Raw genomic sequence first — 260,772 nt, 5'->3', positions numbered from 1 at the left:
AAATTTGTTTTATTAATAACTTTTAAACTAAAAGTGTGCAAACGAAAAATCGAGGTGTGCATAAATGTGCAAACGATGTGCAATCGAATGAGCTAAAAAAAGTTATTTTTTTTCAATTTCGGGGGGCTAACTTCACGCAGGTAGTGTTTGGAAGAATAGGTGGATAAGGATCGCCAAATTCCATTAAAGTTTTCGCTTCATTTCGTATATAAGTAATCGCGTCCGTTTTTGTGTCAATGAGATTGCCTGCTATATCTAATCTTCGCTTCCCTGCCAATTGTCGTCTTGTTTTATGGATGAAATCAGGCTTGTAGTCTTTTATTGTGATTTCTGACAGAATATCTTTGTTTTTAACAGAATAATTTTCAATTAGGCCGATTATTCTTGCACCACACTCTTTACATTGTCCTTTTAATTTAATGGATGCATTCTTTTCTTTTTTTCTAATAGATCCTTTAGCATATTTGAACGACCAAACACAAGAGAATCGCGATTTCTCCCAAATTTTCGCAGCAAACAAGTCAGTCCATCCAGGTTTTAAAATAACATATTTTTTACCATCATTATAAACGGTTTCTTCCGGTTTTATAGAAAGCCATTCTGTTGTCGATATTATTATTTTAAATTTATAGATAGGTGTATTAGTAGTTGAGGTATTTGGATTAAAGGATTCGTCAATTGTAGTTTCGTTCGTTTTCAGAGTGATTGAAAATGCGTGTAAAAGATTATCATAAATTCCGTTTCTATTATTTTTTACAATAGTGTAAACATGTTTTCCTTTCGGATTACCATTCATAACGGTTTCAATTGACGCGTAAATTTGATTAGAAGGAGGAAAAACATTTCCATCTTTATCGACTACTCTATAAGCGGGATTCTTCAATACTGTTAGTAATTTTTCGATGTCATACATTTTTCTTTTGTACTTGTTACAAATATCTATTAAAAGTATATTAAAATAATTAGTTGATAGCATTAATTATTACATGTATAGTTGTATAATAATTCTAAAATAATTAAAATTAAACAATAATTCGATTTTTCTCCAATTTCTTTAAAATTATTTATTCAAAATCTAAATATTTTTACTCTTAACAGATCTTTTAAAATTCGTGTTAGCTTAGAATTTTTTAAAAATTTATTAGGTACAATAACGTAAATTGTTATTATCAAATAAATTAGCAATTTTTTTGCTTTAATTTGACAAAAACATTTTAATAAAATTCTGGAACAATATCATTTATTTATTAAAGTTTTCTTTAATTTAAAATATTTTTAACTTAAAAATATATTTGTAGATACTTAAATAAATGCAAAATAGCAAATTTTGTAAATTGGTATACACTAAACAAATAAATGAATTTATAAACTGAGACTGCAAATTTTTGGACGCTTGCATTTGCATTTGTTTGTTTATTTCTTTTCATGTTTAACGTCTAACTAACGATCGAAATGCAAATCAAATGGTGGTGAACATTTTGTTCATAATTATTACAAAACAATTTTTTAATTTTAATAACAAACATTGCCATTCATTGTTTGTTCATTATTCGATTGTCGATGTATTCATTTTTAAACAAATTGAAGAAAAAGCACGATTAAAAAAAAAGATATACAGAAATTGCAAATTGTTAAATTCTTGATATGTATCGTTCAGATATTGCAAGTTCGTCAAATTCCTCGAACGCTTTATACAAATCTGTAAGACGCGCAATTCTTAATTTTAACGTCGCGTTGTCTATTTTTACCTTTGTCAAGAAGATTCGTGAGGGTAGCAATTTGGGATTTTAGAAGTTCATTTTTGAATGAGGAGTTTGATAGAACCGGCAATTGTTGTATATGATTAGAAACGAATGACTTACGTTAATCAGCAAGACCTCTGACGTGCGGGCACTGTAATAGTCAAGAGCTCCACAGACAAACTAAACTACCTCGATGCCTGTGCACTTTATAACCAAAATTTTTAACTTTTTCCTGATCTGTTATTAATAAAAATTTTTATCGTCTTTTCAACGTCAGCGAATGAGAATAAATCGGCGGATCGGCACTGTAGTAGTCAAGAGCTCGAAAGACAAACTAAACTACATCGATGGCTGTGCTCGCCTTATAAGCAAAATTTTCAACTCTTTCCTGATCTGTTATTGGTAAAAATTTTTATCGTCCTTTCAACGTCAGCGAATGAGAATAAATCGGCGGTTCGGCGACTTGCGACAAACGTGGATGCCAGGATTCGACTTCATAAACGCCGAAAACAAAGAAAATCGGCGGATCGGCTACTTGCGACAAACGTGGACGCTGGGATTCGACTTCATAAACGCCGAAAACAAAGAAAATAAGTTACCAGTCTTCCGACGTTCTTTGATTTCGGCGCCGAAATTTCGTGTTAAAGAAGCCTCAGCAAAATCTACATTTTCAAAAACTGAATCACTTAAAAAGAAAGTAAAAGCTATTTTAAAAGAGCCTGCGAACGAGAATGTCGATGTAATTACTGAAATTAATGATACATTGATGAATACCAATGTATCACAAAGCAACTATTCAGTTGATCTTTCGTCGAGTAAAGTTGAGGTTTTTGATATTTTACAAGATAGCAGTAGAGAAAATGTAGAAAATATACTTCAGGCAAACATAAAAATAAATAACGCAATGGATAATAAAAACTTAAAAAAAGAAACGAACGAATTCGATTATAATGATGTTAATGATGTACAAGATGTCAATATAGAAAACGTAAATGATACACTAGAGGCAAACATAAAAATAAAGAAAGCAATAGATAAAAGCTTAGAAGAAGTAAACGAATCTAATTTTAGTGATATACAAGATGTCGGTATGGAAAAGGTAAACAATGTGCTTGAAGAAAGTCTAGAAAGGAATAAAGCAATAAACGATAAAAGTTCAGAAGATGTAAATGAATCCGATCTAGAGCAAAAAAATCCTCTTAAAGAACATGAAAATTGGAGAGGAAAAATTACACCAGGTAAAAAAAGAAAACATTCAACTTATATGGATCCTTTTCCAGACTGGGATTTTGTACAATCACATAAATTCGTAGATATACCAATATTAAGAAATGGCAATATGTGCGAAAGCATTAAATTTAAAAATAAATATGTATGTGTAAAAAATACATGTGCTTTTGATTCTCTTGTACAAATATTAGCACATGCGATAGGCAAAGAAAAATTTTATAAAAATTACATCCAAGATTTCGAATATCCAGTGTTAAAATTAGCGCAACATATTTTAGCCCGCGGAAAAATTATTGCAAATGATTACAAAATTCGCATGGAAATTTTACAAAAAACAAATATCTGTAAAATTTCAGGTACAAGATATGTACAATTTCTCGACGCTACTTGTAACGTTGATTGCCTAACGCAAAAATTATTTATGGATATACCCAGTGTAATTAGATATACAAATTGTTCTAATTGTAAATACGTGCAACACAGAAATTTACCCACTTTATGTGCTAACATAGAAATATTATTTAGAAAAGGATTTGATTATATACAAGAAGCTATTGACGATACGGAAAATTTAAATGTTACCCAAGCGTGCAAAAAATGTTGTGCTAATTTAGAAAGACAACACGATTATGGTCCTCACATATTCCTCGACACAAGTGTGATATCAGATTCAAGTTACAATGTCAAGTGTAAAAAAACCGTATCACTTGAAAATTTTACTAAAATTATCAAACTTGGAGAAAAAAGTTATTCGTTATGCGGCATTATAGAATATAAAGGAAACCAAAGCAAATCTTTTGAAATGGGACATTACACAGCTATAGTGTATACAGGATTTTCATGGTATGAATATGATAGCCTCAGAACTAAAAAAATGTATGTATCTTCTGAAAAAATTGTTACACCACATACTATAATGTACGTACGAAATAAATAAAATGAATTTTACAAATTAAAAGATATAAATTTGTACATATAAAGTTGAAGAATCCTTTAGCAGAAACTGATTAATTATTGAGAGTTTTAACTTTATTTTAAATATTTGTACAGCTCCTACAATAGATGAAACAGTTCATGTCATTAAAGTAAAAAATGCCTCAAAACAAAATGAGATGTCAAATTCATACAGCGTCTCACTTTTTCCTACAAAAGTTGCCGTCACAGTTTTTGTCAAATTTTAAAATATCTACAGTTCTACATGAATTCCAGAAAAAATTCTAGTGATAAACCGTTTCGATTTTAATTTCGAAATAATTTGTATTACTAAAAAGTCGTTTTTATGAGAACGAAGATGAGATGCAAATCAGCTTTTGAGAGTTTTGCGCATTATAAATTATTTTTGACGTAGCTCTGACGTAGCATGTATTTAATCACCTTGTAAAGAGTCATGAATGATCGCAAATGTCGATTATGTAACTTTAAAGTGTGAAAATTTTTTTAAGTGTTCTCAGAGTTCTATTGAGAGTTTTGGATAGCCACTACAAAGTTCTATGAAAAATCTTAATGAGAAAATTTCGGAAAACTGATATTTTTGAAATTTCAACTCTTTCATTGATACCACTTTTGAGAATTTAACAGCGACTTTTTTTATTTTATCAGGCAGAACTATTTCTAAATAAATTTTTTGTCATAAGGATTTTAGATAGAACGCATCGGTAACTACCTAAAACTCTCAACAGAGCTACCAGAAGTCTTAAAAATTTTCTTGTACACGAATAATATAGAATTCTTAAAAAAAATTTTGCACTCGAAAAGTATAAAGTCGTCACCTATAATCGTCCGTACCATTTTCGTTTTTAATCCTGCAGATTTTTATCATTAAGATTTTTGATAGAACTCATCGGGAACTACCCAGAACTCTAAACAGAACTACCAGAACTCTTAAAAAAAATTTTGCACTCGAAAAGTATAAAGTCGTCACCTATAATCGTCCGTAACATTTTCGTTTTCTATCCTACAGATTTTTGTCATTAAGATTTTTGATAGAACTCATCGGGAACTACCCAGAACTCTAAACAGAACTACCAGAACTCTTAAAAAATTTTTCGCACTCGGAAAATATAAAATCGACACACCTGCGATCGTCCGTAACATTTTCGTTTTCAATCCTACAGATTTTTATCATTAAGATTTTTGATAGAACTCATCGGGAACTACCCAGAACTCTAAACAGAACTACCAGAACTCTTAAAAAAAAATTTGCACTCGAAAAGTATAAAATCGTCACCTATAATCGTCCGTAACATTTTCGTTTTCAATCCTACAGATTTTTGTCATTAAGATTTTTGATAGAACTCATCGGGAACTACCCAGAACTCTAAACAGAACTACCAGAACTCTTAAAAAATTTTTCGCACTCGGAAAATATAAAATCGACACACCTGTGATCGTCCGTAACATTTTTGTTTTCAATCCTACAGATTTTTGTCATTAGGATTTTTGATAGAACTCATCGGGAACTACCCGGAACTCTAAACAGAACTATCAGAACTCTTAAAAAATTTTTCACATTCGGAAAATATAAAATTGACACACCTGCGATCGTCCGTAACATTTTCGTTTTCAATCCTACAGATTTTTGTCATTAAGATTTTTGATAGAACTCATCGGGAACTACCCAGAACTCTAAACAGAACTACTAGAACTCTTAAAAAATTTTTCGCACTCGGAAAATATAAAATCGACACACCTGTGATCGTCCGTAACATTTTTGTTTTCAATCCTACAGATTTTTGTCATTAGGATTTTTGATAGAACTCATCGGGAACTACCCAGAACTCTAAACAGAACTACTAGAACTCTTAAAAAATTTTTCGCACTCGGAAAATATAAAATCGACACACCTGCGATCGTCCGTAACATTTTCGTTTTCAATCCTACAGATTTTTATCATTAAGATTTTTGATAGAACTCATCGGGAACTACCCAGAACTCTAAACAGAACTACCAGAACTCTTAAAAAAAATTTTGCACTCGAAAAGTATAAAATCGTCACCTATAATCGTCCGTAACATTTTCGTTTTCAATCCTACAGATTTTTGTCATTAAGATTTTTGATAGAACTCATCGGGAACTACCCAGAACTCTAAACAGAACTACCGGAACTCTTAAAAAATTTTTCGCACTCGGAAAATATAAAATCGACACACCTGTGATCGTCCGTAACATTTTTGTTTTCAATCCTACAGATTTTTGTCATTAGGATTTTTGATAGAACTCATCGGGAACTACCCGGAACTCTAAACAGAACTATCAGAACTCTTAAAAAATTTTTCACACTCGGAAAATATAAAATTGACACACCTGCGATCGTCCGTAACATTTTCGTTTTCAATCCTACAGATTTTTGTCATTAAGATTTTTGATAGAACTCATCGGGAACTACCCAGAACTCTAAACAGAACTACCAGAACTCTTAAAAAATTTTTCGCACTCGGAAAATATAAAATCGACACACCTGTGATCGTCCGTAACATTTTTGTTTTCAATCCTACAGATTTTTGTCATTAGGATTTTTGATAGAACTCATCGGGAACTACCCGGAACTCTAAACAGAACTATCAGAACTCTTAAAAAATTTTTCACACTCGGAAAATATAAAATTGATACACCTGCGATCGTCCGTAACATTTTCGTTTTCAATCCTACAGATTTTTGTCATTAAGATTTTTGATAGAACTCATCGGGAACTACCCAGAACTCTAAACAGAACTACCAGAACTCTTAAAAAAAATTTTGCACTCGAAAAGTATAAAGTCGTCACCTATAATCGTCCGTAACATTTTCGTTTTCAATCCTACAGATTTTTGTCATTAAGATTTTTGATAGAACTCATCGGGAACTACCCAGAACTCTAAACAGAACTACCAGAACTCTTAAAAAATTTTTCGCACTCGGAAAATATAAAATCGACACACCTGTGATCGTCCGTAACATTTTTGTTTTCAATCCTACAGATTTTTGTCATTAGGATTTTTGATAGAACTCATCGGGAACTACCCGGAACTCTAAACAGAACTATCAGAACTCTTAAAAAATTTTTCACACTCGGAAAATATAAAATTGACACACCTGCGATCGTCCGTAACATTTTCGTTTTCAATCCTACAGATTTTTGTCATTAAGATTTTTAATAGAACTCATCGAAGACTACCCAGAACTCTCAACAGAACTACCAGAACTCTTAAAAAATTTTTCCGAACTTTAAAAATACAAGGTCGACATCGTAAAAAAATTTTTTAAGCGTTCTGGGAGTTCTGTTGAGAGTTCTGAATAGGCGTCGCGGAATTTTATCAAAAATCTTAATGAGAAAATTATGTAAAACTGATACTTTTGAAGTTTCTTTCATTTTTTTCATACCACTTTCGAGAATTCAATTGCGATTTTTTTTACTTTTTTGAGCAGATCTGTTTCTAAAATCTATGGAGAACTCTAGAACTCATCGAAAGGAATCGTATGCGCTATTCAGAACTATTCGGACTTGATATGCATTTTTTTATTTTTTTTATTTTTTTTTCTTTTAATCAAAAAAGTTTTTTTTATACGGAGAACTCTAGTACTCCTTAAAAAGCATCAAATTAATTATTCAGAACTATGCGGTGCTACTTTTGGGTGTGAAGTTAGCACCCCCATTTTTCAAAATTCATTTTTTTTTGTTATAATAGCAGAACTATTTGTAAAAACTATCAAGAACTCTTCCTTTTGTTGTAAATAATCCAGAACTCTGAACGGAACTATGATTGTGTACCATAGGGGTGCCAACTTCACACACCCCAACAATTAGTTCATAAAAGTTTCACTAAAGTGCTATTTAAAAAGTCGGTTACGGTGGCGCCTAGATATAATGCTTGTGGCCGCACTCGACTCACGAGAAAATTTCCCGCGGCATGGCCACCTAGTGGAAGCCGCACAAGCCGCGAAGGCGCGAAGACTGGCATCGCGAAAAAGTTTTGAGACCATAGACATAGTACAAAGTTTATGTTTGAGACTCAAAACAAAAGCAAATCGCTCGATTTTTGAGAGCACCGTAATATGTTTTTACGTGTATATAAATAACTATTAATAATTGAATGTCTTAGATTTTAAGCGTATTCGGTATTTCTGAAATAATTTATAAATGTTTTTCATTTCATAAATAATATACGTTTTCAATAAACCTTTAATTAGCTATACCAAATGTGTATAAAATACACATGTGTATAAAATTTATTATTCGTTTAAATATTGCTGCAATAAAAACGTATAAATATAATTTACGCTTAAACTTTTAACATATTTAAAAAGTATATCATACCTGGATATTAAATCCTATTTTTGATACATTATTTAAAGGGACAACTTTTAAAAATCATAAACGTATTTAAGAAACGTTTAATTAGTATATGATAGTATTTTATAATATTTTTATACTTGTTATAAACGTACATTTCTGGCATTTTATAAACCATTTTTCAACGTATAAAATACGTTCCGTATTATATATACGTAATAAGAACATAATATAATATATATACGTAATAAGAACGATTATTTTAAACGTATATTGCACTAACGTATAAAAACCGTTTCACCTATATACATATCTGCCACATACCTATACCTATACCTGTTTTATACCATACTTGCGTTTAATAAACGTATAAAACAATCCAGTTCTTATTGGGTTTATTGTGAATAGTCGATTAATAATTATTTATATATTAACTGTTAAAAGTAATGTGCTGGTGATTATTCCAAATAACCTGATTATGAAATCAATAATCATTCCATAAAAGAACTATTGGGGAATGATTATTGCAAATAATCTCATTATGAAATCAATAATCAGTCCTTCAAAAACTATTAGGAAATGATTATTGCGAATAATCCAATCATTAGTTGCTACATAATCACTATTAGAGAATGAATAATCACTATTGTAAGTCAATAGTGATTATTGGCTTTCCAATAGTTCATTTCCGTAAGGAATGTTCACATCCGTACACCATCGCACCACTTAACCAAGTCCCAATAGTTATTACATATGCAGTAGTCCTTCTAGTGATACTCAACAGGCGAGTAATATCCGTATGTATTCCGTTACTAGTAATTATTGTAGAAGCAATAATATTCGTCTTGATAATTACAGTCACCAGTAATAATCACAAAGCCGCGTGTAATAATCACACTACCGGCAATAGTTCTTTTTCGTAAGGGAACACTAGACGTAAAAGATATTTTTAGCTATCTCGCCAAATTACGACATTGCATTTCTTTTCACAAAAGTGATTTCCAATTGAAGTACAGCGATTGTTCAGTTTTTCCTGTTTTCTACAAGCGATACAAATATGCCGCGTTTCTTATAAACGTACTACATATATTGCTGCTATAATACACGTCACGCCAAACATGCAACTAAAGATTGATTTACTTAATCGATAACTGCATTATTCATGTTTTTACATAAAATGCTAATTAACTTGCTTTTATATTAAATAATTACTATTCTTTAAAGTTCATAATTCTTTCAAGTTAATCTTATTAATTCAATATTTTTTCAGTTTTCTTTTTCAATTTGACATAATTTTCTCTTTTAAGATAACTTTATTACATTATTAATACAACTTTGTTGTTCATTATTCGTACAACTGCTTTTTGAGAAGTATAATAAGTCAACTGTAATTTTACTTGTTTAACACACATATTTGATAATCATTACAAAACATAATGCTCGTTATAATGTAATCAAATGTTTGGAGCAACTTTTAATGGCAGCAGAAAAAGCAACTATTACAAGATTCTTTAATATGATTGATTTATTTACATAAAAAGAATAATTTTGCTTTTATCTAAACATGTGATATTATAATAATAGTGACACAGGTCTGTGATCTCTGAAAAAATAAATATTTTTTGTTATGTTAGAGATTAAGAATATAGAAATATGTAAATTTCTTGAATAAAACTGTGTAATTCTAAACAATATTAATACCTAAATAAATTTATACTTAAAATGTAAAGGCTAGAGCACAGACTTTTGCATAATGTATAACAGAATGAATGAACCAGAATTCTTTATTTCCCTCTCCAAGATAGAAATGAAAGATTTTGATTGGTTCATTCCCTTATGTGTTATGCATTATGCAAGAGTGTGTGCTCTCGGCTTTACTCAGATTTAATACACAAAACATTTCAGCTCAGAACATTCCAGCAATTTTGTAGCAACATTGCTACAAATGTTATTGCTAAAATGTTGCATTATTAATAAATTTTATGATGTATCGTTGTAGCGTTTTATTATATTAAATACATAACATTGCAATGTTGCTGGGATATTTCAATGCAATATTTCAAAAAGCGGATATCTTAATGCTGCAATCTTCCAGCAATATTGCAGCAATGTTTCACAATCAATATGCAATATTACAATGTTTCAATGAAATCATTCTGCAATGTTCCTGCAATCTCTCTGTACTGTATAGAAAGGAATCGTTTTTTTTGTGAATTTCTACCGGACAACACAACCCAGATAACATTTTTTGCGCGTCTTATGCATGTGAACTGTGCACGCGGTTTGCGTGAGTTTTGCCCGCAAGTTGAAATTCTGTAATTTCAGATTAAAATGGATTTAACAAGTGAGTGCTAACGCCACCGCTAGGCGACCACGCCGCGAGAGATTTTCTCGTGAGTTGAGTGCGGCCACAGGCGTTATATCTAGGCGCCACCGCCGCCGACTCGTCAGCTCATACTTTAGTGACACTTTTAGGAGCTGCTTTTTGTAACCTCGAGACGAATTCTTGCTCTCATTCTTTTCAAACATGGCGTGAGTGTAAAACACTGTTCCACATAAAATTTTATATTTTTACATGTTAATAACAATTTGTATTGTTATTTAATCTTGTACATAAATTAAATGTTTAATTTAAATTTGATCTTTTTTTTTTAATTTTTTTTAACAAAAAGGAATTTACAAGAAATTTTTTGTGTAAACTAAACATTTATTACGTTCACATTAATGTATTGTGTTTTAATAAATCTATCTGGGTTCGGATCTTATTTTTCAATCGGTCTTAATACCGTATTTTTGCTGCAGAAATCCCTATCAATTCAGATTATCTTTTTTTAAATCGGTTTTAATAGCACATTTTCGGTTGGGTATCGCTTATTGAGATCGCGCGCAAAGTGTGCTGGCGTTTTGCGTGCATATCGTTTATTGAAATTGCGCACAAAGTGTGCTAGTGTTTTGCTAGCGCTATGATGACGCAGTTGGATAAGGTTTTGCTTGCGTTGTAGGAATCCCTTTTGCGCGTGATTTGCTGGACGTTTACCCGCAAAATGTTTTCTAGGAACAATCATTTCTGAAGTGTACTGTCATCAGATAAACAAATTGAATAATTCACTTAAACAGAAAAGGCCAGAGTTGATCAATAGAAAGGTGTAGTGTTCCACCAAAATAATGCGAGACCTCATACAAGTTTGATAACTCGTCAAAAACTTTTACAGCTTGGAGGGGATTTACTGCCACACCCACCATATTCTCCACATTTGGCACCTTCTGATTATAATGTGTTCCGGTCTCTACAAAATTTTTTAGACGGTAAAATCTTTACTTCAAATGAGGAAGTCAAAAATCATCAGGATAAGTTTTTGCCAGCAAAGAACAAAAATTTTATGAGCATGGAATTATGCTACTGCCAGAAAGATGGCAAAAGGTATTGGACTATAATGAACAATATGTTACGTCTGCCGAGAAAATTTTTATTTTTCCGCGCCATCTGTACTAATAATAACCTAATCAGAATCCGGAAACATCCTCCGATCAATTAGATAAATCCTGCATCAGTCGATATCGCTCGATTTCAAATCTCATACGGCTTGGCTACATCGTGCCGTCCCCTCGACGCGCAACACCCGCGAGCGTCCATCGGCGCGAGACAAACATCGTGCGCGCCGACCCCTCGGCTCGCGGCCCCCTCTGATACCACCAAGCTCCGCGCGTTGGAATTCTATTCATCTTTCCAATTTAATACAAAATATTAAGAACGGCAAATTTATAATTATCTAAACGTGATCCACTCATGGACGCTTCCCACTGCTGCGCCATGCAACTCCGATCGAAACAACTCTAAAATCACGGCCAATAAAAATGCCAAATAATTTTAACTCAATTAATCTCTTACGATAATAAAACCTTAACTCTTTATACGTAAAACTACTGCATGTGCTTGGCGCTATCGCCTCGCACACTCTCAATTCTAATATAAATTCTATTAAATTCTATTAATTTTCTAAGCACTGGATTTCGCGTCGGGGCTTGGTATACGGTGCCCCCGCGAGTCGCGATCCCCGGAGAAGTCTACAAGCGCTCGCGCGATATAGGCGCAAGCCGCGCGGTCGCGGAACGGGGCGGGCTTCTAAGGGCCACAAGTTACGAAAAACTATCGCTCCGAATTTTCCGCGAACCTGAGGAATCGTCCCGCGACACCTCTTGCCCATATCCTTGCCTATATAAGGAGCGAAATCGGAGCTCGAGATTCAGATCAGTCTTGTTGGTCGAGTGAGATTCGCTGCCATCGGCGACCACCAACGTTCAGACCTCCAGGTACGATCTCAGCGACGGGAGGGTTTTACTCCTGACGAAGACGTTGGTCTTCGGGGTAGCCCCGGTCGGATCGCCTCTTTCCCTCTCCCTCCTTCCCACCAGAGATCCTGAGGGTTGAACCACACCTAGCGTTAGCTAGAGTGTGGCCTCACTCGTTTCTCTGCTTCCCTCCTTTTCATCCGAGCGTTGGAGAAGACTCGCGAAAGCGACTCTCTGACGTTTCCCCTCACTCCCTCTCCTACGGCGTCGAAGAAGACTCGCTAACGCGACTCTTCGACACCGTCCTTCTTCTTTTCCCAACCTATTCGAGGAAGACTCGCTAGCGCGATTCCTCGACGCTTTCACCGTTCCCTCTTTTTCCGTACAATATCCACCTTCAAGGGAGGCGTTCTAACGGGTGTCCACTCCGACCCAGCGGATTCATCTCTCATAACGTATACTCGATTAATAATTTATCTTACTAAAACTCGTAGATCATTCATACTGAGCTCTCTCTCTCTCTCTCTCTCTCTCTCTCTCTCTCTCTCTCTCTCTCTCTCTCTCTCTCTCTCTCTCGCGTTAAAGTCGTCCATTCGGAAGATCGGTAAGTTATCGGCTCATTTACGCATTCACGTGGCAATCCTTCTCCCATATTAACTCTACCATGTCTCGCTTGAAGCACATATGGGCAAATGTAGGGCACACCGCGCGTACGCCGGCGGCAGAAAGCGCTTCTTTCGAAAGATGATCAGGGAGCTTAACGCTGCGGGCGAGTTTGACCCGTCGGTTTTCCCGCCTCCGCGACTGAGTCCCTTGCCCTCTCCTAGAGAGGTGGACGAGGCTCTGGGCTACGACTCATCTACTCAGGAAGTTGCCGGAACCTTGGGGAACCGCTCGCCTGGACCCCCGCTCACCGTTTTGGATGACGTAGTCGTCTCCAGAGTAACGCCAGCCAAGAGCGTTAGAACGGACGGGAGACCGCGGGCTAACCCGGCCAAGACATCCCCCGATCCCGCGCCGATTTGGGTCCCGACCAGGCCGTTGCCTCTCAGAGTAACCACACTGAAGCCGGCCAGGTCAAGCCTCGCTCGAAGAGGGTCCCGCATTATTGAGGACATCAGGGCCCCCTTTAAAGTCCAGAGGACCCCTTCGGGTTACCTCATTATCGCATAACACGCGACTAAGATATTGTACCACTTCCTCATTATGAATATGAAAAATACATACACATTTATATTTAATCATTACACGCTCTGTCATTCATTTAATCCCACGCCAAGCTCAAGCACGCATGTTACAACTCCTGTAGCTTTAACAAAACGCTACTACATTTTCTAAAACTACTGCTCATTAATCACCTAATAATATATCTTCCTACAATACCTCCTATTTCCCATACAAAAAATTTGTCGCGTATCCGGCCGTGTTATCACACGATTCGGAGCCGCGACTAGTGACAGCTGCCTTAACACCGAAAGAACCAAAAGTCACCTACGTCCCGGATCGCAACCTTCGCGAATCTGCGGACGTAACAAATATATAATTAATTATTTGTATATTAATATTTATTCAGTATAAGAAAATTGTCTTTTATTTTCATAAAAAAAAAACAAAATTACTTTCCGAACAACCAAATATATAGTTATTAATATTGTATGTGATCTAATGTATAACTATGTATGATCATATGTGAGTTCATAGTTAGGTAGGTCAATCAAATCTGATTTTATATACGGCGTGTTCATTAATGGTTGTCCTGAAGTTTTATCATATGAGCACGCATTTGTTATTTCTAATATAATAACAAGTTAGAAATACATATCCGTCAGTAAATCATGCTCCTATGGTAAAAAGTGGGTACAACCATTAATAAACACTTTGTATAATCATATCCCGGATAGCACAGGACAGCCTATGAACATCCGTTTTAAGTTCATTTTACGTCCGCACGTCCATGGATATAAAATAGACGTCCATCGTATGTCCGATTTTAGATTTCTATTAATGGCCAATTTTTGGACGTACATAGGATATTCAGATTTGAATGTCAATCGGGAAGCTCGCTATTACGCCGCAAGCATAATGTTTCATGCGTCTTTTGTCGCAATTACAAAATGCCGTTACATTTAGACATTTTAAAAATGTTCATCTTATTTACAAAATTTTCTAAGTCTGCTCGCAACGCTTTCGGTGACTTGACAACATTTGTAAAAACAAATATTTATAAATATTTATTTTAATATTGTAAAAAACCGTTTTCTTAACATTAAAATAAAAATGTTTTTAAAGTAAAAAAAAATCAAGAATCGTTCTCAAGAATTTTTCTGAAAATTTTTAAGCGGTTACCCATTCAAGTCGTAATGGTAAAAAGATATAATTTTATATATGTTTATATATAAAATTATATATATATATATATATATATATATATATATATATATATATATATATATATATATATGTGTATATAAGGTACTTCATTCTTTGCGGAGTAAACTACGGACCTCCGGTCCGCTTACAAAATTTAAACATTTTATTCCTCGCATCCTATACAACACATGAAAAAGAGAGAGAAAGATCACTCATCCATCCATACATCCACACTCATTCTCCGGACCTCCGTTTCCGCCGCATTTTCCTCTCTTCCTTCCACACTCTCATTCACACCCAACTACCCTCTTCCCTTCCTCATCTCCTCTAATCTCCTCATCCAAATCTCTTTCTCCCTGTCCTCTCCCAAGACCTCCTTCACCATATTCTGCCATCCCTTTTCAACCCCCCAATTTGTGCATTCCTCCCATACGTGCTCCCAAGTTTCCATTCTCCCTTCACATATCCTACACTTCCTTTCCTCGTCCCCATCCCAATATCTATTCCCCATCATCCCGTCTCCCAGCCTAAACTTTGCTACTCTCTGCTACCATCTTTGCTCCTTCCATCCCTTCTTTAGGTACTCTGGCAGCCCCTTACCTTTCACTTTACCATACCATATGTTAAATCTAGAGCCCATAATTTTCTCCCATCTTTCCTCCTCCTGCCATCTGCTCTCTCTTGCCACTACTTCTTCTCCCCTCAGCTCTCCTCCCTCTCTCATCTTTTCTATCTCAATTAGGCTCCAGCTCTTCTCCTCATAAAAATCTTTCCTTTCTTCTTCCCATTTATCCACCACTTTTCCTACCTTCGCCCTGTCTTTCATTTCCTCCAAACACAACCTCGCCAGCTCTCCTCCCTCTCCCTCTCCTAGTTTCTTTTCGTAACTCCAAACCCTCAACCCTGCCCTCCCCCTCAACTTTTCTCTCTGCATTTCCTCCCTCACCATGTACCCCGGCGTGTACCTCCCAACCCCCACAATCCACTTCAAGAACCGGTCCTGTATCCTCTCTACCTTCTCTCTTTCTTTCCAGCCCCATATCTCTACTCCATATCCCATTACCGTCCAAACCAATCTATCAAACAACCATATCCTTCTCGACCAATCTTTTTCAAACTTCCTCTTTCCTATCCCCAACACTTCTCTCATCACCACTGCTCCCTTATTAATTCTCTCGTCTATATGTTCTTTCTGACCCCCATTTGCCATCATTACATATCCTAGGTATTTGTATTTTCTCATCTCTTCTATCTCTCTTCCTGTCCATTTCCATACCATCTTTTTCTGTCTCCCGCCCCCCTTTCTACATCTCATTATTTTCGTCTTTTCTACATTGACCTCTAATCCTTTCCGTTCTATATAACTTTCCAGTGCCTTAATCATTCCTTTCATCCCTGTCTCCTCTTCTGCAACCACTGCCACATCATCTGCGTACGCTAACGAGTATACTTTCCTTTCTTTTACCCTCACTCCCCCCCACTCTTCTCTTTTTAACTCCTCATCTAAATCCGCCAGCAACAGCGTAAACAAGCATGGGCTTAGGGGGCACCCTTGTCTTACCGCTTTTTTTTTTTTTTTGACGGAGAGAAAATGTGTTACCGCATACCTCAGACCTCGGGGGGGGGGCCTGGCGGTTATGTGGGGCTCTCCCCCGCCAGCGACGTGCTGGCGAGGGCCTACCCACTAAAACCTCTCCGGGTGTCCTGCCCTGGTCCATGACTGGGGGGCTCCGGGAACGCGTGCAGCATACTTCCGGAGCCCCCCGGACCTAGTCGGCCTGTTGGCGGCCGACTCGTCTCGCCAGGGGCGCCTTAGCGGTAGGCACCCCTGGCAGGGCTTAAAGGCCTAGTCTGTCCTAGGTCGGGGGAGAGGGACACCGTTCCTCCCCCGCCTCTTCCCCTGTTGGTGTTTGGGGGGTACAGGCCCGGGGGGTCCGGCCCCCGCCGGATGGTTCCCAGGCCTAGCTGCACCTTTGGGTGCAAGCTCCCTAGCACTCGTGGGGGGAGGGGGCACTTGACCCACTCCCCTCGCCCCGGCAAAGCTGGGAGGGTTACTCCTCCTGATGGGAAGGGGACCCTCCCCCCGATGTCACTTGGGCTCAGCCCCGCCGGGAGTCTGGCTTGGTGTAAACTGCCTCGTCCTAGTTCGAGTCCCGTATGTAGGGCCTTTGGCAGGGGAGGCAGGGGATTCATCCTCCCTGTAGTTTGGGAGGTCGCCGTCGCTTTCCCCCTCCTCCTCGATGGTTTGGATGGAGGGGGGTGCGGCGACGACTATTCTTCTCCGCTTTCTGCGGAGTCTTACACTTCTCCCCGTCCAAAAGTTTTCCCCTAACTTATCCCCCACCCTCATTCTACTTATGGTCTCCTCCAGTACCTCCTCGCACCTCACTACCAAACTTTCTCTAACTCCCCTCTCCCTCATCATCTGTATGAGGATTTTCCTATCCACCGAGTCAAACGCAGCTTTCAAGTCTATAAATAGCACCACCATCTTGTCTTTTCTCACCGCCACCCTCTTGTTTATGATAGTTGATAGTTCAATACGTAGATCTGATCAATCGTGCCTACCCCTCTCCTAAACCCCGTTTGACTCGATGGAAATATCTCCTTCCTCTCCACCTCCTCCCTCAATCTCTCCGCCAGTACCGTTGCGTACACCTTGTATGCCGTTTGTGTTAAAGTGATCCCTCTATATTTTTCAACCCTCTCCCCTACCCCTTTTTTCATTACCGGCACTACCACCCCCTCCCTCCACTCTTTTGGCCATCCCTCTCCTCTCCACACTTTGTTGCATATTTCCCACAACCATTCCTTCATTTCTTTTCCCCCAAATTTCCATATTTCATTTACAATACCATCCCCTTCCGCCGCTTTTCTCTCCTTCAGTTTCATTACCGCCCTTGCTATTTCTTCCCTACCGATATTATCTTCCTCCACTTCTTCTCTTCCCCTCACCTCCCATCTCACTCTACATTCCACTCCCCCAACACTTTTTTAAAGTGTCCCTCTCATTCCCTCATTTCTATCCCTTCGGTAACTCTCTTTCTCTTTTTCCTCCCCCTGTTCGCTATCTTCCATACATCCCCTTCCGTTCTTACACTTTCCAATTCCCTTTCTCATTTTTCTCTTTCTCTTCTTTTCCTTTCCTTACAATACTCTCTATATTTCTTCCTTAGCTCCTTATATTTCTCCCCATTCCCTCCTCTTTTTTTCCATTTTTTAAACTCCTCTCTTACTTCTCTCTTCATACTTCTACATTCAATGTCCCACCAACCTCTCCGCATCTTTTTCTCTTCTCTCTCTACTTTTTCCAATGCTCCTTCCACTCTCTTTTTCAATTTCCTCCAACCCTCTTCAACCCTCTCCGAAGCACTGTCCCTCTTGCCCACGTATTCTTCAAATTTCTTCCTTCCTTCTTCCGTCCACACCCCTCTTCTTTTTCTTCCTTTCCTTTTCCTAATCCTTTTCTCCCCCCTTCCTCCCCCCTTCCTCCCCCCTTCCTCTCCCCTTCACGTATACAGTTAATAGCTGATGGTCAGAATCCACCCAGTCCTCCACCTTCATTTTTACCACTTTTCCTCTCGTGTTCTCATTCCCGATTACGTAGTCAATTACAGTCCCCCCCTTCCCTCCAGTATATGTCCATTCTCCCTCCTTATCTCCCTTTATGCATCCGTTCAGAATTGACCATCCTAACTCCTTTAAAAAATCACACAGTTTCTTTCCCTCTCCATTCATCTTTCCATCTTTTGAGTTTCTCACTCTTTTCCCTATTCCTCTGTCTTCCTCCTCTCCTATACTTCCCCCCTTTCTACCCGTTCTCGCATTAAAATCCCCCCCTATTAATATACTTACCCCCTCCTCTTCTTCCTCTATCCACTCTCTTAATTGCCTCGTTTTTTCCTCTAGATCCTCATTCACATATACACCCACTAGTTTCCACCATTCTCCCCCTAAGTTTACTTTAGTCACCTGTAATCCCACCTCTCTCCTTTCCCTATTCTCTTTTTCTCTTTCTATCCCATCCCTTATCCCCATGATCATCCCCCCCATTGCCCTCCCTTTTTTGCTCTTCCTTCCCACTTCTTGCACCTCCCAAACGTATCTCTTCGGTAACCATCTTTGCATCTTCTCCCATCCTTTCTTCTGTAACCATGTCTCACTCCAAAACATCACATCCCATTCCTTCAACTTCTCCCTAAAATTCTCTTCTTTATTTTCCATGCCTGCATTCCAAAAACCTATTTTGTATTCTTTACCATCCCTCCTTTTTCTATTTCTCTTTCTATCATATTTTCCATATCCCTTAATTCCATTCTTCTCTCCCTCTCCTGCCCCACCCCCTACTAAAAAACCTCTTTCTCTTTCTTCTTTTTCCCCCCTCTCCTTCTCTCTAACATTTCTTCCTCTCCATTCCCTTAATTCATCTTTGATCACATCCCATATCCACAATTTATTCTCGATCCACATCTTCATATATCCTACTCTTACCTTCTTTCCTTTCTTTCTATTCCTTTCTGCCTTCCTCTTTATCAGCCACTCTATCCTTCTCTCTTTTTCCGTTAAGTCGTCCACGATCCACTTAATCCTCTTTCCTATCCCTCAGCTTCGTCTTTCTCTTCATCACATCAATTTTTTCCTTCACACTCGCAAATTTCACCCATACCATGACCTCTCCCCCCTTATCTTTATTCCCTATCCTCCTTTCCTCTTCCACTCTTGCTACGGCTCCCGTTGCCTCTACTATCTTTTCTATCTCTTTTTTTAATTCCTCCTTTTCCTCTTCCTTTACTCTTATCCCTATAATTATATTCCTCTTTCTCTCCTCCCTTTCCCTTTTTTCCCTATCTAGATCTAGTCTTCTCATCCTTTCTTCCAGTTCCTTCATTTCACCCTTTCCTCTTATCTGTATCTGCTCTATCTCTTCTCCTTTATCCTTCTCCCTTCCTCCCTTCTCCTTCTCCTCCCTCCCTCTACCTTTCTTAATCTCTTCCACTCTTTTTTCTAAATTGTCTAATCTTTTCCTCGTATCTTCCATCCATTCCCTCATCTTTGCTTTCCCCTCCTTCATCTCTCTTAATACCGCTTTAATTTCCTTAAAACCCTCTCTCACCTCCCTTAATATCTCACACAACCCCCTTCTTCTTGCTTTTTCGACTGCTTTTCCAGCTGTTTTTTCGGCGATCTCAATACCTTTATACTTTTCTTAAAGATATATGTCTGTAATGCTTCTATCTCCTTCTTTTTCTTTCCTCTCTTAAACGCATCTATCAGCGACAGACTACATACTCTATCCTTTATCCTTTCTGCTTTGCTCAGTCTTCCCACTTTCCTCTTCTCCTCTCCTTTCCCCTCCTCTACTTCCCTTTCCCACTCCTTCCCTCTCTCCTTTCCTTCCTACATCTCGTCTTTCTTCTAACCTGCCAGCTTTCCCTATTCAAGGGTTTATTTACTTGCAGTCGGGTTAAAAATTTTGAAATATTTATATATTTATTTTAATAATTTTAAATAAAATGTAAATAATTTTTTTTTTAAATTAAGTAATCTATTTTTGCAGAAAATGTTTACTATTAAAATGTGACTCTTTTTATATGTAAGATGATCACACTTTTTAATCTAAGAAAACAATTTGATCAAGTTTAATAATATTTTTTAGCTTATTTGTAAATCATTTTATAGATTTAGCAAATGTAAAAATACAAAATTATATATTAGGATAATATATTGGTTGTTCAAAAATTACTCCAATTCAAAATTTCCCGCAATTGCACTTACTCTCTCCTGTTATGCTTTTCGCTTCTATTGCCCGACCCGTCGCTACCCTCCCTTTTTTCTGCTTCCTCTCTAATCTCTATACCTGCTCTCCCGTCTAACCCCAAAATCCCGTCCCAGCCCTACTATCACTCCTGTCTCACTATTCACTTACCACGGCCCTTTACCCTTATTTGCCCGACTCTACCAGCCTCTTCCCTTTCCCTTCACCTCCTTGTACTCCACCACGTCTCACCTTACCCCCTTACTCATGCTTATCAGTCGCACTCTCCACACACACACGTCAATCACTCTCGCTACCGGAAACGGAAGTCCTGTATGTTTAGATAATTTCATATATATATATATATATATATATATACACTACTCGAAAAAAATAGGAAACACTTTCCAGACACCAAAAATTAGGCTATTTTCAAATGACTGTAACTCGGTGAAAAATCATCATAGATGAAAAGTAAAAAAAGCATTTTGAAGCTTGAAGATCGAGCTTTAACGCTCTATCAGCAGATTTTCAAAATTCTTTTAACTTCCTTGTCTTATGCAATAAAAAAGCACACCTTGCTTTGTTCGTTAAAATTTTGTATTTTTGACACTTTGCAGCTCGACCAACAAATTTTTTTCAAATAATTCAAGTAAAGCTTTATAAACTACAACATTTTATCTACAAAATGCTTTTTTTAAAATTTCTCTACGATTTTTTTTACCGAGTTACGCAACTTTAAAGCTAAACCTGCATTTTTTTTAAATGATATCCGTACTCCGTAAAAAATCATCGTAGACAAAAAATCAAAAAACCATTTTAAAGCTCGAAGTTTCAGCTTTAACATGCTATTAATGGTTTTCAAAAATTTTCTTAATTTTTTAGTACTATGCCCCAAAAAGGATACGTTTTTTCCTTAAAATTACATATTTTTAACAGCCTGTAGCTCAATAAAAAATTTTTTCTCGACAAATCCAATGCAAGTGCCATAAAATATGACATTTCTCTACAAAATGCTTTTTTAAAAATTGTTTTTACGATCTTTTTTGACCGTGTTACAAGACTTTAAAAAAATACATTTTTTACAGTACATTTTTCCGAAAAATGACGTCTACCACCGACATTAGCATTACCCAATGTGCACCACGTGGAGGTTGCCAGTCGGTTTTTTGCACATCGTGCATGCGTGCGTGCGTGAGTGTTCAATAGTGTGTATTTCCTCATCTCTGATCAATTACTGCTTGCAAGCGTTCTCGCATTTATACATCTTGCAATACGATCTTGCGGAATGTTGTGCCAAATTTTCGTTAAAATTTCTCCCAATTTTTCTTAATTTTGCGGTTGTTTCTCGCAACGCCTTAATCGTCGTTCCATTTTATCCCAAATGTGCTCGATTGGATTTAAGTCCGGGCTATTGGTGGGATGATTTAATAGTCTAATTGCGTGTCGTTGAAAAAAACGTCGCGTTATATTCGCTGTATGAGGTTGAGCGTTGTCTTGCATAAAAATAAAGTTCCGACAGGTTCGATTTAATAGCAAAACGTATGGTCGTAGAATATCGTTGATTGACCAACAACACACGAAATACACACTACTGAACACTCATGCGCGCACGCGCATACACACACACAACAGAGAGGGTTTGGAGTCGTTAAATACTGCAGAAGTGACGAACTGTGTGTTCCTAATCTCTGCTGTGACACACACACACACACACACACACGATGTGCAAAATTCCGACCGGCAACCTCCACGTGGTGCACATTGGGTAATGCTAATGTCGGCGGTAGACGTCATTTTTCAGAAAAATGTACTGTAAAAAATGTATTTCTTCAAAGTCTTGTAACACGGTGAAAAAAAATTGTAGAAACAATTTTAAAAAAAGCATTTTGTAGAGAAAATATCATACTTTATGGCACTTGCATTGGATTTGTCGAGAAAAAATTTTTTATTGAGCTACAGACTGTTAAAAAAATGTAATTTTAAGGAAAAAACAGTGTATCTCTTTTGGGGCATAGTACTAAAAAATTGAGAAAATTTTTCAAACCATTAATAGCATGTTAAAGCTGAAACTTCGAGCTTTAAAATGGTTTTTGATTTTTTTTCTACAATGATTTTTCACGGAATACGGATATTATTTGTAAAAAATGCAGGTTTAGCTTCAAAGTTGCGTAACTCGATCAAAAAAAATCGTAGAGAAATTTAAAAAAAAAGCATTTTGTAGGTAAAATAGTTGTAGTCGAAAGAGATTGAAAAAAATGTTTTCAATGAAAATTGAATGGCTCGAAGAGTAATTTACAACAGCGAAAAAAAATTTATTTTTTTAATTTTTTTAAATATTTTTTTCCACCACTTATCTATTTTTATCAAAATTTTTATTTTTTCTTATAAGCAAAATAAAGCTTATTTTATTACAAATTCAACGGTATATGATAAAGTTACGATACAACATTCCCATTTTCCAAAAATAATTAAAAACCTTTCTATATGCACGATACGCGCATTCGTCCGCGCGTTCGTGCGCTACAGAAGTGACTCCCTCCGATTTCAACGTGCCTTTAATATGTTGTACAGATTAAAATAAGGGATACGTATTTTTTTATACGTGCCCTAATGCACTTTTAATGGTGAAATACTCCTTTAAAGAAAATCGTTTTTTTTTCTTTCGAAGCGTGTATCGTCGAAACTATAAGAGATAGAGAAAAATGTTTTCAATAAAAGTTGAATGCATGTTTTTCCTGCATAAAATGACAAAAACATTTCGAGGACAGTCTGTGACTAACGAGCGGATTTTGATAGCACACGGGACCGATAGCACCCCATACAGCACAGAGAGATTGCAGGAACATTGCAGAATGATTTCATTGAAACATTGTAATATTGCATTTTGATTGCGAAACATTGCTGCAACATTGCTGGAAGATTGCAGCAACATTAAGATGTCCGCTTTTTGAAATATTGCATTAAAACATCCCATTTTTTCAAAATATTCACATAAATATTATTACACCACATAATTCCAATGAACAGAACAATATTTGTGTAACATTTTAAAAAACATTTTTCGCACAAAAAAATTCTCCGGAATCTTTTTCGGAAATTTCCAAGCGGTCACCCTTCCAAGTCGCGACTCTGATGAACGTTGCTTGGCCTTTGATCACTGCGAATTGATCCCTCATGACCTGTAAACACTTTATGCTGAATGTGTTTATAACTGGTAGATTAGGTCAATATACGTTATAAAAAAAATAAAATATGTATAATTAAAGCACAATATTTATATAAAGAAATATGAGACACCACCACTCACAGCGGCCAATGACTAGAGTTTTTCCGTTGGTTGGGTTAGATAAGTCAAGATGATTGGTTGGTGGGCTATTGCAACGTGCGCTATCGGATCCCTTCCGTGTCTAACATGAAAACACATACATTAACGTAACTCTTGAGTTTATACATGTCAATACTGCCGAGACGTAAACATTTTATTTCAAGATAAGAAATGACCCAAAGTACACGCGATAAGAAAATTGACTTTAATAATTTTTCTTGGTGAGTTTATTATTTTAAATAATTTAAACCATGATTCATTATAATTTTCCTGTCATAGTCCGAATCATGTTCCGATTTTCGAGCCCAACAGCTTGTTCAAATATAGCATTTTCCTGATGAGGAAGCCTCTCACCTCAACTTCAGCTGCGTCTTCTCATTGTATTTATTGAAGATGGCTCAAAGGATGAGCCAAAACGTCTAATAAATTATGTAAATTTAAAACTCTCAGAGATTACATTTTATTGCGCATTACTTACCGCGCTTGACTCGTATTTGCTGTCTTTACGTTATCATCTTTTACTTTTGTAATTTCTTTGGTTATTAATCGCATAATCGTGTACCTTCACCATATATTTCTCTCTTTCACATATAAATAAGTTGTCGTACATCTGATCGTGTTATTCACACTACTCAGAGGTACGACTGGTGATAGTTGCCTTAATTTCTTAAAAATTAAAATCAAATTTAAAAAATTACGTCCCGGATTCTAATTTCGCGGACGTAACAATAACAATAAAAAATATATATGTATAAAATAAAATACAGTCACAACAAGAATAAAAAGGTATGGTCGAAAATCGTAGAAATTTGCATTTGTTTTTATATAATTTGTTTATAAAGAAAACAATTATTATTAATTTTGCTTACTTTTACTACATGTAACATATATTTATACGCACGAATAAAAAATAAACATGTAGAGATCCCAAAATAATATCCATAATTGCTACCATTAGACATGCGTATAATAATTGCAAAAATAATCTATTTTTTTAAATTACATACTTTATTTATATGTCTAAGCAACATGCGTGAAAGTAATTTTATGGTTTGACATTAATTATACTTATTTACGAGTGATTATTCAAATTTTTAACAATAATGTTCATAATATTACCGTCTTCTCATACTTAAAAAAATGAATAAAAAAAAAGAACAAGTTTTTTCAAAATCCGCCATGAGAGATTTCTTAAAAATTTTATAAATATTAATTAAAAAAAAAGTTAAAATCGATTGAGTAGTTTTGGCTGAATGTTATTTTAAACGAAAAATCTTATTCTGCCCCACTGTGCGCCGGATCCTTCGGGAGGCTCTAGGTTTCGAAAATGAGGAAGAGCTCTCCCTGGAAATAATCAAAATCATGCTTTCCGGAGAGGAGCAATAGAGCACGGCGGTATCCTTCTGCGAGATTGTGATCTCGCTGAAGGAGGCCGCGGAGAGGGAAAGAGAGGTGGACGTAAAGGAGAAGGAGGAGGAGGAGGGCGTACAAGTATGTCCGATTCCTCTGATTTCTCTCCCCTGTCTCTCGGGGATACAAGCCTAGGTGTGTGCAGGTGACACACATACCCATTGCACGAGTAGGGGTATGTGTGTCACGAGTATTGCCGTTACGTGGTGGTTCCGCAACGGCCTCGAGAATCAGAATATGGGTCCTCTCCCTCCCTTTCTTTCGAGAGAGGAGGAACCGATAGGGGGAGCATGGGGGGGCGCTCGTTGGTTAAAATGCTTTCAATCCCGGGCGCCCCTCCCCTGGTCTCCGTTGGTAGAAGCACTATAGGGTTTTAAGCCGCAGCACAGGCTTTTGCATAGCTGCATAACCGTATGCATAAAGAAGTTGATTGGTCCGTTAGCACATGTATAAGAAAATGGACAAATCAATTTCTTTATGCATACGGTTATGCAGCTATGCAAAAATCTGTCGCGGCCTTTAAAAGTTGATTTATGCAGGCCGTAACCGCTAACTTATGCTGGAAAATGTAAAAAAAAGACCAATCATAGTCTATTATTCTTCTGTAAATCGATTATGATTAGTCAATTTCTTACAGATTCCGGCATAAGTTATCAGTTACGGCCTGCATGAACCAACCTTAAAGGTCTTGCACATGAAATGCATAACATAATATAAGCACAACATAAGACCGATAGACCAATGAGCATCCAGCATAAAGTTCCCATATTGATTTACACAAGATTCTTATTGGTTTATTGGTCTTATGTCATGCTTATGTAGTGTTATGCATTTCATGTGCTATATCCTTTAGTCGGTAAAAGTCCGACATAACAGTTCAAGCATACACTTTTGCATAGCTGCATAATCATAAGCATAAGGAAATTGATTGGTCCATTAGCGCATTTCCAAGGAAATGGACCAATCAATTCCTTTATGCATATGGTTATGCAGCTATGCAAAAGTGTGTGCTTGAGCTTTAACTCTTTCCCCTTCCTCGAGGGAAGAGGGTATCCATGAGAATTTCGCCACGTCAAAAAAAAAAAAGGGTTGAGTCGGTGACAATCATCGGAGCGCTCGAAAGTTGTAAAACGGCAGAGTTTCTTAAAATTGCTTTTGTTTGGTTCGTAAGGGCGGATCCCGATAGCACACCACTACTCACAGCGGCCGATGCCTAGAGTTTTTCCGTTTGTTGGGTTAGATAAGTCAAGATGATTGGTTGGTGGACTATCACACCGTGCGCTATCGGATCCATCCTGTCCGGTTTGTACGACGGACGAACCCCCAAATATTACATCCGTGGAGGAATGATCGCGCTCGCGCACTTGCGAAATAGAACCAGAATAGCACTCGAGGAGTACAGAAGCAGGCTTTATAAAATAATGACTTATAATCGTCGAGCACCGAGACGAAACGACAAGACAACAATCAACAGTCAACAGGTGACGACAACCGTCAATCCAATATTGATATTCAGGAAACCAGCCATACACGAGCCAGATCGTTCACACCGGTCATAACAATATTTATTAACAACAAACTATTTATTTTTAATATTATTTTAAAACTTATTTTATTAGTAAAAGGAAACCTTTAACAAAATCCACCAAATGTATTTATTGATATAATTTATTGATGAAACAACCTTGGATGATAGATGAAGCTTCCAAAGCTACATTGTGACAAAGAATAAGCCATGAGCAATACAATGATTACAGATTTTGTTAAGTCGCAGTAACCTACTGGCATTGGCTACCAAAGCCCTCTCCTCACTTTTTTAATAATAATAATAAATAAATGGTCGATTCTATAACCTTAACGATGTCATTATGTTATCGTTGCGCAGATTTTTTAAATCATATTCTTGCGTCCGAGGATCGTTGCGCAGGTTTCTTTACATCATATTATTACGCTCGAAGATATCACACTTACACTCGCGCACTCTAGCAGAGGAAATAAAATACATGTAAAGAAACTCTTTGAAAAAGAAATTCTTTTACAATAACGTTAAATATGAGAGTAAGTCAGAGCACATCCGACCACGTTAACAACTCAACTCCAAATCTATTATCGACCGATTGACAGACAAAAATTTTCGTAGTTAAGGAGACGCTTCGCGGATTATTCGGAACGACAATTTATTTCAACTCACTGCTGGTTTCGCAATATCAAGTCGGGCATAACAAATGCGCAATGATACAATAATATAAGATTTATTTTGCTAGAAGATAAGCACCCGGTATATTAAAGCGCTGCAAACAAGGATCGATAGAATCGATCCTATCAATCAGTAATATGACAGGTATGCGCCTGTGGCGCTGGCTACTTTGAGAGTTGCGCGGTCGGAGCACTAAGAGCGCCGTGGCAATCGCTCCACAACCACTAAACAGTAAACCGTTTTCCGATTGCTCCGTTTTTGTCAGTAGTCTTGCCGTCGCTCCGTGATCCGACGCAGAAACATGCTGTCGTACCGTGCGCTAGCATAAGTGCCTGTAAGTATCTTCGCTCAAGTATGATTCAAATATACTGCTTGTGTGTGATCAAGTTTTGAATCGCCTTACTGGACCTACCGTTCCCATCCCCGTTTCCCATACGCAAAACACGTGTTTGCCAATTCGCCTATAGTCGCAGTGGCTCTCAGTCCCGGGCGCTACTGGGTAATACGTTTTCACAGGTATGTCGGGCATACGTTAACGGGCATCGTTTTCGGTTGCACTCGACGGTTGCAGGGACGATTTGGAATTAATATCACGTCTTCCAGAAGACGTTAATTTTTGGAAGGACAAGATCTTACAGATTTTATTTTCAGAAGTAGAATTCAGCTCATCTCCCTTTTCTATCTCGCTCGCACGCGTTAGCTCGGGAAATACTTTCAGGTCCCCGCGTTCGTATCTCGCCGTACGATACGTAAGTGGCATTAATACTACCGTGCAGCACGAAAACAGTTTCGTAGGCTTGCTTAAAAGTGAGCAGAACCAAGTTTCAAAAACATTCCGCGTACGAAATATTCGTCGCGCCGAACTGGGCGCAAAAATCGGAGCCATGAGCCCGACGGAGATTCTCGCGGAACGGATTGCGCCTATCCGACACGTTCGTGGAAAAGGATGGAGCGTTTGGCTTTAGAAGCACTCTCCGTCGAACAGCTTCGCGAAGAAGCGAAGAAAGCGCGCCTCGCCGGAACGGTGCTCGACGATCCAAGCAGGGTCATCGATACGCTTCTCGACATTTATGCGCGGCAGAAAGCGTCGTCGTCAAAGACATCACATCCGACGGCTTCAAGTGACGGCCACTGCCCGTCGCAACCGCCGACTCCCTTACTGAACAAGGCGATAACGGCCATGATCCAGCAGATGAAAGCCATGCAGCACATACTGGAGTCGAGTCAACTCCAGCAAAATATGATGCAACAACTATTGGCCGCATTAACGTAGCAGGAGCCGAGGCAGGTCCCGGCACCCGCCGCACAACAGCCGCCAACCTATACACCTCTTGCACCGGAGGAACAGACTCCGCTCCGAACAGTCAAGGCTCGTCGACGTGGCGCACCATGTTGAGTTCAATGGCATTGTCACATGCGGTCCAAATGCTCGCGTCGCAAATACCGAAATTTGGCGGGAAGGACGACGAGAACGTCCAACAATGGATTCACCGGGTGGAGCAGGTTGCGACTATCCACCAAGTACCGGACGACGTAACGCATCTGGCAGCTACTTCTAAGTTGACGAAGACGGCTCATCGCTGGTACAATAAAGGAAAAGGTCAGATGTTAGAATCTTAGCAAGGTTGCCGTGAAGCGACTCTAAAGCACTTCAAGAAAAAGATACTATACCACGTGGCCACACAAAGCATAAAGGCACGCAAATGGCTATCTTTCCGCGAGTATGCCATGGACAAAGAGGGATCTGATGTACTCCCTCGATCTCCCAGAGGAGAGCGCGATCCATCTCATTATTAGTGGAATCGGCAATAGATCCCTCAGAGAGATTGCCGTCTCGCTGAAAAGCGAAACGGTCGACAACTTCTTGGAGGAGATGCAACAAATAACATCTGTGTCAACGAAGCTGCTCGGAAAAGCAGCGACGGACGCTAAACCGACAAGGGCAAAAGGGTTGTCGGAGAAGATACAAGAGAAGCACCTCCCCCAAGCAGACCAACGGCAGCTAAATATTTTGCAGCTACTACAAGACTCCGGGCCACAGCAGGCTCAAATGTTACCGGCTGAAGAGGAAGAAGCTAGCGGCGTCCGCGGCGGCAACATCGACAACGGCGCCTACGGTGACAGCGGTCCAGGAGACCGCAGACGAGGCGTCTTTAGAAGAAGAACTTCAGGTAGCGCTTGTCTAACCTAACGGTAGAAATCTAGAAATGAATAGATTACCGATAATTGTAATAGAACTCAGCGGCGTAAAATGCGAACTGACGGTTCTAGTAGATACCGGAATCCCCCTTTCTTTCATAAAACCGCGTGCGCTGAAATCTTGTCTCGCCGACTACAACGGCTCACTTGAACTCTCTATGCTAAACTATAAATCAATTAACAATATACCTGTAAAAATCAAGAAAATGATTAAAACTACAATTACGCTGTCGCAACTCGCGCAACCAAATTTGCCAATCTCTCTGCACGTGTTTGAGACCAATGATCTAGTCACAGATATTATTATCGGTCGCAATTTTCTCGACACTCATGAGATCACGGCGGTGTACAACCCGCGTGACGGTAGTAACAGAACAATGGCCTTGCAACTCCCGGAGTGGTTACAAGAGATCGCGGGATGCGTCAGCGGTCTTTAACCTCATCCCTATAATAAACTCGTTACCGATTTCGGGAAGGAAATTTACCAGGTGTATGCATAAGTTTTTTCCGGTTTTTTGGTAAAAAAAAAACACGTAATTTTCAAGGAAAATTAATTTTTTTTATTCAAAATATTGGCCATCGGCTTCTACACATTTCGCTCATCTTTCAGGTAATTTATGAATACCATGCCAGAAAAACTGCTTGTTTCTTGCGGCAAACTATTCGTCGAGCCATTTTCCAACTTCCTCGAAATTGCTGAAGTGTTACTCTGCAAGCGCGTGCCCCATTGATGCGAAGAGGTGATAGTCAGATGGTGCCAGATCAGGGGAGTACGGCGGGTGCGGAAGGATGTCTCATTTAAACGATTTCAAGGTGTCTTTCACTGGTTTTGCTGTGTGAGACGGCGCATTGTCGTGTAACAAAATCACTTTGCCATGTCTTCTGGCCCATTCCGGTCGTCTTTCGATTCATGCGTGGTTTAAATTAATCATTTGTTGGTGATAGCGTTGTGTATTAACGGTTTCGCCGGGCTTCAAGAGTTCATAATACACAATACCGCTCTGGTCCCACCAGACACAGAGCATGGTCTTCTTGCCGAAGCGATTTGGCCTTGGTGTCGATGGACTGGCTTCGCCAGGTGAAAGCCACGATGTTTTCCGCTTCGGGTTTTTAAAATAAATCCATTTTTTGTCACCCGTCACAATTCGATACAAAAATGATTTCCTATCGTGGCGTTGAAACAGCATTTCACAAGTAACTTTGCGATTTTCCATTTGACGTTCATTCAAATTGTGTGGGATTGATTTATTGATCTTTCCCATTGCTCGTAAACGTCTGCTGATTGTTTCTTGTGATACATGTAATGCTTCTGCTAATTGCCGTTGAGTTTGAGTTAGGTCATCATCCAATAACTCCTGCAATTGCTCATCTTCGTATTTTTGTGGTCTACCAGAGCGCTCACTGTCTTTCACATTGAAATCACCACTTTTATATTGCCAAACCATGTCTCACATGTTCTAATCGATGGAGCGTGTTCACCATATGTTTCTACCAGCAAACGATGACTTTCAACAGCCGTTTTCTTTTGATTGAATAAGAAAAGCAATGTGTGCTGTAAATGTTTTTTTTTTAGGCACAACATGATCACTGAACGATAAAACAAAGACGCTAGTTTTTGGCGGACTCAACTTGTGTGTGTTTGCAGTTTTATGTCAGACGAACAAAATGACGTATGTGTCAAATTAAGCTGCGTACTTTTTGCTGGCGCCATCTCTTAGTTAAACCGGAAAAAACTTATGCATACACCTGGTAAGCAAAACTTGTCACGCTATTATTCGAAATCGATCGCATGGTGATTGCCAAAATCGACGACGAATACGCGGTCAAAGTTTGCCTAAAAGACGACTCAGTGTACGCGTACGCACCGCACCAATTTGCGCTCGTGGAAAAAATAAAGATTCGTAAGATCACCGACGATCTACTTGCGCGCGGCATGATCAAAAAAGTAACTCACCGTACTGCGCGCGCGTCGTACCAGTAAAAGAAAAATGGGCAACTGCAGCAGTGCGTGGATTTACGCCCACTTAAGTGTACTTAAGCAGAAATACCCGTTCTCTATCATAGAAGACTGCATCGCAATCATAGACAATAAACGGGTTTTCACGCTGTTGGACCTAAAAAATGGGTTCCACCAGATTAAGGTGCACTAGGATTCCACGAAGTGCCATTTTTCTCTTTTGCAACGCCCGACGGGCAATTTGAATACTGTCGTCTACCGTTCGGGTTCTGCAAATCACCCGCAGAATTTCGAAAGCGGCCTGTAAGTATTCTACAACCGCTTATACGCGAGAGCAAAGTAATCATGTTCATAGAGGACATCATGATAGTCACCGAAACGGCTAAAAAGAAACTCGAAATACTTTGTGAAGCCCTGATCATCCTTAAAAAATACGATCTTGAACTAAACATTGCCAAATGTCAATTTTTAAAACGCACGATTGAATATCTCGGCTACGTGGTGTTGCCGGACGGCATCACTATAAGCTCGCGTCACACCGATGCAATTCAAAAATTTCCGCGCCCACGAAACGCGCGAAAAGTCCAACAATTCTTGGGTTTAGTTACTTATTTTCATAAGTTTATTCGAGACTATTCCATAAAAGTGAAACCGCTGAGATAGCTCCTATGCAAAATAGCTAACAAAATTGTTCAATTTCGATGCGAATTGCATCGAAGCTTTTGAGAATATTAAAAAAGAATTAGTATCAAAGCCAGTTCTCCGTCTCTACAGCCTATCGGCTGAGACGCAGCTACACACGGACGCGAGTATCCACAGCTTAGGCGGGATCTTACTGCAAAAGCAGAAATCGAGCAAATAGGCGCCGATCGTATATTATAGCCAGCCAACAAACTAGGCCGAGCGTAATTACTATAGTTTTGAATTAGAGATGCTTGCCATTGTGCGCGCTATTGAAAGATTCCATATCTATCTCTATGGGCTCGACTTTACGGTAGTGACTGACTGCAACGCCTTGACGTACGCCGTGAACAAAGCAAACCTGAATCTAAGAATTGCCAGATGGACACAATCCTTGCAAAACTACCGATTTGACGTGAAACACAGGTCGAGCAACAAAATGCTACACGTAGACGCATTAAGTCGCGTGATAAATTATATAGACACGCTTTCTCTCGAGCGCGAGTTAGAGGTGCGCCAACTACAGGACCCACGATTACAAGCGATCGCGACGGAGCTCGAGTTCGGAGTAAACGAGAAATTTGAGTTCTTCGACGGCCTGGTATACCGCAAGGCAGAAGACCGGCTGCGCTTTGCCGTGCCAGAGTCGATGGTCGTAAGCGTAATAAGAGCGCATCACGACGATATGGCGCATTGCGGTTTCAAAAAAACTCTACGGGGCATAATGAATACATATTGGTTCCCGTCAATGCGGAGATGTATTATATACTGGCAAACGCTTCTCCACGGTCAAAAGAGGGAGAAATGCAGATTTTTCCATCTCTAAAAAAACCGTTTGAGTGCTTATCAATTGATCATTTCGATCCGCTCCAACAAACGGAAGACGGCTTCCGACATATATTAGTAATAATAGACGCATTTACACGCTTTTCGTGGCTGATGCCCACGAGGTCAACCGGTACAAAAGAAGTGATCACGCATCTAACACTCCTGTTTTCGATTTTTGAGCGATTGACCGAGAGACGTCGTACCTCTGTCGTCTCAGACAGAGGTACGGCGTTTACCTCCGAGGAATTCGCCGACTTCCTGAATTCAATAAACGTGAAGCATCAACGAGTGGCCGTGGCGTCGCCTTGGGCAAACGGCCTCACGAAACGCGTCAACAGATTTTTAAAATCCACAATCAGCAAATTAATAGCGTCAGCGCCCAAATGGAAATCACATATTGACAAAGCGTAATACGTGATCAATAATTTTTTTCACTCCGGAGTTAAGTCTTCGCCTAGCCGATTATTATTAGGCTACAAACGCCGTAGTCACGGCGACAGAGGCTTTGCGGACCTAATCGATGAATTGACCGGAATAGATGTCGACATTGAGAAAGCGAGGAATGCAAGTCGAGACATCGCTGCTGAAACGACCGAGCAACTTAAGGCATACAATAAATGAAAATACGACGCACGATATTCCAAACCAAATAAATATAAAGCAGGCAATTTTGTCATAATTCGCGACTTTCAAAGCAAGCCAGGCGTAAGCTCGAAATTCAAGTCACCTTATAAAGGACCTTTTGTAGTGACACGGGTGCTGAACAATAACCATTATGTTGTCCAAGACATTCCGGACCTTAACAAAAACCTGAAACCGTACAACTCAATTCTATCATCAGACAAAATAAAACCTTGGATTAAACCTGTATCCCTAGCGAAACCCAAGTAACTGTAGAACTGAAAAAAATAAATAAATAAAGTTTAAACATCAAATACCTTAATACCGCTTTAGCAAAGTTGAAACATCTAGATGTTAAGAGTGCGATACTAATTACATTCAAGTAATCAACAGAGGCCTCACTAGAAATAAAATCAAGAGACCCCTGTCAATTGACTATAGATAGATTAAAACATTAGAGTATCAAGTATTGTCGTATGTTGTAAAACCTCATGTAAATTTGTTTGTATGCATAAATAAATGAACGCACACCATTCGGGACAAATAGACCATTAGAATGGTCGAACTATAAGATTTATTTTGCTAGAAAATAAGCACCCCGTATATTAAAGCGTAGTGCTTCGAACAAGGATCGATAGAATCGATCTTATCAATCAGGAAGATGACAAGTATGCGCCTGTGGCGCTGGCTACTTCGAGAGTCGCGCGGTCGGAGTACTAAAAGCGCCATGGCAATCGCTCCCCAACCACTAAACAGTAAACCGTTTTCCGATTGCTCTGTTTTTCTCAGTAGTCTTGTCATCGCTCCGTGATCCGACGCAGAAACGTGCTGTCGTACCGTGCGCTAGCCTGTATAAGTGCCTGTATCTTCGCTCAAGTGTGATTCAAATATACAACTTGTGTGTAATCGATTTTTGAGACGCCTTACTGGACCTACCGTTCCCGTCCCGGTTTCCAACACGCAAAACACGTGTTTGCCGGATCGCCTATAGTCGCAGTGGCTCTCAGTCCCGAGCGCTACTCGCGAGTGACACGTTTTCACAGGTACGTCGAGCATACGTTAACGGCCATTGTTTTCGATTGCACGCACAGGGACGATTCGGAATTAATATCACGTCTTCCAGAAGTCGGTAATTTCCGGAAGGACAAGATCTTACAATAATGACATCGTTAAGGTTAAAGTAATTATGTAGAATATCTCCACCACCTCCGATTTTGACGAAATTAAGCTCATTTGACGCATTTTTGCATGAAATGAACAAATCTAGTAGAAAAAAAGGTCGGACTGCCTAACGAACCGTGATATCACTCGTTAAAATTGGTGATTGTACACCCATGGAATTTGATTCTGTCCATGGGGAAATTTTCCAAACCGAGTCACCACTTTCTACATACTCGCAGTTCATGATTAAAGTAACGATTAGAGTTTATTGGTCGTTACGTTAATCATAAACTGTAAGTATGTAGAAAGATAGCGACTTCTCAGTTTAGAAAATTTCCCCATGAACAGAATCAAATTCCATGGGTGTACAGGTTAAAAAACCTGTCATCTCGGCATAATGTAACGAACTGAGCATGCGCTGTGATTTTGTTAGCACGCACGCACGGGGAAGTGCATGCTAAATGTGGAGCAGTACATCAGTAGACCTTGTTTCAAGATTTCTATACTAAGTGGGATGTATCTATTAATTAAATTAATTAATTTTATAAAATAAATTCTTTTAATGCCTCAATAAGAAAATCTACATTGCACAAAGAATAATAAATATTATAATCCAACACAGCGTTTTCTTTTTATTAAACATTTTTGAAATATATTTTATAATTAACAGGAGAGGAGAGTAAAATATATACTATATTGCACAGAAATTAATAAATTTTTACAGAAACTAATAAATATAATGTATTTTATATATTTTAAAGCAATTATGCAGCGTAGGAGACCCAGTTCCAATCATGTTGACCTTGACATATGTCATAAATGCAAGTATACTGAACAACTTTTCCTTATAAATTAATTGGCGCTCTTGTACAATTTTCGAGATGTACTTAGAGAAAGAAAAAACAGTTTTTCTTAATTATTTTAAAAAATATTTATTTTAGAAAAAATGTGTCAAATAAAAAATAAAGCTTACAAAAAATTTTATAAATAAGATTTTATACATATTTTATCTAACTTCAACACTGTAATCGTTATTGAGGAAAAACTATTTTAAAATGAGTTTTTATTTATATTAATAATTTATTTTCAGTAATAACTACACACACACACACACACACACACACGCGCGCGTGCGCTCTCTCTCTCTCTCTCTCTCTCGCTCACTCGCTTACTCACTTACTCTCTTACTCTCTCACTCTCTCACTCACTCACTCACTCACATACTCACTCACTCTCTCACTTTTTCCCTCTCCCTCTCCCCCCTCTCCCTCCCTCCCTATTCCTTTCTTCCCCTCTTCCTTTCTTCACGCGACCGCCAAGGACAAAATAGAAAGCACGCGTTTTGATCTCCTCAGCCACAGCGCTTCACGCTTTAACCTACCGCGCAGTTACAGTACTTAAACGCACCGCACGGCAAATGTCAAATTTCAGATGCAAGATTCTCTGAAGCAAAGGCCCCTGCCTTCACTCAAACGCTCTGTCATTTTATATACACTCAAACTTCCCCCCCCCCTCCACCCCTATAAGGGAAGAATAAACTATGGCTTATCTGATTCTGTGTTTTGCAATTTGTGACATCTCTTTAAGTAAAGTCAAAACATGATTTATGAAAATGTAACAATACGCCCCTCCACCGTCCGCGCGCCTTCTTATCGTTTCGTCCACTCGAACACCGAGCGCGGCGGAAAGCCACGTGCACGCACAGCATAACCTTTCGACACGATCACCCGGCAACATGCGCACCGACCGTGGCATTCCACGATGCTCCCACTCCGGCTCGGCCGGTCTAACGCGCCGATTGGCGCATCCAACCGTGCGTTCGGATATATAAGCCGACAGTGGTCTAGTTTCCACCAAGGCATTAATCCGCATCAAATCTGGTGTAGAGCCAAATTGAAGTCGATGGAAACATGTCAAATAGAGCTCAGTTCACTCTCACTTTAATTCACAAGTTCTAGTGAAGTGGCAGAGAATTAAACCTGGTGGAAACGGTTGCAACTAGTTAAAACTGAGTAGTGCCAACCTGTATTTATCTCATTCCATGTTTGCGGGTGCTGGATGCTGTAAAAAAATCCAAAGAGGTTAGAAATTGCATATAATTCATCATACAAATTTAATAAAAATCTATAGGTCCAGATAAAATTATATAAAATAATTCTATTATATATATATACAGGGTGTAACTCGAGGGCGTAGCTACTGCTGCTTTTCCCTCCTCACCGCAACACGCCGCGCCTACAGCCGCGACTGCCTACGTCTCGGCGACCGGCGGACGGTTCTTGCGCGCGGTGATACGCGCTTATTCGCAGCCTTTATTAATTTTTTTTTCGTTAACTGTGGCAAATATTAAAAAATGGTAAAGGACTTTTTTGCTCAGTTTTACTTGATCTATCAATCCACGAAACCACGGGCGGTAGTTACCTGACATGTATATATATATATATATATATATATATATATACGAGGTGTGTTCAAAAAGTATCGCGAATTTTGTGTTTTTTCAAAAATTATTTATTTATTCATGAATATCTATTTTGTCCCCTTCAAAGTAATCCCCATGAGATATTATACACTTGTGCCAACGGTTTTTCCAATCTTCGAAGCACTTCAAAAAATCATTTTTTTTTATCTTGTTCAGCTCCTCCTTCGATGCCGTCTTTATCTCGTCAAGCGTAGCGTAACGTCGTCCTTTCATGGGCCTCTTCAGTTTAGGGAACAAGAAAAAGTCACAGGGGGCCAGATCTGGGGAATACGGTGGCTGCGGCATCATTAGTGTGTTGTTTTTGGCCAAAAAGTCGCGCACAAGCAACGATGTGTGAGCAGGGGCGTTTGGTACGAATTTCGCGGCGACCCGTCTCATGCCCAAATCATTGATAAAAATCGAATGGCACGAGCCAATCGATATGTTTAGGTCCTCAGCAACTTCTCTAATGGTGATTCGACGATTGGCCAATACCATTTTCTCCACTTCATTAATTTTTTCGTCTGTTGTTGAAGTGCTCGGGCGTCCGGCACGCTCTTCGTCGTTCACATCTTCTCGGCCTTCTGAGAACATTTTGTACCACCGATAAACGTTGCTTCGGTCCAAGGTAGCTTCTCCGTATGCCACAGTCAACATTCGGAATGCATCCGCGCACTTAATTTCGTTTTTCACACAAAATTTGATACAGGTTCTTTGATCCATTTTTTTGAATAGGTAAAAATCGAAGACGATCCAAAACACGTGCAAGCAAAGCAGCTGTCAACAATTAAGTGAACATTCAAAATGGCCGAGCTTGTCGGCATAAGTGAGAGACATGAGTACCAACATAACGCCACAAAAAGATCGAAATTCGAATATACGTAACCCGCGAAAATTCAAAATTCGCGATACTTTTTGAACACACCTCGTATATAACGGGTGTCCCAGACCACCCGTCCCACCCGATTTTTTCGTAAACGCGACATTTTAAAGAAAAATGTTTCAGACAAAAGTTGTAGGGTTTTAAAAGATCTATTTACTGATTTTATCAGTTTGACCTTGGATGGCGTCGCCAAGGTCAGATCAAAATAACATTAACTTTTTTAAATAGGACACCTCATTTTTGGTTCCAGAATCTAATAGCTGGTGTCAAGACCTTTCCAAAACACTATAAGAAAGTTTATTTTTGTTGAGTACTTTCCGAGTTGTGAGGCTTGAAAGTTACGGTGTACTGTTACCTTCAAGCGTCATAACTCGGAAAGTCCTTAACCAAAATAAACTTATTTATAGTGTTTTGGAAAGCTCTCAAAATCGACTACAAGAAAATGCAATGAAAAATATAAGCAGAGGACACCGACTTCGCCCATGGTATCACGTCGAATAATGCTTTCTCTCTCGACCCAGCGTCGAGCGAGGAGGATGCACTATCGTAAAGCCCCCCACCACTTTCCGCCCGCACCCCGATCGTCGCCGCGCAGCCTAGACACACGTACGAACGCGGCTCCGCGTGTGTGTGGCAGCCGAGCGCTAGCGTCGAGAGACACCATTTCTGCCGGTGCGTGTACCTATAGTCCTACGCGTAGAGTTTTGAAGATACCTAATTATCGAGATCTCTAACATTCGGTACAGCTCTATGATGCCGTTTATTCTTGATTTATTAATATTAATCTTCATTTAATGTTGATTATTGTAGCAATAAAGTAATTTTCACGAAAAAGCACCCTTACATACCACTCCTAAAAGTCATTGCTTAGAATTCATAATATTACGCAACTCGTCACCAATTCACGTTTTCTAATAAGCAACCCGGTCGTAAGCGTAATTTGTAGTTATGCCTTACCCGAACGAAGAAGCTGCGTTAATGATGTCAGTTTTGGGTAGAGCTGGAAGTTTTCGAGCAGCTGAAATAATGTGGCGAAATGAATATCCCGATCATACACCACATTCGCGCAAAGTTTTCAGTCGCTTACAACGTCGAATAATTGTAAAAGGTATTGTTCAGCCGGATCATAATAAGGGAAGGCAAATTCATCGATCAGTTCGTTCAGTAAGAGCACCTGATGTAATTGCATCTGCCTTTGTAACCCCGAATGATTCTTTAAAGCGACGAGCAAGAAATAGTGGAATAAATCGAAGCACGATCAGTCGAATTTTTCGTGAAAATTCATTCCATCCATATCGAATGTCACTTCACCAGGCCATGACATTGAACGATCATGGACAAAGACTGATATTCTGTAATTGGATTACTCAACAATTACCTAATTTCCATAGAAGTATTTTATTTTCTGATGAGTGCACCTTTAAAAGTGACGGCGAAATAAACACACATAATTTTCGTTATTGGGCACAAGAGAATCCACATTGGTATCGAGAAATGGATCATCAACGTATCTGGAAAGTCAATGTTTGGTGCGGAATTGTTGATACGTATATCGTGGGACCATTTTTCTTTCAAGAGAATTTAAACCGTTTTTTATACGCCGATTTACTCGAAAACGAACTTCCACGTTTACTTGAAGATATTCCACTCCAATTACGTCTAAATATGTGGTTTCAACAGGATGGATGTCCCGCCCACACGTCTGTCATTGCTCGTCATCAACTGAACCGCATATTTCGCGGCCGATGGATAGGTAAACATGGTCCACATAATTGGCCACCACGATCACCGGACCTTACAATTTTAGATTATTATTTGTGGGGACGAATAAAAGACCTTGTATACCGCGAACGACCTACGACTGCAGAAGATATGAAAAACAGAATTCGACAAGTCATTCAGTCTCTAGATACTGACGAAATTCGTCGGGCGACGGATGATTTCCAAAGTAGGGTAACAGCCTGTATAAATGCACGTGGTGGACATTTTGAACATCGAGACTGAACAACATGCGTATGCACAAAGGTGACGGCAAGGGGAACCACCTTATGAAAGCACCCCGACAAAGGTGACGGCGAGGGGAACCACCTTAAAAAAGCACCCCGACAAAGGTGACGGCAAGGGGAACCACCTTATGAAAGCACCCCGACAAAGGTGACGGCAAGGGGAACCACCTTATGAAAGCACCCCGACAAAGGTGACGGCGAGGGGAACCACCTTAAAAAAGCACCCCGACAAAGGTGACGGCAAGGGGAACCACCTTATGAAAGCACCCCGACAAAGGTGACAGCAAGGGGAACCACCTTATGAAAGCACCCCGACAAAGGTGACGGCGAGGGGAACCACCTTAAAAAAGCACCCCGATAAGGTGTAAGTACGATCTTGTTACCTACACGTGGTACACCTTAGGTAACGCTAATACCTACAGGCGGCACCGATTATTTCGTTTTTACATTTTAAAAATGTTACTTTGACTTATAACACATCGTTCAATAAGTCCCGAGACTAACAACGAAAACAACATTTTTTTTCAAAAATCATTTTTATTCATCAATATAATCTCCTTTTAGAGTGATACAATCTTTCCAACGCCTCTCCAACTTTTCTATACCATGTTTATAGAAGGATTTATCCTTTGCTTCAAAATAGGCTTCAGTTTCGGCAATGACCTCCTCATTCGAGCCAAATTTTTTTCCCTGGAGCATTTTTTTGAGATCAGCAAAGAGCCAGTAGTCGCTGGGGGCTAAATCTGGCGAATACGGAGGGTGGGGAAGCAAATCAAAGCCCAACTCGTTGAATTTTACCATTGTTTTCATGGACTTGTGGCATGGTGCATTGTCTTGATGAAAAAGGATTTTTTTCTTCTTCATGTGCGGTCGTTTTGCTGCGATCTCCTCCTTCAAACGTACCAACAAGTCAATATAATAATCACTGTTGATCGATTTACCTTTTTCCAGGTAATCAATGAAAATCACGCCATGTGTATCCCAAAAAACAGACGCCATGACTTTGCCAGCAGACTGCTGCGTTTTTGGACGCTTTGGGCGACTTTCGCCAGCCGCGCGCCACTCAGATGATTGCCGATGCGACTCCGGAGTGAAATGATGAATCCATGTTTCATCCATGGTTACGTATCGACGCAGGAAATCCTTTTTATTGCGAGTAAATAGCGATAAACAGCTCTCTGAATCGTCGATTCGTTGCTGTTTTTGTTCCATTGAAAGCAATCGCGGCACCCACTTGGAAAAAACCTTTTTCAGGCTCAATTTTTTATGAAGGATTGTAAATACGCTTCCAGATGATATCTGTGTCATTTCTGCAATGTCACGGACCTTCACTTTGCGATTGTTCATTACGATTTTTAACACTTCACTCACATTTTCCGGTACAACGGCTTCCAATGGCCTACCCGAACGTTCCGCATCGTTTGTGTCCGTACGACCACGTTTAAACTCAGCATACCAACGACAAATCGTTGATTTAGATGGAAAAGAGTCCGGATAACATTTCTCAAGCTATTGCTGGGCTTCTACGGTGTTTTTACCCATTAAAAAACAATGCTTTATCAACACGCGAAACTCACTTTTTTCCATTTTTCAAACAAATTACAAAGTGACTTTGCTCTAACCTCAATAACTCAGCTGTTTGTGGTCCGATCGACGTGAAATTTGTACACGTTTCATGTGAAGGTTCGCATTCTAGGGAAACGTGGCCAGCTTGGTACTACTAGCGTTATCTCTGGGTTAGTCTCGGGACTTATTGAACGATGTGTTACCTTTATGCCCAAGATCGATCTCAAGGTCGAATTCAAGATCATCATCAGGTTGATCCCTCGAAATCATGCAAATTTTGTCTGAGCCATTTTTTTGTACAAGCACATCCCTACGTTTTAAAAGGGTGGGACGGGTGGTCTGAAACAGGTATATTTTTCATTGCATTTTCTTGTAGTCGATTTCGAGAGCTTTCCAAAACACTATAAATAAGTTTATTTTGGTTAAGGACTTTCCGAGTTATGACGCTTGAAGGTAACAGTACACCGTAACTTTCAAGCCTCACAACTCGGAAAGTACTCAACAAAAATAAACTTTCTTATAGTGTTTTGGAAAGGTCTTGACACCAGCTATTAGATTCTGGAACCAAAAATGAGGTGTCCTATTTAAAAAAGTTAATGTTATTTTGATCTGACCTTGGCGACGCCATCCAAGGTCAAACTGATAAAATCAGTAAATAGATCTTTTAAAACCCTACAACTTTTGTCTGAAACATTTTTCTTTAAAATGTCGCGTTTACGAAAAAATCGGGTGGGACGGGTGGTCTGGGACACCCGGTATATATATATATATATATATATATATATATATACAAGGTGTCAAAAAAAGGGTCACATATTTTGATAGCAAGTAGTATTGATTAAAACAAAAAGAAAAGGTCTAATTAACATGGGTCCTAAAACTAATATCTTCAAAGATACAAGCTATTTTGTTATTCGAGCTCTTTGTCATTTTCTTATTAGTCGTGTCATCTTTAAAATGTCTCCTATTTACATTTGCAATAGATACTACAAGTCAAACGTCATTGCGTAGGCCTTGACGAATGTGAGCAGCCCTAGTAAACAAAAGAGTGTTTACTACTGTTGCTATACGAGAGTTCGTCAATACGAGATTAATCGTCTCAGTCACCATTAAATTTTTTGTTTTTTGTAAAAAAAGGAGTTTTTATTTTGTTATCATATGTACATACATTTAGTTTCTTTATTTCAGTTTTTTTTATAGAAGATTAATTATTACATTTTATATTAAAATAAAAATTATTTTTTTATCTCTTTTCGTTTATTTTTTATTTTTTAAGGCACCTAGAAAAAAGATATCCCCATTGTACCCCACTCTTCTCTACCTACTCCTTTGTTCATTACATTCTAAAGATGACCCGATTAATAAGAAAATGACAAAGAGCTCGAATAACAAAATAGCTTGTATCTTTGAAGATATTAGTTTTAGGACCCATGTTAATTAGACCTTTTCTTTTTGTTTTGATCAATACTACTTGCTATCAAAATATGTGACCCTTTTTTTCTGACACCCTGTATACAGGGTGTCCGTCCATAAATGTCCGAGCAAATATCTCGTAACTGGTTGAAGTTAGAAGAAAGAGTAATAAGGAAAATTTACATGGTTTTTAGTCGGCTACAAAATGCACGTAAAGAAATTTTTTTTACTCGTCACCTTTTTGAGTTATGAAGGTCAATGTAGGTTTTTTAAATGGGTACCTATAATTTTTTTTACATATTTACATAGTAGAGGTAATTTTCAATCAAAATTATATTAGGAAAAAAATTGCTACGACGCATCGTTTACGAGATAATCGGCATGCAAAGTATTAAAGTAATAATTTGGATCGAGTATTGTTGAACAAATTTGGAATATCAAATAGGTTGAGAAAGTAAACATTGTTTTTTCATGAAATATTTATTAACAAATTAATTAAGAAATGGTTCGAAATTGTTACCATCATGATCGATACAGCATTCAACGCGTTTTATAATGTTTCTTATTGTTAACTGCAGCATTTCTGTTGTAATACTTTCAACAGCTCTAGTGATTTTATGTCGTAAATCTTCTTCATTTTCAGGAATAGTTACATAAACAATATCCTTAATATACCCCCAAAGGAAAAAATCGCAAGGTGTCAAGTCCGGAGATCTCGGTGGCCATCGTACAGGACCATTAGTACCCATCCAACAATTAGGAAATCTATTATTTAAAAAGTTAATTACAGCACGTGTATTGTGTGCTGGAGCACCATCTTGTTGAAAAATAATATTTCGAAAAACTGATAATGGAAGATCGCGTAAATAATCTGAGAAAGTTGTTTGCAAGAATTCCAAGTATTTGTCACCATTAAGATGACCATGGAAAAAGAAAGGTCCAATAATTTTTGTTCCGATGATTCCGCACCATACGTTCACCGAAAATCTGCGTTGGAAACCTTTATCTCTTTTCGCATGTGGATTCACATCGGACCAAGTATGCGCGTTATGTCGATTTTCCATACCACAATTGGAAAAACAAGATTCATCAGACCATAATATTTTATTAAGAAAACCAAAGTCAGTGCGATAATTAACTCGAAGCCAGTGGCAGAACATTAATCGGCGATCTGCATCTCCTTCATGTAAAGCTTGTACTAAATTATTACGAAACGGTTTAAATTTGAATTTTTTTAGTACAGCGTTTTTTTAGTACGTAACTTTTCGATAATTCTAAATTACGTGCTACTGTTCTTATGGATGTATGTCTGTTTTCAATAAAACTTAATAGCACACTTGTCTCTTTTTCTTCATCTGTTTTGATTGTACGTCGTTCTTATTAGCGATCCTGTTTGACGCAATTGATCTTCAATTCGTCGAAATGTACGATTATTTGGTATTCTTCGTTCTGGATATTTTTGTTGATAAAGTAATCGTGCTTCATTTTCATTACGCATACTTAAATACCAGATCTCGAGCATATCACACTTTTCCGTAAATGTAAACATTGTTCTCACGCGCTCGTATGTAGACGATTGACTAACAGACTCATACTACCCTGTAATTCATATTACGTGCTATACAAATACTTTATTTACAAATCAAACAGTCGTGTATTTTGAAAAGTTGAAGGTCAGCGATCCTGTTCGATATAACAGACTTCATACGAGCGCGTGAGAACAATGTTTACAATTACGGAAAAGTGTGATATGCTCGAGATGTGGTATTACAACAGAAGTTGGGGGTATATTAAGGATATTGTTTATGCAACTATTCCTGAAAATGAAGAAGATTTACGACATAAAATCACTAGAGCTGTTGAAAGTATTACAACAGAAATGCTGCAGTTAACAATAAGAAACATTATAAAACGCGTTGAATGCTGTATCGATCATGATGGTAACAATTTCGAACCATTTCTTAATTAATTTGTTAATAAATATTTCATGAAAAAACAATGTTTACTTTCTCAACCTATTTGATATTCCAAATTTGTTCAACAATACTCGATCCAAATTATTACTTTAATACTTTGCATGCCGATTATCTCGTAAACGATGCGTCGTAGCAATTTGTTTCCTAATATAATTTTGATTGAAAATTACCTCTACTATGTAAATATGCAAAAAAATTATAGGTACCCATTTAAAAAACCTACATTGACCTTCATAACTCAAAAAGGTGACGAGTAAAAAAAATTTCTTTACGTGCATTTTGTAGCAGACTAAAAACCATGTAAATTTTCCTTATTAAACTTTCTTCTAACTTCAACCAGTTACGAGATATTTGCTCGGACATTTATGGACGGATACCCTGTATATCAAGAGCATAGTTTGGGACATCCTATTCTTATTCAGCTGATCGGTGCCTTATTATTTCACAAACAATATGCAATTGAAGATTTCATTTATAGAACAATAGACAAAAAAAATATTAGAAATCTTACAATCAATGCATACTTTGAATCTTTTTGATTGAAAGCATTAGTTGGAGACTGTCCTCAAATTATGCATTCAACATATGAATTGTCCTCACATTATGCATTGAACATACCTGACGGAAATATCCCCGAATTATACTTTCTACATGTTTTATGGAAATACAATGTCCTCAAATTAAACATTCTATCTCTATACTTTTAAAATACATTTTGTCCTCAAAGTACGAGTTATATATTTATGTTTTACAAAAACATTATATAATGTTAACTCTAGGGACAAAGTACATTATAAAAGTATAGAGATAGAATGTTTAATTTGAGAACATTATATTCTCATGAAATATGTCGTGTATAATTCGAGGACATCCTTGGTAAAAATTCCATTAGAAATGGATAGATTCCGTAATAAACGTTATTTCAACATTTTATCCATTTTTTGATTATTTTACTGCACGTTTCTTTCCCTGTTATTATAGAATCTATCCGCTTCTAATCGAATTTTTAGCAGGGACTTCCATTTGATATGTCAAACGTACAATTTAAGGACAACATGTTGAACATATAATTTGACTTATACATTCACTAAACAGTTTTAGGAAGCAACAAGCACATATATAAAATTATTTACTATTATCAATAATATACTCACTATGACTACATTAACTACGTCATTTGAAAAAAAAATCGTGCAAATTTTATTTTTGTTTTAATAGAACTTTTAAAAAATTTTCTATAGAAAAAAACTATAAATGTATGAGCGCGAACTATGAATTTCTTTTGCTTTCATTATCTAAGCAAATCATGTTTTTATAAGATTAATATAATAAAATGTTTAGTCTTCAAGAAATACGTGCTGTTCTAGGCTATTATTGGCAAATTTCTTCGACTTTAATTCTGAAATCTTTTTTTAATTGTAAAAAATGTCTTGTAAAAAATATTAAAAAACTTTAAAAACAATAAAACAAAATAATAATTTTTTTATGTAGAATATGGACTTAAAGTATAACTATAAATTAAAATGTAAAATATGAAAGTATTATGATAAGGATTTGAAGACATAAAATATGACTTACAATTGTTAAAGTGAAATTATTCACTTCTAACTAGTGCTATGATTCATCCATAATATACAATTAAAAATTTATACAGTAACGAATGAAAAAAATAGAAAGATTGCATATCTAAAAAATTGTTTAACAATATTAGGCATTAATTACATATTTTCTTGAAATTATACAATCGATGTATCAAAATGTCCTTATATTAAACATTTTATCACTCAACATTATTAAAATATATATTATATCACAAAATATATTTGCGTGGAAACTGTTCTTCAAATGGCCAGACACCGCTCGAATTTCTATTGTCGCACATAACAAACAATTCCCTCCGTACCGCGAACAGCGGACGGTCATCTCTAGCAGCGCGTATACAATTGGCGGGAAACCGGGTTAAGTCGTTGATTTTAATTACAAACGTCGCTAAATTTTGAGAACATTGTAATATGATAAAGAATATTTCTGTTTATTTTGTATGTCATCCCAAGAGAGATGGAACTCCTTTTAGCAAACACCCTATATGTAACAAGCGACGATCGCGTGACAAACGCGACTTGTATACGTCAACATTCCCGCGCTTAATAAGGAGTGTGCTCAAGGTTGACTACTAAATCATCTCGACGAGTGTTCGTTTGGTTTCTGTCATAACAGGCACGGGCCGACGTGGCAACATGTTATTGTTAAATTTTTGTTTACTGACGTATAGGTACCACTATGTATTCATACATTTGCTTATCTGATTAATCTGTTAAAACGGTCATTGATCTTCATGTTAGAAGTTATTGGAAATCGTGTGATTTTATTTTCTCAACCAATAAAATATAGCTTAATATATCATTACACTTTTAAATCCTTCCACCAAAAGCATTGTTTAGAGACAATCTTTAAATTGTACAAACTATGTATGCACTCGAGAACGTTCTCAAGTTAACCGTATGTTCTGGAATTTTAAAGGCATATGTTCCGTGTGTCAGTAAAAAGGTTTTATCCAAATCTTTCTAGATATACTTCATAGAGTTGGAAATTTTTAACCGTTGGTCTTCGTACAAAAAAAAATAAATATTTATATTAATATCTTTAATTAGTGACAAAGATTTAGTTTCATTCGGCATATACATTGAAATCATTTCGACCATTACGGAGATTGCTTTCTTGCTATGGAGAAAAAAAGGACCAATGCAATTAATCAAAAATTTCTTTGAGACGTGTCCCCAAAGTATTGAAATGTCCCCGAAGCATGCGTTGATCCAAGCAAATGTCTTCATTAAATGCTTTAGACGTATATAATCGATTCCAGGCAGTTTTCCGATGAAAGCTAACACGCTATACGTTCACCTCCTCCCATTCCAAGCATCTATATTTCCGTGGAAACTGTTCTTCAAATGGCCAGACACCGCTCGAATTTCTATTACCGCACATAAAAAACAGTTCCCCCCGTACCGCAAACAGCGGACGGTCATCTTTAGCAGCGCGTATACAATTGACGGGAAACCGGGTTAAGTCGTTGATTTTAATTACAAACGTCGCTAAATTTTGCAAACATTGTAATATGATAAAGGATATTTCTGCTTATTTTGTATGTCATCCTAAGAGAGGTGAAACTCTTTTTAGCGAACACCCTGTATGTAACAAGCGACGATCGCGTGACAAACGCCACTTGTATACATCAACATTCCCGCGCTTAACAAGGAGTGTGCTCAAGGTTGACCACTTAATCCTCTCCACGAGTGTCCAATTGGTTTCTGTCCTAACAGGCACGGGCCGACGTGGCAATATTTTATTATTAAATTTTTGTTTACTGACGTATAGGTACCACTACGTATTCATACAATTTGCTCATCTGATTAATCTGTTAAAACCGTCATTGATCTTCATTTTAGAAACTATTGGATATCGTATGTTTTTATTTTCTCAGTCAATAAAATATAGCTTAATATATCATTACACTTTTAAATCTTTTCACCAAAAGCATTGTTCGGGGACACTCTTTAAATTGTACAAACTATGTATGCACTCGAGAACGTTATCAAATTAACCGTCCTGGAATTTTAAAGGCATACATGCCTTGGCCCCTTGAAAGTGTCCTCATAGGATGCTCCTGATATATATATATATATATATATATATATATATATATATACCCTATGATCAGAAAGTACCGGGAATTTTTTATTTAAAAGTACCGCGCATGCGGGAACCGGTTTATTTTTTTTTTTCTTATGTTGGTACGACCTTAAGACGCACATCTGTCAGGTTTTAGTGCCATCCAATCATTAGTGTCTGCCTGGCGTTTTTTACTGGCCTTTGTTTACATCAGTCAACTTTTTTCATTTTGCCGCATTTTACCATGAATAATTTTGTTGAACAAAGAGTTTGTTTGAAATTTTGTGTTGTGAACGAAATTTCGTGTGCCGATGCACTGAAAATGTTGCAAAAAGCATTTTGCAAATCTGCTCTATCAAAAACAAGAGCATACGAGTGGTATAAAGACTTTAAAAGTGGTCGTACAGTGGTGGAAGATTTCCCTCGTTCCGGACGTCCATCGACGTCGAACACCGATGAAAACGTGAAGAAAGTGAAAGAAATGGTGCTTGAAAATCGTCATACCAGCTTAAGAGAGATGTCTAGTGAACTTGGCATTGCATATGGAACGGCACAGCATATTGTGGTTGATGTTTTGGGTATGGATTCTTGGATTTTGCATGATGATAACGCACCATCGCACCGAGCCCGAATTGTACTGAATTATTTGACCAAACATCAAGTAAATACCATTAAGCAAGCACCGTATTCACCTGATATGGCCCCGTGCGACTTTTTTTTGTTCCCCAAGTTGAAGTTGCCACTTCGTGGAAAGAGATTTCAGTCGATCGAGGAGATCAAAGAGAATGCGACGAGGGAACTAAAGGCCATCCCTTCGTCGGCCTACCAGGGATGCATGGAGGACTGGGTCAAGCGTTGGCACATGTGTGTTGCTTCAGATGGATCATATTTTGAAGGAGATAAAATAAATTTGCCTGAAATTTAACTCTATTTTGTTTTATTTAAAAATTCCCGGTACTTTCTGATCATAGGGTATATAGGGGAGACTGGGGCAAATCGTTAGATGGGTACTTCGATAATTGGAAATATCTTTTTATGGGTACATATTAAAAATTTACTTTAAACACTGTAAACACGTCCTAATGTAACGTATGTTGCTAACAAAGATTTGTTGGTAACGGCGTCATATTGAAGTCGTAGTAGTGAAAAATGTGTTTTGCAACAGTCGAAGTAATTTCTGATAGTCGGCATTTCTTCGAAATTTAAATAAGATAATAAGGTATTTTTGAAAACTTTGAATGTATCGTGTCCAGTTGAACGTATTTGAAACATTTCGTGTTTACTTTTTGCTGTGTGATGTCTATTTTGGTCGATCATACGCAATAAAGCGCACAGTTGATGTTGGGGCTATTCGTAATACCGAGCACCGGGGCGATTCGTTAATACTGATTGCAGCGCCTAATCTAAGTTGGGTAACCCTAACCCTTCGGCTGTGTTACGAACGTCTGCGCTACGTAGAGTTAAACATTGAGGTAAAGTTCTTCATTGATTTAGTTCAAACTTGATAATATAGTGTCTTTTAGTACATAGAACATGAATATGAATATAAAATCGTCGCTCTTAACCTTTAAACACGTAAATGGGTCTGAGAGACCCCATATGAAGATTTGAACGCTTGCTGTGTGAAGACAGAATGAGATAGGAAGTTCGGAACAAGACGTAAAAAAAGTTTGAAATCTCCTCTATCAATTGATATAGTTGATCAACTCTTTTGGTCAACTAGAATTCGAATAGCACGGCAGCAAAGTTTTGTTAGGGTCAATGCGACCCATATAGTGTGTAAGTGAAACTTTTTTTGTGAGTATTTTACATAAAAGAACTGGACAAAATACGTTCGAACAAGTCGATTTGAAGATGTTACTTGCATATATTTTGTTTAAAGTTGGAATACTATAAAATATTGTAGAAAAAAGAGTTTTTCCGAAATATATCATGAAACACATCAATTTTCAATTTTAGACACGATTTAATCAAAAATTCCGCATATTCGCCTTATTACATAAGTACATTTTTAAATAGAAATGACAATAATATAATTTTTTTTTTTGAAAGTATGAATCTTTAGCTTTAAAATGTCGTATTGTAAAGTTCTTTAAAGTTTTTTGTTGCAAAGATATGATTTTTTTTTTTAAGTGGATTTTTAAATGTACAAAAATGCCTCATATTCTCCATGTTACATAATTATACTTTTTAAAAGAAACGACTTTGTCAAATTTTATTTTGAAAGTGTGACTCTTTAGCTTTAAAACGCTGTATTTGAAAGTCCTTAAACGTTTGTTGTTGCGAAGATATGATTTTTTGAAGGAAAAGTGGATTTTTGACCAATTTCTCATTTTTGCTTAATGGTTTTGCTTTTATAACTTCACAATAAATTATTTGTCGGCAATGCCGATTATGCAGTCACACTCCTGAGACTTTAAACTTTTGTTTTAAAAAAAAATCGTAGAAAAATATTGATTGTAATCAAAATTATAGCTTCTTAAAATTAAAAAAGTCTCCCAGACCTAAAAATGTGTTTCCGTATTTTACGGGATCGGTGTGTTTAAGGGTTAAGCAGGTAAAAAGTTATAAAGCGTTAAAGATTGACACTTAGGGGTTAGGAAATCTGTCACACCGATAGCATAAAAGAACATGCAAACGTGTATGTTTGCATTTGTTTTTTGTATATGTACATCCCTTTTTAAATAAAAGAAAGTCTTAACAACAGCTTTTTTACAGACTTTTAACTTAAAATACAAATTTCGGAATATTCCCGGACTAGTTACGAATTACCCCGGGCTTGGGGCTATTCTTAATTCTTGACATTGGTCGACATTTTTATATATACTTTAAAGCAAGTACATTTGCATGTTCTATTTATATCGGCATTGTGAAAGATAAGGTTCAACCTTTCAAACCGCCTCATGTTTTTTTTTTAATTAATATAAAACTCAGGAGACACAAAAGAAAAAAGAGGTCTAACGATTTGCCCCGGTCTCCCCTATATTCTATAAAAGTAAGTTGGCCCTACTGAAATATCAATCTTCTTTGCTTCTACTCCACTTCCAGTGGAAACAGAAACTAAACTGACCTGCACCGAAGTAAAACCGAATTGAGCGTATCGATGGAAACTAGGTCAGTAAAAAAGCAGAGTTCAGATCCTTCCGGTTCTCCGACCTGTCCAGTAGGTAACCGAGCATTCTCGTCGCTATTCTTACCTTTCCGAGTTCCTCGACGAGCATTCTCGTCGCTATCACCGGCCAAACATTCTCGATCAATCGCCTCCAAGATCCTTGTCCTTCAACGCCGCTGAACTCCAGGTCGTATCGTAACCTAATAATCGGCAGGGCATCCGCGCCCTGTCGATGGAGCGCCTTTTTTGCACAGGGCACGCTCGAGCGAATTGCCGAAGTAAACAGAATGGGTCGCGCTCGCAACTTCGCGCTCGCAACTTCTCGAATGCACGCGTTCACACGACTGCGCCCACACCAATTGCGCCACGTTTCGCAATTCCCTCGACCGTACGGACCAATAGTCCGCATAACCCGCCGTCACATAAGAAATGTAATTATCTCTCCGCTATTATTACTTCGATCGCGTTAGTTATGAACCAATATTATTCCGTTTCTGTATACGAGTTTAAGTATGTTTGTTTTACTCACAAGGAGTAGGCAAGAACTGTAAAATGCCAAATGAGATGAATCATAGCTCATTCGAAAGGGGGGAACAAGTATATTAAAAGTGTAAACGGATTAGCGTGAATGGGCCTTACTTTTTAAGAAAATTACAATTAAAGTTTAACATTTGAACGTTTGCACGTTAAGTACTAGAATCTTGAACCACTATCCAAGAGAGCGTCGCGTCGTGGCTGAGAAGACTAAGTTCTAGTGTTACATTTTTTCCTTCGTGGCGGACCGAGTTCAAATCTTCGCAGTATCAATTTTTTTTTTTTACTTTTTTTTAAACCTTTTGCTATTATTTTTTACAATTGCATTATCTTTAGTATTTTTTTAAATAATTAATAATTATGTACTTACATATACTAATAAAATTAAACAACTTTTTATAAATAAAAAGTTAATAAAAATGTTTAACAAATTATTTATTATAATAAAATTATTTATAAAGATTAATAATTAAGCCTTAACAGTTTATTCCGAAAACTAATACATTTTGAGAGTTTCTATAATATTATAAATTATAAGAAGTTGTAAATTATAAGAAGTTATAAATTATAAAATGTTATAAATTTATAAAATGTTATAAATTAAAGTATATTATTTTTTGGAATAAATCTGCTCGTTAAAGGCTAATTATTTACCTTTATAAATAATTTTATTATAATAAATAATTTATTAAATATTTTTATTAATTTTTTATTAATAAAAAATAGCTTAATTTTATTATTATATGTAAATACATTATTATTAATTAAATTAAAAAATAATAAAAATAAAGTAATTGTAAAACATAATAGCAAAAAGTTTAAAAAAAAGTAAAAAAAAATTTGATACTGTGGAGATTCGAACCCTGTCCGTCGCGAAGGAAAAAAATGTAACGCTAGAACTTAGCCTTCTTAGCCACGACGCTCTCTTGGATAGTGGTTCAAAATTCTAGTACTTAACGTACAAACGTTTAAATGTTAAATTTTAATTGCAATTTTCTTAAAAAGTAAGGCCCATTCACGCTAATCCTTTTACACTTTTAATATACTTGTTCCCCCCTTTCGAATGAGCTATGATTCATCTCATTTGACATTTTACAGTTCTTGCCTACTCCTTGTCAGTTACAAATACGTATATATGCGAGTTAATATTACCGATCATGCTTTTCCACACAGCACAGAAGGTCATAAGAATATTGCAGAAATATTTCAAATGTTTTTTATAAAATATTTTATTTGAAATATTTCTGTAAACTTGTAAAGATATTACAAATAGGATATTTTATTTGAAATATTCTATAGACATTCAATTTAAAAGATTACATTTACAATATTCTCTTAATATTCTGGAGACATTTCGCTTTAAATCTTTCCGAACGTTTCATATAGAATAGTTTGGCGATATTCTATTTGAAATGTTTCAGTATGTTGTGAATTAAATATTTTAAAGACATTCTACTTTAAATATTACATTCACAATATTCTTTCAATATTCTGGAGACGTTTCGTTTCAAATCTTTCCGAATGTTTCATGCGCCACCGCTAGACGGCCACGGCGCGGGGGATCTTCTTGTGCGTCGAATGCGGCCACAGGCGTTATATTTAGGCGCCCCCGCGACCGACTTACCAACTCACACTTCAGTAAAAATCTTAATTAAAAACTGCTCGTTGTAACTTCGAGACGAATACTCGCTTACATTTTTTTTCAAATGTGACGTGTGTGTGGAATGGTGTTCCACATAAAATTTTACATTTTTACAATATGCCGTCAATATGCTGTTAAACGCGGACAACAAACCGATGGCAACAGTTGCCATCATGTTGCTATCATACGTATGTTCATTACCTTATTAAAAATTATAAAAGTCATATAAGGAGAACGCCATTTCCTATATACAATGTTTGTTTCAAAATACATATTCAGAATTATAGACATTTTTTCTATAGTGTTCTAAATTTGCGGCAGGTATAAGACATTCTGCTGACATTGTCAGAATGTCTCTAAGATATTCACCAAAATATTTCAAATTTGTAATGTAATATTCTAACAACATTCTGAAGACATTCTGTGCATATATTTTCAGAATATTACACAATATCTCGAGAATATTGCTAAGTGCGGATATGAGACATTCTGCTGACATTGTCAAAATGTCCCTGAGATATTCACCAAAATATTTAAAATTTTAAACGTAATATTCTAGCAATATTCTGAAAACATTCTGTGCTGTGTGGGTTATTCTTTTCTGCTTAATTGCAAGTTATTGTTCTGTTAGTTTTTTGCGCTCGTTTTTCGCTCTTCTATACCTGCAAGTTGCTCTCTTTTTCTGTTAGCATATCAAACTCTTTTTATTTGTAACCCGAATTACGCTTGATTATTTTATTTGTCAACGGCTGCAATTTATTTAATGAATAAATTATTTTTTTTTTACCTTAAACACTGGAAATGATCATTTAGAACACCTGACCAACCAACGAACCTTATCCGGACCGATCCCAAATTCTCGCACCGTTACAGCGTTATACCGAAACAGCGTACCGTTACAAAGATTACAAATAAATGATTAAATTGTTACAAACAGAAAATGTCCGTTATTGGACTGTTACGTCTGCGGATTGTGGAGTTTTAATCCGTGACGTAATTCTTTTTATTTTAATTTTAAGTAAAGGCAGCTTGTGTCCTGGAGGCGAGTGAATAGCACGCCCAGTACATAACAATTTGTTTATACAGGGTGTCCCAAAAAGCTCGCATCCCATTTTAAGAGCGGATTTTTTTGAAAATTCTAAGAAGAAAATCCTACTACAAAAATGTCGAGGGTATACTGGTTTTCAAATTATTTGCGATTAAAATTTACGAATCACTGAGCTGACATTTCGCGCGCTCAGGCATGGTGACATGACAAAGGTACCACAAGGGTACCTCTTGACATTGAGGTTGTCATATAAATACGCAATGACATTTATATTAAGAAATTACTACTATAGGAAACATATTTGTACATTACATGTACACAATTAATGTTTTCAACAAAATATCAATTTAATAACAAGATGTTACGATAGCCGTTGGGTCAGCTGTCAAAATAAGTTCATTACCATGTTCATGTGATAAGAACTTTTATGGTAACATATCGATAATATCGATAATTTATGTGATAATATGAAAAAGATTGAATATGTTGATAAAGTAGAATTCAGACATATCAAATTATGTCTATTTGACATTATCGCGTTTATATCAATTAAATTACCGATTTACATTTTTAATAGTTAAAAATGTAAATAAATTATCGATATGTTACCATAAAAGTTTTTATCATATGAACATGAACTTATTTTGACAGCTGATCCAACGGCTATCGTAACATCTTGTTATTAAATTGATATTTTGTTGAAAACATTAATTGTGCATATGTAATGTACAAATATGTTTCCTATAGTAGTAATTTCTTAATATAAATATCATTGCGTATTTATATGACAACCTTAATGTCAAGAGGTACCCTTGTGGTACTTTTGTCATGTCACCATGCCTGAGCGCGCGAAATGTCAGCTCTGTGATACGTAAATTTTAATTGCGAATAATTTAAAAACCATTATATCCTCGACATTTTTGTATTAGGATTTTCTTCTTAGAATTTTCCAAAGAATCCACTCTTAAAATGGGATGCGAGCTTTCTGGGACACCCTGTATATGAAACAAGGGAATTTTGGGAGAGTATATAATTATGTGATTAATAAGCAATGAATTTAAAAGAATAGAATAGTGTTTTATTGAAATGAAAAGAGTTTTGACATGCGTGATTGAGCGTGCATTCGGCGTGGGATTAAATGTGAAAGTACATGTGTTTCGTGTGAACATATCTAATAGATTTATTTGCGTTATATGTTTGTATAAGTGTTATCGTTTTTATATAATTGTTTCATGAATGCCAGAATAAGTGTGAGAACGCGTTGTGTTATAGTAGAGTCCTAGAAATCAAAGAGGCATCACGGCATGGTTTGGCTAGGTCGAAACCGCCATTTTTTTCCTGATGGATACTACAACGAGCGATATATGAAAATCGATATATTGAAGAGGAAAATATTGAATCAATTAATTGATTATTTTCTGTTAAAAAAAAGAAGGCTAACTGTTCATATACTGTGCGGTTACATCTACAGCAAGAAAAAAAATGGCTCCGTATGATTTAGACTGCCAATCACATTATACCCTTCTATATCGCCTCTCTGATATTTAAGACTCTATGTCATAGTAATATGGATAAGTGTGAATATGTGGACGGTTGTATGATAGAAACGCATTTTTGTAAGATCGCTTAAAATTAAATAAATGATCGCTTGTGTTAATAAAGCGGAGGAGTCGCGGTTTAGATTCACGACTGTCGGCTTCAGTGTAATCGCGACAAGGTTCTTTGCCCACATTATCTTTATTTATTCATTTTTTGAATTGACAAATTGAGTTTGAATTGAGTTTGAGTTTTATAGTTTTGCCACAAGAATACATTGGCTTATTAAGTTTCCATATCTTTAAATCAAGGAAAAAAGAAAAAGCTGAGATTTTAACTCGCGTGAATTTACTGTAATTTAAAATTTAAAATTTAATATGTAATTAGAAGTGAATCACTTGGATCGGAGATGACACCCGTCCGAATGCCTTTTGGGAAAATAAAAATTCATTTTGGAAAGTTTGAGAGACACTAGTTAAAGAGAAAGTAAGTTGAAGAGTCGCTACAGCAGGTCTTTTTCGACAGAAAAGAGAAAAATGAAAATATTGAAAGTCAAGGAGTCACGTTTGCGAATATTTCTCGATGGCCAGGGAGAGAGAGAAAGATAGAAGACATCAAAGAGTCGCGTTTGCAAATCTTCTTTAACGATAAAGAAGGAAGAAAGAGAGAGACAGATTAACAAGTGAGACCTTACTCTAACGTATGCTTGGTGAGGGTCAACCCTCTAAGACTCTGTCAAAGAAGTGGACTGACTGAGAAAGAATGGGTAGAAAATGAAAGGCATCCGACGGGGGCCAATCCCGAAGACAAACGTCTTCGCCTGGCGACCCCCCCCCCGTCGGAGTGGGACTGTACCTGGAGGTCTGCGTTTGACGGCCTATGAGCGAGTCTCGTCGATCAACAAGACAAATCTGATACCAGTAGCTCCGATTTCGCTACTTATATAGGCAAAATATATAGGCAAAAGGTGTCGCGGAACAATTCCTCAGGTTCGCGGAAAATTCGGCGCGATAGTTTTTTATAACGCGTAGCCCGCACCGTTTCGCAACGCGCAATTTGTGCCCATAGTTCGCGCGAGGTGTTTGTAGGCACTCCCGGGAATCTCGAATCGCGGGGATAGTTAGTGATACTACGCCACAACGCAAATTTACTATGCTTAAAAAATTAATATCAATTATGTTCCCTATGGGATATTGACTTGAAGTATATGGTACGGTAGAGGACCATATACTAAAGCACTATACAATTTCAGAAGTTAACATTTTATTATAGCTACGACAAGAAATTATTTCTTAACTACCGCAAAATTCGAAAAAAATTCTCTAAAAATTCTATGAGCTTTAATTTTTTAATTATTTTAGTTCAAAGTGTACAGCGCGATAGCGGCATGTACATGCTATTGTTTAACGCTTTAAGGATTAAAGTTTTATTATTATACATATCTCACATAACACGTAATATTGTTGTGATATCACAGCAATATCACTATTTCATTGCAATATTACAATGAAATATACCGGAAATATCACTGAAATATTACTGTGATATCATAGTAATATCAAAATGTCCGCGGAAACGTATCACAGTAATATTATTGTGATAATTCACAATAATATCACTGTGGTATTATACATTATTTCTGTGATGCTTATGTAATATTTAAATAAAATTACAAGGAATTAAATAAGTAAATTATTTTAATGATTTCTTTTATTTTTATTGTTATTCTTAATATTATTTAAAAAATTGTTACATGTAATATGTGCGCGCTCGATCGTAAATCGCCTCACTTCGTTTTTCGAATAAAGGGATAAAGGATAAAAGAGACAAACGGAGTAGGTGTCAGTACTCGCCTCGCACAAGACGATAAGGATCGTGACAATTACGGGGCGCAGAAGGTTGAGGCCGGTAAAATAATTGTTAGGAGAATTCACGAGTGTCAAACAGTCAAATATATTCATATATTATCACATGTACACAGAATGATCACCAAACTAATATAAGCTTTAAATGCGATACAGTTCCGCGCCACGTGGTAATGGCGTGACCAAAGAAATCTCGTACCGTAAATGGTGTGCACCGAGAGATCTCGCCAGCGGAGATCTTATGCAAATTCTTACCACGCGTGCGATCGCAAAGAGCGTGTTTATAAAAGTCACTATTGTTCGATTCTCGTCAAACGGAGAATTTTCAGAGCAACAGCGGCTCGAGCGTGTTCGCAGCCGCGTTGCTGCGTGATCACGATGTTGTAAGATCTTGTCCTTCAAGAGGACGGCCGTGTAAGAACAGGCGTGATATTCGTCTCAAATCGTCCTTGTGCACCGATCGATTTCGATGCACGTTAGCACATGCCTTCCGCACCGGTGAAAACGTGTAACCGATACGAGCACCCGCGAGTGAGAGCCACTGCTACCGACGGCGACCCGGCGAGCACGTGATTTGCGTGTGGGAAGACCGGGACGGGAAGACAGGTCCAGTAAAACGAACTCGAGTAGTTTCACGTACACAAGAGTTATATTTCAAACACACTTGAGCAACTAGAACTAAGTGCAGGTACTTCTGCCAGCGCACGGTACGGCAGCGTGTTTCCGCGTCGGATCGCGGAACGACTGGGACACTACGGTGTAAACGAAGCAAAGTCGGAAAACGGTTTTCTACTTGGTAGTTAAAGAGCGATTGCCTCGGCGCTCTTGGTGCTCCGACCGCGCGACCCTTGAAGTTGCCAACGCCACAAGCGCGCACCTGTTGTATTACTAATCGATAGGATCGATCCTATCGATCCTTGTTCGTAACGCTACGCTTAGATATACCGGGTGCTTATCTTCTAAAATAAATCTTATAATGTCGACGCATGACACTTTCGAACGACGGCGGACGCGAGCCGGTTCAGAGCACAGTGTTTGCTCCGGCTTTTCCTTCACTCGCAAAATCGCACTGTCAATGGAATAGGACACTAAACAATTACTCGCGTAAGCACTGCTTTGCGATTACGATTTTAGAGGACCGACGAGTAATCGGAAACTTACGCACGGGCAAAATGCGTGGTGTTGCTCCGACAGTTCGAAGAAAAAGGAAAAAGAAGCCGGCAACAAACAACTTGCGTCGCAAAATCCGCGCAGAAACGAGAATCGCAAGCGCTCCGTTCCTTAGCGCCGCGGTGATATATTGAATGATTTATCGATTTCGCGATAAGATAATTTGTGGGGACTAGCCACAATAATTTTAATGTTCGTCAGGGCATTCGCTTAATGAGTACGCTGATTGTTAAATAACAACACAAGTTTATTAATGAGAACCGAAATACATAATGACGCAACTTAACACTACTTAAAGCGAAGACGCGAAAGCTCAACAAGAGCTGATGAGAGAGTGTGTGTAACCACAACTAACTCAGATAAGTGAGCGACGGCGCAAGCAGGCAACGAACGTGCCTGGCTTTCCTAGACTCTAACTCACTAGGCGGATAGAGGGGAAACCAACCAGTCGCCACATACTCCCCCCCCCCCGAGTGTTAACAAAGGAAGAGTAATACATAAAAGTATGAGTTTAAACGCTAACTAAAGGATTACAATATAGTTGTAGCGCAGGGCTTACAAACTAATACAGTTAAAACTAATATTAGACTTAACGGCTAATTACAAAAAGTTTCGGAGAAACACTGTATATCAAGGATATAAAATAAAAAGAGTTATATAACTATTTAGTTAAATTAAATCGCACGCGTTTTTTCTGCGCGGGATAAGTCTTAATTGAACTCGGTTGACGTTCTACCGTGGGGAAACGATCGTTAGATTGAGTTGAAGTTGCAGGGAAATTCGCGGAAGGAATTTCGCTAACGTTATCTAATAAGAAGTGTGCGGGTTTTAACCGTTCTACCGAGACTTACGGGTCGATTATTAATTTCAATCGTATAAACCTTGTCGATATTCCGTTGGATAACCTTGAAAGGACCAGAATACGGCCGTTCCAAAGGTTTCTTAACCACATCGTGGCGCAGAAAAACGTGAGAGCAAGAGCTCAGTTCTTTAAAGAAAAAAGGGCGTCTTTTATAACGGTGAATTACGGGAACTGGTTTGACCTGACGCATATATTCCCTAAAATCGTTGATAAAGATCTGAAAATCTGGAGTAAAATCTTCCTGGAGAAAAAATTCTCCGGGCACTCTAAGCGTGGTGCCGTATAAAAATTCGGCTGGAGAAGCCTGAGTATCTAATCAAATGTGAGTTCGCAGACCAAGAAGAACGGTTGGAAAGGTGTTAACTCAATTTTCCGAATTATGACACATTAACGCTGCTTTCAAAGAGCGATGCCCCCGCTTGATCATACCATTCGATTGTGGGTGGTATGTGGTCGTACAAATGCGTTTGCAACCAATAAAAGATAATAACGCTGTTAAAAGAAGAGATTCAAATTGAGCTCCTTGGTCGGTAGTTAGAATTTTTGGAGAATCGAACCGAACGATCCAATGATCATAAAAAGTTTTGGCAATTGTATCGGCCGTGATATCGCTAATTGGAATAGCTTCGGGCCAACGAGAAAATCTATCTATAAGGGTAAGACAATATCTATAGCTATTAACCAGAGATAGAGGACCAATAATATCTAAATGAACATGCTCAAAGCGTCCGGGAGCGTCGGGAGCGACGAAAGGAGCAGGAATTTGTTTGACATGACGCGAAATTTTAGACTTTTGACAATCTACGCATTCATGTGCCCACTTAGTGACATCACGATGTAGGTTAGGCCAAATGTATCGCTGACGTATAATGCGGTCTGTGACCTTAGCATTCGGATGGGCAAGATTGTGGAAGAGTTCAAAAACTTGTCTTTTAAGAGATTCTGGAATGTACGGACGAATGGAATCTCCGGACAGTTCGCAGTAGAGCTCTGTGTTAGAATCACCCCAGATAAATTTCTTTAGTTTGAGAGAAGACGTATCAGAGGCTAATAAATTTTTAAGCTCGTCATCTTCCTTTTGCCGTGCGGCAAGATCAATTAATTCAAATTCGGTGGGTAATCGAAAAGCTTCGATACGCGACAGACCGTCTGCTATCACGTTATCGGGACCAGGAAGATAATCAATGTTAGTGGAAAATTGAGCAATGAACGATAACTGTCTTAGTTGCCTCGGGGATACTTTATCCGAGCGTTGCTTAAAAGCATAGATTAAAAGTTTGTGATCTGTTAAGATCTTAAAATCTCGACTTTCAAGGAAGTGTCGAAAGAACTTAATCGATTCATAAATCGCAGTAAGTTAGCGATCATATGCACTGTAACTAAGTTGAGGCTTAGTGAACTTTTTAGAGAAAAAAGATAAAGGTTTCTACGTGTTGTTACATTTTTGCTCGAAGAGCGCTCCCATCGCGAAGTCTGAGGCGTCGGTCACTAATCGAGTCTCGGAATTAGCGGACGGATGCGCTAGGAAAGCTGCATTAGCCAGTTGTGATTTAGCTGAAACGAACACATTTTCAGCATCAGGAATCCATGTTATCTCGCATTTATCATTTTTACGCGAATCCTTAAGGTAAACGTGAAGTGGAGCTTGGACGCGCGCTGCTTGAAGTAAGCTACGTCTATAAAATTTTAACGCACCTAAAAATCGCCGAAGTTCGACTATGGTACGTGGTTTCGGTAGGTTTTGAATGGTGGCTACTCTTTCAGGTATCGGCTTAATGCCATCGCGGCTAACCGTGTGTCCTAGGAAAGTTACTTGATGCGCGCCTAAAATACATTTAGAAGGAAACTTTAAAAATAACCCGTATTCTTTTAACCTTTGAAACACCGTGCAAAGATGATTCTTATACTCTTCCTCGGATGAAGAAGCAATAAGAATATCATCGATAAACACGTAAACGAAATCTAAATCTTTAAGAGCGCGATTAATGTAATGCTGGAAAGACTGGACTGCGTTACGTAAGCCAAATGTCATGAAGACAAATTTGAATAACCCGAATGGGGTAATGACGGTTGTCTTAGGCACGTCTTCTTTAGCCGGTATTTGGTGGTATGCTTTAAAAAGATCAAGGACCAAAAAAACCGTTTTACCTGCTAGATTTGCGGAGAAATCATGGAAGTGAGAAATCGGAAATTTATCGGGCACGGTTATAGAATTTAACCTGCGATAATCGCCACAAATGCGCCATTCCCCGCTTTTTTTACGGACTAAATAAATTGATGAAGCCCAAGGGCTATTGGAAGGCCTACAAATGCCTAACTCTACAAGGCGCTTGAATTCCGCTTTTGTCGCTGCCAGTTTATCTGGCGCTAAACGTCGAGGACGTTCTGCGACGGGAGGACCAGTAGTCAGAATGTGGTGATCCACATTGCAAATTCCGGAAAGAACTAATTGACTAACTCCCGTAATTTCTGGAAATTCCAGAAGGATGCTTACGTAAGCAGAGTCACGGTTAACTGTAGAGATTCTAGTAACCGGAATGGAACATATTTTGCCTGTAGAAAAGAGCTTAGTGCTCGTATCAATAAGTCGGCGCTTGTATAAATTTACCAGGAGTTGGTAATGTTTAAAACAATCCGCAACGATGATCGCATGAGATACCGCGGCAATGCAAAAATCCCATGTGATGGGTCGTCGAAGACCAAGATTTAACGTAAGGCGACGTTTGCCGTAAGTGTTCATAAAGGAATTATTAGCCACAAACAGTTTAAGATCCAACGTGTTTTTGTATCGGAAAGCGACGCAGGAAGAAACGATATTTCCGCGCCAATGTCAATAAGAAATTGACGACCTGTAACGCGATCGTAAACGTATTTCGTTTGCCCCGACTCCTGCGACCGTCTCCATGCGAGGAGAGGGCTTCAGTTTTCCGGCTTTTCCGGTTTATCTTGCCACGTACATGGCTTGCGACAGTATGTCGCTTTCGCACCGTATTTTTTATGAATAAAACAAAGACCTGACCTTTTTGCGTCTGACGCACGCGCGAGAGAACGATCTCGAGACAAAGATCTGTTACGCCGCGACTTGAAAACTTCTTTATTAAAGGCCGCGAGCTGTTTCGTTATCAGCTTTAATTGTTTTTCCACGCCGGACGAAGGTGTGGGGTTCTCCGTTTTATCATTAACGGAAGCGACCAATGGTGCTATTGACGTACTAGGACTACTAGTTTCTAAAATTCTATTAGCGATTTTCACAAGCTTTTGCAAGTCTGGCTCATTAATCGCGGCTAAAATCGCCTTATGAGAATCAGGCAATTGTTCAATGAATAAAGATTTAAGAACCGCTGGACTGCACTGTCCATTATTAAGATTTTTCATGTGATTCAGAAGATATGACGACTTCTGATCACCAAGTATTTGGCCTTTAAAAACAAGATTCAAACGACGTTGCATACACCGAGAAGATACGCTCTTTGAGGCGCTCAAATAAATTATCGGGCGACGGGTCCGCCTTTAGCAAATCGGCAATATGTGCAACAACTTCGGTGCTGACACCAGTTAATAAATAATCCGCTTTCGTCCAATCTACAGTAATTCCTACCACGCGCAAGGATGCTTCGACTTGTAAAAACCATGCTTCCGGGACGCTCTTCTAAAATGGCGGAATTTTGGCGGAACGCGATATGTTTCCACTCGCGGCGGATCAGACATGGCGATAAAAATGGCGGTTAGGACGTCGAGAACGAATGTGACGCCAAACGCAAATTAGCAAAAGAGCACTACGATGGCACAACACAATGAGCGCAATGATATATTACGCGGAAGCATCGGATATGACAGGGAGCATTATCATAAAGCACGCACGAAATTGCGTTGAAAACGCTGGTTAGGTACAAACGTAAATGACAGAGACGTTGCTAGGCGCTATTTTCACGCGGCAGTTAGTTCATCACAAGCGCATAAAACGAAAGAATGTGAGATCACAAGAACGTTATGAGAATAGCGAAAGGCGGCAAAAGCAATCCCAGTAAGCAAGAAACATTAAATAAACGTTTCGAAACATTCATTTCTTGTGACTTTTATCGACGTTCTTATATAATATTGTGTACATGTTTTTAAAACATTATTTAATAATGTGATAATTCCTAATATTTAAAAAACGTTTCAATAATGTTGTTCCAAATATTTTTTCAACGTTTTTATGTAATGTTATAAAAATGTTTTTAAAACATTACCTAAATAATGTGATATTTCCAAATGTTTAAGAAACGTTTTAAAAATATTGTTCCAAATGTTTTTTTAACATTCTTATATAATATTGCATTAAATGTTTTTGAATCGTTGCTTTGCAATGAAATTGTATAACCATGCATAACTATCAATAAAATCGCGGTCGATTGCTTTTAATAACGTAGGATAAATGCATGCTGTGCGATAGTAAAGTGTGTGTTTCTTTGAACGGATTTCAGTTGCCGAAAAACTTCAACAGTGTTCAATAGTAAGAAATTAAGAAATTTATTAATAAAATTAGTTGACCATTTATTATCATCGGGTAAAAACGTGTGATAATATAAAATACATAATGTTTCATCTTTTCTACATATATTCACCTAATTTGTAGTTATACACACGTATTAGTATAAAATGTTTACAGATCATCACAAAGGATCCAGTTCGCAGCAATCGCAGAAGTTAAGCAACGTTCACCGTGGTCACGACTTGGATGGGTGGCCACTTGGAAATTTCCAAGAGAAATTTCCGAGAATTCTTTTTGCAAAAAATATTTTTAAAATGCTACAAAAATAATGTTTTGCATTGAAATTATATGGTGTAATCACATTAATATTTATATTTCAGAGAAATATTTATATTGATATTTACATTAAATATTGTTAAGATGTTGCTACAATGTTAGTGTGTTGTATGGGTAATGTTATATAATAAACGTTACCAAATGTTAAAAGAACATTAGCGAAATGTTAATTGTAATTGTTACTTCAACGTTACAGAAACCTCTAAATCAATGTCAAAGTTTGTTCATAGTGATGTTCATTACAACGTTAAATACAACATATTTGAAAACGTTACATATTATTAAATAACGTTGTAATAACATCGCAGAAATGTTTGTTTGTTTACTGGGATATGACCGGAAGCATTGCAAAAAGCACACGCAATGTCTTGCATTTAATACGCGCATTATGAATGCAACGAATGTAGTGACGTTGCAATGCAATCACTTCGCGCGGGGGTCGATTTAAAATGCCGGCTACAGAAGACGCGCTTTCGCACGCCTGATATGAAAAATGAGACAGTACGTTACAGTACGAAAGTCTGGCTGTCTGCAAAGGTCCACGATGAGTCGCTGGACCGGGTGAGGCTTGCCGATGAACAGGAAACAACCTTGCCAGGGACGATTTCCCGGTGGACAAGCTGCCTCTGCATCGAAGTAGCGGGAATGGCCTCAACCAATGGCGCGTCATCTCTTACGATCTCGCCAGATCTCGCCGAATGGCGCGGGACGCCTGTTGCCAAGGAAGATCTCGAAGATCTCGCCGTCCGCGACAAGCTATGACGGCTGCAATGAGCTGCGATGGATTGTAGTAAGCCACGATAAGCTGCTGGACCGGATGAGGCCAGCCGATGAGTCGGGAACGACCTCGCCAGGGAAGAAAATCCGTTGTACGGGACGTTCATAGAAATACTATGGCGGTAACGGCCATAGTCAAATAAAGATTCATTTCTGATAGCCTCGCCCAATGGCGTGCCGCTGCATAAATGATTATGCCGGCCGGCGCGGGGTCTTGAAAAATGGTACAAAAGTTTTAACCGGACCACTAATTATGCGTCACCATCATGCACAGGCTGCAATTTCATCTAAAACAGACGAAAAGCCGTCGCGTGTCCCCCGCCTCTGTGCGGAAGGCACGCAACGGATCTCGGGAGAATGTTCTCTATCACGCACTACGCGAACGCCGACATCACGTCGGGGTCACCAATTGTGGGGACTAGCCACAATAATTTTAATGTTCGTCAGGGCATTCGCTTAATGAGTACGCTGATTGTTAAATAACAACACAAGTTTATTAATGAGAATCAAAATACATAATGACGCAACTTAACACTACTTAACGCGAAGACGCGAAGGCTCAACGAGAGCTGATGAGAGAGAGTGTGTGTAACCACGACTAACTCAGACAAGTGAGCGACGGCACAAGCAGGCCACTAACGTGCCTGGCTTCCCTAGACTCTAACTCACTAGACGGATAGAGGGAGAACCAACCAGTCGCCACAAATTTCGGGGAGGTGGCGAGTTAAGCAAACCGCACGAAGAATGCGACCAAACCCCGCAATTTCATTTTCCATCTAGAAACATAATACCCTTACCAAAAATATATGATTAAAACCAATTAAAAAAAGAGTAATCCGAATTGATCGGGATTTCTGCACTAAAAATACGGTATTAAGACCGAAAAGAAGATCGGAAACCAGATAGATTTATTGAAATAAAATACATTAACGTAAACGTAATAAATGTTTAGTTTAGAAAAAAAATATTTCTAGTAATCCTTTTCGTTAAAAACAATTAAAAAAAGATTAAATTCAAATTAAACATTTAATTTATGTACAAGATTAAATAACAATACAAATTATTATTTACATGAAAAAATATAAAATTTTATGTGAAACAGCGTTTCACACACACATCACGTTTGAAAAAAATGAGAAAGTATTCGTCTCGAGATTACAACAAGCAGTTCCTAAAAGTCTAACGGACGTATGAGCTGGATAGTTGGCCGCAGAAGCGCGTTGATATAACGCCTGTGGCCGCACTCGACTCACGAGATCTTCCGCGGCCTGATCGCTTAGAGGTGGTGCCAGCACTCACTTATTAAATCCATTTCAATCCAAAATTATAGGATTTTATAAATTATAATTAAATCAAATTTTAATGCAATGTGACACACTGAAACGCTGACAATTTTTGTGTGCCATTTTTAAATAAAGAGATATTTTGATGACAACACTATAAAACACATTAACAAATTTGTAAAATTATCCGTAAGCTATGCTTTTTTGGCAGTTAATAAACAAGTGTCAAAAAAAAAAGTTTTCAAACATTTTATAAAATGATTTACAATATTATTTTATCAAAACAGCTTTTTATTTAAAAATAGCACGCAAGAATTCTCAGCGTCTCAGCGTATCATTTCTCGCTACTAATGTCAGGATTCCTAAACATGGGCGCTGAGAGTATTTAAGAGTCTTAATACAACTAAATTAAAATTTTAAAAAATTTTTATACTATACATGCATTACATTTAAACAATTTATAAAATTAGTCAAACAAAATCTTTCAAATTTTCTTGAATATTTGGAAATTTTTAATAACATAACGGTATATTAAATTTAAAAAAAAAAATATACATATATAAATAACATATGTATATATATATATATATAATATGTATGTAAGAATATAATATAAAATATTATAAAATAAATGAAACTTCTGTTTTTCACCTAAAATTAAGCGGATTATTTTAGATTATATATCCATCTAATTATTCAAATTTATTTAGATTGACAACAGTATGGATTAGAATGTAATTATTTCGGATTAGAAATAATTCGCGAAAGCAATATTAAAATCAATTACGATATAGAATTAAAACCGACTACTTTTTAATCCACTCGTGGATTGAATCAATTAAAGCAATTTAAAACCGATTAAAAAAATTGTGTTTTAATCAGTCTTAATCGCACATTTTTGGCAGGAATTAAACATAGAAAAAAATAATTGATATAATTGTGTTACATCCACCGGTTTGTAAACGCGTCATAATAGAATTAATTTCAGCCGCTGTCACCAGTTGTCATGATTATGAGTGATATGCCCGTTCTCATAACAACTATTATTTTATTATTTAAAATGCTTTCCCCTTTTTTTGTAGGTTATATAAAAGAATTTGTTTGTTTTAAAAGTAACATTTTTATGTTACGTGGAAGAGGGTACGTGGTACAAGAGGTGTAAAAAAAAAATGTTAAAAATTATATTAGTTTACAACTTTCATTATTTATAGATCTGCGTTGTTCTTACAACTGTAATTTTCTAGTACATAAATTGCTTGGCACCAATGTACGCGTTGTAGAAAAAAGAAAAAAAACATAAAAAGGGAAAAAAATAAACAATTATTAGTCAATTACTTAGAAAAAAAACTTAGAGAAAATCAAAAGAAAAAGAAGAGCCGAGTTGGTAGATCGCTACTGATCCTCAGATTTCTTAATTATCTTGTTTAAGTCTCGGGCTGATGTAGCCATGCCGGACGGCAGGATTTTTAATGAGCAGACTACCTTCTCTATTTTCCTCATCAGTATTTTTTCTTATTTGCTTATAGGTACACCCAAGGACTTTGATTCTGTCCATGGGGAAATTTTCCAAACTGAGAAGTCACCACTTTCTACATACTCGCAGTTCATGGTTAATGAAACGACTAGAGCTTATTGGTCGTTACGTTAATCATGAACTGTAAGTATGTAGAAAAATAGCGACTTCTTAGTTTGAAAAATTTCCCCATGGACAGAATCAAAGTCACTGGGTGTACAGGATTTTCTATGGGCAAGTTTCGTTTTTTTTAGCATGACTTGTAAATCAGAGGTCTGGTTAGTTTTCTTATTGGCACGAAATTTGAGAGGGGTTTAGATGCTCGTTTCCGGAAATCTAGTATGTATTTTATAGTTTGTGCGGTGCATTCAAGAAAAGAACGAGGGCAAATTTTTGGCTCTTGACGTTTTTAGGAAGTTAAATTTTGAGGAGTAGCAGAAATTTCTATTGGTTGTTTTGATTCTTGCTCTTGTTCTGCAAATGAGAATATAGAGGGGTCAAAGGTTCCGAAAAAGGTTAGTTCACTTTTTAACCCTTTTAGAAAGACGCGTTGATCGGCTTGTTTCCCTCTGTAGGTTTTTCAATCCATCGTTTCCTGATAAGTAACATATTTTTAAGTATTTTAAAGACTTGCCAATAGTAATTCAAAATTGTACTTCTTACCGTTTCCCTTTTTTTTCTTTGCGTTTTAGAGAGAGAGTAAAAGAGAGAGAGAGAGAGAGAGAGAGAGAAAGAGAGAGAAAAAACATGTGAGTGTATGTATGCGCGTAACAGATTAAAGAGACCAGAGATGAAAATGATGTAATTTGATTTTTCTAAAAAAATAAGAAAAAAAGAAAAAATAGATTATAAGAAAAAATTTCTTTATGTAAGTCTAGGTAGAAGTTTCCATTGGAAACAGGAGGTGCTCTGCCGCTGTCTTTCTTTTGAGGAAATTAGTAGTTGGAAAGGAGTATGAATTCATAGGATCGAGGCAGCAGAGGCGCTATTTAAACGGAGGCTTAGAAGCGCACACTCATGTCTCGTTAGGTTCTTAGGGTAAAAATTTTTTTGTCCTGAACAGGGTTTAAGGAGGCGCTGTTTGAATGGTAGTTCATTCAGCGCACAACCTGGCCGCTGTATATGACATTAGTTCGAAGAGGATCTTTAGATATTTTGCGGGAGAGTAGAAACAAAAGGAGAAACATCTCGAAAGTTTCCAAGAAAAGCTTATGATTAATTATTGACCCACCCGTTATCCAGTCACCGATCTAAAGTTTGGGAGATCGTCCTGGTTTGCGCACTCACCGATCGGTTGACTTGATATAAGTGATCTGATTTTCGGTTTCGCGTTGTATTTATACCATCTGTAGACAAGGGGTACCGGGAAAGAAAGAATTCCCGATTTCTGTTAGTTTTTCAATATAAGTAAGGCCCTTTAACGATCACGCGCCCTCCGCGTGCGGCTCGCGAGTTAAAGGGGAATCGCGTATGAGATCAAGAATTAATTTCAATACTTTAAAACTCAATATAAAATATAATTTTCAAAGGATTTTTAATTTGAGTGTGCAGAACTGTAATGCTGATTTTTCCAAATTGTTGTAAAGCAAAAGAGTTAGGATTTTTCAATGCAAACTATTTTTTTATTGGTCCTGAATCTTTAGAAAACCTTAGAAGCTCTAATTTTTATGGGATTTTAATATAGTGAGCACAGAGCGTAAGCTGAGAGCGAGTGCAATAAATTTTTAGAATGAAACCCATAAGTTTATTAATGCTACTATTTTTAATTGTCCCGTGAAGATAAACGGAATTATCATACGAGAGTCGCGAGAAACGCGCGCGCGCGCGCACCGGTGCCGCGACAAAATTTATTCCGAGATCTTTAAATATTTATGTAGACTGCAATTGTTGAGTTATCTTAATCCTAATTTGATAGGATGGTAGTGTAGATTTTTCCGGATCATTACATCACTGAAAAGTTTGAATTTTAATATTGCTTCTGAGTGAAACTAATTTTTATACTTTGAACGTCTATAGCGCTCTCAGTTTTGTTTTTTTTTTTTTAATTCTGCGTGCACAGTAAGATGGAGTAGGCGCTCTACAAGATTGCATATTGAAGTTTATACTTTTATTATTTCTACTATGAGAAAACTATTTTTCTTTGTGCCTAAATAAATTTTAAGACTTGGTGAGCGCGGGCGCTTGGCGACACTCGCAGAGGTTGAGAGGTGGGGGGCAGTTGCGCAAGCAAGCGCTGCAAGACGCGTTGATCTTTAATTTTTACCCATTAGAGTTTTTAAGATATTTAAATGCGATAAGCGCAATATGGTAGCTGAGTGTACACACATGTTACTAGATTGAAAATTACGAATTTGTAGTCACTTCTGGGCAAAACTATTTTCCTTTGCGTTTGAGAAAATAGTTAAGATCGGGCCGCGCGAGTTTAGAAACGCAGGCGGAAACCGCGAGGCACGGAGAAACCGCGCGCGAGCGTTGTAAGTCGCATTCCGCGTATTATTTGATTTAATACAATTTATATTTTAAATAATGATCTCAGGTTCGCATGTACAGCGTAATAGCACCTGGTACACGCAATCATCATGAGATCACAGGTCTATTATTTTATTATTATTTTATTATTTTTACTGAAAAATGTTACAAAAATTGAATAGTTATGCGTAGCTATTACAAATTCTGATTTGAAGTGGTTGCTTATGTTATATTATCTTTATATGTCAAAATTTGTTTTTGTAGTATTTTAGAAAATTTAATCGCATTAAAAATTATATTAATAAATGCATGCGAATAGTGCATAAAGTTAAAGAAAATTTTTGGCACCAGACGTAACAATTTATATAATTAATTAAAACAATAAGTAATATTGTTATGAACTAAAAAGTTATAAACTGTTTAGTTCATAACCAATAGTGTGACTTTTTTCGAACACTAAACATAAACAAAAATTAAAATCAAATCAACAATTTATTGTTTTATATATAAACAAGAATATAAAATCTTGTAAGAATTTATAATTTTAGACATAATTTGTTTACATGGAGAAAATTTTTCTCTTCATGTAAGCAAATTGTATCTGTTTAAGATTATAAATTCTTCCATAAAGTCTTATATTCTTGCTTATATATGAAACAATGAAGCAATTGTTGATTTAATAGTAATTTTTTTCTATGTAGTTTAAGGGATAAACTAGGTAAATATCTAAACTAATAATAAAGTAAATTAATTCTTTTTTCTTAACTGTCACTTTCATTCCCCGAAAAAGCAAGAACATTATTATTGTATTTTTAAATTGATTTCTTCTATAGAATACCAAAATTACCAAGAATATTAAGGATATTGAAAAAATCAAAATTAAACAAAGAGATGACGTTGCGTTAATAAGACATAATAGAAACATCATTTGACATTACCTTATTCTTTTTGAATTAAATATTGCAACAACATATTGCAACGATATCACTAAAATATTTCAATGTTATTATCAACATGTAATATTTCAGCAATATTTCTGTGATATTGTGTTGTAGCCTAAGCTAACACCAGTGCATAGCAACAAAAAGCGATTTCGTTGCTATGCATATATTCGCTAAACGCGAAAGTAACGGATCGTCTTTCGAGACTTCCTCCCGAAAGACGTGCAGAAAACGCGACAACGACGGAAGACAAGATAGTCTTTCGCCGGATGCCGCATCGCCGCCGATTCAGCATATAGCCGACCTGCAATTTAGCGTCAGCAATAGTGGAGGATAAAAAGGGCCTCCGAATCGGGAAACGGTGGAGAATAATTCGAACAACCGCTAGAGCAACATCACGGCCGTGCGTAACTAATACGTCGAGCCGTGAAGCGATAAGAAGATACCGCGCATCGCAGCCCGTAGTAACAGGGCATCTAAGTGTAAGCAACCACTGTATAAGAAGAAGTATTGAGAATAAATCTACATTATACTACATCAAGAAAGGTGTTTCTTGATTGGCAACCCGTCTGAGCTGCTGCCTTCCCGTGAGTTCTAACTCTTTGGGCAAAAGCGAATCCCGATATACCTACCGACGTCCCTGGAGCCATCACCGGGGCACAACAGTAAAATTGGTGGCAGCGGTGGGATTCCGCTTAACATATCGCTCAGAAGAAGCCAGGAAGAGAGTAATCCTGCAAGTCGCATCGACGTCAGCTGAGAAACAACGCCAGGGAAATCGCACAAAGAAGGACGACACCTGCCATTAATCGAGAACATCGAGGAAGTCATAATACTTCAAGGGACAACCGGCGAAATAAAGGACCAGGGCGAAGGATCACAGTCCCGTCAGCCGAAACGAGACAACAGGCCATCCCTGAGATCACCGCCGACCTACCGCAACAACCAGCGAGCCGACGAACGCGAGCCCAGCTGGAGCGTGCAGATAACACCAGAGGAGGCGCAACCCGACACCAACATGCGAGCGAGCACTGCGCTACTACTGTAAGTCGAATTACTTCCGTAAATTTCCGACACGATAAATTAGTAAGCAGTAACGGTAGGCTAGATCCCTCAAATAACTTCATAAAAAAATCGCGGTAACTGCGCTAAAATTGATCCGCGATCAAATAAATAAATAAATAAAAACGAGCAACACGGAGAACGTGATAACAGAAAGGGAGTTCCCTATAAACCCGCTCGACTTTAGTCTCTTAAATATGGACAGAGACGGATTAAACGGTACGACACACCAAACCGGCGCCACCACGGCAAATTCTCCCGCCGGACCGTCGTTCAATTTATCAAATAATACGGTAGATAACGAAACGCAAAACTTACCAGGTACAAGTCGGCATAACAATGAATCTGAACAAAATAGAAGGGCTAGTTATATGCCAGGCGCGGATAATCTCCTTTTACACGAATTGTTACGTGAAATAAGGGAACTTCGGGTATCCTTCACGGGAACCTTACCCGAAGCCCGCGGTACCCCACCTAGGGACCCGAACCAAGAAAATAGGAGTTTCCATGATCACGCCCGCGAACTTTCTTATGGCCGATCAGTGTACGATATTAGAAATCAGAGAGGATCAACGGTTAACTTCTTAACGTTAAAAGACGCTCGAAACATGATCCCAGATATAGACGGAACTTCCCGAGATCGCGTAAAAGAATTTATAAATGCTAGCTCATATGCTATGAAAAATATTCACCCAGCAGAAGAGCACTCACTGCTTGAGGCCATGATCTGCACGAAATTTAAAGGAAAGGCAATGACGGATTTCCAAACACGGGATATAAGAAGTTACGAACAATTAAAAAGAGAGCTAGAAAATGAATATTTAAGTAAACGAAGCACTGCGCATTTACAAATCGAATTTAACTCACTAAAACAAAAACGTGGAGAAAGCGCACAAGACTTCGGACGCCGAGTAGATAAACTGGCAATGGATCTGTACGAATCAATGGAAGAGGGCAAGGAGCATACTCAAGAACAACAACGAGCCATTCTAGAAAGCATTAGAGAACAAGCCCTCCATAATTATCAAACCGGATTGCACGAGGATATCAAGCTCCTCGTACGCGCACAGCGATATCCGACACTGGCTGAAGCGATAACCGGCGCAACGGCCGAGGAAAAAGTTAAAGGCCCAGGCAATCGCAATCCGAATTTTTATCCAAGGAATAAATCAGAGTTCCAAAAACGGATCCCCTCGTATAGAACACCGCAATGCAAAAAATGCGGGAAAACCGGGCACTACGGACAAGACTGCCGTAGTAGCCGTTATGCAAACCGCTTCTCATTACCGAGACCGGAAAATCGCTCTCACATAAATACTTTCGAAAAATATTGCAATCATTGCAAGAAGAAGGGGCACACCCGCAAGGAATGCTGGTGGCTAAACAATCAAAAAGGCACCGCAACAAAGGAAACGAAAACTTATCAGAACGGTAAGGATAATAAAACAGAAAAAATACGAGCAATAAAAAGCTCGGGCGCACAAAGCAGCGAAGAAGAAGAGAGAGAAGAGACGATTAAGACAACGCCGCGCACCGCCGCCGCGTATCGAGTGTCACACATGCGGCACGCGCCGAGGGAAGATACCGGGTTGGATATGATATCCCTGCCGGTACGAGAGGCGCAAAGAAATCAAATTGCTTTCTTGTTCGACACAGGGGCAACAATCTCGATTATAAAATTGAAAACATTAAAAGATGAGACTATAATACAAGATGAAAAAATAAAACTAACTGGGATAACAGGCCATTCAATTACTACTCTTGGAAAGACGTACATACATATACATGTACAAGATGGAAAAATAAGCCACCCAGTATACGTAATTAAAGATAACGAACCTCTAGAGTACGATGGAATACTCGGGGCCGACTTTGTCAGGAGAAATAATTTGACGTGCGATTATGGATCAAGAAAAGTGACCATTGGCACAACGAGCTTCAGCTTATTTCCATATCGAAGGATAATACTAAAACCACGAAGCGAAACGATCGTACAAGTGTCAACAAACCAAAATAAAATTGGTATAGTCAAATCAGAAGAATTAAAAGCAGGAGTTTATATCGGATGCTGCTTGGTAGAACCAAGTGAGTTCACGTGTCCTGCGAGTATATTAAACACTACGGAGGAGGAAATAGAAATCCAAGCGCCACAAGTCAAAATCGAGGAATTAATACACGAAGATACGCTCGAAAAATCAATAAATAAAATCGAGAATGGAAATGTACCAAAACTTTCAAGGAAAGAACAGATAAATAACCTCTTAAGAATAAGCCATTTAAATAAAGAAGAGAAGAAAACTCTCTTAAACATTTGCGAAGAGTTTAGCGATATCTTCCACTTAGAAGGAGAACGGTTAACGTGCACCTCAAAGGTATCGCACGAAATAAAAACACGCTCGGATACAGCCAATGTAAATGTCAGACCTTATCGATTACCCGAAAAACATAAAATCGAGGTAAATAAGCAAATAAAAAACATGCTAGATCAAGAAATAATCCAACCGAGCACGAGTCAATGGAATGCGCCATTACTCGTAGTCCCAAAAAAATTAGATGCGTCAGGCAAACCAAAATTACGTATCGTAGTCGACTTTCGAAAACTAAACGACTTAACAATTGGAGATTCGTTTCCAATACCTAATATCACTGACATTTTAGACCAGCTAGGCAATGCGAAATATTTTTCAACGCTAGATTTGGCGTCGGGATATCATCAAATCCCGATGTCCGATAATGATAAACAAAAAACGGCCTTCTCCACGGCATACGGACACTACGAATTTAATCGAATGCCGTTCGGATTGAAGAATGCGCCTGCAACCTTTCAACGTCTTATGAATAGTATTCTAACGGGGTTACAAGGACTAAAATGTCTAGTATATCTCGATGACATCGTAATATACGGTCCGAGTTTAGAAGAACACAATAAACGATTAATTGAAGTATTTAAAAGACTACGAAAGAATAATCTAAAGTTACAACCTGACAAATGTGAATTTCTAAGGAAGGAAGTAATATACTTAGGACACATTATAACAGAAAAGGGGATCTCACCAGATCCATCCAAGCTCGAAGCTGTGAGTAAATTTCCTACTCCTCGACGAGTAAAGGAAATTCAAGCTTTTATAGGTTTGGCAGGATATTACAGAAAATTTATAGAAAATTTTTCAAAAATCGCCAAGCCGCTCACAAAATTAACGAAAAAGGGGGAAAGATTCGAGTGGACGGACGATCAACAGAATGCATTTGATGCATTGAAAAATAAATTGATAACGGCACCCGTGCTGAAGTATCCAGACTTCAACGCGGAGTTTATCGTCACGACGGACGCATCAGATTACGCCGTCGGAGCCGTGCTCTCGCAAGGTATCGTAGGCCAAGATCAACCGATCGCGTATGCAAGCCGAGTATTAACAAAAGCCGAACAGAACTATAATACGACCGAAAAAGAATTATTAGCAATAGTCTGGGCTGTTAGACACTTCCGGCCATATGTATACGGTACAAAATTTAAAATTATCACGGATCACAAGCCACTAATATGGCTATTCAATGTAAACGATCCGGGTTCACGATTGATCAGATGGCGACTCAAATTAGAAGAGTACGATTACGAAATAATTCACAAGGCTGGTAAAATAAATAAGAACGCCGATGCTTTGAGTCGAAATCCGATCCGAGCGGACGAGCATATAAACTTGATAAGAGATGACGACGACGAAGAGGGAGAGAACGAAGGAGATGAAGAAGAACAAACGAATTACTCCGAAGATGAAAAGGAGAAAATATTATATGAATATCACGATGCCCCCCTCGGAGGACATCAGGGAGCAAAAAGAACTCTTGAGCGAATTAAATTAAAGCATAAATAACACGGAAGAAATAATACAAAAAAACGAAAATCTTCTCGCAAACGCGGCAAAAAATCTAAGGGAACACCTAATAACCAATGAACGTCAAAGTAATATTCACGAACATTTTATCACAATCAACGCAATCGTAGCAGACTTAAACCGCGACATAAAAGATACACTAGATTATTTAACCACAATAAAACAAGGGATCTTACATCCCAGATTAGCACCGATAAAAAATATAATAGAAAATCTAAAAGAAGCGAGCTTACAATTGCCGGAAGGACTCTACTTCCCATTCCGCATTAACAAAAATAAATGGTTCGAGATAGAAAAAGTAATAACTATAAGCGCGTACTGCGACACTAACAATATATTCTCGATATTAGAATTTCCATTAATATCACATCCAAAATATAAAATATTAAATATAATTTCGTTACCTGTACCGGAAAGCGAAAATATAGCTACGATCATCAAGATAAAGAATCCGTTAATAGCGATAAGCTCCGAGCAACGCGCGTACATAACACTTTCGCATAATGATCTACAAGCGTGTAAACTTACTAACACTGATTATTTATGCAAACAAAATTTCCAAATACAAAAAATAAATAACAACCCAATTTGTGAGGTAAACATATATATAGAAAATAAAATTCAAAAAGAAAATTGCGAGATAAAGCAAATCATAACAAGTAACATCATGTGGATACCCCTAAAAAATCCACATGCATGGTTATACTCATCGCCAACGAAACAATATATTAATATAAATTGTAAAGACCACGGACAAATAAAACAAGAAATTGAAAATACTGGTAAAATAAAATTAAGAAATAATTGTGAAATTATAAGTCATGAAATAATACTAAAATCACCAAAAGTAATGAATGAAACGAGAATAGAATCATATCTACCAGAGTACAATATCTCACTACCAAGAGATAATGTAAATATATCTCAAGCGATACAAATACAGAAAATCAATACAAAACATTCAGAATTGAAAAATCTACAAACAGAGTTACAAGAATTGAATGATGACATAAATAAAAATAATAATACGTATTTTCAATCAAAACATTTTATTTATCCAATGGCAACCAGTGGCTCTACCATGATAATAGTCACAATAATTGTTATAAGCCTAATAATATACGTTATAAGGAAAAAGAAACGGAGTAACTCCGAGAAACGTGTAACAATAGAATTAAAAGATAACGATGAACCAAAATCAATTTTCAAACGTAACAGAAGTGCACGTTTCTAACTTAATAACCTTTTTTTTTTTTTTTTGGAAACTCCGTTTTCTTTTCCGACGGGGGAGGGGTATGCAGAAAAACTCCTTCCCTTCGTTTTTCTTTCCCAACGGGGGAAGAGTGTTGTAGCCTAAGCTAACACCAGTGCATAGCAACAAAAAGCGATTTCGTTGCTATGCATATATTCGCTAAACGCGAAAGTAACGGATCGTCTTTCGAGACTTCCTCTCGAAAGACGTGCAGAAAACGCGAGAGCTACGGAAAGCGCGGATCGTCTTTCGAGACTTCCTCCCGAAAGACGTGCAGAAAACGCGACAACGACGGAAGACAAGATAGTCTTTCGCCGGATGCCGCATCGCCGCCGATTCAGCATATAGCCGACCTGCAATTTAGCGTCAGCAATAGTGGAGGATAAAAAGGGCCTCCGAATCGGGAAACGGTGGAGAATAATTCGAACAACCGCTAGAGCAACATCACGGCCGTGCGTAACTAATACGTCGAGCCGTGAAGCGATAAGAAGATACCGCGCATCGCAGCCCGTAGTAACAGGGCATCTAAGTGTAAGCAACCACTGTATAAGAAGAAGTATTGAGAATAAATCTACATTATACTACATCAAGAAAGGTGTTTCTTGATTGGCAACCCGTCTGAGCTGCTGCCTTCCCGTGAGTTCTAACTCTTTGGGCAAAAGCGAATCCCGATATACCTACCGACGTCCCTGGAGCCATCACCGGGGCACAACAATTGCAATATTACTGATATAACTACAATATAACGTGCTATGTAAGATATATAATTAAATTTTATATTTACCTGAAATCTAATACTTTTAAAATAATAGAGAGAGATATTTTGACCGTTGCTGTATCAATACAAATTGAACAAAAATGCCTACTACGGTCGTAGCTAGGTCTCCGTGCTTGTATTGTCTATGTGATTTTATATACCTTTCTCAATGAACTACGCATCGAATTAATTTTCAGTCATAACACAATTCTAAATTGAACGAGATTAAGTAATATCACGTATTATTAAATATTAACCCTTATCCCCCCTGAAAAAAACTGTAAAAAAGTTATTGCGAAAAGTATCACCTCAGACAGGGTTTAAACCTGGGACCTCCCGAATCTCCGGTACGGGTGTCTTAGCCAACTCGACCACTAAGGCTGTGATGATATTTCTCGCAATAATTTGTGTTGATACAGTAACGGTCAAAATATCTCTCTCTATTACTTTAAAGTCACGCTGCCTTTAAAAGCGTTCTAACTCATAGTCGATTATTGCCAAACGGTTACGTATATTAGAGTTGTATTGAAACTTATTTAGATTACGCGCTTTATATTAATAGTGGGATTATATTGCAAATTATGTATGGTTTTGAATTTTATCTGGTTGGTCGGGGGGTGATTCCGAATTTAATTTGCTATTGCCGAATAGTTTAATACGGATGGCGCGAAAAAAGAAAAAAAAATGTTATCTGCCAGACGTAACAGAATCGTTATTGGCCTTTCTTAAATATTTGTTTTATTTTTTTATTTAAAAAAATTTTACATAAAATATACAATAATTTCATATACACCATTTATGTGTATGTTTACGCGCGCGCGTGCGTGCGTACGTGCGTGCATGTGTAACAATTTTTAGACATAAATAAAAAATTAAAATTTTATTTACATTAGTCCAATATACACATGTATCACGTTTCAAAATCAACTCTTTAATACTTGAATTTCTTATTTAAGCTGATACAGCGCATCTAAAACCTAAATTTCCAGCTGATGTATCGGGTGTGTTTTGACTACGTGCGGCGCACCTGTATCTGTAGCAATAATTTTTATGACACAGGTAGGAACCACCTTTCTTCACTTTATCACTACCATTAGAAGAACCAATCTAAAAATATATTAAATTAAAAAGTGTAGAATAAAAACTGTTTTTTCATAATATATCATAGGGAGAGTTGCCGAACTAAGTCGCTAAAATTGTATTTCATAAATGTTTTATATTTTTTCTTAATATAAACATTCAGTAACAAAGCAATAAAATAAATAAGAAATAAGTAATAATAATAAAAATATAATATTTTATTTTATTGTGTGCAAGCTAAGAACACCTATTCTTCAGTACTCGCACTTTAAAAAAATCTTTATTTGTTCGTACTCGGATATTCCTAACCCCACCTTTTCTGCTGCTTATATCGGATTATAATGCATCGGTTTTAATTCATCATTTTATAGATCAATCGTTTAAAGACTGAATTTTCCGATGCAATAGTCAAAAAAGTTGTAACACAAAAGATATTTTGCAACAACCTAGATAGTATTTGAACGACACAGTAATTGCACATTGCTGGCACTCAGTAGGGGGATTCTGTAACATCTTAGCAACAATTCGGTATCGTTAAAGCGTCGTTACGCAAATATACATGGTAGAAAAGCTGCGCAATAACACGTAACGATATCCCTAGCTGTCGTTAAGAGTTACAGAATACGTTACGTCGTGTGCGCACGTTGTACTCATGTAAGGCAAGGAGAAGATCCGATAGCGCATGGTGCGATAACTCACCAACCAATCATCTTGACTTGTCTAATCCAACCAACGAAAAAATTCTAGGCATCGGCCGTTATGAGTGGTGGTGTGCTATCGGCCCCGTGTGCTATCAGGATCCGCCCGTAAGGCATCATGTGTTTAAATGAAGTCACATGACACAAATTATATAAACAGCATGTTAATAGTACATTGCCGGAATGACGTTACGTTTTATAACTAACATGCAGTTACGTTATAACATCACAATAAGGTTACATACACACACAAAAAATCATAATTTTTTTTTTTTTTGAAACGGCATGCTACGTACACGATTCTGTTACAGCATACAAAATTTATACACATAATGTCTAGAAAGTCCGTTTCCACCCCTCTATATTTCAGAAATTAAGTATTTCCAAAGAAACCTTCCAGACAAAAGTTGTATGGCTTAGAGCACATAAAAAGTTATCATTGATTTAACCTTGGCGTCGTCAAGATGAGGTCAAGGTCACATCGTTTTTTAAATAAAATAACCTATTTTTTATTTCAGAATCTAATATCTGATCTTAAGGCTCCTCGCTGCGGAGCCTTGTAAATTGAAGTAATGACGTCATAAGTAAAAAATCACACAAATGTTCCCAACGTAGCATTTATAAATAAAAAAAATTTGGATAAAACAGAATGACGAAATCATTTTAAATACTTGTAAAAATAGACCTTGACTATCTTCTTTCTGCCTAACAATAAATAATCGTAAAAAGTACATAAAGTAAAGCCTTATTGTGCCTAGTGGTGGTAAGGCACGTCGACAGGTATTTCAGGATCATTTAGAGCGCCTTAGGAGTTAGGACTCTTAGGAAGGGCCGCTTGGTGGTCGAAGATGAAACACTTGCTGGTCCAACGTTAATATAAATATATATTTCTTCTAATATTCCTTGTTACACTTGCTCAGTGTCGAGGCATGTCACTCGTAAACTTTCTTCCCGGACGGACCGGTATATATAAGTCGGCTTTTATCTCTGGATTGTGTTACCAGCTCGATGTGTAAGTCACGCACGGCGAGTAACACACCGGACAGCTGTTCGTTAGACTCTCCCGTCGCTTTCCGATTTTGACGCAATTTACGCAGAAATCTGTCGTTTGGTTCGGCCAATCGTGTTCCTGCAGTATGCAGCTCCCACGGTTAGCCGAATATCGGAAAGCGAGTAACTGGCGTAGCGCGATGGTATTTCCGATAGACCATCAGCGTCTTTCGATTCTTTTGCGTATGCGGAATTTGAATCCGCTGCGCGTATGCATAGCAATAGGAATTTTAATTTCCTGTTGCTATGCGCGTTATTAACGTGGTTGTACTGGGTACAACACTCTTCTCCTGCCGAAAAAGAAAAACGAGGAAAAGGAGTTTTTCGCATGTAAGTGCTTATTCAGACAAGAAAACACACAGATAGCTATTGAAAGAAATAAAAACTATGCTTTTATGTATAAAATTAAAAGAAAATTTACTTACGGTCCACTTTTACAAATTTAATAAATACAAGACAAGACATTTTTATAATAAAACACATAATAACGAAATAAAGTGCACGACAAAATTTCATCGTTAATCTGTCACATTCCACGCCTATTAGTTCTAGTTTTGTCTGCAACGGTACAATCAACGCGGAGTTCTCGGCTGAGACGCCAAGAGCCTTAAGAGCTTTTCAAAACACTATAACGAAAGTTATTTTCATTAAGTACTTTCTGAATTATGAGAGACTTGAAAGTTATAGTATTTTGACATAAAACACAAAATATCTTGTAAAACATTCAGTTTTCAAAAATCTTACCTCAATATTTTTATGCACAGAATTTATTTAAAAAAATGTTGAAAGAAAAAGGAAACGTAAGGGTGGAAAGATATATGGGAGAGAGAAAGATTTTGTGATAAGTCTAGTTAAAGTTTGGAAAACATAAGGAGTCTAGGCACAAATAGAGAGAATCTTAAAGAAAAGATAATTATTAAGGAAAGAAAAATACAGATAAAATAGGAAGCTAGTTAAAAATTACAGCAACAAGATACAAGGAGATAGAAGTAGGAAGAATACCCAATTATCTAATGGAAACCGTACAAAATTGACATATAAATTTCGTGAAAAAAAATATCCACGTCTAGATCTGCTTAAACTGAAACACATACAACAGGTCTAATTTTTCGCTAACCCATTTGAAAGAAAAATTAAAGTATTTCAATTATATCATATAATACAGCGCTGCCATTCAGTCACTGAAGTCACTTTTTGTTACTTCTTTTTTGTAAGTCACTAAAATATCATTATTATGCAGAAAGGGTCACTATTATCACCTTTTTTGTCCTGAATTGACATGAAATTTGCAAAATATGAGCGGAAGTGGTTCATTGATAAACCAATCAAAACTGTCTTATGACAGATTCTTTTTTTAGAGTCCCTAGTCTTCTAAGATCTCCAACCAAATTCACTATCATCTAGTTATTTATTATGCCGACCCGCTACAAACGGCGCAACTGGTATAAATCGCTGCCAAAAACAAAAACGCAAAGATGAAACATTTACCAAATAGACAAAAGAATTTTAGAAGAGTACGCAACTGTTCGTCAGAGTATCAGCTGATGCTGTCGCGAGTTGTTGCCATTTTCATTGCGCTATTAAGTTATTTCCAAGTGCAACTTTAACTTTATTTAATTTCTGATCTCTTTATATGTGCCCAGAGGTAAATATATTCATACATCAGAAATAAATTTGTATTAATTTGCATTCTTTCCTGAATAACTCTGTCTTTAAAGTGTAATTTTTTTCAATTAAACTGCTCAATAACTTACATTATTTGGAATTAATTATAAGAAGCTAATGATGAAAATAGTTGACAGTGGATGTGCTGTAAAAATAATTGAGGCGTGCTTTAAAAAAAGTAAATACTAAAATGCGTTTTATTATTTAGCATAAAAAATACTGTTGCTAATTCAAAAAAATAAACTGTGCTTTTAATATCTTTTAGTACCTTAAAATTTTAATCACTTTAATATTTTTTAAAATTAAAACTTAATTAAAATTTTTACAGAGACTGTTTATATTTTCAGTTACGACTAATTTATAATAATTGATTAATTAAGGACTCCCGAAATTTGAACAATTGAACAATAGGCTACTAAGAATCAGCGCGAGTACGGAGTGTGCGAACACATGTATTGATATGTAATCATTTATTCATATCTCTTACAAACAAACGTTTCGACTCAATTGGTGACTTGACTGCTTCTCGGTTACGGTGACTAATAACGGCTAGTTTTTTCAATTTTTTCAACTCTTATTATTTTTGATACGCTGAGGATGACTCCAAAGTGAGTCGAAACGTTCGTTTGTAAAAGATATGAATAAATAATTATATATCAATATGTTCGCGCACTCTGCACCCGTGCTGACTCTCAATAACCTATTAATTTATAATTTGTATATATTTATAGTAATTTTAAAGAAAATTTTTGAAGTGACAATTTTCAAGAAAACAAGGTTCTTTTCTGTTAAATTAAAAAAAAGATTCAACAATTTTAACACGCCACAGTTGGATTTCCAATTTTTTAGTACATTGATTATTTTTTAAATTTTGAAAGCTGCAGTTAAGAAATTAATTTGATCGCTTTGATTACTTTGAAAAAATAGTGTTATAATTTTTGTATCCAAAAAGTATAGTTGCAACACGCTTGAAACGAGTGTAAAACATGGAAAAAATGTCACTTTTTTCAGTACAATTGTAAAAAAATTGTAAATTTTCGGCAAGTGAAAGAGATGATGGACAAGGATACAAAGTTGGAGAATGACCGACAAAAGTTCAGTCAAATGATAAGAAACACACTGTAAAACTTGTATGTGTAAAATTAATGTATCGCAAAAAGGATTTCAAGCTATTATTGAACATGCTTCGACAATCAAACATAGAAAAAACATGAGAGCGCAAAAATCATTTGGACAAATGCATCTAACTGTCACGCCAGCAATCGGAGCATCATCTTCGTCAACTGGCGGTGTATTAAGTAAATGTCCTTCAGCTCTATAGTGTACGAGATCAAACAACTCGAGCAGAACTTATTTGGACTTTAAAATGTGTTGCTTCAAATTTTAGTGCATTTTCATGCTATGATTTGAAGGTTACGTTCCAAGCAATGTTTGGCCTGAGCAGTGCACTCCAAAATTTTTCACTGGTACGAACAAAGCTGACATATCTAATTACTGAGCTCTAGCTCTATATTTCAAGGATAAAAAAAGAAAAGAAATTGGAAATTCTTATTTTACATTGCTATACGATGAAACTACTAATGCAGCTGGCCAAAAAGAACTTCACATATTCACTTGAAGTGAGTCTGCGAATTGTGTTATTACTCAGCATTTAGAAACTTTTTTTATGGGAAAAGCCAAGTCTGATAATCTTCTAGAAAAGTTAAATGAAGGTATGTCTAATGCTAATCTTTCCTTCTCCAACTTATTAATGCTTGGTAGCAATGGTCCTAATGTTAACAAAACTGTTCTTAAGAAAATTGATCAGAAGCTTTTGAAAACAAAAAAGGAAGGTTTGATTAATATTAGAACTTATAATATACATACTACTCACAATGCTTAGCGTAAAAGTATGAAAGAATTTGGTGAAAATGCTTCAGATTTGTATTTTTTGCACAACTTTTTCAACGGTTGGCCTGGACGACGGAAAGATTTTTGTATTATTTTAGAGAAACACAATCTACCTTTTTGTCACTTTCTCAGACACGTTCGTCAATGTTGGTTAACTATAGAAGATGTTGAAAAAAGGGCATTTTTGCTGTGGAAAGCTACAAAGTATTATTTTTTTAAATATACTTTAAAGAAAAAGAAAAACAAAACTCTAATAAAATCTGTAGCATATCGACAGATCACAAATATCCTCAAAAGACCAACTATAAAAGCAAACGTAATGTTTATTGTTTCATCTGCAAAAATTTTTACTGCTGTCACTGGCATTTTTCAAAGAAGGAGCCTCTAATACATTTACTTTAGTTTAAATAAAAAAACTTAATCACCATTTTAATCGGAAAATCATGTAAGAATACAAGTCTTTTCTACAGTGAAGTATTTAATGAGAGCAATCTACTACAATCCAATAAGGTCGTCGTTGATAAGACTATATTTGATAAACTTCATCACTGCGGTAATTCTATTGCAAAAACTCAATTCCTCCTGAAAGCAAGGAAACATTACGTAATTGCCTGTCAGTACATGTTAGAGTCATCGCTTCAGTGTAAAACTAATATATTATATAGTGTCTAGATCCTTCTGAACTCCAAAAATCTTACTCTATTTCTGCGATTGTGACAACGGCGAAAGCATTCCGTTCGAAGTACAAACGGATATTTTAATAGACGAATGGAAACTCTTACAGAGAGAAAAAAGATCCTGAGATAGACACATCTAATATTCGAATTGATGCATATTGGAACTATTTTTTTGCACTAAAAAACAGTTTTGGCGGTATAAAATATCCTATTATATCAAAAGCGCTGCTGAGCCTCTCACATGGAAATGCTGATGTTGAACGGGGATTTTCCATGTCCGCTCTCATTCTTACGGATAACAGGATCTCCGTGTCCTTACAAACTCTAAATTCGTATCTGATCATAAAATATGCTTTAAAAAATACAACTTACCCCATACAGTCCCTATCACTAAAGAACTCTTAAATATAGCTAGAACAGCGCATCATAAATATGATAAATATTTGGAAGAAAAAAAATCAAGGAAAAAGAACATGAAGCAAGACTAAAAGATAAAATGGAAAAGGAAAGAGAAAAGAAGAGATTAGAAGAATTACAATTAAATAAAACAAAGCTTCAAACAAAAGACAAGAAATTGGCGGAGTTGCGGCAGTTTGAAGATAAAGAACTCTACGCTATAATATACGGAGTTAAGAAATTTTTTCAATTTCTTTATGGTAACTTTATTTGATAACGAATCACAGGCTTCTGGTCCAAATTTTATCATCCATTAAGAATTTACCTATTTATACAGCGTTACAAATGCAGCACTGTGCAATATTTTTGTAAAATTTTAATTACAATATTCAATACAGGAAGTCTGAAAATGCCGACTGTTCGTTAAAATTTTCGATCAATGTGTAAAAATACGCAAGTGATTTAACCCTTAAACACATAAGTGGGTCTGGAAAACCTTCCCAAAAAAACTTTCGTGCCATTTTATTTTAGTTAAGCAATAAAGTTGGTCAATTGTAGCAGTCGACAGAGGAGACTTCAAACTTTTTTCCACCTAGCCCGAATCATTTTTCTCAATCCGTCTTCACACAGTAAGCGATCAAAAATCTAGAGAAATTTTCAATATGTGTTTAAGGGTTAAAACTGTATATTCTGAAAATTGTAACGACCGTTTCTCTTATGTAAAAATCGCGCACGGACGTAGCTCGTCGGGATTTCCAGGGCACGATCCGTGTCACAAAAAAATTAGACGGTAGCTTGATTTGAAAAATATGTACACGTTTATTGAGATAGGTTTAGCTACATGTACGCACAGGGCGTTTAGATCACCAATAAAGATAACAGTTCGGAAGTAAATAAGGTAGTCGCAAAGAAATATTAAAATCATACATATACAAGACAATGTAAGATCGGCTTCGATAAATTCATGTCGTCGACCGTAGAATTTACTGGTAATGTTCAGCGTGCGGCAAATGCACGGTTTATTCGTATGCCGGATCGGCGGATTACAGTAATGCACCTGTTCTGGTGCGTCGATTCCGGAAAGCGCGATTGCCGATATTCGCGCAGCCGGTGCGTGTACTTTCCAACGCCGCAACACAGATCTTCGGCGGGGCTTTTGTGCGGCTCGACGGACAGTCCGCTTTTTCTACATGTGTTTATGTGGAATTGGGTCGCGCTGGATTTCACGATCGATGGCGCGGACGCGAAGCGCGAGGGACGCCCAACCGTTCATCCCTTTAAATCGTACGCTTTCGCAGCGCGAACTTTTTGTCAAATGAAGTACAGTGGCTATGCCAAGTACGCTTGGCGAAGGCAAAGATGCTTTACCCCGTTTGTCTTTAACCACTGCGAGGGGATCGGATCGATGTTAGGATGCCGGTCGGGCAAGAACTCTTGCCAAAGCCCAAGTATGCTTGAGCCCAGCTTCGGCGAGGAGAGACGGGTGCGACAGCGATAGTCGCCGAGAACGCTCAGCAAAGGCCAAGACGCTTGACCCCAAGACTACCTAAGTAGACTTCTTCGGAAACTCGGCGGAGTAGCTATCCAAAAAGTCGGCGGAGAAGAAACGCAGCATCTCGCTGCTCTAGCTCTTTTATACCCAAATCTCGAGACATCAAGTGTTCAGCGGCGGTTCAGTTCGTTTTGGTGTCAGCATCCCCACCACTTGAGATCGGTCGCTTGGAGAGCGAATGGAGGCGAGCGAGCACGCCGATAGCGCGTGCCGATTTAAATCGGTGCGCGTGCGCGGCGAGATACTCGGCGCGCGGATGCCTCGTTGCCCTCATAGGCGCATTTGAATTATATTATGGGCGCGCAGCGCCTTTTTTTATGCCCGGTCGGGCGTTTTGTGGACGATGACCAGTCCGCGGGGAGTTGCGAGAAAGCGGTTTGTTACAAAATAAAATATCTATGTGCGTCTTGAATTTTATTGAACATAAATTTTCCGAAGTATTCGTTTAGATTTATAAAAATGCACTAATATTATGCACGCTCATTAAGCGTGAGTGTTTCAGTGAGTGTGCAAAAAATTTTACTAGCGTGCATTTGGGCAGTACGTCATGCACTCCACGAGTTCCTAACGTGCACATTTTTTCATTTTTGTTTTTCTAAGATAAAAAATGCAGAACTTTTCGTTATTTTTATAAAGAACTCCGGAACTATGAAAAGTATTACTGGAATTCTATGTGTTTTATTTATATTAACAGAATATCGTGCCAACTTCACAGATCCACACTTAGTTCTACCGAATAAAAAACTATAATTCTAATATTTTTAATTTGTGAAATGCTGTTTAAACTTGTAGAAATATGAAAGTGAGACATTGTCTCTCAAATTATTAGGAGTATAAATAAGTTTCCGCCGTTTTTTATCAAAAATTGGGCATTTATTGTGAAAAAACGGTACCTAATGTTTTATTCGAAGTATTGTTCATCGTTAGCCACTACTTTTTCCCATCTTTCTGGCAGCATACGGATACCGCGTCGGAAGAATGCTTCATCTTTTGAAGCTATCCACAAATCGACCCAATTTTTTGTATCTTTATATGATGTGAAGTGTTGCTCAGACAGGCCATGCGCCATCGATCGAAACAGGTAGTAATCAGAAGGAGCAATGTCTGGTGAATACGGCGGGTGGGGTAAAACTTCCCAATTGAGTGTTTCCTTGTAGGTTTTGACCGGCGCCGCAACATGTGGACGAGCATTATCATACAGAAGAATAATTTTGTCGTGTCTGGAGTAGTAGTGGGCACGTTTTTTCTTGAGTACTCGGCTCAATTTCATCAATTGTGTTCGGTAGAGAGCCCCAGTAATGCTTTCATTCGGTTTGAGCAACTCATAATACACGACACCCAGCTGATCCCACCAAATACACAACATGAGCTGTTTTCCACGAATGTTCGGCTTGGCTATCGATGTTAAAGCATGGCCAGGTGGTCCCCATGATTTCTTCTTCTTTGGGTTATCGTAGTGGATCCATTTTTCATTACCAGTAACTATACGATGCAAAAAACCCTTTCGTTTATGCCTGGCAAGCAGCATTTCAAATGTGAAAAATCGGCGTTCAACGTTTCTCGGCTTCAGTTCATATGAAACCCAGTTTCCTTGTTTTTGAATCATTCCCAATAATTTTAAGCAATGTGAAATTACTGGTTGAGTCATTCCTAATGTAAGTGCAAGTGCTTCTTGCGTTTGGCACGAATCTTCATCTAATAATGTTTTCAATTCCGCGTCTTCGTACACTTTCGGCCTTCCGCTACGTTCTTTGTCTTTGACGTCAAATTCACCGTTCTTAAACTTGTGAAACCAATCACGGCAATTTCTCTCACTTAAGGCAGCCTCACCATATGCTTCTACAAGCAATCGATGTGCCTCGGCTGTAGATTTCTTCAAATTAAAGAAGTAAATCAAAAGTTCCCGCAAATGACGCTTATTCGGTTCAAAACTCGACATTTTTGCACGAAAAAAGATATATGATGCTGATACAAAATCGCTAATATTTTAAGGTTATGTTGTTGCCAGATGTCCAACCTTACGATATAACGTTTTACAACATACAATTTCAACCATAACATACTAGTGGCGCCATTTTTTGTGAAACGGCGGAAACTTATTTATACTCCTAATATTAATTTGTTTTATCACTTATTTTTTGTTTTTGCTTTGTGTTAATAATTTAAATTTAATTGCCTACTGTAAATAAGCAAAACATAAAATTTTATTTTACGTCATACTAAATGTGATATTTTTTCTCGTAAAGAGTAACATCTTATCTACATGCATTAGCAAAGATGCCAGCTTTGCACTTTAATTAATTTATTTGTGTAAATAAGAAAAGGTCTTAAGAATATTATATTAATTTTTTAGTAAATTAATTCCATAATATGTTTTTATTCCAGAAAAAGCTTAATACAGTATCTTTTTCCAATTGATCTTCTATAAATTTTCAATACTTTTACTCTAAATTTTGAGTTTTATAAACTGCATGTCAAAAACAGTCAAACTTAATCTAAACTAAACTAAAAATAATATAAATTAAATTAAATTTTAATAATAATGCTATAAGCATCTCAGAACATTGCAAAGAATTTAATTTGTTATTGATAAAACATTACTGTTTACACTTTTCCAAAGTAATAAATACCTGAAACATCAGGCTACAATTCATAATATTCATTTGGGTACAAATTAATATAGGAAATGAGTAATAAAAAATAACTTAAGTGCATTCGGCAACTCTCCTTTATAAAATATGTTACTTTTTTAATAATCTATAATTTAAAAATTAAACTAATGCTTACTGGATTTATTTGTCGATCATGTAAATGCCTTGTTATCCACCAATCTGCTGTCCATTCCCATACGTTTCCAACAATATTATGCAAACCATATTTATTTTGTGAAAATATTGTAACTGGTGACGTGCCTTTATATCCATCTTCTTCAGTATTCTCTGTAGGAAAATTGCCTTGCCAAATATTGGCTCTACAATATATAATAAAATATAAATTTTTATTGTAATATTATAATGAATATATAATAGTGTTATGACCGCTTTTCGGCTGAGCTTGAGAAGCTGGCCGAAGAAAGATCAATCGATTTGATAAAAGAAACGCGGCCGGCTTTTGTTCTGTTCTGGGACGCGGAGCTGTCACGAGACATTTCCAATAATTCCGCCACGATTTATTTGTATAAAGTTATTAGATTAAAGATAGTATTCCTTTTTATAAAAAAGTGTTCTCTCCTTTCGTGTTGTGTAACCAAAGTATTCTTTCCTTTCGTGATATAAACGAGTGTCTTTGCATGAGTGAACTGTGTACTCGTTTCGTCGAGTACAACAATATATATATCGGGTAAGCAAAAGTATTGGTATAGGTGTGATTGCTATTATGAAATAGCTTATACTTTAAAGAAAAAAACAGTGAAATATTAATTTCTGTAAAATGCTTAATTGTTTATTTTTGTAAATAATTACATGTTACAAAAATTAACACAAATAAATGGAATTACAAAAAAAAAAAAATTAAAAACATCTCCCGAAAATTCATCGTTGGATAGAAGTGACACAATTGATAAATTAAGTTTATTCAGTTTATTAGTAACACAATGATCTTTTATTAAAGAACATTAATAATCCGGATGTTCATTCTTATTATTCAGTTTAATTCTTAACCAACGAGAGAACCTCGCAAAGTATTAAAATAAATTTTACACATATAAGTTACATAAGTAGATAAATTTAGGAAATATCACTTGCGGCCCAAAAATGTTTTAAGGAGTGAAATCACTCTATGTACAAAATGGTTTTTAGGTGTTTTCATTTTATCTCAAAAACTATTAAAAATGTCAAAAAATGTTTTATACAAAAGTTTTACAATAAAATTATCTTTATCTATCTACATCAATATTTTTTTATATCAATTATTTATAAAAAAATTTTCCAAAAATATACATCTTTTTTTACGGGTAATTCCTTGTTCTATATGATGTTCCTATCAATATAATTGCCACAAAAACTTTCCCTCTAACGATGATGTTTTACCATTACTAAAGAATGCCATCCATTGTTTGCATCCAACAATTCATCTTTTATAACCATAATCGACCATTACTTTTTCTTCTGATATACAACTGTCTTCTACTTCATTCTTATCTTTATCTTCTTCAAATACAGTTAGATACATAAATGAGTTACTTTATCGGTGTAACTGATACAAAAGTTACAGTAATCTTAGCCAACCAGACAAACTCACTAACAAAGAGTGGGCAAAAACTATAAAATGCCAAATAAGATGAATTATAGCTCATTCAAAAGGGGAAAACAAGTATATTAAAAGTGTAAAGAGATTAGCGTAAAAATCCTTACTTAATAGCCTTTTTAAAAAAATTGCAATTAAAGTTTAATATTGGGACGTTTGTACGGTGAGTACTAGAATCTTGAACCACTATTGAAGCGAGCGTCGTGGCTGAAAAGGCTAAGTGCTAGTGTTACAATTTTCTCTCCATGACGAATCGGGTTCGAATCTCCGCAACATCAATTTTTTTATATATTTTTTTTTTTAACCTTTTGCTATTATATTTTGTAATACAATTGCATTATCTTTATTATTTTTTAAAGTAATTAATAATAATTTACTTATACATAATAATAAAATTAAGCAAATTTTATTAATAAAATACAGGTATTAACAAAAATATCTCATAAATTATTTGTTATAATAAAAATATTTATAAAGGTAAATAATTAGGCCTTAACAAGCAGATTTATTCCGTAAAATAATACACTTTAATTTATAACGTCTTATAATTTATAACCTCTTACAATTTATAAATTCTTATAATTTACAACGTCTTATAATTTACAATATTGTACAAATCTTTATTAAATCATAACATATTTTGATGATAAGTATAATTTACATAAATAATTACTTTTTATTAAATAATAAAAACAGCAACGTGTGAAAAATTATTTTTATTTAAAATTTCCAAAATATGTAAAATTTTAATCATAATTAATTTTCAGTCATAACAAGTATAAATAATGTGAAATATTAAATTTAACTGCTAAAACTAGGTTATGACGGTAAAATCAATGATTATGACACAAAAAAGCATAAAAGTGCAACTATAAAAAAAATTAATAAAAAATTCGAAGATCATAGTATATGTTGTCAAATCTCATTACACTTTATATACAAAATATATCTTTCATTAAGTGTTTACTATAAAATTTTGAGTGCATTTGATACACTTCGATAAAAGTTATGCTCTAAAATCGAAAGGTGATATAATTTTGACCGGTACTGTGTGTGTGTGTGTGTGTGTGTGTGTGTGTGTGTGTGTGTGTGTGTGTGTGTGTGTGTGTGTGTGTGTGTGTGTGTGTGTGTGTGTGTGTGCGTGTGCGTGTGCGTGCGCGTGTGTGTGCGTGTGCGTGCGCGCGCGTGTGTATATATATATATATATATATTGCTGTTTATAATGTAATTATTGGATAATGTAATTGCAGCAAATATCAAATTATGGCACAGTAACTTATTTTGATATTAAGGCAAGTAAAAGTCAAGCGCGGTAATTTTTGCGCAAAATCAATATATTTCTTAATCGTATTAACGGTTTTTACATTCAAACGTTTCGACTCTCTTTGGAGTCATCATAAAAAAATTGCATGCAAAAAATGTGATGCATCATACGTAGACCAAACAGGCAGAAAACTAAAAACAAGAATAACCAAACATCGCAACAATATTAATTGGAACAATAAGAATCCCTCGGTAATTACGGAACACAGAATAGAATTTAATCACAATTGGAAGTTCGATTGGAAGAACATCGAGGTCCTTGACTTGGAACGCTTCCTTAGCAGGCGATTAGTGTTCAAAATGTTGCACATTCGGATGCAAAAGAATGGCTTAAAGTCACAATCGGATACCAAATGCTTGCATCATGCTTGCAACTTGTCTTTACTGAGGAAATTGTAAACTTGGATGTTAAGATTTTCAATGCGTCCATAATTTTTTCAGTCACTTATCTATTTAACTTTTTATGTATTTCACGATCCGACTCTTAATTATTTATTTATTCAATTATTTATGTATTGAATTTAACGTCTTACTCACTATTTATTTATTTAATCTCTTATTGACCGACTCACTCTTATTTATTTAATTATTTATGTACTTCAATTTTTATTCAACGGACGCAGTTTCAATTTAATCTATGTATCTATTTTTTTCTCGTGGTCGAAGTTACTTACTTGTGTCTAATTCTTCTATGACTTATACTTATTGTTTTGAGTTGCCGTTCCATATGTACTGAATATATAATGTATCACCGATTTGCTTTGTGTTTATGTATAACGCTCATTCGTTTGTTAACCGCTGTATCGGAAACATCTCTTATTGACTGCGGCACTCTTAATACCATTTTTGATAATTATAAGCGTTAAGCTCTTATCCATGGCTTCGTTTGGTTTTCGTCGATTTTTGATAGTGAGTCACTCAAATTTTTTCTTTCCTGCAGTTACTATTTCGTAACATTAATTATAGGGTGATCATGCTTTCTCCCATATTATGTTTGAAAAGTTGCACTTCGGCAAACCGACAGTGACAACCATATTGGGTTGACGATGACTGGACTATTAATTCATTAGAAAGATGCGCTTTTTGTTGTTAAATACTTTTTTTATTATTGTATTGCTGATGATGACTCCAAAGAAAGTCGAAACGTTCAAAGGTAAAAACCGTTTATACGATTAAAAAATATATTGACTTTGCGCAACAATTACCGCGCCTGAATCTCACTTGCCTTTATTAATTATTAATTAAATCTCGAGAGTCGTTACTGAATTGTTTATCTTGATATGATAAAAACATCGAAATTCATGCTGTCATGTGTAAAGACCTCTTTATTGGAGAAAATTTATAATTATCGTTAACTTTATAAAAAGTACTATTATAAATACACTTAAAATAAAAAATAAAATTTCATTTTTCATAACATTATAATGCAAAAAATATTTTTCGGTATAAAGAAACACATTTCAATGTAAAAATAATTTTTCTAAATATATTTCAAATATTACATCTCAAAAATTATTCAAGAGAAGGTTGGCATTTTGAACAATTCATGCATTAAAAAGTGATTAGGCCTATTGGAAAAATCACTAAAGAATTGTATCATGTTATTTACACAACTGGTGTGAAAATGATATAAAACTTTGTAATTTTCTTCCCAAAGATAAAACACAAAAGAAAAAAAAAATAATAATGTGAATATCAATATATGAGTACATAACTAATTTTAAAATAAAATTACCTCTATTTACAAGTAGTTTTATAATGAATTTACTTCTATTTATTTACCATTAATAACGTAAAAAAATTAATTATTTTTAATACAAATTTGGAAAGTTGCTGTTAACATGCTAGCAAAATTTGCATCTTAATAAAACTTTATATACATACAGGTTACGTAAAGTATAAATTCATAAAATATCAATTGCGGTGTAAAAATAATTTTAAGGAATAAAATCATTCCTTATGTGTAAAGCAGTTTTCAGCTTTTTTCATAAAAATTTATTTTTTTAATTTTAAAAAAATTTTGTTATAAATAATTGATTTAAAAGAATATTGATAAATAGAAATAATGTTATGATAAAACTTTTGTATAAAACATTTTTTGATATTTTCAATAGTTTTTAAGATACAGTAAAAAAAAACTAAAAACTGCTTTACACATAAGAGGTAATTTCAACCCATATAATTTCTTTAAGGTTGCAACTCAACATTTTCTAAATTCATCTATTTATGTAATCTATAATATGTGTATAAAGTTTTATTAAAATCAGAACTTGACACTTTGCGAGATTTCCTTGTAAGTTGTAAAAAAAATAATAGTTACAAAAATAAAATTTTTACCTTTAAATATACTATCAGCAAATATAATAAAAATATCCAATATATACATATAAAATGCACAAAATAAAAGATTATTTAATTTTTACAGAAACAGTTTGCTACTATTTTATATGCAAATACTATTTCATAGCAGCAATTGCGCTTTGTGCCAATACTTTTGTCTAACATTGTGTAAAATAACAAAAATAATTATAAAAGTTTAAGTTATTTAAATACAAGTTTAACTTACTTATGTTGATTGTTTGGCATCAATTTATTTCCCCAAGGATAAAGTCTGTCAGAGAGTCCACCACGGCAGGCAACTTCCCATTCTGCTTCAGTTGGTAATCTTTTTCCTATCCAACTGCAGTAAGCAACCGCATCATGCCAAGAGACATGAATAACAGGATGATCCATTCTGACTAAATACCTTCTAATTAATTTAACAATATAAAAAAACCGACTTTATAAAACTTGTCATACATATCTCTCATAAATATTATAAAATAGAATTTTTCTTTTTCATTGATATACATACAAGTGATATTTGAATTAGGTCCTTCTGGATGTTGCCACGAGGCTTGCTTCACAGGTAACCACCAAGGTGCTTGTGCAACTACCTTATTGATTTTGTCCTTTATGTTTTGTTTTAATAGGTTTTCAAAGACGAAAGATTCTCCAAAGCTTTCTGCTTCAGTTATGTATCCAGTAGCGTTTACAAAAATCATAAACTCTTCATTACTAACCTCAAATTTATCTATGTAAAAATTATCTAATACTACTTCACGTCTTGGTCCTTCTCCATCGGCTACAAAAACTGGATTGTTTGTTCCAATAAAATATGTACCGGCGTTGATTTTGACCATTTTCTTCATTTTCTCCTTCATGTTAGTTATGTTGAATTTAACATTATTCACATTACAATGTCCTTTCTGGAAACTGAAAATTGACTGTCGATTCAATTTATTGCCGCATTGACAGCTGTCATTATCTTTCGTGGCATTCACACACAAATAATATCCGATTATTATTTGAACTTTGAAGAAATAATTCAAGAAAATCATTTTAGTGCAGCAAGGGTGCGTTCAGAATGAACGTCCGGACAACTTTTCACCAAAAAGCATTCAGATTTCTTCAGATTCACCGGGCGTTTTGTCCAGACGTCGTCCTAACGTTGTTCAATGGGAAAAAAAACAACATCCAGACGACAACTTTTCGCCGTAGTACACCCAAGGACTTTGATTCTGTCCATGGGGAAATGTATGTATGTATGTACAGTCGTGTTCATTATAGTTGCAACACTTTTTCTTCGATGGTTTTTGGAATGTAAACTTGCTCATCGATAGGCAAGCGTAATTGGTTGGATCCACAGGTAAACCAATGACGTTCGCCGTTCGATGAGCAAGTCTACATTCCAAAAACCATCGAAAAAAATGTGTTGCAACCTTTTAGCTCACGACTGTATTCCGAAAGTTCTATCGAAAATATCCCTTTTAATAATAAAGTTGGAAAGACTGTAACTAACTACGCTGTGTTCCGTAATAAAAGTTGAGTTTGTGATTTTGTTAGCTTGCAGAGACCATCAGAGAAGTTAGTTTCTTGTAATTTAATTATTTATAAAATAATTTTAATGACGTATTATTTATTAAAATAATTCTAATCATGTATTATTAAAATAATATTTAATAACAATAATTTTTATTTTAAAATAGGAATTAAGCAAAAAATAGATTTCCAAAAATTCCGTGAAACTAAAAATCGCAAGTTTTGATTAATTTTAAATTATTAATTGTAAGTAAATTAGATTATATTCGTTTGTGTGCACTAATAATGCATGATAAAATTTATTCTTTTTAAGTAGTTGGAGAGACTACAGTAGCTTAGCTGGCATGCTTAAAATTGTTAGACTTTTATTAAATATTATTATGATATAATTTCATACTTATTTCATATAAAATCAAATAAGTATAAGATTATAAAAAAGTAATATCAATATTGGCAATATCAATAAATTTATCCTACAAACAAACTTTGCAGTTAATTTTCAGTCTTTGGAAGTTCTTGTGCTCTTCAATTCTTATTTTAAAATTAAAATTATTATCAGTAAATAATATTTTAATCAATAATACATGATTACAATTATTTTATAAATAATTAAAATACAAGAAATTAAACTAACCTTTTTGCTGATCTTTGCAAGCCAACGATAATTACAAATTTTACATTACGGAACACAGCGTAGTTACAGTACTACCAACTTTATAATTAAGAAAACTATTTTCAATGGAACTTTCGGAATACACCTCATATATATATAGACATTAGCAAAGAGTTTAGTTTAATTTCTTGTACTTTAATTATTTATAAAATAATTGTAATCATGTATTATTGATTAAAATATTATTTACTGATAATAATTTTGATTTTAAAATAGGAATTGAAGAGCACAAGAACTTCCAAAGACTGAAAATTAACTGCAAAGTTTGTAGGATAAATTTTTTTATATTGCAATATTGATATTTTTTTATAATCTTACACTTATTTGATTTTGTATGAAATAAGTATGAAATTATATTATAATAATATTTAATAAAAGTCTAACATTTATAAGCATGCCAGCTAGATAAGTCCAGTCGGCGCACAGATTCAAAAAGAATTAAAAAAGAATTCAGACTTATGTCATCAATTTAGTGTTCATTTTGAAATGCAGAAAAAATTCTTTTTTTTAAAAGAGTTCTTTTTGCATTTAAAAATGAATTTTAAATGATGACATAAGTCTGAATTCTTTTTGAATTCTCTGTGCCGACTGAGAGCTACTGTAGCTTCTCCAACTATTTAAACACTGACTTTCATTTTGTTAAAATTGGTAAGAGTAATAGTATCTCTATCTAATCTCGGTGTTAATTTAAATATGAAATTTTCTTGCTCACTTACTAATTCTTCGACTTGTGTACATTGAACAATTGATTAAGATAGCTCATACATTTCTACAGCATTTTGTGGCAATGTTATAATTTTATTTTTTATTAACGCAGTACAAAGATTTTTTAAAAGGTGGAGCATCGGCAAAGAAAAATAAGTTTCGATTGTTATCTAGTGGATGTGGCACTGAGTTTTTAATTTTGGAATACTTTGATGCTGTTCAAAAAAATGTCCACATAGCTTGATTAACTGCTCCCATGCCAGATGTAATACTATAAATTTTAAGACCTATTATTTTAGCTTTTCCAATTATTTTAAGAATAATTTCTTTTAAAATTGCTCCGTTAAATCCAGCAGGAGTGTAATAATACGCCACAATTTGTTTCCATTTTGTAAATAATAAATATGCATTCGAAAATCACGCGCGTTGTTCGTTATATTAAATAAGACATTTCGAAGATATTCTAAGGACGTCCATTAAATGTCTAAAGGATATCGTCTGTACGTTCCGAAAAGATCCGCTATATACATATATGTCAACGAAGTTGAGTATTTTTATTATTATCATCATTATCATTATTATAACACAAGAATTTTATAAATTATAAAATTATAAAAATAATTTTTCGTGTTAAAAAATATTTAATACAAAAGATATATTTAACCATATATAAACATAAACTATAAATTTTGATAATACGATAAGCTTTAATATAAAGTATATAGCTTTTTAATATAATATGTTATTCGTTAATATTTAATATTTTATTATATATAATATTTAAATTATGTAATAGTTAATACATATGTATAATACTATAACGATTAATTTAATATGCCATTTAATGGCCATTTTATTTGTGAAGAAAATTCTACTCAAAATATAAATAAATAATAACGTACATTATATGGAGGAAAATTTTTCTCAAAAAAAACGTTTTGGAACGTAAACTTAAAATATAAAAAAAGTAATTATACATCTAGCAGCAAGATATATATATTTAATTTACAGAATGATATCTGTTTACATGATTCTGTGAATCAAATACATGTATACATCAAAATTTGATTTAATTATAATTTATGAAATCCTGCAATTTCGGATTGAAATAGATTTAACAAGTGAGTGCTGGCATCACCGCTAGGCGGCCACGCCGTAGGGGATCTTCTCGTAAGTCCAATGCGGCCACAAGCGTTATATCTAGGCACCACCCGGCCGACTCCCCACTACTCCCCAGCTCATCCCTATTGAAAAAAATTACGTGATAAAATTACATGACAAAATCACGTAACGAGTCACATAATTAATGACATAAATTATGTAATGAAATGCTCCAAATTAATACGTAATTTTTGAAAATCATGTGATTTTTGAAAATTATGTAATATTAAAAAATCACACGATTTTTTTTAATTAGGTAAATTTACATATGTTAATTTATCTAATTTTTAAAAACTAATATGATTTTTTAATGATACAAGATTTTTCAAACATTATAATTTTTAAAAATTACATACTGATTTGGAATATTTTATTACGTGATTCGTTACTTAATTTTATCATGTGATTTTGTCAAGTGATTTTTTCAGTAAGGATAACTTCAGTGAGATTTTTAGGAGCTGCTTGTTGTAACCTCAGGACGAATAATAGCTCTCATTCTTTTCAAATGTGACGTGTGTGTGGAATGCTGTTCCACATAAATTTTTATAATTGTTACATGTAAATAACAATTTGTATTGTTATTTAATCTTGTAGAAAAATTAAATATTCAAATTTAATCTTTTTTTAATCCTTTTTAACAAAAAGAATACAAAAAATACTTTTTTTGTAAACTAAACATTTATTACGTTTTACATGAATGTATTTTGTTTTAATAAATCTATCTGGGTTCTGATCTTATTTTCAATCTGTTTTAACACCGTATTTTCGATGCAAAAATTCCGATGTATTCAGATTACTTTTTTTTTAATCGGTTTTAATCGCACATTTTCGACAGGGTTAATACTACTTTTATTAACAAATATCATTTTTTACTAAATAAAGTCTTAATCACGCAATATAAAATAATGTCTAAACAAAAGTCCTTTTTATGTCCTGCCGAGACGTCTTAATGACGTCCATTTGGTGTCGGAAGGCGGTACATTGTACGTCCGAAAGACGTTTCCCAGACGTTTACAAGACACAATTGGTATGTCACTGGACCTCAAGACATGTCGAACCGCGACGTCCATGAGACGTTCAAAAGACATCCTTGTGTTGCTTGGGTTATAAATGGCTGGATAACGGAATCAACGCATTATCTATATCCTAGGCTGCGTTCAGATTCCCCACCCGGATGCACTCAGACATTATTCTATTCTTGTTTAACATTTGGTAAACAACGAAGATAAAACGACATCTGGGTGCATCCGGATGGAGAATCTGAACGCAGCCCTACGTGGAATTGGTGCTGAGTGACAACCGCGGAAATCAAATTGCTCTGCCTTATAAAACGTGGAGATTGTTGATTGAGAAACGCATGGACATTGAAAGACTTATGCAGTCAAAAACGGCACCATTATTATTAATTCACGAACTAATTGTGCAACAGATTAAACTGCGTGAAGAACATATTATAAAATTAACATTACACAATACTTATATTTGCATGAAGCCTGCAACTGTATCATTTATGTTTGAGCTTGAGCATTGTATATTTCGCAATGTGTCAGAATATAAATAATGTTACTAAAAAATATAAACATTTGATAACTTACTTGCGTCAAAATTGCATCACTAATAAAAACGATGCAGTACATATTTTGCGCAAAAGTTATGATAAAAGTTATGATAAAAGTTCACATATTGAATGTGAATTAATAGCTTATGTTTCAGATAATATTGCAATATGTATGCATACGATTCGCTAAATGATAAATAAAATGTTATAACTCATACAGCACACAAAATTCCAGCAACATTGCAGCAACGTTGCAATGTTGCAGATTGCAATGCAATATTACGGAGACATTGTAGAAACATAAATTAACAATATGCCTGCAACATCGCATGGTAGTATTATTTCGGCAGTAATATTTCGGAAACATTGCAATATCATAATTTTTTAAATAAAGTAGTGGCAATAAAGAGCCAAAGCAGAATATTCGCGTATAATAATATATTAATTTAACTTATCCATAATTATTCATCCGCATTTAACTAAAGTCGGACGACGTTATTAAATTTTCCGCTGAATCTCTACATTCCCTAACAGTACAACCGTCCATATATCGACTGTAAGTTGACTCATCCAAGACAGGCTTTCAAAGTTGACTGCAAATCGACTTTGCATAAACGTCTGCAGATATTCTTCAAATGTTGACTCTAAGACGTCTAGAAAATGCATGCAATCCCGTGGTGCTGTGTGCATCAGTATTGTTAAGAAACAAATATTTATGTCAATAGACAAAATACGATCCATATATAAAGAAACCTCGATCTACAGCCTAATGAACAAACATTTTTTAATTATTTTTTTAATAAAAATTTTTTCATATTTAATTTAATTATTGTATTACATTGATATATATTTTCTAATTACATTCTTATTTAAACAAATAACAGAAAAGTTATTCTAAATGCTATTCTGCTTTTGCAAAATTAGTAAAAAAAACTATAATTTTATATTTGTTTATATAAATATTGTGCTTTAATTATACATATTTCATTTTGTCGATAACGTATATTGACCTGATCTATCAGTTATATAAGCATATCAGCATAAAGTGTTCACAGGTCATCATGAGGGATCAGTTCGCAGCGATCACGGAGGACAAGCAACATTCACCGGAGTCGCGACTTGGATGGGTGACCGCTTGGAAATTTCCAAAAAAATATTCCCGAGTTTTTTTTTGCGAAATATGTTTTTTAATGTTACACAAATATTGTTTTGTTCATTGGAATTATGTGATGTAATAATATTTATGTGAATATTTTGGAAAAATGGAATGTTTCAATGCAATATTTCAAAAAGCGGACATCTTAATGTTGCTGCAATCTTCCAGCAATGTTGCAGCAATATTTCGCAATCAAAATGCAATATTACAATGTTTCAATGAAATTATTCTGCAATGTTCTTGCAATCTCTCTGTGTTGTATGGGAATATGCACAAATGTGAATATTGCATACAATGTATTAAATGACAAATAAAATGTTATAATCATGTTATGCGCAAATTTGAAATAATAAAAATGTATAAATTGAAATTGAAATTAAAATTGAACTTCCGGTTATTTTCCCTATCCTTAGCAAACAATTGCAGGCTGATAGCTATTCAGTATGATACAGCGTGATTGTCACAACTGTGACAATGACTTGAGTTTCTTTTGTTACCACGAACTCAGTTGTAAGATGTTAGTAAGTATTAAATTACTACTGTCAGAGGTTTTTGACTGCGGAATTTAACATCTCGTAGATAAATCACATATATTTTGTACTATAAAATGATGTGCTGCGCTCCTTAGCGTCAGTCATAAGGGTTAAACTGTCATCGTCGTTTGTCTCTCGTGTGCATAGTTTAAAAAATTGTCTCACGAACAAAAATGACATACTTAAAATGTAATATGTATTACCCATGTAATAAATATATTTTGTGCCACTAGAATACATGTATTTTTAATATTTTATTAAATAAAATTTTATACCTTACAGCACATTTGAGTTAGGACCAAAAAAATTATAAACCAGGTGTTTCTTCAGAAAGAAATATTATTAACATATACACCAGCACAGGTATTGTTTTATGATATTTATATGTATATTGCGTCTATATTACACTTTATAATGCTTCTTTTATTTTTCCAGAATTGTACAATAAAAGTAAATAATATTGTTTTCGCGTAAGCGTTATCACACGCACTTAAGCGACCACGTTACAGAAACATCGCCGGAACGCATGACAAACGGTATGCCGTATCTCGAACCGTTGAGTTTAGCGATCGATGAGAAGAAGAATAAAGGTTTTTAAGAAAGAATTCTTATTTCTGGAGCCACTGCAAGTTACACAAATTTATTGATTATAGGTATTACAGACGAGTGAGCGAGAAATATTAAGTCTTGTGCGCGCTCCGCAACGATCGGTTGCGGGCGCGCGAGAGAAAAAGCAAGTTTTACACACGTCTGGCGACAGTATTTACAAGCAAGCGCGAGAACGATTGGATCCTCGGCGCACTCAGCGACTTTCGGTTGCAAGCTCGCGAGAGAAAGAACTGTAGTCCTGCATTTCTTCGGAAGTGCGATCCCACGAACGAATTGCTTACTCCTCACTTCAAAGATGATCTCTGACGCACAACCGATATGCTGCCGCACCGGAGATTTTCTTTGTAAAGACTAACTAATGTCGGAGCTCCGAGCGCGCACAGGAATGCGAGAAAATCGAGGGGACCAATTAGAGCTAGTTGCTCCAAACTGGTGATCTATTGTCTCACATGTTTACGCATTCCTGCAAAGTTTAAAGGCCAAAAACGGTTATACCTTACGGCTCTAAGTTAACTGGAGAGAATATTTGCAAAATTTCACTGTATTAAATTTTCGTAGATGTTCTCAGCATCGCATCTCAAATTAACCGTTTTTAACTCTCGTGATTCGATTAACGTTCAATCCTGAACAGATATAGAGAAAAACGTTAAAATAAGATTGATAGATGGGACTTCACAAACGGTATGTCCGTGTATAATTGTGTGCATGTAAGTACACATGTGTAATTTTGATTAATAATATATTCTTATTTTTTACAGAATGGAGATAAAACAGCAACATCATCATCATCATCATCAGGATTAGAGTCCTATATAAAGAGAGAAGCGACATTGATGTCCGAAGCTCTGATTGGTAATCTTATTGATACTTGATTGGCTAAACGAGCAGCCATATTGTGACCACAGCTGTTTGCAGAATAATACGAATAGTGTTTGATGACGTTAAAACGGTCCCAAAATGGCGGTGGAGGACTCAATTGGATATTGAAGGTTGTGGTGGGGGTTCGATGTCGCTTCTCTCTTTATATAGGACTTTAATCAGGATTACACGTTGTGAGACGAATCCCTCCTAAATGGTCGCTGATGGAGGCACAAAATAGTAAAGCGTTATATATCGAACCACGAGAGCTTCGGGTTCGTCGGGAGACGTCATTGATGTTTGATAAACCGTAGGTATATATATGTATATATTGTTTTTTGGTATTTAAATTGTTAATTACTTTATATATTTTAGATCCACAGAAACTACGAATCGAAGATCTCGAGGTAGTAGGTTTCATAAATATACAAAAAAAAAAAAAAATTGAAAAAAAACTAAAAGTAAACTGGACTTCTTATGGTGCAAATCAATGTTACATAGTTGGTAGTTTTACTATTATGGGGGACCGGATATTTTTTTGTTTAAATAATTTATTTAATGAAAATAATTAAAATTATTTATTAAAAATAAATAAGAAGCAAAATTTATCCAATAAAGACAAATAAAATTATTTGTGTATGTAAAAATAAACAAATAATTTTTATAAAAATCATTTTTTATTAAAACCATTTTTATATATTCCTTTTAAAATAAATAAAATGAAAAAAAGTATATGTATATACAGGGTGAGTCATTTTAATCTATGGACCCGAATATCTTCCAAATAACAGTATCTACAAAAAAATGGTTTAGATAACAGTTGACCAGGACAGAAGGGGTCATTCAATTGTACCATTGGTTTTGACCTTGAAGTCAATTTTGAAGGTTAATTTAAGGTCACGATGGTTTTTTTAAATGGGACACCGTATTTTTGACTGCGGATTTCGAAAGAGCGGAAAATTTTACATCAAACTTGTCTTATGAAAAAATTGTTTTTGCGACCTTGGAAAGGTCAAAAATGAAAGTGAAATGCCTGAAAAACGATCTGGTGTACTTTTTCTGAAATGACGTGGTTTTCTGGGTAACACAAATGTGCATAATGCTTAAACATTACTACTTGCAACTTTCGGCCGGATTCTTCGACGCACGCCTATTGCTCCCCTCCCACCGCTCGCGCCTTAGCAACGGCGCCGCCGGACGGCGTAACGCACGGTCCTGAGACGATGTAACGCGCTCCTTAGTTACGACGTCCGGCGGCGCCGTTGCTAAGGCGCGAGCGGTGGGAGGGGAGCAATAGGCGTGCATCGAAGAATCCGGCCGAAAGTTGCAAGTAGCTGACAGCACTGCGGTCCTAATGCTAATAATCAACGATTGAAAAAAACTAAACAATTACGTTTGATTTAAGATTTATAATTATTGTTATAATAGAGTTTTATTCCTTTTCTTTTTTACTCACTTCTGCATAATTGAAAAATTTACTATTTGAAGTTGTTTAAATTTAAAAATTCCAAACATACATACAGGGTATGTAGGTAATTACATTCACAAGTTACTTTTCCAGAATGGCTGATTATAGTCCTAATGAGATTGTTGATATTATATTAGTTTTAGGGGAGTGTCATAGCAATTACAATGCAGCATCAAGGCTTTATGCTCAACGTTTTTCTGAAAGGCGACATCCAACTGATGTCGCCTTTCAGAAAATATGACAATACGTAGTTTAGTCCAAAGAGCTCGCAATGGACATCTTGTTCGTCAACGTTAACATCATGAATATGAGGAAAATGATGCACGAGCTGTAACTATTTTAGCAATATTTCACCTTAATCCTCATGTTAGTACTCGCCAGATTGAAAGGGAAATAGGTATACAACAAAGAACTCTTGTTAGAATTTTAAGAGCTCTAAATTATCACCCTTTCCACATTACTCTTACGCAGGCTTTACAGCCTAATCATCATCTGATGCGTATTGCTTTTTGTCAGTGGGCTTTACAAATGTTACACGATGATCCTAATTTTTTTAGGTATGTGCTTTTCTCAGATGAGGCTAAATTTTATAGTGACGGACAACTTAATAGACACAACTGCCATTATTGGTCAGATGTTAATCCCCACTAGTATAGGCCAATAGATCATCAAAATCGATGGAGTATTATGATGCGGCATTGTAAATGGTTATTTGATTGGACCTTATTTTTTTGAAGAAAACGTTGATAGACACAGTTACTTATCGTTGCTAAGAGATCACTTACCAGGCTTATTAGAAGATGTTGACTTAGCAACAAGAGCAAGAATGTGGCTTCAACAAGATGGTGCTGCACCGCATTATGCACTCATTGTACGTGCCTTTTTAAATGCCAGTTACAATGACAGATGGATTGGACGAAGGGGTCCAGTTGAATGGCCTCCTTACTCACCAGATTTGACGTCGCCTGATTTCTTTTTATGGGGATACTTGAAAAATGTTGTTTTTGCTGAACGACCAGCCACAAGAGATGATTTTATGGACCGCATTCGTAGAGCTTGTGCAGCCATTCCTAGAGCTACCCTGCTTAGAACTGTGGATAGTTTTCAAAACAGATTGCAGTTATGCCTCGAAGCCAACGGAGGTAATTTTGAACAATTACTCCGTGGGTAATTCATTTAAATTACAGTGTCAGTGAGAGGCGAAGGGACTCACGATAATCAAGCACCCGACGTGAGAGGCAAGGGGACTCACGATAATCAAGCACCCCGACGTGAGAGACAAGGGGACTCACGATAATCAAGCACCCTAAAGGAAACAGAACTTACTACGTCCGCGTCGAACTTGTCCGCGTCGAACTTGTCCACGTCGTTGTTTCCGGGTAACGCTAAAAGTAAGATAAAAGTGCTTTTGACCTTGATATGACCTTCAAAAGGTCAGGTCGAAAAACTAAAAAATCCCTATGCTCATATAAAAAGTGCCATTGTTTAAGAGCCCATTGTCAAGAAACAGGTTCTGCGGTCAAAAATAGGGTTTACTAATCAAAAAATGCGTTATGAGCCTCAAACAACCTTGAAAATTGACTTCAAGCTAGTCAAAGTCATTAACACTTTTACAATTCATTGACTTTGTTTAAGCATTATGCACATTTGTGTTACCCAGAAAACCACGTCATTTCAGAAAAAGTACACCAGATCATTTTTCAGGCATTTCACCTTCATTTTTGACCTTTCCAAGGTCGCAAAAACAATTTTTTCATAAGACAAGTTTGATGTAAAATTTTCCGCTCTTTCGAAATCCGCAGTCAAAAATAGGATGTCCCATTTAAAAAAACCATTGTGACCTTGAAATAACCTTCAAAATTGACCTCAAGGTCAAAACCAATGGTACAATTGAATGACCCCCTCTGTCCTGGTCAACTTTTATCTAAACTATTTTTTTGTAGATACCATTATTTGGAAGATATTCGGGTCCATAGATTAAAATGACTCACCCTGTATATCACATTCAACCATATTATTATTATTTTCCCTATTCTTGTCCACTTCTGAGAATTCGAGAAATATTAGAAATAAGAATGCGTACAAGATTTAAGATAAGCCATGGGAGAGCACGAGCAAGCGAGTGAGGATAAACCGCGCATATGGGAAAGGAAAATGAGACAAATGATGCATCGACACACCACATCGCAGCGTCCGCTGCATCAAAGATATAAAGCGTTGATGTGTGAACGCTTAAAACGTGTACGAGCAAGAGGGCAAGCGTACGGGGAAGGAGTGAGAGCGCAATACGGGAAGGAGCGAGAAAACAAACTCACGTGCGCTTCCGTCATCTATGTTAACACCGCAAGGTGGCCCCCCCTCCAAGATGCAATCAGCACGACAAGACTTTCGATGAAGCGGTGCTAGCGAGCGGTCGCTCGCGTCTTTTCTTGCAACTGAAATCTCTTTTATCCGTGGAATACGGTGTTTTATATTACTCATCGGGTGGAAAATATTATCAACCCATCTCTTTTGGCTTCCTGGAATGGCCTATATATACGAGGTGTGTTCAAAAAGTATCGCGAATTTTGTGTTTTTTCAAAAATTATTTATTTATTCATGAATATCTATTTTGTCCCCTTCAAAGTAATCCCCATGAGATATTATACACTTGTGCCAACGGTTTTTCCAATCTTCGAAGCACTTCAAAAAATCATTTTTTTTTATCTTGTTCAGCTCCTCCTTCGATGCCGTCTTTATCTCGTCAAGCGTAGCGTAACGTCGTCCTTTCATGGGCCTCTTCAGTTTAGGGAACAAGAAAAAGTCACAGGGGGCCAGATCTGGGGAATACGGTGGCTGCGGCATCATTAGTGTGTTGTTTTTGACCAAAAAGTCGCGCACAAGCAACGATGTGTGAGCAGGGGCGTTATCGTGGTGCAAAAGCCAATTTTTGTTCTTCCACAAATCCGGGCGTTTCTGGCGGATTGCTTCGCGCAAATTGCGCATAACTTGCAGGTAATATTCCTTATTGACCGTTCTACCCTGTGGCAAGAACTCATGATGCACCACGCCCCTGCAATCGAAGAAAACTGTCAGCAAAACTTTCACATTCGACCGAACTTGGCGCGCTTTTTTCGGTCTTGGTTCGTGCGGCAGCTTCCATTGAGATGATTGAGCTTTGGTTTCCACGTCATAACCATAAACCCACGATTCGTCACCAGTTATGACCCTCTGGAGCAAATTTGGGTCGTCGCGGACAGAGTCCAACATCTCATTAGCAATGTTCATGCGATGCTGTTTTTGGTCGCAATTGAGCAATTTTGGTACGAATTTCGCGGCGATCCGTCTCATGCCCAAATCATTGATAAAAATCGAATGGCACGAGCCAATCGATATGTTTAGGTCCTCAGCAACTTCTCTAACGGTGATTCGACGATTGGCCAATACCATTTTCTCCACTTCATTAATTTTTTCGTCTGTTGTTGAAGTGCTCGGGCGTCCGGCACGCTCTTCGTCGTTCACATCTTCTCGGCCTTCTGAGAACATTTTGTACCACCGATAAACGTTGCTTCGGTCCAAGGTAGCTTCTCCGTATGCCACAGTCAACATTCGGAATGCATCCGCGCACTTAATTTCGTTTTTCACACAAAATTTGATACAGGTTCTTTGATCCATTTTTTTGAATAGGTAAAAATCGAAGACGATCCAAAACACGTGCAAGCAAAGCAGCTGTCAACAATTAAGTGAACATTCAAAATGGCCGAGCTTGTCGGCATAAGTGAGAGACATGAGTACCAACATAACGCCACAAAAAGATCGAAATTCGAATATACGTAACCCGCGAAAATTCAAAATTCGCGATACTTTTTGAACACACCTCGTATACTACTGTGCCTGTTCTGCGTGTGGGACAAAGAAGTGGCCGACCCTAACCTCGATGTCACGGGCTCGCCGTCCGCCGTGCACGTGCCGTCTCCACAATATGAAGACATTGGTCCAGATTTACGAAGTTTCATAGCCAAACTGCCTTTGGGCGATAGCAGCATGGAGGAGACTGATGATGTGGACATGCAAAGTGCGAATAAACGAGGTCATCCAACGACGGACAAGAATGGCGCAACCACCTTGAAAGATGGTAACAGAAAAACTTCTCGTACTATTAAAGATATTAAAATTAAATTAAAGGGTCTGTCATTGTTTTCGCCGAAATCGCCTGTAATAGCTAAGCCGGGTGCGCATTCAGTCGAGCCAAAACAGGCAGGTAAATCTAAAGCCGTGAATGTACAGGCCCGAAACAAGAAAGCAGGTACAATCTCGGTGGGGACGACAAAAAATTTCAAATACGACGCCTTCTCAAAAGCGCTTTTCTCTGTATACTTCCGTATCAAATGAAGCCGGTGAAGCCAGCTAATGAAGCCGGTAGACCTCGTATGTTGCTGATTAAAATTTCTAAAAAACTAGACCAATGTAAATTGTTAAATTTAGCAAAATTTCGAAATATTCTAGAGATACCTGGATGGCAACGTTTCCTTCCAAAACGCTAGCAAATAGCGCAATCACAAGTTGGTGCAAGAGGCTGGGATATCTGCCTTCGTCCCAAGATTTAAAATCGGCAGAAAGGTGATCATAAGGAAAATTCCAGTCGAAATGTTGCTATCAGAAGTCAAGGAAATTGTAGAGGAGGAGAATTCCAACCTTCTAATAACTAATATCTTTAGATTGAGACGACGTAACAGAGTTACTAGAGAGTTGGAAGACTCGGAGACTGTATGTATAGAGTTGAGAGGCGAAACTATTCCTCAGAAGATCTTGATTTTAAGAGCCATTATCCCGGTTAAGCCATACATACAATCGCTACGCGTATGCTTTAAGTGTGGCCGCATAGGCCACGTTAGCAAATTTTTCGAAAGTCCCGCGGCATGTCTGTCGTGCGATGGGGATCATCAATCGTCAAGTGAAGCACCATGCTCAGCGGTCAAAAAGTGTATCAATTGTGGAGGCCCTCACACCACGTTGAATCGGGGGTGTCCAATTTATAGGAAACATCAAGAAATAGCTAGGGTCATGACACATGACAACCTCCCCTTCCTCGAGGCACGATTCCTGGTAGAGAGAGGCGAGGGCCTCTCAAAAAAACACCACACAAAACGCTAAGAGAATTCCCTGTTCTTCCTGGCAGAAACGGATCATCAAATATCGATCATGGATCATCGCAGATTACAAGAGAGGGTCTTACTACGTATAGTAATATTATTTTAGGAGAATCTAAGAATATTATTAGAGAAAAGTTAAATAAAATTATAGAAGTTATTTTAACAGATTCAGATGGTGAGGTGCTTTGCGATCGTATTAAAAAAACTATAGTTACATGTATTAAATAATAAGCTTAAGAAGGGTAATGACATGCCTACGTCTTCAACTTAGAATTTTTTGTCAACTTAAAGAAAAAGAGTTCCTCTTTATATATTTACATTTATGTCAGTTCATATTTTACAGTGGAATTGCCAAAGTATACGGAATAAGCGTCCGGAACTCGAGGCGAGATCCAAGGATTATGACTTAATCCTGTTATCCGAAACATGATTGGAACCCCAATTTAAGTGACTCTTCAAAAACTTTGATGTAATAAAAAAGGACAGAATAGACCATTGCGGAGGCGGCGTGGCGATTTTGGTAATGGCATCAAATATCGCATTTTTAATCTTGAGAATATGTTCGATGCGGGAGGGTTAATTGAGGCCTGTGGTATCACAATTTATCATAAATCTAAAGAAATTATCATTTTATCTCTATACAAACCGCCACAGGTCAATGTTTCTTTAACGGACTGAAGAAGATTCCTAGTTTCGCAGTTCAACGGTAAATTCCTTATCGGTGGCGATTTTAATGCGCACCACATGTCGTGGGGCAGTCCATATACGTGCCCTGAGAGCCAGAGGGTGATAAATATTTGCTTAGAGTTAAATTTATACATCATGAATAACGGTTCTTTGACCCGATTTGAAACGCCACACTCTCGGGGCTCGGCTGTGGATTTATCCATTACAAACAGTCCTTCTTTTATCTCTTCCCACTGGGAAACGTTTAAAGAACCATGGGGTAGCGACCATATGCCAATTAAGATAGAACTGCTGGAATTCTCTATTAACAAATTACAATTCCACTCTTCCTACCGGGTGCATTCAAAAAAGACGGATTGGACCAAGGTCAGGGAAAGACTGGCTTTGTTGGGCAAAGTTTGTGAAGGGATTGTGAATGAATTCCTCTCTCGAAATTCAAGTGAGACACGGCTCGTTTATGGGACTCATCGAGGATACATTCCGCTGCAACACCCCAGCTGAGAAGCCGTCCCTTCCCTCTCGGCTGTACTCGAAGACTAAGGCTTCTCCATGTGGGACGAGAAATGCGAGAAACTCTGTAGGCTCAGAAAGACGTCTTTTCTTAAATTTAAACTCATCCCTTTGAGGGAGAACTTTCTCAGCTACAAACAAGCAGACACCATTGCAAAATCTCATTTTAGAAAAAGAAAACGTAGCTACTTCCTTGACTTCTGCGGTTCATTGAATAGGTTCTCGAGCTTGAAATATGTTTGGCAAAAAATTAGAGCAATGGGTAATAAATTCCACAGGAAAGAAACTGCAAATGCTTACAATGAGTCTTCGTCGCGTGTTATCCTGAACCAAATAGACGAGTTGTGTCCTCCCTGGTGCTCTCCTGAACTGCCTCGCTTAGATTTGCTATCGTACGATCACGTCCAATTTCCGCTGTTCTCGCTGGTGGATCTTGACGCAATCATTGACTCGGCCAGACCTGACTCGTGCTCTAGCTCCGATGGCATAGATTATCGCGTTTTGCAGGTGCTGCCTCCTGTCATCAGTAAATGTTTATTGAATCTCATCTCCAAGATTGTGGAATCTGAATCATTCCCAGTGGAGTAGAACAGATTTCAGGTTTTCTGTATTCCAAAAAAGGATTCCAATAAGTTTCGCCCAATCTCTCTCGCTCAGTGCACCATGAAACTAGCAGAAAGGCTAATCAATAACCACCTTTGTTGGTGGCTCGAAAGGACTAACGTGTTGCCTAACAGTCAGGCAGGATTTAGAAGTAATAGATCTTGTGCAGACAACATAGCAATCCTACACTCAGACATCTGTCGCAATTGGTATAACAACAAAGATACGTATGTTCTATTTTTTGATATTAAAGGCGCGTATGACAACGCGTGTGTTATGGGGTATCTTAATTCAGAAATTGATTCAACTGAGGCTACCTCCCTCTTTTATTCAATTTATTTTCAATCTTACTTTTTCTAGGATGGTTCAATTTAATGACATCGATGAAATTAGACATGCTAAGAAGGGCCTACCGCAAGGTTCATTACTGAGTCCTATTTTATATTCTATCTATGTCGCTGAACTGGAAAAATTATTTCATTATAACACTAACGTTAAAATCTTACAATACGCGGACGACGTCTGCCTTTATGTAGCTCATAAAAATTTTATCGCTGCGCTATCGGAACTGAAGGAGGCGGGCAATAGGATTGCTGCTTGATTTGAATCGTTGGGCCTGGAGCTTGCTCCCGACAAATCACAACTTTGTATTTTTGGCAAAAGAAATAATCTCGGAGACCGCTTTTGGTCCATATGTGTTAAAAACACAATTATTCGAGCCGTGCCGTGCGTGATTCTTGGGTATACTGTTTCAAAATAATCTGAAATGGAACAGCCAGGTGAACAAGGTAATCGCTAGCTGCAGCAAACCGTTAGCCATTTTTAATTTTCTTAGAACCACATGGTGGAGGTCTGATCTCTCTCTTCTCTTGATGCTATACAAGGGTTTGATAAGATCGCGTATGGAGTATTGAGTTCATATGGTTTAACCTTCCTCAATATCTCGTTAAGAAATTGGAGATTATACAATCTCAGGCTATTCGTATAGCGATGGGTTACAGGAGGACTACGCCTGTCAATGTCATGCTCTATGAGGCCGGTAAACTCCTACTGGAGGCTAGAATAGAGTTCTTGAGCTGCAGTCTAGTTCTCTTGCTCGCTCTAATCATGAATTAATTCTGATTATGCAGGATATTCAAAATTTCACTGAATGTCCTACTAATGTCCTACTAATGTCATGAAGTCTCCCCTGCCCTTTTTATGTAAAAGTTTTATTATTTGTTCCCAATTTTCACACATCGGACTGTCCGATATACTGTACGTTTCCGTTCTCAGTTTTATCCGCCTCACCACAGGTCCTCTTGGAGGAAGGAAGCATCATTCGTGACGACCCCGACCCCCCGGCTTGCTTGAAGCGATTATTTCTGCCATCGCCTGACGAAAGCCGTATCTTCTCAGACGGATTCAAGGTGGCAGACCAACCTTTTGCGGGTTTCGCCGTGATGGATTTATCAGGGGACTGTACTCTTCGTTACCGTGTTACGAATGAGGTATCTATTTTTACGTGCGAAACGATGGCAATTCTCTCTGCGCTGAAAATTGCTTCTAGTTCCACAACTGGGAAAATAACCGTCTTCTTTGATTCTAAGAATGTATTGAACGCTCTTCTACCTTTCAAAAATAATAGAAAAAAATCATCTTGCTTGATTCTTGAAATTCTGAATGTTCTCGAGAAAATAAAACTCAGCGGAAAGGATGTCTCTCTTATATGGATCCCTGCTCATCTGGACATCGCAGGAAACGAGCAGGCGGACTGCGCGGCCAAGGATATTAAGATAGAAAGGGACTCTAATCTTCTCCTCCCCCCCCCTCCGATCTGAGGGTATCTTGGAGGATCAAGTTGTATGATAGATTGTTTGAATGGGCTGAGAACCAAGGTCTGACGACGGGATCATACTTTTTTTGAGCGTTTCCCGGTGAGAAATCGCAAGCCGTGGTTCAATGGTTTTAAATTCAGACGGAAAAGTGTTGTATCAATAAACAGATTGAGATCCAAACATACCACCCTAGCAGAATGCTTGTTTAAGCATAACGTGGTGGATTCACCGTTATGTGATTACGAGGAAATTCAATCTCCTAATCACATTTTTTGGCAAAGTGAACTGTTGGCTGTGCAGAGAAAGAACCTTATGAGCACTTTCTATACTCACGATTTTATGGGCCCTTTCTGCGTCGAACAACTTCTGCATACTATGACTCCGGATATCATTTTTGCGCTTACCATTTTTATTGATGCCATTTCGGTGCCAAGAAGCCACCGTTCACGTCTAATAACAATTGTCTTTCTACTTCCCCCCTCCCCCCGCGGTCTATGCTTCGATCTTTGGATGTTGGACTCGTCTTGTAAATTTACAATAGCAAGGAATTGTAATTGAAAAAAGAAAAAAGCGATTTACCCACTTATTACTCTCTTATGCTTACTGTAACCTTAATCTAAGCTAAGGTTACTTGCTTGTACGCAGCTCTTTAACTTTATCCCTATCCGTAGATTTAAGTATTATGTATATGTAGTAAGACAAGCCTAAACTCGTAAATGGACATTTTGAGTTCAGTTATGACGCCGGGGCCAACTCAATTCAAACTTGAATTATTTTTTTGTTTTTAATTTCTAGTTTTAACTGCTAATTTTATTTTTCACCTTATATGTCTATTTGTTGCATATATAGTTATGACTACTCTCATATTATATTAACTGTACTGTTATAATAACTAGACTCATATTAAGTATTATCATGGCTTCGCCACCAATGGTACCTGAATCAATACAGATGTACCGTATGACAGTAGATGTAGTTTATTATAATCACTTAAATTTATGATGTTTTGATTCCTATCTTGTTTCATGTTTTCCTTCTTGTGATTTTTAGTCTTTAAGTGATGACAATTTTAGATGCTACTCCGTTTAGTCAAATTGAATCCTGTCTAGACAATTCAAGTGAATGCACGAATGTGGTAAGAACTCTTTCAGGATAACCGCGTTTAATTTTAATTTAGTTTAATTTAAGTCGTTTATCTTTTGTAACCAAACTGCCTTATCAATGTACCTTTAATTTTAATTTTGTACGTATCGGCTAGATGGCGTTGCCAGGCCTCACTTTTTCCCTTCAATAAAAAAAAATCAGCACGACAAAGAGAACATTGGCGTGCGAGTGAAAGAGCAAGCGTATGAGGAGGAAGCGAGAAAGCAGTGACATCGTCTCGGTCAGTACGGCAATGACGCGCGCTGTAAAATCCTCCCCCCCACCCTGTCCCGCACCACCCTTAGATCCCTGACACCTATGCCATAATTAGCGCCGCGAGGTGGCATCGCCCCCTTCAAGGCGTGGTCAGCACGACAAAAATACACGCCGTGAATTGTTTCTCCCGCTCCCCACATGACATCAGTCGGTAAAGCAAAGACGCGTGCCGTGAAATTCCCTCCTGCCCCGCACCCCTCAGATCCCTGAGTTAGATTCCGCCCTACTATCCTACTGAATACCTACATTATATAAAAATAAAGATTTGTAAATAAAAAACGAAAGAAATTAAAAATGCAATTAAACGCGAGTTTGAGAATTTTTTTAATAATGGGTGAATATCGTGTCATGTTATAAGGTTTTGTGTTATAGAAATAAAAATTTCTTTAATCAAACATTATCTCTTTTAGTAAAGATTTTAAAATATGTGCAATGAGGGTAGAGAAACGGAGAGACATGAAATAATGTAAGAAAGAAGGAGGAAGAATTGTGAGAGTGTAAAATAAGTAAAAAATAGAAAACAGAAAAAAATTAAAGAAGTTGGAAAAGGTAAAGTTTTAAGTAAAGTACAAAAAAAATTAGGAATGTATTATACATGAATTTGAAGGTTTTTTTAATAATGGATGCATATCATGATATATTGACATTTTGTGTTTTGAAAATTACTATTTCATTAACAAAACATTATCTTTTTTAGTAAAAATTTTAAAAAATGTGTAAAATAATGTAAGGAAGACTTTAAAAAGACATTTAAAAAATATGGTTTGCTCATGAGGGTGTAAATCGAGGTTTCTTCATTCATGAACCGATTTCGTCTATAAGTTCATATATGATTATACATATATCGGTACAGTATAAAAAAGAATAAAAAAGCTGTGCAACGATAGTGGAACGATACCACTAGTTATTTTATTTGTGTGTGCATATGTATCATCACATATACATGTACATTAAATACACAGCCAAAAGTACCATTTTGCATTCTATTATAAAAAATATATGTGCCATTCAAAACAAAAAATCATTAATTATTAACATATATATAATATTATTGAAACAGAAAAAATCTTTTTATATTTACTATAAATGAACAAAATATTTATAAAAATATTTACGAAATATTACTACAAATATGTTTTTTATTTGTTATAAATATTTACATTAATATTTTTGGAAATATTGTTCATTAACCATAAATATTTTAAAAAATATTGTAACGATACGCCCCTCCACCGTCCGTGCGCCTCCGTTCCGTCCACCAAACACCGAACGCCGAGTATAACCAAGGACCACGTGCACGCACAACCGAACTTCGCCGTGCAACCACGCGGCGACACGCGCGCCGACCGTGGCGTTCCGTAACGCTCCCACTCCGGCTCAACCGACCGAGCGCGCGGATTGGCTTGCTCAGCCGCGCGTTCGGATATATAAGCCGGCAGTGGGAACGCACAAGTCAGATCCGTCCGACTATCCGACCCGTCCACAGACCCAAGGTCCGTGGATTGGCGTTGGAGGGGAAGGAAGGTCGTTGCATAGCCGCCATTTTCGAGACAGCGAGTCAGTGTTAGTGTATGTACGTAGATAGTAAGGTACTACAGCTATTAGTTGTGTGAGTGAGCGAGTGTGCAGTAAAAGTATGGCCGCCGCCATTTTCGTTCCACATCGTTGAAGTGGATGCAACGACCTTCCTTCCCCTCCAACGCCAATCCACGGACCTTGCACAGACCGAGCATTCTCGATCGCTCCTTAAAGACGAGCATTCTCGTCGCACTCCGATATCCTCGACGGTCATTCCCGTCGCTATCCTCGGCCGAGTATCCTCGACCAGTCATCCCAGATATCCTCGACGAGCATTCTCGTCATCATCACCGGCCGAGCATTCACGACCAATCACCGTCGTCCTCGAATACCGTTACCGTCGAACCGACAAACTTTGTAACCCATATCGGCAGGGCACAAGCAACCTGTCGATCGAGCGCCCCACTTGCACGGGGCGCGCTCGGGCGAATCGCGGCGGCGACCGCGCCGGCACCGGCCCGCATTGGTGCACAAGCTTACACGACCACGTTAGCCAATCCCGCTGCGCCCCGCGACTCCCCGACCGTACGGGCCAGTCGCCCGCATAACTTCCTAGTTGAGCCAAGAAACTTGTACATAGATAGTTCTAGCATTAGATATAAACCGCGCCGCGTAACTGGTAAGCCGAGTACCAGCCATATTGTTACCTCTATCGGTATCTCTTTGCGATCTCCTTATCTTTGTTATCTCATACATCTTGTCAACGCTTTTCTTTTCTTTTATTCAACTCTTTTTGTAACCATCATAACTTCAATAAATCATTCTCTATCTTTGACTACTTAAAACGCTGGGTATAATCATTGCGGACACCTGACCAACCGACGAGCCTTATCCGGTCCGATCCCGAAGTTCCCGCACCGCACCGAACCGACCGAAACCGCGTACCGTTACAATATTTAATAAATATTTTAACAATATTTTAGATAAATATTTTTATTATCTTTTTTCATTATGTATATAAAATATGTATAAAATATTTCTATAATCAAACAAAACAAAACAAAAGTTAAGGCTCTTATAACTAAATTAAATTAGAGAAAAGTAAGCTCAAGAACCACGCAGGATGTCGGGTACAAATAAATAACAAAAAACTCCAATGTCAGGCAAACGTTTCGATCTTTAATGACGGTCTTCCTCAGTGATAATACAAGTCTATAAAACAACAATCGCACTAATTAAGATATGAATTTATCACAATAAGCAAATAAAGAACAGAAATAAGAAATGAAAACAAGTTACCGAATAGATAGAGATTGTGCAAAACCGCGGTGTACATCTTACTACAACGTCTTGGAATAATAATATTATGAAAGACCTCACAGAGCATGTGCCGAGACAAAAGTTTTGTGAAACCACATAGTTTGTTGCTAAATAAATAAATAAATAAATAAGAGAAAGATATTAAAATGATAACTTTAAAACTTGTGGCAAACAACCATAAAAATTAAATAATTAAAAAGGGTGAATAAACGGAAAATCAATAAAAAATTAAATAAATAAAAAGAATAAAAATGGAAGCTGTACAAGTCATTAGAAATAAAATTGTAAAAAAGTGCCTTATAAATTAATGTAAATTCAAAAAAAGGGGAGAAAAAAGAAAATAAGCCGAAGCAAAAATTATATACAAAATACTTCTAAGCACTAAAACTCGTGTCACAGCCTTGAGATGGGATGTTACATCTCGGTAAGAATAGATACGAATAAAAAGGACCGAAACGAGATAGCCTCGGTGGCCCGAACAAAAGGAATAGGAGGAGAGGTGATGAACCTAAGAAGGGGAAATACGCTCGAGAATAGGAAGATACGCATCCGAGAGGTTCCGTGTCGCTTTGTTTATTGAGTCCGTGCATTTGATTTTTGATGTGTAGCATCTCAAATATAGATCTTTTGACATAAGATGGTTCCTTGTCTAAAATTTCCACGTTCTCCCAATCGAATTCGTGATTTTCTCCGATGCGGTGTAGCGAAATAACTGAAGGAGAACTGGCCTTCCTAATGTCTGCTTCGCTAACTCTTGTTTTTAATTGGCGTTTCGTCTGTCCCACATAAGAAGAATCGCAGTCCTTACAGTTAATTTTATAAACTACGTCATTACAAGAAAGACGCTCTGTATGGTCTTTGTTAGTAGTTATAAATTTGTTCAGTTTGGAAGGAATTGTGAACGCAACACTGCAGTCAAACTTACATGAGAAAGACAAAAATTTTTCTGATACGGATTCGATGTAAGGGATCGTAAAAAATCTTCTCACACGTTTATCATCCACGCAGGTGTCATCTTTATAAAAAAGGTGTTTAAGTCTGGAATTTATCATAGAGAAAATAAAATTTAAAGGATAGTTATTTTCCAATAAAATGTTAACTAAAATTATGAAGTTCTTACGGTGGAATTGAGGATGTGATAATAACAGTAATTTGTCAACCATACCAAAAATAATACCTTTTTTATGACACAGGGGATGGTGTGAGAAAAAATTTAAGTATCTTCCTGAGAAAGTTGGTTTGCGGTATTGATCGAAAATAATTCTATTATTCACATTTATAAGCATAACATCAAGAAAACTGATTTTCCCCTCGATCTCTCTCTCCATGGTGAATTGTAAACGGTCATGCATGGAATTAAACGTGTCAAGGATGCCCGATAGCGAGTTAGCCGGGGCTGCTAATATAATGTCGTCTACATATCTACAGTAAAAAGGTAGATGAAAAGAAAGAAGTTTTAACGCCTTGCACTCCAAATCCTGCATGACCGCCAAGATAGGAGACAACGGTGATCCCATCGGCAGATCGAAGATCTGTTTATAACAAGTATTATTAAATTTAAAATACGTGGAATCTATTATTAAATTTAAAACTTTGAGAAATTCATTGACCAGAATAGTGGTGTTTTTTGAAATCAGATCCCATCTGGTCATGATGCTTTCCACCGCTAAGTTTTTAGGACATTGGTGAAAAGAGACACGACGTCCAATGACACTAACAAGGGGAGGACCAGGTGAGAGACCCTGGGATTTTGATCCCAATTTTTTTAGTTATTCTGGAAACGAAAAAAAAGTTTACGTCTCCCGGCGTTTCATCGAATAAGCCTTAGTTTCAAAATAATAAATTTGTGAAAATTGGCTATACCACGGCGCGACATATGAGCCTTCCCGGTAACTGTTCTCGCAACTAGTGCAGTCGGCTCCGTGCGTTAGGTGCTTGCTTCATAATCGTAAGATCCAGCTTCCGGATGTGTGCAATATTTTTTTCTTTTTTTTTTAATAAATGTATTTATTTATCTTAATTATATTAATATAGTATGCAAATTTCTAAAATAGAAAATTTAATTTAATATTATTTTCTAAACTATCTTCAATTTAACTTTAATTTGAAGGGAATTTGAATTCAAGTAATAATATTTGAAATAATGAATAGGTAATAATAATAATAATATATAAGTAAAATCTGCAATACTTAAATAATTAACTTTGTAATAAAAGTATTTACATTCACATTCACAATTAAATGTTTGTTTATTATTCTTCTTTTACGATTAATTATTTTAAAAACTAGAATTTTAAAATACTGTTAATATTATTTCCAATTAAATTTTAAATTAAACAATTTGAAAATTTAGATACGTTGCCTTTATATGTTATCCATTTCAAATAACTTATATATTATTGTTATTATTACCTATTTATTATTTCAAATATTATTACTTGAATTTAAATTCCCTTCAAATTAAATTTAAATTGAAGTTTAGAAAATGATATTAAATTAAATTTTCTATTTTAAAAATTTGCATACTATATTAATATCATCAAAATAAATACATTTATTAAAATTAAAAAAAAATAAAAAAAATATTGCACACATCCGGGAGCGAACCCGGATCTTACGATTGTGAAGCAAGCACCTAACGCACGGAGCCGACTGCACTAGTTGCAAAAACAGTTACCGGGAAGGCTCATATGGCGCGCCGCGGCATGGCCAATTTTCACAAATTTATTATTTCAAAACTAAGACCTATTCGATGAAACGCCGGGAGACGTAAACTTTTTTTTCGTCTTCAGAATAATTAAAAAAATTGGGATCAAAATCCCAGGGTCTCTCATCTGGTCCTCCCCTTGTAAGACGTGATCCGATTCCACGTGAAGATCATGAGTTTATTAACCAAATAGAAACTATTTTTAACGAAACTATCTACCTCTTATGTACGACGTATCTAGAGGCGCGGTCGCGACTCGCGCCTATGTAGGAGAAGCGAGTCGCAAACCAACCCTCTTTTACGCGAGTCAGCGAGTTCCAAGCATGCGAGATTATCAGATCTCAGTAACGGCTGAACCGATCAAGTTCTGAGTAGTCTCAAACGATAGCTTGGCCCCGACTTGTATAATAAAAGGGTTTTTATTTTTCCTCTCCGTGCCCTACGAACGGAGATATCGCAACGCAAAGTCCAAATCTCAATTTTTACATTTAAGAAACGTCATCGTCGCCAAGATTTTCTTGTCCAGTACATATTTTCGACACAGAGAGGCGTTCGCTATTATATTATATTAGTTATATTCAATCAATCATGTCATGCACCTTCATTTAACCTGAATAGCAGTTGTCATCTAACGCAACTGACCATTCCGTCACGGCAATTCCGGCGCGAACAATCCTTTAATCCGTTTTCCGCCCGGTTAAGAATAATCAGTACAAAATTATCGTTTCAAAAAAAAGGTAAGAAAAGGCACCAAGTGTATGTGCGCGCACTTAAAAACCTTTTTTTTCTGCAACTGGTACTATCTCTGTGTTAATTGAAAAACTTACTATGCCAGCCCATGTCGTAATATCTTGAACTTTAATATACCTTTGTGAATTACAATATTACATTTTATTCCATTTTTTTTTCTTACAATTTTGCCAAGTTGAAATCATGTCTTTTATTACAAAAAAATACAAATTGCTTGACACTGCAAAACGCATATCAGTATAAAATTACCTTTTCAAAAAAAAGGTAAAGAAAAGCACCAAGTATGCGTGTGCGTGCACTTCATCTTTATTCTTTTTCTAAACCCAAGTGATATTATTTTTGTATTTTAACAGAAAAAATTTTTTATGCTAATATAATTTTACAAAATCGTAGTACTACTTCGTATTTTATATTTTCATTGAAAAATTTTCCTATTCTAACCCAATTGGTATGTATTTGATTCGCTAAAACCTAAGTAACAGTGTAAATCGTGTCTTATTACAGAAAAAAAAAAGAAATTACATATTGCTTAACATTACAAAACGCGTGACATCAGTACAAAATTACCTTTTCAAAAAAAAAGGTAAAAAAAGCGTCTATGTGTGTTGCGCGTAACTTATTTTGAAATTGTGTAATTTAATAAAAATAATATACGTTTATTAAAAAAAAATGTGTGAAATCTTTTAAAATGCACCTATTATAAAGAGAATATACTTTTTCTACAAAATTAATGTAGTCGTTTGTAATTTTGTATTTGTAATTTCTTTGAAAAACATTCCTATTCTAATCTAACTGGTAGTATCTTCAATTTTTATACAAAACCCACGTGGTACTATCTCTGTATTGTTATTGAAAAATCTTAGTATTTTAAAAATTCAAGTGATAGCATCTTTAATTCTCATTAAAAAATTTTATTCTAACCCAAGTAGTATTTCCTTAAATATTGTGTAATTTAATTCAACCTAAATGCATTTTTCCAAAAAATCTTTTAAACAATCAAAGTACTATTTTTGTATTTCCATTGAAAAATCTTTCAATTTTAACCCAAGTGGTTGTATTTAATTTTAATAAGTTTCAATGGCATATATAACATTTAATTTAAAAGATTAAAGAGGAAACGGTATAAAATGAGAAAATTTTATTAAAATAAAAAATTTTTGATGTACAAAAACATGGAGCTGCTAGATACGAAAAGTAATGAGAAGAATTGAATAATTTCTGTACAAAACCTAATTGCTACTATCTCTGTATTGTCATTGAAAATCTTCCAAACCAAGTGGTATTTAATTAAAAATAAATAATATATTAAAATTTTGTAACTTAATTTAACCTAAATAATTTATATTTTAACAGAATTTATTTTTTTAAATAAAATTCAAGTGGTATCTTAAGTTTAACTTACAATAAGAATTACTTAAATGTTAAGTAATTAAACCTAAAGAAACTGTAACGACCCGTCTTTTTCCGCGCACGGGGCGGTGCGTGAGGGCAGACGGACCAGGACGCGGAGGGAGGTCGCCAAGAGAACTAGACTTGTATTGCTTTACGTGGTAAATACAATAGTGCGTTTATTTCGCGTTGACTATATACAGGTGGAGTGGCTTGGCCACGACGCGCGGACGGACGGATGGCGGTGACGCTCGGACGGACGCAACAAAACTTACAGACTACGCGCGGACGGACGGACGAGAAACGGAAAGCGCGGACGGAACGAACGGTATTTACAGTTGGTGTTTGCCGCGGTATCGGAATCGCGCTTATTGTCGCGGCTTAGTTCGCGGAATTCCGGCCTCGAGTTTTCCGAGAACTCGAAGCCGGTGTTGACGCGCGCAGACCGTGGCCTTGCCGAAGGCCGTGGCCACGGCCGTGAATGACGCGCGCTCGGTGCGAACGTAAGCGGATCGGGGATTCCCGTCGCGAGCGGTTAATACCGCGATGTTCGGCGGTGGTGATCGACTCACGCCAAGAGCCCTTGGTAGAGGCGCGGAACTCCACACCCCAGGTCGTGAGTCGATACCTTAGCGGGGACGGCAGATCAGGAATTGCCGACCAGGATCTCCTGGTGGAGCCCAAGGTGTACTTGAGCCCGTTTCTATCGGCGGTGTCGGAGAGGCGGAAGGCTCTTGCCAAGACTGCTTGGCGGAAGCTAAGGCTCTTAACTCCCAAGTGAGCGCTAGGATGGGCTTCTTCTATGGATCGGAGAGTGGACGGAGAAGAAGACCGCTCGACTCTCGGAGCGGCGGCGCTTATATACCCGAATCTCGAGAGCAGGGACGGTGCGGGGGTACGGAACGGTACGGAGTCGGTGGGGGTCTCCCCGCTGCTCGAGATCGGTCCGGCGGTCGCCACTCCGGTCGAGCGCGTGCGCGCGGAGATCTGTCACGCAGATCTCACGTGCGGATGCGTCAACGCGCGCTACGCCGGTATCTGAGTGTATTTTCGGCGCTATGCGCCAGGTTTCTGCTGTCCGGCGGTTGTTCGGCCGGACAGCCCGGAACGATGGACGGTCCGAGGGGGGAGCGGAAAGGCGGTTTGTTACAAAACTAAAACTTATTTCGCAAATTTCTTTTATAACGCATATCTTACAAGTGTTACATTTATTGCGTTCTTTCTTATGTCTTTTCTGCTTTTTCTATCTAGCAGCGCCATGTTTTTGTACATCAAAAATTTTTTATTTTAATAAAATTTTCTCATTTTGTACCGTTTCCTCTTTAATCTTTTAAATTAAATGTTATATATGCCATTGAAACTTATTAAAATTAAATACAACCACTTGGGTTAAAATTGAAAGATTTTTCAATGGAAATACAAAAATAGTACTTTGATAGTTTAAAAGATTTTTTGGAAAAATGCATTTAGGTTGAATTAAATTACACAATATTTAAGGAAATACTACTTGGAATAAAATTTTGCAATGAGAATTAAAGATGCTATCACTTAAATTTTTAAAATACGAAGATTTTTCAATAACAATACAGAGATAGTACCACGTGGGTTTTGTATAAAAATTGAAGATACTACCAGTTGGGTTAGAATAGGAATGTTTTTCAAAGAAATTACAAATACAAAATTACAAACGACTAATTTTGTAGAAAAAGTATATTCTCTTTATAATAGGTGCATTTTAAAAGATTTCCCACATTTTTTTTTAATAAACGTCTATCATTTTTATTAAATTACACAATTTCAAAATAAGTTGCGCGCAACACACATAGGCGCTTTTTTTACCTTTTTTTTGAAAAGGTAATTTTGTACTGATAAGATTTACGCGGAAGTTCTGAGGAAAAGACTGGAGGAGGAGATTGAGCGTGGGACCTTAGTGCCTGAGAGCCAAGGTGGCTTTAGGAAGGGTAGAAGGACCACGGACAATATTTTTGTTCTCAGTCACCTGATCCAGAGAGAGAAAAGCAGGGGAAAAAGGGAAAAAGGTGTATACCTTTTTCGCCGATCTGAGCTCGGCTTTTGACAATGTGAACAGAAAGAAACTATGGGAAACTTTGGAGAAGAAAAACATCAATGGAGGACTAATAGAGAGGTTGAAGGAAATTTATAGAGACACAAGAGCAGCAATTAGGACGAAGAAAGGATTATCGGAAGAGTTCAAGACAAAGAAAGGTGTAAGGTAGGGGTGTGTTCTGAGTCCGACGCTTTCTAATTTGTATATTGCGGATTTGGATGAATGGTTCGAGAAAAGAGGAATATGGGGACTAAAGCTAGGGAAAGATAGAGTATGGATGTTGGCGTATACGGACGATTTAGTATTACTAGCGAAAAATAGGGAGGCTATGGGTGACATGATGGAAATTTTAGGAAGGTTTTTAAAAGAGAGGAATTTAAAGCTGAATACAGATAAATCGAAAATGATGGTGTTCAATAAAGATGGAAGGAAAAAGAAAAGGAAATGGGAATGGGGAAAGAAAGAAATCGAGGAGGTGCAAACATTCAAATATCTTGGTTTCAATTTTAATAGGAGAAGAGATTATGATTATCATATAAAGGAATTGAGGAGAAAAGGAAGATTGGCAGCTAATATGGTATGGGGATTAGGAGAAAGGATCTGTGCGGAGGATTTCATAAGGAGATGGATGTTGTTTAAGTATTTAGTAGAGAGTGTAATGTCCTATGGGGTGGAATTATGGGGGTGAGAGAAAAGAAAGGAATTAGAGAAGATTTCACTAGATTATATAAGATGGATGTTCAAAATAGATTTCTGTACACCAAGATATTTGATTACGCGAGAATTAGGATTGGACAAGCAAAAAGTAGAATGGGGGGGGGAAGTAGAATTAGAGCGAGAAGATATGAAGAAAAGATTGAAGAGATGGGAGAGGAGAGATGGGTAAAAGTGTGCTGGTTGGAAAAAAAGAAGGATGGATGGAAAGATTTACATGGAAGAGAGAGGGAAAAATATTATAATAGACATGACTGGGGGGTTGTAGCAATAGATGGTATGCCAGGGATAGAGAGGGATTTAATTAAGGAACTAAGGGAAAGAGAGAGGGATGTACAACGACAGGAGGAGGAGCGTAGAATTAGAGAGGCTAAATATAATAAGAGATATAAAATATTCATGGATAGGAGCAGGACACCTTGTTACTTGAAGGAGAGCGAAGTGAGAAAAAGGAAAAACGGGGAAGGAATAAGAGCGTTGATGAGATTGAGATGTGGGAATATGGAGGTAGAGAATAAATATTGGTTAAAAGAGGAAGAAAGAATGCGTATTCTGCGAGATGGGGAAAGATAGTTTAGCGCATTTTACGAGAGAATGCAAAATAACAAAAGAATGGTTTAAGGAGTTAGGAGAAAGTGTAGAGGAAAGGATAAGTAAGTTAGAAAGCGATAGTTTAGATGAAAGGAAAGAGAAGGTGTTAGTTAAATTCTGGAGGGAAAAGGAAAAGTATAAAAGTAGAAAAGCAAAAGAGTAAAGGGAGAAGTAAAGGGAGGGGTGTCGATAGGTATATTGGATGGGTGCTATGTTTGTGACATGTTCTATGTATTTATGTAATTGTTATGTTATGTATTTGTTATCTATTTGTTAGTTCAATATGTATTCTATGCTACCTGCTATTTTGTTTTTGTGTACAGTATTCGAATAGAGAGGCGCGTATATATATATATATATATATATATATATATATATATATATATATATATATATATACAGGGTGAGTCAGAAAGACCACTTGTCCTTTCTCAGGCATATTCGTAATCGAATTCTGAGACGATTTTTCCTTTGGCAAAAATTTATCTGGAGCTTAGTTTTTGAATTATAGAAAGAAATAGTTAGCGTGTGACGGGTCGGATACAAGAGGTAGGCAGGGGCGGCGCAACTCAGCGTTCCGCGCGGCGCGGCGGCGCCCCTGCCTAGCTCTTGTATCCGACCCGTCACACGCTATTTTTCTTTACAACTCAGAAACTAAACTCCAGATAAATTTTTGCCAAAGGAAAAATCGTTTCCGTGAGGCTTGCCATTGCACTTAGATAACACAATAGTACACGGACAACACATTCACATTAAAATTTTCTCTCTCTCTCTCTCGCTTTAATTATGCTATCTTTAACTTGAAAATAATCTTCTAATAATTGTAATAAAAGAAATGACAGAACTTTTTATAGAAATAAAGAACAGAGTAATTACATGAAGCCTACAAGAATATTTGCATGTAGGATTTTAAAAAACAATCAAAATACTTTTTTTTATAAGAAACGCGACTGTACTCGACATTTAGATAATTAAGAACACATGAAGCAAAACAAAGTTAATCACGATTTAAGAGTACAAATTACTATTGCATTGTAGAGCTACAATTTCAATCTCTAGCTTCTTGAGAGAAAAACGGATAAATAATTTTAAGTTGTATCTATCATTATTCAAAACAGGAGTGTATTATAATAAATGTATGCTCGCGAATATAAAATTTAATACAAATGGAATTACTTAAATATTATTTTCCAATTAAAAATAGCATATTTAAAATGCATGAGAAGAGAAGGAAGGAGAGGGGGAGAGAGAGAGAGAGAGAGAGAGAGAGGCGGGGGGGCGCGTTCGAACAAGTTTAAGCATGTTTACTCACGAATCCATCCTGTACGGCGATCAGCTTATTGTTTCCACGATGCGACAGTTCCACTTGAATCGAAATTTGTCCTTGAAGAGAAATTTATCTCTCAGAGTTATTTCACATTTTATCACTTTTACTCTATTTGCTCACTTGATCGATTAACGACGAACAACGAACAACGAACCGATCGATCGATTTTATTTATCACTACGAATCACTACGAATTAACCGCTACTAATCATTCGACGCGTTAAAACACGTTACTCGAAGAAACACGTGTTTACGTTACGAGCACACAACACGTGTTTACTCGACGATAGCAAGCAGTCGACTGGATGTTATGATGCGGTAACAGTGGTGCCATAAGTAAAAACGCGGCAAAATTAAAATATTGAATATTACTATACGACTTACATTTTATAAATAATAAAAAATAAAAAATAAAATATTTAGAAAAAATTGATTTTGATAAAATCAATTCTTAAATATTTTGAATAAATAATAATTATCTTGATAAAGTCATTAATCATACAATTTTCAATAAATAATAATAAACATGCATTTGCAATATTTTTCTAATAAATTGCAAATGCATGTTTATCATTATTTATTGAAAATTATATGATTAATGACTTTATCAAGATAATTATTATTTATTCAAAATATTGAAGAATTGATTTTATCGAAACTAATTTTTTCTAAATATTTTATTTTTTATTTTTTATTATTTATAAAATGTAAGTCGTATAGTAATATTCAATATTTTAATTTTGCCGCGTTTTTACTTATGGCACCACTGTTACCGCATCATAACATCCAGTCGACTGCTTGCTATCGTCGAGTAAACACGTGTTGTGTGCTCGTAACGTAAACACGTGTTTCTTCGAGTAACGTGTTTTAACGCGTCGAATGATTAGTAGCGGTTAATTCGTAGTGATTCGTAGTGATAAATAAAATCGATCGATCGGTTCGTTGTTCGTTGTTCGTCGTTAATCGATCAAGTGAGCAAATAGAGTAAAAGTGATAAAATGTAAAATAACTCTGAGAGATAAATTTCTCTTCAAGGACAAATTTCGATTCAAGTGGAACTGTCGCATCGTGGAAACAATAAGCTGATCGCCGTACAGGATGGATTCGTGAGTAAACATGCTTAAACTTGTTCGAACGCGCCCCCCCGCTCTCTCTCTCTCTCTCTCTCTCTCTCCCCCTCTCCTTCCTTCTCTTCTCATGCATTTTAAATATGCTATTTTTAATTGGAAAATAATATTTAAGTAATTCCATTTGTATTAAATTTTATATTCGCGAGCATACATTTATTATAATACACTCCTGTTTTGAATAATGATAGATACAACTTAAAATTATTTATCCGTTTTTCTCTCAAGAAGCTAGAGATTGAAATTGTAGCTCTACAATGCAATAGTAATTTGTACTCTTAAATCGTGATTAACTTTGTTTTGCTTCATGTGTTCTTAATTATCTAAATGTCGAGTACAGTCGCGTTTCTTATAAAAAAAAGTATTTTGATTGTTTTTTAAAATCCTACATGCAAATATTCTTGTAGGCTTCATGTAATTACTCTGTTCTTTATTTCTATAAAAAGTTCTGTCATTTCTTTTATTACAATTATTAGAAGATTATTTTCAAGTTAAAGATAGCATAATTAAAGCGAGAGAGAGAGAGAGAAAATTTTAATGTGAATGTGTTGTCCGTGTACTATTGTGTTATCTAAGTGCAATGGCAAGCCTCACGGAAACGATTTTTCCTTTGGCAAAAATTTATCTGGAGTTTAGTTTCTGAGTTGTAAAGAAAAATAGCGTGTGACGGGTCGGATACAAGAGCTAGGCAGGGGCGCCGCCGCGCCGCGCGGAACGCTGAGTTGCGCCGCCCCTGCCTACCTCTTGTATCCGACCCGTCACACGCTAACTATTTCTTTCTATAATTCAAAAACTAAGCTCCAGATAAATTTTTGCCAAAGGAAAAATCGTCTCAGAATTCGATTACGAATATGCCTGAGAAAGGACAAGTGGTCTTTCTGACTCACCCTGTATATATATATATATATATATATATATATATATATATATATATATATGAGAATTTATATAAAGTAGACACATGCGCATAAAGAGACTCAATGTCTCTAGAAAAATATGGCGGAAGAAATGAATGAAGTAGGGTAGAGAGAGAGTAGGGAAAGTGTGGAAGGATGAATGGAATTAAAGATTTTCTGTAAACCAAGTCCTGCTTCTTGGCGAAAGCTGAATGGTACAATAAATATATATATAATGCAACTGTTAAATATTAAAGAATCGAACCAATTTCTCGAATTAAATAATTTTTTTTTTTTTAACTTTTATGTGCGTCGGAATGTACCATTTTAACACAATATATTAATGAAACTATCTACCTCTGGTATACTGTTATAAATTATGTTATGTAAAAAATAAGCTAGAGAGTGTACAGGGCTATTTATGGAAGAAATTATAATTCTTAAGGGATTGTTAGATTTATGGATCTTTGGCAAACCGTAGGCTCTCGGCAAAACACCGTCCGTTGTTAATATATTCCTATATGTATGTTGTTCAATGAAACCTGTTTCTTTCCACCAAGAGAGCAGAGAGCGAGCCTCTTTAGTTAATTTTTGAATCGGATCTTTTGATAATTTGACGTAAGTAGATTCGTCAGAGAGCATGCCTTCCATTTTGAAGATATTCTTATCAAGAGCAAGTGTTATATTACCCTTGTTCGCTCTGGTAAACAAAATATTGGGATGCTCTCTAACGAATCTCCCCGTGGTTCGTAACCAGTCTTTAATTAGTTGGTTATTGATATTTGACGGACGGCCGCTACAGAACAAGCTCCCCAAAATCGACACAGAACGATTCCTAATTGTCGCATGTATGTTTTCTCGGTATTTTGAGATGTTATGTTCTATGTGTTTGATAAATTCTAATAATGTTCTTCCTCTGTCACTATCCAAGAACGGTAAACCAAAGCGGTCCCCCAGTTGTAAAAGATATCGGACGTCCTTCGGGATATTAGTACTGCTCAGATTGGTAAACCAATCGCTATGCAAAGTGTCCAGAGGAATCTCAGAATTAAATTCGGAGGGAGACACATGGATTTTGTGTATTGTCTCATTTACACTAGGCGTAAGCCGTTGGAAAGAAAAAGTTGTTTTTTCGTTAGACACGTCAGAAGTCTTGGCGACATATGTAATGTGTCTTATCTTGTTAATCCAAAACTGACGCTTTTTTTGTTTCAACCAATATCTATTCGGTAACTTGTTTTCATTTCTTATTTCTGTTCTTTATTTGCTTATTGTGATAAATTCAGATCTTAATTAGTGCGATTGTTGTTTTATAGACTTGTATTATCACTAAGAAAGACCGTCATTAAAGGTCGAAACGTTTGCCTGACATTGGAGTTTTTTGTTATTTATTTGCACCCGACATCCCGCGTGGCTCTTGAGCTCACTTTTCTCTAATTTATTTCTATAATATTTATAAAAAAAATTAGATAAATATTTATTAATATTTATCATAAATATTGTGTGCTATCTGGGTATAACATACATATTTCATTGAAATATATTAAAATACATAAATACATAATTTTAATCAATTATAATGCTAAAACAATTTCCTTATATTTGGAAGAAATATTATAATAAAAATTGTTGAAATTTTATACTAATAAGTTCCGTACACTATTGTCCTTCAGTTGCCTGAGAAACAGTTTCCTTCCTATTGCCTTTAGATAGTCTTATACAAAGAGATTAACGTCTGCGATATAACAACGTGACTGCAACCGAAGGGAAACTTGTAATTAGCAAGTATTTCTCCTTTTGTGCAAAGAATACATTACAAAATCTGGGTAGTTATATGTAAACATGAAACTAAATAAATGGCGCGCGCGTAGCACGCACTTGTGTTGTTCTAGTATTAATAAAAAATGAATAAAAATATTTAATAAATTATTTATAAAGATAAATAAAAATTAGGCCTTAACGAACAGATTTATTCCGAAAAATAATACACTTTGTGAGTTTCTACAATATCATAAATTATAAGACCATAATTTACTCGTAACTAATTTACTATGGTAATTGCAAACTTCTTAAAAAATAAGACCCATTCATACTAACCCTTTTACGCTTTTAATATTTGTTCCCTCCTTTCAAATAAACTATGACTCATCTCATTTGGCATTTTATAGTTCTTACCCATTCCTTGTCAGTATATGTGATCCTCGATCAAATATGCATACATGCGTATATATAATCGAGTAGATATATTGTAAAAAAATATGTTTTATTATGTACAGATGATAAAACACATTATATTATATTAATGTAATGTTCTTATCTCTGCTAACAATATGCATGCACATACACACGCGCGCGCGCGCGTACACGCACACACATTCACATACACAAACAGAGGCACACATCAAAAGATTTGAAGTCATTAAATACTACGAAAATGATAAACTGTGAGATCTTTATCTCTGCTGACATGTGCACGCACGCACGCACGCACATAAAAAGCTGTAAAAAAATTTATTGCGAAAAATATTACCTCGATCAGAATTTAGACTTAAATTTTTTTACATTCTACTTGTTAATATCTATCGCAACAACTTATAGTGTTTCTAAGAGTCCATATTGTAAATGTATTTTAATAAGAATACACCACTATGCGATAAACACATAAATTGATAAGCTTTAACGATCATAGCAATCAGATTTTTTGGATAGGGTGGGGGGGATTGTAGAGATGCTTGCTGATATTAAATTGATCGTCAATTTAATTCCGTGATATTACTTTTCTGATTTAATTTAAGTTATGATTGAAACCAAAAGTAACGGCACACAATTCGGAAAAATTGGAAATTATATATAAAATCACACAAGAAACATTATTTCAGCACAAAGATCTAATTATGACTATTAAGACTTGTCAATTATTTGTGTTTATCACATAACAATCAATGTACTCTTATTAAAAAATAAGTTTGTTCTTAAATTTACGTAATATAAAGTAATAAACATTTTACCAAAATTTGTAGATGTTTATTAAATATGTACAAATAGATGTAAAATCTTAGAATATGTGTAGCAGTTTTCTTCCAAAAAATTAGTAAATATTTACTAAAACGAATAAATGTGTATAGGAAAATATGTGCCACAGTTTTCTTTAAGGCTTCTGACTCCTCAGTCGAGAACTCCGCGTTGACGGTGATGCCACTGCATCGCAGAAAAAATTAAAACTAATAGGCGTGAAACGTGACATGTTACCGATAAACTTATGACTTGCACGTTATTTCATTATTGTGTTTCATTGTGAAAATGTGACTTGTCTCGTATTTATCAAATTCGTAAAAATAGGCCACAAGTTTCTCTGAATTTTATACATAAAAACAAATTTTTCATTGTGTTCAATAGCGTGTATTTTCCTATCTAAATAGGTTCCACTTTATGTACTCTTTACGACTATTTGTTAACTGTTAAGCGGAAAAAGAATAGTCAAAGCCCATTTTTAGTGATCTCATTATTCCGTTTTATTCAAATTCTTTTTCTTTACAAATGTCATGGATAAAACTTCAGCTTAATCATGTGTTTTCCTGCCTGAATAAGTTTCACGAGCCTCTTACGACTATTTACTAATTGTCAAGGGAGAAAAGGAATTGTCAAGGCCCATTTTTAGAAGTGTTATAAAGCAATCTTATTATTCCGTTTTACCCAAATTCTCTTTATTTATAAATGCCACAATTGAAATTTTTACGTGTTACTTCTCACTTACTGACTTCAATATGACCGTGCTTGAAGTCAACAGTTTTAAAAGAGCAGACAAACTTTCTCGCGCTTTAGACTGGAATATCTCTTTAAAATAAATGAAACACTCTCTTGCAAAAACAATATAAATTTGTCTTCATAAGTTCTAATATTCACATTAAAATAATATTTAAAGATCATGGGATTAAAATAATCTCTAAAATAAAATTTCATTTATATGCCAAATATATGTACAATACATTCATAATATTAAAATTCATAATATTTATTATGTAACACTTGTAATATGTATAAAATTCCTAATTAAATAAAATTATAATTTAAAGTTGACAGGACTCACAAATATTAAACTAAATAAAGATAGGCAATAAGAGTCCACACAGTTATTGGTGCGTATATATAAAACTAATTTATTCTAACATTAATATCTGGTAAAGAAAATAACAAACATTTCGACCCGATTTTGAATCATCTTCAGCAAAAATATGAAATTAATGGAGAAAGCTCAACCTTATCACATTGCGAATGCAATAACTCTAGCCTATTCAGGTGTTAATTCGAGTGATTACACCATATTAAATTGTGACAAGCATCAGTAAGAAGATTGATTCTGTGTAAGTTACAACGAGTCGCCATGCAAAAGGAGGAGATGCAAAGAATACAACAGTTGACGCTGGCATATGGTTGAAATTTAATATAAAAATCAAAATCTACAGCGTTGACGCAAGCGCCAATAGTTCCGCTTACTGGCACGGTCTGATCAATACTGATCAAGGTTTTTGGTATATAGAAATCAATTTCACAACCTCCCTCTGAGCTTTGACCGCTCCGTTCAATAATCCTGTCAGGTCGGTACTATTCAAGGTTTTCTTGATTGTGAGAAATAACGACAAATTGATCGATGCTATTCAAGGTTTTTTCGGTTATGAGAAGTGACGGTAATTTTTCAAGCGGATGAAACGAATAAGTATATGTCTAGTTATGACAACTAGGTGTATGATTAAGATTACAATCTGTCTAGAATACGAGCATAGATGCAAAAATTCTGTGTCTTCTTGTCTATTGAGGCCATTCTCTTGTCATTTAATATGCAACATTTCTGAAATTAAGCTTTTTTCCAAGTATTGTTCTTTGTCAAGAATTGAGATATTCCAGTCAAATTCATGGCCTTGACAATGATTATTCCAGGAGTTTCATTTTTAATGCCATTAATTCTAGACTTGAGTACCTTTTCAAAAAACACAAATAGAAAGAATTAACTCCAATTAATAACAAAAATGTCATTCAAAAGAATATTAGCTGGTTTACTGTACCATATATACATTCGGTAAGTTTAAGAGCATTACAAAAGATCTTGATACGAAATTGTCGTATTTCAGTCTCAATAAACTAGGGACAGTTATCAAAACACAAAAGAACAACCATCCTAAATTGTATAATAGAAACGTCGTTTACAATTTCATGTAAAGATTGCAAGGCATCGTATGTAGGGCAAACGAGCAGACAAGTAAAAACAAAAATTTCGAACACAAAAATCACGACAAAAAGAGCACCAACACACAGTCAGTTATTACAGAACATAGGATAACCGAAGACCATGAATTTGACTGAGACAACATCTCAATTCTTGACAAAGAACAATACCTGGGAAAACGCTTAATTTTGGAAATGTTGCATATTAAACGCCAAGAGAATGGCCTCAATAGACAAGAAGACACAGAATTTTTGCACCATACCTATGCTCGTATCCTAGACAGATTGTAATCTTAATCATACACCTAGTCGTCATACCTAGACATATACTTATTCGTTTCATCCGCTTGAAAAGTTACCGTTACTTCTCACAACCAAAAAAACCTTGAACTGTATCGATCGATTTGCCGTTACTTCTCACAACCAAGAAAACCTTGAACAGTACCAATCTGACAGAGTCATTGGACGGAGCGGTCAAAGCTCGGAGAGAGGTTGCGAAATTGATTTCTATACACCAAAAACCTTGATCAGTATTGATCGGACCGTGACAGTGAGCGGAATTATTAACGCTTGGGGCAACGCTGTAAATTTGGATTTTTATATATTGAATTCCAACCATATGCCAGCGTCAACTGCTGTATTCTTTGCATCTCCTCCTTTCGCACGACAACTCGTTGTAACTTACACAGAATCAATCTTCTTACTGATACTTGTTGTCACAATTTAATATGGCGTAATCACTCGAATTAACACCTGAATAGGATAGAGTTATTGCATTTGCCATGTGATAAGGTTGAGCTTTCTCCGTTAATTTTGTATTTTGGCTAGACCCAAGATGACCCAAAATGGGGTCGAAACATTCGTTATTTTCTGTATTAGATATTAATGTAAAAATAAATTAGATCTATATATACGCACCAACAACCGCAAGGACTCTCATTGCCTATCTTTATTTCGAGTTTAAAATTATAATTACAATATTAATATTTATTGATTAAATTAAAATCTATTTTATTTACACGCAATTAGTAATTAAAATTTTTCATTTATATCAGTAATATATAAATAGTAACAGAAATTGCACATTTTATTTTGTTAAATTATTACAAAAATAATATTTATTTCGGACAATAAACTTCATACAATTAGGTGTTGTAAGAAAAATCGATTGATTCAAAATTTCAATATCAACAACCTCATCTACAATAATGACTTTAAACAGAAATGCAAACTAAATGGACTTGAAACTAATTTCTTTTTAAAACCGTTAAAAAAATTCTAATTACATCGTTATTAGTAAAGTTTTAATGTGACGCCTGAGTGGCAATCTTTATTTTCATTCTTTTGCTATAAACTTCAGCTAATATAAAGTGCAAAAAATACAAACACAGCATGTCTACGATAAATCAAACATATGAAAGATCAATACTTATCGTAAAAATCCTAAATTTCGTATAAATACACAATACAATAAAAACACTTGAAAGTTTTCATTTACTTAGCTACGAACCATTTGTTTTGAACTCGTTCAAAATGATTCGTCCATAGCTAAGTTAGATGATGAATTCCTGTTGTTGGGAGATTGCATTGCAATATAGCGTCTTCGTAAAATTTCCTGCAAATCATTGCACGGACTATTCTCACGTCTCACTCTTATAGGATGTCCACCTGGAGATCTATAAAAATTAATAGTTTTTTTTTTTTTTGAAAGCTGTAAGATTTCCGCATTCCTTTTTACATAATCGTTTGTAGATTCCGTACGGCACAGGACTTTACAATTACATTACAGCAATTATTGCAATCTAGCAATGCAACGTTTCAAAAACATTATTAAAATATAGATATGTTATATGATTTTAATAATATTGCAGCAATATTTTAAACACAATGTGAAAATTGAGTTTATATACAATGTGAGGAAAAGCTTTACAGAAAAGTGTTTCAGACAAAAGTTATAGGGCTCAAAAAGATCTATTTATTGATCTTATCAATTTAACCTTGGGCGGCATTGCTAAAGTCAAGTTAAGGTTACATCAATTTTTTTAATAGAACACCCTACTTTTGATCCCAGAAAATGATAGTTAATGTGAGCTTTTTAAAACACTATAATGAAGTTTATTATCATTAAGTACTTTCCGAGTTATGAAAGTTAAAGAAAGTTATAATACCGCTGGTATTAGCATTACCCACGATGTACCACATAGAGGTTGCCCGATCAAATTTATACCTCTTATGTGTGCTAATTAAAGCAAGATAAATTGTAGATTCAGACAACTAAGGCAAGATCAATCGGGGATCCAGCCAACTATGGCAAAATCAATTGTGGATCCAGTCAACTAAGACAAGATCGTAGACCCAACCAACTAAGGCAATATCAGTATGCCCCAACAAAGTCATCTGGAGAATCTCTGCAATCATATTTTTGAAGCTGCTATACTTGATCAAAATATAATTAAGAATGCTGTATCCAACTTTTACGAACGTATTGCACATTGTCAAACCGTTAACGGCGCGCAGTTTGAATATTTGATATAAACTCTTTAATGTAAACCCTCAACAATCTTGTCTTTGGTGAATAATTGCTAACAATCTTGTCTTCATCGGTCAAAACATGCTCTGATCTTGCCGATCTTGCTTCAATAAATTAATAAATAAAATCAATACTAATTAAGTTATCTAATCAATTAATATTAAAAGCTTCAATCGACAAACATTTCTAAAACTGTCAAAATTTCTATCAAAAACAATATTAGAAAAAATTTACATCTAATATAAGCAAATTGAAATTTGCATCTAATATAAGCATATATTCCATATTTAAGAAATAAAATAAACAAAAATTCAAATTACAATACGAGAGAGAAAATGAGGAATACATTGAAGAAATCAAGGTAAGCAAATAATAAGCTATATGTATTGCTACTATAAATTACATTAAAAATTTGAAATACATTATGAATTACATTTGAAATACACTAAAATTTTGAAATACATTTTAAATAATGTTTTAAAAATTTTAGACTTTATTTATATGACAAACATTTCCGAAACGTTTTTGTCAAAAGTTCTATCAAACACAATATTTTAAAAAATTGAAATTTGTATTTAATATAAATAAATATTCCATATTTAGGTAATAAATAATTTAATTAATATTGATTGTATTTATTAATTTTTTTGTTTACACATAAAATGTATTTTAAAACACACATTTTTTTACTCATATAAATAATGTTTTAACGAATTTGCAATTGGCAAAAAGTAACCACTGTGCTCGCAATAAAGTTTAGTTCAAGCCTTTTAATTTGATATTACATTTATTGGGTCTATCTTTAGCTTACGAGATAAAGAGGGGAAGTGTTTACTTCGGTAGATGTTGCTGATGTGGGCACCCTCTGTGTGTGTGTGTGTGTGTGTGTGTGTGTGTGTGTGTGTGTGTGTGTGTGCGCGCGCGCGCGCGTGCGTGTGTTGTGACGTGACGCTCCGTAGCGCCGTCCCGGAGAGCGTTGATAAGCAGTAAAAGACCGTGAAGGGTACCCTGGGTTGCGCCTCTCTCTCCTCGGGAGGGAGAAGGGGAAGCAAATGCCCCGTTTTAAAGTGCCGTTACCGCTCTTTATTTCCGCATAATTTTTTTATGTGTAATCTGTGTAATTATCGAGAGCGCTAAGGAGACGTTAGCGCAAACCCAAGCGGCATTATTGACTCTGTAATCGTGGCATCCGTCCGGAGAAAAACATCGAGTAAGGAAGCAGAGGAAGCAGCCGGAGGCGCGACGGTGCCGATCCCGCGCCGGAAAGTTAAGTCGTGGTTCCGTTTATTATTTTCCGTTTATACAGGGTGTTTCAGACCACCCGTACACCCCTTTTCTCTTCGCAGGATTAGGACCAATCAAAAATATGTTCAGACGAAAGTTGTAGGGTTTCAAAAGATCTATTCAATGATCTTATCAGTTTGACCTTAGATGGCGTCGCCAAGGTCAGATCGAAATCAAATTAAGTTTTTTAAATGGAACACCCTATTTTTGATTCCAGAATCTAATAGCTGGTGTCAAGACCTTTCCAAAACACTATAAGAATGTTTATTTTCGTTGACTACTTTCCGAGTTGTGCGGCTTGAAAGTTACACTACCGCCAGCATCAGCATTACTCAAGATGTACCATGTGGTGGTTACTTAGTCGGATTTAATCTTGTGTGTGGGTGTGTGCATACGTGCATGCGTATGTGTATGGGGGAGGAAAAGGGGAGTCAAAGTTTTATGTACTCTGCTTTTGTTTATTAACTGGATTGATTATGTTTGATGATCAATCATGTCCAGATTGACTGTATGCATTTTCCCGTACTTAGCATTATCCAGAATGAACGACGTGGACGTGACGAGAATTTCATCCCATTGGGGTGCTTGATTCACGTGAGTCCCCTTGCCTCTCACGTTTGGGGTGCTTGATTCACGTGAGTCCCCTTGCCTCTCACGTTTGTGGTGCTTGATTCACGTGAGTCCTCTTGCCTCTCACGTTTGGGGTGCTTGATTCACGTGAGTCCCCTTGCCTCTCACGTTTGGGGTGCTTGATTCACGTGAGTCCCCTTGCCTCTCACGTTTGGGGTGCTTGATTCACGTGAGTCCCCTTGCCTCTCACGTTTGGGGTGCTTGATTCACGTGAGTCCCCTTGCCTCTCACGTTTGGGGTGCTTGATTCACGTGAGTCCCCTTGCCTCTCACGTTTGGGGTGCTTGATTCACGTGAGTCCCCTTGCCTCTCACGTTCGGGAATGAATGAGTGTATGTTTTGTTAAGCGACTAAATGTTCAAAGTGAGCACCATTCTCTGCGATGCAAGCATCAACTCTATTTTGAAAATCATTGGTTGCTCGAAGAATTTCCTCGGCACGTAAGGATCGAATTGCTTCACTTATTCTACGAATCATATTATCCCTCGTAGTCGGACGTTCATGATAGACCAAGTTTTTTATCCTTCCCCAGAAATAATAATCAAGGACGGTGAGATTTGGTGATCGGGGTGGATAATTAATTGGACCGTATTTGCCTATCCACTTGTCGGGGAACATAGTATTTAATGCCGCACGAGCAACTCTCGATGTATGAGACGGACATGCATCTTGTTGGAACCACATGTTCAGGCGCAATTGCAGAGGAATATTTTCTAGTAAGACAGGAAGATCTATCATTATCAAGGCGGAATATCTATCACCGTTTAGATTTTCGTCAAAGAAAAGAGGACCTATGATTTGACTTCCAATAATTCCACACCAAACATTGACTTTCCAAATGGTTTGATGATCTACTTCTCTCAACCAGTGAGGATTATTTTGTGCCCAATAACGAGAGTTCCAAGTATTAACAGATCCATCACTTTTAAGTGTACATTCGTCAGAAAATAAAATTTTCAAGTGGAAATCAAGTGGTTGCTGTCTTATAAAGTTGCAAAATACAAGTCTCTGTCTAATATCGTTATAATTCAACGCTTGATGAACAGACATTCTGTAAGGGTGAAATTTGTTATTTTTTAGAATGCGCCAAACACTGATTTTACTAACACCAGAATCTTGTTCTCGTCGTCTTAAAGAATCATAAGGGTTCAATTCTGTCGATGCAAGAATTTCCACTGTTCTTTCATCCATAATCGGACGACGAATTTGTGTACCTTTGTTATGTTGAGGCTGAACGACACCTTTAATTTTGATTCGTTTAGCCAAACGTGAAAAAACATTTCGCGAGTGAGGAGTCCGATCAGGATAACGTTCCCGCCACAATCTTTCCGCTGCAATGAATGTACCTCGATACTCACCTAAAATTAGCAGCATATCATATGCTTCTTCATTGGAATAGGACATGGCTAAATAAACCTAGACTAATAAAGAGGGTCGGATTTTTGTTGCGCGATTGATACTGATATGACGGTTATTGAAGACGTAGGTGACAAGTTTGAGAGAGTTATTGTCACTCGTGTTGAGTTGAGTCACAATAGCGTTGTGGTGAATACATCTCTACTACATCCTATGCAAATAACAATATGTATAAAATCACGAGTTAGACATCGTTACGCAGAAAGCCGCGCTCGTTATTGCTCGTGTGCTACCGTTAAAGTAATAATGTAATTACATAATATTATGACATACATATGTATGTGACTATCTACGGTCGCGACAGCTAACTTTCACGATTTTTCATGATCTGTTTTTGTTGGCCCGGCTCGCGTGTTTACTTTCTTTGTGTCGGCTGCACGGCTTTCTGCGTAACGCGTGATTTTATATTGTTATTTACATGGTGTTGGCGGTAGTGTGACTTTCAAGCCGCACAACTCGGAAAGTAGTCAACGAAAATAAACTTTCTTGTAGTGTTTTGGAAAGGTCTTGACACCAGCTATTAGATTCTGGAATCAAAAATAGGGTGTTTCATTTAAAAAACTTAATGTGATTTCGATCTGACCTTGGCGACGCCATCCAAGGTCAAACTGATAAGATCATTGAATAGATCTTTTGAAACCCTACAACTTTCGTCTGATATATTTTTGATTGGTCCTAATCCTGCGAAGAGAAAAGGGGTGTACGGGTGGTCTGAAACACCCTGTATTTCCAAACGCTCCAAATGCTAAAGTCGTCCTTGGTTTCAGCAACATCTACCGAAGTAGCCACCCAAAATCGAGCCAGCGGACTGCAGCCCGCTGAGCCGTTTTCCTGAAGAAATGTCGGCAAAGGCCTGGCCAGCCTGTAACCACACGAGGGAACGGCACCTAAATTGGAGCGGCGACAACAGGAAAATTTCGAGATCTTAGCCCGTCGGTCCGCCGATAGACGAGCGGCGCGCCCTGTGACAGCGTGACAACGGCGCGGAGCAGCGAGGGAGAGCGAGATGCTAGACTCGCGAATACCGGAGCATTAGAAGAGGACAAACTACCAATTGCCCAATGACAGCTGATTACCGGAGAGCAAAGAACGCACAATGGGGCAGTGAGCCTATCACCGGCAAAAATCGGCGGAAGAAGGAATCATGACGTCACGCGGAAATTCGGCGGAGTCTGGCAAGCCAGAAACGCGGATCGGCTCACCACTGTCATGCGTACCGTCACGGAGAAAAGTTTCGCCCAGAGAAAGTTCCGCAGAAGACAACCACTTGCCGACTTTTTGTAAGCCGCTCCGGTAACCGTAGACTTAAGAGGCCGGGTCGATCTCCATTGTCGCGAGCAATTAGTACCGCATATCGTAATTGAGATTCCGCGATTCCAATTTACAGTCGTAATAGCGAAGCTTCTAGAGAGATCGACCGCAGCCTGGATTTCGTCGTAAATCCCTCTCAGGGATACGCACGCACCGACAGTCACTCGTACCGTTTAGAATTAAGAAAGACTTCTGTATTGTACCGTGTTTGAGTTGTGAGAGATTTCCGTACCGTGTTGAGTTAATTTTTCGGGAGAATCTTTGTACCGGACTGGTGTTCGTGAACTTGCTCGTAATCGCGCCAGTTATCGAGAGGAGTCTTAGACTGATTACGGGAAGTCGTATAAGTAGCTCGGTGTGTGGAATTTGCGCGATCCGATCTCCGCGAGACTCGAGCCAATCGGTCTCCGCGAGATTCGTCACTTATGAAATTACCGCGAGTTACACCGGCTACCGGGATGCCAAAGATTTAATTGTCGTGTTTGTTAATCGTCGATCGCGCTCTGCCGTAAGGAGCCTTATGTCCGTGCGAAAACCGCGTAAGATTGTAAGTTATTCGGGTGCGAGATTAAAATTGTCCGTACCGCATGCGTTTACGTTACGAATGCTAATGTGTCGCGAATTTCGTATTCCGTCTGCCGTAAAGCATTGTCCGTCTCCGTCGTTTTCTCTCGCCTTTAAACATTTCCGATCGTGCAAATTATACTCTCGTCGATTCTACACGCCGCCCTTCATCTCTACCTTTTCCTCCGACTCGCTACTATTTCTTCCGCCTATTGTCCGTTGCAAAATTATCGACCGTCTGTTTGTCACTGTAAACTATTGTCAAATATATCGCGTCAGTCACTGTAGGAAATATATTGTCATTAATTATCCAACTTAGTTCTAGCGTTGTGACTGCGTTTTCCTCTCCCTTCCTCCCCGTAATATTAAGAACCGCGCCCCTCTGCCATATGCTGAGTGAGCCGCGGGCAGCGGTATTGCGGTCGAGATTTCGTCTTTTGAGATTTCGAGTAGCGCAAAGAATCGCGCCTAGCGCTCATTTACGAATTACATTTTAATTATTGCCGCTTCTCGTCCCAAAACTAATTGTACGCGCTCTCCTGCGGTTGGCAAACGTAGGAAAAGTGCATTACAGTGTGTATGTACCGATGCGCCTCCGCATCGTCTTCCCTGGGACCAAAAACCGCCCCCTGTCCGGCCGAACACCCGCCGGACAGGCAAACAGGCGCTATGCGCTAATAAACGCGCGTTCTAACAACTCAATGAACGCGCCGTTACCGTGCGAACTCCGCACGCACGCGCACTGAGGCGCACGCTCCTAGCGTTGAAGCGACGAAGAGGCGTATGAGCGAATGAGAGCGCGATACCAAACCGATTTCGGAGCAGCGGGGATGCTGTGATCCGAGAAGAACCAAACTCCACCTGAGCATCTCCGACTCTCGAAGATCGCGGTATAAAAAGCGAGCAATCTCGTGAAAAGATCGACTCTTTTCTGATCCAGTTTCCAAGCCAGACTAAGAAAATCCGTATGGTAAAGCAAGCTCTGTCACCGCTGAAAGATTTCGGTGCTTTCCGATCCCGCTTTCCGTCCTGAACACTCGAGAAATCCGAGCGGTAGAGAGAGCTCTGCCACCGTCGAGAGATCTCGACGATATCGCCGAATCCCCGAGAAACCAGTTACCGCGGTGGAGCGAGCTCCGTCACGGCCATACATTTATGTGTGTGTGTGTGTGTGTGTGTGTGCGTGTGTGTGTGCGTGCGTGTGTGTGCGCGCGCGCGCGTGTGTACGTGTGCGTGTGTGTGTGTGTGTGTGTGCGCGCGCGCGCGGGTGCGTGTGTGTATGTATGTATAAATGTGTGTATGTATAAATGTGTGTATACGCATATATACGCACGCATGCACGCGAGGGTGCATCAATATAAACGGGACTAATTTTCCTAAAAATTCCAGAAGACTTCTAGACGTGAAAGAGATTGATGCGCAGTTAGCTGTACCGTTAAGGAGAGGGGAGAACTGATCGCAACCCTCTCGGGTCCCTTTGTATCAACGGAAACCATGAGCGAGAAAAAGTGCATGTCTCCATGGAACAGCGGATTATCACCAAGTTTTTGGCCAAGGAGCGTAATACTTATCGTAAAAACAATAAAAACACAATGGTTCATCGCACCATGCACATAAAATCATTGACATTTCATGTGCACAGTCTTTACATTTTATTTGATTGATAGAATTTGGAAAACAAACTTTGTTTACGTTTTTAAAGACTCCTTTCATTTGTTATTTAAGATGCAAACTATGCATATTTTAACATATCACAGAAGATTGATACGCTTAATTGATTATGAAGGAATGTATTTTAATAGCATCCTGGAAATTGGCTATTTCTTCTCTATTGTTTTTAAGGAGATAAGTATAATTTTGTAATTTTTTAATAAAATTTTTAACCTGTCTGTAAAAATATACGTCGCAAAGCTGACATAAAGGAGTACACTTTGGCGAAATAATTTTTACTTGACAAGTTGGAAGATCCTCGCCATTTACAAAAATGTCATCATATATTTCTAAACTTATTTGGAACAACCCCAAGAATCTATTGTTGCGTGCCTGCCCTGAGGAAGCGTCTAATATCGATTCGTACGAGGCGATTTATAAGCGCAACAGAAGAAGATCGTTCCCTGTCAACGGTTGTTATGGTTGTAGTCGTCTTGATCTTTCTTACGAACTGTAACGTTTTTATATTAAAGTTATCTTTTTAAAAGTCTTTTTATTTCGGGAGTGCACGTGTTGTCACAGCGTGAGTGTGTGATAACGAGACGACCTTCCTGGTAACACTATTATTAATAAAAACTTTTCCTTTTTTACATATGGCTGTAATACTTCTTTTAAGTAGTCTGTATAAATATTTGTTGTTAATTTTCCCGACCTAGAGCATTTGACGATGACATTTCCAAATTCGAAGAGCATCAACTTATTTCTGTATTAGAACCAAATTTGTCTCCAGTTTCTTGTAAATAAAGAAACATTTTTGGTATAAGTTTTCCTGAACAAGTTAATAAATATTAGGCCGTATGTCAATGAGAAATTTTATAAAAACTTTCCTTTTTAACAAATACAGATTTTATGTCTTTCTGGGCTAACATCCGATCAATCGTTGACTGATATTGGCAACCAGTTTGATCTGTATTAATTATTAAATCTGGGTGAAAATTTTATAAAAGTAGTTTAATTTGTTTTCTAAAGGACCCCACCCGGTTCTTCTGGGAAATGGGGTCCCGGTCAAATTGGCCCAACTTTTGATATGATGTAGATTTTGACTCACTGATTAAAAGTCTCAATAGTCATCAGGCCAAATAATGAATAGTTTTGGAGTTACAGCGGCTTTAATATCCAAAATTGACGCCGGACGACATCCATCGTCCGGCGGTATAACGCAATGGTAGGCACTTGATATTTCGTGTGTTTCATCCTTCTCAGAGTCTTCATTCATACTTTTATATGTTGCACACTTACACATCTATATACACGAATATACATACACGCGCATTATGAAAATACCCAAACAGTGCGCGCGCGCACGCGTGTGTGTGTATGCGCGTGTATGTATATTCGTGTATATAGGTGTGTAAGTGTGCAACACATAAAAGTATGAATGAAAACTCTAAGAAGGATGAAACACACGAAATATCAAGTGCCTACCATCGCGTTATATCGCCGGACGACATCCGTCGTCCGGCGTCAATTTTGGATATTAAAGCCGCTGTAACTCCAAAACTATTCATTATTTGGCCTGATAACCATTGAGACTTTTAATCAGTAAGTCAAAATCTACATCATATCAAAAGTTGGGCTAATTTGACCGGGACCCCATTTTCCAGAAGAACCGGGCGGGGTCCTTTATCTGCAGCAGGCAAAATTTCATCCATTCCTTTTATTTCTCTTTCAGTAACGTATTTGGTAATCCGTCGTTGACAAATTTTATTTCTTCGTTTAAAATTATTAACCCACATTTTCTCTGCTTTAAATTTAAATGTGTTAGAGAAGAATTGTTGCGCAGCAGCCATCGCCCATTGTCGCAACGTTCTTGTTGTGACTTGCTCCAATTATTCTCTAGCTTCTTTAAATCTATCAAGTGTCCAAGTATTGATGGCAGACAGTTTACCAAGTCGTGTACCACCAGATAATACATCTTTTTCCAATTTAGTAATAATAAAATAATAATAATAAAAAAACATTATAATTATTTAATCAATAGAATTTAATACATAAAATGTGTTAAAAACGAGGTATGCATACCTTTTTAAAACACTTTTACGTTTTAAATTACGTGCTCCTTTTTTCCGTAGTGATTCCAATAACCAATTAGGATATTCTTTTGTCATCATTACAATTTTTCGTTTCCGGTCCAAATCTATTTGTTTTTTTTTGTTTTTTGGGGGGGGGGAATTGATCCACTTTTCTGAAGATGACTGTGATGATAATAATGATAATGGTAATAATTGTATAGTATTGTAAGCACGGACCAAATATCGTAAGGTGTCAGCACGTATCGGGTCAGCTATCGCAATGCGTCAACACGCATCAATTACTCATAAGGAGTCAGTGCTTATCAATTAAGTCTAGATGTAAGCCCAGAGATGGCACAGTAAAACTATCAAAGTTAATGTAGCGGTGGCGCATCAAATTAGCAGAGTGCATTATGATAGCACGTACGGGAGCACTTCAAAGTTCCTTTCTTCTTCTTCGGGCAACCGTTAAGGTAGCAACATGTGTGCATATTGCGTGCGTTTCTGCGGCCGACCGTCGAATAGTAACACCGTTTTCTTCGGCCATCCGTTGAATCAGCAATGTGTTTATAAGCAATGAATAAAGCAGTTTAAAACCAGCCAACAAATACATGGTGTTTCATCAGAAATACTCCACATAATTATTGGTCCTTCGAGCCGGATCTGAGGATTACCGGAACACCGAAAGTGCGGATTCGGAGAGTGAGTCATCAAATAAACCAGAGTATCCGTGACAGCCGCAGAATCAGTGCAGAGCAATTGCGACACCAGTCGCAGAACATATCAGGTCGCGCGGCAGCAACCGCAAAGCATCGCGTCGAGAGCCAAAACGCAAGCAAGGTTGAGAGCAATCGCGACAGCAAAACAGAGCAATAGTGAAAAATCGCGTCAAGAACCAAGGCGCAAGCAAGCAAGCAACGGTAGGAAGCTTCGAGAAGCCTTCCGACACAAGCATCCATTTTGACACAAGCATTCATTTTCGGCGCAAGCATCCATTACGGTCAGTGTCTAAAAATAGCAATGGCGGACCTTGGCCAGCTACAAACAAAAAAAACCAACATCAAAGGACAGCTCACGCAATTCGCTAAATTTGTGAGAGATGAAGGCGAGACGCTGAGGATCCAGCTACCAGCCAGAATCCGGCGCGCCGAGGAACTCTATAAGTCATACAATGAGACGCAGACGCAGATAGCAGAATTGAAGATCAAGAAGACTCCATCACTAACGCAGGAGAAGATGAAGACGTTGCACACAGAGCTGGCAAACAAGCGAGCATCAATCAAAGACATTTATTTCGAATATCTTGCAAGAGCGAAGCGGCTCATAAGGTCAGAGACGGTAGTTGCGCCAGCACCGAAACAACAGGTAATGGGTCTTAATGTAAAATTGCCAACACTTCAGCTTCCTAAATTCAGCGGTAATTACGATCACTGGTTAATGTTTAAAGACACATTTACGTCGGTTATAAATTCAAACGCTAGGTTAACAAACATACAAAAATTTCAGTATTTGCGTAGTTCATTAACAAATAAAGCGTTACAAGTCATACACACGTTAGAAACCACGGATAAAAACCATGAAATAGCATGGTAATTTTTTAGGCAGAGATACGAAAACAAGAAACTCATCATTAACACGCACATAAAAGAGCTTCATGATTTGCAACCTGTAAATAAAGATAGTCACGTAACATTGCAAAACTTTATAGATTCAGTCCGTACACACGTCAGGGCGTTAGAAGCTTTAAGACAACCGGTTGCGCATTAGGATACACTTCTCATTTTTGGCTAAGCAAAAAGTTAGATTACACAACAAGAAAAGATTGGAAATTAAAAGTAGCAAAAATAGATTCCGAAAACATGCCTTCTTAGAAGAGTTAAATTAAAATTTTTAACGAATAGAGCGCACACGTTAAAGTTAGTAGAGGGCACAAAAAATAAATTAGAGATATCACCTAGAAAATCGAAGAAAAGAGTAAACCGAAGAAAAAAGTAAAGTTATAGCCACTACACAGGTAGGTTGCGCATATTGCGAGGAATCACATCTCTCGTTGCGAAAAGTTTCATAGATTATCTATTTCAGAGAAAAGAGATGAAGTACAAAAGAGACAATTATGTTTCAATTGTCTACGCAAAGGTCATTACGTGCAAGAATGTACGGCATCAACTTGTAGATTGTGTTCAAAGAAACATAATACCATTCTACATTTAGACAAAGAACCTTCGGACAGCAAGTACACGAAGAGACAACCAGCAGCATCAGATAATAAAAATCAACTCAAATCAGCCAGCGCACCAGAATCAAAGCAAGTCAAGTATCAGTCAACAATAGTAAACAAAAAAACAACGGTCATTGTGAATACCACTCAGATTACAAAATCCATAGTTTTCGTAGCCACAGCCAGAGTGCTTATAATGGATAGCGACGACAATCGGCGAGTCTGCAGAGCCATGCTGGACCCCGGTTCACAGAGCAACATTATTAGAAGTTAGCACAAGAAGTTAGCAAGAAAGCTCAACTTGAAAAGCAACAAGGAGATAGTGCCAGTCAGTGGCATTAATCGAACGCCACAGCCAAGGAATCAGTAGCAGTCAACATAAAATCAATGTACAACAAATTTTCAGCAGAATTAGGTTGTTTAGTCATGCCAACCATAACAGAAAGGTTGCCGCAAATCAAAATTAATACACAATCATGGAGGATCCCGGAGGATCTAGAGTTGGCAGATCAAAGATTCAACCTGCCAGAAGCAATAGACCTTCTCATAGGTAGCAGTCTTTTCTGGTCACTGTTACGTACCAGACAACAAGAGCTAGGTAATACATTACCTAGGCTACAGGATAGGTAACTAGAATGGATAGTCGGCAGGAAGTTAATAGACTCAACAACAGCAAGCAACAAACAAACAAACAACAAGTGAATGTGCCACATCGCAACATTGAACGATCAATTTTGGAACATAAAAAAGTCACCATTAAAAAAACAGAAGGTAGCGTACACACCACAGGAGCAACAAGCCGAGAACTTCTTTCTAAAAACTGTGAAGATACCAGCGAAAGATATATCATTCGTCTACCAAGAGACGAATCGATCAAGCTAGGGGAATCAGAAAACTTAGCATTACAAAGATTTTTAGCCATGGAGAAAAGGCTAAACTAGCGATCCGAATTAAAAGAGGACTACCACAAGTTCATTAGAGACTATAACACGCTGAGGCATTTGTCCTTGGCGGAGCAACAGAGCTATTCACCAGACAGAGAATATTTTTATTTTCCCCATCAACCAGTGATTAAGAAAGAAAGTCTCTCGACAAAGTTAAGAGTTGTTTTCGACGATTCAGCGAAAACATCAACAGGCTTATCATTAAATAAGCTTTTAAGTGAACCTAATCTACAAAAAGATTTATGGGAAATCATGATCAGATTCAGAGCACATCAATATGTAATGACAGCAGATCATCACATGATGTCATCAAGATTATGTTCCGACAAATCTGGGTAGCAGAAGAAGATAGAGATCTTCAAAGAATCATCTGGAGATATGATTCTTCAGAACAGGCATTGGCTTATACGCTAAACACAGTAACGTATGGCATTAACTGTGCACCTTATTTAGCAATGCGTTGTCTGAGACATTTAGCAACGCAACCAGAAACAGACAAGCAGAAGACAGCAGCAGAAGTATTACGCAACGATTTTTATATAGATGACGTATTGACAGGCACTCGTACGTTAAAACAATCAATTTAAGAAAAAAAATTATCAGAATTACTAACAGCAGCAGGCTTTCAACTCAGACAGTGGAGAGCAAACAATCAACAAATCTTACAAGATCTTTCACAAGATAAAAAAGAAGACAGTTTATTAGTCTTAGATGCTGAAGAACCTCTGAAGACGCTAGGACTTCTTTGGGACTCACGCGAAGACACCTTGCAATATTCAGTGAACTTGACCGAGAGCAGTAAAACTACCAAACGTAGCGTTTTATCACAGATTGCAAAGATTTACGACCCGTTAGGGTTAATCGGGCCGGTACTCATCAATGCAAAAATGACTATGCAAGATCTTTGGAAATTAAACATAGGCTGAGACAACAAAGTACCAGAAGCATTCAGTGACAAATGGAATAACTATTACAACTCGCTTACCATGCTTAGTCAAATCAGGATACCAAGGAACTTCAACCCACGTAGCAAAAGAACAATCATCATTCATGGTTTTGGGGACGCCTCAGAAAAGGCGTACGGAGCTTGTATTTACTGCGTATTAGAAACAAAGCAAGGACAACAGAAATTATTTCTTGTATGTTCTAAAGCAAAAATTGCACCTTTGAAAATTATATCATTACCGAAACTAGAGCTGTGCGCAGCTCTCTTACTAGCCCGACTAATAGCAGCAATGGTCGGCGCTATAAAGCATCCTATCAAAGACATCCACCTCTGGAGTGACTCAACCATAGTTCTTTGTTGAATTGATACTGCACCACACAGGCTACACACTACGCCAACAGAATTACAAAGATACACAATTTAGTGCCTAAAACCAAATGGTTACATGTGCCTTCGGCACAAAATCCAGCAAATATCTTATCAAGAGATACAACAGTTGAAGAGTTGATAGCAAATAAGTTGTGGTGGCATGGTCCATCATGGCTTCCGTACAAGGATCACTAGCCTAAAACACATCAAACTACCAACAAGCATTGTAGGAATGCGCGAAAAGGTAGTGCTTACGGCTTCGGTAGTTCAGCAAGATCTTCTTCAAAGATATTCATCATTCAGCAAATTCAAAAGAATCATAGCATATTATTTGCGAGTTAAAGGTAACTTGCTAGGGCAACGCAGATTCGCACCTCTGACATCAGAGAAGCTCGATAAAACAAAACTAGCCATTAGCCGTATGGTTCAATCAGAAAGCTTCCCGCGGGAGCTACGAGACTTGTAGCAAAAAGAAAAAGTCCAAGCCAACAGTCTATTGGCTGCTCTTAATCCATTCATTGACGAAGCAGGAATAATCAGAGTAGGAGGCAGATTGAAACATACTCACCTCCCATACGGGCAGAAACATCCGATCGTCTTGTCAACAAGATATCATATCACAGAGATTATACTAAGACAAGAGCACATCAAGTTACAGCATTGTGGTCCTCAACATCTATTAGCACCTATCAGAACACGTTTTTGGCCCATTTCAGAGAGAAGAGAAGCAAGAAAGGTAGTGAGAAAATGCATATCGTGTTTTAGATATCAGCCAAACATTGAGGATGGCAGATCTACCAGAATCCAGGGTGACAATCACCAGACCGTTTGCAATTTGTGGATTACGCTGGTCCATTCGAGAAAGCAAGAGAAGAGGTAACATACCAACCAGCAAAGTACATAGCATTATTCATGTTTTAAAACAAAAACAGTTCATCTCGAATTGGTAAGCAACTTGTCTACAGAAGCATTTATGGCAGCATTTAAACAATTTTGCAAAAGAGGAACATGCGCACACATTTTCTCAGATAATGGCACCAATCTAGTGGGAACAGCAAATGAATCAAAAGAAGTTTATGAATTCCTCAAAAAAAGAGGAACAATGCATTTCAACAGAAATGCCTCACGACACATACAGTGGCATTTCATACCTCCTAGATCGCCACATTTTGGTGATCTATAGAAAGCCGCAGTAAAAAGCGCAAAGAGACACATTCAGATTACCATGAAAAACTTGCTTTATACTTTTGAAGAATATTATACACTTTTAATTGAGATTGAAGGCATACTAAACAGCAGACCACTGACGGCCTTGTCAACAGATCCAAGCGATCTACTTCCACTCACACCAGCGCATTTCCTTATTGGATCTAACCATATGGATGTACATGCCACCCGAGTGGAATTATTTAGACATTAAGGATAATCATCTATCAAAATGGCAGCATATTCAGAAGTTACGCCAACACTTTTTGCAAAGATGGTAAAAAGAGTATCTACAGCAACTTCAAACCAGAACCACATAGACAGAAAGTGGAAATGCAGTTAAAATCGGGGACTTAGTCCTTGTAATTGAAGAAAACCTACTACCCCTTCAATGGAAAATGGGACGTGTAGAAAAGATACATCCAGGTCAAGACGGTATCGCTAGAGTGGTAACAATACGAACACAATCAAAAACCTACAAGTGAGTCGTAAAGAAAATATGTGACCTTCCTTATAAGGAGTAAAGAAGTAACATTTTATTGTATTCACTCTTTTTACTGATTTGCATTATTTACACTTGAGTTTATCAATCAGTTAGCATAACATGAGTTCAGCATTTTATCAGATTATTTACACTTAAGCTTATCAATCAGCTAGTATAGCATTAACAGTAGTTTAGCATTTTATCATATAATCGTTACAAGCAATATTGTCATTAAGCATAAGATCAGCGGAAATTATAGCATGCAGTTCGGTTGGTATACCGTATTCAATGTGTACTTGTTATTCCGTTGTCTTGTATTTTCTTCCATTGGAAGATGTTCTTTCAAGGGGGGCGGAATGTATAGTATTGTAAGCGTGGACCAAATATCATAAGATGTCAGCACGTATCAGGTCAGCTATTGTAATGCGTCAACACGTATCAATTACTCATAAGGAGACAGTGCTTATCAATTAAGTCTAATTGTAAGCCCAAAGATGGCACAATAAGACTATCAAAGTTAATGTAGCGGTTACGCATCAAATTAGCAGCGGTGCATTATGATAGCACGTACGGGAGCACTTCGAGGTTCCTTTTTTCTTCTTCGGGCAACCGTTGAGATAGCAACATGTGTGCATATTGCGTGCGTTTCTGCGGTCAACCGTCGAATAATAACACCGTTTTCTTTGGCCATCCATTGAATCAGCAATGTGTTTGTAACCAGTGAATAAAGCAGTTTAAAACCAGCCAACAAAAGCATGGTGTTTCATCAGAAATACCCCACAATGATAATGATGATGATGATGGATGGTGATGATGATGATGATGATGATGATGATGATGATGATGATGATGATGATGATGATGATGATGATGATGATGATGATGGTGATGGTGATGGTGATGGTGATGGTGATGGTGATGGTGATGGTGATGGTGATGGTGATGGTGATGGTGATGGTGATGGTGATGGTGATGGTGATGGTGATGGTGATGGTGATGGTGATGGTGATGGTGATGGTGATGGTGATGGTGATGGTGATGGTGATGGTGATGGTGATGGTGATGGTGATGGTGATGGTGATGGTGATGGTGATGGTGATGGTGATGGTGATGGTGATGGTGATGGTGATGGTGATGGTGATGGTGATGGTGATGGTGATGGTGATGGTGATGGTGATGGTGATGGTGATGGTGATGGTGATGGTGATGGTGATGGTGATGGTGATGGTGATGGTGATGGTGATGGTGATGGTGATGGTGATGGTGATGGTGATGGTGATGGTGATGGTGATGGTGATGGTGATGGTGATGGTGATGGTGATGGTGATGGTGATGGTGATGGTGATGGTGATGGTGATGGTGATGGTGATGGTGATGGTGATGGTGATGGTGATGGTGATGGTGATGGTGATGGTGATGGTGATGGTGATGGTGATGGTGATGGTGATGGTGATGGTGATGGTGATGGTGATGGTGATGGTGATGGTGATGGTGATGGTGATGGTGATGGTGATGGTGATGGTGATGGTGATGGTGATGGTGATGGTGATGGTGATGGTGATGGTGATGGTGATGGTGATGGTGATGGTGATGGTGATGGTGATGGTGATGGTGATGGTGATGGTGATGGTGATGGTGATGGTGATGGTGATGGTGATGGTGATGGTGATGGTGATGGTGATGGTGATGGTGATGGTGATGGTGATGGTGATGGTGATGGTGATGGTGATGGTGATGGTGATGGTGATGGTGATGGTGATGGTGATGGTGATGGTGATGGTGATGGTGATGGTGATGGTGATGGTGATGGTGATGGTGATGGTGATGGTGATGGTGATGGTGATGGTGATGGTGATGGTGATGGTGATGGTGATGGTGATGGTGATGGTGATGGTGATGGTGATGGTGATGGTGATGGTGATGGTGATGGTGATGGTGATGGTGATGGTGATGGTGATGGTGATGGTGATGGTGATGGTGATGGTGATGGTGATGGTGATGGTGATGGTGATGGTGATGGTGATGGTGATGGTGATGGTGATGGTGATGGTGATGGTGATGGTGATGGTGATGGTGATGGTGATGGTGATGGTGATGGTGATGGTGATGGTGATGGTGATGGTGATGGTGATGGTGATGGTGATGGTGATGGTGATGGTGATGGTGATGGTGATGGTGATGGTGATGGTGATGGTGATGGTGATGGTGATGGTGATGGTGATGGTGATGGTGATGGTGATGGTGATGGTGATGGTGATGGTGATGGTGATGGTGATGGTGATGGTGATGGTGATGGTGATGGTGATGGTGATGGTGATGGTGATGGTGATGGTGATGGTGATGGTGATGGTGATGGTGATGGTGATGGTGATGGTGATGGTGATGGTGATGGTGATGGTGATGGTGATGGTGATGGTGATGGTGATGGTGATGGTGATGGTGATGGTGATGGTGATGGTGATGGTGATGGTGATGGTGATGGTGATGGTGATGGTGATGGTGATGGTGATGGTGATGGTGATGGTGATGGTGATGGTGATGGTGATGGTGATGGTGATGGTGATGGTGATGGTGATGGTGATGGTGATGGTGATGGTGATGGTGATGGTGATGGTGATGGTGATGGTGATGGTGATGGTGATGGTGATGGTGATGGTGATGGTGATGGTGATGGTGATGGTGATGGTGATGGTGATGGTGATGGTGATGGTGATGGTGATGGTGATGGTGATGGTGATGGTGATGGTGATGGTGATGGTGATGGTGATGGTGATGGTGATGGTGATGGTGATGGTGATGGTGATGGTGATGGTGATGGTGATGGTGATGGTGATGGTGATGGTGATGGTGATGGTGATGGTGATGGTGATGGTGATGGTGATGGTGATGGTGATGGTGATGGTGATGGTGATGGTGATGGTGATGGTGATGGTGATGGTGATGGTGATGGTGATGGTGATGGTGATGGTGATGGTGATGGTGATGGTGATGGTGATGGTGATGGTGATGGTGATGGTGATGGTGATGGTGATGGTGATGGTGATGGTGATGGTGATGGTGATGGTGATGGTGATGGTGATGGTGATGGTGATGGTGATGGTGATGGTGATGGTGATGGTGATGGTGATGGTGATGGTGATGGTGATGGTGATGGTGATGGTGATGGTGATGGTGATGGTGATGGTGATGGTGATGGTGATGGTGATGGTGATGGTGATGGTGATGGTGATGGTGATGGTGATGGTGATGGTGATGGTGATGGTGATGGTGATGGTGATGGTGATGGTGATGGTGATGGTGATGGTGATGGTGATGGTGATGGTGATGGTGATGGTGATGGTGATGGTGATGGTGATGGTGATGGTGATGGTGATGGTGATGGTGATGGTGATGGTGATGGTGATGGTGATGGTGATGGTGATGGTGATGGTGATGGTGATGGTGATGGTGATGGTGATGGTGATGGTGATGGTGATGGTGATGGTGATGGTGATGGTGATGGTGATGGTGATGGTGATGGTGATGGTGATGGTGATGGTGATGGTGATGGTGATGGTGATGGTGATGGTGATGGTGATGGTGATGGTGATGGTGATGGTGATGGTGATGGTGATGGTGATGGTGATGGTGATGGTGATGGTGATGGTGATGGTGATGGTGATGGTGATGGTGATGGTGATGGTGATGGTGATGGTGATGGTGATGGTGATGGTGATGGTGATGGTGATGGTGATGGTGATGGTGATGGTGATGGTGATGGTGATGGTGATGGTGATGGTGATGGTGATGGTGATGGTGATGGTGATGGTGATGGTGATGGTGATGGTGATGGTGATGGTGATGGTGATGGTGATGGTGATGGTGATGGTGATGGTGATGGTGATGGTGATGGTGATGGTGATGGTGATGGTGATGGTGATGGTGATGGTGATGGTGATGGTGATGGTGATGGTGATGGTGATGGTGATGGTGATGGTGATGGTGATGGTGATGGTGATGGTGATGGTGATGGTGATGGTGATGGTGATGGTGATGGTGATGGTGATGGTGATGGTGATGGTGATGGTGATGGTGATGGTGATGGTGATGGTGATGGTGATGGTGATGGTGATGGTGATGGTGATGGTGATGGTGATGGTGATGGTGATGGTGATGGTGATGGTGATGGTGATGGTGATGGTGATGGTGATGGTGATGGTGATGGTGATGGTGATGGTGATGGTGATGGTGATGGTGATGGTGATGGTGATGGTGATGGTGATGGTGATGGTGATGGTGATGGTGATGGTGATGGTGATGGTGATGGTGATGGTGATGGTGATGGTGATGGTGATGGTGATGGTGATGGTGATGGTGATGGTGATGGTGATGGTGATGGTGATGGTGATGGTGATGGTGATGGTGATGGTGATGGTGATGGTGATGGTGATGGTGATGGTGATGGTGATGGTGATGGTGATGGTGATGGTGATGGTGATGGTGATGGTGATGGTGATGGTGATGGTGATGGTGATGGTGATGGTGATGGTGATGGTGATGGTGATGGTGATGGTGATGGTGATGGTGATGGTGATGGTGATGGTGATGGTGATGGTGATGGTGATGGTGATGGTGATGGTGATGGTGATGGTGATGGTGATGGTGATGGTGATGGTGATGGTGATGGTGATGGTGATGGTGATGGTGATGGTGATGGTGATGGTGATGGTGATGGTGATGGTGATGGTGATGGTGATGGTGATGGTGATGGTGATGGTGATGGTGATGGTGATGGTGATGGTGATGGTGATGGTGATGGTGATGGTGATGGTGATGGTGATGGTGATGGTGATGGTGATGGTGATGGTGATGGTGATGGTGATGGTGATGGTGATGGTGATGGTGATGGTGATGGTGATGGTGATGGTGATGGTGATGGTGATGGTGATGGTGATGGTGATGGTGATGGTGATGGTGATGGTGATGGTGATGGTGATGGTGATGGTGATGGTGATGGTGATGGTGATGGTGATGGTGATGGTGATGGTGATGGTGATGGTGATGGTGATGGTGATGGTGATGGTGATGGTGATGGTGATGGTGATGGTGATGGTGATGGTGATGGTGATGGTGATGGTGATGGTGATGGTGATGGTGATGGTGATGGTGATGGTGATGGTGATGGTGATGGTGATGGTGATGGTGATGGTGATGGTGATGGTGATGGTGATGGTGATGGTGATGGTGATGGTGATGGTGATGGTGATGGTGATGGTGATGGTGATGGTGATGGTGATGGTGATGGTGATGGTGATGGTGATGGTGATGGTGATGGTGATGGTGATGGTGATGGTGATGGTGATGGTGATGGTGATGGTGATGGTGATGGTGATGGTGATGGTGATGGTGATGGTGATGGTGATGGTGATGGTGATGGTGATGGTGATGGTGATGGTGATGGTGATGGTGATGGTGATGGTGATGGTGATGGTGATGGTGATGGTGATGGTGATGGTGATGGTGATGGTGATGGTGATGGTGATGGTGATGGTGATGGTGATGGTGATGGTGATGGTGATGGTGATGGTGATGGTGATGGTGATGGTGATGGTGATGGTGATGGTGATGGTGATGGTGATGGTGATGGTGATGGTGATGGTGATGGTGATGGTGATGGTGATGGTGATGGTGATGGTGATGGTGATGGTGATGGTGATGGTGATGGTGATGGTGATGGTGATGGTGATGGTGATGGTGATGGTGATGGTGATGGTGATGGTGATGGTGATGGTGATGGTGATGGTGATGGTGATGGTGATGGTGATGGTGATGGTGATGGTGATGGTGATGGTGATGGTGATGGTGATGGTGATGGTGATGGTGATGGTGATGGTGATGGTGATGGTGATGGTGATGGTGATGGTGATGGTGATGGTGATGGTGATGGTGATGGTGATGGTGATGGTGATGGTGATGGTGATGGTGATGGTGATGGTGATGGTGATGGTGATGGTGATGGTGATGGTGATGGTGATGGTGATGGTGATGGTGATGGTGATGGTGATGGTGATGGTGATGGTGATGGTGATGGTGATGGTGATGGTGATGGTGATGGTGATGGTGATGGTGATGGTGATGGTGATGGTGATGGTGATGGTGATGGTGATGGTGATGGTGATGGTGATGGTGATGGTGATGGTGATGGTGATGGTGATGGTGATGGTGATGGTGATGGTGATGGTGATGGTGATGGTGATGGTGATGGTGATGGTGATGGTGATGGTGATGGTGATGGTGATGGTGATGGTGATGGTGATGGTGATGGTGATGGTGATGGTGATGGTGATGGTGATGGTGATGGTGATGGTGATGGTGATGGTGATGGTGATGGTGATGGTGATGGTGATGGTGATGGTGATGGTGATGGTGATGGTGATGGTGATGGTGATGGTGATGGTGATGGTGATGGTGATGGTGATGGTGATGGTGATGGTGATGGTGATGGTGATGGTGATGGTGATGGTGATGGTGATGGTGATGGTGATGGTGATGGTGATGGTGATGGTGATGGTGATGGTGATGGTGATGGTGATGGTGATGGTGATGGTGATGGTGATGGTGATGGTGATGGTGATGGTGATGGTGATGGTGATGGTGATGGTGATGGTGATGGTGATGGTGATGGTGATGGTGATGGTGATGGTGATGGTGATGGTGATGGTGATGGTGATGGTGATGGTGATGGTGATGGTGATGGTGATGGTGATGGTGATGGTGATGGTGATGGTGATGGTGATGGTGATGGTGATGGTGATGGTGATGGTGATGGTGATGGTGATGGTGATGGTGATGGTGATGGTGATGGTGATGGTGATGGTGATGGTGATGGTGATGGTGATGGTGATGGTGATGGTGATGGTGATGGTGATGGTGATGGTGATGGTGATGGTGATGGTGATGGTGATGGTGATGGTGATGGTGATGGTGATGGTGATGGTGATGGTGATGGTGATGGTGATGGTGATGGTGATGGTGATGGTGATGGTGATGGTGATGGTGATGGTGATGGTGATGGTGATGGTGATGGTGATGGTGATGGTGATGGTGATGGTGATGGTGATGGTGATGGTGATGGTGATGGTGATGGTGATGGTGATGGTGATGGTGATGGTGATGGTGATGGTGATGGTGATGGTGATGGTGATGGTGATGGTGATGGTGATGGTGATGGTGATGGTGATGGTGATGGTGATGGTGATGGTGATGGTGATGGTGATGGTGATGGTGATGGTGATGGTGATGGTGATGGTGATGGTGATGGTGATGGTGATGGTGATGGTGATGGTGATGGTGATGGTGATGGTGATGGTGATGGTGATGGTGATGGTGATGGTGATGGTGATGGTGATGGTGATGGTGATGGTGATGGTGATGGTGATGGTGATGGTGATGGTGATGGTGATGGTGATGGTGATGGTGATGGTGATGGTGATGGTGATGGTGATGGTGATGGTGATGGTGATGGTGATGGTGATGGTGATGGTGATGGTGATGGTGATGGTGATGGTGATGGTGATGGTGATGGTGATGGTGATGGTGATGGTGATGGTGATGGTGATGGTGATGGTGATGGTGATGGTGATGGTGATGGTGATGGTGATGGTGATGGTGATGGTGATGGTGATGGTGATGGTGATGGTGATGGTGATGGTGATGGTGATGGTGATGGTGATGGTGATGGTGATGGTGATGGTGATGGTGATGGTGATGGTGATGGTGATGGTGATGGTGATGGTGATGGTGATGGTGATGGTGATGGTGATGGTGATGGTGATGGTGATGGTGATGGTGATGGTGATGGTGATGGTGATGGTGATGGTGATGGTGATGGTGATGGTGATGGTGATGGTGATGGTGATGGTGATGGTGATGGTGATGGTGATGGTGATGGTGATGGTGATGGTGATGGTGATGGTGATGGTGATGGTGATGGTGATGGTGATGGTGATGGTGATGGTGATGGTGATGGTGATGGTGATGGTGATGGTGATGGTGATGGTGATGGTGATGGTGATGGTGATGGTGATGGTGATGGTGATGGTGATGGTGATGGTGATGGTGATGGTGATGGTGATGGTGATGGTGATGGTGATGGTGATGGTGATGGTGATGGTGATGGTGATGGTGATGGTGATGGTGATGGTGATGGTGATGGTGATGGTGATGGTGATGGTGATGGTGATGGTGATGGTGATGGTGATGGTGATGGTGATGGTGATGGTGATGGTGATGGTGATGGTGATGGTGATGGTGATGGTGATGGTGATGGTGATGGTGATGGTGATGGTGATGGTGATGGTGATGGTGATGGTGATGGTGATGGTGATGGTGATGGTGATGGTGATGGTGATGGTGATGGTGATGGTGATGGTGATGGTGATGGTGATGGTGATGGTGATGGTGATGGTGATGGTGATGGTGATGGTGATGGTGATGGTGATGGTGATGGTGATGGTGATGGTGATGGTGATGGTGATGGTGATGGTGATGGTGATGGTGATGGTGATGGTGATGGTGATGGTGATGGTGATGGTGATGGTGATGGTGATGGTGATGGTGATGGTGATGGTGATGGTGATGGTGATGGTGATGGTGATGGTGATGGTGATGGTGATGGTGATGGTGATGGTGATGGTGATGGTGATGGTGATGGTGATGGTGATGGTGATGGTGATGGTGATGGTGATGGTGATGGTGATGGTGATGGTGATGGTGATGGTGATGGTGATGGTGATGGTGATGGTGATGGTGATGGTGATGGTGATGGTGATGGTGATGGTGATGGTGATGGTGATGGTGATGGTGATGGTGATGGTGATGGTGATGGTGATGGTGATGGTGATGGTGATGGTGATGGTGATGGTGATGGTGATGGTGATGGTGATGGTGATGGTGATGGTGATGGTGATGGTGATGGTGATGGTGATGGTGATGGTGATGGTGATGGTGATGGTGATGGTGATGGTGATGGTGATGGTGATGGTGATGGTGATGGTGATGGTGATGGTGATGGTGATGGTGATGGTGATGGTGATGGTGATGGTGATGGTGATGGTGATGGTGATGGTGATGGTGATGGTGATGGTGATGGTGATGGTGATGGTGATGGTGATGGTGATGGTGATGGTGATGGTGATGGTGATGGTGATGGTGATGGTGATGGTGATGGTGATGGTGATGGTGATGGTGATGGTGATGGTGATGGTGATGGTGATGGTGATGGTGATGGTGATGGTGATGGTGATGGTGATGGTGATGGTGATGGTGATGGTGATGGTGATGGTGATGATGATGATGATGATAATGTTGATAATAACTTTTCTGGCAACGGACATATTGTTGCATAATCCATAAAGTTGTTATCAATATTTTCTTCATGTGGAAGCACTAGTTCTTTATCCTTAACGATAATCATGTCATCTATCATATCAACAATGCAATTGTATATTTCGTGGCCCATAACTATTACCTCTTTTGTTGAAAGTTCTTTTACAGACTTTTCTAGAATGTAATTGTTCTTAACAAACAACTTCTCGCTCACTTTTATAACACTTTTTAAGAGCAATTTACTATAAAAATTTTGTTGCTCTTCTTCATTTAAAGCGCTCGTTGACGGTCCCGGAATATTCATATAGTCAATACATAAGCAAATATCTCTTGCAAATGCACATTCGTCTAACCTGAAGAACGACTGTGTTATTGTAACTGTGGTTATTGTTGATTTTAAGCAAGGAGTTTCGTAAACAAACGAGCATCGTAAGGATGAGACAAAAAAAGACTAACAAAACCGTTTTACTCGGAGATCGTTGTAGGTATAACGATTTGAAACATTTATTTTGACGTTCTTAAAACAGTCATTGTAAATTTTTATTGCAAATATATTTTTTTGTGTTTATGAGAAATTTTAATTTAATTAATAATAAAAGAGCATTTTTAAATTCTTTGACTGTTTTAAAATAACATTTTATATTAAATAATTAAAAGCAGTTTAACAATTATGTATAACAATTAAAAAATATAAGATTTAAATTTAAAAAAAAATTCTTATCCGCGGGGATCGAACCTGGAACCCCAAGCATACCAGTCGACATCCCAACACCCCACGCCACGCCGCTTATGCGACAATCGTTCTTCTGTAACGGTACTAATAGATGCTGGAAATATTTAATCATCATTTTCTCGAGAATGCCTAACTTTCGCAACAAACGGCTTTATTACTGTAAAGGTGTGAGTGAATACTACACACCCATAAAATTTTATTAAATCGATGAGGCAGATCTCGAGAACTCCTCTTGTCAGTGTACAATAGTATCATGGAATCTAGGATACTAAAGATACTAGAATATCTAGAACTTTTTAATTTCTCTATTTTATTATAATATTGCTGCAATATTATATTGCAACATTTCTAAAATTGGACATTTTATTATTACTGCAATATTACAGTAACTTTACAGCAACATTTTACGTTTTGCAATATTGTAATGTTTCAATAAAATATTTCTGCAACGTTTCTGCAATCTTTTTGTGCTATATGGTTTCGTAAATAAAAAATTATGCATGTTTCCTAGCATTACATGCAAACAAAATAATTTTTTATACGTAATCACATTCAAATATAGACTGAAAAATATTACCAATAGAAATCTCTTATTAACAAATGTTCACAGTAAGTCTGGGATACCTGTACGTCAAAAATATTCTTTTTTAAATGTTTTTGTTAATAAATAAAATATAATTCAATCTACATATTTGGAATTTTTAGTGCAAATAACCTTTAAGTCGATTCAATTAACGATAAGTCGATAGCTAATCAAAATTCATAACTCTTTAATCCATGAAAAAAACTTTTCGTCCTACTGCTTCTTCTAATTTAAAGAATGATATATAAAAGATTCAATTTATGTTTAATACAAATTCTATACGTAATATAATTAATCTATAATAAAAGATAAAAATTTCAAGTTGTGCATGCTCATTAATCTTAAATACCTTGCCACTGGTCTCAATTTTACGTTATCGATGTCTTTCAATGTATCACCCGTCAATTTTTGTCCACTCAATGAAATCTTCTTACGATCCTCAATTTTGTGATCTTGTAAACTAGCCCTTCTTGCGATATGCGGTGTTGTAGGTGGCAAAAGTGGAAGGGGAAGTGGAAATGGCGGTAGAGGTGGAGGTGGCGGTGGCACTGACTTTAAGTCATCTGCTCCATTGGGCAGAGATGTAACAGATGCATCTACAAAGCAAACATAAATCTTTAAATCTTATCTTATAGTGGTCTTCTCGAATATAACAAAATATATCTTTCATACATTTGGACAGTTTATTATTTTTCACAATTGTTGAAATTTGTTCCCTAAGTTCTTGTAATTCTTGCTCTAATGCGAGTAATCGTACTTCAGATCCAAAACTAATTGGCTCCAACAGATCAGGCCTGCTGCCAAAATATCGTCATCAATTTTAAAAGTAACATTGAATAAATATATACATGTCTAATTATAATTTGACAGAATAAAAAACTGACCTTATAGGATATCCATTCGTATCGACATAATTTCTACTGGTTTCCTCATTTATCATCGAATTTGTCATTAAATGTAATGGTGTCACACTGACATATATTTTTGGCAGAGGCTTTAATGGTAAAAAAGACCCAATCCTTCTTATAATGCTTCTCCTTTTTCCATAATATTTAATATCGCCCATCTGAGAAAAGAAAATTAATTTTTATAATAAATAATTTTTAATATAATCAAACAATTTTTCAAGATAGGGTAAATCCGACGGGACTTATAATCCATCCTCCTTATTTTTTATGTTATCCGGTTGATTAGAACTCAGTTTAGAACAATATGTTGCATATTGTGACATATGTTGCATAAAGTACGTACAAAAAATTGTTTACTCGTATTTCGTAAGATAAATGCGTTTATTCGTAGATAGTAGTTTTTGGGTGGCAACCCAAAAAATTTTCAGCGTCCTTTCCTCGGGTTCAATTTACCCACAAATTTCTATTTATTTCTACGGCTACGCTCTTACAGCCAATCATGGAAACGTTTTAAAAGGCACTTCCACGTTACACGACATATTTCAAGTCCTCAGATAATATTTCGTGAGATCACGTTATTCTTACGGCGTAATCACGCTGTGTGTGCAGAAGTGCATCACAGTGCCCTCACAATGTGATGGGGATACGCATGTATGCATAAAAGATCGCATAGTGCAATCACGCGTGATAGAGACATAAGAGCATATAAAAAAATCACACTTTATCGTATTATACAGGGTGCGAGAAAAGTTCCGGGACGGCGAAATATCTCGAAAACTAAGCATTTTAGGAAAAAGTGTTTCAGACAAAAGTTGTAGGGTTTAAAAAGATCTATTTACTGATCTTATCAGTTTGACCTTGGATGGCGTCGCCAAGGTCAGATCGAAATTACATTAACTTTTTTAAATGGAACACCTAACTTTTTATTGCATATTCTTGTAGCTTATCTCGAGACCTTTCCAAAACATTACAAGAAAGTTTATTTTCGTTGAGTACTTTCCGAATTGTGAAGCTTGAAAGCTACAGTGTACTGTAGTGTGGGTCCAGCCACTCTTGCCTTAACTGGCCGGACACACGCCACACTTGCCTTAACTGGCCGGACACACGCCACACTTGCCTTAACTGGGCGGACACACGCCACACTTGCCTTAATTGGCTGGACCCACACTACAGTACACTGTAGCTTTCAAGCCTCACAACTCGGAAAGTACTCAACAAAAATAAACTTTCTTGTAATGTTTTGGAAAGGTCTCGAGATAAGCTACAAGAATATGCAATAAAAAGTTAGGTGTTCCATTTAAAAAAGTTAATGTAATTTCGATCTGACCTTGGCGACGCCATCCAAGGTCAAACTGATAAGATCAGTAAATAGATCTTTTTAAACCCTACAACTTTTGTCTGAAACACTTTTTCCTAAAATGCTTAGTTTTCGAGATATTTCGCCGTCCCGGAATTTTTCTCGCACCCTGTATAATTATAATATATGTATTATATAGCTTAGATAACAGTGTTATGAGGTTCACGTTACCCTCACGGCATGAGGGTAACGTGATAATCCTGCCGTGCGTACAAAAACGTAACACACTGCCCTCACGATGTAATATATGACCACGCGTACAAGCGTAACTCTGATAAAAAATTTTCTGATAATTTTTCAACAAAATCTTATAATTTATTTAAAAATATCTCATAATTTCTCAAATAATATATTATATTTATTCATAGAATGATCACTTTCTCATAAAAAAGAATTAAAAAATATGAGTTTTTATCCCTCACTTATCAGATCTTTTTTTTTCAAATATGTATTGTTTCATATTTTATCATACACAGCATTTAATATTTTCTTAGAATATCTCATACAATTTATTTCACATTTCCTCGAAATTTTCTATTCGTTTATAAAAAATAAGAATTTTTATCCAACTTTATAATTTTATTTTGGACTTGGTTAGAGGGCGCATGAGTGAATGGACGGAGAAGCGTGAGCGTGTAATTTAGCATAGAGTAATTAGTAGAATAAGCGTGAGGGGGAAAGTAGGGGAGTGAGTACGTGGAGAGGTGAATAGAAGGAGGAAGGGAAATTGGAGGGAGAGTGGAGAAGTATAGTTTAGAGGAGATACAGCGAATTGTAGGAAGGCTCAGAGTTGAGGTTATGGCAACGGGAAAGGCGGGAGCTGGAAATGAGGCCGGTAAGGTAGGGAGTAAGGACTTAAGATAGAGAAAGTTAGTGACGGAGGATAACGTGAGCGGTAAGAAGGTTACGTTTAAGATGACGGGGGCAGAGGAGGCGAAGAGCGATTGGAAAGAATTTAAAGGAGTATGGCTAAGAGAGGTTAAAGAATTAAAGGAAGAGGTGAAGAAATTACGTGAGTCGGTGGAAAAAGCTAGAGTTAGAGAAAGGGAATGGGAAGAAAGGTTTAAGAGTATGAAGGAAAGATTAGATAGCGTAGAGAGACAGACGGCAAATATAAAGGAGTCGATGAATGAGGGGGAGTTGAACGGTTCGAGGAGCGAGGAAGGGAAGGAGGGAAGTTCTAGGAGCGGAGGAAGCTGAAGGACGCGGGGAAGCGAATGTAGTAGGCTAAGCAAAAGAGAGGTTAGTAAAGTAAGGAAATGGGTGACGGAGAAGGAGAGAGAGGAAAGGCGGAATAACTTCGTAATTAAAGGTTTAGAAGATAAGATAAAGGAGGTGGAGGGGAACAAGGTAACATGGGTGGAAAAGTTTATAGAGAAAGAACTAGGAATAGAGTGTAAGATAAAGATGTGTAGAATTAACAAGGCAATAGTAATAGCAAAGGGGGAGGATAAAAAGTGGGAAATTATGGCAAATAAGAGTAAGTTAAGAGGAGGAAAGATATATATAGAAAATGATTTATCGTGGGAAGAGAGAAAGATACAGGAGAGAATACATAAATGGAAAAGGGAGCAAAGAGGGAAGGGGGTGGAGTTGAAGGTAGGAACGGGGAGAGTCAAAATAGGAAATATTTGGAGAAGCTGGGGTGAGATAGAGGAAGAGATAGATAAAGATAGGAGGGTAGCGAGAGAGGAAGGGGGGAGGGAATGGGAGAGGGAAAATAGTACAAATTTCGAGTAAGCCAAGAAGAGGAAGGGGGGAAAGCAGAGAGGAATAAAAGGGAAATCAAAAGATTTATGTTTTGGAACATAGCAGGAATATGGAGGCAAGATATGGAATTTTGGAAATTTGTAGGGGACATGGAGTATGTCTGTTTAATTGAAACTTGGGTAGAAGAAAAGGGGTAAGAGAAAAAAGGAAAGTTACCGACGACGCACAGGTGGATATGTAGTTACGCAAAAAGGGTAAAAAAGAAAGGTAGAGCAATAAGGGGATTTATTGTAGGGATAAGGAAAGACTGGAAAAAAGATAAATTAAATTTAGAATGGGAGGAGGAGGATGGGGTAATTGTAATAAAAATCAAGGGGGAAGAAGGTAAGAAAGATTATATAATAGTAGCAGTTTATGTCACAAGAAATTGGGAGACGATAAAAAGGATAATAGAAAAAGTGGTAGAAGAGAATAAAGAGGAGTATATAGTGGTAGGAGGGGATTTTAACGCAAGAATTGATTTAGAAGGAGGTAATGGCGAAGAAGGATGGAATGTCGTAAGGAAAAGTAAAGATAAGGTAATTAACAGCAGGGACAGAAAACTAGTAGATTTAGTGGGGGAAATAGGTGGGCATATTATGAATGGGACAATGATAGGAAATAGGAAAGGCGAATACACTTATATAGGAAAAAAGGGCAGCTCTACGATTAATTATGTAATTGCGAACGATTATTGTATGAAAATTGTAAATAGTTTTAAGGTTGTAGGGCGGCCGGACTCGGATCACATGCCTCTGGTGTTGGAAATACTGAAAGACAGAGGAAAAGAGATGAAGGAAGAGAAGAGAGGAGAGAAGAAGAATGGAGCTACAGATGGAAGGAGGACATAGTTTTATATAAGGAAAAGACAGAAGGAGAAGACGTAGAGGAGATAAATGAAAGCACAATAGAAGAAAAATGGAAGGCGTTAAAAGATTTGGTAAAAAATGCAATGATAAGAGTAAGAAGAAGAAGAAGAAAGAGGAAACTAGGATACAAGGAATGGTGGGATAGGAGCTACACGAGGAAGAAAAGGACAGTTCACAGACTATACAAAGGCTGGAGATTAGGGAAATCGAGTAGAGAAAGATTCTTGGAAGAGAGAAGGAGATTTAAGGAGCATACAGAGGAGAGGAAGAAGAAATGGAAGGAGAGAGAAGAAAAGGAACTCAAGAAATTGAAAAATGAGGCTGAAGTGTGGAAGGTGATCAATAAGAAGAGAGGGAAGAGCAACTGGATGGAAAACACGATAAGTAAGGACAGCTAGAAGGAGCATTTCAAAGAATTGCTCGGATGAGAAGAAGTTGAAGAGGAGAGGGAAAGCGAGGTGAGGAAGTTGGAGGAGATGGAACAAGCAGAACAGGGACTGAAGATAGAGGAGATAGAGAGAGCAGTAAAAAGATTGAAGAAAGGAAAGGTAGCAGGTTTCGACGGAATTCCAATGGAGGCATGGAAATATGGACGAGGAAAAGTGAAGAGAAGGTTAGCGGATTTGCTGAGGTGTATATGGAAAGGCAGCAGAATTCCGAAGGACTGAAAGAAAAGTGTCATAGCAACAATATATAAGAAAGGAGACACTGAGAAAATGGAGAATTATAGAGAGATATCGTTGCTATGTACGGCGTATAAAATTTACGCGGAAGTTCTGAGGAAAAGACTGGAGGAGGAGATTGAGCGTGGGACCTTAGTGCCTGAGAGCCAAAGTGGCTTTAGGAAAGGTAGAAGGACCACGGACAATATTTTTGTTCTCAGTCATCTGATCCAGAGAGAGAGAAAAGCAGGGGAAAAAGGGAAAAAGGTGTATGCCTTTTTCGCCGATCTGAGCTCGGCTTTTGACAATGTGAACAGAAAAAAACTATGGGAAACTTTGGAGAAGAAAAACATCAATGGAGGACTAATAGAGAGGTTGAAGGAAATTTATAGAGTCACAAGAGCAGCAATTAGGACGAAGGAAGGATTATCGGAAGAGTTCAAGACAAAGAAAGGTGTAAGGCAGGGGTGTGTTCTGAGTCCGACGCTTTTTAATTTGTATATTGCGGATTTGGATGAATGGTTCGAGAAAAGAGGAATAGGTGGACTGAAGCTAGGGAAAGATAGAGTACGGATGTTGGCGTATGCGGACAATTTAGTATTACTAGCGAAAAATAGGGAGGCTATGGGTGACATGATGGGAACTTTAGGAGAGTTTTTAAAAGAGAGGAATTTAAAACTGAATACAGATAAATCAAAAATGATGGTGTTCAATAAAGATGGAAGAGAAAAGAAAAGGAAATGGGAATGAGGAAAGAAAGAAATCGAGAAGGTGCAAACATTCAAATATCTTGGTTTCAATTTTAATAAGAGAGGAGATTATGATTATCATATAAAGGAATTAAGGAGAAAAGGAAGATTGGCAGCTAATATGGTATGGGGATTAGGAAAAAGGATCTGTAGGGAGGATTTCATAAAGAGATGGATGTTGTTTAAGTATTTGGTAGAGAGTGTAATGTCCTATGGGGTGGAATTATGGGGGTGGGAGGAAAAAAAGGAATTAGAGAAGATTTCACTAGATTATATAAGATGGATGTTCAAAATAGATTTCTGTACACCAAGATATTTGATTACGCGAGAATTAGGGTTGGACAAGCGAAAAGTAGAATGGGGTATTAGAGCGAGAAGATATGAAGAAAAAATTGAAGAGATGGGAGAAGAGAGATGGGTAAAAATGTGCTTGGAAAAAAAGAAGAATGGATGGAAAGATTTATATGGAAGAGAGAGGGAAAAATATTGTAATAGAAATGGCTGGGAGGTTGTAGCGATAGATGGTATGCCAGGGATAAAGAGGGATTTAATTAAGGAACTAAGGGAAAGAGAGAGGGATGTACAGGACAGGAGGAGGAGCGTAGAATTAGAGAGGCTAAATATAATAAGAGATATAAAATATTCATGGATAGGAGCAGGACACCTTGTTACTTGGAGGAAAGCGAAGTGAGAAAAAGAAAAAACGGGGAAGGAATAAGAGCGTTGATGAGATTGAGATGTGGGAATATGGAGGTAGAGAATAAATATTGGTTAAAAGAGGAAGAAAGAAATTGCGTTTTCTGCGAGATGGGGAAAGATAGTTTAGCGCATTTTACGGGAGAATGCGAAATAACAAAAGACTGGTTTAAAGAGTTAGGAGAAAGTGTAGAGGAAAGGATAAGTAAGTTAGAAAGCGATAGTTTAAATGAAAGGAAAGAGAAGGTGTTAGTTAAATTCTGGAGGGAAAAGGAAAAGTATAAAAGTAGAAAGGCAGAAGAGGAAAGGGAGAAGTAAGGGGAGGGGTGTCGATAGGTATATTGGATGGGTGCTATGTTTGTGACATGTTCTATGTATTTATGTAATTGTTATGTTATGTATTTGTTATCTATTTGTTAGTTCAATATGTATTCTATGCTACCTGTTATTTTGTTTTTGTGTACAGTATTCGAATAGAGAGGCGCGTATATATATAAGAGAATTTATATAAAGTAGACACATGCGCATAAAGAGACTCAATGTCTCTAGAAAAATATGGCGGAAGAAATGAATGAAGTAGAGTAGAGAGAGAGTAGGGAAAGTGTGGAAGGATGAATGGAATTAAGGATTTTCTGTAAACCAAGTCCCGCTTCTTGGCGAAAGCTGAATGGTACAATAAATATATATAATTTTATTTTATGGTTTGCACATTAAAAATTTCGTAAAATTACAATAAATTATAGATGAAAATAAAAAAAATAGTTTGGAAAATAAATATAAGAGAATAAAATTTTATACCATGTTTTCTGATTTTCTCATTTTATTTTTCCAAATTATATTTTTTTTAATTTTCATCTATAACTTATCGTAATTTTACAAGATTTTTAAAATCTACAAATCTTAAAAACCATGAAATTACAGAGCTAGATGAAAAAATCTAATATTTTTTTGAAAGCAAATATAAAAATATGAGAAAATAAATTCTATAAGACATTATAAAAATGTATTACATGCTGTGTATGAGAAAACACAGAATTGTTGAGTACCTTACATGCATGCAAACAACATAAGTCTCATATGATGACGCATCTGTCGGATGCCGTGAGCTCACACCGTGCGGATAACCTGCACAACATGCATGCTCCGTGAACTCATTATGCGCGCATTTTGTTATCTGGATTGATCTTAAAAAAACAATAAGACTCCATGCGTGCCTATCTAAACAGGACATAAAGGTGTCCTTTTGTCCAAGAAATAAGCTCTACCGAAATTACGAGTTATAGCCCATACTCTTAGCGTTTACTATAAAATTTCCATTCTTTTTTAGATAACAAATGCTAAATATTTACAAACATAAAGAGAAGATAAATCTTTGTCAAAAATTTGAAACCTAGTAATACTCAAAAAAACGATAACCCAGATCAAAAATGGAAAAATGTTTCGAATAAGCAGAAAAACGTCAGTACACAGCAACACAGCAAACAAAAATAATGGAAATGGATAGAAACAAATTCATTTCGACATTTTCTCTTAGAGAGATTGCTTGAGGCGTTCAGTATCTCCCTTCTACTACAGGGACGTACCGGAACGCCCGCTCAATCAGCGGCATCACTAAGAAGAACAAAAAATACCCAGACGTATGCACATCAGATTACTAAGGGGGTACGCAGACCTCGTCACCTAGGCGAGTCTCTTGCAAGTTCTGCATTGTTAACCTCGGAGCAGACCAGCAAAAAACAGAAGATAAGGAGCCGCGCATGGAGAAGAAACCACTCAAGTCAGACAGATCTTCGCCGATAGTCCGTGTCCAGGGCCAAATATTAGCCCCCCCTCCCAAGGCATTTTTCAAGGACCGGCTAATCAAATTTGACATTGATCCAAGCCGTTTCCAATATCACGCATCGGTCTTTCTCAGGATCCTTTCTAAGCTACACCAGCCTTAAGAAGAAAAATAAAATTAATAATCTTAGTTACCGTAATATCTCAAAGCGACTATTACTAAGGAAATATTTTCTTATAACTTCCCACAGAATAAAAATAAATTATACTCTTTGAATAAGTTTATATGAAAAAAGGTATTTAAAAAATAATTTTCCTGCATTTCTACAAAGATGCGTTCAGATTCCCTTCTAAGCTCACCCCCCCCCCCCAAGAATTTTATAATTATAATTTTATCACTATTGTTTTTCTAAATGTTAGACAAGATTAAGATGATATCTATGAGACAATTGGGAGGAAATCTAAATGCACCCCAATAACATGGGATTATATCCCGGACAATTTCATGATGAATCAATTTTATAATTTTCTTCTGGAAATTTATAATTATTTGCCGTTTTATATTTTCATAAAAAAAACTGTGTAAGTGTATTGTAGAGGTTTCAAATAATACACAACTTTTTGTTTCATTTATGTCTTCGAGAAGCTACAGTGCCAATGTTAAAAACTGTGGAGTATATAACCTTATGGAAAATAAAAAAGTTAACAGTAAACGAATATATTTAAAATCTAAAAGCCCAGATAGCCAAGTAATTGCAGGTTGTCAGCAACTTGTCACAAATATTCTCAAATAGTGTCAGCAAAGCAACAGAAAGGAGTATTCTCTTGTCAATACTTTCTTGCTTGCGACAGTTTTCAAAATACATGTATAATACTGACAAGTTCCCAACAACTTATCAGTATCATATTTATCACAACTTATAAATGAAAATTATTGCTCACATGTTATTGACATGTTACTCACAGATCGTTATAAATAGTTTTCAAATTGTAATAATGGCAAGTTCCCAATAACTTATCGGCAATATACTTATCACAGATTGGATGCAGTAATTGTTCAACATTTACTCGACAATAAAACTTAGCATATTGATACTAAATTGATTAAAACATTTGCGTTGCATTAAATAAAAGGCAACATAATATTATAGCAATTGGCAAGCAATTCAATATGTGCAATGATTTACTTTAAATTGAGTTTTCATGTATCTAGCAGGTTATTATTAAATTTTATCATAAATGAATTATAAAGTTCAAGCATTGTTTCTACATACTAAGAGATGTAATACTCACTTTTTACAATTGAAAAATTTTCTTACAAAATCTAAAAGGTTAAATTGAAAGAATGCGCCCTTAAAATATAACATCGTTCCCTAGCATCGTTCTTGCCAGATATCAAGACAACAGAACACGGTGCACCAATTTTTTGAATGCATCTACGCCAAATTCACCTAAAGCTGAGTACACACTAAGTGAACAAATACCGAACAAACAGCTGCGAACAAACCTGTAAGCGTCTACATCGCGCACGAATTCTCTTTAACCACCTCACAAACAAATCGAACCAAATGCGAATCGAACGCGTTCTATTCGCATTCGCTTTAGCCGAATAATAATTTATGAATTTTCTAGAGAAAATATGTAATAATAATATGTTGAAAGGTAATGTTATTGTTAGCTTTTATAATTGAGAATTAGTAGACTTATTCCTTTCACCAAATTTATTCTAATAGCAACGTTTTACAAAAGCGTGTTATCACAAAAGCAATTTGTGTAGTGAAGGATGATAAAGTTTGACAATAAAAATATGAATGTAAAAGAAAGAATTCGTTACATAGCAAGTTACATAGCAACCTAATATAATTAATTTACCTTTTAACCCTTAAATACATAAATGGGTCTGACAGATCCCATATGGAGTTTTGAACGCTTGCTGTGTGAAAACGGAATAAAATAGGACGTTCGGACCAGGACGTAAAAAAAGTTTGAAAACTCATCTTTCGATTGATATAGTTGATCAACTTTTTTGATCAACTAGATTTCGAATGGCACTGCAGCAAAATTTTGTTAGGGTCAATGGGACCCATATAGTGTGAGTAAAACTTTCTTGTGAATAATCTTATGTAAAAAAAACTGGACAAAACACGTTCAAACAGATCCATATGCGTATGTTACTCTGTATAAAGTTAAAATACTATATTGCCATGAAAAAGAGAATTTCTGCGTAGGATCCGGAATATATTATCAAACAAATCAAACTTCAATTTTAGACACCTTAAATTTATCAAAAATAACACATATTTGCCTCGTTACGTAAATATATTTTTTAATAAAAATGGCAGACATAATTTTTTTTGAAAGTATGACTCTTTAGCTTTAAAACGCCGTATTGTAAAGTTCTTAAAAAGTTTTTTATTGCAAAGATATGATTTAAAAAAAAGGTGAATTTTGAGATACCCAAAAATACCTCATATCCTCCTTGTTATATAATTATATTTTTTAAAAGGAATGACGATACTATAATTTTTTTCTGAAAGTATGACTTTTTAGCTTAAAAACACCGGATTTGAAAGTACTTAAAAGTTTTTTGTTGAGAAGATATGATTTTTTAAAGGAAAAGTGGATTTTTGAACAATTTTTCATTTTTGCTTAATGGTTTTGCTTTTATAACTTCACAATAAATTATTTTTCAACAATGCCGATTGTGCAGTCACACTCGTAAGATTTTGAACTTTTGTTTAAAAAAAAATCGTAGAAAAATATTGATTGTAATCAAAGTTATAGTTTCTCAAAGTTGAAAAAGTCCTCCCAGACCCAAAAATGTGTTTCCATATTTTACAGGATCGGTGTGTTTAAGGGTTAAGCATTTGATACGTCTTTACACCGATCCATCTCAAAATAGATTAGGTTAGATTTTTAATCTAGATATTGTCCTTGATTTTAAAGTGCAGTTGTATGTGTCGGACGATTTATGGTTAGGCCAAGGCATTGTTTCTCCTGATAGAAATATTTTACAAAATTTTAAAATATTTTTTATTGTAAAATATTTTAAAATATTGCAAATGTTTTCACCACGCTCGATTCTCATTCTGCAATGCTTACATAGAGAGATACACTTTAAATAATTTTCATCTTTTTCTACAGAAAATATAGAGGTAACGTCTAATAGTAACCCAGAGAACATGTATGTCTAAAAAACGTCTAACAAACGCATCTTTTCCTGATGTCCTTTAGACCTGTCCAAAAGACGTCGTAAAAACATCTTTTATACATGTATAAAAGACGTCTCTTTTAAGACGTCCAACAAACACGTCTCGTTTTCTAACGTCTTTTAGACCTGTCCAAAAAACGTCATAAAGACGTCTTTTTGATGTATCTAAAGGACGTCTCTTTTCGGACGTCTAATAAGTGTCTATTTACTGACATCTTTTAGACATGTCTAAAAGATCTCTTTATGACGTCTTTTTGACATATCTAATAGACGTCTCTTTTCAGACATCAGACAAATGTCTCTTTTTCAAACAAATTTTGGACAAGTCAAAAAGACGTCTTTATGCGATCTTTTGGACACGTCTAAAGAATGTCTCTTTCAGACATCTGACTAACGTCTTTCTTCAAACGCCTTTTAGACATGTCTAAAAGACATGTAATAATTTATTTCATATGTATTACCCTGTATATAAACACTGTTGTGCTTATACAAAGTATATTTTTGTTTAACCTTTTTATTATTTATTTTTGGCTGCAACTCGTTATATTTATTACTATTTTAAATATTTTTATTTTTTATATATTTGGGTATAAGTCCTCATACAATAATAGTGAATACTAACAAATTATAAAATTTATATTATACTTACAAAGCAATTAAATTATATTATTCCAAATTTATTCGCATTTTTCAATTTATTTATCATACAGAATCCTAACTTGATAAGTAATATTTACACTTTATATCTATATCAATAAACTGTAATAATATAAACTAAATTTTTAACCTTTCTCATTTAAAAAATTACAGTGATGCCTAAAATCATTGTGAATAAGATGTCAAAAGTATCTCAGTATTTTAAACTTATAGATATCCTAAAAATTGTAAGACAGATCATTATACGTTTCACTTTCTGAAATCAGGGAAATGTCCAAAAAACGTCTTTTTGTTTATTTCTAACAAACAACAGACCTGTCAACGGCGTTTTTTAAATATGAAAAAAGACGTCCTTCAGACATCTAAAAGCATCTTCCAGACGTTCCAATCCAACTTATATAGACGTACTGGAGATTTCAAAACACCTAGACAACCAAGCAAGTTTTAGCACATCGGGCAAATTAACATACTGCATGTATTGTTGTAAACTTGTAAAATCATTGTGAACTTGAAATCAATTTGCTGACCATAAAATTTAACGTGATATTGAGTTAGCAACAAGAGAGCAAAAACATATCACCAGTTAATGAAATCTTAAGAGTAAACATTTATAAATAACATTTATAAACGTCATACTGACAACAAACTGACGACTCGTCATGAGCTCGCATTCGTATGTCAAAATAACAACAACATGAGAACAAAATAATGGCACCTATGATATCAAAAGTTTGACATAAGAAGCAGAATACTTGATGAATTATTGAAGTTCCTAAATTACAGCTTATTGTCAACAATTTGTTGACATAACAATATTTATTGATCACTGACAACAATTTTTCAACAAGTTATCATGCTGTAGCACTTCAAATCAAGATATACAAATTTCTTCATAAATAATTGATATAAACTAATGTACACTCTTCTATGTAACTGAATGATCTTATTAAAAAATTACAAAAACAACATTTATATTCGTCTTATTGGCATTTATAATTTTTATAGAAGCACAAAAATCGATTTCAATTTTTAAAAATATCCATAAGAAATTTTTTAAAAAAGTTGTTCACAAAAAGTTTTGTCAATACACATTGCTTGTTCACTTGGCAATAAATATTTTAAGGTATTTAGAAATTTTTGAAACAAAAATATATATTTTTACGGCGTTTAATATTTATACTACTCGGTATTAGTACATTAATACTACTCGGTACTAGTACATTAATACTACTCGGTACATTATTTTGTAAATTAATTCATTTAGAAACGCTATTCCACATAAAATTTTATATATTTACGTGTAAATAATAATTTGTATTGTTCAATACAAATAATAATTTGTATTGAATGCTGAATAAGTGACAGTAAAATAACAACTGAATACGCTCGTTTGGCTATCTGGGCGTGTGTCTGACGTCTTATAAGGACAGAAAAACGTATTGTAGACACCTTATAGATGTTTTATGTCTCGATTTCTGATGCCAGTCAGACATCCAACAGACGACTTATTTTTCGATTCTGACGTCCAATATACGTATAACATATATCTTTAGACATACAAAAAGACGTCTTTAGACGTCCAACAGACGTTTTCAGACGTCCAACAAACGTCTTTCAGACTTTCCAATCCAGCTTTTAGACTTTCTAAAAATTTTTTAACGTCTTATAATGGTCAGAAAGTAGTTTTATTTTTTATTTATAACGTCAGAAAACGTCTTTCAGACGTCAGAAGGGCGTCTTTCAGAGTCTAATAAAAGTAAAAAATAAAAAAATAAGACGTTGGATGTCTCAGTAACATCAAAAAACGGAACATAAGACGTCTAAAAGACGTCTTTCTGTCTTCTGTAAGACGTCTTTGAGATGTCTAAAAAATTTCAAGATGTCTAAAAGACATCTTTTAGACAAATCTAAGCAAGAACGCCTTCCACGGTCGTAGCTAGATCTTGGTGCTTTGTATTTACTCGTGTGATTTTATATACTTTCTCAGATTCAACATTCATCAGATTCACTCAGATTCACATTCGTCTTTTAGACATCAAAATGTTCTCTGTTAACAGAGAAGTTGTAAAAACAATGCAACTCCCTACAACGCAATTGCCGCTGATTGCGTTTTTTTTATCGTTACGCTATTCTGCTGCATGGGTTTGCGTCTTTAATGCAGCAGTACATCAAATGGCGGATTTAATACAAATCAAGTTTACACTGCACAAAGATTTTTTGATACACGTACCAAGATAGTCTGATACTCGTGATTCAGGAGTATAGAAAAGAAAGAGGTAGCGAAAAAAGAATGTAAATTAGGATTTAAGACAGAAAGAGGATTAGGTATAAATATAAGTATAGATATAGGTATTGTAAAAGTAAACATAAAAGAAATGAAAAATATAAAGAACACAGAAGGAACTCAGATCACCGGTCGTTGGAGATTGAGGTCATAAAGCATAAAGGATGGAAGAAGAGATATAGAAGACAAACAAGAAAAAAAAGGGGGGAAAGAAAATAGGAATAATTGTATAGGACAAGGAGGCGATAGAGGTGTAGGTAGAAATGAAAGGGAAACCGAGCTATTTGGAAGAATTGAAAAAAAAGCTGATAGAATTTTAAAGAACTGTTGAAATAGAAATAATTGTATGAAACAAAGCAGCAGAAATAGATGCAAAAATGACAAAAAAACTGAGTAATCTGGAAAGTTGGAAGAAAAGGAGGCTGATAAGAATATTGAAGACATTTGGAAAAGAAGTAAAAAAAAGAGAGAAGAGATAAAAAAAAAGGGGAAAAAGAACTGAGAAGAAGGAAGGGAGAAATTGAGAAATGGAGGTATGGAGAAAGAAAAATGTGAGGATACGTGAAAAAAGAATATAAATTAGGATGTAAGATAGAAAAAGGATTAGGCATGGGTATAGGCATAGGTATAAGAGGAGTAGCTAGATAAAAGAATAGGTATAGTTAGCATTGATATGTAAAGGTATGGATAAATAAATGTATAAGTAAACCAAGTACCAATTTTAAACCAAGTCCAATTGTAAACCAAGTCCCCTTCTTAACTATACGTACGTTGAAGGTAAATAAATTTTATTCTATATTCTTTTAAATATCTAAGCTTTCTTCCTTTTAATCGTACCTTCTTGTATCTTTTATTATACCTAGCCTCTAAAATTCTATCCTTCCATGCCTTTGTACATCACTTTCCACCTATTAAGGCTGCATTCGCTTTGACGTTCACAGTAATTATAAATATTCTTGTTTAATATTTACAAAACAAGAAAGATAAAATGATTTTTATGTCATTGAAAATGCCAAAACAAATACAGCCCGTGTCATTATAAACAATAATATTTATACATTGATATTATGTATCTTTTATATTACTGTGCAGTTAATAAATTTATAATTGAAATGTATCTAATCTAATCTAAAACATTAGTCAAAAATTCTTTTTATTCTCAAAGGACCGTTTGCAAAAATATAGTTCAAAGAAATTAATGATTCCATCTATTATTTAATTTACAAAACATTATATTGCCTATATCCTCTACACGAAAATACCCATGTAAGTATAACGTCAACATTACATAAATTACTTATATAAATATCATTTTGCAATTACAGCATAACCCTAAAATAAATTACAACTGAAATGTATCAAATCTAACCTAATTCAAAACTTTTTTTACTTTTATAGGACTATGTATGCAAAAATATAGTTGAAAGAAATGAATTAATCCATTTATTATTCTATTTATAATTTAATTATAATAATTCAATTTCTAATTTATTTATAATTACACTGCTTATATTGTCTAAATGAAAAAGGTTCCTGTAAACATGTAATATATAAATGATCCCAATATAATCTGATTGCAAACGATGCAGATATAACCTTGAAGCAGCATATGTACCCCCTCACATCAGAAACTTTTATATTACGTTTGTTATTGATTATATATATATATTTATAGTTTATTTATATTTATTTATAGTTAATAAAGCACGATAAATGAAATAACTACTTATCATTTTACTACTTTATTGTGCTCAACAAAATAAGTCCCTTACCTTTATGATTAATTACCGCCGTCTCGAGAACTTCTACGTCGGTGCGGAAATAACAATAAAGTCGTAATGCGACACAAATACTCGATAATGTGCATCAGGATCAAATCCAAAATTTGTAGTTAAAATATCTTCGTTACATTGACCACATTGACCCGACGTCAGTGCGACTGAAAGGTTACCATAGTGTATGAATGTGCTTGCTTGAAAGGTTCTTCGATAGAATATCCGATATTTATTAGTTACTTTACACGTGTTTCATCGTACACACTTCGTCTTATAATTTTTGTTCATCTGCTATTCGTGCACAATAACGTATATACGTTTCTTGCATATATACTTCAACCCGCGGGAAATAGGTTATGGAAAAATGCGATGTGTGCAACTAACCTAATATTCACGATTATTACTCTTTCTTCTGCCACACGAACTTTTTAAGTCGAATTCGTGTTTGATGCAAAACGTGATAATAATTTTACGATTATGAGTAATTTAAATGAAAAGTCCTCTTGTTAACTATAATCCCGCATTCAGAACGCACTCAAGATAGCACGCTTTCTTGTCATTCTATCTTTGTTTTATGCAGTTTTATATCTAATGGATGATAAAGATAGAATGACGAAAATGCGCGGTACCCATCTTTACAAATACGTCCCAAATACAGATCTATATTTCCGAATCGTTAACGCATAAAATTTTATAAATAAAACGTTTCAAGTAACAATAAAAAACTGTAAGTAAATTTTAACCAAATTTCAAATAATCAAGTTTTAAATAACTTTAATAAAAATTTAAATTAAAGCTTATAATTTTATTTATGTATATTTATTGTAATATTTAATATTTAAAATGTTTTAAAATGTGGAAACAATTTGAGTAGAAAAAATCCAATTTTAGTAGAAAAAATTCTACATAAATTTACGAAATACAAAAATAAAAAAAATAAAAGTAAAATGCTTGTTAATTTTAATAAATTAAATATTTAATTAAATATTTCTGAATGAGAAAGATAATTTCTATAAATTTTTATTTTTACTAGAACTTTGTACTTATTTATAGAAATTTGTCAGGCTAAACTATTTAAAATGTGTTTTAGTTCGTCATAGTTTCTAAAAAATTTGTAAAAATTACAAAAACAATACATTACAAAAATATAAAAATTTACAAAATTTGATAAAGTGTTAGTGTTCCAATTCTAATATTTTCATGTAGATTTTTGTAACATTTTTTTTAAATTTGTGTAGAACTTGTTTCCTTAGGACAAGAATTCATAAATCAAAAAATGTATCACATTGATTCATAAATAAAATTTTATTTTTCATAACATAATTAAAATTCAGAAAAATTATTTAGAAAGTGTTGATAAAAAAATAACACTGAGGAATAAATTTTGATCAACTTTTTGTTTCTCATTATATAACATGTTTCTCAGGGTTTTTCTACCAAAAAAAGATAAAGTTCCCTGTGAGATACCTTTTCTTTAAAGTCTTATAATTTAATTTTTAGCATTAACTCTTATTTTTTTTTATAAAATATAGATTAATCTATGCAGGAACTTGCTCTTGTATTGTCTATGTACATTCACACGAGTGATTTCTATCCTTTGTAATTAAAAACAAGTTACGAATAAATAATAATTTCTTTATTCATAATTCGTTTTTTTATTGTCCAAAGTATTCCGTACATACCGTGACACATTGTCAAAAAAATTTGACTGATTTAAAAGTCATTATTATTTTATTATGATTATTATAAAACTCTCTTATTTCCACATTCATTGTACTGTACTGATTTGTCTTCAGTGCTCTCTTACGTAGTCGACGCTGATCAACGCTATACGAGACAAATCCGTTTTATTGTGAGCAATCGAGCGCACGGACGGTTACGCGTACCATGCGTATGGAGACGTTTTTAATTATTTTTGAAAAGTGGGAATGTCGGAACATAACTTTATAATGTGCCATTGAATTCGTACTAAAATAAGCTTTATTTTACTTATAAGAGAAATAAAAATTTTGAAAAAGGTAAATAATACGGAAAAGTATAAAAAACAATTTTTTGAAATTTGTTCTCACTGTTATAAAGTACTCTTCAGAACATTTTTTTCTATCTTGTAATTTCGACAATATACGCTTAAAAAAAAATAAATTTTCTTCAAAGAGGTATTTCACCCCTAAAAGTGCACTAGGGCACATATAAAAAAATATGTGTCCCTTATTTTGATGTGTACAACGTATTGAAGACTTGTCAAAATCCATGGAGGACACTTCTGTACCTTTCCTTGTCAGTAGTAAATACTTAGAAGGTAGATACATATTGTTAATTATCACTTTATACATATATGTATATGAATTATGTATTTCTTGTGTATGTGTATGTGTGAGTAAAATATATATAACTATCATTTATCAATCAATATTATCAATGACGAAATAAGACTTAGGAAGATTATTTAGTTTTATTTTAAAAAGTTGTATTTGTTTTCATCACAAAGATAATTCTGTTTTAACATTAATCATTTCTCATATTTTTTAAATCTTTTTTTATTTCAACATGTCTCAAAAGACTACTTGGTATAAAGTGGTAGCATTTAAATGATAATTCTGTATGCATTATCAAACACAACAAAGAGATATAATCATTTAATATACATCATATCTTGATATTGAATATTTGGCATCTATCAGCAAATTGACATCAAATAGTGGACTTACATGTACATAGCATATTACATAGCATCTATATTTATAATTGATATATTATATAACATATCTAATATTATTTAACATATACAATTAACTGAAACTACTTGTGTGATCAAAGTCAGAGCAGTAAATAGCTATATACATTGTATATATTACATTACCATTAAATTTATACATGATATTATCATTTTGTATGTTATTACAAGATATTGATGCTGTGTAAAATATATTCATGCATAATTAATATCACAAATTTACAAATAAAAAAGGGAAATATCAAAATTATCAAAAGACCAAACTTATCTCCATTATCTATTTATATTATAATAAAATTTACATTATATACATATAACATTGTTATACATATATAACGCAATATTTCTTGTGTATTATATACATTGACAATCTTTGTACATATCTATTTAAGGCGTACTTTAATTTACAAGTTGTAACTAACATCAAAATTTTTAACGATTATAATATTCTCTTTATAAAATTTTGTTTTTGTTACTAAATAAAAAATATACATTTTAATATACAGGTATTCCTTTACTTACGATTATTTCAACTTATAAATTTTTGGGCTTACGATCGGCATGCCATTAACTAATAATTAATAAAACTGATTAACTACATTAAATATTAATTTTACACATATTAATTTACTAAATACTATATTGAGTTACAGTTTTAAGAAAAATTTGTACTACAGAAATTTTTGTATTATAGAAAAAAATAGTTTTTCAATCACTTGTTGAAAAATTAATCTGTGTTTAAATATTAATTTTGTAATAGCAAATATTAAGAATTATATAATCTAGAAAAAAATTTGTTTTGACATTTCCTAAATAGAGGTCTGTAATCGCTTTTAATAATAAAATAATTATATTACGTATAATGTTTAATTTATATGATATAAATATTATTCCATCAATTCGATTTATTATCAAAGTTCCAAAATGTAAATCCACCTTAAGTAGAGGGATACCTAATATTTTATTAAAAATTAAAAACAATACACTCAAAAATTATAATAAAATTCTGCAAAAATTTTTAGAACTATTTAATGAATAATTTACAATAGTATATGCAATCGATACAAAAGTTTAATATTGCACAACTTTAGACAAGATATTTTATATCATAAATCATTAATATTATATTGACAAAAATGATTGACATTAAAGTTTTTGCAAAAAAATAAAGAAATTACTTGAAACCTAGTTTTTTACATTAAATATTATTTTAAACTGCATTATAGGATAAATGTATGTACAATATCAGGAAAGGATATGTAATCCTTTCCTGATATTATACATATATTCCTGATATTACATATATGTATACATACATACATACATACATACATACATACATACATACATATATATATAAATATATATATATAAATATATAAAGATATGCAATATCAGGATACTTGCAACGAGTTACAAGTAAACGCCGTTACCGCTACTTTTTTTATAATAATGATTTGGATGTTATAATTTTCCATGATAATAATGATAAGGCCAGACTTGGAATAACTTTTGACAATGAATGCGTTACTCATTGAGAAAAAATTATTTATAATAACTTGACTAGTTACATGAGTCAAGATAACACATTAGTAACACTTTACTTTTACTCGTTGCATAACGAGTAAACTAACGAATTACTTATTAGAAGCAAATCTTCCAACTAGGGCATTATCATTACTACCATAAAAAATTGTATAACATCATTATCAAATCATTATTATAACAAGATAATGATGACTCGTTACTTGTAACTTCCCAACTCTGTATACTATCATTAATCATGGCACATCTTTGGAGTAAAATAATACATATAAATGTCAAAGAAATGTGTCTAATTCGTTTTCATTCGTGAGAAATGCTCTCACACCGCAGAATGTTGTGCTATTTTTTTTTAATTTACAATCATAGTTGTATATATATTTATTATATTGCAACTTGTAATATATTTTACATATATACATATATGTATATTACAAGTTGTAAAACAGATTCATCGGAATTGTTTCCATGGAAGAAAGAACTTCGCTGCTATTATGTTTCAACATACATGGCCGATCTCACTATTGTCGATTAGCTTGTCGATCGATTAAATTTAACAATTAGTCAATTGCAAAATTTAAAATTGATTATATTAATTTTGTTTTCTCCTTGTCCATTTTGTATAAATTACTTAAAGTAAAATATAACACTTTAAATTAATAATTAACTTTTTAATAAAAATATTTAAAAATTAGGTTAAAGTTTTGATCAATTTAAAATTTTGCAGTTCACAATTTATGAATTTGATCGACCGATTTTTTATGTTAATCGGAATTAGTTAGACCGGTCTATAAAATATACTATAATACACAAAATGTACACGAGTTAGCACCCTGCTCAAAATACATCATCACAACCACTTTAACATACGTTTGTCACACAAGTAATGTCCATGATATCTATATATTTTACAGTAGTGTTACCATCTTTCTTCAAGTAACAAATTGAAATAGATTTTCTTATAAGCACCAATTTAGAATCCATAGATTCCTCATAAAGTTACAATATGATCTGATGATTCTACTTTTCTTAAGATAGGTATAATTTTTCTAGAATATTTCTTACATGAATATAAGTTAATTAAAGTTAACTGTACGCACATCTAGATCACAATGCAAAAATATCAGTTGTAATGCCGTAGCCCTATGGCCGTCGAAAATTTTTTTTTGCATAATTATAATTTAGCCTAAATATCTCAAAGCTATTGTTATAATTCATCGATATGTTTAATTACACGCGATTTTGGTTTAACTTCCTTAATCTTATCTTTACTCATAGGTTTTTCCTCATCATATTTTAATTTATCGGCTACTGTAGTACTATGGAACGTATCTGACTTTTTTTGAAACACTTTTTCTTCATTAATAACCCACATAGGATTTTTCAATTCTTCCAATAAACCAGTGGTAACTTTACTTTCAATCAAATCTTTTCGATTAGATTTTGCTCTTAAATCAGTCTCATCACCATGCTGTATATCACTAATGCCTTTTTGTAATTCTTGTAATATAACATGTTTTTTCTTGGAAAAATCTGTCTTCGTATTAGACATATCCTTAGCCACAAATGTATCAGAAACGTGAATCTTAGTATCAATCGATGAGGAGTCAACAGAAGACTTTTCCGCTTGTTTGTCTTCGGTTGTTTCTTCGAGTTTCACATCTATTACTTTTGTTATTCGCAGAAAATCTATCTCTTCCTGAAAGGTACTCTGAACTTTATTCTTTCTATTTTCACTCTCACTTTGATTTTGAGAAGAGTGCAGAGTAATTTCACCGGATTTAATGACATTCTTATCTTTCTTATTTTCGATCCTATTTTTCGATTCGTCACTTATGTCTTCATATTTTTGTAATATATTTTGCTCAGAATATTTCACAGCTTTTTCTATTTCCGTCAATATAAAATATTCGAAATCCTCCAACTTTTCGGTGCTCGATTCCTTAGTTTTCTTCAAAATTTTTATGTTTTTACTTTCTAGTCCTAATTTACCTTCGTTGCTACTGTCACTAATAAATTCCGCAACTGCTAAATTATTTTCTTTAGTTTTTCCAAGTAACTTTTCTCTTTTATCTATATTTTTTAAATTCTTTTGCAAATCGGCAATCAGTATGTCGTAATATGAGCTATCTTCTATTCCCGATTTCTCCAAATGCCTTTGCACTCCATCAATTAATATTTCTTGATATGTAGTATGAACCTCTGCATGAATACGATCCAAGAGGGCGACGTGTTGATTAACAATATCATCTTTTTCATCAAACAAGTCAGTCAATAAATGACGTAGGAATGAATAATTTTCAACCTGCGCAATACCAGATTCCGAAATTTTTAACAGTTGTTCCATCTCAGGTCTCACAGATTTTATACTCTTCAATTTTGTAGCTACGGTTTTTAAATTTAGCACCATAGTATCCATATTAGTAAGTAAATAATGTTTCAATAATTTCTGTTTGTTTGGTTCTAATAACTGCCCTATCTTCTTAATAGATGAATTTGGCGCAACTACTAGCAGTTCGCTTAAGAACCATCGGACTTTATAGGATAGTGACGTTTTGGTAAGCACGCCACGCGCCTTATTGACCCAATTGTAGTAACTCTCCAAGATAAAACTTCTAATTCTTATACCTTTGTTCTGTTTAGTATTGAGAAATATTTGATTGACGAACACTTCCTTTAACTGATGCCACAAAATCTCTATCGGTGTAGAGACTGGTCTTAGAACAATAATTGTAGCTTCGGATGCGGCAGTAATTCTCACTTCACCACCGAGCGAATCTTTCACAATTTCTGCATGAAAGTAATGAAAGTCAATAGCATCCTCCTGACTTTCTTGCGATTCAATAATAGGAATCACCATATCCAAATTGGATGTAATAGTTGTCGCCTATAAATAGACAAAATTTTTATATTTTTCTTTTAGTGTAACAGCAAAATATATATACAATAGAATATAAATGCTCTTGTATAAAACTTTAAACAAAGAAAAAAATCAGCAAACCTGTGGAGTCATATGTCGACTGAGAAATGATTTTAATGATCCTTTCAAACGTTCAAACAGCGATAAATCGGTAGGTGCTTTAAGCTGAATTTCTTCTTTTGAAGAATATATCCCTATAATTGTGCGTATAATGAAAAATATTATATAATTAATCATCAATCCTACATCTTTGGATTTTTTGAACTAAAGCAAAATTTTAATCGGTTGGCACTTCTATTACCATATTTGTGTAAATTGTAAAAAGCGTACACAACAAAAATACATCACGCTTTGACAAGAGCTAACGACTAAAGAGATTTCTATATGATTAGCCTTGGAATTTTCGATTATAAATAAGATCTGAACTTTCCGTTAATAATCACCGCATGATAATTTAATAGTATTGTATTTTCAAATGGGATGCTTCAAAATTCCTAGGTCATATGGACCCGAATGCTTTAGACTCGTAGGTTTTTTATTAATCTTTAAAATCGAATATTCTAATAAAAAAAAAGTTTTATTTCTACAACACATTTTTATGGTAAAAGAGATAACTGTTGGCTACACTTATTTCGAGTAATAAAATCATAAATAAAAAATGACGAAATAACTTTTTTGTGACATATTTAACCAATCTTTTTGAAATTATTATTATATTGCTCCAAAATACTGGGATGCTTTTAATTTTCATAGCGAAAAAATGAAATCAAGAGTACACATTTTATAGTACTTTTTATATTAATTATAATAATTATAATAATCATAATTAATGACATAATTCATAAAAAAAATTATAATTTATCTTTTGCAATAATATTTATTATTAATAAACATTATATGTGCCATAATTATGTTTGTACCATTAATTTTCTCATACTTTTTAAATACACCTCTGATTTTAGTTTTCAAGATACTACAACTTTTCATCTATTAAAATACTTATACATTTTTTAAACAATTTATAACATATTCTTTTCCTTAAAGTTCATGATTTTCTCTTTTTAAAATACTTCGGTTTTGTTTTTTGGGCTTTTTCCATAAAGTTTTGATTTTTACAAAACACTTTCACGTTTTTTTTTCCAAATTCTTGTTTATATTTTTGATATAACTTTTATCATTATTATCAAAATCTTTTTTTTTTTTAGATTTGGATTCTACACAGTTCAATGTTCTGTTTTAAAATATAATTAAAATTCATTGAATAGACACTATGGGAAACTTCAGCCATGAAAGATCGACTTAAGAGAAGATTCTATGAACGAGTAGTTGGGAAAGTCTAGATGAAATTTAAATTGAAAATATCTTGACGTGATGAGTTCTGGGGTATTTTACGTATTAAAACTCACAGAAAGTTGTAAACATAATAATTTTCGCATTATAATTTTGAAAATTCTCAACTTTCGACACCTGTAAGCTAAACTATAGACGTAGACATAGTATACCTAGAATGCACGATCTTAGGGTTATTGAGGATTAAAGGTAAAGCTCAAGTAGTAAAGGACATACTCTATTTCGTTACGTATTTATGACCGATTTCGGAGAGTTTCAACAGCTCCGAGAAAAGCTTCGCAGAATAGAAACTCTCCAGATAAGTCTTTCCGATAATAGCAAAATTGCCGCGAATGTAGCGAGTGCGTGTGATCGTATTAATTCGACCATAAATTTCACTTTGCGCCGAAGTAACGAACTTCAAATTGAAACTGGATACGTATGACGAAAGAACAGCTTTACGTGAATTTTTTTCGCAATTTAATTTCGTAGTTCAAACTAATCGTCGGGATTTGGAGACAAAAACCGCAATTTTGGTTTTGTGTCTAACAAAAAACTCGCGCAGTGCTTGAAAGCGTGAAAGATTTAAAAAATTTAGAATTTACGGAATTGAAATCGAAGGTGATATTACGTTTTGGCGAGACTCAGTCTTTACAGAATTGACTACTATTGAGTATTATTAATTTAAGAATAGAAAACAAAATTTAGGGGAAAGTTTAGCTTCTTCCGGTACAGATGTGGAAAGATTATCTCAGTTAGCTTATCCCAAATACCCACATTTTGCTCGAGACAAGATCGCTTGCACACAGTTTATTTCTGCATTGTCGGAATGTTATCATAAAAGAACTCTCCAGATGGAAAGAGTGAGTCTTTAAAATGCGCGATTGAAAAAGCGAAAGCTTTAAAATTAATTTAACAGGAGAGTAATTCATTAAAAAAATAAAAAATAACGGTTTCTATCTTTTTAACAAAAAGCAAAAGTAGCGCAATTTCGAAAAGAAAGAAAATAGTTTTTGTAATGTAAACGGAAAAGAAAAAGGACGTAATATAAAATTATAAAGATAAATTAAGAGAAGGAAAACATTAGAAATGACAAGAATGTAGAAGGTAAAAATCGAAAAGAATGTTTACATTGCGAAAATGCTAGACATTTTCATTTTGAGTATCCTGTTAAAACGAAAAACAAAGAATAGTCAAGCAATAGTCTTGATTAATGGACGAATTTGATTAATGCAACTGGAGCCCCAAAAAATGTTAAATACAAACTTAAACATTATTATAAGTTTAACAAAGTTGAAGAGTTATCAAGATGATTTCTGTTATTTGAGGGAAGTAAATAACAAATATTGTGTTTTTAAAATTGATATGGGCTCTAATGTGTCGATTTTAAATAATAACTTTGTTAAGTTTAACAAATTTAGAATTGAAATTAATAATTATTATCTAAGATATTCTACAGGAGAACAAATTTTAATTAAATGTAAAATATTTGCGAAGTTCTAATATTGCTTGCTGATATAAGCAATGATTGTATTTTAGAAATTAATTTTCTAAAAAAGATCAATTTGACAAGAATATTTGACAAAAATATCCTGTTTTCTTTAATTAAATCCCTGAAGTGGGAAAAAATATTAAATGTTCTCATGTGATAAATTTTTTTAATATCTCTTCGAGTCTTGTTGCATTTTTTGAAAAAAATTCCAAAAATCTTAATAAATTTCTAAAAGAAATTTTTGCTAAACTTTTAAATAAATTTCAGGATGTATTTTCTGAAGATATAGCAGGAAACTGTAAAGTTGAATATGTTATTGATGTAAAAGATTCTTCACTCATAAAACAAGTCCTTCGCCGTATTCCTTTTCAAATAAGAGAAGTTAGCAATTGGTAAACATGGAGTAATAGAGTAATCTACACACAAGTCCTTAGACTTGAGCTTTGCCTATTGAAAATAAAACTGAGTTTCGCTAGGATGATGTATATGTGCGGACGTGTTTCGTCCAGATTATTTTTGTAACCGTCACAATCGGCCACTGTTAGTGCTTTAAATTCCCATTATTTTTATTGTTTTCATATTCTTATTTGATTCCTCAGTTTTGTGTAATATTCCGTGCCTTGCAATTCTTTTTATTGTAACTTTATTTGAACAATGATATCGTTCCCAGTTAATACTAGGAACAAATACCAAATACAAGGAGGAAGAAGTCTATTGGAACTTTTAAAATTTTAAACTTTTAAAGACCCAGCGAAAAGAAGCCTCGAGTCCAAAATATCCATAGATGTAGATTAAGATAACTTTTCATAAATATAGTTGAAGATTAATATTAAAGCCCCTGAATAGTCGCGTTAACGGTGGCGACGTAATAGCATGGAAGGAATTAGAACTAGGTGAAAAGTAACGAGTTAATAAAATGCTGTTTTGCATGCCATTTTTTATTATATGCTTCATTGTAAAAATGTAACTTGTTTCATTCACTTAAAAATGTGTAAAAATGAGTCACAAATAAAGTTATTTTTGAATTTTATATGTAAAAACACATTTTTCACTCATTTCAATAGCTGTACATATATTTTCTTATGTGAGTAAACTTCACTTCACATGTCTTTTTATGACTATTTATTTATTGTCAAAAAGGAAAAGATAGCTTAGCTTATTTTTACAAATATTTGAAATCAATCTCATTCTGTTTTATCCAAATTTCCTTTATTTACAAATGGCATGTAAGAAATTTTTACGTGACATTTCCCGCTTATGTCATGATTTCAATATGGCTACGGCAAATACTCAGGAGCCTTAATACAGAATAATCAAGATAAACTGTGTGCTAATATTTAATAGTTTTTTTAAATATTTCTTCTTTTACAAAAATATCAAGGTATTGATAACTTTTTCATTATATAAAAAATTGAAGATATAAAAATTTGCTCAAAAATTAAGTTCCAAAGTGATTATAAAAATGTTTAACTTTTAAACATCAACTAAATTTTATTTAAACTTTAAGAAAACCTCAAACTGCTTCATTAAATTAAAAAAGTTAATGGTAGAAATTATTTCACATCCAGAAACCCATAAAATAAATTTAAATTAATAAAAGCTCATAATTCGAAAACAAATGTCTAAATATTCCATACAAGTTGTTTCAAAACTATTAAATATTTTTTCAAGTGTTCAGTTCAAACCATAGTCAATTCGGAATTTATTTTCGATCTTTTCTTGACAGAAATATCAAAAGGATTGCCATTTATCATATTTAAATATTTAACATATATAATTACAAATAATTATTAAATAAAATCTTTCAGATCCATTCAATATTGAACAAAATATGTGATTTTGCCATTTCTTTTATACTGATTTCCGATGAAAGATGTTAAAAAAAAAGTAAAAAGAAATATTTAAATTTTTATAATTACCTAATGTGACAGTAAGATCGCCATTTGCCTCGTTAATGGCTTTCATCAGTTCAGCTGCTTCTGTGAAAAAAAGAAACACAACAGGTATCGTGACATCATCTACTTCCTTTCCATCGCCCGACATTGCAAACATGGGTGAAGTTGCCGCGCTTGAACCTGCAACATTATCCAATACTATTCCAGCAAGTGCGCCGGCTTGTTGAATTCTTCGTGCCTAGAATAAAATATAAAAATATGAATTAAATGTGGAAAGGAATGTCAAGAAAAACCGGCATCAGGTTTGCGTGTTTAAATAACTTTATTAAATAAAATGCGTTTAACGAATGTTACACAACTATAAACGCAAACGTTTGAAGTTCTTTTCAATGCAGTAATTATAGCCCCATTAAAAAATTATAATTTGTTGAGTTTAAATTCTTGAAACGAAACAACAATTTCAAGGATTTGGACTCGGTAAACTTATACGTATTAATTTTTAACAGATTTACAATTATTGCATGAAAGAGAACTTGAAATGTGAATTGAAACATTTATGTTCATGTTTGCAATTTGCGTTTAATAAACGATTTTCTCAATTGTTTTATTTAATAAAATTATTTAAAAATATAAATTTTTTCTTTGTACGAATTCTCTCTGATACGTACCTTCTCTATAAACATGCAATTTCCACGATCCATGATCACTATCTTACCCACCAGTCTATCTGCATTCAACAGATCTGTGCAAGCTGCAGGTGGATATGTGAACATCACTTTTCCAGTGATCTTATCAAAATTCTGTAATTCAGGTCCAAACTGTGCTGGTCCGGCTAGTAACGTAACTTTTTCTGGTGGATTTGTGTTAGGTTTTATAAACATTACTATTTGCGGCTTAGTTTCTGGTTGTATTTGCATTTTGGTGAGTTCGACCATTTCCTGCATGAACAAAAGTCCTTCTTCTGAATCTTGTGGTGTCTTTGCCTATTTAAACAGATGCGTTATAATTTATCATGTATAAAAGACGATTATATATACATACATACATACATACATATATATATATATATATATATACTAAGTACGGTTTATAAAATTTTACAAATAAATTACATTAGAAAATGTGTGCAAAAGTTGAACCCGTCCATCCGCTAGTGTTAGAGTTGTTATTCCCATGTCACTCAACATTTTCAGATGTTCTAAATTATACGCCTGTAAAAAAAAGGTTGGACAGATAAATGAAAATATATAGAGTTAACATAGATAACGTGACATTACAATATATTCATTTGTAACTAATCTAATTAAACACGCACTTTTTTTAATAAAGTAGATACCTTAAAGAACAATACAATTTTTTACAGATGTTTTGCAGGTTTAATTTTCAATTCTTTATAACAAAGTTGAAAAAATATAAAGTTTCTATGAATAAATGCAAAGTAAAAAATATATAATTTCTATGAATAAATGCAATTTTACAATAACTACAAAGTAAAAAATATAAAATTTCTATGAATAAATGCAATTTTACGATAACTTGAAAGGTTTATGCGTTATGTATTTATATACAAAAATTTTTGAGGCTACAAATTTTAATTTTCCGTTCAAATTTTATATTCAAAATAGGGTCTAATATAACAGATCAAATATGACGAAACAACAGAGGGTAGAAGTTATGACGCTTGAAAGTTACAGTACACTTTCAAACTCGGAAAGTACTCAACAAAAATAAATTTTCTCGTAGGGTTTTGGAAAACTTTTGACATCAGCTATTAGATTTTGGACTCAAAAATAGTGTGTTCCATTTAAAAAAATCAATGTGATTTTAATCTGAGCTTGACGACGCCATCCAAGGTCAAACCAATAGTACCTTCTTATGTCCCCCCTCGAAACTGTACAACTTTTATCTGATACATTTTCTTGTAAAATGCAAAGGAACGGAAATATTCGGGATGCCCTCTTAAAATGGGATACTCAGTATAAGTTTTCCATTTTATTTTTCTTTGTAATTTAAAGATTATAACTTTTAATCATTAAATGCAATATTTATACAAAATTTAATATTCTTTATAATAATTAATATTGTTCTTCAACATTAATTAAACATATTAAAAAATAAAATCAAATCAGATAAAAATAATCAAAGATACATAGGCTATGGTCTACTTAACACTACAAATGCTTCAAAGCATTTTTTGATTAGTCAATTTGTAAAATTCTTTGTTCTGATTGGTTAATCAAACGCTTCAAAACATTTGTAGTGTCAAGTGGACCGCAACCATAAACCAAATATTTCAAAAGTATTCTCGATCTTATATAATTTATTATAATTGTTATTATTCTTTATTAAATTGTAAAGAATACTGTATAATCTATTTATAAAATACTATATGCATGTACTATTTAACGTTCTTCAAAGTTTAGCAATATATAACTATTTAATTTTCTTCAAATTTCAATAACATGTAACTTTATAGATTATAGAATATAAAATAAAATTTTTGTGTATTTGAGAGAAAGAGAGAGAGAAAGAGAAAAACGTAAATTATCACAAATATTATTCTTTCATAGGCCACTGATGACAATAACTTTCAAGATAACTTCTTATCCATGTCAATTTTTCCACATTTTGGAGTAAATTATATGGGTTAGCAATATTTCTCATATTTCATTGAAATCAAGGCTATGTTTTTAAATTCACTGCCAATACTGAAATTATAGTATACATAACGTGAACTAGAAATTTTCAATATTGCTAGTGTATATTGGAACGCAGTCTAAATATAATGTAGGATTTATTCGTTTCTAAAGTAACTGTATCCTACATGACCTACCTAAGTAATTTGTAATTTTTTTATAATTTTTTAGAAAAAAGTTTTATTTAGATCGTATTAGGTACATATGTACTCAATATGGCCTAGGGTGGGCCAAAAAAATCGACTATTTTTTTTTTCTCTTTATACTCCGAAAACTTGGTTGGTAGAGACCTTAAAAACATTCTCTCCAAGTATGAGCTCTTAATTTTAATAAGAAAGTCCTCCGCCTCTCAGTTTTCTATTTTTTTCTTATTATGAGGAAGAAAAATATATATCTCGGTATCTACTATTTGAAAAAAAATATTTCGTCTCATATTTTCGTAGGAAATTGAATTCTCTTACAATAAAAAGATCTCTTACAATGTTTTCGTATACCTCAGCGTTCAGAAGTTAAAATTTGATCATTTTAAGGTAGATTTCTTTTTTTTTATAAATTTTATAACTCCTTAACAAAAAATCATTATGATATGCGCAACTCATGGTTTTGTCGGAAATTCACTGCTCTACAATAATGGTCTCTTATGATTAGTCGATTAAATTAACTGTTCAAAGGATATTCACCGTCAAACTTCAATGCACACTATTTTTAACAGTTTTTGATTAATAATTCAAACAATTTCAATTTAATTCATGAGTTTCGGGGAAATGTTTATGAATTTCAGTTTCTATGAACATGAAAATGTTTTAAACCTTTTTTCTAGTTTTTTTTTTAATCCCAAGCATGTTTGAGTACATTGAAACAAAAAATTATTGCATTTTTTCTAACTTAGAGTCAATGATTCATTAAATTTCGAGTAAATATCTTTTTTGTGTCACATTTAATATAAAAAGTATTGATAGAAGAAAAAAAAATTCTCAATTTGTTTTAAAAAAGTTTTTTTTATTTAATTGTCAGCTGATATATAATTATCAACATTTTTAACATAATCGTACATTTCTACTGTAAAAAATTTTCTTTATTGCAGTTCGGGTATTTTTTGCGATGTTCTTTTATAGCTTGCAATAAATATTGAAATTGTTCTTCATTTCTCGTCAAGCTTTGGTTATTAACCAATGTACTCAATGTACTCAAACATGCTTGGGACTAAAAAAATAAACTAGAAAAAAAGTTTGAAACATTTTCATGTTCATAGAAACTGAAATTTGTAAAAATTTCCCCGAAACTCATGAATTAAATTGAAATTGTTTGAATTATTAATCAAAAACTGTTAAAAATAGTGTGCATTGAAGTTTGACGGTGAATATCTTTTGAACAGTTAATTTAATCGATTAATCATAAAAGACCATTATTGTAGAGCAGTGAATTTCCGACAAAACCATGAGTTGCGCGTATCATAATGATTTTTTGTTAAGGAGTTATAAAATTCATAAAAAAAAAAGAAATTTACCTTAAAATGATCAAACTTTAACCTTTAATAACTTCTGAACGCTGAGGTATACGAAAACATTGTAACAGATCTTTTTTGTAGAGAATTCAATTTCCTACGAAAATATGAGACAAAATATTTTTTTTCAAATAGTAGATACCGAGATATATATTTTTCTTCCTCACAATAAGAAAAAAATAGAAAATGAGAGGCGGAGGACCTTCCTATTAAAATTAAGAGCTCATACTTGGAGAGAATGTTTTTGAGGTTTCTACCAACCAAGTTTTCGCAGTATAAAGTGAAAAAAAAATAGTCGATTTTTTTGGCCCACCCTAATATGGCCTAAATATGTTTCCTTCTTTTTCACCAAAAAGTTAAAAAAAAAATAGATAATAAAGTGATCTAATGTTACATTTAATAAATTTATTAACATATCGACATATTTATTGGCATATTAACATATGAGTACACAAAAAACTATTTTTGTCAACAATCCATATAAATCGGAGTTTAATAGATAGATTAATTTATAATCTGAAATAATAAAAGTACTGAAAAACTACTACATTTCAAAAGAATTGTGTGTACTCGTTATATTGATCTAGGTCATATTGGTTCTAAGAGTTTTCTTTCTTTGACTATAAACAGAATGCTACATCGAAAATATAAATTAAATACAATGTTGTAAAGTATACATATAAAAAAATAATAATTGTGAAGATAAATAACTTGATAGTTGTAGTAATTTTCCTATAAAATATTAGATCATGTAAAACATAATTAAGAAAATTCTATTTTTGACCTCACTATCAACAACAAAATACATAAACTAAGCGATCAACTTGCAAACAAGTCACGTTGAGAATCTGTACGACGTACTAACGTTACTTGTTCAATTCACTATGTAATTCAGAAACAACAAGTAAGCCATATTGGATACTAGGCCATATAGGATACACTTACCTTATTTGAAATATATGGTCAATAACATTTCCAAAGAAAATTTGTTGAACTTTGTATATTTCTATCATCCATATACTCTATATAAATATGATACAAGTATACCTGAAATTGTGATGCGGTTAATCTTCGTTTAATCGACCGTCTTGGGCATACATCCTCAACCATATTTCTCAAAGGTTGCCTTACTGATGCCGGAAATAAGTGCAAACTATTTGGGCAAGTACGGTCAAATTCATTCACGTGCACTATATCACGTTCAAAATCCTGTATAATTAAAAACATAAAATTTATAATGCTCATCATCTACCGAAGCAGTTGCATCTTAGTACACTTACAGATGAAATATTTGTCCTTATAGAAGCAAGTGTGAGCGGCAATAAATGACCTTCGGTAGTAAAGATAAATTCATCCAAGTCTAAAACCAATTCACTAGGTTCCGCGAATAATAAAAATAAGTATTTAAATGTCTCGGACAATACAAAGCTATCCATTGTGTCATCATGTTTGTTAGTTCTAACATCTGATACAGCTGCATATCCGCATGGCACTCTTGCATACGTTTGCAGACTTTTGAGTACCTTACGTCCGACTCCCAAATAATAATGATCGCCTGTTGCTCGGTACAAGAAGTAAGTCGATTCTAAAAATTCCGGTCTGAGTGGATGATGCCCCCAATGCACCTATTTTTGGATATTATTTAGATTATAAAAAGGCATAAGATAATATAAAATATAACAAATAATTTTGCTACATATACAGAGTTAGACAGTAACAAAAAAATTATAGATAATGGTAAAAAATTAATAATTTGTAATTTGATTACTTTCACACGACTTTACTATAACTTTTAACTTTAACTAGTTAATTGTTTAAATATGTTAAATTTTTAACTTTTATTAATCTTCTAAGTTAAAACTTTTCACTTTTACTCTATAAAAAACACTAATATTCTTTTCTTTTATAAAATTCTTGAACGTTAAAATTTTTGTATCTGTCATGATTATTATTACAATCATATAACTTTAATCGTTTGAATCAAAAGAAATATTGAAAAAATAAACAAAAATATTAAAAATAAAAAACAAACAGAAATAAAAAAATTATATCAACAAATGCAATAACTTAACAAGAAAATGAAACGATAAAAATTTTAGATAAAAATGCAGAATAGAGGACTCCAATGACCTTGACATATGTTTTCAAAGTCAGTGACCTTCAGAGTGTTTCAGTCATCAATTATTATTCCTTAAAAAGTTATTCACAAATAAAGTTGACAATGTAAATATGTATTTCTTAGCGAAGTAAATTCCACCTGGAAGGTTGAAATCCTTCTTGCGGGAGGACGAAATTCGAAAGGTATCAAGAGACGTGGTCACGTCTCGCGCCAAAGTGCACGCGAAGCGAAAGAGTCTTTTTTGCGCGAGTCAGCGAGTTCCACACATACGAGATTATCAGATCTCAGTAACGGCTGAATCGATCAAGTTCTGAGTAGTCTCAAACAATAACTTGGAAAAAATGGTATAATAAGTGTTTTTATTTTATCTCTCCGTGTCCTACGTGCGAAGATATCGCAACGCAAAGTCCAAATCTCGACGTTTTACATTTAAGAAACGTCATTATTATCATCATCACCAAGCAAATCTTGTCCAGTAAATCTTTTTGACACAGTGGCGCTCGCTACCACACTATCAACCCGCATTCATGCGACCATGTGATGGCATCATGGCTGCGATTCGTCATGAATGCCGCGATGACAGATTTCCTAACCTGTAACCTAATCGTCAATAATATCTCGGTTCGCGGGACAGACAATACTTTTTTCTGCTGAATTCGTTAGCGTGATGCAAAAACGTATTAAATGGGCATACAATAAATACGTGCAATTAAAAAGATATATTTTACATTACCTAGAGTCAATATTATATTATACTCTTACGAGTGCTATGTATAAAATTTTTCAAGTCAATAATATCTCGGTTCGCGGGGCCAACGACACTATTTTCTGCCAAATTCGTTCGTGGTGCAAAAACGCATTGAATAAGCCTATAATAAATACATGCAGTTAAAATAATAAATACGTGCAATTAAAAATAATACTATTTATATTAACTAAAGTCAATATGTTATACTCTTACGAATGCTGTGCATCAGATTTTCCAAGTGTTACAACACATGATTGATTGATTGATTGACAAGGTGCATATGAATATGATAACGAAACAAATCTAATTATAATGAATGACTATTATTAAATTTATTTTTGTCTTCCTACTTTCCTCCACTGCATATCTTACTTTTTTCACAAAGAAGGTTTGCAAACCCGAAAATTCAAAAAATTCTGAAATTTTGTGTACACATAAAGGAGTTCATCCATAACACAAAAATATTTTTTGTTCGTGCCCAATTTCACTTTAAGTGAGTGAAACACTCCTTTAAAGAAAATCACTTTTTTTTCTTTCGAAACATATCGTCAAAAAAGATAGAGAACAATGTTCTAAATGAAAGTTGAATGACTTGAAGAGTACTTTATAACAGCAAAAAAAATTTTTTTTTAATTTTTTTTTATACTTTCTCCCACCACTTACCCCCACAATATTTTCAAAATTTTTATTTCTTTTTATAAGCAAAATAAAGCTTATTTTATTACAAATTCAATGTTATATGACAAAGTTATGATGCAACATTTCCATTTTCCAAAAATACGAGGGCAAGTCAAAAATTATCTGCACTTTTGCTAGAATACGTCTTTAAGTTTGTCATACTTCCTTCTGGATAGGCAGGCTTTAAGTTGGCACTACTGGGGTTCCGTGATCAAAACTGAACCTTAATCGCATCAGTTTATTTACCGCTACAAGCGTGTAAATATGGCCGGTCTGTTAGAAGTTTGCACCAAGGAGGAACAGAAAGCTGTGATACGATTTCTTTAGTTGGAAGGAGTGAAAGGTGCTGAAATTCATCGGAAGCTTTCAACACAATGCGGGAACAGTGCTTTACAACGCAGAAATGTATATAAATGGATCGAAAAGTTTAAAAGCGGACGCACAAGTGTGACACACAAAGAAGAAGCAGGGCGCCCGTCAACTTCCACCATAACCGAAAAGGTTAAGCAAGGTCAAGAGTTGATACTGGCAAACCGGCATATTGTGTCAAAAGCCTCCAATGAGCATTCAGCATTTTTCACTCCTTTCGACCAAAGAAATCGTATTATAGCTCTCTATTCTTCCTTGGCGCAAACTTCTAGCAGAACGGTCATATTTACGAGCTCGTAGCGGTAAACTCACGCGATCAAGGTCCAACTTTGCTTATAGGACCCCAGTGCCAACTTAAAGCCCGCTTGCTCAAAACGCAGTGTGACAAACTTAAAGACGTGTTCTAGCCAAAGAAGTAAAAAAATCAGAAATGCCTCGTGCCCACAGGACGCGGCAAGGCTTGCCGTGCGGCAGAAGTTGGCTGAGGAATATTTCGATGGCCAATCAACGTCTCGTTCGCCTGGATGTAATTTCCGCCTCGCGGCAAAAGTTGGATCGAGTTCAACTTCATGATTGGCTACCATGCCAACTTCCGCCGCGCGGCAAGTCTTGCCGCGTCCTGTGGGCACGAGTCAAAAGGAGCATTTGGCGAGAATCCCATGGTTACACTTGAAACGAAAGAAACCTTCTAGTAAATTCAATAAATATGGGAATTTTTCGTTTCTAGATTGCCGATTGCCTTTGCAATAGTCATTCATAACCTCATTTCTGTAGCCTGTACTTATATTATAAAGTTCATTAACAATAAATCAACTGTTAGTATTGTTTTATTAAAACGTATTTCAATATATTTTACAAAAATTGTATATTTTTTGGTTTTTTATTTTACAATAATTGCTATTTAGTAATTATCTCAGAAGTAAAAAATCTTAAATATTATGTATTGCAAAAGTATCTATATGTATATATAAATTAATTATCTAAAAAAATGCAATATTAAACGTTACATGTTAAATATTACTATATATAAATCTCGTGTAGAGGTCACGAGAATAGAGATTCAAATAATGGCGCTTAATGATTTGGTAGTCATCTTAGGAGTCTTAGAAAGCTACTTCCATTTCACGGGTTACTAAAAAGCTAGAAATCCTATAATAAGAAACTGGCCAGCAATCAGATTTCGTCAAATTTCTGTGAGTGAGAAAGGAACATCTCATATCTCACTATCTCGCTCTTTCACAAATGGCAGAGTATATGTGATATGTTCAATGTGATATATATGTGTAAGTGTCGTTTACGCAGCGTGAATAACGTGATTGAAGTTTAATATGGTGGATGTTCAGTTGAATTTTGCAATAATTCCTCATCAAAAGAATACGTCATGAGCAAAAAATGTTGAACGTAAAGATTGAAGACCTACAAATAATTCATATCTTTGGTAGGTTAAGTAACATATTCGTTATGACAAAATCATAAGAGAACATTAAATATAAAAATTATGTCAACATATATTATTTAGATTAATATACAAAACAAGTTTGTAGTATTTTTTATAATATTTATTGATAAATATTACGTATATTTAAAAGAAAAGAGTAATTACAGTTTGAATTTAAGCGGAAAAATTCTGCTCCAATCAAAAGTGGCCTCCTTGCTGGCTAGTCTCTTATTATAGGGTCTCTACTAGAAAGCATCCTCCCTGATTTTCTTACTTCTTTAATTCTAGCAAAAGTGCGGATAATTTTTGACTTTCCTTAGTAATTAAAAACCTCCCCATAACGCATGGTACGCGCACCCGTCCGTGTACTATGAAAGTGTTTCCCTTCGATTTTGACGAGCGTTTAATACGTTGTAGTACAGATCAAAATAAAGGACACGTATTTTTTTATACGTGCCTGTTATTACATATTAAGTACATATTAAGAGTTTTATCGATCTTGTCTTATTATCGCGTTTATCTCTTTATATTACAATATATCCTAAGTATATTATGTATTCCATGCTCAATGAGCTGCGATCGCTTCTTGTGTATGTGAGTGACATCTACCTTCTTTTTCGACTTCTATTGGGTTGTTCGGAAAGTAATTTCGTTTTTTCCCAACACTGATGAAGACACAATAAAGGCATTAATTGATGCTAACCGGCAAATAACAATTCGTGAGATCGCTGAAAGGTTAGGTTTATCGAATTCGACTGTTCATGATCATTTGAAACGCCTAGGTTTAATCTCAAAGCTCGACATATGCGTTCCTCATGTTCTTACGGAAAGAAATTTGTGCCGTCGCGTTGACGTCTGTGATTTACTTTTCAAACGTCAAGAAAATGATCCATTTTTGAAGCGCATCATCACTGGGAACGAGAAATGGGTTGTCTACAACAATGTTAAACGCAAGAGATCATGGAGTAAAAAAGATAAACCGGCTCAAAGCACTTCAAAAGTCGATATTCATCAAAACAAGATGATGCTATCTGTTTGGTGGGATTTCAAAGAAATCGTTTTTTTTTTTTTTTTGAGCTATCGGACAACACAGCAATCAATTCTGAAGTGTACCGTCATCAGCTGGACAAATTGAATGATTCACTTAAACAGAAAAGGACAGAATTGATCAATAAAAAAGATGTAGTGTTCCAGCAAGATAATGCGAGACCTTATACAAGTTTGGTAACTCGTCAAAAGCTTTTACAGCTTGGATGGGATATACTGCTATACCTACCATATTCTCTAGATCTGGTACCTTTTGATTATTATTTGTTCCGGTCTCTACAAAATTTTTTAGACGGTAAAATCTTTACTTCAAATGAGGAAGTCAAAAATCATCTAGATTAAATAAGACAAGAACAGCTTTAGAGCCAGGCAGGGTGTTGTGCGCTAATACAAAATAAATACCAAGGTAAATAGAGTAAACGTTTCGACTATTTAATAACTAGTCATTTTCAGTACAATATTTGAATCTATAAAATCGAAACAATTAAATAGCAAATCATATCACAAACTTAACGCATCATTAATCAATAAAGATCTTACCGGATATATCTGCGATATCAGGTTACGCAAACGTACCACATTGAAACGTGCTTAACAAAAAGTCTCAAAAAGCGTCTTGGTTCAAGATATATCCTCGAGCGAACAAAGAGACATCGTTTTCGGAACATGAGTCTAAGTAAACCCGTAGAAAAAAAAAACAACAACAATATCCAGCCAGAACGTAAAAAATAAATAAATAAATACAGATAAAAATAATAATAAATGTAATAAAGAGCTATATAAGTCAAGATAATAAAATTATAAGAAGAAAAAAATTAACGTCAAAATATAACAACAAAAAATAATAAATTGAAAGCTGTACAAGTCCTATAACAAAATTGTAAAATGGAATAAATAACATGAAAAGAATAGTATAGATCATACCTATGAGTCCCAAAAACTATATCCTATATGATGCTAATATGAATGTACATCACAGAGTATTGTGAAACAAATAATAAGATGAGAGAATTGTCGAAACAGAACAATATGAGTAGGAAAGGGGGGGGGGGAAGAATCGGACGTTAAAAAGAGGAAATACAATCGAGAATAGGAAGATACGCGTCAGAAAACAATTCGGTATCACTTTGTTTGTTGAGTCCTTTTTGTTGTCTCTTTATGTGTAACATTTCAGATATCGATCTTTTTATTTTTAAAAAAAGTTGGTTCTTTATTTAAAATTTCTACATTGTCCCAATCAAAATCATGAGTATTCTCGATGCAATCGTAATAACGAAGAGAACTAGATTTTCTGATTTATGTTCAGTGACTCTTATTTTTAGCTGACGTTTTATCTGTCCCACATAAAAAAACTAACAATCTCTATAATTAATTTTGTAGATTACATCATTGCACGATAATCGGTCAATGTGGTCTTTTTCCACGGTTATAAATTTATTAAGTTTGAAGGGGGGACCTTAGTTAGGTGGTGCGATAGTGTATGAATGTGGGTGAAGATAGAGTGAGGCTGAGTATAAGTGTTGATAATATATTAGGAAGTATTAGAAAGTAAAGAGATACGAACTAGAGAGGTAAGAAAGTAGAGAAGACGGGTAATTGGAGGCGGATGTAGAGGAAAAGAAATTGAAGAGATATTGTAAGACATAGATGAAAGAAACAGGAATAGGTTAGGGCGGACAATGAGGTGGGAGAGTCCGGTAAGGTAGGAATTAAACATGGAAGGTAAGGAAAATAAAAAGGGCAAAAAGAAAGTGTGTTAGGAGAATAGCTTAGAGGAATAAAACAGTAGAAATAAAGGCAGAAATAGCTATAGAAAAGAAAAAAACGACAGATAATGCAGAATGACTTATGGAGAATGAGTGGCATATTGTAAATAAAAGAAGGAATGAATGAAAGGAGATTGGAAGGAATGTATAGAAGTACGGAGACGGTGAGAAAAGCAAGAGTATAGAACAGAACAAAAGAAAATTAGAATGTAAGGTAGGAAATAAGACCAGGTATAGACATAAGTCTAGATATAGGTATTGTAAAAATAAATGTAAAAGAAATGGAAATGTAAAGGTATAGATGTATGTATAATTGTTAATTTGTTAATTAAGGATTCTGGATGGCTTGGTATATGAAGGAGACCGAAGAAACTCAGATCACCAGCCGTTGGAGATTGAAGTTATGAAGCATAAAGGATGGAGGAAAAGATACAAAAAGAAAAAAAAAGAAATAGAATAAATATATAGGACAAGGAGGTGACAGAGGTGTTACCAGAAAAGAAAGAGAAACTGGAATTTTAGTAAGAATTGGAAAAAGAGGAAGCTGTTGGATTGTTAAAAAAGAAAGAGAAACAAAACCGGATCTTTTGCCTTTGGAGACTGTGCTTAAAGAAGTTGGAGAAAGATTGTATGGAAAAAGTCAGCAGAGGTGAATGCAGAAGGGATGGAAGTACGCCGTGGATCTCCTTTGCAGCAACAAGTTCACATTGTGGGTAATTTTTGTCACGTTATATTGGAACGATTCCATAAGATGCGTAATTTCTGCATTTTTGCGTAGGGTATTACTAAGTAATCTCTGGAAGGCTGGGTGAAAAGGAGACTAAAAGGGTTATTAAAGATGTTAGAAATAAGAAGCAGGAAAGAGAAGAAAGGAGAAAAAAGGAAGGTAAAAAAAAGAAGCTGAGAAGCAGGAAGGAAGAAACCAAGAAATGGAAGTACAAAGAAAAAAAGAATGTGAGAATACGCGAAAGAAGAATGTAAATTAGGAGTTAAGATGGAAAGAGAATTAGGCATAGGCACAGGTATAGATATAGGCAGGGGTGTAGTGTGATGCAGGGGTTCGTTCAGGTGGACAGACTTGCTGTATATGGTACGGTGTTTGCCTGGGCTGAGTGTTGCGCCGTGCTGTACCAAAGATAGGTAAAAGAATAAGTATAAAGAGATATAGTTAGCACCGCGGGAGCGAGGAAAAGAGAGAGAAATGCGTATAAAGAGTAAGAACAGAGATAGACTAATATAAAATGGAACGAGGTATGAATGGATGCGTGAATTAAGGATAAAGATTGTAAATCAAGACTCTTCATGGCTTTTTGTAAGCTAAAGTAATAAATATCTATCTATTAAGTTTGAAAGGGGTTGTAAACGCTACGTTGCAGTCATACTTATAAGTAGTTGTCGGGACTCATAGGTATGGTCTATACTATTCTTTTCATGTTATATATTCCATTTTACAATTTTATTCCATTTTACAATTTTATTGGACTTGTACAGCTTTCAATTTATTATTTTTTGTTGTTATATTTTGACTTTACGTTAGTTTTTTTCTTCTTACAATTTTATTATCTTGACTTGTACTGCTCTCTATCTATTATATTTATTATTATCTGTATTTATTTATTTTTTTACATTTTGGCATTGAATATTGTTGTTTTTTTCTTTTTTTTTTGTACGGATTTATTTAGACTCATGTTTCGAAAACGATATCCCTTCGCTCGTTCCTCGAAAATACATCTTGAACTAAGACGCTTTTTGATACTTTTTGTTAAGCACGTTTCAATGTGATACGTTTGCATAACCTGATATCGCAGATATATAGGTAAGATCTTAATTTATTAATTAATGTTGCGTTAAGTTTGTGATATGCTATTTAATTGTTACGATTTTATAGATTCAAACATTGTACTGAAGATGATTAGTTATTAAATAGTCGAAACGTTTACTCTATTTACCTTGGTATTTATTTTGTATTGGCGTATAACACCCTGCACGGCTCTGAAGCTCTTCTTGTCTCATTTGAATTGTTAGGAGCCTTGAACCTTGTATTTATTTTCTAATTTTTTAATTCATCTGGATCAATTTTTTGCTAGCAAAAAACAAAAATTTTATGAGCGTGGAATCATACTACTGCCAGAAAGATAGCAAAAGGTATTGGACTAGAATGGACAATAAATAATTCAATAAAATATTTATTCAATATAAAAGAAAATCGTCTTTCATTTTCATAAAAAAAAAGGAAATTACTTTCCAAACAACCTAATATGTTCACCTTGTGGTTTGCGCGCTTTTTTATTCTTGTACGCTCTAATCAAGCTCACGCGGAGCTTCTAATCGCAAAAATGCAAAGGCATAAGTTGTGTAATACATATTGAATAAATATATATTTGTAAAAAAAGACCAAATAACAACAGGTTATGGGCCCAATTTAAAGATACTGTACAAGAATAAGTAACAACAAACATTGCTGTTTTGTCGAATTACAATAGAAGGTCTAAAGCATTTCCACATTCAAAAATTCGATGGGAAGAATTTCTAGCTGTGGAAGTACTAGATGAAAATAATTTTCCGGTCAGAACCAGGACTATTCAATGTCGTAAATGACATAACCAAGCTACAGGACGATGCAGCAGGTCGTATAGCATGGAATGTGTTGAACTCTAAAGCAATGCTTTTCATATCTTCCGGAATGGAATATGAGCAGCTTCAAACAGTGATAAATTGTCAAACTGCACCGAACATGTGGAACAAACTTAAAGCAATACATGAACAGAGATAGGCTGTAAACAAGCTGCAACTAAAGCAACCATTTTGTAATTACAGGATAGATCCATAGTAGATGGAGTACGTACTATGCTTTTTGCAGCAGAATTGCAGCCAAGTCTATGGGCGGAGGCTATAAATACTAACATCTACTTATTAAATCACCGTCCTCGAGAGTTAGATAAGCAAATTCCATACAAATTATGGACTAAGAAGAAGGTTAACCTCAAGCATTTAAGGAAATTTGAATTAGAAATTTTTGTTCACACACCAAAGCAATTTAGATCCAAGTTGGAGAGCAAAGCCAAAAAAATGATCTTCGTAGGATACGACGGAGAAAGTGCCAACTACAAGATTATGGATCCTCAAACCTTTAAAATAACTGTAACAAGAAATGCTATAATAAATGAAAGGAGCAAAGGCAATGATTCTACAGAGAAATCAAAATATGCAATCATCTCAATTGAAAATACACAGAAAGCAGAAGAAACTGAAATGTCAAACAAAGACGAAGAACAGGAATATATATCAGCTAGTGAAGAGGATCTATCTTCAAATCCAGATTTGAATCCAATGGCACAACAAGAAAATAATACTGAATCTTTAAGAAATCTACAAGATGGAAGTAATCTAAAGAAACCAACACGTTATCCGAAATGTAATTCCGCATGTATGGCAGTAACTGCAGAGGAATCACAAACATATAAAAAGTCTGTATCAGGTAATGATGCAGTAAACTGGCAGCAAGCAATGGAAGAAGAATTGAATTCTCTCACAAGCAACAATACTTGGTCTCTGTTGAAGGCTCCGAAAAATGCAAAGATACTCAACTGCAAATGGGTCTACAGATTAAAATATAAGTCTGATGGGTCAATAGATAGGTACAAAGCCAGACTATGTGCGAAGGAATATTTACAAAGAGAAGGTATTGATTTTAACAAAGTATTCTCGTCAGTTGTAAGATTCTATTAGAGTATTAATAGCCTTAGCGACAGAATACAACATGCATATTTGGCTATTTGACGTAAAGACAGCGTTTTTACACGGAGATCTAACGGAGGAAATTTTTATAAAGCAGCCTAAAGGTTATCTAATCCAGCACTTGTTTGTAAACTACATAAAGTTTGTACAGACTCAAACAGTCTCCAAAGTGTTAGAACATTAAATTTGTCACGTTTTTAAAGTCATTTGGTTTCAGGCAATGCAAAGCAGATAGATGTGTTTTACAGGCACAGATTGATGGAAATCTTGTTTTTCTCGTGATTTATGTAGATGACGGACTCATTATTTATGAAAAATCAGAAATAATTAACAAAATATTAACAAATTTAGACAACAAATTTAAAATATCCGTAAGTAATCCAAACTGCTTCGTAGGACTCGAAATACATAGAAACTTCGTAAGTATAGAAACCCTTATAAATCAATCTACTTATATTACTGTTGAATAAATTTAATATGCAAGATTGTAATCCTATACAAACGCCGATCAATTCAACTGTAATTTTAAGTACTAAAGATTGTCCTCAGAATGATCAAGAAAGAATAGAAATGAAAAATATTCCATACAGAGAAGTTGTAGGTAGTCTTATGTTTTTAGCTATAGTATCACGTCCAGATTTTATATATGCAGTCAGTCAAGTAAGCCGTTTCTTGAACAATCCTGGAAAGAAGCATTGAACAGCAGTAAAGCGTATTCTGCGCTAAGTAAAAGGCACTATAGATATTAGAATAATATATAGTAAAACTCAAAGCAAACTTAAAGTCTAGATGCAGATTTTCCAAATAATGAAGATAACCGTAAGTACATCTCTGGATATATTAGTGTGCTAGCAAATGCATCAGTTACATGGTCATTAAAACAGCAAAATTGTGTAGCTCGGTCTACAGCAGAAGCAGAATACGTTTCAGCTTCCAATGCAACACAAGAAATAGTATGGTTGCGTTTATTATTATCTGAATCATTAGGAAAATAACAGTCTCCTACAAGGTTATAAATAGATAATCAAAGTGCGCTAAAATTAATGAAAAATACAGAGCATCACAAGTTAACTAAACATATTGATGTTAAATATCATTACATTCGTGATTGTGTTGGAAATAATGTTCTTGTGCCAGAATACATTCCCTCTGAAAGACAATTGGCAGATTTCTTAACTAAAACGTTATCGAAGCAGTTTTCATTAAATTGCAAAGCCCGGTTTGTAAAAGAAAGACCAAATAACAACAGTGCCAAATCTCACTTTTAGAGACTAAAACAACTTTTGGAAATTTTTTTTTTTCGAAGCGTATATCGTCGAAACTATAAAAGATAAAGAAAAATGTTCTGAATAAAAGTTGAATGGCTCAAAGAGTACTTTACAACAATAATTTTAAAAAATTATTTTTAATTATTTTTTATACTTCCCCTACCACTTCATTTATTTTAAAAAATTTTTAAATATTTTAAAGACAGAATTAAAGCTTATTTTTATACGAATCCAATCATATATAACAAAGTGTCTTTCCGATGTACCATTCTTAAAAAATAATAACAAATTCTTTATATATGTGTACGCTACACGTACTTGTTCGTGCGCTCGATTTTTCCGCGCTGGAACGGATTCGTCTCATACGTATTGCTAATCGCGTATTACGCAAAAAAGCGTTAAAAACAAATTAGTATAGTACACTAAATATTAAAATAAGTTTTTTAATAATAATAGTAATAATAATAAAAATAAAAATAATGAGTTTTTTGAACTCGACTGCTAAAATCAGTCAAATATTGTTGGCGATGTCAAAGTATGATTTGGTACAAGCAAAAAATAATTTTGTAAACTATTCTATTTGCACACAATATTTTCAAGTTTACTGAATTTTCGGCTTGCCCAATATTCGTCAATAAAATACATTAATCATTGCAATCAACCTTTCTACAGTCAAAATTAAATAAACGATATTTTGCAAAAATAATAATTTCTCTATTCATATCTCGTTTTTAACTGTGCAAAGTATTAGGCACATACTTTAACATTGCCAATAATATTTAATTGATTTTAGCAGTTAAGTTCAAAATACTCATTATTTTATTATTTCAATTATTATTACTATTATTATTATTATTAAAACTCTTATTTTATTATTTATTATACTATACTAATTTGCTTTTAACGCTCTTTCGCGTAATACACAATTAGCGATACGTATGAGACGAATCCGTTTCAGCGCGGAAAAAAACGAGCGCACAAACAGGTACGTATAGCGTGCATATATAAGAGAAGTTTGTTATTATTTTTCAAGAATGGTACATCAAAAACACACTTTGTTATATATAGTTGGATTCGTAAAAATAAGTTTCAATTCTAAAAGATTTGAAAATTTTTAAAAACAAATATGAAGTGGTGGGAGAAGTATGAAAAATAATTTAAAAAAATTGTTTTAAATTACTGTTGTAAAGTACTCTTTGAGCCATTCAACATTTATTCAGAACATTTTTCTCTATATCTTATAGTTTCGACGATATACGCTTCGAAAAAAAAAAAACCAATTTTTTTCAAAGTCACGGGTAAGCGCCCGGATGGTGAGTTGCGCCGCCTTTGTCTACCATGTGTACACGACCAGTGATTCGCTAAGTTTATCCTCTTATTATTCAAAAAGTAAGCGTCGGACAAAATTTTCGTACAGGAAAAATCGTCTCAAAATTTATCCAAGCACGTCTTTACAGGGACACATGAGTCGTTCTAAATCACCCTGTATATTTCCTGTGTATTAAAGATTACGTTCTATTTATGGACCCTTTTGTTAATTTTTTTGTTAACTTTTTAAGAAATAATGACCGATGGCTAAAACCTCTTGAAGGTCACTCAAGGTTATAACATATGTCAAGAATAAGGTCATTAAAATAGATGAATCCCCTATTCTATATTTTTTACTAAATATTGAAATAACTTCTATAAAAATTTAATAATTACTTGTAACTTATCTACATTATATACAGGATGTCCTAAAAGTTCGGCAACGGTCAAATATCTCGAAAACTAAGCATTTTAGAAAAAAATGTTTCAGACAAAAATTGTAGAGTTTCAAAAGATCTATTTACTAATTTTATCAATTTGATCTTGGATGGCATCGCCAAGGTCAGATAAAAAACACATTAACTTTTTTAAATAAAGCACCCTATTTTTAATTCCAGAATCTAATAGCTGCTATCAAGATCTTTCCAAAACACTACAAGAAAGTTTATTTTCATTGAGTACTTTCCAAGTTCTGAGGCTTGAAAGTTACGGTGTACTGTAGCTTTCACGCGTCATAACTCGGAAAGTCCTTAACAAAAATAAACTTATTTATAGTGTTTTGGAAAGCTCTCAAAATCGACTACAAAAAAATGCAATAAAAAATATAAAATATTAGGGAAGTACCAATACCCCTTAATTAGGAAACTACCGATACTCTAATATTGTATCTTTTATTGCATATTCTTGTAGCTTATTTCGAAACTTTTCCAAAACTTTACAAAAAAGTTTATTTTTGTTAAGTGCTTTCAGAGTTGTGACGCTTAAAAGTTACAGTACACCGTAGCTTTCAAGCCTCACAACTAGGAAGTACTCAACAAAAATAAACTTTCTTGTAGTGTTTTGAAAAGGTCTTAACACCAGCTATTAGATTCTGGAATCAAAAATAGGGTGTTCTATTTAAAAAAGTTAATGTGATTTCGATCTGACCTTGGGGACGTCATCCAAGATCAAAGTGATAAGATCAATAAATAAATCTTTTAAAACCCTACAACTTTTGTCTGAAACATTTTTCCCTAAAATGCTTAGTTTTCGAGATATTTTACCGTTGTCAAACTTTTGGGACACCCTGTATATTACAATTGCAATTATTTTTTTGCTATTATTATAAATAAATTTAAAATAAAAACATACATTTTTTTAATTATACTTCCCCATTGTTTCATATAAATTTAATTTAGTGTAATATAAGTAAAATATTAAATTACATGTATTTTAATGCAATCTCATTATTTTGTTTTATCAGATTTTCTTTATTTACAAATGGCATACAAAAATAATTTCAAAATGTCATTTTTTACTTATGACATCACGATCCAATGCGACTGCGACATCTTAATCCAGAATAAGATAAAAATAAATTGTGTGCCAATATGTAACAAACTCTTTAAATATTTCTTTTTTTTTTGTAAAAATGTTAACGTATTAATAGCTTTTTTTATTATACGTAATAAATTAAAAATATAAAAATTTGCTCAAAAATTAAATTCCAAAGCAACTATAAAAACGCTTAATTTTTAAAACATCGACTAAATTTCAAGAAAATTTCAAAACGCTTTATTATTAAATTATTTTATGCAAAAAAAGCACGTTTTTTGCGACATTCTGGGACAGTTGGTAACATGACCGTAAATGGGCAATCTTTGGGGTGGGGAATATTGCCGTCCGTGAACGGTAAAATCAATAGTCTAGTACGGTTTGCATGCGCAACCAGGCTTTTGTCAAGAAACTGTAAATGTTTCGTAGCGCATGCGCTGAGCGTAGGGTCGAATGCGTGAGCAAAGGTAGTATACTGATCTCTCATAACGTATAACCGGGACAGGCAGTGATAGTAAAATACGCTTGTTCTCCCTCAAATGCTGCAAAAAACGTACTTTCTTTGCATAAAATACCGTATGCAACGTGAGGCCGAGCGCGTTTTTGACTCGGCTGCGCTTCGCACGCGTAGCTGCGCCTCGTACTGAAAACATTGTCCTCAGGCAAAGCTTGACCCCATGTTGCATAATGTACTATTATATTAAGAAATTGATTTCAAAAATTCAGATTACTAAAAACTCATAGTTCGAAAATTAATATTTATTAAGTTATGTTAAAAAAACAAAATAATATTCCACCACACTTTTCCTTCTTCTCTACTGTAAAATGTAATGACGTTATCGTTACCATTACAAATAGAAGTAATGACCATTACTACAAACAAGCAACAGCATTATAAATCCCAGTTTTTGATTTGTGTAATTTTTAACACAACTAATTGTAAGTTAATTTTGCAAGTCATTAACTTCAATGTAACTCAGTTACAAAAAATTTAATTTACTCTGCAATATAAGTATCAATTATAATATATATACCTGAAAATCGGTAGTGAATGCTTCCGGTATAAAATTATGTCTCTGCATAACTTGATACAACATTTCATGCGTTTCTACTGCAGGTTTAATGTCACCTTTGAGAACCTGCAAAAAGTAAAATCAAATTAATAAATAATCAATTAATAAATAATTAAAATTAAAATAATACTAAAGGATTTTTTTAAATAAATTTCAACATGAATTTTAAAGCCCATATTAAGTTTATTTGTAGAGCTAGTTGTTATTGCTGACAATTATAATCATAAGTAATGTGCTATATTATGTGCTAACTATATATATATATATATATATATATATATATATATATATATATTTCACATTAAACGCATTGAGCATAATTGTCCTTGTTATTCAGCGAACATTAAACAAGGACGCTCTATGCGTTTAATGCAAAAATTCGAAACATATTCGTGTACCATATTTTTAGATTATGTTGCAAAAAACATTAATTATTACAAAATATAAAACAATATAAAAACTACTGTAGTACATGATAGAAGACATTTCCTAATTTATGTTTATTTTTAAAGTGTACCCCATTTTGTCCATGGGGTTTTCCCGTCTTATTCCGCCCGCAAGATAAAGTACACTTTAAAAACAAATACAAAATAGAAAGTGTCTTCTATCAAAATGGGAAAAAAATAACTTTTTTTATTGTTTTTTTAAGTAAAGTATATTAGTTAAATTCTCTGAAGATATTATTTAACGATAGTTATATTGATAGATTGATATACAAATAATTATTTAAAAATAATTTGTTGATTATAAAAACCCAGCTTTTATTTATCAAACCTTAACTACCTCATCTTGTCCTATCTTTTCCTACTATATAATTAAATTTAATATGTACACTGTATTATTTAATTTAATGTATATATAAATTCAAAATTGTCAACAATTAAAGCTCCTGACTCCTCAACCGAGAACTTTGCGTTGATGATAGCAACATTCCATTGCGGACAAAATTAGAACTAATAGACGTGAAACATTACAGATTGACGATAAGATGTTGTCGTGCATGTCATTGTGTTATTATATATTTTATTGTGAAAATGTAACTTGTCTCATATCTACCAAATTTTTAAAAATGGACCCAAGTAAAGTTTCTTTGAATATTATACATAAAAGCGCGTTTTTCACTCCTTTCAATAGCTGTCCGTGTGTTTTCCTGTCTAAATAGGCGTTACTTTACATGCTTTTTACGACTATTTACCGATTGCTAGGTGAAAAAGAAGAGAAAAGAATAGTCTTGACCCATTTTACAAGTGTTTTAAAGCTATCTGATTAGTCTGTTTTAACCAAATTGTCTTTATTTACAAATAGCACGTCGGAAACTTTAGTTTAATCATGTGTTTTCCTGTTTGAATAGCTTCACTTTACATGCTTTTTACGATTATTTACCGACTGCTAGGCAAAAAAAAGATAGTCTTGATCCATTTTTACAAGTGTTTTAAAGTCATCTGATTAGTCTGTTTTATCCAAATTGGCTTTATTTAGAAATGACACGTCAGACAAAATTATTTCAAGCAATACTGGACCGGTCTCTATACGCGATTATTTTTCGAGCTTTTAATTGGTTTTACAGATTACAAAATCTTTTTCTATAATTAAAGTAATGACAAAAACATGCATCGGAAACTGCAATTTAATACAAATAATAAAAGTGGATTAAAACATTATAGTTTAATTATCGGTTTCTGCAGTAAAAAATTATAGTTTAAGTATCGGCTTCTGTAGCTGACGTGAGAACACGTGCTCTAAAAATTTCAGACTTTATATGCATAAAATAAGTAATTTCCAAAGTATAAATTAATAAATATTTGATTAAAAATATTTAATCATTATTTTCTCGAAAATACCTAATATCTGCAACTTTATAAAGATTTGAGTGAATAATACACACCCATAAAATTTTTTAAAAATCGGTGACTTGTTGATCGCAAGCTCCCTTGTCAGTTAAGGCTCCTAAGTACTCGTCGCGGCCATATTGAAGTCGTGACGTCAGAAGCGAGAAATTGCGTGAAATGACACGTAATTTTGTCCGACATGCCATTTGTAAATAAAGCCAATTTGGATAAAACAGACTAAGCAGATGACTTTAAAACACTTCTAAATATCGGTCACGACTATCCTTTTTCCGCCTAACAATCAGTAAACAGTTGTAAAAAGCATGTAAAGTGAAGCAATTGAAACAGAAAAACATATGGGCACGTAATTTTGTCCGACGTGCCATTTCTAAATAATGCCAATTTGGATAAAACAGACTAATCAGATGGCTTTAAAGCACTTCTAAATATCGGTCACGACTATCCTTTTTTCGCCTAGCAGTCAGTAAATAGTCGTAAAAAGCACGTAAAGTGACGTCTATTCAGACAGGAAAACACACGGATAGCTATTGAAAGAAGTGAAAAATGTACTTTTATGTATAAAATTCAAAGAAACTTTATTCGCGGTCCATTTTTATGAATTTGGTAAATACGAGACAAGTCATATTTTCACAACGAAACACATAATAACAAAATGACATACACAATAACATTTCATCGTCAATCTGTCACGTTTCACGTGTATTAGTTCTAATTTTGTCCGCGACGAAATGTCGCTACGCGCCGTCAACGCGGAGTTCTCGGCTGAGGAGTCAGGAGCCTTAAGAATTAATAGATAATTTTTTTTTAATAAGATAATAACTATATAATTTAAGCTTTTTGATGAAATTGAGTGAGATAATATTATTGTGTCCACCAATATTAATGCCTTTTTGTGAATCAAAGGATGGAGTAAAAGTTTAGATATCTCTTCAAAAACAATTTATGGAATTAATCAAAAATGATTGAATTATTGTTCGTAATTAACATAATGTTGAAAAAACTAATCCGATTATACCTCTCAACTTCCATTGTAAACTAAAAGTAATTGTGTAATAAATTTAAGCATACAAAAAACCTTATATAATCTATCATAAGAAACCGCAAGTATTATGTCAACAACTTGTCCAATAAAATGGAAGTTGAAAAAATAACAAATTAATAAACTTCCTTTTCTACTTACTATTTTATTGTATATAAAATTATATGTAAAATGTATATAATTAATAAATATTAATTACATATATAATTATTTAATTCTATATAAATATAATATTAAAAGCAACATTAATAATGTACCTGCAGACCTGGCCAAAAGGCCAATAGAGCATCCATGAAATTTTTGGAGTTAGTATTCGGTCTATGCATATGAACATCCAACAACATAGGACCTTGACTAACATACTTCATTACGGCTTGATAATGCTTGTTAAAACGGCCCAAGTATTTCTCATCACCTGCGTATAATATAAAATATATAAAATATATAGGCTTTACATATGTACATATATCAATTGTAAAATAATCTCATTATTTAAGTGTAATATTGTCTTGCACAAAATAACAGAAATTAATGGCAGAAAATATATAATTTTTTAAATTTAAAAGTATGCAATGTAAAATTTTTATTTGACATACAGCAACTAAAAAAAAGGGGGGGGGAGCTGCCCTTAATGTTGTAAGTTTTTATCTTACAAATTTATCAAAAAATAAAGAAAAACTGCAAATATTTTTCTCGAATAACTTTATATTAACTTAATTTTAAAGATCAAAAAAATTTTTTACCTTCTATAAATTTGTAATTTTTTTAAAATTGTCATATGATTAAAACAAACAAAAAGACCATATCTATTTTTTTTTAATAACAAAATAATCAAAAATTTTAAAAAAGCAAAAGAAATTCTATTTAATATTTAGTACAACTTCCTTTTATCTTAATTTTTGCCTGAAATCGACTTGACTCTTCACAAGATTTTGAAAATATTTTTCATCCATCTCCTCTCAAATATTTTAAAGCATAGTAAAATAATTTTTTAATTAAGTTTTATTAATCTTCTTATCCAAACTGTTATAAATTTTCTATGTGTTTCCTATTATAGATTTTCTGTGATTAAGATCAAGTAATTGTGAAGGCTATTCAAAAAATTTAATTCTGATAAATTTGCAGATTGACTTTTTTGACCGTACGTTGAAATCATTGTTCTGCTAAAAAATGAATGTTTCCCAGCCTAACACAAAATAATATTTTCAAATTTTTGTAAATAATATCAATGTAGGTATCTGCAATCATATTATCATTAATTTTGAACAAATTTCTCACTCCTGATTAAAAAAAGCAAACCTCAAATTATAGTACTGCCTGTTCCACAATCTGTTGCAAATGATACTCTTCATGTTCCTCTTTAATATTCTCCATGTTCTAAATCTTATTTTCTGATTAAATAAACAAATTTTTTCATTGGATCACAGAATTTTCTTCCAAAAGTTGATTGGCATTTCTGCATATTTTTCGCAAACTTTAAATGCCTTATTTTATTTTATTCGCTGAAAAACCATTTTCTTACAAATTTGCTTCTCGAAGTCTTCATTAAATTGTTTTATGTATTTAATTGAAAATTTTCTCAAATTGGTTGCATTGTTAAATATAAGTCCTTTCCAATTTTTCGTATAAGAATCATCGATGAGAATCATCACAATATATAAATGCTCGATTTTCTTCTTTTCTTGCTGTTTATAACTGAATCGATTTCTTGAAACTTTTTCTACAATTTTTGTTCTTTAATTTTGCTTACATTAAACTTTACAATTCTGTAACCTATCATCCTGGATGACTTTTACAATTAATTTTTATAGTTGTATAGAATGTTTACAACAATATTTTCATAAATAAATCTTCTCAATTAAGAAGCAATTCAACGCGGAGCGATTAAAACACACATACATTATAATAAAAATATTAAACAAAACAAAATATAATATACTCTCACTTCACTAAAGTACTGTTTCTATTACAAATGATATTTTTAATTAGAATATGGTCTCTTCTTTGCTCGAGTTGTAAGCAAAACATTTCTAAAAAAATGTTTTTTAATCTTAAAAAAAAATAAAGAAAAATATTTTCTAAATATTAAAATTTAGTTAATAAAAAGTTATCTTAAAAAATATTCAAAGCATTTTTCATTTTATGCAAAAAAACAAACTATATAAATAATTAAAGCCCGGGACTTCCGGTTGGACGGCGTTGGCGTGCATTCATGTAGACAACGCGTGTGAGAATTTGATAGCAGATTGGTGTGATTGCGGAGAGTGGAAAAAGAGAAAATAAGAGGAGAGGGAAGAGGACGAAGGAGAGGTGTCGAGACGTTGGTAGAAACAAGAAATTGAGCAGGAGTGGACCACAAAGAAGGATCCAAAAGCTGACCAAAGAACAGGTTAGGAATCAACCGGAAGGAAAGAGAAGAAAGCGAGGAGAAGGAGCAAGCACGAAGAGACTACAGAGATAGTAAACAGATGGCGCCACCGGGAAGACCGGCAGGAGGTAAGGCGAAAGAGGAAAGTAAATGCAATAGCATGGAAAAATACGTGACAGGAGGAGAAGAGATAATAATAAAAGAAATGAAAAAGATAGGAAGAGAGATTGAGGAAAATATAGGCAAGAGGATGGAGAAGATGATAATACAATTTGAACAAATTAGAGAAGAGTGGAAAGAAGAAAAACGGACAAGAGAAGAGGATAGGAAGAAAGACAAAGAAGAATGGAGAGAAGAGAAAAAGAACCTGGAGAAGAGAATAGAAATCCTGGAATGGGAGAGTGAGAAAAAAGATAGAGAGAAACGGAAAAACAACATAGTAATTAGAGGAGCATTCAAATGGGAAGATAATAAAATGGAACAGGAAACAAAGGACTTCATAAGGGATAATCTGAGGATAGAAGCGAATATAAACAAAGCATTTAAGGTACAGAACAAAGGAGGTAAGTGCACAGTAGTAGCAGAAGTAGGAAGCTGGGAGCAAAAGAGAGAGATAATGATCAAGAATAAAGAGTTAAGGGCTGGAATTTTTATCGATGACGATCTGACAAGAATGGAAAGGGAAATGCAGTCGCAATTGAGGGTAAAAGCGAAGGAAGAAAGAGAAAAAGGAAAAAAGGTCAAGGTGGGATACGGAAAGATCATGATAGATGACAGATGGTACCGATGGAGCGCAAGAGAGAAGAAACTGACAGAGGAGAAAAGAAGAGGAGAAGAATGAGACGCAGGCGGCGGGGATGGAACAGGGAAGGGAGGGGGGTTAAGAATTGGTTTTTGGAATGTAGCGGGATTAGCAAACAAATGGGAGGAGGCGTGGGAATACCTGGAGAGCTTCGACATATTAGGACTAACAGAAACGTGGGTGGACGAGGAAGGATGGAAGAAGATGGCAGACAAAGTCTCAAAGGAATACATCTGGAAATGCATACCGGCAAGAAGGGAACACAAAAAAGGAAGGGCAAAAGGCGGGATCTTGAAAGCAGTAAGAAAAAGTTTGGAGGAGGTGGAGATTAACGAAATAAACGGAGAGATGGCAGAGACTAAGCTGAAATACAACGGAAATAGATGGAGGATCATTACACTCTACAGCCAAAAAATTGAAGAAACGATGAAAACACTAACGGAATGGATACCAGAAGAAGAGGAAAACTATTTACTGATAGGAGGAGATTTCAACGCGAGAACTGGCAGCGAAGGAGGCCCGATTGAAGAAGAAGAAGCAGAAAAGAGAAGCGAAATCAGACGGTCCATAGACAAAGTGAGTAATAGAGAAGGACGAATATTGCTGAATAGAATAGAAGAAAGAGGTTGGTCAATTTTAAACGGAAGTTTTGACAAAGAAGGAGGATGGACATATATAGGAGGATCGGGGATGTCAGTCATAGATTACATAATAGGAAATGACAAAGCGTTAGGGAAAGTAAAATCGGTGGAAGAAGGAGAAAGAACAGAGTCGGACCACATGCCATTAGAAGCAGAATTAGTAGGAGCACAAACAAAGAAGAAAAACGACAGAAACAAGAAAAGGGAAATAGAGAGAAGCGTTTGGACAGAAGAAGGAATAGAAATGTACATGGAAAACTGCAAAGACTGGGCGAGCACACAGGAGGAAACGGAAGGAATATGGAAGGAGATAAGTGACAAGATAAAAAAATCCATAATAAAACAGATAAAGAAGATAATTCCATGGAAAATAGGAAAAAAACAGTGGTACAACAAAGAGTGGAAAGTAAAGAAAAAAGAATTAAGGAAGACACTGAGAAATATAAAGAAGAAAAGAATTAGCAAAGAAGACTACTTTGCAAAGAGAAAAGAATACAAAGAGTGGTGTAAAGAGCAGAAGAAGAAGCATGAACAGGCAGAAGAAGAGAAAATCCGAAGGATAAAGAGCGAGAAAGAGGCGTGGAAGTATATCAATAAATACGGAAAGAAAAGAAAGGAGGGGATATGCGACAACATAAAGATGGAAGAATGGAGAGATTATTTCATAGGACTACTCGGAAGCATACAGGAAAAAGAAGCAGACATAGACGAACGAGAAAGCGATACAGGCACGACGATGGAGGAGGAACCAGGAGACATAGAAAAGGAAGAACTAAGAAAAATATTAAGGAAACTAAAAAATGCAAAAGCCCCCGGAGAAGACAGAATAGAGAACGAGGCGTGGAAATTTATGTCAGGAGAAATAGGAGAAGAATTTTGGAAACTTATCAACAAAATATGGAAAGGAGGAGGACTACCAAGAGATTGGAACAGAGGAGTAATTAGCCCAATTTACAAAAGAGGAGAGAAAAACGAGATAAAGAATTACAGAGGAATAACATTATTGGACTCGGCGTACAAAATATATGCAAGCATACTAAATGAAAGGTTAGAAAAAGAAACAGCAGATAAATTGAGAGAAACGCAGTTCGGATTCAGGAAGGGAAGAGGAACTATGGACGCAGTCTTCACGATAAACTACATCGTGAACAGAGAATTGTGCAAGAAAGGAGGAAAAATATTCGCATTTTTTGCGGATATGAAAGCAGCTTTCGATAAGGTGAATAGAAAGCAGCTGATAGAGTCGATGGAGAGGATGAATATAGAGACAAATCTGAGACGGAGGATCACGGAAATATATAAAGAGACAAGAAATGTGATAAAAATTGGAGAAGAGAAATCTCAAGAGTTTTGGACAGGTGGAGGACTCAGGCAAGGATGCCCATTAAGCCCAGCACTATTCAACATATAAAGATCTGGAAGAAGAGATGGAAAAAGGACAGGCCGGAGGAATAGTAGTTGGCAAAGAAAAATTCTGGACGATAACATACGCAGATGACATCGTTTTGTTGGCAGAGAGAGAAGCGGATCTGAAAGAGATGATGGAGAGGTTCAGGAGATACCTAGAGAAAAAAGAATTGAGCCTTAGTCCGGATAAATCAAAAGTGATGGTATTCGAAAGTGGAAGAGGAAGAAAAAAGAGAAGAGAATGGAAATGGAGAGAGGAAAATGTGGAAGAGGTCAAAGAGATAAGATACCTAGGATATATGCTACAGAAAAACGGAGGTGCGGAGAAACATATAAGAGAGAGACTGAGAAAAGCAACAATAGCGATGAAGAGGACTTGGAGCATAGGGGAGAGAATATTCAAAGAAGACCATAGAAGAAGAATGAAAATGTTTGAAGCACTTGTTGGAAGCGTAGCGTTATATGGAGCGGAAGTTTGGGGCTGGAAAAACGAAAAAACGTTAGACGGAGTAAAGAGGAAGTACGCGAAATGGATTCTAAACTTGGACAGAGGAACACCGAATTACATATTATTGGAGGAGACAAAGATGGAAGAGATTAGAATACAGGCGATCAAAAGAGCACTAAAATACGAGGAAAAGACGAGAAAATCAAAGAAGAAAATAATAAAAGAATGCATAAAAGATTTAGAAAAGTGGCGACCAGGTGCAGAAGAAGGAAGATGGGAAAGAAAGAGAAGAGAGGTGTTGGAGGAGGCAGGAGTAAACAAGGAACAGCTTAGAAAGGAAAGAGAAGCAGGAAACGAGGAGATGGCAGAGAACATCTTGAAGGAACTAAAAATTAAAGAGAGCAGAGAGAGACAACAGAAGATAAACGAATTCAAGTACAACACCAACTACAAGATGATTGCACAGGAAAAGAAACCAAAATACTTGGAGGGGAGGATGAAGAAAAAGGACAGATGCTTGATAGCCAGATACAGATGCGGGAATGAAACGAAAGGGAGCCAGTATTGGAGAGAAGAGGAGGAAAGGAGATGCAGAGTATGCAAGAAAGCAGAAGAAAGTTTGTACCATATAATGAAAGATTGCGAAGCAACAAGAAGCGAAATGTCGATAGAAGAACTCACTGGAGAAGAAGGAAAGGGCCTACAAGTAATGAAAAAGATAGAAGAGCTGAGGAAGGAGATAAACAGGAGGGAGAAGGAAGAAGCAGAAGAGAATAAGAAGGAAGAAGTTCAAACAAACCAAAGATCTAATTGTAACGCTAATGTTAATGTTAATGTTGAGGGTGATATTGATTTGTTAGCTGTTGATGATGTTAACTGTAATTTTAAACTATTGAATTTTAAACTATTGAATTCTAAACTTTGAAGTTTAAGTTGAATTTGTAATGTAATATAAACAAAAGTATATGTAACCAGAAGCCATCCTAAGCCGCAAGGCAAACGGATTAAGAATAATAAATAAATAATAAATAATAATTAAAGCCCGTTTCTGCCCATGGCCAGACCAGCAAAAACAGCCAAAAAATAACAATTGAAAATAAAACCGGATTGTAAAAAAAACATTGACATAAAAAACATGTTGCAAAAATCAATTTTACAACTAATTTATTTATAACAATTAAAAAAGAGTAATATAGTTTAGTAATTTTTCTCGTAGAATCAATTAGCGCAATCAGTTTTCCTCTATAGTCAATTTTTAGTAATTTGTTTAACATATGTCACATGTGAAAGACATATAATATGTGTACACATCATATATCCCTCATAAAACAATAACTTTTACTTTTTAGCATTTCAGTATTTTATATATTTTTAAAACTATTAATTTCGTTAGACAGTAGTATGCGCGAGCATACATTTTTTATATTATATATACAGGGTGTCCGGGAACTAGGAAACCTACCGCTTTGAGAATATAGAGAAGATAAAAAGGGACAAAAAAGTCTTATACCATTTTGCAATATTTGCAATAACTATCGAGTTATTAAATAAAACGTCTAAGCCAATGTGTGGTGACACCGCGCCATCGCGCCTAGCTTGTAAGCAACGGCGCACGGCTGGACAGGTGACGCGTCGTTGTTTGAATTTGCACGACGCGACGATCTGAATCCACCGCACCGCGTGTACATACACTGCAAAAATCAAATGTGTTATTTATCAAATGTGTAAGGAGAAGCTTCAGCTAAAATAACACATTTGATTTTTGCAGTTTATGTATAGTCGTGAGCTAAAAGGTTGCAACACATTTTCTTTGATGGTACATGGTTCGATGCTTAATTGGTTGGATCCACAGGTAAGAACCAATGACGTTCGCCGTTTGATGAGCAAGTCTACATTTCAAAAACAATCAAAGAAAATGTGTTGCAACCTTTTAGCTCACGACTATACACGTGGTGAGACAAATTCAGATCGTCGCGCCGTGCCAATTCAGACAATAACGCGTCATCTGTCCCGCCGCGCGCCGTTGCCTATGAGCTAAGCGCAATGGCGTGGCATCACCGCACATTGGCTTAGACGTTTTATTTTATAAATCAATAATTATAGCAAAAATCGCAAAATGGTATAAAACTTTTTTGTCCCTTTTCATCTCCTTTATATTCACAAAACGGTAGGTTCCTTAATTCCCGGACACCCTGTATATACACGCACGCACGCACTCCTGCACGCACATATGCGTATATGTATATATACAGGGTGTCTGATAACTACTAAATTAATAATAAATCTCTCGCATGTAGGTAGAATATTTTTCTCAAATAATTTTAGAAATTCATAGAAATCCAAATCGCGCGATCAAGATTGCCAAGCACGTATGGCGAGACTATTACTGCTGTTTACTACTTGCTCCCTCAGAGCGGGGGCCTAGTGTTACGCTCTATTTCTACGTAATCGTTGCTGCCCCACGCAGCAAGCAGTAAACACCTTATCCTGCGCGCTTGGCAATCTCAAACGCGCAATTTGAATTTGGTGGTAAGCGGGACTAATTCAGAATTTTTATTAATTCATAATTCGTTAACTATTGCGAGAATCGCAAAGTGGTATAGAACTTGTCGAATCAGTTTGATCAATTCTACCTACATGCGAGAGATTTATCATTAGTTGTCAGACACCCTATATATATATATATATAGTTGTGTGCTCGCCCTGAAAAAGCGACTAATATCGATTCGCGCGAGGAAATCGATATGCGCAACAGGAGAAGATCGTCCGCGCGCGCGTTTGTGTGTGTGTGTGTGTGTGTGTGTGTGTGTGTGTGTGCGCGCGCGCGCGCGCGTATACACTTTAGTTTTAAAAACTTGGGAAAAAACTTGTTTTTTTTTATTTTTCCACGGATTTTTTCGGTTTTTTTCTCAGGGTTTTCTCACTATAGTATAGTGGTATCTCATCAGTATCAAAGTTACCTGTTTTATGATATGATTTCTTAACTCTAGCTCGCATCACTTATGTTCGAATCCGTAGTTTGCCATGCTTCTATTCGTAAAACATTTAATTTTTCGTCTTTTATTCTAATTAATATTTTAAAACTTGTATTGTAAAAATTAAAAAATACATAGCCTAAATATCATGCTCATAAGATAATAGCAGGTTGAGAGAATGATTTAAAATAATTAGATTTATAACAATTATATACAGAAAGAAGTAAACTATAAAACAAAATTACACTTCAGGATTTTACCAGATCAGGAATATGGCAAACTAGAGTTAAAAATCTATGTTAATAAAAAATAATTAGAAAACGGTTCATATAAAGTTACACTAATATTAGTTTCTGTCCTTAAAGTTTTTCTTTTTATTTATGATAATGTGAATACGAGGGAAATAAAAAGCATATCATAAAAAATAAATAAAAACACAATTAATGTATTTTTTAAATAAAATGAAACGTATATACTTCTTGATAATGGCTAATATTTTAAAAATTCTTCAAATAATTAATATACATAATAACGTAAGTCAGTCTTTAGTTGTTAGGATTACATTTGTTCTTAAAACTGTTTAATAATTATGATAATTATTAAACCTCAAGTAATGTACATTATTCCAAGTATACTACATGGACTGAAAAGTCCCAAGATTTTTAATGAAATCAAGCGTTTTTTGAGCAAAGTTCTATTTATTCCTCAACATGGTTGCCTTCGAGTGCGATACACCTGATATAACGATTTTCCAACATTTCGATGCCCTTTCTGTAGTACAAAACGTCCAAGCCTTCGAAATACGCCTCGGTTTCCACGAGGACTTCCTCATTCAATGTAAATCTCTTTCCCTGGAGCCACCGTTTAAAGTTTGGGAACAAATAATAGTCGCTGGGGGCCAAGTCAGAAGAATACGGCGGATGAGCAATCAATTCAAATCGCAAGTTATCATTAGTCCAATTTGGCCATCGCTTTCAAGAACGTGTGTGACGGTGCGATATCGTGATGGTACAGAATTTTTTTCTTCGCCATATGGGGCCGTTTTTCTTTATTCCGTTATTCAGTTTGTCCAATAACGCTGCATAATTCTTTCCCGTAATTGTTCTTCGCTTCTGCAGGTAATCGGTGAAGATTATGCCATGTGCATCTCAAAAAACAAAACTTTCCCGGTCAAGCGTTGGTCTTTTGGCCGCTTTGGTCGGCTTTCGTGGCTTTTCAACCACTCTGCAGACTGCCTATTGGACTCAGGTGTATAATAAATCCACGTTTCGTCCATTGTCACAAAACGTTAAAAAAAGTCCGCTCAATTGCGCTGCAACAACACCAAACCGGCCGTTGAATCATCAACGCGTTGCTGTTTTTGATCGACGGTCAGCAAACGCGGCACCCATCACGCAGATAGCTTTTTTATATCCAAAACATCGTGCAAAATGTATCCCACCCATTCTTTTGAGATACCAACGGCCTCAGCTAACTCGCGCAACTTCACTTTACAATCACTCAAAACGATTCGATGCACTTGCTTTACGATTTCCGGATTCGTAGCCTCTTTTGGTCTTCCAGAGCAAGGTGCGTTTTCGGGGCTTGTACGACCCATTTTAAATTCACTAAACCATCAATAAACTGTTGTTTTCGAAAGAGCAGATGTGGGATAGCATTTCTTCAACCATTTCATTAATTGTTCAGGAGTTTTTCCCATCAAAAAAACAATATTTGATCAATATGCGATATTCCATTTTTTTTTACGAAAACGAAGATAGCAACACTTAAACGTCTATAGCTTGTAAACAAATAAACAAAATGTCATAAAACTTCACACATAAGCTAGTGATAGATGAACCTCTCAAAATAAATCATGTTCATTTTCTAGTGGCGCCACCTACTGAAAAATCCCGGGACTTTTCAGCCCATGTAGTAAACATAAAAATTAGCTCAATATTAATTCCAGCACTTATACAAGGTATCTTACTTTAATAATATTGTAAAATTAGATAGCACGTCATTTACATGATATCCGGTTAATTGATCGAAAACAATTGATCAAAAAGTTGATCAAAAACAATTCGTCGAAAATCAATTCGTCGAACGGAAAATTGATTGAAAGACAATTCGTCAAAAGAAAATTGGTCAAAAAGACAATTGGTCAAAAGAAAATTGGTCGAAAAGACAATTGATTGAAGAGACAATTGATCGAAAGAAAAATTGATCAAAAATACAATCTGTCAAAATTAATAATTACCTAAAACTAATTATCACAAATTGGCCATAATTTCAAATCTAATAACGCAGCATTAATTGGATATCCTTGGCCCAATAACTAAAATAAGATTGGGTTAAGTTAGAAAAAATACAGGAAGGGGGTGCAGGGAGAGAGGCTTTGCTCCTCCCCCCACGCATTCTCTGTACCACATGGATTTCTCAATTCATGTTTTTCAGATTGTATTTTCAACCAATTGTCCTTTCGACCAATTGTCCCTTCGACCAATTGTCCTTTTGACCAATTTTCTTTCGATCAATTTTCTTTCGATGAATTGTCTTTCGATCAATCGTCCATTCGATGAATTGATTTTCGACAAATTGTTTTCGATCAAATGTTTTCGATCAATTATTTTCAACCAATTGTCATCCATTTACATAGCAAAAACAGCAATTTTTCGCAAAAAAGCAATTTTTCAGAAAAAAATCAAAATTTTTTTGGTTTCTTTTCAGCAATTTGAAAAAAGCGGTTTTTGTTTTAACTATAATACACACACACACACACGCACGCACGCACGCACGCACGTACACACATACAATATAAATAATTACCAAGTAAAATATATGCCTTAAGACAATATTCATAATAAGAGTCTATCCCGGCGCCAACCCCGGAATCTCTTCGTACCCAATCCCCAGAGTTGACATTCAACACAGATCCCATTAAATCTGTACCACGATGTCTCATTCGCCACAAAACATCCATGGCTTTTTGCGCTTTTTCCTAGAGAAACAAGTTGTCATTTTAATAAATAACTATCAATATCGAGTATATATCGCTCATTTACTACAATACAACTTAAAAAGTGTCTTTTAAAACTTCTATTTACTCATTACTATCTCAGATTGCAACGTCAGAAAATACATGTGAAACAAAAATTTTTGTAAAATATATATTCAATCAGAAATATTTTTCGACACAATATATGTGTAATATAAAGAATAAACTAATAAAATGTACCAGAAACTATGTTTGTTTCAAAAAAGAATTAAATCATATTTATTTCTTTATATTATTAATTTAATAGTTATTATAGCTGTAAACATAATTTATTTTGTTTATGATTATACATAATTCACTTTTGATTATACACAATTTTTAGATATATAATCATTTATTAATAAACAAAATAAAAGCTTTCAATACTTTTTTTAAATCTGTAGAGAGATATTTGACCGTTACTGTAACAACACAACTAAACAAAAATGTCTTCTACGATCGTAGCTAGATCTTCGTGCTTGTATTATTTGTGTGATTTTATATACTTTTTTCAAATTCAATAAACTAAGCGCCACATTGCTTTTTCAATCACACCAGCCCTGCATTGAACAAGATTTAGTAATATCACATAAAATTATTAAAATTGAAATTAATATTAACGCCCTCCTCCCCTAAAAAAACTGTACAGAATTTACTGCAAAAAATATCTCTCTCAGCCAGGAGACAAACCTTGGACCTCCCGAATCCAGTACGGGTGTCTTAATCAACTCAACTACTAAGGCTGTGATGATATTTCTCGCAATAATCGACTATGAGTTAGAACGCTTTCTGAGGCAGCGTGATTTAAAATAGAGATATTTGACCGTTACTGTAACAACACAGCTTAAACAAGAATGCCTTCTACGGTTACAGTTAGATCTTCGTGCTTGTACTATTGAATTTGAGAAAAGTCACACAAATAATACAAACTTGAAAATCTAGTTGCGACCGTAGAAGGTATTTTTGTTTAAGTCTTTTAAATCTTACCAATTTATAAGTTTTATTGACATATATTTTTATTTTAATATTTTGCAAGAATTTTTATTATTTTTTTGCTTCTAACGTCATAATTTGAGACGGTAATAATGAGAAGTTTTAAGCAAAGATTATTTTCTTATTTAGTTTTCTATTTCTTTTTTTGTTTGCAAAAAAGAAACTGGATAAAGAGAACTTTGAAAATAAAAACCACTGAGCAAAGAGCTAATGATATTTTTATTCCTCTACAATCAGTGGATTAAATCGTTACATCAAAATCATTACAAAATAATATCAAATTAAAAAGTTATATTACAAAAGTTTAATAATTTAAAACATTCAAACTAATTCTATTTTTTTTTCTTTTAGTTATTGTTATAGTAATTAAGCAATACATCGTGTTGTATCCATAGAAATTTTACCTCGAAAATCGGTTCACCTGTTAAGCGGGACAAAGCAGCCATTTCTAATATCATACTACCTGCACAAGCAGTGCATGTCTCTCTTGATATTTCCATAGGAACTCCTTTCATACCATGTTTTAAATTTATCTATAAAACATACAGAAAATGCTAAAATTGGTTCATTAAATATACAATATGTTTGCTTAAAATTAGATTCAAGACAGTTCTTATTTCTTTAAGATGTTAAAGTTCCTGTTTTACCAATCAAACGCGATTTTTTTTCTACGCGCTTTTCTTTTAATTGCATTTACAGATTTAAAAATCCTTTTCCACAATTAAAGTATACGTACAAATGTAATTCAGTCGGTCGACTTTATGCCGAGAATGAAAAAAATTTTTTTAATTTAGATTTTTCTTCTTTTCTTATCTACTCTTAATCCAATATAGCGTCTACAATATTTCTACCATCTATATCTAGTACCATTACAGAAGAACAGTTGTCAAGCGGGGAAGCGTGGGACATTAGGACATCGATTGGTATGCTTAGGGTCCCAGGTTCGATTCCCGCAGATAACTTTTATTTTATTTAAATTTTATAAGTATTTTTTAATTCTTATATATAATTTTTAAACTGTTTTTGATTATTTAATATAAAATGTTTTCTTTTAATTAAGGAATTTAAAAATGTTTCTCTATTAATAAATAAATTAAAATTTTTTATAAACACAAAAAATATATTTAAAAGAAAAATTTACAATGACTGTTTTAAGAACGTCAAAATATAAATGATGCTAATAAATTTGTTTTCCAAATTCTCTTAAACAATTGAAATGTAAAGACTATACACTTGAAATGTCAATGACTTTATGTGCATGGTTCAATGAACCATTGTATTTTAATTGTTTTTACAATAAGTATCACCCTAAAAGTTAATTGTAAAACTAATTGTAAAACAATCATTGTAAATTTTTATTGCAAATATATTTTTTGTTTTTATTTTTTAGACCTTTTATTCTTGTGTTTTATATTTTTCGTGTTCATAAAAAATTTTAATTTAATTAATAATAGAAGAGCATTTTTAAATTCATTAATTTTCTTAAAAAAATAACATATTAAATAATTAAAAACGGTTTAAAAATTATATATAACAATTTAAAAATACAAGATTTATATGAAAAAAAATCTTATCCGCGGGGATCAAACCTGAGGACCCCAAGCGTACAAGTCGACGTCCTAACGCTCCACGCTACGCTGTTAACTCGATAATCATTCTTCTGTAATGGTACTATAAATGCTGGAAATAATTAATCGTCATTTTCTCGAAAATGTCTAGTTTTCGCAACGAACGAGTTTACTATAGTAAATGTGTGAGTAAATCTTACACACCATAAAATTTTATTAAAATTGGTGATATACTAGTCAAGGGCTTCCCTAGTCAGTGCCATTTACGTATAAATATGGCACGCTCGGAATCACACTTGTTAAAAAATTTAACAGATAAAATAATCTCTACATTTCACAACTAAATGCTACAAATTGTTAAACTCGGAATCAGATGAGCCTTAGTTTATTCAAAAGGAGGGGTCGAGGGTATAAAAAATGTCAGAACGTTTGAGTGCATGGGCCTTTGTTTCAGAGAAATTTGTATGTGAAGTTTGGCATTCGCCGCGCAGTGCGTTAAGTACTATTGCGCGGTAGGTTAAAGCGTGAAGCAATGTGGCTGAGGAGGAGACTAAGGCGCACGTCTTCTATTTTGTCCTTGGCGGCTGCGTGAAGAGTTGTTCGAAACCTCGCAGTGCCAATTTTTCTTCAATAATAGCTACATTTATCAATTGTAATTAATTTTTATTATTCTTAGCAAGATATTAATCGTTATATTGTTACGTTCCGTTAAGTCAATCCGCTCTAGCACACTCGCGCACTCAATTAACACACGCACACACAAGAAATAAATAGACAAGCTTTAGAAAAACGTAAGCCTTTAATTAACGTAACTTTTTCAAAAACCCAGAATAACAACAACATGAATATCGTCACCCATCAACAGACAACGACCATCCAAACTCCGCAATATCGGGCGTAACAATATTATTTGTTACATGTAACAAAATGTAATAATCAGAAAATTTGCATATTTATTCAAGTTTATTTATATTATTTATTTTTATTTATTATACAATTCTGACATTACTGTACAATGTTGTGGGTGAAAATTTACGTAAAAGCATTGGAAACACAAATTGACTGTACATCATGAACATTGTATAAAAGAATAACGTGTTTTACAAGAATGTTTTACAAGATGTTCTTGTAAAACACATTATTCTTTTATACAATGTTCATGGTATGTATAGCAATGTCAGAATTGTATAATGAATAAAAATAAATAAACTTGAATAAATATGCCAACTTTCTGATTATTACATTTTGTTACATATAACAAATAATATATAACAATTAATATCTTGCTAAGAATAATAAATATTAATTACAATTGATAAATGTAGCTACTATTAAAAACAAAACAAAAATTAGCACTGCGAGGTTTCGAACACCTCTCTTCACGCGGCCGTCGAGGACACTATAGAAAGCGCGCGCCTTAGTCTCCTCAGCCTCAGCGTTTTAATTTACCACGCAATAGTACTTAACGCACCGCGCGGCGAATATCAAACTTGACATGCAAATTTCTCTGAAGGTCCATGCACTCAAACGCTCTGATACTTTTTATACACTCGACCCCCTCTTTCAAATAAACTAAGGCTCATCTGATTCCGTATTTCACAATTCGTAGCATCTCCTTGTCAGTGTAATTAAGTCGCAATTGTTACATTTAAATTACACAATTAGGTGTCTATGAATTACAAAATAGTTAAATCCATAATACAAATATATTTTTATTAAAGATCGTTTTTATAAATATTACAATAATAATAATAATAATATACAATGCCATAAAGTAAAAAATAAAATTTTAGTAACAAACTATTAAAAATTAAAAAACATTAATTCAATTACAAATAACATAATAAACTTTAATATAAATCTAGAGGCGCGGTCGCGACTTGCACTTACATAGGAGAAGCGAGTCGCAGACCGATCCTCTTTTACGCGAGTCAGCGAGTTCCAAGCATGCGAGATTATCAGATCTCAGTAATGGCTAAACCGTTCAAGTTCTGAGTAGTCTCAAACAATAGCTTGGCCCCGACTTGTAGAATAAGTGTTTTTATTTTTTCTCTCTATGCCCTACGAGCGGAGATATCGCGACGCAAAGTCCAAATCTCGATTTTTACATTTAAGGAAATCGTTGCCAAAATTTTCTTGTCCAGCACATATTTTCGACACAGAGAGGTGTTCGCTACTATATTATATTAGCTATATTCAATCAATCATGTCATGCACCTTCATCTAACCTGTATAGTAGTTGTCACCTAACGCAACTGACCATTCCGTCACGGCGATTCCGGTGGAGCGAACAATCCTTTAATCCATTTTTCGCCCGGTTAAGAATAATCAGTACAAAATCACCGTTTCAAAAAGAAGGTAAAAAAAGGCACCAAGTGTATGTGCGCGCGCCTAACCTTTAAAAACCTTTATTTTTTTCTGCAAAACTCAAGTGGTACTATCTGTGTTAATTGAAAAATTTACTATGCCAGCCCATGTCGTAATATCTTGAACTTTAATATACCTTTGTGAATTACAATATTAGATTTTATTCCATTTTTTTTTTTTTTACAATTTTGCCAAGTTGAAATCTGTACTGGACAAGAAAATCTTGGCGACGATGACGTTCCTTAAATGTAAGAATTGAGATTTGGACTTTGCGTCGCGATATCTCGTAGGGCACAGAGAAAAAAAATAAAAACACTTATTATACAAGTCGGGGCCAAGCTATCGTTTGAGACTACTCAAAACTTGATCGGTTCAGCCGTTACTGAGATCTGATAATCTCGCATGTTTGGAACTCGCTGACTGGCGTAAAAGAGGGTCTGCGACTCGCTTCTCCTACATAGGCGCGAGTCGCAACCGCGCCTCTAGATATATATTAGTGTTGGTCTAAAACCTTGCTCTAAGGCTCCTGAGTACTCGCCGCGGCCATATTGAAGTCGTGACGTCAGAAGCGAGAAATTGCGTGAAATGACACGTAATTTTGTCCGACATGCCATTTGTAAATAAAGCCAATTTGGATAAAACAGACTAAGCAGATGACTTTAAAATACTTCTAAATATCGGTCACGACTATCCTTTTTCCGCCTAACAATCAGTAAATAGTTGTAAAAAGCAAGCAAAGTGAAGCAATTGAAACAGGAAAACACATGGGCACGTAATTTTGTCCGACGTGCCATTTCTAAATAATGTCAAATTGGATAAAACAGACTAATCAGATGGCTTTAAAACACTTCTAAATATCGGTCACGCCTATCCTTTTTTCGCCTAGCAGTCAGTAAATAGTCGTAAAAAGCACGTAAAGTGATGTCTATTCAGACAGGAAAACACACGGATAGCTATTAAAAGGAGTGAAAAATGTACTTTTATGTATAAAATTCAAAGAAACTTTACTCGAGGTCCATTTTTATGAATTTGGTAAATACGAGACAAGTCATATTTTCACAATGAAACACATAATAACAAAATAACATGCACGATAACATTTCATCGTCAATCTGTCACGTTTCACGTATATTAGTTCTAATTTTGTCCGCGACGAAATGTCGCTACCGTCAACGCAGAGTTCTCGGCTGAGGAGTCAGGAGCCTTAAGAGATCGTAAGCCATAAGAAATTGACCAACTACAGTCGATTATTTTCCTCAGATTCAATTGTGATTGGTCAATTTTTTACTGTAGTACAGCTTATGAGCTTTCTACAATAAGCTATTAGTCAATGGCATAAGTTGTAAGCCATAAAAATCGACCAATCATAGTCAAATATGAAGAGAATATTCGACTATGATTAATCAATTCTTACGGCTTACGACTTACGGCTTACGACTTACGGCTTACGACACCAAATAATAGCTTATTGTAGAAAGGTCATAATGCTTACTTTTTAATCCACTACTACTACTGCCACTGTAGAACGACGTTAACATATCGATATTAATTTTTGAGACGCTACATATTATAAAGAAACATAATAGATTAAATTCGCAAAGAGCATTAAGTGTCTCGATGATTCTTATTTGTGTTTATTTCATAAACTTTCAAAAAAAACCAATATGACATTTATAATTTATTATAATTTTTCTTCATGTTGCAATTCGGTACGTTATTATATTATATTATTTTTTATTCTACAGCAATTTTTAGTTTTTCTGTTATTATTCTGCAATAACTCTTATAAGGTTTAAAAAAATAAGAATTTTTTGTTTTGCTTTCTTAATTTGTAATAAAGTTTATTATGCTATTTGTAATTAAATTTGTTTTTTAATTTTTAATAATTTGTTCATAAAATTTTATTTTTGACATTATTGCTTTATATATTATTATTAGTGTAATATTCATTTATAAAACCAATCTTTAATAAAAAAATGTTGGTAGTTTGGATTTAACTATTTCTTAAATTATAGACTCCCAATTGTGTAATTTAAATGTATTACGATTTCGGCTTAATCGTACGAAAATATACAAATTATTTCATCTGTTCAAATTTCGAACAATAAGCGCGAATTGAGCGTGCCATATTTACGTAAACAGTAGTGACAAGTAAACCTACCTTTGCGTGACTCGCTGATTTTGTTGAAACTTTGCAGAGTAGGCACAAATAGACGTATTTTTTTTTATGGGCAATGGTCAACATTAAAGAGGTAAAATCGATCCCCAAAGGATATTAGAGAATCATTATGGTGTTTCACATGAAAATAATGTACCGATCAACACAAAATCATTACAAAATGCTTTTTTATGTTAGATAGTAAAGTTTACATGTCCAACTAATTTGATTTTTGTTTCATTAAAATCAGAGAATTTCTTCTGTTATATTCAAAAAACTACAAAAAGAAACCTTTTTGCGAGATATTTTACCCCTCGCAACAAAGGTGCATAGAAAGTCGAACATATAAACTTTACTATCTAACATAAAAAAACATTTTGTAATGATTTCGTGTTGATCGGTACATTATTTTTATGTGAAACACCATGATGATTTCTTAATACCCTCAACTTTAAAGGTTGATTTCACCCCTTTAACATCAACCATTGCCGATAAAAAAAATATGTGTCTATTATTCTTGCCTACTCTACAAACATACAAAGTTTCAATGAAATCAGTGAGTCACGCAAAGGTAGGTTTACTTGTGAATAAGTCACTACGCTCTTCCCACTATGCACTATCCGTATGCGTAGACTTAGGTATATTCTTGTTGAACAGTGTACAGTTTTATTATTGTTATAATTATTGTTTGTTATCGTTTCCATATTTAATGTAAATTTAATATAAAATATTATTTATTAACAGGAACGTATTAAAGCATGCAACACTAACAACTATATAAAGTCTATAAACATAAAAAGTATATAAATATAAAAATATATGCAGATCTTATTTTAAACAGTAATAAAGAAAATTTCCACAATCGCAGATAATGAAAAATAAAAATTAATTGTATAAGATAAATTAATAATTAATATTCTTTCTTTACATACTTACTAAAAAAAAGAGACTAAGCTAGAGTTAAGAGAGACAGAAAAAGAGAGAAAAGACAATTGCGCAAATCAAAGAGAGAAAGACATATCACAACTTCCTTCAATGACATTAGAAATGCTTTAATCTTATATCTATAGTCTATATGCTTGAATGCATTGAAAAAATTGAGTGCCTAATATTTTTGATCAAGAGTTATGTTAGTATCCAAACAAAACAAATTGCATATCATTATGTATCAAACTTACTCTGCCGTAAGGTATTCCAGTAGTTGTATTAAATGCAGGTAAAAATCTGTATCCTAAATCTTTAGCCAAATTCAAAAGTTCTCCTCTGTACCATGGCATTATATCAGCCCTCTGTTGCAGATATTCAGCTAATATGTGACCGCTAAGAAGACCTCTGTAAGAAAAAAGCACAGTTAAATAACATTTAATATGAAAATTAAACATCTGTAATAAAAATGTTCATTAAATACATTTTTAAGTAAACATGTGTAAAAACTTTGACTTCGACTGTAGCTTACCCAAGCATTCTAATATTTGTTTCAAATAAGGAAACAATAACATCTGTATCAAAGCTTACATCTCTAGCAACAAGTTTGACTGCATTCTCGAATTCTTCCAAATCTCCCAATACCTAATACATATAAAGTACTATTGTGTAAATAGAATTGGTGCTATATATTAACATACATTAAATAATACTTGTTAGCTTACCACTAATGTATCCAGTGTATCTACCAAAGTAAGAGAAAAACTGCAAATCACAAAAATTAGAATAAAAATTATAATTATGGCAACATCAATAAAAAGTAATATTTAACAAAAATTAAAAGCATAAATCCCGATTCACAATAACTGTGGGCCTAAACCATAAAAAATTAATTAATCATGGTCGATTATTCTCCTTACATTCGACTATAATGTCAATTTTTTAAGACTTAAAATAATTAAATTATTACAGAATAAATAATAAAGTTATTACAGAAATATAATCTATTTCATGTAGATATTTTATAGAGTGTCACTCCAATTTTGTAAAATAATTTTTAAGAATTCTTAAAATTTTATTCAAAAATAAGATTAGAGGATTTGTTAATGCGGCTTTAAAATAAAATTTTATTATGCTATTTATTATATTATTTATATTTCTTATTCATATAACCACAAAGATCACTTAAGTTTTGTATATTAAATTTACAAAAATACTAAAGAAAAATAATATGAATTAAACATGGCATGACAATTTATCTACAATACACGCGTCTAGTTCAATGGAAATCTGAAAATATAGAATTCAAAAGGTGATTAAATACATAACGACAATTTTAAAACAATGTACTGTCACTAACTTTTTACACAAATTCGTGGGTCACATGAAAATATACATGAATACGTATGCCATATTTATTGCTAATCGATTTTGTATTATCAAGAAAAAAATAATCAATTTTGCCAGAAAAAAAATTTAAGGAAAGATTTATCTTTGGGCTTTACAATCAAGTTTTTAACAAAAATTCGATTTTTTTTATAAATAAAAGAGTAACAGATTTTTTTTACAAAAATTAAAGATATTCATCAGATGCCGTATTTTTTGTATAAACACGTAGTTGATTTCATTTTAATACCAGTCATAGCAACATTTATGTAATTAGTCAAAATCAAAAGAATTTTGATTTCAGATAATTTACAGAAACTAAATTACTTCCATTGTGAATGCGTGTTTTTCTAATGACCTCTAATTCGATCTCTGATCTTTTGATGACTCTAATTTGATCATCTTTTTAAGGTATTAAAGTGCATTCTTTTCTTAAAAAAAAAAAAAAAAAAAAAAAATATTTTACTGTTTAAATGTTAGATAATTTCATACAAAAACTCGCGTCTTTATATATGTACATACATATAATATAACAAATTTTCTTTTACAAATTCATAAAAGTAACCTAATTACATGGCCAGTAAAGGTGATCTCAAAGCCAGCAATCTCCCTTTAAATTTAAAAGCAAAATTCCAAAAATTTCTCTAACAAGGGTAGAGTGCGGTGACTCACCCTGGGATTTCAATCCCAATTTTTTTAATTATTTTAAAGATAAAAAAAAAGTTTACATCTCCCGGCGTTTGATCGAATAGGCCTTAGTTTTGGAGTAATAAATTTGTGAAAATTGGCCATATCCGAAGTGCTCCGCGGCGCGCCATATGAGCCTTCTCAGCTCTCCTTCCAACCAGTACATTTGGCTCCATGAATTAGATGCTTGCTTCATAATCATAAGATCCGGGTTCTCTCCCGGAGGTGAGCAATAATTTTTCTTTTTTTTTTAATGAGTGTTTTTTATTTATGTTTATTTATTTTGATAATATTGATATGCAAATTTTTTAAATAGAAAATTTAATTCCTGAAAGAAGGGGGTTTCAAAATGTCAACGAAATATGTCCCCTCCTCCCCCCCCCCCGGACTTACGGAAAAATAAATGTGTATGTAATATTCCTTCATTTATTCATTGTGCAAACTGTAGAAAATTTATATGCTTTAAACGTGCAAACTGTAAAAAATTTATATGCTTTAAATGTGCAAACTGTAGAAAATTTATATGCTTTTTATGATGTTTATCATCCAAGTAATTGTTGCGCATCGAAATAATTTAATTTTGTAATAAATCCGCAATACTTAAATAAATAATTAAATTTTGTAATAAAAATATTCACATTCACAATAAGATGTTTGTTTATTCTTCTTCTTCTACGATTAATTATTTTAAAATACTGTTAATATTATTTCCAATTAAATTTTTAATTTAAACAATTTAAAAATTTAGATACGTTGCCTTTATATACATTACAAATAACTTATATATTATTATTATTACTTATTTATTATTTCAAATATTACTTGAATTAAAATTCCCTTAAAATTAAATTTAAAATAATATTCAGAATGTGATATTAAATTAAATTTTCTATTTCAAACATTTGCATACTATATCAATATCATCAAAATAAACATAAATAAAAACTCATTAAAAAAAAAAGAAAAATTATTGCCCACCTTCGAGAGCGAACCCGGATCTTATGATGTGAAGCAAGCACCTAACTCATGGAATCAACTGCACTGGTTGGAAAGAGAGTTACCGGGAAAACTCATATGGCGCGCCGCGGTGCACTTCGGATATGGCCAATTTTCACAAATTTATTACTCCAAAATTAAGGTCTATTCGATCAAACATCGGGAGACGTAAACTTTTTTTTCATCTCTAGAATAATTAAAAAAATTGGGGTCAAAAACCCAAGGTGAGTCACCGCGTCCTCCCCTTGTAAGTAGGGGAAAATGAAGTAAGTCAGACCTATTTGCAGTATTTATTCTCTATAAAGCGTAAATAAAGTCCGATCGTAAAATTGATGGTGTCATTGGAAAGATAATTTCTCTTTATTTTCGCTTGACGTATCTCTCACCTATGTTAAACTATAATAAAAAATGTAAAAACCAGTCCTGTTTGTTTTTTCCAGTTCTGAAAGTCCCTTTGAAACAGAAGTTCCAAATCAGACCATCTCCTGGTTCAAATCGGACGCTTCTATTTTAAATAAAATTTTAAAAGATTTTAATTTATTTCTTGCTTTTTTTAGTATTGAGTAAAAACGAGCAATTTGAGTCAAAAATAAAAATTTTACTGAAAAAAAATTAGTGACAGTTTATATAATTAGACATTTCCTAGGCATGTTATATCGTTATTATATAATTAGAGTTCAAATCAATAAAATTCAATTATTGAGTCTGATGACTCATAATATTTTACTAATTTAACATTTCTAGGACCAAATTCGATCACCAGATGGTTATGTTCAGATTGCAAATTCAATGTAAAAAGTCCAATTTGAACACAAGTGCTTTCAAACTTTGGAACAAATTTTACAATAATCAGCAAAAGTGATCACAAAGATTAATATTTTTGAATTCTACACTTTTTAATTATCTTAAATCAATTCCCTTTTAAAATTTTAGCATATTTTAAATGATATACAAGAATTTTTTTTTTTTTTTTGCATGATAGCTACAAATACATATTCGCGTTTATTTTATAAATATTATGATAGAGAACTGTCAAATTGCTGTCACATGTTTAGTGTCTTATAAGAACTTTACATTATAAATGGTACGCAAATAATCATTTAGATTAAAGTAACCATATTCATTTAAATTAAAAAAGTCCTACTTGGAAAACACAGTCTGATTTAGCCCACTATTCCCTACTAATAAAATCCCACGAAAATCCATGATTTTTAAGATTAACAAATAATTCCCTACAAATTCTACGTTTTTCCTGTTTTTCTCAATAGTAAATATTTCGTTTCTCAATGATTTAACTTCTTACTTTCCCAATGTAGAATCTATGTCACCCCTATTTGGTTCAGAGCCTCTATATCGTCCTTTGCAGCTTAATGGCATCAATTCATCGGCAGGGTATGCATTATCCTTGAAAAGTTATAAATAATATATAGTAGTTACCGACAATTATTTTGTTTCTATGTCAGTTAATCATATCAATCTACTTTAGAATATTTTTTTAACATAAATAAAAAACAAAACACCAATTTTTATAAAAGAATTTCTTCTCTCTCATGTATATACTCATACAGTACAGAAAATTGCAGCAACATTCCAGTAATGTTACAAATTGCAATTCAATATTACACAGACATTGCAAAAATATAAATTAACAATATGCCTGCAATATCTCGGCAATATGACATTAATATTTCGGAAACATTACAATATTATAAATTTTTAAGTCTAAAGTAATGGCAATAAAGAGCCAAAGCAGAATATTCGGGTATAATAATATATTAATTTAACTCATCCATAATTATTCGCATTCAGCAAACTTAGGTTGAGCAACCCAACCTAAATAAATTTATACTTAAAAATGTTATCACAAAAGTGTAATTTTTGATAGTTAAATAAATAAGTAAATTATACGTTTAAAATTTTTTTAGATTTCTTTTATATGGAAATGTAAAAGCTGGAGCAGACTTTTGTATAATGCATAAAAGAATGAACCAATCTTTTATTTCCCTCTCCAAGATAGAAATAAAGGATTTTAATTGGTTCATTCTCTTATGTGTTATGCATTATGCAAGAATGTGTGCTCCCGGCTTTACTCGAAAATTAATACACAGAACATTTCAGCCCAGAATATTCCAGCAATGTTGCAGCAACGTTGCAGCATTATTGCTAAAATGTAATATTATAATACTAATTCATACTAAATCTATAACATTGCAATGGAATGTTTCAATGCAATATTTGAAAAAGCGGACATCTTAATGTAGCTGCAATCTTACAGCAATGTTTCGCAATCAATATGCAATATTACAATGTTTCAATGAAATCATCCTATAATGTTTCTGCAATCTCTCTGTATGAGTATAAACTTTAGCTTTACATTTAACTAGGATTAGGAAAGTTACTCAAGAGTATTTGTTACTGATAATTAATCGTAAATAATTTTTAAAAATAATTTATTACTATTACCATTATTGAATAACTAATGAGTTATTTTTTTCTTAATATCAATGAGTATTTTCCAATTGCTTAACAGATCTTGATACATATTTACACAAGAGTGCACAAAATATAACGTTATGCACGATTCAATTACAACAAAGTGTGTACTGATGTGTACAGTTTTCGATAGAATTAGGATTATTTTTCAATAGCATGTTCATGATTTTTTTAATTCCCGATAATGATAGAAACACCGTTTTAATCATTTCAGCCTCATTTATAGCTGGCCGCGATTAATAACAATTTAATTGAACCAGAAAACACAAGTATACATAACTGATTAGTAGCTTTCGCACTAATTGTAAGTACAGATATGTAATGTTATCAACGATTACGACAATTAGAGCGCAACTTGTATCGCCGTGTATACGAAAGTGTCGAGAGATATTGTAATTGGAAAGCACCAAATAAAGAAAATATTAATATTATATACAAATTTTTTTAATGAGTACAGAAAATATTTGAAATGCTTCGCAAATAAAGGAATAAAATACAGAATTTTATGTATATTGACTTTATACATCATTAGATCAGTTTCACCAATACCTTTAAATTGATAGCCAAATAATTATGATTTTTCCATAGAAATTGACTGATGGCATTTGTCGTTAAGTAGAAATGATCAGCAATAACCAATCACGGTTGATAATTAATCAGTTAATCAATTTGAAGATAGTAATGAAACTGAACCATTATATTATGAAGAGACCCAAAATTACCAATGTCCTTTTAAAAGCAAATTCTTTGGAATGTTCTAACAAGGAAACACAGGGAAATATCCGCCTCAGATTTAAACAAACTTTTAATATGTTGTAGTATAGATAAAAATAAGGGACACATATTTTTTTATATGTACTCAATCTCAATTTTAGAGGATGAAACACCCCTTTGCAGAAAATCAGTGTTTTTCTTTTAAAATGTATATCGTCGAAACTATAAAAAATAGAAAAAAATGTTCTAAATGATAGTAAATGGTTTGAAGAGTACTTTATAACAGCAAAAAAAAAATTTTTTTTTTACACTTTCCCCCACCACTTACCTATTTCTTTCAAAATTTCTATTTCTCTTTATATTCAAAATAAAGCTTATTATATTGCAAATTCAACAGTATATGATAAAGTTACTATGCGACATTCTCATTTTCCAAAAATAATTAAAAATCTATACGCATGGTACGCGCACCCGTTCGCGCGTTCGTGCGCTACGGAAGTGGCTCCCTCCGATTTCGACGTGCCTTTAATATGTTGTACAGATAAAAATAAGAGACACGTATTTTTTTATACGTGCCCTAATGCACTTTTAAGGGTAAAACACCCCTTTAAAGAAAATTGGTTTTTTTCTTTCAAAGCATATCTCGTCAAAGCTACAAAGGATAGAGAAAAATATTCTGAATGAAAGTTGAATAGCTGCAAGAGTACTTTATAATAGTGATAAAAAAAATTGTAAACATTTTTTTAATACTTTCCCCTACCACCTACCTATATTTTCCAAAATTCTTATTTTTTTATATAAATAAAATAAAATTTATTTTATTATAAATTCAATGATATATGATAAAGTTATGATTTTGACCTATCCATTTTCCAAAAATAATTAAAAACCACCCCATAACGCATGATACGCGTACCCATCCGTGTACTATGGAAGTGACCCCTTTTGATTTTAACGAGCGTTTAATACGTTGTAATACAGATCAAAATAAGGGACCCGTATTTTTTTATACATGCTTTAATGTACTTTTAGGGCGTAAACAACCCTTTGAAGAAAATCGGTTTTTTTCGAAGCGTGTATCATCAAAACTAAGAGCTAGAAAAAAATGTTTTATTTGAAAGTTAAATGGCTTGAAGAGTACTTTATAATAGTGATAAAAAATTTTTTTTATTTTTTTTACACTTTTCCTCACCACTTACCTATTTCTTTCAAAATTTTTATTTTTTTTATAAACAAAATAAAGCTTATTTTATTACAAATTTAATGGTATATGACAAAGTTATGATGCAACCTTTCCATTTTCCAAAAATAATTAAAAACCATTCCATAACGCGTAGTACCGCCTACCCATTCGTGATTTCGATATTACTTCACAATAAAACGGATTTGTCTTATATAGCGTTGACCACGCAAAAAAGCATAAAGACAAATCAATACAATACAATAAATGTTGGAATGAGCGTTTTATAATAATAATAATAATAGTAATAGTAAAATAATAGTGACTTTCTTTAAACCGCTAAAATTAATCAAATTTTTTGAATAATATGTCACAGTATGTACGGAAAACAAATTATGAATAAAGAAATTATTATTTATTCATAACTTGTTTTTAATTGCAAATATTTTTCTTGATTATTTCAAGATACACCAAATTGAAGAATAATATCAATTACGGTGTTGTAAGACCTTAATTTTTTGTGTACAAAATAATAAATATAATTAATATAAGTTAAACATTTATTTACTGGTCTACATGATTCGACTAAAACTTTTGTTCCCTTCAGCATTTTACAGACAAGGAGACTTGGTTTACAAAAAATTATTACTCACACATTTCAAATCTTTATTATCTAATGCCAGCTCATCAACTAACAACAAGAGAACTAACATAAAACTAATTTAAAAATTAGTTACAAATTAAACCTTTTATACTGCATTTATACAATTCAATTTATGTTTATTATATACAAAATTTGATTAATGTAGAAATATGCATAACGACGTCACTTGGCGCATGCACTTTAGATCATCTCTTATCTTAAAATTTAATTTTTACGTCTCGACAGTATTAACCTTAATATGTATACATTAAAGTGTTACATAAATGTTTTTCTCGATCTGTGCGATTTTATTTAATTACACAGACTGTCCTCGAAATGTTTTTGTCATCTCCTATTATGGAAGAATAACAGAAAAACATGACGCCTGAAGTATCGAGCATACGTATCATATGCTTATAAAGAAGTTTCTAATTATTTTTGGAAAATTAAAATGTCGCAACATAACTTTATCATATACCATGGAATTCGTAATAAAATAAGCTTTATTTTCTTTATAAAAAGAAATAAAAAAAATTGAAAAAAATAAGTAGGTGGTGGGAAAAAATATTAAAAAACTTTTTTTCAATTTTTTTATCACTGTTATAAAGTACTCTTAAAACCATTCAACTTTCAATTAGGACATTTTTCTCTTATAGTTTCGACGATACACGCTTCAAAAGAAAAAAACCGATTTTCTTCAAAGGGGTGTTTCACCCTTAAAAGTGCATTAGGGCACGTATAAAAAAATACGTGTCCCTTATTTTTATTTGTACAACATATTAAAGGCACGTCAAAATCGGAGGAAGTCACTTCCGTAGCAGACAAACGCGCGGACGGGTGCAATTACCATGCGTATAGAAAGGTTTTTAATTATTTTTGGAAAATAAGAATGTCGCATCGTAACCTTATCGTATACTGTTGAATTCGCAATAAAATTAGCTTTATTTGGGGTATAAAGAGAAATAGAAATTTTGAAAGAAAAAGGTAAGCGGTGGGAGTGTAAAAAAATTTTTTTTTTATTTTTTTTCGCTGTTATACGTACTCTTCAAACCATTTAACTTTCATTTAGAACATTTTTCTCTATCTCTTATAGTTTCGACAACACATGCTTCAAAAGAAAAAAATCGATTTTCCGCAAGGGGGTGTTCAACCCCTAAAATTAAGACTAAGCAATATAAAAAAATACGTGTCCCTTATTTTTATCTGTACTACAACATATTAAAAGCTCGTTTAAATAAGGCGGACACTTCCCTGTGTTTCCTTGTAAGATAAAAATTGTAATATCAAAATATCAAGGTTATAATAATGTTTAAATTACTAACGATTAAAATTCACAAATTATAAAACTAATATTTTGCTCTCAAGCATAGTGTTATGACAAGTAATAAAAGTGATATCACGAATCAGATTTTAAGGATGTTGACTATACAATGTTAACTAAGAGTTATCCAAATTTAAGAACTGCGGACTTCTTAGGTTTATTCTTTTTTCAAGAACAAAAAAATTTTAATCGCAAATAATTATTCAATTTCAAGTCAAATTTCAGCCCTGAGATCAATGGCAAAAAACAAATCAATTAATTTGGCTTATAATAGCTTATTATGCAACGTAAATCTCAACATTTTGCTATAGTTTCAAATATATAATTTTTAAACAAATATGTAGATCCCAGTAAACTTTTGCACAAATTTTTATTGCAGTTTTATTAATATATATAAAAAATTCAATTCATAATGGTACTTCATCAAATTTACAAATATGTATTACAAAATGCGATTTTATATAAAAATGAAAAACATATAAAAATTTCGATCAATAAAAGAATTGTGATCAAATTTTATACAAATATTCAAATGTAATAATAAAATAATCTGTGAAATTTTCATATATTCAATATAATGCTTTGAGATATGACATAACATCGAAATTTTCATATAAATATGTAATATTTTTTTATTGGACAATGATTTATTTCTTAGGGAACCTATTTATATTTCATTAATATCATAAAATCAATTTAATAGTGAAAATATTGCAATCTATTAAACTAAATTTATAACAATATTTACTTCCAAATAAAAAAAAGCATAACCCGTGCTTGAAGCATAAATTGTATCTTAAAAATTATTGTATAAGTGTGGCAAAGATAATTAATACTTAATAACTGTTATTAATTTTTATTAATTTAATATTTATTAAATAATTATTACTTTTAAGTATTCACACAAGCCTTATTCATTTATTGTTAATTTTTTAATATTTATTAATATGTATAGCAATTTGACAAATGTGAAAAAATGAAAATTGAAAATAATAAAAATTTAAATTTGATTTATTAGATTTTAATTTAAAAAATTTAATTAAAAAAATTATTATATTGTTTTGTTGTGTGTCATATGTATTATATATAATATATTATAGATGATGCAAATCAAATAAAATTTTGAAAAGTATAAATTTAAATAATATTTCACTTATAAAATTTATTATATTTTAATTAAGAATTATATATATCAAGTTATTCTCTTTATGAATTTTAACAATATACACACGCTTTATTTTATAATATAAAAACTTTTATATTTGTAATTTTTTCAACATTACTAGAATTATGTATGAAAATCCTTACCAGTAATGCACTTCCAATAAAAATTTTTTAATTTGTAGCATAAAATAAACATCCAATATCTTGTGTGTTTGGACAATTAATTTCATAATTGTCAGATTATTTTTATTAAATGCATTTTTTGCGCTACATATACACTTACAAAGGGAAGATCCGACAATAATCTCGCCAATTTTAATAAAATTTTATTGGTAGTATTTACTCACACCTTTATTGTAGTAAAGCCGTTCGTTGCACAACTTAGGCATTATCAAAAAAAAGACGATTAAATATTTCCAGTATCTATAAGTACCGTTACAGAAGAACGATTATCAAGCAAACAGCGTGGCGTAGAGCATTAGGATGTTGACTGATACGCTTGGAATCCCAGGTTTGATCCCCGCAAGTGCAACTTTTTTTATCTTATATTTTTTAATTGTTATAATTTTTAAACTGTTTTTTATTATTTAATATAAAATGTCATTTTTAAAAAATTAATGAATTTAAAAATGCTTTTTTATTATTAATTAAATTAAAATTTCTCATGAACACAAAAAATATATTACACAAAAATAAAAGACCTAAAAAATAAGAATAAAAAAATATATTTACAATAAAAATTTACAATTACTATTTTACAATTTTAAGTAAGGAGTTTCGTATACAAGCTAATATAAAATCTAAACAAAAAAAAAAAAAACAATAACAGAACCGTTTTATTCGAAAACCGTTGTAGGTATCACGATTTATAGAAACATTTATTTTGACGTTCTTAAAACAATCATTATAAATTTTTATTACAAATATATATTTTGTGTTCGTGAGAAGTTTTAATTTAATTAATAATAAAAAAGCATTTTTAAATTCCTAATTTTTTAAAAATAACATTTTATATTAAATAATTAAAAACGGTTTAACAATTATATGTATATAACAATTAAAAAATATAAGATAAAAAAAGTCGCATCCGCGGGGATCAAACCTAAGATCCCAAGCGTACCAGTAGATCTATTCTCTAACTTCATAACGACAATTCGGTATCGTTACAGCGTCGTTACGCACATATTATACATAGTAGAAAAGCTGGGCAACGACACGTAACAATATCCCTAGCTGTCGTTACAGAATACGCCTACAATCGACGTCCTAATGTCCTATGCCACGCTACTTACTTAAGAATCGCTTTTCTGTAACAGTACTTATAGATGCTGGAAATATTTAATCGTCATTTTCTCGAGAATGCCTTAGTTGTGCAACGAACAGCTTTACCACAATAAAGGTGTGAGTGAATACTACACACTCATAAAATTTTATTAAAATCAGCGAGATCATTGTCGGGACTTCCCCTTGTTAGCACTACACACACGCATACGCATACGCACACGCGTGCGCGCGCGCCACAGGCACTATATCTTTTGATATTATTATTCCATCATAATTTTACCATTTTTAAGACTTAAGTGAAAACAGATACAGACAGATAAAGTAGAATCAACGTTTTATTATAATTTTATTTAAATATATTTCTCAATCTTATGTTGTTAATAATAGAGCAATGAGTTTTCTCTTTAAAGCTCCTGACTCCTCAGCCGAGAACTCCGCGTTGACGGTAGCGACATTCCGTCGTGGACAAAATTAGAACTAATAGACGTGAAACGTGACAGATTGACGATGAAATGTTATCGTGCATGTCATTTTGTTATTATGTGTTTCATTGTGAAACTATGACTTGTCTCGTATTTACCAAATTCGTAAAAATAAACCACGAGTAAAGTTTCTTTGAATTTTATACATAAAAGTACATTTTTCACTCTTATCAATAGCTATCCATGTGTTTTCTTGTCTGAATAGACGTCATTTTACATGCTTTTTACGACTATTTACTGACTGCTAGGCGAAAAAAGGACAGTCGTGACCGATATTTAGAAGTGTTTTAAAGCCATCTGATTAGTCTGTTTTATCCAAATTGGCATTATTTAGAAATGGCACGTCGGACAAAATTACATGCCCATGTGTTTTCCTGTTTCAATAGCTTCACTTTACATGCTGTTTCCAACTATTTATTGACTGTTAGGCGGAAAAAGGATAGTCGTAACCGATATTTAGAAGTGTTTTAGTCATCTGCTTAGTCTGTTTTATCCAAATTGGCTTTTATTTACAAATGGCACGTCGGACAAAATTACGTCATTTCACACAATTTCTCGCTTCTGACGTCACGACTTCAATATGGCCGCGGCGAGTACTCAGGAGCCTTAAATACAAATTTATTTTGGATGGAAACGTATCACTGGGAAGGATTTTCATTTCCAAATTTTCTCTAAAAAATTATATTTGGTAAAATTTATGGTGCATAAAATAAAATTCCCAAATTAGTGTTCAAATAATTAATTTTGTAACTATAATTTATCTATTAAAATTACCATATTTCACCTTTTATAAATGTAACTTCATTCATCAACATTATTTGCATGGAAATGTATTGTCATTATGAAATAACTCAAGAAATTAATTGCTAAAATAATCTCTTCACATAATTTTAAAATAATGAATTCTGTATCTTTTCTTTGGTATGGATAGTAGCTGCAATATGAGCAGTCATTGCTAGATGCAATGCTCGCATCATTGCAAGCCTTTTAAAGAATATCTTCAAAGAAGTAACAATATGAATAAATAAGTGTATAATAAATAAAAATATTTGACTTTGTTCAAAACATGGAAAAAATCAGTAAATTTTTAAAGGAAGTTTTTTCTTTCTTAGTTTATCAATTCACATGCTGCAGAAATTTTGACATTTAAATTTAAGACATTCTGTATAAAGAATAAAGAATAAATATGTAAAATGCAGGATTAGTAAAAATCATTTTTAAAGTTTTAAATATAAACGCTATATTATTTGAAACATGTTTAAACTATTAAAAACCTGTATTAAACAAAAAAACATAATTTTTACCAATCCTGATGCAATATCACTTACCATGTATGCATTATACGCATGATAAAACATATCTCTTGCCTCTTCCCTACAAAATATAATAGTATGATTGTATTACAGATTAAAAAGTGTAATCCATAAGAAACTTAATAATATAGTAAATAATACAAACTTTAAAGCTTCTCTTTCCTCCTTATTCATATATTCCGACAGATCGTCCTCAGATATAGCCAATAGTGCCTGTATACTGCATCCCACAAACAATAGTCCCCAAATAAGAGCATCACAAGCCATTGTTTGCTTTAAAAAAAATAAATTCTTTTTTGTCAAGATCTCAAACTTTGATTAGCACACATGGTCCACTGAAAATTTGTCTAACTAATCTATTTCATTTCAATGATTCCATTATCACAGAAGATATAACTGGAAAGTGCAATCATGTAATTTGCCTCGAGATTTTTCCCGTCTTTGCCTTCTTGCTTATTTTTGTCTTCCTTTTAGGCATAAGAAGTTATAGCTTTTCAAATTGACAATGCATATCATGTTGCATGAACTCTTGGCATCCTATGAAACTTTTAAGTTTTATGGATCCGTCATTCATGCCAAATGGCAAAAATAAATGCAATTTTCATTGAAAATCGTCGGCTACGAGCAATTTAAGACAATCCTTCGACGAGCCTCTTGCCTGACAATGAAATGTCAAGATGGGTTAGAATATATACTATGCTGACCAAAAAAAGCTTGTAAGATGAACTGTTATCATCGAGAAATAAACAGCAAGCGATAGGGATAGTTAATTGTGTATTTTCATCAAGGTCAGATGATGTGGCTGCAGTCGGTTCGTTGAAACAGTTTCTAGTTTTGTAACGCGACATACATACAAGCTTCACCAATGTTTCCCCACATAAATCGCTCGTCTTGTTTGCTTCAATAATGTCAACGTTTTCAACGGAGATATACTCTAGTACCTAATATTTCGCTGTGTTAACTGGTGATAATTGGCGGCGATATCTTCATATGATTTTATCGCCATTTAATAACCTGCAACTAATCTTTACTTATCTCTCGAAACAGGACTGATCAACTTCCGTATTTGTATGTTACTCATGTTTGAAGCGCTGCGTTCTCATAAGGTTTTCGACTGCAGGGTGTTTTAACCCAGGTTCGTCGCCATTTGCTGGAATCGCCCAATTAGAACGGACGGTCGTCCGTTTTAATTGGACGATTCCAGCAAATGGCGACAAACCTGGGTTAAGACCACAACACAGGCTTAAAGGGCCTTGCACATGAAATGCATAACAGAGCATAAGCGTAGTAGAAGACCTCTGGACCAATGGAAATCTTAAGTAAATCAATATGGCAACATTATGCTGGATGCTCATTGGTCCATCGGTCTTATGTTGTGTTTATGTTATATTAAGGCTGTGTTCCGTTTTTACTGGCAGTGCAGTAAATGTGACGTCATGACAGTACACTGTCACAACTGTTCCAATATTACTGCATTACTGCCAGCACTGCTATAGCATCGTATTTCGGAACAGCATAGTAGCCATATTGCACTGTAGCTACCTCACCTTGGAAGCTGCAGTAGTCACAGTGGCAATATGGCTACCATTCATGACGTCATTGATGTTACTAGATGCTGTCGCAGTGCGCTGCGTACCAATAACGGAACGGATTTTTCACCACTGCCAGTACTGGCAGTTATATCGGAACACAGCCTTTATATCATCGAAACCTTATTTAGTTCTCTTGGCGACCTACCCGCGTCCTCGTCTTCCGATCGACTACCGTCCATACGCGAAAGTCAGGTCGTTACAAACTATCTCAATTCATTAAATAGTACATATTGCCGAAGTCGTATCTACTTACCTTCCAACCCTTAATGGGTATTGTTGGGTAGAAATAATCATCCAAAAGTGGATCCATGACAACCGTTAGACCACGTTCTATTCCAAGATCCATTACTTTAATTGTATCAATCAGTTTTATTGTATCGTTCAATCTGTCAAAAAGTAATTACTACCATTAATGTTTTAAACGATTAATGCTAAAAAATTAACTTATATTTAACACTTTAGAGATTTCTAAAATAAATAATTTTTTTTTTTCAAGATTTTGAACTGACTTACATTTGACATTATTCAATGTAATTCATTACTTTGTTACAATCAAAGTAAATATTTTTTTACAAACATTATTCACGTCAATATTATGGCGTACTAAATGCGGCGGACACGCTCATCCCGTCTTCCCCACTATCGCTAGCTCTGGGGGTCAATCATGAAACTTTTTCCCTAAGGCGGAAACGCGAAAAGTGAAAAATTTCTCCATTAACTTCAATGGTAAAGATTTTTACTTTTCACGTTTCCGCCCTAGGGAAAAAGTTTCATGATTGATCCTCTGGACAGCACGGAAATAGGAGGGAACCGGTATAGAAATAAAGACTCGTTTTCGTCTTCTAAGGCTACGAATTTATTCTATAATATTTACAATATGTACAGGAGTTCTTTCTTTTTGCATATATATTTCGGTGATGGCCCTGACACGGACTATTTATAGGTGCTAGGATTTAACGACGGTGATGTTGGCTATGCTGGTGTTGGCGCTGGTGGGAAACTCTAGCGAGTTCGTATCTCCCGCGGCTCTATTGGTGGCGTTGACCGTATTGATTTATTTCTTAGCGCTTCCGCGTGGTGCGGTGCCTCCGTTGAGCGGGTTTTCCGGCGAGAGGCCCGTTTGAGCGATAAGATTCCCGGCAGAAACCGCGCGGCCCGACTGAGCGGCGGGAATCTCGGTGATGTTTGACTGGATGACTGCACCTCCGGGGGATAACTGCATATCTGCAAGATCTCCGGTTTTTGTCCTGCTGCCTGCGAGATGACGAGACCTTCGACGGATCGGTCCGAGGAGTGTGAGACGACAAGACTTTCAGCGAATCGAGCAGATGAGGCTGGCTGCTCTCTTTCGTCCTTTCGGGTATTATTGACTCCACCTGAGTGACCGAGTCGGTGGATAGTGGCTTATTCAGCGTCTCTCTCGTGCACGTGGGGCGCTAAACGTCAATGTCCTTGCCTCTTGGCTCCCAGTCACTTCCCGACGAGTCTGATTCTACCTGCACGCTTTGATGTACTCGGGCAGATTGTTCTGTTTGTGTCGCGATATCGTCTACTTTCCTCTTAGTGGGCAATATTGGCGGTGAAACGAGTCGGAGGATATCCCGAAACCTCCGCGAAGTGTACCGCCAGGCGGTAATCTTTTTTGGAGAGATACACTCTCGGCTATATGATCTGTGGCCTAAGATGCCGTCACATGGGGCGTAACTTGCGTAGCGTAATTTGCGTATTCTAGTAACTTCTAAAATACGTTACATCATTTTATAGCGTTTTCGATTGGGATGCACTGGCTGCACTCAGTGGCCTAGTTTACATCGTGCACTTGATACGCGTATTAAGCACTATATTCGTATCAAATTCGTACTAAATTTTTAGTACTCACGATGTAAACACTGCCGGATCAAATTAGTACGAACGTATCAAGCAAGAGTATCAAACTGATACGCGTACCAAATGATACAAATAACGATGTAAACACTGAAACGTATTTTGTAGTGGATTAGGCCTATTGAATATAACCTTAATTGACCGGTCTTGTGATAAGTAATCTTATTTGGTCTTTCTGAAACGATAACATATTAAAAAATGTCGTGTAAGAAACGTTTAGTACGTTTGATGTAAACAAGCCTGTATTAAAGCATTGGTGCGCACCAAACTTAATACGAATATATACTATTTAATTACATATAGTAAAAATCATTACTTAAGCCTGCCGCAGACGATACGTTTTTTATTACGGGATTGCTTACGTGCTCCTATACTGGCAGTCTTACGTGCTCCCGTACTGGAAATGGGTAGCTTACGGGCTACGCTACTGGCTCGCGTACTGGATTTTCGTAATAGAACATGTCCTATTTTTCTTACGTGATTCTGTACTGGTTTATTGTGAAAGCCAATCAGGACGCAGTCTTATAGGTTATACTGGGTTATACCAGGTTATACTGTCGAAGTGTTATCAAAGTTCAAACGTGAATTCACTTCGCAAACATAACATCGTGCAGAAATGAAAAGACTTCAAAATAGTCCAAAGAAAGTATTTTATGTTTAATAGAGGCCTACTAATAAGAACCATGTTTATATGCGATAAACACACCAAATTACCATAATAAACACAGTAAAAGTGAGGCATTAAAGAAAGTATTGACTGTCGACTCCATAAACGTCGGCGATATTTATTTCGTTGTCGCAATTTTTCAATATTTAAAAATAATGCAATTTTACGACAATGTACAACTGTTGCAATAATTTCATCCATCTCATCTATCTCATCCATATTTAAGCGTGCCGCTTCTATGAAACAAATTTCAGTTGCTTAGCCCGTACGAAAACTCGCACCGTGTGAAGCAACGGCCAGTAGCACTGCCAGTACAATTGCCCGTACGGTAGCAAGTAAGAAAATCCAGTTAGAAATCCAGTAAGAAAAAACGTATCGTCTGCGGCAGGCTTTACTGAGCACGAGATTACTTTTTCGAGGTTACTTTTTTCTTTTTCGCGAAATCTATTATAATTAACTCAAGTGACACTTGCACTGAAAATTTAGGCGTGTTCTTTTGCATTTGCACTATTCAGTGCAACTCATGGAACTTGTCCAGTGTTGGCGTAAACTGAGTGCGCACTGGGTGCGCATTAACTTTTTCCAATCGAAAACGCTATTAAAAGCCTTTTTACACATGAAGCGTATTTCGCGGATTTTCAAGAAATGCATATCTAATGCAACCAATTGCTGATTAGGGTTTCTCTTGTATAGTCGTGAGCTAAAAGATTGCAACACATTTTCTTCGATTGTTTTTGAAATGTAGACTTGCTCATCAAACGGCGAACATAATTGGTTCTTACCTGTGGCTCCAACCAATTACGTTCACTAATCAATGAGCAAGTCTACATTCCAAAAACCATCGAAGAAAATGTGTTGCAACCTTTTAGTTCGCGACTGTATGTACACCCAAGGACTTTGATTCTGTCCATGGGGAAATTTTTCAAACTGAAAAGTCGCTATCTTTCTACATACTTACAGTTCATGATTAACGTAACGACCAATAAGCTCTAGTCGTTTCATTAATCATAAACTGCAAGAATGTAGAAAGTGGTGACTTCTCATTTTGGAAAATTTCCCCATGGACAGAATCAAAGTCCTTGGGTGTACACCCAAGGACTTTGATTCTGTCCATGGGGAAATTTTCCAAACTGAAAAGTCGCTATCTTTCTACATACTTACAGTTCATGATTAACTTAACAACCAATAAACTCTAGTCGGTTCATTAATCATGAACTGCGAGTATGTAGAAAGTAGTGACTTTTCAGTAGAGTCCTATATAAAGAGAGAAGCGACATTGATGTCCGAAGCTCTGATTGGTAATCTGATTGATACTTGATTGGCTAAGCGAGCAACCATATTGTGACCACAGCTGTTTGTAGAATAATACGAATGGTGTTTGATGACGTTAGAGCGGTCCCAAAATGGCGGTGGAGGACTCACTTGGATACTGAAGGTTGTAATGGGGGTTTGATGTCGCTTCTTTCTTTATATAGGACTCTACTTCTCAGTTTGGAAAATTTTCCCATAGACAGAATCAAAGTCCTTGGGTGTATAGTCGTGATTTAAAAGGTTGCAACACATTTTTTTTTATGGTAAATGGTTAGATGCTTAATTGGTTGGAACCACAGGTAAGAATCAATGACGTTCGCCGTTTGATGAGCAAGTCTACATTTCGAAAACAATCGAAGAAAATGTGTTGCAACCTTTTAGCTCACAACCCAAGGACTTTGATTCTGTCCATGGGGAAATTTTCCAAACTGAGAAGTCACTACTTTCTACATACTCGCAGTTTATGATTATTGAAACAACTAGAGCTTATTGGTTGTTACATTAATCATGAACTGTAAATATGTAGAAAGATAACGATTTCTCAGTTTGGAAAATTTCCCCATGGACAGAATCAAAGTCCTTGGGTGTATAGTCGTGAGCTAAAAGGTTGCAACACATTTTCTTCGATTAACGTAACGACTAGAGCTTATTGGTCGTTACGTTAATCATGAATTGTAAGTATGTAGAAAGATAGCGACTTCTAAGTTTGGAAAATTTCCCCATGGACAGAATCAAAGTCCTTGGGTGTACACTGGTTGTGTTCCGATATTAACTGCCAGTACTGAAAATGTATAGTATATGTGACGTGAACTATAAATTTTCAGTACTGCCAGTAAAAACGGAACACAGCCACTCAAGGGGGTCGATCATGAAACTTTTTTCCTAGGGCGGAAACGTGAAAAGTGAAAATCTTTACCATTGAAGTTAATGGAGAAATTTTTCACTTTTCACGTTTCCGCCTTAGAGAAAAAGTTTCATGATCGACCTCAAGGACTTTGATTCTGTCCATGGGGAAATTTTCCAAACTAAGAAGTTGCTATCTTTCTACATACTTACAGTTTATGATTAATATAACGACCAATAAAATCTAGTCGTTACATTAATCATAAACTGCGAGTATGTAGAAAGTGGTGACTTCTCAATTTAGAAAATTTCCCCATGGACAGAATCAAAGTCCTTGGGTGTACAATCGTGTTCATTATAGTTGCGACACTTTTTCTTAGATGCGTTTCTGAACGCGCAACTATAACGAGAGCTGAGGACATGATTGGTTCTTACTTGTGGATCCAGCCAATTACGTTCGTCACTCGATGAGCAAAGCTACATTCCAAAAACCATCGAAGAAAAAGTGTCGCAACTATAATGAACATGACTGTACAGTTTATGATTAACGTAACAACCAATAAGCTCTAGTCGTTACATTAATTGTGAACTGTAAAGAGCCTCGCACATGAAATGCATAACGTAACATAAGCACAACATAAGAGCGACGGACCAATGAAAATGCTATGTAAATCAATATGGCGACTTTATATTAGATGCTCATTGGCCCATCGGTCTTATGTTGTGCATATGTTATGTTATGCATTTCATGTGCGAGGCCCTTAAGTATGTAGAAAGATAGACTTCTCAGTTTGGAAAATTTTCCCATTGACAGAATCAAAGTCCTTGGGTACATGATGTAAGAAGAAAGGTGAAACAAGTAACCAGATGCGCAGTAGACCATACTCTAGACCAATCAGAAGTGGGTCCAAATTTTGAGATTCAATATGGCTACGACTCCGGTACTGGGGCGTATTTATACTTGTATTTATACGTGAATCGGAAATAATCGGTGAATCGGAGAAATTCAAAGCTACTTAAAAAAGGAAGAACGTGAAGGTAAAGTTGAGACTTTGTACATTAATGAAAATTGTGATAATTATTATTTCAAATTTTTTAAATTTGAATTAGAAGAAATTTGGAAAATTATAAGAATGAGCTTATGTGTATGGCTAAATTGTTGTATTTTATGTTTATAACAACAGTGTTTATTGAAACAGTAATTTGTGTTAAAGATAATAAATTTCAAGTATTTTTACATTTTTATATTTATTGTTTTTAACAACATCTACATTTTAAGTACGTGTGACTACATATGATTGTTTCGTATTCAAATTGCGCGGATATATATGGACCCAAATTTCATTGGCTCACCACATTGAGCCACGCCTCTTACCGCGCATTGAGCTGCCGACAATGCGCGTTATTTCACCTTGTTTCTTACATCATGCTTGGGTATACATCTCTAACAGAAATGCTAAACAAATTTACGATTGGTTTTTGTAATTTACGCGTCTCGGAAAGTACGCCTCATGTGGAACTGATACTCGGCACACTAGTATGTGTGAATCATCTATGTGCAAATCTAACCTGTGCGGGCATACATTCCTGTTACTTGTAATTTTCAAAAATTTATATATTTAAATCGAAATAAATATATGTTAGGCATTTAAAAAAAAGAAAGCATTTTACATGCAAGAAATTCAAGCAACACGGACATATCTATTAATGTACAACTATAACCTTATAATTTTGTGTCTACATATCACAAGAAGGTTGGATATGACAGAATGTTATTACAGAATAGCTATTATAAATAATAAATTTAATATAAAACTGTTTCTTAATTTACCCTGATTTCATTATTCATCTTTCAATTTTGTTCTGCTTATTTAAGTAATACATGTGTTACCAATGCATGTATTACTACTACATGTACACAGCGTTTCTTACGCAGGAAATTGGATTCGACGTTACGATAATAACGTAAAAAGCGTAAAGTAAGTAGGCGGAAGCTGATGTTCCAGTAAAGCGATATCATTGGTCGGCGCAAGTTACACTTACGCAAGTTACACCCCATGTGACGGCACCCTGAGATTATGGTTAGCTTGCCAAGATCAGCAGAGAAATTAGTTTAATTTCTTGTATTTTAATTATTTATAGAATAATTATAATTATGTATTATTGATTAAAATATTATTTACTGATAATAATTTTGATTTTAAAATAGGAATTGCAGAGCACAAGAACTTCCAAAGACTGAAAGTTATTAACTGCAAAGTTTGTTTGTAGGATAAATTGTTTGATATTGCCAATATTGATATTACTTTTTTATAATTTTACGCTTATTTGATTTTGTATGAAATAGGTATGAAATTATATTATAATAATATTTAATAGAAGTCTAACATTTATAAGCATGCCAGCTAAGCTACTGTAGCCTCTCCAACTACTTAAACAGAATAAATTTTATTATGCACTATTAGTGCACACAAATGGTTATAATCTACAAATTTATACTTACAATTAATTTAAAATTAATCAGAACCTGCGATTTTTAGCTTCACGGAATTTTTGGAAATTCATCTTTTGTTTAATTCTTATTTTAAAATAAAAATTATTGTTAGTAAATATTATTTTAATAATACATAATTAGAATTATTTTAATAAATAATACGTCATCAAAATAATTTTATAAATAATGAAATTACAAGAAATTAAAACTATCTTCTCCGATGGTCTCTGCAAGTTAACGAATTCACAAACTTAACTTTCATTACGGAACACAGTGGCTGTGTTCCGATATAACTGCCAGTACTGGCAGTGGTGAAAAATCCGTTCCGTTATTGGTACGCAGCGCACTGCGACAGCATCTAGTAACATCAATGACGTCATGAATGGTAGCCATATTGCCACTGTGACTACTGCAGCTTCCAAGGTGAGGTAGCTACAGTGCAATATGGCTACTATGCTGTTCCGAAATACGATTCTATAGCAGTGCTGGCAGTAATGCAGTAACATTGGAACAGTTGTGACAATGTACTGTCATGACGTCACATTTACTGCACTGCCAGTAAAAACGGAACACAGCCAGTGTAGTTAGTTACACTATTACCAACTTTATTATTAAAAGGGATATTTTCGATAGAACTTTCGGAATACACCCCATATGCATAAGAAAATTGATTGGTCCGTTCGCAGATGCATAAAGGGCTTTGCACATAAAATGCATAACAGAGTATAAGCGTAGCATAAGACCTCTGGACCAATGGGAATCTTGGGCCCGTATTTATAGTCGAGTCTCAAGTCAGGCACTTAAGACCGTCTTGGCGAAAATTGTCTTATTCAAATAAGCCGTTTGTTTTCTGTTCCTGAACTCCCTGAATTAGTGTGCACTTAAAATGAAATAGATATATATTTGAAAGTTAGTGAAAGCAAGAAAGATCGTTCCAGTGCAGTCTAGTGCAGGAATAGAAAACAAGCCTAATATCGACTCAATAGTAGTATGTATGAGAATAGGCCTACAAGGTGCAAACCCATAAAGCGAAATGCCGTAACGCGGAACCAATCACGTGCGTTCCGCAGTTT

The 260,772-nt window shown here is 35.2% G+C and overlaps 6 protein-coding genes and 1 long non-coding RNA gene across 14 annotated transcripts; 4 read left to right on the top strand and 3 right to left on the bottom strand.

The window, feature by feature from the left end:
- Positions 1 to 36,580: 36,580 nt before the first annotated feature.
- LOC105207375 (formylglycine-generating enzyme) lies at positions 36,581 to 97,714 on the bottom strand. Of its 3 annotated transcripts, none has more exons than XM_039446010.1 (4): positions 96,969 to 97,714; positions 96,681 to 96,852; positions 91,334 to 91,517; positions 36,581 to 37,099 (listed from the first exon to the last, which is right to left on the bottom strand). In XM_039446010.1, the coding sequence occupies exons 1-4, from the start codon at positions 97,492 to 97,494 to the stop codon at positions 37,073 to 37,075; spliced, it is 909 nt and encodes a 302-aa protein (XP_039301944.1). In that variant the 5' UTR covers positions 97,495 to 97,714; the 3' UTR covers positions 36,581 to 37,072. The 3 variants fall into 3 exon arrangements, with proteins under 3 accessions (XP_039301944.1, XP_025996834.2, XP_039301943.1); XM_026141049.2 differs by lacking the exon at positions 36,581 to 37,099 and adding an exon at positions 80,254 to 80,645 and having other exon boundaries at positions 96,969 to 97,712; XM_039446009.1 differs by lacking the exon at positions 36,581 to 37,099 and adding an exon at positions 90,908 to 91,176.
- A 15,974-nt stretch (positions 97,715 to 113,688) lies between these two features.
- LOC113005129 lies at positions 113,689 to 114,229 on the top strand. Its single transcript, XM_026140256.1, has 2 exons — positions 113,689 to 113,855; positions 113,989 to 114,229. Exons 1-2 carry the CDS (start codon positions 113,689 to 113,691, stop codon positions 114,227 to 114,229), a joined length of 408 nt encoding a protein of 135 aa, XP_025996041.1.
- Positions 114,230 to 114,618: 389 nt separating this feature from the next.
- On the top strand, positions 114,619 to 127,903 carry LOC120357026. Its single transcript, XM_039446315.1, has 6 exons — positions 114,619 to 114,667; positions 114,904 to 115,118; positions 125,162 to 125,325; positions 126,638 to 126,781; positions 126,854 to 127,300; positions 127,738 to 127,903. The coding sequence occupies exons 1-6, from the start codon at positions 114,619 to 114,621 to the stop codon at positions 127,901 to 127,903; spliced, it is 1,185 nt and encodes a 394-aa protein (XP_039302249.1).
- Positions 127,904 to 133,515: 5,612 nt separating this feature from the next.
- Positions 133,516 to 182,223, bottom strand: LOC105207373 (mitochondrial fission regulator 2). Of its 6 annotated transcripts, XM_039454558.1 has the most exons (7): positions 181,490 to 182,223; positions 173,459 to 173,724; positions 165,681 to 165,862; positions 165,469 to 165,593; positions 165,146 to 165,392; positions 164,791 to 164,837; positions 137,980 to 138,167 (listed from the first exon to the last, which is right to left on the bottom strand). In XM_039454558.1, exons 2-6 carry the CDS (start codon positions 173,657 to 173,659, stop codon positions 164,807 to 164,809), a joined length of 786 nt encoding a protein of 261 aa, XP_039310492.1. In that variant the 5' UTR covers positions 173,660 to 173,724; positions 181,490 to 182,223; the 3' UTR covers positions 137,980 to 138,167; positions 164,791 to 164,806. The 6 variants fall into 6 exon arrangements, with proteins under 6 accessions (XP_039310502.1, XP_039310496.1, XP_039310507.1 ...); XM_039454568.1 differs by lacking the exons at positions 164,791 to 164,837; positions 173,459 to 173,724 and having other exon boundaries at positions 133,516 to 138,167; positions 181,490 to 181,656; positions 181,877 to 182,196; XM_039454562.1 differs by lacking the exons at positions 164,791 to 164,837; positions 173,459 to 173,724 and having other exon boundaries at positions 133,516 to 138,167; positions 181,490 to 182,196.
- Positions 182,224 to 183,925: 1,702 nt separating this feature from the next.
- Positions 183,926 to 251,175, bottom strand: LOC105207372 (ER degradation-enhancing alpha-mannosidase-like protein 3). Its single transcript, XM_039454530.1, has 17 exons — positions 251,054 to 251,175; positions 250,924 to 250,969; positions 241,618 to 241,718; positions 237,971 to 238,010; positions 237,778 to 237,890; positions 237,500 to 237,653; positions 230,633 to 230,761; positions 229,028 to 229,199; positions 217,836 to 217,993; positions 214,651 to 214,755; positions 198,885 to 199,229; positions 198,652 to 198,813; positions 194,517 to 194,615; positions 194,073 to 194,387; positions 193,429 to 193,642; positions 188,770 to 188,882; positions 183,926 to 188,655 (listed from the first exon to the last, which is right to left on the bottom strand). The coding sequence occupies exons 1-17, from the start codon at positions 251,173 to 251,175 to the stop codon at positions 186,976 to 186,978; spliced, it is 4,068 nt and encodes a 1,355-aa protein (XP_039310464.1). The 3' UTR covers positions 183,926 to 186,975.
- LOC120358878 lies at positions 206,348 to 206,828 on the top strand. The gene is made up of 2 exons (XR_005575757.1): positions 206,348 to 206,478; positions 206,548 to 206,828. It is a non-coding gene; the product is annotated as an uncharacterized LOC120358878 (long non-coding RNA).
- On the top strand, positions 222,788 to 224,321 carry LOC120358875 (trichohyalin-like). Its single transcript, XM_039454535.1, has one exon. The coding sequence runs from the start codon at positions 222,817 to 222,819 to the stop codon at positions 224,167 to 224,169; it is 1,353 nt and encodes a 450-aa protein (XP_039310469.1). The 5' UTR covers positions 222,788 to 222,816; the 3' UTR covers positions 224,170 to 224,321.
- Positions 251,176 to 260,772: the final 9,597 nt, after the last annotated feature.

The sequence above is a fragment of the Solenopsis invicta genome, chromosome 1 (assembly GCF_016802725.1).
Source record: "Solenopsis invicta isolate M01_SB chromosome 1, UNIL_Sinv_3.0, whole genome shotgun sequence".
NCBI lineage: Eukaryota > Metazoa > Arthropoda > Insecta > Hymenoptera > Formicidae > Solenopsis > Solenopsis invicta.
Note: the sequence above shows the minus strand (reverse complement) of the source record. Positions and strands in the feature narration are given on the sequence as shown.

Coding starts and splice junctions, on each gene's coding strand:
- LOC105207375 (XM_026141049.2), bottom strand. CDS start 97,494: ATGATTTTCTTGAATTATTTCTTCAAAGTTCAAATAATAATCGGATAT. Junction 96,853..96,968: donor ACCTAATTCAAATATCACTT/GTATGTATATCA, acceptor GAAGGTATTTAG/TCAGAATGGATCATCCTGTT. Junction 91,518..96,680: donor ATGCCAAACAATCAACATAA/GTAAGTTAAACT, acceptor TATATATTGTAG/AGCCAATATTTGGCAAGGCA.
- LOC113005129 (XM_026140256.1), top strand. CDS start 113,689: ATGAAACTAGCAGAAAGGCTAATCAATAACCACCTTTGTTGGTGGCTC. Junction 113,856..113,988: donor TGGTATAACAACAAAGATAC/GTATGTTCTATT, acceptor TACTTTTTCTAG/GATGGTTCAATTTAATGACA.
- LOC120357026 (XM_039446315.1), top strand. CDS start 114,619: ATGGGTTACAGGAGGACTACGCCTGTCAATGTCATGCTCTATGAGGCC. Junction 114,668..114,903: donor TGTCATGCTCTATGAGGCCG/GTAAACTCCTAC, acceptor TTCCGTTCTCAG/TTTTATCCGCCTCACCACAG. Junction 115,119..125,161: donor GTTACCGTGTTACGAATGAG/GTATCTATTTTT, acceptor TCCACACCCCAG/GTCGTGAGTCGATACCTTAG.
- LOC105207373 (XM_039454544.1), bottom strand. CDS start 173,545: ATGCGCGGCTCCTTATCTTCTGTTTTTTGCTGGTCTGCTCCGAGGTTA. Junction 165,594..165,680: donor ACGAATGGATATCCTATAAG/GTCAGTTTTTTA, acceptor ATATTTTGGCAG/CAGGCCTGATCTGTTGGAGC. Junction 165,393..165,468: donor AAATAATAAACTGTCCAAAT/GTATGAAAGATA, acceptor TTTGCTTTGTAG/ATGCATCTGTTACATCTCTG.
- LOC120358875 (XM_039454535.1), top strand. CDS start 222,817: ATGGAAAAAGGACAGGCCGGAGGAATAGTAGTTGGCAAAGAAAAATTC.
- LOC105207372 (XM_039454530.1), bottom strand. CDS start 251,175: ATGGCTTGTGATGCTCTTATTTGGGGACTATTGTTTGTGGGATGCAGT. Junction 250,970..251,053: donor GAGGAAAGAGAAGCTTTAAA/GTTTGTATTATT, acceptor TATATTTTGTAG/GGAAGAGGCAAGAGATATGT. Junction 188,883..193,428: donor CGATCTTACTGTCACATTAG/GTAATTATAAAA, acceptor GCACAATTATAG/GGATATATTCTTCAAAAGAA.